General features: G+C 57.5%; 6 protein-coding genes across 7 annotated transcripts; 4 read left to right on the forward strand and 2 right to left on the reverse strand.

Annotated features, from left to right (window-relative positions):
• Nucleotides 1–10,085: 10,085 nt before the first annotated feature.
• On the reverse strand, nt 10,086–21,448 carry RNF4 (ring finger protein 4). The gene is made up of 8 exons (XM_090267159.1): nt 21,225–21,448; nt 20,908–21,068; nt 18,296–18,410; nt 17,239–17,318; nt 11,741–11,750; nt 11,272–11,431; nt 10,721–10,769; nt 10,086–10,307 (listed from the first exon to the last, which is right to left on the reverse strand). The coding sequence occupies exons 2-8, from the start codon at nt 20,914–20,916 to the stop codon at nt 10,158–10,160; spliced, it is 573 nt and encodes a 190-aa protein (XP_090123285.1). The 5' UTR covers nt 20,917–21,068; nt 21,225–21,448; the 3' UTR covers nt 10,086–10,157.
• A 22,403-nt stretch (nt 21,449–43,851) lies between these two features.
• On the reverse strand, nt 43,852–72,908 carry CFAP99 (cilia and flagella associated protein 99). Its single transcript, XM_090267162.1, has 16 exons — nt 72,862–72,908; nt 67,868–67,995; nt 61,015–61,159; nt 60,031–60,125; nt 59,155–59,264; nt 57,480–57,651; nt 54,576–54,656; nt 54,311–54,385; nt 53,553–53,621; nt 53,304–53,392; nt 52,580–52,784; nt 46,820–46,961; nt 46,591–46,742; nt 45,647–45,852; nt 44,057–44,213; nt 43,852–43,965 (listed from the first exon to the last, which is right to left on the reverse strand). The coding sequence occupies exons 2-16, from the start codon at nt 67,976–67,978 to the stop codon at nt 43,852–43,854; spliced, it is 1,923 nt and encodes a 640-aa protein (XP_090123288.1). The 5' UTR covers nt 67,979–67,995; nt 72,862–72,908.
• Nucleotides 72,909–73,476: 568 nt separating this feature from the next.
• Nucleotides 73,477–119,947, forward strand: ZFYVE28 (zinc finger FYVE-type containing 28). 2 transcript variants are annotated; one of them, XM_090267161.1, is made up of 14 exons: nt 82,808–82,839; nt 85,112–85,337; nt 86,242–86,382; nt 90,976–91,113; nt 91,677–91,879; nt 93,260–93,349; nt 93,714–93,803; nt 98,084–98,185; nt 99,198–100,346; nt 116,455–116,597; nt 117,312–117,428; nt 118,748–118,852; nt 119,059–119,162; nt 119,683–119,947. In XM_090267161.1, exons 4-14 carry the CDS (start codon nt 91,006–91,008, stop codon nt 119,812–119,814), a joined length of 2,343 nt encoding a protein of 780 aa, XP_090123287.1. In that variant the 5' UTR covers nt 82,808–82,839; nt 85,112–85,337; nt 86,242–86,382; nt 90,976–91,005; the 3' UTR covers nt 119,815–119,947. The 2 variants fall into 2 exon arrangements, with proteins under 2 accessions (XP_090123286.1, XP_090123287.1); XM_090267160.1 differs by lacking the exons at nt 82,808–82,839; nt 85,112–85,337 and adding an exon at nt 73,477–73,549.
• A 5,708-nt stretch (nt 119,948–125,655) lies between these two features.
• Nucleotides 125,656–136,714, forward strand: MXD4 (MAX dimerization protein 4). Its single transcript, XM_090267163.1, has 6 exons — nt 125,656–125,823; nt 125,920–126,019; nt 129,345–129,374; nt 134,663–134,777; nt 135,712–135,874; nt 136,273–136,714. Exons 1-6 carry the CDS (start codon nt 125,760–125,762, stop codon nt 136,410–136,412), a joined length of 612 nt encoding a protein of 203 aa, XP_090123289.1. The 5' UTR covers nt 125,656–125,759; the 3' UTR covers nt 136,413–136,714.
• A 7,118-nt stretch (nt 136,715–143,832) lies between these two features.
• On the forward strand, nt 143,833–151,911 carry HAUS3 (HAUS augmin like complex subunit 3). The gene is made up of 4 exons (XM_090267164.1): nt 143,833–144,830; nt 145,312–145,751; nt 147,466–147,694; nt 150,977–151,911. Exons 1-4 carry the CDS (start codon nt 143,952–143,954, stop codon nt 151,208–151,210), a joined length of 1,782 nt encoding a protein of 593 aa, XP_090123290.1. The 5' UTR covers nt 143,833–143,951; the 3' UTR covers nt 151,211–151,911.
• A 1,728-nt stretch (nt 151,912–153,639) lies between these two features.
• POLN (DNA polymerase nu) lies at nt 153,640–240,447 on the forward strand. Its single transcript, XM_090267165.1, has 24 exons — nt 153,640–153,778; nt 160,507–160,586; nt 163,724–164,218; nt 166,342–166,538; nt 172,207–172,316; nt 174,925–175,082; nt 177,002–177,070; nt 178,178–178,238; nt 178,847–178,911; nt 187,578–187,661; nt 187,951–188,046; nt 194,417–194,473; nt 195,367–195,420; nt 196,009–196,074; nt 208,173–208,230; nt 208,737–208,814; nt 209,592–209,706; nt 225,858–225,940; nt 231,970–232,101; nt 234,020–234,130; nt 235,390–235,468; nt 239,342–239,409; nt 239,835–239,896; nt 240,221–240,447. Exons 1-24 carry the CDS (start codon nt 153,646–153,648, stop codon nt 240,404–240,406), a joined length of 2,697 nt encoding a protein of 898 aa, XP_090123291.1. The 5' UTR covers nt 153,640–153,645; the 3' UTR covers nt 240,407–240,447.
• The last annotated feature ends 4,100 nt before the right edge of the window (nt 240,448–244,547 follow it).

The raw sequence follows: 244,547 nt of genomic DNA on the forward strand, positions 1-244,547 counted from the left end.
TGTCCGTCCACAGCCTCAGGGATCTCCAGGCACCCAGGCAGGGCACGTGCCAAGCAGAACCACGGCTCAGCACATCATCATCAAACTGGAAACACAGACCAAAGGCAGCCAGAGGGAAGCCTCACCTTCAAAGGTGCGGGCGGCGGACTGAGACAGACGTGGGGCTGGCTACAGACGATGGAGCGGCCGTGATGGGAAAAGCAACTGCCAGCTGAAGTTTTAAAATCTTCATGTTTTATTTAACATACTGAAAACATCACAATTTAAACATCATCAGTATAAATTATTACGTAACTAAGATGATTAAACTCCTCTTCTGTTTTTGTTTCAGTATTTTATTTATTTCTAGAGAGAGGGGAAGGGAGGGAGGGAAACATGAAGAGATACATCAATCAACCACCAGGCCCACAGCCCAGGCCTGTGCCCTGACTGGGAATCAAACCGGCGACCCTTTGGTTTACAGGCCAGCGCTCAGTCCCGAGCCACACCAGCCAGGGCTCTTCTAGGCCTTTCACTCAGACTCTTCAGAATCCTGTCTGCATCGCGCCTCCAGGCTCTCCCCCTCGGGAGGCATCGTGTCAAGTACTGGAGAGCGACATGGGATTCGCAGCCGCTGGGTCAGACCGCACCTAGACCTAGTTTTTCCTTTTTGGAAAACTGTTCTTTCCCAGTTGTCCCACGTTCCCCTGTGGCTCTCCCCTGCCCCGCCCACCTCCAGGACTTACACCTGTTGCTCAGAACAAAACAATCATGCAAGAATGAAGATAAAAGAATGGCATTTTCAGGTGAATGGAAATAGAATTTATTGCCAGCAGAAATTCACTGAAAGAAATCCTCAAGAAAGTTCTTTGGGCACAATAAAAATTATTCCAGATGGAAGTGAAAAAAGGAATAAAGACCAAATATATATATAAATGGAATATATGTATTGAATTATATAAAACTTTGTACATATTATGTATAGATAAGGAATAACATTATACTGTCATCCTTTTCCACTTAGAATTGTGATAAAACATTTATAACACGAAATTCACCATTTTAATCCTTCTCAAGTGTACAACTGACAGTACCTGCATTCACAATGCTGTACAGCCATGGCCACTCGGCAGATAGTTCATCATCCCAAACAGAACCTCTGCCCCGAGAGACTGTACCAGCCCTCCCCTCCCCCGCAGCCCCTGCTCGGCTCTGTTCTACCTCCCGTCTCCACGAAGTTGCCTGTTCTGGGTATCACGTGTAAGTGGGATTGTATAGTAGTTGTACTGTTGTGTCTCTCTGGCTTATTCTATTTAGTATAATGTTACCAAGGTTGATCCACATTGTATGTATCAGAATTTCATTCCCTTTGAAAGCTGAACCATATTCCATTGTGGGTACTGGATAGCACATTTTGTTTATCCATTCACCCATCCGCAGATACCTGGGCTGTTTCCACCTTCTGGCTGCTGGGAATGTTGCTGGGAATGGCGGGCTCTACGTTAATTATCTGTTTGAGTCCTTGCTGTCAGTCCCCAGAAGGAGATTTACTGGATCATACGGTAGTTCTGTATTTAACTTTTTGAGGAAACACCAAACCGCCTCCCAGAGTGTCTTCACTATTTTGTATTTCTCCTGCCAATGCACAAGGGTTCCATCTTCTGCACGTCCCTGCCGACACTTTTTTTCTGTGAAGTGATATTCTTTGTGGTTCTGATGTACACTTCACTCATGACTAATGATGCTGGGTTCCTTCCATGTGCCGATTGACTGTTTGTGTATCTTCTTTGGCAAAATATCTATTTCACTACTTTGCCAGTTTTTAAATTGTCTGATTGTTTTGTTCTGGTTGAACTTTAGAAGCACTTTCTATATTGTGGTTATTAGTCCTTTATCAGAGAGATACTTGCAAATGTCATTTCCTTTTCTGTGGGCTGTCTTTTCACTGTCTTGATACCCAAGTTTTTCATTTCAACGAAGTCGAATTTATTTTTCCTTCTGTGGCCTCTGTTTTTGGCGTCATGTTTAAGAAACCATTGGTATAGCCAAGGTCAGGAATATTTGCCTGTTTTTTCCTAAGAATTTTAGTTTTAGCTGTTAAATCCAGGACTTTGATCCACTTTGCATTAATTTTTGCTTATAAAGACCCAACTTCATTCTTATACCTGTGAATATCCAATACTGCAAGCAGCTTTTGTTGGAGACCTTTCTCCACTGAGTCTTAAAGCCTTGTCAGAGATCATGTGACCGTGGGGGGGGGGCGTTACTCCTGGACTCGCACTCTCGTTCCCGGGGTCTGTAGGCACTGGTTGGATTCCTGTACCTCTACAAGAAGTTTCCACATCAGGAAGTGAGTCTTCCAAGTTGGCTCCTTTTCAAGATTGTTTTAGCTATCCCAGGTCTCTTGAAATTCCATACAAATTTTAGGGTGGGTTTTTCCATTTCAGTAAACATCACCATTGGGGGTTGGTAGGGATTGCATGACTCTCTACACTGTCTTTCTAACAATATTAAACCTTCTAACTCATGAATATGGGACCTCTTTTATTTTGGTTTATTTCTCTCGGCAACATTTCTTTCAACGTTTCACTGTACAAATTCTGCACCTACTTGGTTAAATTTCTTCCTAAGTGTATTATTCTTTTTGATGTTATTGAAAATGAAATTTTTCTTAATTTCCTTTTCTGATCATTCCTTGATAAGAGTATAGAAATACAACTGAGTTGTGAATTTGTATCCTGCAACTTTGCTGAACTCACTTAGAAGCTCTAACAGTTGCATGTGTGTACTTATTGTGGATCCTTAAAGGCTTTTGCAGATAAAATAACGTGTTCTACAGATACTTTTCATTGACAGTCTGGATGCCTCTTCTTTCTTTCTTGCATTAACTGCTCTGGTCAGAAACCCCAGTATGAACAGACGTGAAAAAGTGGGCAGGCAACCTCGTCCCGTTCCTGCCTCAGGGGAAAGGTTTCACCCTTTCGCCATGGAGCCTCTAAGCTGCCAGCTTTTCCTACGTGGCCTTTATGTTGTTCTTGGTCTGTTGAGTGTTTTTATCATGAAATGGTGTTTTGTCCACTGCTTTCTGCACCCGGCAAGACGATCGCATGTCTCCTCTGCACGGGGTGTGCCGCACCGACGCTCCTCTCCGGGGCCAAGCCGTTCCTGCGTTCCTGGGAGGAAGCCCTGGTGTGCAGCCCTTGCAGGACGCTGCGGCGCTCAGGGGCCAGCACCGCGCCGGGGGGTTTCGCGACAGCGTCCGTAAGATATTACTCTGCTGCTTCCTTTTCCTCTGGTTGTCTTCACGTGGCTTCAGGATCAGGATAATACCGCTCTTCCAGGATGAGTCAGGAAGTATTCTCGTCATGTTGGAAGAACGAGGAAAAGATGAGTGCTGATTAGTTTCTACGTGTTTGGGAAAATCTACTAATGAAGCCACAGTCTGCCCCTTGGCCTTTTGGTGGTGCTGCTGGGGTTTTGAATGCTGCCTACTCGTTTTCCGTTCTGGAGTCGGTTTTGGTAGTTTGTGTTTCTAGGAATGAGTCCATTTCATCTAGATTATCCAACTTGTTGGCACCCAGGTAGGTACTCCCAATAGTCTTTTTAATCCTTATTCCTGTCAAGTTCAGTCATGTACTCTTTCGTTTTAAAGATTTTATTTTTAAAGAGGCGAAGGGAAGGAAAAGAGAGGGAGAAACATTGGTTGGTTGCCTCTCGCAAGCCCCTAACCAGGAACTGAACCCACAAGCAACCATGGCGTGTGCCCTGACCAGGAATGACCTGGTGACCATTCGGTTTACAGGACAATGCCCAGATGAGCCACACAAGTCAGGGCCATTATTGATTTTAGTAATAGGAGTCTTCCTTCTTTTGTTCTTAGTCAATTCAGCTAAAGGTTGGTCAGTTTTGTTGATGTTAAAGAAACTTACTGTCCTTGATGTTCTCTATAGTTTATTATTCTCCTTTTCATTTGCCCCTGCTTTGGTTTTTACTGTTGCCATTTTCCCTGCTAGCTCTGGGTTTGGTTTGCTCTCCTTTCTGGTTCCTTAAGGCACACAGACGACTGACGTGCTCTAGTTTAATGCAGATATTTACAACGACAATACCCCTGGCACTTGCATCCCACACACTTCAGTTTGTCCTCATTTTCCTTTGTCTCAAGTATTTTCTAATTTCCTTTGTGATTTCTTCTTCGATCCATGGGTTATTTAAAAGTGTATTAACTTTCACATATTTTTTTAGTTTTCGTGAATGTTCATACCCTAAACCCAGTTACACCCACCAGCGATGTGAGCAAAACCGCACCAGAGAGAGAAACACAGGGTCCCCTTCCAGCTGTTCGCAGCCAGGACACTTCCCTAACTGAAAGAGCAGGGAAGCCGAAGCCTGTTCTTCTGAATGCTACACAGCAGGAAGGAGGAGCAAGCCATGCACCGTGAGCCAGTCTCCCAGGTACTGAGCAGAATCAGCCACCCCCTCCAAAACATACAGATTAAATGATGCCACCTATTTACAGTTCAAAGGACAGGCAAAATGAAACTATGTAATTCAGGCTGTACGTTCTGCTAATTAAGCTCTGTTTACAGCCGAAGGAGCAATTTCTGTAAAAGTCAGGTTGGCAATTACCTTACAGGAGAAGGCAGAGTATACTGACCGGAGGGAGAAGGGGTGCTCCCAGGTTGTTGGCAACCTTGTTCCTTGTTGCACCTGGCTGTCTCATGGCATTCGCTTTATGGTAATTCATTAAACTGTATTTTTGAGAAAACTAAGGGAGCTGTGTGTTTTGGCTTAAACACTTCATAAAAGCAAAGGCAAATATTTTCTGGGGGAACCCACCTTCAATCGAGGTCTCAAAGAATTTTCAGAGCGTTCCAAGTTACATGGGCTCAAAGTAAAGGAGAAAACAGTCCATAAAACACACAAAGAAGGAAGTCATCATTAGCTAGAGCCACCGGCCAGAAGGCTTCAGAAATGGACCACCGCCTGGGGCTACTGGGCTTAACATGCACAGAATATAAAACTGAAACATTTCTAACAAAACTGATTAAAATAAAAAGGCATAAATTAACACTAGTGACAAAAAGATGCTGCATAAACTATATTCTATTAAACACTTTATGCCAAAACTTGTAAAGATGAACGTATGAGTTAACAAAAAAGATTTTTTAAATGTGAGTTCTCAAACATTTTTAAAGAGATCAAATCCATATTTTAAATTTTTCTTTAATGAAAAGAACAGCTCAGAGGTTTATTGCTGAGTTCTACTTAACTTCAAGGTATGGAGGGAAGATTCCTAGCGTCATTGTATGAACTAGCTTTCCTCTGAAACCCAAATCTGAGTGTAAAGAAAATGATGTTGTAGGAAACAAGTAAATAGTGACTCCCAAACCAGTAGCAAAGTCATTATTAACAAAGGGAAAATGTAATTAAAGGGTCTCTGAGAAGGGAGCTGACAGCATATTCACAAATCACAACAGGGGCATTTAGATGAACGCGTTAGATTGTAACTCCGGAGTAACCAGTCATGGAGAAACGGAAAGGAGACGGGAGGGGGAGCTGATCCTCTCACTTTAGGGCCAGGAAGCTAATCACTTTACCGTGGCAATTTCAGGGTGGGGAAGCCAAGACTATAAAACCAGGTTCCTTTGTCTACTTGGGGCGCACATTCTCCTGGCTGTGAGGGCGTGCCCGGCTCTGCAGACTCGTGAATAAAGGCCTCGCTTTACTGCTCAAGTCCTGTGTCCCAGTTTTTATTGTGAGCGTTTCTTGCAATGTCAATTACCACTCATAAACAGATATTAAAAAACCCCAAACCAAATAAATACTAGCAGAACAAAACGATCAACGTACAGACAGACAAAACATCACAAACAAGCTGGATTTATTCAAGAAATGCAAGGCTGACATATACAGGAAAACACCAAATAAGGTAACTAATGTGAGAAACGCTCACAATAAAAACCAGGACACAGGACCTGAGCAGTAAAGCGAGGCCTTTATTCACGAGTCTGCAGAGCCGGGCGCGCCCTCACAGCCACAAGAACGTGCGCTCCAAGTAGACAAAGAAAACTGGTTTTATAGTCTGGGCTTCCCCACCCTGAAACTGCCACCCTAAAGTGATTATCTTTTCCATCCTGAAATTGCCACCCTAAAGTGATTATCTTCCTTGCCCTAAAGCAAGAGGATCAGCTCCCCCACCCTAACGCAATCAGCTCCCCCTCCCCTCTCCTTCTTCCCCGTTTCTCCATTACTGGTTACTCCGGAGTTACAATCCAACCCGTTCATCTAAATGCCCCTTCTGTGGTTTGTAGATAGGCCAGTGCTGTCAGCTCCCTTCTCAGAGACCCTCTAATTACATTTGCCCTTTGTTACTAATGACTTTCTACTGGTTTGGGAGTCACTATGTCCTTGTGTCCTACACTAACACACACATTACCTGATTAAGGGGAAGATCCTGGAATGTCTCAGGAGAAGCAGAAACAGAATGCCTACGGTCAGGGAGCCGTGGTGACAAAAACAAATAAAAGGCAAATCCCTGCCTCCTGGTGAGAAAAGGAAGCTCCCACGCCTGACAATCATCTAACAAGAACCTCCAGGAAACCCATTCCTTGGTGAAAATGATGAACTACCAAGACATGCACCAATCCGTCAGAAGTTCAGTAAGAAAAAGAGAAGTCAAGGATTAGAAAGGTCAGCTCGTTGCAGGTGATGTGGTTGTGAATGTAGAGAAATCGATAGAACATACATATAATTTTTTTTTTTTTAGAACTTTTATGTATTTGAGTGAAAAACGACAACACATGCCACGGAGCGAGATCTCAGATGCTCCCGACAAAACCTAGATTCTTTTTAGAATGAGAATTGGACACAAGCACTTGGATACACAATATGTAAAATCCAACTTTCTTTAAAATGTTATTGATTTGAGAGAGAGAGAGAGAGAGAGAGAGAGAGAGAGAGAGAGAGAGAGAGAGAGAGAGAGAGAGAAGCAGCCATTTGCTGTTACCCTTATTTATGCCTAAGTTGGTTGATCCCTGCACGTGCTGACTGGGGACTGAGCCCACAACCTTGGGGAACTGGGATGATGCACCAGCCATTTGAACCTCCCAGCCAGGGCAAAAACCAACTTTCTTTATGGCAACAACAAACACATTAGTTCAGACAGACACGAGCCCTGGCTGGTGTGTCTCAGTGGATTGAGCACCGGCCTGCAAACCAGAGTTGCTGGTTCGATTCCCAGTCAGGGCACAGGCCTGGGTTGCCCGCCAGGTCCCCAGTTGGGGGTGTGTGAGAGGCAACCACACATGGATATTTCTCTCCCCTTCTTTCTCACTTCCTTCCCCTAATAATTGATGACTTTTTAAAAAGACACCATTTATAAGTTAAAAACATAAGAAGGAACCTAGAAAGCCCCATCCTCATCAGCCATGGGAGCCCCGTGGCTCCTGGCCTTGCCCAGCTCGCTTCTCCTGGGCTTGCCTAGGACAGAGGCCTCACCTGGCTCCTGGCTTTAGAGCCCGAGCTAAGGGTCCTACTCGCCCTGGGTGGCCACCAAGCCTCCTGCTGGGCTGCAGGGAGGCCTCCCAGTGCCTGCCCCCAGGACCAGGGCCCGTCCTCTCCTTACCCTGTCTGGCTCTTTGGACCTCGAGCACGGGCCGTTCCTGCCTCCTGTCCCGCACCTTTGCCCTTTTGATTCCCCACAGGCCTGAGGACTAAGCCCCTCGGTGGATGCACGCCCAGGGCAGCAGTGTGGCCGGGTTTCTCAGTGCCCGACGCTCCGCAAGCACTGAACTGCGTCGTCTCCGACCGCCCCGAAAGCAGACCCAGGCCCCCAGCAGGCTGGCCTCTTCCAGCTCTGGGGGCCACTCCGCAGGCAGAGGCCAAGGGTAAGTTCTGCCCTCAGCGACTCCCTGGCCCATCTCAGTTTCCCCAGCGCTGCTCGCCCGGGCCACTGCTGGGCACTACGCCCACATGGAGGGCAGTTTCTGTGCCTGGGGGCCGGCATGGGGTAAGCCGTACCGCACCGGTCCGATCAGGCGGCAAGCCCCAACCCTGCTGCTTTTGCTCAAGGACCTGCTCAGCTAGGTTCCAGGGTCGGACTGTGGTTCTGCCCACAGAGCGCTCAGGAGCGGCCGCGTGCCCGCCGGCTTCTGGGTGGGCAGCTGGACAGGCAGACCCCCCCCACACACACGCACATACCCACACCACTACACGAGAGGCGAATGGCAACCACACCCCTGGGCAGAAGGGGGAGAAAAGTGAACCCAAAGAGCAAATGAAAACACATGCACATTATCTAGTTCAAATTACTGGTTTTATTTCCATCTGTAACACTAGCGGAGGGTCCAAAACAGTGATGTCGTGGATATGAGTTTAAATGTAACAAAGAAAGAGTCGTTATGTACATGGAGGAGGAGGAGGAGGGTTTTTCTTATCAACCTTTTCCTATTTTGCAGTTTCTGAATAGAAACCACACACCTTTTCCCAATTTAATGTACTATGAAGAAACGTAACTTTCATGATCAATCATATGTCCTTAAACATAAAACAAGAGGTTCTGGCTACGTGGTCATGCTGGCTCCCAAAGTCTGGGCATCGTCAGAACGTTAAGACAGGAGCGCGGCCACGAAGCCCAGGAGAAAGGCCGTCAGTCAGGGGGCAGACCCCCACCCGGCACTGACAGACACCGCGGCGCCCCGCACCCCCCTTCCACTCCAGCAGACCAGAAGCGAGCCACACAGCTCAGGTCAGAACGAACACAGCTTCTCACAGAAGAGGGGCGCTCCTTCAGCTCCGTGTAAAGTGAACCGTGCCAAGTCCCTGCTCCTTCCGAGGGAGACCGAAGGCCCGTTATTGCTGTAAAGCCAGGGGCCCCCCAACGTGAAGGTGCTTTGCGCGCACAAAGGCTGCGGTTGGGCTCGAGGCCCTGTGAAGAGGGGGGCAGAGGTGGAGGCAGGCTGGCACCAGGGACCCCCCACTGCCACCCCCAAACCCTGTGTGGCGGGGCGGCTCAGCCCCGGGGGAGCCGAGGCTCCTGCGCGCCTGCGGAGCTGAGCGGAGGGCACTAGCTGGGCTCCCTGGGGAGGAGAGGCTGCCGCACTCTGCCGACCGGGACCCAGAGCCGTGCAGAGACCCAGGGGCAAAGCCCGGACAGCAAGAAGAGCAGCTTCCGGAATGGACGCGGCCGGGCGAGAAGGCCGAGGCAGCCCGGCCAGCCGCGTGGGCCAGGCGGAGACGCGGGGCGGCGGCCACCTGGTCAACAGCGTGGACACGGGCTGATAAGGCCACAAGTATTGCCACCGCCTTCCGGTGTCCGTGCTTGAGGAGACGCTGGGCAGCGGGAACTGAGGACCAGAGGGCCCGTGGCACACGCGGGGTGGGTTGTATCAGAGGAGAGCGCTCACCGACCGCAGGCCGGGCCTGCTCACCTTGCACGGCCTGTGCCCGGTGAAGAAGCCGGGCCCGGTCAGTTCCTGAGAACAGGCGACAGCACAGGGCGGGGCTGGCACTGGGCCACAGGCGCGGGCCCGGGGGACCCTCGCAGCACTGCCTCTCCTGGCTGCAGACGGGAGGCAGCCGGGCCCTATTGCACACTTCCTCCTGAGGGACAGGGCGGCCGCGGGGCTCTCCACCTGCAGAAGTCCCTGCCTGTCACTGCGAAGGTGTTGGCGGGTCACAGTCACCCGACTCTCAGGGAGAAAAAAGTCCCGTAGTTGGTCCTTCCTTCTGGGACCGGGTCTAGCTTGGTCACTGTGTTGGGCAGATGCCTGGGACGAGGTAGCGTGCCCCCAGGAGCTGGGTGGGCGCGCCTGCGCTCTGACCAGGGCCAGCTCCACAACACTGCCCGGGGGAAGCTGGGCAGACTGTCCAAACGGGGAGAACATCTTGGCCAATGTGCACATTCCGGAAAGAGGCTCGAACCCCGGTTCTCCCCTCCCAGGTGCCTGGGCACCAGGACCCCAAGGGACAGAGGTGCGGACCCCGCTCCCCCGCATCAAGCTGGAGGGGAAGAGAGGCTCTCTGAGGGCTGGAAACAAAAAAGCAGTCACGTGTCAGGCGTTGGTTTTGAGAGAGTCTTGGTGAGCTCGGGAGCCTGGAGGCAGGTACCCCACAGGGGGCCCCACAGGGAGCACGCCACCTGCCACTGCCCTCCCTTTTCCCGGGCAGCCCCCAAAGCGTCATATGTAGATGGGGTGGTAGCGTTTGTGGCTCATCTTCTTCCTGCACGTCGGGCAAGTGTTGGCGTTCTTGAGCGAGTCTCGGAGGCATTGGCTGCAGAAGACGTGGCCACACTCCGTAGAGACAATGACACGGCCGTTCTGCACGATCTTGGAAACAGGAAAAGGAACGGCCTTCATGTGTGCTCGCCCGGACAGCGGCTGCCCCAGGGTCCCGCCGGCGCCAACCCTGCGGTCCCGGGACTGTGGGACCAAGGGCTCCCGGCGGCGGCAGCCCAGGGGGACTCAGGCACTGGAACCCACGGGCCTGAGAGGGCAGGGCTGCTGTGTGGGCGCACGGTGGGACCATGCTGCAGGGCTCGGGCCAAGACGGGGAACATGGGGGCCAGTGGTGAAGGCTGCAGGGCCCCAACGCTAGCATGCTCTCCCTTCCCACAAATGTGTGACAAGCCACGTGCCAGCCCAGGTAGGACTGCAGACGAGGTGCCACATCCGACCTAACGAGAGGGTCCCTCTCATCTGTTTGTCCCCCAGAGCAGGAAGTCACCGCAGGGTCTGCTTACCTCCGAATAGCCGTCCATGCAGATGGGGCAGCTGATCGTGCCGGAGGGCCTAGAACACAGCGCCTCTGTCAGCACACAGCAGACGCTCACACCCCACTGTGCGCCATTCACCCCGAGAGCTGCCTCTGCCCTCGCCCCAGCCCAGGCTCTAGGGGACTCCCAGGAAGGCCAGCTACCCCACGGGGGCACTGGGGCCGCAAGGACCAAGGGACGCTAGAGGACACAGATGACCCAAGTCTCTGTGTCCAGCCCGCCCCAGCCTCTGCCCCTCCAGACGCTGTCTGGGGCAGGGCCCACCCTAGCACCCCCAGCCTGCAGGGGCCTGGCACCCCTGGTCACGTGGGGACGGCTGAGCCCCGTTCTGGACCAGCCCTGCCTGGGCCCAGCTGCCGGGCAGGCGCCCCAGCCCTCCCGGGGCCCGGGCTCAAGGCCCAGTGCACCCACCTCCCTGCCCCACCCACTGGGAAATGGGTGGGGGAGAGGTTCCCACTCCAAGGGCCACAGAGGGCCCCACCCAGTACGGCAGCAGCAGGGGGTAGGCACACAGGCACCTGAGTCCTGGAGACACCTCTTCCCTGGCGTTCCTGGGAGTGTGTGTGGTCACGTACACGTCTCTGTCCCGGGTCAGCTCCTCCTCGTCACTGCTCACCACACAGCTGTCAGCGTGGTCCTGGCGCGGCCTCCTGGCCGTCCTCCGCGGCCGCCTCCTCTCTGAGACGTGAGTCTGTGCTCAGGACAGGGGCCTCCCTGTCCACCACCCGCACCACGGTCCTTCCCACCCCGGCCCGTCCCAGCCACCCCCTAGGAGGGCCTGCCCAGCCCCGAGCAGGCCACCCCCGTCCTGCCAGGAGAAACCCATCCCTGCGGATGGCGGACGCCCGCGCTGTGGGCCTGCAGCTCTGCGGCAGGGGTGCACTTCTTCCACGGGCACAGGACTGAGCGGCCGCCGACCCCCGCGTGGCCTCTGCACCCACCGCACGTCAGCTGTCCGTCAAACCCACAGACAAGGAGACCACTCACCATCAACGATCTTTAAAAAGGAGAAAAAAAGACACAGTCAGCTTGAGGTAAGACATGCTGCATTTTTAAATGCACAAATGACAAAACTGAAGCATTTATTTCACACACAACCCCCCCGGGGAGCTGTGGGGGCTGCTGCCACGGGACCAGGAAGTCCCGCCAGCTCCCTCTGCTAAGGTCACAGCCCCTGAAACCCACCACCCACCGTGCTGTTGTGAGGACTCAGGGAGACAAGGCCTCGGCCACCGAGCGCCAGGGACACGGAGCCCAGGGCCAGCCCCACAGTCACCAACGACAGGGACATGCCCCTGCGGGGCCTGCAGCCAAGGATGCGCCTTTCCTGGGAGGCGGGGTGAGCACGAAGACAGCGCTGAGAGCCACTAACTGAACCCACAGGGGCAGGCGCGCAGGTAGGGCAGGGAGCAGCGTGCCCGACCGAGGCAGGAGCTGTGCTGCGTCCTGGAGGCCCACGGAAGCGTCCGGAACTTGGCGAGCCCTGCCCACCCACTCAGAACTGACCCTAGGCCCGTTCTGCCACAGCATTTCCAACAGGCTCACTGCCCCCCCCCCCCACCCCCAAGCGCGCAGCCTTGTGTCTGCGGGACCCGCAGCAGACTGCTCCCCGCGCATCATGGGCCAGGTCCTTTGGTAAAGCCCACTGCCCTCTCCCCAGCAGACCCCACGCTGGGTCTTGGCCGAGTGCTGGGGTCATTATACCCAGAGGCCCCCTCCGGCCTCTCCGCGTGAAGCGCCCGCTCCCACGGAGAACGGACGGCCTCGGCCTCAGCCTGAGCCTGAGCCCAGCACCACCACAGGCTGTCCAGGAGCAGCAGCGGCACGGAGCCACGTGCGGGGCTGCCCATGACAACGGAACTGAGGGACGGCCACCTCACCCGCAGGGCCACGCTCACTAGAAGACAAACGTGGGCCAGCGGGCCTTGGTCAGGGGCGGGTGCACAGTGAGGGGGCAGGATGCCACCAGCACCAGGCAGGACACCACAGGGAGCCACCAGAGAGCCTGTGTCACCAGGGATGACTGACTGTCCCCATCGCCAACAGGGAAGCAGCTCAGAGGAGGGCAGAAAAGAGTGGTGTCCCAGCCTGGCCCCGGCCTGCCTGCCCTCCCTGCGTCTGTGCCACCTCCCGGGGCCCCTCCTGGCTGCAGCTGGCACGCAAGCGCAGGGAGAAGCGCCAGGGCTTCAGAAACGTGGCTGCAGGAGCGAGTCGGCGGGACAGGGACGGCGTAAGCTGCAGCGCCTCTCCTCTGGCTGAGGGGCCATGAAGAAACAAATGCCCACCCAACGACCGCCGTCCACCTGTCCCCAGCCTGAACCGCAGAGCCAGATGGCAGCGAGCTGGTCTCTCTCTCAGCCACGGGCTCCACCCAGGTCGGAGCGGTCAGACGGGGAGGCACCCGCCACTGTCACTCCTGGGCACACTGGCCCCAGGGCACCCCCTTGAGCTTGCAGCACAGGTGAGCCTCACAACCCCTGCCGGTTCCAACACCCATGTCATAGGCTCCTGCACAGCGGAGGACAAGCCTCTCTCCTGGGGACCAACACCCGGCGTTCCAGGTGCTGCCCAGGGCCGCAGCAGCGCCCTGCGGTGACCACAGGGCAGAGCCGAGCAGCAAGGACCCCGGGGTACCCAGCACCTGCTGACCCCTGCATTTCCGAGAGGGCTCCCCAAACCAGAGCAGAGAGCTGGCTGGCTTTAGATGGCCCAGCAGGCACACCCCCTGCAGTGACAGATGCCGCGCCACGACCGCCGCTGTCCCTGCGGCACCGCCAGGAGAACGGCAAAGGCCTGGCGGGGATCCCAGCTCCGAGGCCGCGCGCGGCTGCCGCGAGCTCTCCTCTCTCCGGCAGCAACTGAGCGGGCTTGCTCGCTCTCATGGTCACGGGGTGCCCCCTGTCCCGTCGCTGCTGCCGGATGGCGACAGACGGGCTCTGTCCCCTCTCACAGGAGCCACAGTCACGCAGACCCCCCCACAGCCTCTGAGAGGAGCGAGCAGGCGGGGTGCGGGCACAGCACACACAGCAGGACTCACTGTACCTCAAGGTGACAGGCCCAGCGAGGAGCCCCGGGAAGCCACACCGACGGCCGCTGAGGGAGCATAGTCCAAGCAAACGCCATTTCCAATACCCTCCCCGACAACGACCCAGTTTCCTAAGAGGAGCCGGTCTCTTCCCACCCTGCCCTGCCCACGCCAGCCAGAGTCGCCATGGCACACGGCCCGTGCTGGGGCCATGGTCGGAGAGCAGAGGATGGAGGCACACAGAGGGAGTGCCAAGCAGTGGCGGTCTCGTGTTCCCATCAACCTCCCCACTGAACACAACAAACAAGATCTGTTAAAATAAAAAGGTATCAGAAAACAGTATTGGGTCAAAAGTAAAGGAAATATAATAATCTAGACAGAAAGAAAAAAGAAGAAAAGAAAAGCACAGTGGAGTCTTAAAAAACAGAAGCACACTTCTGGAAGCTTCACAGAGAAACCAAAGCCCAAGCAGGAGCTGAGGGGCGGGTCTTCTGACGCAGGCCACCTGGGCGGGCCAGCGGGTACCCAGGAATCTCAGCCACTGGCCAAGGACTTTTCTGAGCAATTAGAGAGAAAGAGAGACGGAGAGAGAGAATATCTCCATATGTTTGGAAGTTAAAAAAAAACAAAACACAAGTTTATAAATATACCAAACTGAACACAAAATACCAGTAACAAAATTTGTAAGGTACAGTTAAAGAGGATATAATCTTAAACGCATGTACTGGAAAAGAAATGATCAAAATTACCAAGTTAGGAAAATAGGAAAGTAAACTCAAACAAAAAATAGTCAGCGAATGGAAACAAGCTTACAAGAGAAAGGGTCTATAAAGCTGAAGGCTGGTTCTCTGAAAGACCTAATAAAGCTCTGGTGACGCTAATCTAAAAAGACTTAGAAAACACAAACAGCCAGCGTCAGAAATGAAACACCAGACAGATTACAGACCCCACAGATCATAAGACGACATAAAATTCATGCCAATGGAAGTGAAAATTTTAGGTGCAATCGACAAATTCCTAAAGACTAATTACCAAAACCTATTAAAACTTTGCGTCAGGTCCGGTCACTGTAGAAAGGAAGAAGTAATTGCACGCAGGCAAACTCTCCTGGAGAACAGGGGAAAAGGGGGCCCGCCTCACTTTTACAGACACCAACACTGATACCTCAACTCTGTGAGGAACACGCACAGAAAACAGCCTGCCTCACTCATGGACACAGAGGCAGAAAGAATAGTGTCAATTACTAGCGATCTCCTCTAGCAATCAATAAAGGGGGAGCGCCATGACCACGATATTGAGTTGAAGTGACCGCCACTTCAACATAGGAGGGGGGGGGACTTTCTTTGGAGGGCAGGCATTGCAATTCAACACTGAGCCCCCAGAGGAAACCTGGGGTCAGACAGGAGACGGAGGACCGTCTCCAGCCCATAAGGGACACCCTGCGGCAGAGGTCTTCCTGAGGTTGTTGGTGAAACTTGGTAAGAGTCCTTTCAGGTTTGGAATGAGACAAGAAGACTGTCACGTCCATTCAGATGAAAAGAAATGTTAGAAGACCATTTTCAATAGCGACCTCTGTACCTAGGAACGAATTTCCTAACTACCCTGGCACCCCCACCCCTGGGCAAGTATTAAACTTCCCTGAGGCATTAAAGACCCCACCTCAAGCTGCACACACAGGTCAGCTCATGGGGACTATAGACCTAAACATGGAAGGCGAGCTAGTAAAACTTCCAGAACACAGCAACATATTTTTCCTACAAAATGAGATTCTTCTCCAACAAATAAAAAAATTCAACTGTGTTAAAACTGAAAACCTCTGTATGTCCAAAAAGAGGAAGGAAGGGCAAGCCTCTGAGGAGAAGGTATAATGCCTAACAAATGGCAGGCTCGTATTTAGAACTTACTAAAAACTTCCCAAAAACCCAGGACAAAGAAGAAAACCACATGGAAAAGTGAACAGGAAAAAGCCTCGCTGTTAAAAAGACAAAGGGGTGCTTGCTCCAGTTCAACCTCTCAGGCTGTTTTAGAACTTCTGTATACGATATATTAAGAGAATCTTAGAAATAATTCAAAAGGCACTTCCCTGAAGAGAAACTGCCTGGCAGAGAACACGGGAAGGCATCCCCCCAGCAGCTGGCGGGGAGCAGGTCGCAGCCACCGCGGGCTGGCCCCACACTGGGCACCGTCCCCAGCTCAAGGCCGAGGGTCGCGGCAGCGAGGAGCTCCAGCAGCAGCCACACAGCAGCACCGCCCCTTGGAAAACAGGACGTGTCCTCCCAAAAATCACAGACAGACACCCGCTGGGGCCCAGCACACCGAGCACTGGAGTAAGAAAGAGCCCGGCCGCCGGACGTGTCAGCGAGGAGGCTGCAGGTCTCAGCTAAGGCACCCGATTCGTTACCGTTCCAGGACCCCTGGGTGCCAAAGGGACCAGCAGCCAAGCTGTGTGACACCTGGGCCTCAGAGCACTGACCACGCAGATGGGACCCTTCCAGCCACACCCACGGCCACTCTCCGCTCCAAGTCCCAGCCCATCTGCAGGAACCTGCCACCTCTCTGTGGGGCCCGCGACCGAGCCCTCGTGGGCCCGCTGCTGGGGCCGCTGCTGCTCCTTTAGGACGGGGCACGGGGGGGACAACACCGACACGGGACAGCCCGAGCCTCAAACCTGTGACCTGTCAGGACAGTCCTGTCCTCACTTTCTCCTTCTACAAAAGTCTTGACGCTCCTTGGCGCAGCCCTACCCTTAAGTTCTCACACCATGAGGATAAGCCGAGACCTGCCAGCCGCAGGGACCTTGCCACTGTCAATGCCACGGCCCCCACCCCGGGCACCATGTGTCCCGGGAGCTAAAGAGCAGTCCTGGAGAGAGGCGGGCCGCACTCAGATGCCTCCTGTGGACTGGCTGGACCCCCGCCCATGTAGGACCAGCTCAGGTCTCCTCCCAGCCCAAGTCCAGACCTGGAGCCACAGGAAGGGAGCACCTGCAGCCTCCTTCCGGAGTCACACACAACCAGGCTCCAGGCAGCGACGCGGGACACCCGCAGCCCCCAGGCAGCTGAGCGCCGGCAGTGCTGAGCAAGCATCCAGTTGACCTGCCAGGAGGTGCAGGCTGGCATTCCTGGGCACCAGCCCAGGTGCCAGGCGCTCGAGGCCAGCGTCCCTTTTAGTCCTCACAACATGTGGTGACCCCGGCAGCAGACAAAGGGAACGAGGCTGAGTCACTCGCTGGGGTCACATGGTGGTGCAGGCTGCAGTCAGGGACAAATAGAGAAGGGCCCCCAGGAGTTTGCCCCCAGGGCTTCTGTGCCCGCTGAGGGAAGGTCAGGGCCACACGGGGAGCACAGCCACCACAGGGGACTTCCCTGAACCGTCTGGGGCTCGTCACTAAGCAGGCAAACCTCACCTGGGAGCAAGGCCTCCGGGCTGCGTGCGAGGCACAGGCCCGCGCAGGACTTACCACGACAGAGTCGCTGTGCGTCAGGTCGACGACCACGGGCTCCAACGACTCACAGGTGAGATCCACAATCTCATCCCCAGCTGCAAAACAAAGTGTTTCACAATGTTAGGGGGGCAGGGAGCACCCTGACTTCACCAGGAAGGTGACAGCAGAGCTCAGGCTGCCGGCCACAGCCCTGAAGGACGGAGTGCAGAGCACAGGACCAAACCCTTTCACATCACAAATGCCCTTCCAGAGGGGGGCCGAGCGGCAGCCCCTGGTGTCATGAGCACCTCGCCGGGGAAGGGCTGTCGGCACACACGTGCCCCGTCTCCGCGGCCACGCACAGCCACACGGCCAGGCTCTGTGCCCACACCACTCTTTCACCGGGGACAGCAGGGACTTGCGGGGAAGGGAAGGGCCTGCTCGGCTCGGCCCTGCTCTGAGGGATGGACGGCCTGAGACCTCTGCCACTGCGGCGAGGAGGCTGGGGCCGCCACCCGCCCACAGACCTCGCGTCACACGCAGGTCAGCACGTCATCTGTTACTCATTCACGGCTGGCTCTGGAGCCCTGGTGTGCACCGCGGTGCCCACGGGAGCACAGGCCCCAGCAGGGACGAGCGTGCACCCGACAGCTCCGGGCTGGTTCAGACCCAGGGGCCTAGCACGGGACGGGGCGGCTCCGCCCCAGCCGGCAGTCCGCGGTGAGGCAGCGAGACCGGGCTGTGCAGGCCGTGGTGGCTGACGCGTGGAACGCACGGTGACGCCAGGAGCCCGGTGGCCAGTTCCGGCGGGGTCTGTAAAGCAGTGAGAGACTGGGGCTCTATCCTCAGGGCACGGGGCGGACAGTGGAGGGCAAGCAGGACAGAGACAGGCTCAGCTCAGAAAATGAGGAGGAGCACTCCCAGCACGACAGAGAGAATGACTGGAAGGGACAGGGCTGGAGGCAGGGTGACAGCGTAGGGGGTTGGATAGTCATCTGGGTAAAAGAAAAAGAAAAAGAGAGAAAAAAAGCCGGACAGACACCGGTAGAAGCTGCCCCCGTGCAGCCGTTTCGGCCCCCGGCGGCGCCCTTACCGCTCTCCACGAGCTCGATGGGCTCCGCTTCCAGGGCCGGCTGGGGGGCGGAGGCCGCCTCCCGCGCGCGCTTCTGCACTTGTCGGGAACTCACCGCGCCTCCGCGTCGCTTCCTCTGAGGGCGCCGGCACCCGGGAAAGAGAGGGGCACGTTAGGTCCTGACTGAAGATTCCAGCGAGACCAATACACACGGTCAGCACGAAAGCGGTTCCGCTCATTAGGCCGAGCAGGAAGCAGGGAGCGGACCTGAGGCTGGGTCCTTCCCAGACACGAGGTTCTAGACACTGAATGTGCAGGGAGAAGCCATCCAGAACACACAGCAAACCAAGTTCTGTAAAGTAAAGCCTGTTCTATGCAGTCATCAGTCTGTCGAAAACACAGGACACACACGCCTACAGAAGCCCTGGTTCAGGCCAAGACTTGGCTGGACCCCCCTCCACCTTAACCACCGTGACAGACCCGACTCCCCAGGACTATGCGGCCTCACTGAGTCAGTTTTGTTTTCACCCGAAGACCTTCAGTTTCCCCAATTTCTACCCACCGTGGAAAGCAGGTCTTCCTTGGAGAAACGCGGCCTCTAACCTTGTAGGGGGTTTAGCCCTAACAATCACCTCCTCCCCCAACTTAAAGAACCAATTTTCTAGAGTTTTCTAAGCCTGTTCCCAGGGCTGCCTGAAAGCCGTGCCTCCGGGAAGCCCCTGCCCGCCTCCCTCCCACATCCGCGCTGCCCCAGCACAGCTGGCCTGGCAGGCCCTGCAGGGCAGGTCAAGAATAAGCCCCTGCAGCTTTCCCCAAAAGCGCCAGAGCCCCCTGCCGGAGCCCGGCACCTCACTCCCCTGGGCAGCGCGGCGCCGGCCCTGGGGCCACACCGTCGCTGCAGAGTCTGAGTGCCCCCGCCAGCGGCCCCGCAGAGGAGGCCACCCCACCCTAACCCTTCCAGGCCATGCCCGGTGCCCCGCCCCTGGGCAGCCTGGGAGGCCGGGACACTGTCAGGAGGCCCTGCAGACCTCAGAGCGTCCGTCTCCGCCCGGCCCTCGGCAGGCGACGGAGAAGCCCGAAGTCCAACGGCGGTTCTGTGTCCCAGTGGAGGAGCTGGCGTGGCAACTTCCCACGGACCAAGGGGCAGGGCCACCCTCAGGGGCCCGGGGAAGAAGACAGCAGCAGCTCACATCTCCAGTGGGCAGCGGCCACCCCTCAGAGGCCCTCGGATGACCCGGGGCTCCCTGCCTTCTGCCCACTCCCTCGGAAGCTGTCCTTGGACCTTCCTTCTGCTACACAACCCCTGGCCCAGTCCAAGTGCTAGACCTGACCAACCTGTCGCGGGCACTGCAGTACTGTGTCCCCAACACTCCCCACCCCACATCCCCAAAGCAACACCCTTCTGCTGGCTGTGCAACCAGCCCTGCCACGCCTTTAGCCTGGCCTTGTCCCCGCCTGGACTGCCTGTCCCACCACATCCACCAGGCCCCACCCTGCTGGCCACACCTCTGTCGGGGGAACACCCTTCCTCCTCCAGCACGCCCCCAGGGTGGGGAGGTGTGGCTGCTAGGCAGGGCTCAGGGGAGACACTGGGGACCACGTGGGGGAATCCCTGCACCCTGCCCGCTCTGCCCCGTCACTCCTCATGGCTCCCTCCTTCCTGCTGGCAGTGCCCTCAGGGGCCCCCAGCCCCATCACCACCAAAGTCACTGACCCCACTCTGGGGACACTGACCAGCATCTTCACACCCCTCACAAAAGGCTCCCCTGCTGCCTGTGCAGATCCCGCCGGAGCAGAGCGTGGGCTTCAGTGGGGAGCCACAGGCTAGGGCACCTGCTCCCCACGGCCCAGCTGCAGCTGCGGAACTAGGCGGGAGGCCTGTGCGCCGTCACGGCAGGTGCAGAGCAACGAAGGTCTTTCTGAGCACGACACCGGCAGTGGGCCTGGCGCGGTCAGGAGAGATGGACTGGGGAGGGGTGGGGGCGGCGAGCGACAGCTGAAGGGCCTCTATTACTGTCGCCCGCGAGCCGCTGGGTCGGCCTCTTCCTGCCCCCGCCACCCGCCACCCCCCACTGCCCCTCAGGGTCTGCAAAGAAAACGAGGCCGCTGCACATCTGGTCGCCCCGATGGGAACTGAGGGTCTCAGAAAACAGCTGTTCTGAGTCCCGATCGTGAGAGCAAGCCTGTGGGTGGGGCGGGACCGGGAGGACCTTCAGGCGGCCTTCCCTGGAGGTCCGGTCACACCCAAGCTGAGCCACCTCTGCGGTCTGATGAGAGCTCGGGACAGCTGTCCCGGTGACGCACCAGGTGTGGTCTCTGAGGGCCAAAGCCCTCTCTGAGGATTCTTACCACCACGCTCACACCGGATGCACAACAGAAACGGCAAAGACCCCACAGCCCAGAGCCGAACATGCTGGGACACAGACAGCTGCTCCAGAGGCGCGGGGTTACCAGCCCCCCACTGCCGCCCGCCCCCCGGCCTGCAGAACACCGCCGGGCACTGGCCGCCGCAGACGCGCACGCCGCTCTGACTCCCGAAGGTCCCGGGCAGGGTGCTCGGTGCACCTGCATGTGCCGTGCGGAGTAAGGTTTAGCCTTGCAAAGAAGTAAGTCCCCGAGCGGGCAGAACTCACCGTACTCATGCTGTGCGCTGGCTGCCACCGACAGAGAAGGAAGGGACCCACGCCGAGGCCTGCAGGGACGTCGGAGGCGCTCACCCGCTCACGCCCGCCGCTGGCTCATCCTCGGGCTGGCTCAGGCGTCAGGGCCACACGCACGTCTGTAGCTTCCAGTTCTGGAAAACAAAGACGCTGAGTCGATAAACGCTGCCACCTGTACCTTCAACCAACTCAGCTCTACCCGTCACCAGCTGGGGACACTGTGCACTGTGCCCTTCACCTCACATTCTCCGTAGGAAGCAAGCGCTCTTGTAGAATGAAGGGCCACTGACCTGACCTCCAGGCCTGTGACCCTGTCCCCCGTGTCCTGGCCCCTGGACCTCGGGACAGCTGCTGGGAAAAGAAGCAAGTCAAACTGCCACCTGTGACCCACCCACTCCTTTCAATGGGAATGGACAAAGCTTCCCAGGCTGGAGCAGAGCCCAGAGCCCCTTGCTCTTCCTGTGATGTCACTGTCCTCCTCTGGAGGAGATTATGCAGCAGGAGATGGCCACACACTGATCCACCCTGTGTGCACAGCTGAGTGGGTGCGCGAAGGGGCCCCGACAGTGTGGCTGGGGCGGCCCAGCAGGGGTTCCGGGAAGGGCAGAGGCCACTGGAGAAGGAGGGGCCCCCCGAGTTTCACTGGGAGGCAGCAGTCAACCACAGGGAGGAAGTGGATACAGGGCAGTGGAGAAGCAGGACGAGGAGTCGGAGCCAAAATGGAGCTCCAGGGTCGCCTAGTCCCGGGCACCCAGGGTTGGCGCCAGGACAGGGGCTCTCAAACTCACGCTGGCCCAGGCCGGCTCACCTGGAGGAGCTTCTGACTCAGCAGGTCTGGGACGGGCTCCCGGCTGTGCATGCCTAACACGGCTCCCGGGCACTGCTGATGCGCTGCTCCAGAGGCAGCTGCCCCAAGAGACCGCCCCCCCATCTTTCTGAAACACACAGCCTACCCCGGCGGCCCCTGCCTGGACCCGTCAAGTCCTCCCTCCTAAGCATGGACTCCGGAGCCTTGCGGCCAGGTGCCTCCCAGCCCCTCACTGCGGCCTTGGCTGAGGCGCTGCACGTCCCTGCGCCCTGCCTCTTCGCCGTGCTTGGGGACTGACTACAGGGCCAGTGCCGGCTCATGGAGCAGCCACGCACGGTGACCTGCCACCTCCGCCAGCACCACCCACTGCACAGCTCCGCCTGCCCAGTTCAGTCTGGGGGGGGGGGGGCGGGGCGTAGGTCCCCCCACCATGCTCCCTTACCGGTGTGGCTCCTGCCCTGAGCACAAGGCAACGAATAAACCCGGCCACCAGCTCCTGTGTCGTAGCTGAGGTACGCCAGCCATGTGCGAGGGAAGCACAGGGACAGGACAGGCCGGGGAGGCCTGTCCCTGCAAACGGGCTGCCCAACCCCTCCAACCAGAGGGGCCGTCCTCTAGCAGCTGGTGGTCTGAGCCCTCAGGCCTGCTCCCCTAGCACCTCATTACCAGCCCTGCCCCTAAGCAGTTTGGAGGGGTGAGCTCTTTCTTTACTGGGTCCTTCTCTACAGACCGGCGGGCAGGCCTCAAGCCGGCCCAAGGGCCACGTGTGCTCCCTTCTCAAGAACGCACAGCCCTGGCTGGGTGGCTCTGTTGGCCCGTGTCATCCCATACACCAAGACTGTGGGTTCAACCCCCCGCTGGGGCACATACAGAAAGCACTGAGTGCATGGATGAGTGGAGCCACAACGTTAATGTCTGTTGGTCTCTCTCTAAAACAAAAGCAAACAAACAAAAAGAATGGCACAAATCCATCCCAAAGCAACACCTCACCTGGTGAACCTCCAACTTAGTCTGGGGTTCACAGCAGAGGCTCGGCCAGGACACAGACCTCTCACCCCAACAGCCCAAAGGACTCACGAGACCAGTCCCAGATCCGCCCAAATTCCCGGAGCCTAACGCACTGACATTCTTGAGCTAAGAAACAGCGCCCATCTGGGGTACACCCACGGCGTCACTCTTTTGGGGAACACCCCCCTTCCAAGGTGTGTCTCAGAATCGAGAAGACTGTCTCTCAACAGTGTGGCTGCGGAGGCCGTGTCCTTTGACCATCCCCGAGGTGCCCCTCCTCGGCCTGCACGCCCCCTGCCCCGAGACCAGCCCCATGCAGCCTGGCAGCCCCAGCCAGACTACTTCCCAGGAGCTTCCTCCTCCGCCCCCTTCCTGCCCTCCCACACCCTCCCATGCCCAAGCGCCAAGGCCAGGCATGCCCTTGTTCATTCCAACTCTGTTTTTCTTTCAGGGATGGCAAGGGCCAGTGGCCAGACGACACAGGAAGTCTAAAACCTGGCCTCAGGGGTGGGATGACCCCAGAGTGCAGTGGGGAGAAGGGGGCATTCCCAGCAGACCAGTGTGGGACGTGGAAGGGCTGTGTGTGGACAGAGGCTGGGGCCGTGCGGAAGGTCGACGTCACCAACTACAGAGGCTCCTGGGCCCTGCGCGCGACCCCAGCCAAAACTCAGAGGCTCCTTCCACATTCCCAACCCTGTCCCGTGTGGTAACTCTTCTCACCCGAGAAGGTGGCAGTTCTATGAGGCCCCCGTCCCCTACGGGAGGGGATCAGGGTGACCAGAGACTTGCCCAAAGCCCACAGCGAGTACACATCCCAGCCGGGTCCAAACCAGGGCACTTTGACACCAGGACCCACCCTTGAAATAGACACCATGCTGTTACAGAAACAGGGGAGTTCAAAAACAAAGCCCAGAGTTTGAGGCTGGGAGATAGGCAGCAGGAAGCAGCTTTCAGGATGCCCTTGCATGCCTGGGGCTAGTGGCTGGAAACATTGTTGCACAAAGATCCGCTTTACTTCCAAGACTCAGGAAGATGGGAGGGGTCTTGGACTGTGGGGCTGGTACCGAAGGAACCTAGAGAGCCTGCGTAAGGTTCTGTGAATGGGCAGAACGGCTGGGAACACCCACTGCGTGAGAGGACGCAGTCAGGGACAGATAAGCAGCTGCGGACATTTTCGCTGGCTCTCTGGGTCTCAGGCTCAAGCTCTCTCTGGCTCTGGCTCTCGTGGGCTCCCTCCATGTGGCTTAGAGGAGAAGGGGCCTTCAGGCTGCTTTAAGAAAAGGCTCTCGCCATGCAGTTTTGAGGAGAGGAGATCCACGCAGTTTGCAGGAAGAAGGCAGTTTGCAAGGAGGCTGAGAATCCAGGCGGTCCTGCATTGAGAGCTGGAGGGCACCACAGCACAGAAAGGACCTCCCCAATCAGCACTGAGTGATTGGCAGCTGCTGGTAAAGCTGAACTGTGCCTGGGAAGTAGGGGAACGGTGTTTCTGACTTTCCTAAGACTGGGCAGGTCTGGGAGGGGGAGGCAGGGCTTTATGTAAATAAACAATTCTTGTTCTTTTCACCAAACTCTGGTATTGAGAGTTATAGTTCTGGCGGCGGGCAGTCGGGCCCTTAACTAAACAGCCCGTGGGTCTGTCTCAGTCGGAGCGGCCCAGGGCTTCTGTTACATGAACTCTTTCACAGCCCCAATGTTTTGGTGGCCTGTATGGAGACATTCTGTATTTCTCCCTCTCCTCTGGCCTCCTGAGACTTGTGACTAGGGGAGCAGTGGGCAGCAGACGCTTGGCCCCGGCTGACCCCCTAACCCTCCCTCTGTGAGGTCTGGAGAGGATTCTAACCCTTCTCCGTCTCCCCAGGTTCTGCGGCCAGCCTCCTCCCCAGCTGTCTTCACAGCCAGCGACCCGACTGTCTCAGGAACCGCAAGGCTGACCCACCCTGACTCCAGGAGACCAGAAGCAGGTCCAGCTCGCACCTCAGGACCGTGAGCAATCAGGACGGGGCCTGGGCCACTGTGCTCCAGGGTGAGGCGACCACGCCCAGGGCACAGGGACCACCACCCAGGGCACAGGGACCACCGCCCAGGGCACAGAAGAACGCTATGGCTTTTATCCAATTAACCTTTTCCCTGAATTCCAAACCCCTTCCCTGCACTTTTCTTCTCCTTGTAAGAGTTCCTACCTGGCCTGTCCTCAGGTTGCTCACCATCTGAATAAAGCCCCATAAAGATCCAAAATAAACAAGTAAACAAATATAAATAGATTAAAAAATAAAAAACCCACAGGTGGGGTGCGGGCCAGGATGAGGCCCGTGAGCAGCCCAGGACGCGGCTCGCTGGGGGCCAAGCAGCAGAGGCCCTACCTGCACTGAGGGTCCAGCAGGGCTGCAGGGAGAAGTGACCCGAGAGAGGAAGCCCGCCGTGCGGGGCTAGCCAAGGACCAAAGCGGGGGGGGGGGGGGGGGGGGGGGCACAGAAGGCCGCAGACGCACGGACAGTACTGCCCCGTGTGGTGGGTGAGAGGGCCCAGGACGGGCCCACGGGGACAGGCAAGGCTCTGAGACTGAGCGGTCACCTTCAGACGCGCACTCAGAGACCAGGGCGCCTGGGTGCCCCGAGGACCAACGGCAGACTGAGCGAGGCCGAAGGCAGACCGGCAAGGAGGCTCAGAGGGAGCGGGCAGGGCACTGCTGCGCTGTGTGCAGGCGGCGGCCGGCCCTGGCTGTGTTTACAGATTTGATGGCCCGCTCAGCCGTCCCATTAACCACAGAGGGACCCTGCAGACTGCGACGCCGGCGCTCCTGTGTCACACGCGGCGGGTATGTCCCCAGCCCTCAAGGGCAGCAGCAGCCTGGGCAGGAGGAGTGGCTCCGGCACTGCACCTCCCAGCACTGCTTTCGGAGGCCCAGCAGCCCTCTCCCCACGAGGGCCACCAGACTGAGACACGCCCCCGACGGCCAAGGGCTCCCTCCCCGCACAGCCCGACACTGAGGTGCACCCTGAGCCCTCCTTGCAGGGAGCTGGTGAGCAGACTGCCCCCCCCCCCCACCTGGCTGCAATGCCAAGGCGGCTGGGTGGTCCCCGCGAGTGTGGCTGAGCTGGCCGGGGAGCAGGACCTCAGCAGGAAAATGCCCATTTGTGGGTGACTGATCAGGCCCCGACTAGCTCATGGCCCCCCTCTTCAACCATAAACTTAGACTCACCCCCATGTTATCCTAAGTCCTCACCCCCATGTTATCCTAAGTCCTCCCACAAACGGAATTTCAGAAGCATGGTTACAGAACGTGCATTAAAAAGACTCGTTTCAAGACTGTTTCGTCTGCTGCTCCAATGTCCTTGGTGACGGGCTAGAAGCCTGCACTGACTTTCACTTCAAAGCTTCAATGAGACCTTATGTCCCCATCACATCAACAACCAGGCTCTCGTGCTTAAGAAAACCAGGAGCCTCTGGCGCGTCATCCCAAGGACGTGCGTGGCCAACAACCACACCGTGCGCCGCGACATGGGACCTCGCACCCCCGCCTCTCCACCTTTACTGTGAGGGACCCCCCCTCAGCCGGCCGCTGACCCGCAGGGCAGGGGTGCGGAAGGCCAGCGCCCCACGTGGCTCCCAGCACCTGGAGGCACCCCTCCAGTGGATAAGCCTCCACCTGCTCGCAAGCGCCTCCTCTGGGGCAGGCGCCGCTCCAGAGACAGAGCGGTGAGCCCGGCGGACACTCACAAAGCACAGTGCCAAGTGGAAGGACAACCGGCCAATTAAGTAATGACTATGCACCGCGCCAGAAGGGCCAGAAATCGGGGCTCTGCTTACAAGCGTAAGAGCAAAGCAAACCTTCCACCCCAGGAAGAACCGGAGCCGACGTTCCCGGTGCTCCTCCCAGGCGGCTGGGCCCAAGGCAGCCTCAGCAGCCTCACCCACTGCTCTGTCCTCGGTGTTGCAGGGCCTAGACTAGGGGCTTTGGCAGCAGCCAACTATGCCCGGGTTTACCTTGCGACCTAAGGAAGTACCCCCAGCCACCACCAACACAGCCCCAGAGGCCTGCGGGGGGCGCAGAGCAAGGGCCTCACACGCGCTCAGGGGCCTCGCGGCACAGGAGCAGCAGGACGCCCCCCGCTCGCACTGCGGAGCGCGCGGCTGCCCAGGCGCAGAGACGCTCTGCTGGGGCCTGTGACTCTGGCCTCGAGAGGCGAGGTGGGAGCAGGATGAACTTCAGCTTTCTGAAAACTCTGAGAAAAATCAGTTCCAGTAGAAGTAAAAGTATTGCCCTGCCTGGTGTGGTTCGGTGGACTGAGTGTCAGCCTGCAAATCAAAGGGTCGCTGGTTCAATTCCCAGCCAGGGCACGGGCCTGAGCTGCAGGCCGGGTCCCCAGGTGGGGGGATGTCAGAGGCAGCCACAGTGATTCTTCTCTTCCTCTATCTCCCTCCCTTCTCCTCTCTCTGAATATAAATCTTAAAGAAAAAAAAAACCTTAAAAAGGAGATAAGTACACACACACGTTATGCAATATTCTATATTAAAAAAAAATTAATTAAAAAATATCATTCAGTCTTAGAAAGCCCTGCCGTACCTGCTGCAACACGGATGAACCCTGCAGACGTCACTCTGAGTGAAATTAAGGCACAGAGGGCCATGTCGCACAGTTCCTCCTGTATGGAGCACCAAGAGCCACCAGATCCAGGGACAGGCAGTGCAAAGGTGACTGCCGGGGGCGGGGGCGGGGGCTGGGGACTGTGCTTGGGTACTACAGAGGTGGGTCTGGGAAGGATCAAAATGTCCTGCCAATGAACCGTGGCAAATGGACCTCACGCTGCCGAACACCTGAAGTGTTCCAATGGTCTACCTTCTCTGGACATTTTAAATCGACAGGTTCAGTGAAGCTTTCAGAGTGCTCTGCAGTGGGCACTGCCCCAGAACATCTGGAAGGTGTTGCCTGTGTCCTGGCAAAGCCCCAGCCAAGTGGGCCCCCCCCACTCAAAGCAGCTGTTCGCACACATTTCTCTCCAGCTTCCCGTGCAGGGCTGCACATAACCGCCCCCCACGCCCACCATGCGACCCCGCCCCTTTTGCCGATGAAGCCCTGCAGTCTTGGGAGACGCTTTAATTCTCTGGCAGCCACACCTGATGCAGCTGTATCAGTCCGGGGTGGGGTGGGGGGGTGGCATCACAACTGGGAGCACCATTAAAAGACACCAAATCCAACCAGTTTTGGAGGCTTAGAGGCCGACTTCCTGGTCTCACAACTACACTCTGTACAAGGGTTTCCGTCGGTCACCAGAGGCCAGGCTGGGTGGCTTCTCCATTTCTGACCCCCAACTTTCTGCCACGGTGGCCTGGCGACTAGGGGTGCTGGTAACACCAATGAGGCACCTCCTGGAGACCAGGAGCAAGGGTCATACAATGGACACCTAGGGACCCTCCCTCAAGAGGCTTAAATGACACCAAAGGCTCACAAGGCAAACCAGCCTCAGCGCTGAGGCATCGACAGCCTCCCAGTCCCTCCAGGGCCAAGAGCGCGGCAGCCATACAGCTCAGAGGAGGCAGGCATGCTGGGCCCACGCGGACGGTGGCAGAGCTCCGGCCGACCAGAGAAGGCCAGCTGGGAAGTTGAGCTGCTTCTACTGAGTCCCGAACCCGGCATGGGTGCAGGGGTGCATGTGGAGCGAGTCTGGGGCCACTAAAAATAGCCAAGGCTCAGGACTGGGGGGGTGGGGGCGGTGACCGCTCAGAAGCTTACAAACTAGACTCTTCTATCTACACCTAGAAGCAGAAAGCAGGGCCCCACAGGGGGAACCCCTCACTTGCAGGGGGCAGGTCTTTCCCTTCCATTCCCAGGCAGGTGCACCATGGGCTGGCCAGTGAACAGGTGCCAGCTATGGAAGGGGAAGCCAAACTCCGTGGTCTACAGGCACTAATCTGTGCAGTGGGACCCCCACCTGAATCTGTGAGCAGCAGCAGAAGCCCGAACCCAGATGCGCAACAGTCCTTGGCCCCAGCAAGCACCTCCTAAGAAGGGGAGGCCCCCATACAGTCAGAGCAGGCAGAGAAGAGAACTAGGAAGAACTTTAAGTGGGTCCGAGGAAGTTAAAAAGCTTCACAGGGTAGCTTTTAAAAAACAAACAAAAACGCCAGGCACCCCAAACCCCAAGAATAGTGCAGATGCCCCCAAATGATCACACCCATGACTTCCTATCACACAGCCAACCTCCGCTCCCTAACCGTTCTGGCCTCATCTGCAGTTACAGAGATGTATGTTCTTAACAACCACGACCCAATGCAAAAAACCCCACAGGGCTTATGGGGAAAAAATGGAATTAGGGAGCCAGTACTCAACAGCTTTGTCAGAAAGGGTTAAGAAATGCACAATCCGGCACCACAATACCCACGGTGTCTTCCCAGCAGCACCCAGGAGGCGCTGGGAAGCAGGGGAGGCCACCGTTCCAGGCGTGCACGGGCGCGGCTCAGAGCACACAAGCGGCTGCCGTGGTGCTGGCGGTGCGGACACCCCGCCGTCTCTGCAGCCTGCTTCAGCTGAGTTCGGCTTTGTGCTCACCTTGTACTGGGTTGACCAAAAAGCCCATTTAGTTTTTTTCCATAAAATATGTTTTTCATTTTCATCAATAACTTTATTGGCTTCGATATTTTGCATATGTCAGCTCTCTCCCACTATTGGCTTCTAGTGGGGAGAGGCCAGGGGGGCTGCTAAACACCTTCCAATGCACAAGGCAGCCCCACAGCAAGGAAATAATTGGCCAGAATGTCAACAGTACCAAGAAACCACAAGCCACTTCTGACACATTTATCACTCACAGCCCCTTCCCCACACACGGCACAGACCTTTCTTTGTGTTTCAGTTGCGTTTTTACCTTTGTTGAAATAAAGCAAATACTGTGCACCAACAACACTGTGCATCTTCTTCCATCTTCAATATTAAAATGTCTGCACAAAAATTCACCAATTTTGATAAACTTTTTTAAGTACATGCCGATATGACAGCTGTCACAATAACCTAACAAAACTGTTTCGAATGAAGTGAAAGGCAACTGAGCGCCATTAGAGCCACCATACGTAACCGGCTTTGTGGCCAACCCCATGTGCCCCTTACGTGAAACTATATACAGCAAACGCAAATCCCCACTATGTTCGAACTGTTCCCCAGTACGTCAATCCCATGGGAGCCACTTCACAGATCCAAACAAGCATTTAGTCCTGGCTGGCGTGGCTCAGTGGACTGAGCACCAACCTATGAACCAAAAGATTGCGGGTTCAATTCCCAGTCAGGGCACAGGCCTGGGTTGTGGGCCAGCTCCCCGGAGCGGGGTGCACAAGATGCAGCCACACATGGATGTTTCTCTCCCTCTCTTTCTCCCTCCCTTCCTCTCTCTCTAAAAATAAATAAATAGAATCTTTAAAAAAAACCAACCCACAAGCATTTAAAGCAAAACTGACTACTGGACTCCAGGTACCCGATGTCAATCGCCCACTCCAGGCTTTCCTATCACAGCACCATTGACAGCTGCCAGGGAACCCCATCCCACTGTGGGGAACCCCTGCTCATCCTTCAGGGCCGACCTCAAAGCTGAGGTCCACCTCTCTCATGGCTGGTCCTGACTCAGCCATTTTTCCCTACTGCACCCAATACGATACAGCTAAGTTCACACTTTTCCTGGCACCCCCTCCTCTTAGCACAGCCCTTGGCACAAATAACGATTTGTTGCCAAAATAATGATTTTTTTTCCCATTGAAATTAAATTATCAAGCCCATTAGAAGATGTGGCAGTGTTTCCGGGGGGAGGGAGATGGTGAGTAAGGGAAACAGAGCCTTACATTGCAAGTAAGTCACCACCAGGAAACAAAGGGAGACTCAAAAGAGACGATCATCATGGGCAAGCAGAGAGAACTTCTCTACAAAGCAGTCAAATACTAAAAAGGGCACGTGGAAGTTGTTTTAATTCCGCAGCAGCGCAGCACCAGGTGGCTGAAATGAGAGGCGCGGCGCTGTGGGCAGAGAAAGGCCCGCAGCTGAGGGCCCCGGCCCAGCCCAGCGGAGGAGGGGAGACCTCGGGAACTGTGGTCTTCAGGAACACCCGCGGCCACTGAAAGCTGGATTTCCTAAGACTTGTTATAATCAGACCCCTCCCCGCCCCCCACCAGATGTTACTCCAAGAGGAAAAGAAACATAAAAATAAAAGCAATACCCCCGACTTGTAAGTTTGATTTTTCCTGCTTGAAGCTACTAGAAACACTGGCTGTGTGCTTTCCCACCACAGAAAGGTGTGGATGACCAAGTCCAGCAAAAGGAAGGCACGCTGGAGCCTGAGGTTCAGGTGCGAGGCAGGTCTGCTTAGTAACCGCCTGGCCCAGGGCTGCCAACACCTCCTGAGCCTCAGGATGGTAAAGTGCTCAGCACAATGCCCTGCTGGCTGGATCTGTGGCAGGTGAACGGGCAGAGGCCACTCACCAGTGGATGTGACAGATCGCAAGCCCAGGCAACGAGTCCCATCCCCAACACCACGGACACTGCAATCACAATTCCAACACGGAAACGCATGATCAGTCAGTGATGTCCCCTAGCAGACCACCTTTCGTTTGAAACCTGTGCCCGTCAGATTCATCTGTCCCGCCGGCCAATTTACGCGCAGGCTGGAGTCGCGCGCGCACGAGTCCACCAGGAGCCATGTGGTCTGAAAGAACCCTCCAGGAGAGCCAATAGTCACACTTTCTTCTGCACAGCAGGCCACTGATGACCCTCGTTCTGACGCCTTCCCAGGCTTTTGCTAACCTGCGTGACATGGTGTTCCATCAAGTGCCAGTTCTAGTACCACCTGGAAAACCACCTGCAAAGGAATTCCAGACCCCAGGAATGCAGCCTCCACCCCAAAGCCTCGTCTCTTCCCGCTGGGCCTCTGACCTCAACATTGGGCCATGGGCCTTCCCCTGCGGAGAGGAAACCCCCCGAATGACTCGCCCTGAACTCCCGCTGCTAAACAAGCTACTGAGAAAAGACCAGTCAGAAGAGCCTGAGTTCACGGGAGTTACATCGCAGGAAGAGCCAGCCCTGTCACGCTGCCCAGGAGCCACCGCATCTGCCAAAGGTTCCCAGCATGGGGACCGGGAAAGACGCAGCCGGTCACTTCACAGTGGGACGAGGCACGGACACACTAAGCAGCTCCTACGCAGCACACAAACCGATCCCCCTGCGCATGTCTGCACTGAGCAGCCCCTGGAACCTTCCGCAGGAGCCCCGGGGTAGGAGCCACCTGGATGCGGACTTTCCGACAGCCTTTCGGGGACCCGTCCAGAGCTGCCGTGGTCCAAGCGGCTCCTGTCCCACCTACCTGCTCCCCAGGCCACGGGTCTGGCCTCCGGTCTACACCACCCTCCTCGGAGCGCGGTGCCTTCTGGACAAGACACATCTCACCCGTACCTTCGCTGCGCAGAACTCAGTTTAGTGACTTCCCTTTGGGCCTCATGATAAACTCTGACTTCCTCAACAGGGAAGCAAACCAAAGGCCCTTGTGACCTACCCTTCCAGTCCCACTTCTCGACAACCTGAGTTTCAGCCTCACGCAGTTCTTCCATCCCCTCCACCCTCCCCGCTCAGCCCCCTGCCTGGAGCTGTGCCAGGCTTATTCTATTCACCGCTGTACCCCAGCAGAGAGCTGGGTGCACAGAAGACCTCAAATCTGCGCTGATTAGAATAGCGGAGAATGTCATTCTTAAAGGGGGCAAAAATCATACCTTTGAATCAGAGTCGGAAGCTCAAATTCAGGCAACACAAAACGCCAGCAACGAGATTTTCTACGTGAATGTTGCCATTCCACCGCAAAAACAGACACCCGAAGACAACATGCCCCACCCCCACAAAAAAAGAAAAATTTCTATATCGCCTCTGCCTTTCATTACCACGGGTCCCCAAACTGCTGGCCCCTGAGCTCCAAGGCCCGGTCCTGCCGTCGGCCGGCTGCCGTGCGACCGTGCGAAGCCAGAGCTGAGCGTCAGTGGCCACTTCCGAGGGTTCCAGCAAAGCCAAATCCCCCAAAGACGGAGGCCGCGGGCTCCAGGCTGCTCCAGCTCCGAGCTCTCCCCTCCGCCCGCGACAGAGCCGAGGGAGAAGGTGGCATTCACCGCCGCCCCGGGCCTCGGGCCTGGGCGTTAAGACGCTGATTAACCCGCGGGCCCCGGCGACAGGCGCCCGAGGGGCGGGCCTCCGCAGCAGCCCCGGGCTCCCCAACGACCGGAAGCTGAGGATTTACGGAGCTCAGACCCCAACTGGGCGCCCCCCCTGCGGGCCCCCGCCCCCCTCCAGGCGCAGAGGCGGCGCGGGGGCTCAGCGTGAGCACACAAAGGGGGCGGCGTCAGGAGGAACAAAAACCTTGCCCAGGTCTCCCCGCAACTGCCCGCAGCCCCGCTCCCTGGGCCGCCCCGCCCGACTCTCCGAGTGACCTTGGGGGCAGCCCTCCCCCGCCCAGCCTCCGTTTCCCCGACCACGCTACTAACTGACCGCGGCCGGCCGCTGTCCGCCCGGGCAGCCGAGATGTAGGGCGAAGCGGCCCCCTTTAGCTGCCCGCCCCGAGCCGGGCTCGTGCTGCCTGCCTCGCGGACAGCCGGTGGGTGAGCCGACCCGCGGTCCCGGGGAAGGCCAGGCCTGGCGTCGGGGCCCGAGCGGGGTCGACCGCGCCAAGACGGCTGCTGGGCCGCGGCGCCGAGGCCTCTGCAGGCCGCGAAGCCCCCCGAACCCCGTTCCTGCCGCCCTGGCTTGCTGCTCCCTCCCCGCGACGAGTGGCTTTACTTGGGGCTGGTTTGGTCTGGCAGACGCCGCCGCCGCCGCACTCGAGTTAGGAAGCACCCTCGCAAGCTGCGGCCGAGAAGCACTCCAGTAAGACACCGCCGCCTCAACTGCGATCCACTTCCTCTCCGGAGGCCTTGGCTCCGCCCCCCTAGCCTTTCCATTGGCTGACCCCGCCCCCACTCCCGAGTTGTACGGGTTGGGGAGGTGTATTTTTAATTCTATTGGATGAGACAACCGTCTATTAAAACTTTGAAACGCGGCTAGTTCCGGCCTCGCTCACTCTCGCGAGATTAAACTCCCATTTCCTCGCGAGATACGTGGCCGGCGCCCCCTCGCTGGCACGCAAGGCCTCTCGGGAATTGTGGTCTGCAAAATAAAACGGCCGCGGGCAGCGCGGAGCTGCGGGTCTGGGCTGGGGAGCCTTTCTGGGACGCGAAGACCGCCCCTGCCCCGGCCTCAGGTTCCGCGTGTGTCAGCGAGGCCTTAGTGAGCAGTGCTCCCGGGGAACCGAGGCCTGCACCCACAGCACCTGCGGGGCGCCCGCGTCCCTCGAGCTCCCAGGCCCTGGGCGGCGTCTGTCCCCTTGGTCCTGCACTGTCCCAGGCCGGCGGTGGAGACCGGAGGGGAGCATAGCCCGGCCCATCCGCGTGAAGCCGGACGGAGCGCCCGCGGAGCTGGAGCCGGGAAGGACTCGAAGAGCGTTCCAGAAGAGGGAGCCTGGGTGGGGAGACGTGGGCTGGCGTGTCCGGGCGCCTGCAGGCTGCCCGGTGCGCCAGGAGCCGCGAGGTAGGGAGCCGTGTGGGCGCGGGAGGCGAGAATCATCTTGGAGGTCGGGAGCCCGGCCCCGGTGCCAGGATGAGAGTTCGGCTTGTCCCCAGGGCCGCGGTGTCAGGGAAGGGAGGACTGACCCTGTGCAGGAGGGAGCGCGCCTGCCAGGTCCCCGGAAGGGCCGGCAGCCGCCAGTGCAACGCCAGGGGTCAAGGGCGTGCCGGCCTTGGGGCCCTCCTGCCTGGGTGCAAACCCCAGCTCCCTTGTCTAAGCGAATCTCTGTCCCTCCCGCCTTGTGGGGGCGATACGCTGCCCTCGGCGGAGGAAGAAGGCCTCCCGGCCCCTGCTGTGCCGAGAACACCCACTCTCGGGCCTCGGCCATCCTCGCCGGGCCCCGGCACCTTCAGACAGCGAGGTCACTCCCAGTGCCGTGGGACGCAGTTTCCTCCGCGGGGGTCCTGAACCCAGAAGGCTGGGTCTTGTGCGGCCATGACTGAGCAGATCAGAACCAGAGTATTAATGTTCCGGGGTTGAGCTTACAAGCAGTCTCTGGGTTTGATATTTTATGCAACTATAAGGGAATTTGGCGTGTTCGAGTATCAGATAAATCTGATTCCGGTATGAAATACATGCTGCGTACTTAATTTTGATAGTGATTTTAAGTTGGAAGGTATAAAATGCTCCACGGCTTGTAGTCGTAATTGGAATAGTGTTAATGAGAATTTACACGTTTAGGAGAAATGTGGACATTTAACACATCTGTAGGAATTCTAAAATACTTGATAAAGCAGACAACTAACATGCTAAAACACAAGTTTAAATTCTGCTTATATAAATGCAGTTTAAATGTTTAAGGGGGACTTCAGGTTGTAAATTGGACGATACATGACTCATCAAAGTGATATCTAAAAATGACCAGCTTTATAAATAGATGAGTAATTTGGACTTCACAGCCTACAGAAAAGCTAGGGTTTCCTATTTGTAACTTTTATACATTAAAGATGGGATGTGGAAAAGCAAAGTCACGACAAATGCCACTTTCATGCTCAAAAGCTGCCTTCGAGGGCTCGGCAAACGTCGCTGGACACTGACCTTGGGATGCGGGCACCCCTGGCTCCCTCACAAATAATGCCTCCACCAGCCCAAGTCTCCAGCCCAGAGTCGAGGCCCGCGCCTCGGCACTCCCACGGTGTCTGTGCAGGAGGCCTGAGAGCCTGCTTTTCAACTCTGCAAAGCTAGAACCCTGCCCAAGTGGGTTTCAGATATTGCCAACGCGGGTCTTCTGTCGGCACTGACGCAGAAAATACGCGGAAGCAGAAGGGCAGTGTCCCAGGTGGTCCCGAGAGAATTCCTGCTGCATCAGCTGCACCTTATTTCCTTGGCTGGCCCGGTCTTGGGGCGAAGGGGGGGGGGGGCAGGCGGGCGTGTGAGGCGTGCCAGGTAGCTGTTGCTTTAGGAAAAGCCTCCGCAGAGCTCAGTTCTCCAAGCAAACGGGCATTTCCTGTTGCTCGAAAATACAAGTTAGCGCTGGGGGCAGGTTTTGGTCCTGTCGGGGTCTGCTGGTTTGCAGGGGGGCGGAGGGTGGCCGGCACTGGGACGAGGCTCTCCACATGGGGTTCCACTCCTGCAGGCCACCTGGGGCGAGCTCACACTGGGGCCGGGCAGTGTTGCAGGAGAACAAGAGGGAGCTCAAGTCCACTTGCAGCCCAGGCTCTAAGCTGGCACACACTTCTGCTGCGTCCAGCTGGTCAAAGCAAGCCCGGGGCTGGGGAAGCGGAGTCTGCATCTGGTGGGCGGTCGCCAGGCAGGGAACACGGATGCAGGGGTACATCCAGCACCCACCTTCCGTGCAAGGCCTCCCTCAGGCCACAACCTCCGTAGGGGGCCCAGGGCCTGCTCCCACCCTGGTGTGTGTGGAGCAGAAGCTGCAGGAGCGCTCCAGGCGTCTCTGGGCTGCCCCCAGCCCAGGCGGGTGGGAGGGACCTGTGGACTGGCGACCAGCATTGTCAGCAGCGACCAGCATTGTCAGCAGCACCTGGCTTTGTTGGGCTGCAGCCTGTCCCGCCTGCCACAGGGCGTGCCCTCTGGAGGGACTGGCTTGCAGAGCATGTGCCATTAAGGCTAGCGCACCCAAGGCTTCAAGGACAGAGAGGCCTCCCTCCTGAGCGCACCGGGAAGAGAAGGCCCTTTGGATGTTGTGAGGCTGGAGCTGCTGTCAGTCTGGAGGCAGAGCTCCTGGATCGAGTGTGTCCACGAGTCCACCCTGCCTCTGCATTGCCAGTTCCGAGAGCTCATAATTCCTCTTGTGAGTCCCTGAGAGCTGCTGTGAGAAACGCTCACAATAAAAACCGGGACACAGGACTTGAGCAGTAAAGCGAGGCCTTTATTCACGAGTCTGCAGAGCCGGGCGCACTCTCACAGCCAGGAGAATGTGGCGCCAAGTAGACAAAGGAACCTGGTTTTATAGTCTTGGCTTCCCCACCCTGAAATTGCCACCCTAAAGTGATTATCTTCCTTGCCCTAAAGTGAGAGCAATTAGCTTCCCCGCCCTAACGCAACTAGCTCCCCCTCCCCTCTCCTCCTTCCCCGTTTCTCCATGACTGGATACTCCGGAGTTACAATCTAATACGTTCATTTAAATGCCCCTTCTGTGATTTGTACATATGCTAATGCTGTCAGCTCCCTTCTCAGAGACCCTCTAATTACATTTGCCCTTAAGACCCTTTAATTACATTTGTCCTTTGTTACTAATGACTTTTTACTGGTTTGGGAGTCACTATGACCTTGTTTCTTACAATTCCCCCATGTCTCTTTTGGAAAATTAACTACTCAGACCATTCTATTTATCCCTTCAAATTTAAGGAGGATTTCTCGACTTTCTTCCTTATAGTTAGGATTCCCTTTGGTCTCTCGGAGGAGGAGATTATGAAAAGTTGCTGGCATCTGTTTAGTTAGTGCAGTCTCAGTTAGCCTCTGAACCAAACCTCTGACGCATGGAATAATACAGCAGCCTAAGGCTCTGAGGACGCCTGCTACCACTACAAGGGATACGAGAGCTGATGAGATTATTCCTTTCCAGTTGCCAAACCAATTTTCTAACCATCCTGTTATGGGATTGTCAATGCCTGAGTTTTCCGCCAGCTCATTTGCTAAGGTAGTTAGTGCCTGCAGAGCCTTAGTGGTAGATCCATCAGGGGCTGCATTATTAGGGATAAAGGTGCAACACTGCCCCCGAGCATTACACATACACCTCCCTTTTCTGCCAACATCATATCCAGTGCCATCCTGTTCTCCCAAGCCACTCGACTGGTGGCATCTAATTGTTGAGCGATTCCTTCTATAGTATTCCTACTATAATTGATAAACCTCTGTTGGTTATAATAAATATAGTTTATCTAATCAACAGAAGAGCACTGACTCAAACCCTGCTGCTATCTGATTTCTAGCTTTAAACTCATCTGGAACTCCTCTGGGGACCCCAATGGCATCAATATAGATATGAGGATCAAAGGATCCACCAGGCTCCACTGACCTCTTTTCCCTAGCAGGGGCAGTCTGGACCGGTTTTGGAAATGCTAGGGTAAATGGGATAGCCAATTGAACCAGGGCACAGGTTCCACTCCACCTGTCAGGATTTTCAGAGACTCCTCTGCCCACAATACCACCAGACATCTGCTCTGGGGATTTGGAGGGGAATATAGTTGCCGGCCCCACTGTGAAGGTGGCTCGCATATCTGGTATGAGTGCATGTTAGGAGTTCTCCCGCAGGGGTACCCGAGTTCGCTTCCCACCTAGAAAGGCAAGAAGAGTAACTCATGGGCCCCACTGAGTATGGAGGGAGGGACTGAGTCCCATTACTCCTTATAGAGGGAAGAGGAGAGACAAGCTTCTGCAAGTCTCGTTTCCCCGTGCATTCTCATCCCCGTAGAGAGCGAGCATACAGGCCGTTCCCGAGGGGTCAGAGTCCCAGCCTAGTGGAAACGGTATGACCTGAGCCTGGGGTCTCCCTATGGTACATGCATAACAGTTGCTTTTACTCAGGGATTTAACGGTAAATTTGACCCATTCTACCCAAGCATTTGGGTCCCCCTACCCAGTCTCTACCTCTAAGGTCTGTCTGAGGTTTAACACCTCAAAAATTTTTACCTTGGCTGGATTATTCTGGGACCTTTTGTGAGGTGTTTCTGAGGTCCGGCTGGGGGAAGTTAGATTTTCTAGGGAAGGAGTAGTTGTCACTAAGTGAAGACCTAGCCACCTTACTGGATCTATGCCAGAGATACATCAGGTCCTAGGCCATAAACTCTGGTACCAGTTTTAAAGTGAAGCCCACTGACCAACCCATACTTCGCCAACCCAACCACTTAGTTCAGCCAAACTGTTGAGTCTCAGGAGGCAGCAATGCAGATGGGCTTCTTAAGTGAGGCTTGTATGTATAGACAATCACTCAGGTAATGAGATTATAGGCTTATGCCCTATGAAAACAGAAAGAACACACACATGTTAATTCACACAACACAATTCACAAACCAGTCTTTAAATTTGCAAGACTGTCTTATTGGGAAGACATCCAGTTGTGAGGCATTTGATATTCTTCTTGCCTGTAAATAAAGCATCCTTGATAATGTCACAGACCTGGTTTAACTTTTAAGTGAAAACAAACTTTATAGACAGCTGCACTGAGCATTGCGATTTTCCTTGAGTCACGATTTTTCTCTTTAAGATTACCTTCCTTGTTATTAAAGGGACTGCATTAAGTCCAGTTTTAATTTAGCCTGTTCATTTGCATAAATACAACAAGAGCAGCAATTGATAGCATAAATCTTTTAAGTCTGCTTTGCTGGAACTCACACAAAGAGCCTTAAGGTTGACCTTCAGTCTGGCTCTGGGCGCACAAGCTGAGCCACACACCTGCCATCTGGCCTTGCCTGTAAAACCCATGCTTTTTACAAGTTCTTAAAGCTTTCCATTGTGCCTAAAGTTTCCTCCTAGCCATTTATCAGGGAAGCAACCTTCGTTTCTTCCCTAGAAAGATTGCCATGGACCGCACAACCACCCAAGGTGCTAGGCCTTTCCCTCATGGGCTTGCATTAGCCTAGGCATGCCTCCTTCAGGCATGACATTCCAGTCAAAGCCTCGGCTGACAAAAACCACCATTAGCAACTGGTCTTATTAGTTTTATGCAAAGGAACCTTATGTCACTTCTTACTTCTTTAGGATGCCAAACACTGGAGGGTTCCCGTAGGGAGAAATATATAAAGGCGTGAAGGGAAATCCTTGTCCTTCAAAACTGCATTTCCATGCATTATACCTTCTATTACTAAAACCATACAATTTCTTCTCAAAACCTTTATAAACTTCTAACAAACCTTTTCATTTACATGCCTTACACCTTTCCTGGTTCCCTTTCTTTCGTGTGAAGTTTGAAAATTTCCCTGGGAAACCTCGATTTTTCCTTTCAGACCATAAATAGAACACAAGCAGCTGAGGTTTCCTTTTCCCAGGTTTAAAGCTTCCATAACTTCCCTTTTTATTATTACAACTTTTTGTAGACCTTCTGCAGCATTCACACACTTTCTAAATACCCTTTACTGCTTTAGATTTAACCATAACATGCTTCCAATCCTTGTTCTTTTCCACACGGTGAAGGACTGTACTCAACTCGGTATCTGGCAGCTAAGTTTCTGCTTCTCTTCTCTTCTAACATACACTTTCTGAGCTTTCCTGAGGAGTTTTTCAATTGCTTTATTTGGCCCATTCATTACTTTTTGCAATTCCTTACAAATATTTGGCCAGTTTCTGTTACAATGGTGACTTTCAAGAGTCCCTGTCCCACAGCATTCTCTGGATTTAGACCAGAATACTTCCTCATTTTGTCCCTGAGCTTCTGTAGGAATCTGATGGAGCTATATTTCGAATGCCTTGGAGACATCCTGTGCTTGGGGAATGGACTCCTTGATTCCCCTGATGACGAGGCTCCTAAGGTCTTTTATTTGAGCCCTATCCTCCGGCCTGTTATTCCATTCAGGGTCTATACTGGGAAACTTTTGTTAGGCTGGGACAATTCCCTGACCGGGAGGATATTCCCTTTCCCATATCCTCATAGCAGCCCATCTGATCACTCCCTTCTCTTCCCCACTGAAGATGTCTAGTATAGACATTAATTCTGTCCACATGTATATGCTGGGTCCGGGGAACTGGTCTAGTTGTTCCGCCAGTCCAAGGGGGTCCTTTACCAAGCGCTTCATATTGCACTTGAAGTTTCTAACTTCAGTGCTTGTTGAAGGAGCATTTGACATATCTAATATGTCCTGGACCCCTGGAGACTTCCCTAAAGGGAAACCGGCTGCTCTGAGGGAATGGGGAAGTTCTTTAGGTCTTGCTTACATTGTTTCAATTCCTTTCTTAATTTAGAATAACTTCCACTGGCCCCGTAGGTGTCATGGGGGCGGATACTGGTGGGGTATCTGCTAGGTGTTCCTGGCCTCTTCCGTCTGTACTGTCCATCCACGGTGCCTCCGCCCAGTTGGCTGCCGGCTGGCCAGGGCTGTAAGGCAGTGGGAGACAGGACAGAGGGTCCCAGGCCTTACTTTTTCTTTTTTACAGGGAAGAGACCTGCGGATCTGCTGGTAGGTGGTGATCAGCAGAGAGCATATTCCCTCTCTTTCCTTAAAGGCTGATGCCTGGCCCTGGCTGTTGTGGCCCAGTGGACTGAGCGCCAGCCCTCGAACCAAGTGTCACCGGCTCGACTCCCAGTCAGGGCACACGACCAGGCTGCATGCCAGGTCCCAACTGGGAGCACGAGCAAGAGGCAACCACACAGCGATGCCTCTCCCCTCGCTCTCCAAAAACAAACAAACAATCCAAAAAAAGAAGCTGAACACACATTAAGACCAGGACTTGACAAATCCAACACTCGTCAGACCCAAATCAGGGCCAGAAGACGGATCTCCCCTTAATGGGTTCCTTTGGCCAAAGGAGACAACAGTAATTTACCATTGTCCGTTTTCCCTTACTTTTGGTCCGGGGATCCTCTCCCCAATGCTCTAACATTCTCCCTAATGGACTGTTTGATGGGATGTTTGTGGGGCCTTCCTTGGCCCCACCCCTAGGCCTAGAATTTCTATTTCCCATCCTCAGCTGATTCCCGTGGCTGAACCTACCCACGCGCCCAAGCCGAGATGCTTCGTCCGTCTCCGGCTGCTTCCCACGCAGGACAACGGACCCAGCGGAGGGGCACTCCACACTCGTACCAGCCACACGCACCATCAGCTTCCCGAGGAGGCCCAACCACCAAGGCAGTACTTAAGTACAATCTTCTTACCTTGGCCCGTGCACGAGGTTGCCTGGTTGCCGCGGTGTTTGCTTTTGTTTCCCCCTGCATCGATCCACTGCTGTCCCAACAAGAAGTCTCGGGTCGTTTCCGGACACTGAGGCAGGTGGGCCCTGGGTCAAGCGGGCCACCCAAAAGCGGGTAGGGCGCGTCTCCCCGCCTTGGCTCAGAGCCCTTCCCGCACACAGGCGGAAGATCCCGGACAAGCCCCCAAATTGTGAGAAACGCTCACAATAAAAACCGGGACACAGGACTTGAGCAGTAAAGCGAGGCCTTTATTCACGAGTCTGCAGAGCCGGGCGCACCCTCACAGCCAGGACAATGTCTGCGCCAAGTAGACAAAGGAACCTGGTTTTATAGTCTTGGCTTCCCCACCCTAACGCAACTAGCTCCCCGTCCCCTCTCCTTTCCGTTTCTTCATGACTGGATACTCCGGAGTTACAATCTAACACATTCATTTAAATGCCCCTATTGTGATTTGTAGATATCCTATGCTGTCAACTTCCTTCTCAGAGATCCTTTAATTACATTTGCCCTTAAGACCCTTTAATTACATTTGCCCTTTGTTACTAATGACTTTTTACTGGTTTGGGAGTCACTATGACCTTGTTTCTTACACTGCTGAGGGACTTTCTGGACAGGTCCTCATCAGTGTATTCCCTTGATAGCAAATGGAACGGATTTGAAACACAAGGTATGAGAAATGTCATGTTCATTTCTCTAAATGAAATGTAATCTACTCCCAGCTCTACGTTGACAGGTTTGTGGGAGAATCCTGGGGTTCTAATGCAGTTCAGAATATTGGGGGAGAACACTCTTCTTTCTGTTCTTGTCACTTCAAGGTATCTGCCTTCATGATCTGAATGTGCCCTGGGGCCCAGCTTCCCCCTGTGAAGTGCCATCTCCGAGGACCCAGGCAGGGTGGGGGTGGAGGGATCTCCTGGACATCTGCCCAGCTCCCCATTTTCTGTCCTCGCCCTTGGGCTGGCCCATACTCTCTCCTTCCTGGGAGTGGCAGTGCAGCCAGCCTGTCCCCAAGGCCACACCGTCCCCTCTGGTGCTGGGCCCAAGACCCCGGGGGAAGGAATCCACCGCTGTCTGTCCCTGGGCAGGCTTGTGCCTAGTGGCCCAAACTTGTTCTTTTGGTGACTCTGGAGAAGGCTGGGTAATGCTCTAAGGTCACCGGGTTTAGCTTTGGGTTGTGGTTCTTGGGCCACGTAACTTCACCTCTGAGCACCAGTGCTCATCAGCAGATTGGGGGTGGGGACAGTTCCTTCGCCATCCTAATCCCCCCCCACCCATTGTACTACTGAGGCCTGAAAGGTGGACCAGGGTCATGGTGCCAGAGGTGGCCCCTGGAGGGAAGCGCGCCGAGAGCTATAATATAAGCTGCCCCAGACAGGACTGCACCGACCTTGAATGCTAGAAGGGGTGGAAGGGGTGGTGGCTCCCTGTACTCTGGGAATCTGATGGCCAGTTCCCAGGGGCCAGGGGACCCACCAGGTGGTTCTTGTTACGCAGAACACAGTTTCCTTCATATAATTATTGTTAGTCCAGTTAATAAAAGCCGGGGAGCCGGCATCGGTCCTCTGAAGCCCCACCCGTGGCATGGAGGCACTGCCTGGGGCCCCTGGTGTTCCAGCGTGCAGCTGTGACTCCAGATGCCGGCAGCTCGGTCGGTGATGCACTCCCCACGGAATTCCTCCCTGCCTTTCCCTGGGTCTCACTGTTGATTTGTGCTCTTCGCCCCATGAAGCACTTTTTCGGTAACCCTCTCCAGAGCGTCAGCGCTCATTTTCTGATCTCTTAAAGTCGCGCTGTGCACCACACCCACGAGAAGGGCCAGTTCCTCCCGGCTCAAGAATCCTGGCCACTTCTCCGACCAAAGGCACACACACTCAGTCTTGAGGGTCCCCAGGTTAACCACTCGGTTCCGCAGAAGGGGCTCTGGGAGCTCAGAAGAGGGGTGTCCGGAATGCTGGGTGCAGGGAAGGACTAGGTGGCCATGTTTAGCAGATGAAATACCGAGCCGGGGCTATTTGAATTCCAAATAAAGAGCCATACTCTTCGCATAGGTTTCTCTCAACCTGGTGTCCTGCATTTTATCTGGCAACGCTACTCTGGGCGGGCGGGGGTGGGGGCGGCGCGCAGGGCAGGCCGCTCGCTCGCTCACTTCCCTCCGGCGGGGTCTCGGGGTCCGGGGACGTGTCTGCCCTCTCAGGCGGCCCGCAGGGTCCGCGCAGCCGGCCCGCAGGCCGAGCCTCCCTGCTGCAACGTCCGCAGCCTGCGCTCCCGGCTCCGCTCCAGCTCCGGCCAGGGCTGCACCTGCCGCTGCGCAGCAGGGAGTGTTGGCGAGGCCCGGCGGCTCTCCCAGGCCGCCTCCGCCCGGGCCCCACCCCTGCCCCGCCCGTCCCTGGCTCACCCGCGGCTCGGGGTGCGCCGCCCGCATGGCGGGCACGTGCAGCTGGGCCGCCTGCCTCCGGCGCTCGGCTGCCCGCTCGTTGATGCGGCTCCGCAGCTCCCGCACGCGCTCGTCCTGGGAGGGCGCCGCTGGGGCCTCCGCTTTCTTCTTCTCCCACCTGGGCCGGACAGGGCGGGCTTAGGAGGGGTCCCGACCGCAGGCGACGGGAGTGATTTAGGCAGCCTGGGCTGGGGGAGGGAGGACCCTCCGAGGACCGCTCCGGTGGGGCTTCCAGCGCCTCCACCCTTTTATTCTTCGTACTTAACAACTTAAAAAAGCATCCCACGTGTATTAACCACGCATTTGAAGTAAAAAAATGAAAGAGCCCCTGTACCTTGCACTCCCCTCCCTCCGCCCCTTTCCTAGAAGGAACCGCTGTTGACGTTGTGCTGTCTTGGCAAACCTCTGCACACTAGGCCCCTTTCTTTCCGGAATGAGACGCATGAAGCAGGCCGTCCTCACACATCACAGCCCCAGGGCCTTTGCCGGTGCTCTTCCCTCCTCACCACGCTGCCGGCAACTCCAGCCCCAGTGCCCACCGCCCCCGGGAAGGAAAGCCGTGGCTCTGGCTTCGTGCAGCGGCTCCAGAAGTGTTGGTGGCAGGTCGGGACCCTCGGAGGCTCCCCAACACCAACCAGGCTGCGTTTGGGGTCTGTCAGGCGGCTGGGAAGTGGTGAGGTCTCCCAGGGGCGTGCCACTGTGGGGACCTGCTGAGTGGCTGGCCAGCCCTCCCTGGGCAGCCCCAGCTATTGTCACGGGCCACCTCTGAAGCGTGACGAGAGCAGCAGACACTCAGGACCAATACTGTTGGATCTGGTGACTGACCGTCTGCTGTCCACCCCACCCCAGCTACGCTCACATACTTCCTCTGGAGCCCTGGGTGCCAGGCCCTGATCAGCCTACGCTCTCACAGTGCAGGGCACCACCTCCTCTGGGGCATCCTTGCCTCCTCGTGGGGTCAGGCCAGGACCCAAGGGCCAGCCAGCCCCAGGGGGTGGACACCAGCCTCTGCCTGACCAAACTGCCGCGTAGGGCTGGAAGGTCACCCCTGTGTCCCCACAGAAGCAGGCTGGGGTGGTCACATGCTCTCCCTGGCTTCCAAAGGACCGACAGTCAGAGCAAGCAGCCTTCGGAGCCCTGCAGAAGCGCAGGGACAGGCCGTTTGGAGCTGGCGGGGCTGCTGTTGCGCGCTCTGCCGGCGCCACGCACTGCGATTTTAAGTAGGACAATGTCTGTTTTTCTGAAGATGTGCACCGAGTGCTTAGGAACAAAGTGTCAGATGCCTGCAGCTACTTCCAGGTGGTTCTGTGGAGCAAGATGAATAGCTCGCTAGCCAGATGGAGCATACAGCCAAGGTCGGACCTGTGACCCAGATGCAAAATGACCAGATCTAGGTCACAGGCATCGAGCCATCCCTGCGTGACTTTCTCACCTGCTCCATATGCCTGAGAATCGGCTGATAAAGGAACAGGGGTGGGCCATTGCCTGGGCAGTGCAGGGGGGGGGGGGCAGCTGTGAGGAGAAGCCCCTGAAGGCGCAAAGGGTGCCGACCTCCAGGCTGCAGACCTCCCCATGGCCGAACGGCACAGAGAGATCTGCTCCAGCGTGTTCTGCAGCTCCTGGCTCCTGGCGCGCTTGCCTTGGATGATCTGGTCCCGCTTCTCCTCCTCCTCCCGCCGCTGGGCTTCCTTGAGTAGGGCCAGCCGTTCACGCAGCTCCACAACGGACATCTCCCCGTCCAGGCCATGCCCCGGGATCTGGGGGGGGAGCGGGGAGTCCCAGGCTGTGAGCCTGAGCCATGGACCCACATACAGCCCACCGGTGCTCCTGTGCCCAGTGTCCCCGCCATCCCTACCTCTAGCGCTGGTGCCTCCTGCTTTCTCTGGGCCTGGTCTGGCGCCTAGAATGCCCCCTTCCCCCTGCCAGCAGTGTCTGTGTGACATGTCTGCCTCCCAGCTTCTCCAGCCTGGGCCCCCCTGCAGCCCAAGACCCAAATGGAGCCAGGGTCCGGACAGAGAGCACTCAGGACTCCCCCCATTCCCGGGACAGGCCTGCCCCCCTCTCCCCCCCGCCACCTCGCTGAGCCAGCCTGACCTCTCTCATGATGCTTCTCCCACAGGCTCCCAGGCCCTGATGCCCAGGCCCAGCTCCCGCCTGCCCAGCCTCTGGCCGTTGTGCGCTGCACTCTCCCTACACCGCGCTTCCCACCCAGGCAGTCCCGGTCCACCCTGGACACACAGCAATATGAAGCGCACCCCGTCGAGCCCTGGAGTCCGGGCCCCCTGCTGCCAGGGGCCACCATGTTCTCCCCGACAGAACCGTGAGCTCTTGGGCCAGCCCCAGGCCTCTAGCGTGGTGGTGTGGGGCCCACAGCTGGGCAGGAGCGACAAGGCAGAGCGAGGCCCGGGCCGAGTGGGCATCCTGGGCAGCCCTCCACGGCAATGCCAGGCACACACAGTTAAGACACAGGGGGTCCTCGGGGGCGGCGCGCTCACCTGGGTCAGGTCCACAAGCTTGCCCTTGCGCGTGGGCTGGGTCTCCAGGGCTCGCAGCCGGGAGATGAGCTCACAGCGCAGCCTCTGCTCCTCCCTGGCCTCCTGTGCGCTGCGCTGCAGCAGTGCCTGGCTCTCCGCCGTCACCTCCTGAACTTGGGGCCAAGTGGGCTGCTGGGGGCTCCGAAAGCAGTGGGGGCCTCCCCTCCAGGGCGCCTGGCCCCTGCCATACCTGTCTGTCGCCGGCCCTTCAGGAGCTTCAGCTGGGCCACCTGGACGTTCTTCTGCCCCTCCATCACCTGCTCCACCAGCTCCTTCATGGACCTCTCCTCCTGGAGGCGCCTCTCGGCACTTTGCTGCATGAGCTCGGCCATCTGCTGGGACAGTGACCCGCCACAATGGGGGCCAGCGCCACGAGGGGCCCCCGGAGTGGCCCTGTGTCCCCCGTCTTCCCAGCCTCCGGAGCAGCAAAAGGTCTGGAGGGCGGACCCAGCACATGACTGTCACTCTGAGAGTCTGCCCAGTGTGCTTCTTCTGCTCCAGGCGAGGTGCTTCTGAGCCACTCTGTCGCCTGGAGTGTGGCTGGCTTCTTTTCATGGCTGTTTTTGGGAATATGTCCCAACCCTCGGCCCGTTCTACCCCTGACGGACACTCAGCCTGTTTGCACTTTGACATTTTTGTGAGTTGAGAAGGATGTTTTCAGTCAAGATTCTGCGGAGGACAGTGTGAGATTTGTGCCCCTGTCAACGGCCTACACCTGCAGGGACCTGTCGGGCTCCCAGCCCTCGGGAGTTTCTGCAGCGGGGAGCTGAACTTTGACAGCAGGCAGGTGGAGAAGCAGCCGCAGGCAGCGTGGTTGGCGGGGTCAGGACTCGAGTCGTCCTTCGTAAAACAGTTTGCTGGCACATCAGAAATGGCTCTGGACTGACTCCTTTAATGAATGCTGTGCCGTTTCATTCCGGGTTCTGAGAAACGGCAACCAGGGCTTTGAGAAGTGGCTTCTGGGGCTAGGGCAGGGGAGACACAAGCCTGAAGCATTTTCTAGTACCAGGAAGTGAGGAAGTGCTCAGAAAACCCAGGGACACAGGGCTGACCTGAGGGGCGCCACGCCCCCACCCATGGCCAAAGCCGACCACCACATCAGCAATGGCGTCCGGGACTGAACACAAAGTGTGACGGGCGTGTGCAGAGCCCACACTGACACAGCCGGTGACGGAGCGCAGGAGCACGAGGGGGAGTCGGAGAGCCACCCCACTCCTTGAGCGGGGGCTCCACCTAGGAACCCCCTGCAGAGAGCACTCTACGGAGAGTGCAAGTGACCACAGTGGACGCACTTAGACATGACGCCGGCCAATGGGCAAGGTCAACAGCAGCAGGGAGAGGTCTGTGGCCCGCAGACTTCCCTGATGGGCTGCGCGGACCACGTTACCTCTGTGGTCTTCCTTGCACACCCCGGTGCACTCATGAGACACCCCGACCAAGGGGTGTTCTCTGGGGTACCGACAAGGTAAAAAAACCTGACAAGGTCATTAAGGTCAAAGAAAGTCTGAGGAAATGTCAAGCCAGGAGGAATGTGAGTTGTGACGACTCAATGACACGGGTCCTGGGTGGCATCCTGAATGGGAGAAGGATATCAGTGGGAAAATGGGGACATCCAAATGGAGTTGTGGGCCAGTGTTGACTCCTGAGTTGTGATACATGTACCACAGTGTAGCGGGTCGGTGTCCCCCAAATCTACGCATACCTGGGACCTCAGAATGTGATCTTATTTCTCTCCAGCTAGGTAACAAGTATTGAGTTGGCTAAAAAAGTCCGGTTGGTTTTTTCCATAAGATGGCTCTAGTAGCACTCAGTTGTCTTTTACTTCATTTGAAACGGTGTTATTAGATTGTATTGTGACAGCTGTCTTATCAGTGTGCATAAAAAATCTTATCAAAATCAGTAAATTTTTTTGCAGACATTTTAATATTGAAGATGGAAGAAAAGCAACATTTTCTGCGTATTATGCTTTATTATTTCAAGAAAGGTAAAAACACAACTGAAATGCAAAAAAAGGCCTGTGCCGTGTGCGGGGAAGGTGCTGTGACCGATGGAACGTGTCAGAGGTGGTTTGTGAAGTCTCGGGCTGGACATTGCTCGCTGGACGCCGCTCCACAGCTGGGTGGACCAGCTGAAGCTGACAGCGATAAACCGAGACAATGATTGAGAGCAGTCAACGTTCCACCACGCGGGAGACAGCTGGCATTCTCAAAATGTCCAAATCAATAAAGTTACTGGTGAAAATGAAAAATGTGTCTTTTATCTTACGGAAAAAACTAACCGGACTCTGGACAACTCAGTAATTAGTTAAGGACCTCGAGATGAAATTTTCCCGGACGTAGGGTGCGCCCTACACCCAATGACAAGTGCCCGTATACGCAGAGGAGAGGACAGGGAGCGACACGGAGCAGGCGGCCATGACGATGTACGCAGAGGCTGGGGTGAGGCTGGCGCAGAGCGAGGAACCGCCGGGGTCACCAGAGCTGGAAGAACCGAGGAAGGACCCCGCACCCCTGGAGCGCAGCCCAGTGACCCTGCCCTCGGACTTCAGTTCCTGAGCCCCTGGGCCTGCGCTGCGTGCTGCAGGCTGTGAGCCGTTACCAGCAGGGGAAGCGGGTGCGGCGGGTATGAGGACGCCCCGTACCCCCTTTGCAACTCCTCTGTGACTCTTAGAACGGTTCCAAAATAAAAAGTTCGTTTTAAGAAGTGCCTTTGAAAACTGTGTAATAAGTTGGAGAAAGGTTTGTGTGGAAATTACAGGTGTGGAAAAGTGGGCTCCCAAACTTTTGCGGGGCTCCCCGCAAGCACCCCCGCTGCAGACAGAGAGCGGCGCCTGCGCGGGGCCGGGAGTCCCGCCCCGCTGTGCCTGTGGCAGTGATGGCGTGGGGGCGGCACGCGACCGGAGACCACGGAACTCCTAGAAGCAGACATGGGGAAAGCTCCTAGACTTCAGTGATTTTTTTTTTTTTTGGATTTGATATCAAAAGCACCATCAACAAATGCAAAAATGAACGAGTGGGACTATCGTCCAGATGGGAAGGCACCCTATGGAGCGGGAGAAAATATTCACAAACCATCTGTCCAATAAGGGGTTAGTGCCCAAAATACATAAGGAACACACACACAACTCAGTACCAAAAATAAGAAAATAAGGAAATAACCTAATTAAAAATGGGCAAGGGGCCTGAATAGTTCTTTCCAAAGAAGACATACAAATGGCAACAGGTACGTGAAAAAAGCTCAGCGTCCCTAATCATCAGGGAAATGCAAATCAACACCCCAGTGAGCCGTCCCCTCACCCCTGTTAGGATGTCTGTCACAAAAAAAGTCAAAAGGTAACAAGTGCCGGCAGCGAGGGTGAGGATGTGGAGGAAAGGGACCCTCGTGCCCTGTGGAGGGGTTGCGCCTGGTGCAGCCACCGTGCAGAACAGCAGAGAGGTTCCTCTAAAGATTAGAAACAAAACCACCACATGACCCAGCCATTCCACTCTGGGCATTTACCTGCAGGAAATAAAATGCTCTCTGGAAGAGCTCATCTGTGCCACATGTTCACTGCGGCATCATTCAGAGCAGCCGAGACAGCAACAACCCGGGGTTCATCGACAGATGAACGGATGAAGAACTGGGGTACATATGCACAATGGAATACTAGTCAGCCTTAAAGAAGGCGGTCCGGTCATTTGTAACAACACGGATAAACCTGGAGGCCATTACGCTAAGTGAGATAAGTCAGGTACAGAAAGACGAACACTGTAGGAGCTCACTTACGAGGTCTGTCCGGAAGAAATCCAGCCATTGTGAACACGAGAACAGTTTGCGCGACATCGATGTGACCTGGCAGCCAGGGAGAGTGGACTGGGATGTGCATGCGTGAACAGTGGCGACTTCACTGTACACGTCGGAGGGGGCAGGAGATGCTGCTGAGTGAGCACGTGTGCTGTGTGGCCGTTGCCCCCATGATGGCTGAGAGAGCACAGCAATGAATCTCATCAAGTTCTGCCTTAAGCTTGAACTTTCCTCCACGGAAACTATCCGGATGACTCAGAAGCCGCAGCTGTGAGCAGCTGGTGACTGGCAGCTTCCCCACAACAATGCACCCACTCACGCATCACGTCTTGCGCAGCTTTTTTGGCGAAACATCAAGTCACCCAGGTGACTCAGCCCCACCACAGCCTAGACTTGGCGCCCTGTCACATCTGACTTTTCCCAAAACTAAAATCACCTTTGAAAGGGGAGAGATTTCATACCATCGATGAGATTCAGGAAACTACAATGAGCAGCTGATGGGGACTGGGAGAGCGGGGTGAGGTTCCAAGGGGCCTACTTTGAAGGGGACTGAGGCGTCATTGTCTTGAGTATACAGTGTTTCCTGTGTCTCATACCTCCTTCGCTACACCTCCCTGTTTTCACAGGACGCGGCTGGGTGGATACCTTCTGGCCAGACCTTGTATATACACGCATGTGACATCTGTGGAAGTCAGTGGGGGTCACGGAGGTGGAGGGACGTGGAGGTGTTGGTTGGGGCAGGAGGTTTCTGTTAGAAGACGCTGAGGGCTGGCGTGCGGCACAGTGACCGGTTCACGGTGTTGTGTTGCACACTCGACAGTTGCCAGGACGGTGAGCCTCACGTGTCCCTCCCGGTCACACAAAGGGGACTGTGCGAGGTGACGGAGGCGGTAATGAGCGTGCCGGGGGCCATCCCCTAATGCGTACGCACGTCAAAACATCAGGTTGGACACCTTCAATATGTACAGATTTGACTTGTCAGTCATACCCCAATAAAACCAGGAAAAAGAAAATGGACAAAAGACATGAGCAACCAGTGCCCAGAAAAAGATACAGAAATGGCCCTTAAACAGATGAAAAGATGCCCAAATTCCCGAATAATAAATGACATGCAAGTCAGAACTATATGGAGATACTATTTCTCACCTATGACAACGGCAAAGTCCCGAGTTCAATGCAGGACACTATGACGCGTCGTGAGGACCCCGCCCTGCCCAGTGCTGAGCGCGGAGGACGCTCCAGGGGCGGGGACGTGGCGTCTGTGTGAAATCACGCCCCCCGGCCCAGGGTGACGGGGACAAGAAAACGAGCCTCTCGCTCAGTCTCGATCAGCAGTCCCCCCTCATGGCGTTTACTGCGAACACCCACGAGAGGAAAACCTGAGCAACACGGCCCATTGCAGGCGAGGCAAGGAGGGCACTTGAGGGAAAGCAAGGGAAGAAGGAAGTGTGTGTGTACAAGTGTGAGTATCTGCTTAGAAAACAGGAAAGATGACCCAGAAATTAATGAAAATAAGGCTGTAGGCAGGTGGGCGTCATTGCAGACTCACAGAAGTAAGAGTTCTCTGGGTCTCCATCGTATCGCTTCGACTTCACACGGTTGAAAAGCCCACTTAAAAGACAAGGATGGCACACCCTAACATTAAGCCCAGACACACATGCGCAGCAAGGAAGGCATCTGAGGGAACGTGGGGCATGGCGCCTGAGAGCCGGCCCTCGGTGGCACGTGTCTGAGGGCAGACAGAGCTGCAGGCGGGCCTGCGGGGGGAGCACAGGTCTGGGGCCCCCACGAGGCTGTGTGCGCTAGGAGGAGGGACAGCCAGGACCCATACGTCTGGACCCTCTAAAGTGGGACACGACGTCCACAGACCCTCCTGTGGGAGAGGACACGTAAACACTTCTAGGAGTTCCTGCCCCAACCTCAGGTCTTCCTTCACGTGTGGATGTGGGGGGCAGGGGCAGGCAGTGCGCTCAGGCCAGCTGGCCCGAAACGCCTCCGGAACCCCCGGAGCTGCTGGGGTGGGGCAGAGACCGGGCCTTGGGTCTCAGGAAGAAACGGCCCAGGCCCCGCTGCGAGGCCGTGACCACAAAGCGACCAGGCCCACTGCCCCAAAGCCCCGCAGCCACTGGGTGTCAGACAGGCCCCGGTGCCCTCCGGACCCGCTCACCTCGGCCTTCTTTCGGGCGGCCTTGTGCCGGTTGTCCCGCAGGAGCTGCTGCCGGGCCAGCGCCGCCTCCTCGTGGCTGAGCTTCCCCCGCAGCCGCCGGCACTCGGCTGCGACCCGCTGTTCCTCCCGGTCCTCGGCCTGCGCCTTCTCCTGCCACGCCAGGAACTCGGAGAAGTCCCCGGCCCCACCCACAAGCTTGTCCACCCTGGCGAAGGGGAGAGGCAGCTGAAGCTCCTCCCGGGACGGGCCTGCGCTGGCTACCGGGCGGCTGCGGGCCCCTGCGGGCGCAGAACCCCAGGCGCGGGCTGCCCTTACCCGCCTGGCCCGTCCTCTCCCCTCCCTTCTTCCACTGTTTGTCCACCCACGCACCGTCCCTCTGTCCATCTGTCCCCTCCCCCCATCCGTCCACACACCGTCCCTCTGTCTATTTGTCTGTCTCATTCATCTGGTTAGCCACTCAGCTCCCACCCACAGCCCAGCTCATGGCTAGGCTCAGGGGTCTGCAGCCCTGGTGGTCCAGAGGGTCCCAGGACGGGCTGCAGGAGGCGCTGACCCCTGAGGAAAGTTTGGGGTGCTTGGGGTGGGCCAGTGTCTGCTGAGCCTGCTCCTACCCAGTCTGACTCCCCCACAGAGCCTCGATGATCTTTCTAGGGCGTAGCTGGGACCCCCACACCGACCTGCCCTCCCTGTGCCCTTCCCTCCAACCTCCACCCCAGTCCCCGACCTCTGCAGCTCCTTCTCCACCTGCCGCTGGTATAAGGCCCCTTCTCGCAGGATGGCAGCCGTGTTCAGCTTGATGGGGGCCTCCTTAGGCTGCGGGGAAGGAAGAGGGGCTGTCTGTGGCAGGGCAGGGTGCCTTGGAACCCCCCGCTCATCCACGTCTGCCCCTGCCCCAGGTATTTCCCTCTGCGGTAAGGGTGGGGGTGCCTGGGGTCGCCTGTGCCCACCCCGAGCAGTCAGGGGCACCCCTCACCCTGTAGAAGGTCAACTTTGAACTCTTGCGGATCCGGGGAGGGATGTGCAGTTGCAGCTTCTTGGTGCCCTGCAGGAGTCAGGGCCTGGCACCTGAGCCCGCCAGGTGCCCCCAAATGCACCCTGGGAGGCCCACCCTGCACATGGGCCGCCCAGGACAGCACTTCTGTCCTGTGAGGCATCCGCAGGCCTTGTGGGGCACTGGGCTGCCCCAGGAGGGCCGGGGACAGCGGCTCCCAGTCAGGAGGGCTTAGCCCCCAGCTCCCCAGCTGCCCCTGGGGCAGACCCCGTGACCTGTGATTTGGGGCTGCTCCCCAAATCTGTCTGCTCCCCCAGGGTGGGCAGCACAAGTCACAGTGGGGGGAGCAGCTGGCCATCACACCCCCTGGCGTATGCTGCTCTGCTGGGGGCCTGTACCCACTCGGCACCCACGGGCTACTACCCTTCTTCGTCAGTCTCCCATCACGTTCTCAAACACACCTTGGCCTTTTTCTTATGGGAACAGTCAATGCTGAGCATGGAAATCTGGAAAGCCGCGGAGAGGCCGGCCAGCCAGCGGCTTCCCCAGGTGGTTCTGGCCCCATGTCCCCACGTCCCCACGGCCCATAGCAGGGCCGTCCCCGGCCTGGAGCCGAGGCACTGGGAGCCTGACCTCTGGGCCTCCCACCAGAAGGCTACCCAGTGGCTCAGACATCTCCGCTTCCCTATGCCCCAGGAGATGACCCACAAAGACTGGCCAGTGTGGAGGTCAGGGGTCACCTGCATGGGGGGCTCCCCGCGAGCCCTGGGCACAGCACACCGCATCTCCTCCAGGCTCTCCCTCAACAGCAGCTCCTGCGGGGGCAACAAGAGGCTCAGTGGCCCAGGCCCACTCTGTCCTTGGTCTAGGTGTGGCAGTGGGGGTGGGGAGTGAGGCGCAGACTGGCTCCCTCCTTCTCCTCCTCCTCTTCCTCCTCCCCTCCCCCACCCCTCCCCTCCTCCTTTCCGTCTTCTGTGGATGGCCTGGGACCTGGGCTCCGCTCACCTCCGCCTTCCGGCGGTTGTATCTCTTGGTCGTCTCCAGCACCTGTGGCTCCTTGGGTGGCTGGTAGGTGCTCCGGGGGACCTGGTGGGCAGTGTCAGGAAGAGCCCGCATCACTGGGGGCGCATGGGTGAAGAGCAGGAGAGAGGTGAGAAGATGACCAGGAGAGGCAGGGCTGGAAGGGAAGCCTTAGCTACGGCTGGGACTTGTGGGGTATTGGCCATCACTGGGGGAGGGAAGGACGTCAGGTCAGCAGCAGAAAGGAAGGTGGCCAAACGCAGGGCCTGGGCCACTGGACATTGGAGGGACAGGCAGAGTACTATTGAGTGGGCAGGGGGTGGACACGGAGCGGCTGGAGTGGCAGGTGAGGCCGGGAGAGTGTCACGGGCCCCAGAAAAGTGAGCTGCCAGCCAAGGGTACAGGCTGCGGCAATAGCACAGCAGAGGGCAGGGTGGCCTAGACCAGCCCCTTGGTGACCTGCAGGGACCCACGGCGGGTAGGGTGGAGCCTGCCTGGAAACCCCTGCTGCCAGACTCCTGACCCTGCGCCCTCACCTCTGTGCATCCGACGGGCACAAGAAACTCACCCCGTCCAGACTGGAAAGGCCCGCCTTCCTGAAAGCCTCCCCTCCCGAGGCTGCGGACCCTGAGTGCTGCCCATTCCCGGCCCACGGCAAGGTCTGGGGGTCCTCCCCGCGTACCCCTTGGCACCTCTCTGTGTGACACACTCCAGTCCATCTCAGAAGCAGTCCAGCTGCTTCAAGATGTCGCCAAAACCACCTCTCATTGTCCCCTCTGCTGTGGCAGCCGGATGGACCCCGCAAGCCTCCCTCGGTGTCTGTCTGTCCTGCCTGTCCCCTCAGTACCTCCTCTCCCATCCTCTCTGCATGCCGAGCCCCTCCAACACTGGGGGGAGAGGAGGGCAGCCCCACCCGGGGCCTTTCTCCATGCTGCCTCTGGCTGGAGCGCTCCCCGACAGAGCCAGACTGCTCACTCCACTCACTGGGGCCTCCAGCCCCCCACCCCACCGCGCTTCAGGGGGCCTCTCTGGGCTGCGCTCCCCAGGACTGCGGCTCCTCCAAGGCGCCTTGTCCCTTTCCCCGGGGGGTGCTGTCCTCAGTCCCCATCACCAGCTGGCCTGCCTTCCCCTTTACCAACCCGGTTTTCCTCCACGCCCCCACTGCAGGGAGCGCTCCATGAAGGCTCAGTGCCTGGCGTGCACCAGGCCCCTGCACACACTTGCTGAACGCGTGAGTTGGAGTGAGCCCTCCCCCCAGGAGGGGGAGAGGGTCCTGGGCAGGGGGCAGGGTTGGGAGGCCAAACGCAACAGCCTGCGGTTCCAGCACAGCCACCCGTGGGCCCCCGAGATGACTGTGCACCAGCATCTCACAGTTCATGTGAGAGGCACACACACAACCAGGGAGCGGGACAGGGCCCAGGGAGGGGCCAGGCAGACCAGGAGGGAGGTGCAGCTGGAGAGATGGCCAGAGACAAACACACTGAGCCCTGAGGCTCCGGGGTCAGAAACCTTGAGGATCCTACGGATAGTGTAACTGTGGGTTTGCTCAGCGATAAGAACCATAATCTGTCCACCCATCATCTGTCCCTCCTTCTTCCCACCTAGCAACCATCCACCCATCCACCCACCCACCCACCCATCCACCCATCCACCTATCCACCCATCTACCCACCTATGCACCCACCCATCCACCCATCTATCCAACAGCTATTTAATGAGAGTCTGATCTGAACCAAGACTGTGCCAGGCATTGGAATAAATAAAATGGACGAGCTGTGGAAAGGGACAGATAATCAGCAGACCCACAAATCACTGAACAACTATAAAATCCAATTGATTCCACAGGGAAAGGAGGTGGGGCTAATGAGAAGGAAATCGAGTGAGGAGCCTGATCCGCGTGAGGGACTGACTCACGGGAAGTCTCCCTGGCAAAGTGACCGTAATGAGCCCTGCAGGGAGGCAGGGTGAGGCTGGGACCCAGAGACCTCCCAGCACCATCCCATTGCTCTCCCTATGGCCATTAGTTCTGTCGGGGAACAAGCTTGGTCCTGGAAAGCTGAGTTCACCAAAGGTGCTCAGTGCAGGGCCCGTGACTAGTCAGAACACCGCGCTGCATGTGTGGCAGTCAGCTCAAGGGTAGGCCATGACCTAAACTGATCCAGTCATGCTGGTACCAAACTCTTGGTCTCAGATGATCTTCTCCTCATGCCTTGGACCATGCAGAATGTGGGTGTGAGGCCTGGGTGTTTTGCTACAACGAGAGAAGTTAGAGTCCAAAGAGAACGTAGGCCCACAGAGGGGACGAGGGTGGAGATGGTCAAGAGGTGGAGCTGGAACCCTGACCGAACTATGCCTGGAGCCTACCCTGCTTTTTTCTCTTGTTTGCAATACAAAGCATCCTGAATGACAAGAGGCGTCAGCGAGGCAGGGAGAGGGACAGGGAGGGGCTCTAGGCAGAGGTTGTAGGCTGGGGTCAGGCCATGTCACTGGGGTCACACAGAGAGATGTTCCCGCCTGACCATGGCCCGAAGGAAAGGACTCCAGCCCCACCAGACTGAAAAGGTGCACTAACAGGGAAGAAACTCGTCCCTGGTCCCTAAGGGCACTCTGTGGGCTCCCGGGGAACGGGAGGCAGTGGTCCGTAGTAACGGGGTTCGGAGTGGGCCCAAGAACCACGCCCAGCAGGCTCCCCCCACACCTACTGACCAGAACTCAGCGTGTGGAGTGCAGGAACCCACAGGGTGGGCTTCGGGCTAGCTGGGCTTCCCTCTCTGTGGGGTGGGCCATCGACTGCTCCTGTCCGAGCCTAGGCCAGCCCCACCTACTGGCTCCCGGGGTCCACTCCCCTGGCCTGGACAGCCTGTGCCCACGGCAAACGCTGGCACTTACTGGTGTTGGCTTGGCCACGACAGGGACAGGGTCAGGCACTGGAATGGCGCGGGGCCTGGGGATAGTCAGGTGGAACTCCTTGGGCTTTGTGACCTTGGCCTTTGAAAGGGGGGCCTGACTGGTTGACTGCCCCTCCATCTGGCTGATGAGCTTCTGGACCGCCGGCTGCCATCTTGAAGGCAAAGGTGGGAGAAGCCTCTGAGGTTTCCCTCCCAAGCAGGTCAACAGGGGATGGCCCGTGGGATCTGAGGGGCCCCTGAGAGCTCAGTCCCCCTCAGCGTGGGGGTGACAGCGGAACGAGCAGCCACTATTCACTGAGTGCTACTGCTGAGCAGGGGCCGTGCCAGCCACCCCCCCGAGCCTCAGAGACCAGTGCTTCCCCGTGCGGAGGAGACCTCGGCCCGGTGGCATCACTGTCCCAGGTGAGGGGGAGCGGGGAGCACGGGGACGGGACAGACCCCCACCGCTGGAACCCAAGGCTCTGCGGGTGAGCAGCAGCTGGGCCATGGAGCTAACCTGGCCCAAGCAGATGGTACAGGGGAAGGAAGCCAGGTGGGGAGGAAGGACGAACCCCAGATGCCTGGCAGCAGGCAAGGGGGCGACAGGTGGGAAGGGAGGGGTGGGGAGAGCCGGGTGGGGAGCCCTGGAGCAGGGGGAGGGGAAGGGCCCTGCTGGGCCTGGGGCCCAGCCCCCTTTCGTGCCTCCACACCCCGCGCAGGTACAGCCCCCCTTCACCAGCCCGGCCATGTCCCCTCCTGCGGGGCTCCCCTTGGGGCAGACAGCATGGATTGAAACAGCTCCTGCCCTAGAGTGGGGACCAGGCCCCCAGGGGGAGCGCATGTCCCAGGGCCCACAGGGAGTGGGAAGGGACAGGTCTGTGAGGGCGCTGGTGTCAGGGCAAGCAGGGAAAGGCTGCACATCGGGGGAAGAGTGGGCGGGTACCCTAAAACCAGCTGAGCAGCTGCCCAGGTCACAGGCGAGAGTCCCGAGGGCGGCCGGCGAGTGCAGCCTGGCTGGGCAGAGGACTTCCCTACAGGAGAGGCAGCTCCGAGAGCCGCCCCTGTCTGGCCGGGCCTCCTTTTCCCCAGGGCGGCCACCTTCCCCGAGCCTGTGGTCTCCTGCTGGCTGCTGGCTACAGTCTGCTCCTGCCAACACAGCCCGTCTCCCTGTCCCCAGGAAGACGGGGGCCCTTCTGTCTGCACCTTGGTCCCAGCAGCCTCCCCAGGAGGCCAAGGGTGGGCCAAGCCGCAGTGCTGGTCCTCCTGCCAGCACCAGTGATTCCAGCGCTTGCCTGCCTGTCACGAGAGGCAGTGAGGCAGCTTTGGGGTGACAGGCCCAGGAGCGAGTGCTGCCCTGGGGGACACCAGACAGGCATGTAGGCCGGACTTCACCGGTAGCTCCCCTTGCCTTCACCTCCAGGCAAGCGGTGGGGCAGGAACGAGCCCCTCAGGGGCCCTGCAGTGGCCCACAAGGCCGGGGCCACAGTCACAGCGCCCGACATCAGCGGTGGGCTCCAGAGCAGCAGGGGCCGCTCTCACCCCACCCACGCAGAGGGTCCGGAAGCCGCCTGCTGTGGAGGTCAGCCCGGGTCTCTGGGCTGCAGGTCTCGCACGTGGGCCCGTGGGCAGGAAGGGGGCTGTGGAGGCCTCGGGCGTGGGCACAGCACGGCACCCACCTCAGCAGGGGGTCTGTCCAGCTCTTCACATGGGTCGTCTCATAGATGAGGCTCCACTCGTCCTTGATCCACGAGCACAGGTTTAAGGGGTTGAAGAGGAATCCGAGGAACTGAGGGAGGGAGGGATGTAGGGGGCTCAGCCCAGAACCCCGTGTCAGGTGAGCCCCCGGGTTCCTCTTATGGAGAATCAGTGCCATGAGGCAGGTGGGGATCCGCGCCCACGCCGGGGTGGGAGGCTGCCCAGGACACACCTCCCTCCCAGGGACAGAAGAGGGGCCCGACCCCTGCTCCCTGCCCCTCAGGCTGGGCTGGGGTGCCCATTCTGGGGGAGCTGCTTCTGCTGGTGGCGTGTGGGCCCTCGGGGCAGCCCAGCCGGGTGTGTCCTCACTAGGGGGACCGAGCTGCAGCCAGTTCCCTGGAACCTGGAGGCCTCCGCTCACTTCCAGAGAGCTCTTGGTGGGAACAGAGGGACAGCTGCCTGCCCCCAAGCCCAGGGCAGTGCCAGGAGGGGACCTGGGGAATGAGCTGTCCACCCAGCCCCACCCTGGGGTCTGAGGCTGTTTCCCCTGGGCAGACCGTGTGCCTGGGGACAGCCGGGCTTCTGAAGGCAGTTTCCCAGCTCCTGGCCCTCAGGAGACCGGGGGTCCATTTTGGATACCCGTGGCACCCGGCCACCTCGGGGGACTGGAGGTATGCACCCACCCAAGGAGTCCTTGCACAGCTGAGAGGCTCAGGCCCCAGCCCTCCTCTGAACACAGAACAAGCCCAGCAGTGTCTCTCTTGTTAAAACGAGGAGGAGGGGGAGGGGTCAGCGCCGGGGGGGGGGGGGGGGGGACAGACCTTGGCCCTTGGGTCTAAGGAGAACCAGGGACTCACCCTGCACATCTTTTCTGCCGGCTGGGTCCTGATGATGCTGCTGAAGAGCTGGAAGCCGAGCTCCTCCAGCTGGAAAGTGGCCAGGTAGCAGATCACTGCGGAGACAGGCGGGCGTGGGGGCGGGCAGCCAGAGGCCGACGCGGTAACCTCGACGGCACCACAGGACCAATGACATTGCCCCAGACAGTGGGACATGCCGTGGCTTCAAAGCACTTCCTTGTATGTCACCTCACCTGGTGAGGTCCCAGAAACCCCAAAGGCCCCGGGAAAAAGTAAAATCACTTTGGATTTCAGTTTGCTAACCCTGAGAGGCTGCATTGCCTGCCTCAAGCCAGCAGGAGCTCCATCTTGCTGGGTGAGACGAGGGTCCCCAGAGGCAGGGAACGCTTGTCAGCTGTCTGCCAGGCATGTGGGCCGTGATGCGCTGCTGACCGTGGAACCTGAGCTGAGTGGCGAGGGGACACCAGGGCCAGGAGCCCAGCACTGGACCTGGCCGCAGGCCACCCGGCTCAGCCTCTCAACACCTGCCACCCTCAACCCCCTGATCCTGGACAGCGACACCCCAGACACAGTGGCCGCCACGCCCCACGAGAGCAGGCAGCCGGCAGGAATCCCGGGCACACAGCTCCCATTTAACCCTGCGCAGGACCATGCACACTGCGGTCTCGAGGCTGACTGCCCACAGTCCTCAGGGCTGGGGGTCAGGGCCTCAGTGACAAGAAAGGCTGGCCGCTCCCCTGGCTGGCTCTCTGGGGCATTCTCTCTCAGCCGGCCGGGCCTCCCTTGAGGGGCTGCAGGCTGTGCCCTGGAGCCGGCCTGCAGCGCACCCGCCTGGAGTCTGTCGCCAGGTCCCTAAGGTGGACCCCGGCCCGTGCGCTAGCAGCAAACCAGGGCGGCAGGGGTGCCGAGGGGGCGAGGGCCGCGAAGGCCGACGGGGGAGCAAGAGCAGGCAGCGTGCCCCGTGGCGGCAGACCAGGCTCCTACCCTGGAAGAGGCCGTAGTCGGCCCACGGGCAGAGCCGGCCGTCCCGCACATAGAAGCCGTCCACCACCACGGCCAGCAGCTTCCGGTACTCGAGGCAGCCGGACAGCACCTCCAAAATGAACTCCTGCTTCTGGGGGCTCAGCGTCTGGAAGAGAGACAGGCCGGGAGGGGTGGCAGCCTCCAACGGGGCACCTGGGCCCTGCAGGGCTGGAGCGCAGGGCAAGGGCGGGGGGCTGGCGCGGGGCTGCCCAGGAATCGCCCGCGGCTGCTCCTGGGGAGTGACAGCAGCTGTGGGCAAGGACAGAGAGAGACGCGGGAAACGGCGCGGCAGTAACAAGAACACAGCAGGGCCGGCGCTGCGCTGCCACTCACACGCGGTCCCCAGGGGCCCGGCTCACAGGCCCAGAAAGCGGGTGGTGGGCGCCAGGGGCTGGGGGCGGGGGGAGGGCGTGTCTCATGGGGACAGAGTGTCAGTGCGGGAAGACGGATGGTCCTGGAGGTGACAGTGGTGACGGCTGCCCAGCAATGCAAATGTGCCTCATGCCACTGAACTGCGTACATGGTTTAAACAGTAAACTTTATGTGCGCGTTTTACCACGATAGAAAAGCAAGGGCCTAGAAGAGTTGTCAAATGATTTTAAAAATACTCCTCCTCCTGCACCCCCTCCCCCAAAAAAGAACAACAAGCAAGGAAAGCCGCCGTGAGGGCTGGTCAAACACACCCGCCAGGCAGAGGTGACCGGTCACGGGGAGAGGCGGGTCTCTCCAGGTGGGGGAGCGGGTGTGGGGGGACAACGCTCCCCACCCGCCTGTGGGGCGGTTTGGGGTTTGCAACCTGTGTGCCGAGTGCCGTGCACCCCACAAAGGAAGAAAGCGGAGTCCCTGCTGCCCACAGAGCCCCGGGGAAGGCTGGCGGGGTGGGCGCTGTCCATGCTTTCCTGGAAGCAATGTAAAAACACGTACGCTCCCAGAACCTTCCATTTTCTGTCCTTTAATCCAGTCATTACACTTCCGGGAATTGAAGGAAACCGTCCAAAACGCAAAAAATGCCTACCTGCGTGTGAGGAGTTCAGGCAGCAGGACACGCAGGGGAGGAAATGGTGACACCGTCAGCGTCAGCCGCTGGGCACACGGTGGGGAAGAGGGGCGCAGCCGTCCCCGGAGAACCCACGCCCGCCCGAGGACAGAGCAGGGAGAGTCCTCGCGAGCGGGACGTGCACTGCGCTCCCAGAGGACCAGACATGGACCCGTCAGAATAAACACTCACCAGCAGGAGATTAAAAAACTTTTTTATTTTTGACAATCAACTGGGTAACTTTTGGTATCCCAATGTTCTATTTTGAGTTTTTTTATTGTCAGTGAAATTTTTACATTTATTGGACACTTATTTGTACTTCCGTGAATTACCAATTTATGTTCTTGGCTAACATTTTTTATTGGGACAGTATTTTTCTCAATTCTTTTTATGAGTTTTTTTATAGATTGAGATAATTAGCAGGGTCATGGATGTTGGCAGTTATTTGTCAGGAGTTTGTAATTTACCATTTAATTTGTGGTGAAGTATTTTTTGGCATCGAGGGCATACAGAAGTTTTACTTTGTTGGGAGGTCAAATCTATCTTTTCTCCTCTGGTTTCTTACCACGTTTTTAAGCTAAGAAAGCAGCGGGCAGTGCGGTACCTGAGGGGTCCTGGACAAGGCTCCGGGCCTGGCCCACGGAGTGCGACCACGTGGGGACCGGCCCGGTGGGCAGGGTCACGGCCGCTCTGTGTGCGGTGGGTGGTGTCACAGCCACTCCTGCCAGAGCCTCCGCGGCTCTGCGTCCGAGTGCTGGGCATGTGGGAAAGGCAGGCCGCCCAGACTCAGATCCTGCAAACTCCCCGCGGTTCGCAGTGCGACACGGCTCGTGAACCTGGGCTCCCTCTGGGCCCGCCCGGCTTTGGGCGTGGGCCCTGGCTGACACCGCAATGCTCCTGGTCTGCTACCACGACTGTCCTCCTCGGCTCCTCCACGTCCCAGAGTCTCGGGGCCTGCTCCTCTGACCTCACCCCCTGACCCACCTGCCCAGGGTCAAGGCTGAAAACATGCCGATTCCAAGTGCATGGCAGCCCTCCTGCAGCTCTAGAATGCTCTGTCCACTCTTGCTCCACCTCCCGTTCAGGTTCACAGACGGACGGACACGTCTGACGCTCCGTGGGGCCTGCCCAGCTTGGTCCCTCAGCTCCTCCGCCTCCTCAGACCGAGCCCATGATGTCCTTCCTGGCGCGTCTCTCCCATCTGTGTCCATCCCGTCCTGCGGCGGGGGGGCCCAGCGGCTCTGGGTTCCCCTCCACAGTCTATTTCACACCCAACAGCCAAACGTTTCCTCTGAAATGGCCGTTAGAGCATGTCCATCCTCCTCAGAACATTCCAGAAAGAGTCCTTTTGATGACCAGCGAGGCCCTGTGAGGGCTGACCCAGCTCCCTCAGAGTCCCTACGTCACTGGGTCCAGTCGAGCTGCACTGGCCTCCCTGCTTCTCCAGCACGTGGGGGTCCCTCCGGGGCTCCACACAGGCTGTTCCTTCTGCCTGCAGCGCTCTGCTCTTCCCCGCACGCTTGCTGCCCACCCCTGTTGGGTCTTTGCTCAGATGCCGCCCTGCCTGGGACGCATCTGACCCCCTGCTCCGGTCAGCCAGTGCTCAGCCCTGGGCCCAGCACACCCGCTGGCGTGCAGCCCCGCCCTGCTCCAGCCAGCGCCAGCCAGGAGCTCCCGAGAGAGAAAGAGAGAGAGAGAGAGAGAGAGACAGAGAGACAGAGAGAGACTGCCTGCCTCAGGGTCCCTCTCAGGTTCCCCTGACCCCTGGGGCTGAGCCCGCACCGAGGGCACCCCCGAGTTCCCCTGGGAACTCGCCATGCTCTGTCCGAGGCTGGCAGGGCCGGCGGGCGGGTCAGAAAGCCGCGCCGGCAGGGCTGGCACCCGGGCTGCCGAGTCAGCTCTGCGGGGAGGCTGTGTGACTCTGCAGGACGCTGCTGGCAGCCCGCAGCCCCAGCACGTCCCAGTAATCCCCTCCGCGCAGGAAGGGCGAGGACGTGTTTTAAATAAGGTTGGACCCTGGAGCTGGCGCAGCAGGTCCCGACGCATCAGCCCCCGGGCAGGGAGGTCAGGCAGGGCTGCACTGGGCCAAGGGGTCCATGACATGCTGGCCCCCATGCCAGGCTGGGCCCGTGGCCAGTCCATGCCACCGGGGCAGATCCGCCTGCTGGGCACAGAGAATAGACTGAGGCCCGGGTGGCGCTGACCGGGCTGGGACGGGGCTGGAGGAGGCAGGGAGAGGCTGAGACCAGGCTGAGCAGGCCCGGTACCGGAGCAGGAGCCCAGCTCCAGGCCAGTCTGTCAGGGCGGTCAGTGGGCTGACTTTGCCACATGCTCCTGAGCCCCTCCCTTCTGGTCTGCCCCACCCCCACCCCCAGCCCCGCCCTCCCCTCTGGCTGCGCTTTCCCTGCCCCGCCCCCCCCCCCCACTGGTCCCTGTCTGCCGCCTGGTGCTGGCCTCTCGATCTCCTGCCTGGAGCTCGCCCGCCCGCCCGCCTCTGCCCGCGGCCTCCTGGGCAGCCCAGCCCTCCTGGCCCTGGGGTCAGGGCAGTGCGCACACAGGCCCTGCTCGGACTTGCTTCCCCCCACAGTGCCTGGGCCGCCCTTTGCCTGGGACCCCTCCCCCTGCCCTCGCCCCAGGAACCTCTCAAAGCCAGACCCTTCTCTGAGTCCTGCTCAGACCTCACAGACTTTCCGGAAGCCCCGGGCTGCCTGCAGGGCCCGTCACACCCCACCTCTGCCCCATGGGCCCGTGCCCGTCCTATGGACGTTCCTGAGCCCGGCCTGCTGGCCCCGGTGCGCGCGCCGTTGCACTGGTTGGCCTGGAGGGGCTCTGGGGCATGGGGCAGGGGAAGGTGTGGCCCCCAAGGAGTCACACCCATTGGGACCCATCCCCTCATGTGACACTCCCACGTCCCCCCGAGTCACGCCCTGATGAGATCCTTGTTCCCCCGAGGGCCCGGCCAGGGCCGCACAGGAGAAGCCAGGTTCCGGGGAGGCCCAGGCTGCGTGCTGGCAGTGTGCTTTGTTGCTGGTGCCCCTGCGCCCCGCCCCCCTGCCCCCCGGCTCCCGCTCTGGGCTGCCGGCCCCGCAGCCCATGCTCGGTGCTGTTCAGGCCACTTCTGTTGCTCTAAAGCCACCACAGACTCCCGGGTCTCAGCACCCCCCATGCACAGTGGGGTGACGGACCTCCTTCTGATCCAGCCAACGTCCTCCGTGAAGGGCCATTGGGAGGGAGTCCATGGGGGCCGGGGGCTGCTCCCTGTGTGCATCTGCACAGGCATGTGCGAGCATGTGCATGCGTCTGCATGCGTGTGTGCGTGTGTGTGCGTGTGCACGGGGACGGTTCCCACACTTCGATCTGGAGAAGGAAAGTCACCGCAACGCAGCCTGCCCCAAACCCACAACCCCTTGGCCTTGCCTGGCCACCTCGGGTGCCCTCTGACCAGCATCTCAGCAGCGGCTCTGAGTGCCGCCCGCCTGGCCCCGGTGTCCCCCCAGGCTCCCGTCTGAAGGACTTTCCACAACGAATTCCCCCAAACTTGCTGGCAACAAACAATGAAGAGTATTCTCTCTATTCTCTCAGCTCTGAAACCCAGAAACCCAAACCTGGGGGCCCCAGGCTGGCTCCTCCCTGGGCAGTCGCCCGCGTCTCCCTCGCCCCGGGTGGTGGGCGTGGCCGCGCTCCTGGGCTGGCAGCTGCATCGCCCCTTCCCTGTGTCATCCTGTGGTCTGCGTCCAAACCTCCCCCTTCTTATAAGGACTCTGATCTCCGGATTTGGGGTTCACCCTAAATCAAGGATGACCTCATCTCGACATTCCTAATCGTATCTGCAAAGATGGCGTTTCCAAATAAGGTCATACTTGCAGGTAATGGGGGGTGATGACTTCAACGTATCTTTTCAGGGGTGCAACTGAAGCCCACAGCCCTGCCCGTCCCCAGACTGCCATTGGCCTGTGTGCTCTCTGGGCTCCCTCCAGGCGGTGTCAAGCCTTGGCCCCGACAGCTGGAGATGCGCGTGTGCTGTCCAGGCCGGCCCCTGTCCCGGGCACCACTGCCTGGAGTCCCGGTGGACTTCTGGAAGGATCTGAAAGGACTGGCGTGCCTGGCAAAGGAGCTGCGTCTCCGCCTGCGCCATCCCAGGGTCAAGGTGGTGGGCTCCCTTCCATGGACACGTAGGCAGATGTCATCAGGCCAGGCTCCCGGGTGACCATGAGGATGCATTTGCCATTAATAGTCCACAGTTGTGGGGAAAAAGTCCCCCAGACAATTCGTAGTAACAGCCCCACTTTCTGTACGGCTATGAAATAAAGTCCCTAATGTGACCGCTTTCCCTGAGTGGCGGGGGCAGCTGAGGAGAGAGCCAGATGTGGGGCCACGGGGGCTGCAGGGGGCCGGGGGCAAGAGGGCTGTTTTTAACGATGGAGCAAAGGCAGCAGAGGAGCTGATGGGACCCAGGGCACTGAGGCCGCAGCCCGGGGGCAACTGCAGGCCAGCACTGGGGGGCAGGGGGCAGGATGGGGTGCCCTGAGCCACACCAGGGCACTGGCCTTTAGCCTCAGGAGGGCACGAGCGGCTGGGCCTGGCCCTTGGCGGCTTTCTTGATGCTCCCAAACTGCTTTGGGCTCAGGGGAAGAGCATGAAAAGGGGGTACGGCACTGTGGGGGAGGCACAGCCACGGGCATGCACCCCCAGTCCCAACTGGGTTGGCGTCCCGAGCTTTCTCTCTCAGGTTCCGCAACCGCTCCAGCCCTTAGGAGCACTGCCCAGGGCCCTGGGCCTCTGAAGGACAGGGACCCCATCCTGTCCCCACCCCTTTCCCCAGGCTTTCTGGCTGCTGCACCTCAGGGCCCCACCCTGCCCCACCCAAGGGGGCACAGCAGAGGCCACAGCTGAGCAGGTCGGCGGGGCCGTGGGGGCCGCCTCCCTGGGGCCACAGGGTTTCACAGTCCTGTTGGGCGAAGTGACAGGCCGCAGCTGGCCCCAGTTGGTGGTGCTGACAGCCGGCACAGGCCCCTGGACAGCCCTGAGCTGTCCCCAGGCGGATGGGGGCTGCTCTGCACCCCCCGCCTGCCGGATCCGATGTCCTCGAGGCCCGAAGGCAGGACCCCTGCAATGTAGGCCCCTGCTCCACCCCCACGGCTAATGGACGGAGAAAAGGACTGGGCAAGAGCCTAGGGGACCGAGAGGTCCCTGAGGGCTGCTGCTGAGGTGGCAGGTGAAGCTAGAGCGAGGACACACCGGAGAGGACAGCAATCTGTTTGGTTTGAAATGGGCCGAGGTCGGGGACAGAGGAGCAGGATTCCCATGGGGTGGGTCAGAGCCAAGCCAGAGCTGGAGCCGAGGGGCCACCCCGAGGCCTCGCTGCCCTGACCATGAGCGGATACACACAGGACCGCAGGGGTTCTGGCCCAGGGTGAGCAGCTGCCGGTGCACAGCTACCCCCGGGAATGGAGCAGACGGGGGGGGGGGGGGGGCAGCTGGGGACAGTGAGACGGGCAGATGCAGCCCGAGGTGCATGCCCATGCATTTCACAGAGGCAGTGTGACACCCATTCGGGTGCCAGGACCGCCTCCCAGGGCCAAGAGGGGTCTGTCCCTGGAGGGTGCCAGGCGAGCGCTGTCAGCCAGGCCAGTGACCTCGAGGGGAACTTAGAGTGGCCGGCCTTTGGGGGCCAGGACCCACCCCCAGGCCCCGTGTCAGGGAGGAACCCGATGCCGTGTCCTGGAAGGCTAACAGCTCTCTGACAGGTGTCCCCAACAACAACCAGCCTGCCCCTACCTGCAGGGACGTGGACGTAGCCTCCAGGAACTGCTCCGGACTGTCCTTCTCAGGGGCAAACCTGTCCAGCTGCTCTATCACAGTTTCAATGCATTTTCCATAGTAGGCCATCTTCCCAGCGAGGGACCCTAAAAGCAAATGCAGCAGTCACACCCTCCGTGACCTCCAGCTGCCAGCCCAGCGGGGGCAGAAATGGCTGCAGGACCCTTCCCAATGTGGACAGGAAGCCACCGGGAGCCTGAGACCGCATGTGGTGAGGAGTGTTGAATGGAAATGGGGACCCCAGCTTGCTAGACTGTCCCTGCATCCTCTGCTGCCCCTACCTGTCCCCCAACCCTCACGTGGTGCAGTGTGCCTGGGTGGGGACAACCCCTGGGAGGCGCCAGGCCAGAGTGGAGGCACCATGTGAGTGGCCTTGGAGTGTCCCTCAGCCCAGGTCATGTTACTCAGCAGGACCTAGCCGCTGGGACAAGTGACCTCATCGCAGGAGGTTGGGGAAGAAGAGTTCAGGTCACTAGGTTTGACACCCCCATTTTGAAGATGAGGGAGCGAGCCCCAGAGGGTGCACAGCTGGCAGGGGCCAGGCTTCCTACAGGCTCAGCACATTCTAGGGGCACCCAAGCTGGAGGAGACCGCCATACCCTGAGCCCCTCCCGGGAAGACCCTGGAGGAACTGCTGGGGCTGAGGCTGGGACCCCAGGCACTGGTGCTCCCAGGTGGCCTCCAAATTGCCCGTGGCGGGTGGCCAGGCCCCTGATGGATTTCCCCCGACCCCGCGTTCCATGCTGGGACAGTGGGGACACCTCTCATCCACTGCCAACAGGCTGGAACGGCTCTGATAGCAGCCCCCCTCCCTGCCCCATCTTTTTAAAGAGAATGCCTGCCAAAGCCACCAGGCACTTCAGTGCAGGGCAGGACCGGAAACATTTTCCCTGTGGCTCAAGGGAGTGGGTGTCCACTCAGCCCCTCGTCTCCTCAGACACCGGCAGGGGGGCTATGGCATGCACTGGGGGTGGGGGGTCACAAGGGCCTCCTTGGGGGCTGCAGCTGCTGCTGGAGTGCCAGGCCGCTGGGCGACTGAGGACAAATGCCTTAACCTCTCTGAGCCCAGGTTCCGCAGAGGGGCAGGGACTGTGGGCGGTTGGCGAGCCCCCTGCAGCCTTGGCCCTGCCCTCTCGCCTCTCTGGGTGGGTTTCTGCCCTCCTGCCGCGTCCCTCGCCCTGGGGGTCCCAGGCTGGTCCACCCGCTCTCTCCTTGCTGCCCTGGGGCCTCTCGTCCCCCTTCAGGTCACTCCTAAGTGGGAAACAATCCCAGGCGCTCCGGGAGCCTCAGCCAATGGCAGCACTCGGGGTCTGAGCACAGGAGCAGTGCCCCCCAGGTTCGGGGCTGGCCCTCGGAGCTGGGGAGCGTGGGGACTCGGGCCCCTGAAGGGAGTGTTGACTCTGGGAGAGCACTGGGAAAGACAGGATTTCCAGTTTGCAACCTCCGCCCTTCCCTTCCCCACATCAGAGCCCGGCTGAGCAGTCAGGGCGCCCTGCACCCAGAGTGTGGGCCCCTCCCTCATAACCAATTCCCTTCCCGGGGCCTCCCAGGCATTGCCAGTGGAGGTTCACCCTGGCTGGCGGCACCCACGGGCCGCGCAGCCCACCAGGCCTCCCAGACTTGGCCCCACCTGACCCCGAGCACAGCTCTGTGCATCCTTCCTTCCTGCCTCCCTTCCTCCCAGGCAGAGCCCTGGGCCCAGCCTTGGTGGGCAGGCCGCCTGGGGCAGGTCTGGGGACCAGCACATCCCTCACCGTCCCCGCCGCCTGGGGACCCAGTGGGGCCCCTCAGCGTGTCCATCCTTCACCGCCCGGACCTTGGTCCCTGGGGCCCTCCTCCCCCCACTTGCCCCGCACCTGCTGCGTCCGCTCAGGCTGCTCGGGCCTCAGAAGCCCCTTCACCTGAGCCCCTGAACCTCAATACTCTGTCCTCTCCCTGCTGAGCTCCTGGACATCCCTGCGACCCAACTCCCAGATCGTGGCCTGCGAAGCCTCCCCTGCTCCCCGCTTTGCGCTCCCTCCTCTGTGCCCCTCTGAAGTGTTCCTGGCCGGGCAGGGCCCCGCTTCACCACAGAGTCCCCGGGGCGCACAGCAGAGCCAGCCCCCGGCAGGGGCAGCAGCAACGCCCATGGAGCGCTCGGTCTTCACCTGAAACCTGCGTGTGCCGCCCAGAGGCCCACCCAGAGAGCAGGGTAGCGCCCACCGTCTGATGCCCATGACCTCTCAGGACGAGCCCCAGCTGTGTGAAGGGGCACTCATGTCAACGTGACGAAGGAAGTAACATCCACACGTTCGGGGGCGCACAAGGAGGAAGGAGACACATCCCTCCTGCACCCCATGCGGGCAGGGGCAGCGGGTGGCCTGCGTGTCTGAGCTGGAGCTGCTCTGACTCGATGGCTTCCCTGCCCTCCCCTCCTGTCCCAGAACCCGAACATGGTGGAGGAAGGATGACCCAAGGGGCCCGCTGGTGATGACACAGGTCCAGGAGAAGCAAGAAGAGCCACCAAGCCCTCTGTAGTCCAGACGGGGCCTGGGGGGGTGAGCTGATGAGCCTGGGGGTGGGGTGCAGAGGGGAGTCTGTGTGGGGCTGTAGGGAGGAGGCAGAGGTCTGGGTGCAGTCCAGCTGGGCCTAAACTGCCCCCCACCCCCACAAGCTGCACAGAGCGGCTGTGCTGGGAGTGTGGACACCAGAAGACACACCTGGGTTGTGTGCGCCCACAAAACTTAGCTTGTGGACTTGGTCAAAACACTTACACCTTCGGGTGGGAAACAGGAGTCACCCCTCTGACTCCGCCGCCAGCTTTCAGCCCCTCGGCGGCGTTGTTTGAACCAAGTGAAGTCATCCATGTGGGAAGTGGGGTTTCCTTTCCAAGCTTACTGATTGCTTTGGTATTGATTTTTAACTTCACTAATCGGGACCTGACTGTCTCCTATTTAAGGAAACTCCGAAGGTGGGCTGGACCAACACTTCTCTTAGCAAATCTTCCACAGACAGAAGCGAGATTTAAATGTCACTAGACACAAACTAGTTCCACACCCAGCCGCCTGAGAGGCTTCATTTACACATGTCCCCAAAGTGTGCTTGTTAAAATACATTCTTTTCCTGGCTTTTCATCCCAAGGATTTCTGCCAAGTCATGCTTGGATGGCTTGTGCTTAAAAGCACAGGCCCATGTGGCAGGCGTTGCTGGTTGCTTTTCAATTTACACTCTCCCTTTCCTCCTGAGTAAACAAAACCCTGGTTTTTGGTTGGGCATCTTCCAGCCTCCCTGGCAGCTGAGTATGCTAAGAAGTGACGGTGTGAGACTTACGGAAAGTCCCCGTGTAAGCGGGGCAGGCAGACCCTTCTCTCTTCCATCCTGCTGCCTGGACTCGGGATAGGCAGCTGCCCTGTACTATGAGGAAACATGGCAAAGATGGCAGAACAGCAAGCTAGGAGACCCGAGGTCCCTTTGGGGGCTGCCATGCCTCCCGGGATCACCTCCCTGTGGATCTCCTTTATGGGAACGTGAATAATCTCGTTTGGGCCACACGCTGCTGGGATTTTTCCTTCCATGCAGCAAACTGAATCCTAACCGATACACCCACTGTCCTGAGGTCAGCCTTCATCCTGGGCAGTTGCAAACTGGAGTCTCTGTGCAGCAATGACAGCCCTGGCCTTGGAGTCGGCCAAAGACAGACCCACAAACAGTCCACCAAGTGTCTACCCCGAGTTCTCATGCTGAACAGAGTGGCTGGGGGAGGGTTTTCTTGCAGGACCGAGAGTGCCAGTGGGACACGTTGGGTTTGAGGGGACCTGTCAGACAGCCAACAGGTAAAGGGCTCTGGAGTCCCAGCGCGAGGCTCAGGCTGGAGGTGTGAGTTTCAGCAAGGTGGGGAGAAACGGTTATCTATGAGACCACAGGACCACAGGAAATCACCCACGTTGGGGTGGAGAGGAGCTTCCAAGGGCTGTTCGGAGGCCCAGTGTCAGGAGGTTGGGGAACCGCTAAAGGGGAGAGGCGGCATGTGTGACCAGTTCCAGCCAGGTGAGGACAGTGTGTCTGGGTCACCTGCAGATGGAAGTCCAAGGAAGATGGGCCGACATCAGGTCATTGGAATTAGCAACTTGGGGTCAACGATGACTCTGGCTAAGAGCCTCCAAGGAGGGGTTGGGTGACAGTCCCATTGGAGCGGCGGGCTCAGGAGAGAAGAGGCTGAAAGGACCTGGAGGTAAGAGGCGACTCCGGAAGGGTGTGGCCTTAGGGGGGCCGTGAGGGGTGGGAGCTGGAGGCCAGCGGGAAAGGCCAGGCAGGTTCTCAAAAGCGGGTGTGGATGACCACCAGCACGCAGGGACACCCCGAAGCTGGCCCTGCCGGACTCACTCTGGCTTTGATGGAAAAGAGGGCTCAGGGAGTCCAGAGCCACCTGAGCACCGACCAGCAGCAGCAGAGAGCACAGCCTCTACCAGGGGAGACCTCACGTCCCTGCCCTGTGTCCGAATCTGCACATTTCAGAGGAGCCAGGGCCGCGGAGCGGACTGCGTGGGGGGCGGGGGCGGACCAGCGCTGGCTCGGGACCCCTTCCCCAGCCAGAGCACGGCAGCCGCTTTGTGCCTCGGTTTCTTCGGCTGACGATGAAACTTAAAGTGAGACCACGTCCTTTTCCGCTCTCCTCTCGGCACGTTAACAGGTTCTCAGCTTTTATAGACCCAAATTAGGGCCCCGCTGAAGGAAGTAGCGGGTACGGGGGGTTATATTTTTTAAAGTACTGTTTATTGTGACGACTAAGAAAACAAAAAGCAGCACCGTTAACTTGAGGCAAGGAGCTGGGAAGACCAAAAAGGTGGCGAGCGAAAGCAAGAAGGTGGGACGCCGGGACGCCGGGAACTGGCCCGCAGCGGGGGGACGATGCGGGTGTGCGGAACCCGGTCTCGCCCGCCACTTCGGCCCCACCTCTCCGCCTCCCTACCTACCGGCGGCTCCGCGGGCGCTCCCGCACCTTCCTTCTCGCCTCCACCCGCCGCCACCGGAACTGCCAGACCCAGCGGGCACGAGGGGGCTCCGGAATCTCGGAAGGTGCCCCACTTAACTCCGGCTCCGCTGGGATGCCGCGAGCGCTCGGAGGGTCTGCCGTGCGAACGGGGTGCCGTTAGGGCGTCGTCGCCTAGCAACCTGCGTCACGCTCTGGCGCCGTTGCGGAAATACAACTCCCAGAACGCCCAGCGCCAGCGGCCCGTGAACGACACACGTGTAGGGCCCCGCCCCTGCAATGCCCGACGGGACTTGTAGTTCCTCGGCCCCTCTAGGTGCTCGCGTCGCCCCGGGGCGCCAAGAGTGCCTAGAGCCGAGGGATTGCGGGCATCGGCGCATGTGCAGCGCGGGGCGGCTGGGACCGGCGGAGCCGCGGGGTGTCAGTGAGCGGGAAGGAGCCGACGCTCCGTGCCGCGTCAACCCGTCCTCCCGCCGCTGTCTGCGGGCACGCGCCGCGCGCCGCTAGCCGAGCATCTCCGGGCCGCGCACCTGCCCGGCGCCCGCCCGGCGCCCCGGGACCGCCCGCCGCAGCCGGGCCCGGGCGCAGCGCTGCCGAGGGAGGGCCGCCGGGCGGGCCGGGCCGGCGCGGCGATGATGCACAGGTTCCGAAAGTGGCTGTACAAACCCAAGGTGAGCGGCCCCGTCTCGCCCGCCCGGACAGACCTCCCGCCCCCCGCCAGGCACGGACCGTTGCCCTCGCCTACGGCAGGTCCCAGTTCCAGCCCAGCGAGTGGCTCTCTCCCAGAGGGGAGCCCCGTCCACGGCGGGCCGCCTGCGCTGGCCCTCGGCCTGGGTGCACCCCCCTCGCCCCCGCCCGCGGCCAGGGCGACCCCTCTCTCTCCCCATCCCAGTCCGCTCGCACCCCGAGGGCCGCCCCGCAGCCGGCGGCAGACCCCTGCGCCTGGGTCCCGGAAGGACGCTTCTGTGCCCCTGCCTGCACCGGTGCGGCTCTCTCACTCCCCCCTGCCCGTCCCCCCCGCCCCCCAACGCTACCCTTTTTCTTGGTCTTGGAAGGGACCTTTCAACCCGGCTCTGCGCTCCGGAGCAGACCCCTCCCCACCTCCCCCAGTTTCTGGAAGAAAGCCCGGTTCCTCTCCCCGGGCCCTGTGTCCAGAGCGGATCCCCACCCACCGTCAGGGCCCTGCCTTCCCGAACCGGGACCCGTCTGCACCTCGGCCCGTGGCATCCACATACGTGCCCGGTGCCCACCCACGCGCTGCCGGAGCAGGACAAGAGGCGGCCCCCCCATTTCCCAGCGCGGTGCCCCTCCTCGGCGCGGGGTCGGGGTCCGGGTCGGGGCAGTGCGCCCCGCACCTCGGCGGCTGCGCCAGTCGCACTGCGGGCGCTGCGTCCCCGCCGCCCGCTCGGGCTCGTGTGCGCTGCAGCCCGGCGGCCGGGGCGGCGGTGCTGCGGAGCCGGGCTCAGGGTCCTGGGCGCACTCTTGGTGTCGTGGAGTCGGCGCTGTGGGAGGGCCCAGGCGCCCAGGTCTTGGGTCGGGGCTCGGGGCTCAGGGCTCGGGCGGGGTCACCGGCGACCTAAGAGCGCCTCATATCCGTGGTCCAAGTATCTCTGATGGACCCAGGGAACCCACCCCCTCCCCCAGGCCGACCACGTTTCTGGATCTGGCTTCTCAAACCCCGTCTCCCCCACCTCCAGGGTGGTTTCTCAGGGTGGGGGTTTCTTTAAACCCATGTGCCCCTGGTGCACCCATGCAGGGAGGCAACTCCCTTTGGAAGTTGGCTGGCACTGGAGGTCATGGAGCGCCAGCTCAGGGACCCAGAGGCCTCGAGGCCTTCTAAAGGAAGAGTCCTCCCAGTGTAAGTGTTGGGTTGGGGGCTCAGGATGCCTGGGGCCGCGCCTTGGGGGGCCTTAGATGGTTCCTTCCTGCCTGGAGCAGCAGCACTGGCCTCGGTGCCCTGTAGCAGGTACTTATTGGTGGTCATGGCTCCCTAAGGGTGAGTGTGGTTTCGGGCCTCCGCCCTTGGCTGCCTTCTGCAGGCCCTCTTCTCACTCAGTCCCCCAGGGCTCCCAGGCCCCCTGGGGGGCTCCCAGTCCTGCCTGCTGTCGCTGCGTGGGCTGTCAGGGCAAGGGGGCAGGCAGCCTCTGCATGGGAACAGCTTTGTTTTGGTGTGACTTTTGTCACTGGTTAAAGAAAAACTAAGTTCACTTGTCGAAAGGGCATTTGGTGGTGGGAAGCAGCATTATTTCTTCACTGACAAATGGGAAGGGCCCAGGGAAACGTATCACAGGTCAAGTAACGTTCTGCTATCTCTGAAAACACTTCGCGGTCCTGGCAGCTTCAGGCGCCTCTGTCCAGATGTGGCTGTGGAAGAGCCTCGTTTTGGGGTCACCGAACTGCGTTCTGTTGTCGGGGGGGAGGGGGAGATGGTGGGCACTCTGTCTCGACAGTAGCTGGGTCATTTCACTGGCCCTGCAAGCCTTCAGAAATGGAAAGTGATACTCTCCTTGCGCATGTGCCCCAGAACTGGGAATCGTGTCCCTGTGTCCCCATCTTCAGCAGGCTGCTGCCTTTCCAAGGTGAGCTCAGGTGCTGACCTGGCAAGCTGGCATGTGGGCCAGTGAGCCAGCCCTAGTGACCATGCCCACAGCTGTCTCTCTCGCCCACAGAGGGGTAGCGATTGCTCTGACCCTCGCCTGTTCCTCACTGCCATCTCAGCACGTGATCAGTTACTTGTCACTGACCCCTGGCCCCAAGACACACCTGAGTCTGAGACCCTTGTGTCCTGCGTATGGTCGGTCTGAGGCTGGGCAGTCCCTTGTCTGAGATCTGTCTTTGCAGGTCAGTGTCCCGGTTATTGGACGGGGTGAAATGTGTTAGGTCACCCCTGTAAGCTGCTCATTTTTCACACCAGAGCTCAGATTTTTGCCTGGAGTCGTGAGTTGAGTCTTGCTTCCCCATCCTATTCAATGTAACACATTTGGGCGCAAGAGCACCCAGTCAGTCCTGAAAGGCTTGCGCCTGGAGCAGTTAAATGTCAGCTGTGGGGGAGGATGTGTCGGGGAGGTGGTTGCCTGCCTTAGGATTTTTTCACTTTTGTATTTAGATACACAGTTTGAACTGCATTCTTGATTTAATCCCAGCTCTGGTTTAAAACTGAACACTGAACTTCTTGTTCATTACTGTGCAGTGGAAAACATTCTGAAACCAAAAATACTCATTGTTCTTGTAGTTCTCAGAAGCGTTTGCAAATGCTTTAAACTATTCTAATCTGACACTTAATAATTTTCATATCTGAAACATTAATAATTACCTAAGTTGAGTAAAAAGTAAGTGATGCATGATGCAGTAGTTTAACATGAAAATGCCATTTGTAAATGCTCACATTTCCATGGATGTTCTTAAAGGCGGTCTGTTAACCGCCAGGAGCACCTGGCTTCGTGCCAGGCCTCCGGGACGCGTGTCTGCCCGACCGGAGGCTGCCTGTGCTTCCCTGGGACATCGGCGAGGTTCCTTCTTGGCTTTTGCATGGGGGACGCCTTTCCAGGACTGAGTTAACTGTAAACAGTGGGAATATCAATACTCGTGTTTCTGGCTGGATTGTCACGTTGTTATTGGTCCTGGTGACCGGACCAAGGGGTGAAACTGTGGCATGGGACGGGGGGACCCAGACTGGTTCCCACGAGGATTCCTCGGCCATCACCAAAGCGCATGTTAATGATGGCGCGGGTGACTGTATTTTCCACCTCCGAGGAAGGACTGACAGACAGTGGGCGATGCAGACCAGATGGACGGTGCCACCGTGGCTGTGAGGTTGCCCCGCTCCGCCACGCTGCCCTCCTGGAGCCCCGTCAGAGCCCTGGCCCAGCACAGACCCTGCTCGGGGCTGGGATTTTAGTGTTAACTCACAGCCAGCCGGCTCATCAGCTCGTTTTCAGCCGATGAGCTCTGAGTGCCCCGCTGCAGCTGCGGCTGCCCTTGGAGGCGCAGGCTCCCCTCCGGGGTGAGCTGCTGAAGAGCCAGGCTTCCGGAAAGCCTGGCCACAGGCTGTACCAGGCCACCTCCCGCTCCCAGCAGGTGCCTGGCCTGGAACGGGCGGGAAGTTCTGGGAAGGAAGCTGGGCAGTGCTGAGTCAGGGCGGGCGTGGCAGGTCCAGCGCGCTCCATCCTGCCCCAGAACCCGGAGGACACTGGGCCGCTCCCGCCTGCTGCCAGGCTGGCCGTCCCTCCCCGAGGCTTCCTTCGGATGCACCAGCACCGCCAGGCTGAGGGCTCATCGGGGCCCAGTCCAGCTGGCTCTGGAGCCGGGGGCAGTGACTCAGCCGGGGCTCTTTCCCTCGGGTTGCCTGCGTTCCCGTCTGTGGCGGGAGTGCGGGGTGGGGGGGCAGCATGGGGGCCTCAGCCCAGCCCCCTGCCAGCAGTGCCCGCAGGGCCGGGTGGTGGTGCTCGCGGTCTCTGCGTCCCAGAGCGGCAGTGCACTTACGGGAAGCGGATGACAGGACTTCTGTTACAGGGCGAGTCATAGGCGGCAACCTGAAGCGTCACCTAATGGTGTCTGGTCTGGGCGCCCAGCAGGCGGTGGTGTACCCCCCCCCCCCCGCCCCCAGCGGGAGCCTGCTAGGTCACTTCAGATGCTTAGTGCGTCTGCGAAGCCTCAGGGAGGTCCAGCAGAGCAGACGCACTTGTGTGAAATGTGTGAAATGCACCTCTGAGATGAGCGTGATCTAACTGTCATCTGCCTGCCGTTGGCCTGGCGCGGTTCTTGTGTCCGCCGGCAGCGGTGTCCCTCAGCTCTCCGCGGCGCTGTGTGCTCGTGCTCTGTGCCCCACGATTCCAGCTTTGAGAGGGGGCTGCCCCCCCGCCCCCCACCGAGGAGAGAGTGGGCCTGGGCCAGAGCGCTTCCACACGCCCCAGCCCGGCCTCAGGCCCCCCGCCTGTCGCGGGGGTGGTGAGACCTGCCCTGTGGAATTGGAGAGGCCACCTCGGTCAAAGGCTGTCAGTGATGGCTCCACTGGGACTTAATACAGAACGGCGCTCAGTGTTTTTAAAGTCCCAGAGGCCATCGAAGCTGCCTGTGACTCCTACCGAGTTATCCTGACCGCGAAAGTGTCTCAACAGGTGCGTCCGCTCACCCCTCTTTGGTGGCCTGTAAGGTGCTCGGTTTGAGGGAGCGGACCCTCAGGCACGCTGGTGGGCCGTCACTGCCCCTGGGCCCCCGCCTCCCGGGTGACAGGCCTGTGGCTGAACGTGAGCAGCGCGGGCAGCGTGAGGCCACCGCCTCAGGCCCGGTCCCCAGACCTCTCAAGCCGTCCTCCTGTGGCTGTGGCCCCTGTCCTCGTCCCTTGGCTGGAGGCTCAGGATCCAGGGGAGGGCCCAGGGCCATGGGTGGAGGGGCTGGTGTGGTGACAGGTTGGGGATAGACCTCTCTTGGCTTGCTCACTGGGGTTTTGGGATGCTTGTTAATGATTAGACTGTCCTAATGCACCCTGTTTTCCAGGGGGGCTGAGAGAGGGCTGCGTGAGCCGGCCAGAGCCTCCCAGCCAGAGGGGGCAGGGCGGGCCGCAGTGGGGTCTCCGTCCCGCAGCCCCGCGTCAGGGTGGTGACTCTGGTGTCCCTGCAGGAGGGGCTGGAGCTGCCCTCGGTGTTCACAGGAGTCTCCTTTGGAGAAACATCGCTTTTGTCCTTCTCCCAGCTGGATGGCAAAGAAACGTAGATGTTGGTGGGCATTCCAAATGTTGGCAGGAGGGAGACCAAGTGGATTAAAAAACCTGAATAGATGAGGCAGAAGTTGAATGAAACATGCCACTTTATGGTAATTTACGTGGAGTAACTGGTTAACGCACACAGATCGGCTTCTTCCTCCAGCCAGTAAGTGCGGGGAGCTCGTCTGTGCTGGGTGGGCGGGGGCTGCCGAGGCCCTTCAGGTGGGACTCCGTTCGCGGCCAGGGCTCCTTCATGGCTGAGATCCACGTGGGGGGCCCTGCAAGTCTGCCGTGGGGGGTTTGCTCCAGCCCAGCTTCCCCGCCCCCCCAACCATGGCGCACGGATTTGGGGGAAAGGTAGTTGGCACACCCACTGTGGAAGCTGTCTTGAGGGCAATGATTTTTATTTTTGGATTTTCAGTTTTTGAGAATGATTCCAATTGTTTTTAGGGATGTTATATTAGAGAACAGTCCAGCCCTGGCCGAGAGCTCAGTTGGTTGGAGCGTTGCCACATGCACCGAAAGGTTGCGGGTTCGATCCCGTGGCAGGGAGCTTCCGGAGGCGTCTGGTCCAGGTCTCTCACACCAATATTCTCTCTCTCACCTCCCCCTTCCTCCGTCTCCCTCCCTCCCTTACTCTCTCTCTCAAATCAATAAATGTATCCTGAGGTGAGGATTTAAATGTTGCTGTTTTTTTAAAGTCTAAAACTAAAATAAACTACTTCAATGTCAGGTGCATTTAAAAATCTACGCCCATGCTCAGAGCAGCATCATTCGTAACAGCCGGAAGGAGGAAACAGCCCAGAGGCCCGTCCTCTGTGACTGGGTAGGTAACACGTGGCCTGTGCACACCGTGGAGTAGTGCTCAGCCGTGAAAAGGCAGGAGACACCTGCCACCGCAGAGACGGGCCTGGAAGCATGGTGCACAGAGTCAGAAGCCAGACGTGTGACTTTTTAGTCTTCACCCAAGGATGTGTTTTCATGTATTATTTTTTGAATTACATTTTATCGATTATGCCACTACAGTTGTCCTGATTCCCCCCGTTGCCCCCTCCACCCAGCACCCCCAGGCCCCCAGGCGTCCCCCTCCACTGGTCATGGCCAGGGCTCGTGCATGTAGGTTCAATGCGCTCCGTATCCATGATTCTGTCTCTGTTCTTCTTGTTTGCTTGTTTGTTTTTTAGATTCGATTGTTGATACATATGTGCTTATTGTCATTTTATTGTTCATCGTTTTGATGTTTTTCTTAAATAAGTCCCTTTGACATTTCATATAATAATGGCTTGGTGATGATGGACTCCTTTAGCTTTACCTTGTCTGGGAAGCACTTCATCTGCCCTTCCATCTAAATGAGAGCTTTGCTGGACAGAGTCATCCTGGCTGTAGGTCCTTGCTTTTCATGACTTCGAATATTTCTTGCTGGTCCCTTCCTGCCTGCAAAGTGTCCTCTGAGAAAGAGGGGAAGGGAGAGAGGGAGAAACATCGGTCAGTTGCCTCCCATACACGCCCTGACTGGGGCTCGAACCCACAACCTTCTGGTGCACAGATGTGCATCGAGCCAACACATATGATCTTACGTGCATGAAGCGTCCAGAACAGGCGTGTCCAGAGGCAGAGAGTAGCGCTGGGGCTGGGGGAGGGGATGAGGAGGGACAGCTAAATGGGGCCACTTTCCGGGGCAACAGAAAGGTTTCAGAACTAGCGAGTGGCGTTGGTTGGAGCACATGGTGAATGTACCAAATGCCACTGACTAGCTCGCTTTCAAGTGGTTAATTGTATGGTATGTGAATTTCACCTCAACAAACAAAAAGAATTTGAGCGTTTTTTTGAGAGTTTTCTCAGAAGTGTAGCATTTTCTGAGGCAACCCAGGGAAAAGATGCTTTTTAGCCAAGTCAGAGATGCTCAGGGCCAGCTCCAAAGCCACACGACATCCCGCCCGTGGGACGCACGGGGCCAGCCCCATCCTCAGCTCTGCCCGGTGGGAGCCACAGGGACGTGGGTGATGGGCGGCCCCGACCGTGGGCCGGGGCTGGGGTTGAGCTCCAGTGGGGGTGGGTCAAAGGCTTCAGAAAGCGGTGCCCTTGGTGCCAGGGTCCAGGAGAACCCCCACGCCACGCGGTTCCCCGTGGGCCCTGAGTCACCTGGTGCCCGGCAGGTCACACACCTCCGAGGTGACGTTCACAGTGAAAAGCTACGAGACTTGGGAGGAAGTGGTCTCTCCTGAGCAGGAGGCAGCGAAAATCAGGGCCCACAGGCCAGGGCGGAGAGAGGCCACAGGCGCAGCGGGGAGGCAGCGTGGGCCGGGGGGACGGCGCCCGCAGAGCAGCACAACGGGCCTCCCAGAGATGAGATGGAGACCCGTCCCAGAAGTGCACGAACAGCCGGCTGAGGGGTGGGGGCCGCCCAGCACACGGCCTTGGGGACACGCCTTGGGGACATGGGGTCTGGTGGGCGGCGGGAGGGAAGGCTCCTGCTGAGTTCGATTGGGCGTCTGGGCCGCGAGAAGGGCGGCCATTTCAGCGCCGGGCCGGCCGGTCCTGGCCTGCTGCATGTTCAGAGGCAGTAAGGCCGGGTCCCCTAGGGGGTCCCTGGCGCTAAATACAGCCAACACCTCAGGACGCAGCTGTGGGCCCCGCCCCTCTGGGCTGGGCTGCGCCCGAGGACTGTGTGTGGAGGGGGCCCTGGCTCCGCGGGGGGTTTGCGCTGACCTCCGGGAGGAGCGGGAAGTGGGGGACACCGCGGGAGGTGTGGGTGCGTCCAGGGCGCTGTCAGTGCGTGGGGACGGGGCAGTGACTGGGCCATGGAGCCCCCGAAGCAAAGCAAAGCAAAGCATGTGGGGGCCCTGGGCAGCGTCACCGGGCGGAGTCCTCGGTGTCTGGTGGTCGGGATGAGCTGTTGCCGACTCCAGACCCGGAGTTACGTGCGTGAATCAAGCCCCGTTGACAGTTCAGAACAAATAACTTCCGTCCTGGGAGGGAAGAAGAGAAGACGCCGTGAACAGTCCGATGAGAGCGGGGGTGGGGTAGGGGAGTAGGTGAGGGGGGGCGCACAGGCGCTAAGCCCGACACACACCCTCACACATGTCGGTGGTCTCAGAAAGCGCAAGCGGAGTGAGCCCGCCTTGGGGACTGACTGTGCAGGGTGGCCCCTGTGGGACAGAGTCCCAGACAGGCTGGTGGCAAGGGGCATGAGGGTCCCAGGCCGTCCCTGTGGTTGGATTCCCAGGGCCCGGGATCCCTGCCCAGGTGCCCGACGGACACCCTGTGCCCAAAGCTGTACCGCCGGGCGCCAGGGTCTGGCCAGGCGGGGGCTCCGGCAGCGTCTTGGGGCCCGTCCCTGCCCTGCGAGGCGCAGTCCCACCACAGCACCCTGCCAGCCTGGATCCTGGGCTTCCGGCCACCAGAGCCATGAGAAAATGAGTGTCTTGTTTCAGCCCCCTGGCCTGTGGAGTCCTGTGACGGCAGTGCCACCGGCTAGGTGACAATGTTACCGCAGTTGCGTGAGTTCACTCCCCGTGAAGGGGTGCAGGCTTGTTTGGGGAGATTCTCCAAGGCCTGGCCTTTCTGGGTTTTCAGAGTCCTGTGCGCTGGGATAGCTGGGCCTCTGTCCCCATGTGGTCACCCACCTTTTAGCAGCCTGCGCTGGGCTTCTTTCTGTGCTGGTGCCAGTGCTCCTGGACAGGGACAGTGGTCCTGGGGAGGGACAGTGGCCCCAGAGCACTAGGCCCTCACCCCTCCCCATGCCCGGGACCTCAGTCCGCCTTGTGCACTGGAGGAAGGCCCGAGAGGCGCACCATTGCCAGCCTCGATGCTGGGGAAGGCGAGGAGGTGCTTCTCCCCGACACCCCCTGAGGGAGCAGCCCCACGGCCCTGGACTTGAGCTGTGGAGCCCCGTGCTGGGGCTCTGTCCTCCAGAACCACAACCGTTTGGTTTAAGCCACTAAGTTTGCGGCGCTTTGTTACAGCAGCACTAGGGGACTCATACCTGCCACCTGGGGACGTGCACACACAGCCAGGGGACATTCGTGAATCTGCCTATGCGGCAAGACCCTGGGGGCGTGGCTGGGTGTGCTGTGGGGCTCCAGCAGCACCCCTCGCTGTAGAGCTGCCGCTCGGAGGGCCGCGTGCACAGGATGTGGCAAATCAAAGCCAGTCTCAAAATACCACATGTGCGTGACACCCTTTTTATAGAGTTAAAAATAACCCAGGCTACACTGAGGACTACATATGGCAGCAACCAAGCTGCGATGAAGGGGCCGCGTGAGTCAGGTTCCGGGGTGCAGGGAGCTTTGGGGGGAGTAGGAGCACTTGGGGCTGCAGGCTGTCGGCGGGGCTCTACCTGCAAGTGGGCTGGGGGACTCCTGGGGGTCAGAACAACCACAGCTCCAAGGAACTGTTTTGCATAGTTCAGTGACAGCGGCTCTGGGCCCGTGTGGCCCAGGGCCTGCCTCCTTCCACAGAACTCCTAGGCCAGGAATTCTAAAGCCTGTCCTGGAGTCACATGATCCTGTGATGGCCTGGGAGGCCGGGGTGCTGGATGCAGGGAGGACAGGTGAACCGCAGCACCCCTCCAGCCGCTCACGGGGCTGTGAGATGCAGGCTGCTCAGGGCGCAGCCCTGCGCCTCTGCAGAGGAGCACCAGGGCACTTGTGTGGTCAGTGAGATGTCTTTGGTGGCGAGGACAGAGCCCTGCTTCTTTGAGGGGGAGCTTTGAAGTTTTACTTTCAAGGCCGGAGGGAAAGGTCCCGTTGTTTTGCTTGGATCAGGAAAGGGAAAAAGAGCCTTTTCTTGGAACTCCAGGAGCTTCTCGATGAACTTGCGATCAAGGGCGGCCATTTGCGCATTGGGTGTGGCAATGTGAGAAACGCTCACAGTAAAAACCGGGACACAGGACCTGAGCAGCAAAGCGAGGCCTTTATTCACGAGTCTGCAGAGCCGGGCGCGCCCTCACAGCCAGGAGAATGTGTGCGCCCAGTAGACAAAGATGGCAACTCCCCTCTCAGAGATCCTCTAATTACATCTGCCCTTTGTTATTGCTGATTTTATACTGGTTTGGGAGTCACTGTGTCCTTGTTTCCTACAGCAGGAGACGGGGCAGGAGGGGCACAGCAGACGTAGCTCCTGGGTTTCCTTTGAGCGGTGGGAGGTCTTCAGCGAGGGGAGGAAGGGCAGCTGCCGGAATTCATCGTGTTGGTTCCATAAGCTGGGCTCACGGGCCAGTGAGATGCGCTCCCCAAGTTATTTCATTCGCTGCGGAGGGTACACGGATCTGGACTGGCTCGTAAACACTGACTGTGAACAACCTCCTCCCAGGTCACGCACAATATCGGCCTTGGTGAACGAAAGGCAGAACGCGGCCGCAATGTGCTTTCTTTGAGAGTTTTGCTTACTTTATGCTTTTGGGCCCGTCTTTAATGCCATTTGGTTTCTGCACAGTCTCCCCTCTGGCCTCAGGCTCTCCGTCTGGCCGGTGATGACTCAGCGCTGCTCACTGCAGGGAGAAGTCGTGCCCTTGGGCGGCAAGCTGGCTGGAGGGCTTCGCCCTGAGCCTGTACCCTGCGCTGCTTACCTGGCATTGTTTACTCTTTTTTAAATTTAGGTAGAATTCAGGCAACGTAACTAAGCCCTTTTAAAGCGAACAATTCAGTGGCATTTAGTACAGTCACTGTGGTGTAGCCGCCGCCTGTAAAACCTTGTCATCGCCCCCAGAGAAAGCCCATTCCTGGTCACCAGCCCTCCTGGCCCCCCTCACCCAGCCCTGCAGCCCCCCATCTGCTGAGGGGCTGCTTTCAAAAGTGCCTGAGGAGCAGCTTTGAAGGGTTACATTTAGCTTCATGGCGACTTGTCACTGTCAGTGTGTTTAAGGGTGGAGGGCCACCGCGTGGTGGGGCACACCTGACCCCGGCACAGCACTGTGGCTGTGTGACCTTGAGCGGTGTCTTGGCCTCTCTGTGTCCCAGTTTTCTGCCCTCCAGATGAGGCCGGCGATGGCATCGCGCACAGGGCTGTGAGGAGCAGAGGGGACGGTGCTCCTGGAGTGGGACGGAGCCAGCCCACTGCACGTGCCCGAGTGGGAGGACTCGCTTCAGTCTGATACGGACGAACCACAGGACGCGTCACACGCACCCTGACAGCCTGCAGAGTCAGCTTTTCTTGACTAGAGAGCTGAGGGCCTGGGGTTGGCAGCCTGGTTCTAAAATGCCCGCATCGGGGCCCACACCCTAATCTGCAGCCCCGTGAACACGGGAGTTCCCTCCCTCGGCTGTACGTGGCGGACACACGGCACCCTGAGCTTGCTGCAGGAGGCCGCCGGGGGACCTGAGCTGGTCACAGCAGCCTTGGGGTCAGGAGGTTTCCTCGTGGGGCCGCTGGCTCCACAGCCAGGGGCCTGAGCTGCCGCAGATGTCCTCATGCAGGGCATTTTGATCACAGTCCTGCACATATGCGCTTCCACGTGTAACACAGGCACACCTACATGCATGCATAGTCACACGTGCACACATGATGACCAGCTCCCCCTGCCCGCCCACAGTCCCATAGGTGCACGTGGAAGTGGCAGCCTCTCCAGGACACAGGGAGAGCTGAGGGGCTGCGCACGAAGCCCTCTGCAGGCTCAGTCCCCACCTGGGTCCAACAGGAGCAAGTGGTGGCAGGCATCATGGCCGCCTTCACCTTTCCAGAGCCTGAGTCACGGCCTCCCCGGCTGCGGTCTGCACAGCGGGGCCCATCGCCCGGACACTGGTGTGTCTGGACCCAAGGTCTGTGCGGGACACATGCTGAAGACCATGTGCCTTCTTCTTCCGTGGACAGGTGTGGGTGTGGCCCCACGTCGGGTCGTCTTAGCCTCCTGGGAGCGTCACTCTCCGGTGCCCTGAATTCAGGCCTGTCCTGCTCGCTGGGCCAGATGAGTCTGCGGGCAAGCGGGCAGGGCAACAACAAATGAAGGGGGCTCTGCGTGCCCCTCCCATACCCCCCACTGTGTGAGGGGGGTTGGGAAGGGTTGGGGGCCGGAAGGACCCCAGTGGGTTGTGGTGACCAAGGCCACCTCCTGAGCTAGGTCTCAGGACATCATTAGTCAGGTGGCCATCATCCTGTGGACCCCGCTCTTCTGGAGCCCCCTCTCTGTGGGTCGTTCTTCCACAGGAGGCTGTGGGGGCTTCCCATCCGGCTTCCCTCTGGGGCCCCACAGCCTGGGGTGGCCTCTGAGAAGCAGGCACAGCCCTGGGGTTGCAAAGCAGAGGGGTTCACGGGTGTCAGGGACAAGGAACAGAGAGATTCTCGTGTAGGAAGCTGATGGGAGAGCTCACACTGCTCGCTGCCCAAGTGTCAGGGCACTGGGCTACGGCCATGGCTCATGGCCTAGGACAGGCCACCCGCAGTGCCCGCCCGCCTCCTGCCCGGCTCACGCCCACTGAGCCCGGCTCACGCCCGCCTCCTGCCCGGCTCACGCCCACTGAGCCCGGCTCACGCCCGCCTTCTGCCCGGCTCACGCCCACTGAGCCCGGCTCACGCCCGCGTCCTGCCCGGCTCACGCCCACTGAGCCCGGCTCACACCTGCCTCCTGCCCGGCTCACGCCCACCTCCTGCCCGGCTCATGCCCGCCTCCTGCCCGGCTCACGCCCACTGAGCCCGGCTCACGCCTGCTGTGCCTGTCTCCTGCAGAGGTCGGACCCGCAGCTGCTTGCCCAGTTCTACTATGCCGACGAGGAGCTGAACCAGGTAGCCGCTGAGCTGGACAGCTTGGACGGGCGGAAGGACCCACAGCGGTGCACGCTGCTCGTCAGCCAGTTCCGCTCCTGCCAGGTGAGCGCAGCCAGGCCAGTCTCAGGTGAGGCGAGGTCTAGGCGCCATTCAGTGTCACGGAGAGGCCCTTCAAGTTCCCTGTGCTGTCACCCTTCCATGTGATGAACTCTGTTTCCACCCGGTGTCACTCTCCTGCTGAAAGACTTTCTTTAGCATTTCCTGTAGTGCTGGCTTACTCGCTGTGGGTCCCTTCCCCTCTGCTTGAATGAAGAAGTGTACTGCGTTCAATTTTTGAAGCAAACTTTGCAGTTTGGTTATTTGCTTGGTGTAGAATTATCAGTTGTTGACCATTCCCCCCCTCAATATGTTATAGGCTCTTTCCATGCTCGTTTTTAATCCTCAACTGAGGACATGCTTACTGATTTTAAAGACTTTATTTATTTACTTCTAGAGAGAGGGGAAGGGAGAGAGAGAGGGAGAGAAACATAATTATGTCAGAGATACATCAGTCGGTTGCGTCTTGCACCCCCAGCTGGGGACCTGGCCTGCAATCCAGGCCTGTGCCCTGATGGGGAATAGAACCGGCGACGCTTTGGTTCGCAGTCCAGGGCTCAGTCCACGGAGCCACAGCAGCCGGGCTGCTTGCTGACTTTAGAGCGAGGGGAAGAAGGGAGAGAGACAGAGACAGAGAGAAACGTCAGCTGGTTCCTCCCATACGGTCCCCAGCTGCCCCAGCTGGACTGAACCCACAGCCAGGCGTGCGCCCCGACCACGAATAACCTGCAGCCTTTGGGTCTGCGGGGTGACCCCCGGCCCACCACCGGGCCGGCGGGCTCTGCTCACTGGCACTGTGTCCGGTGGGAAGTGATAGCACGCCTTGTTCTCTCCGGCTGCTTGTAAGAGTCTCTCTTTTTCTTAGTTCCGGTCAGTTTCTGCTTTGGTTCGCTGTGTTTTCCTCATCGTTTCTTGTGCTTAGGAGTCACTGACCTTCTTGCATCTGGGAGTTTATAGTGACACATTGAATTTGGGAAAAATTCGGCTTTTATTCCTTCCAATCCGTGCTCTATCTCCCTCCTCCTCCTTTCGGGCCTCGGATTATATGTGTACGTGACGTCTTGAAGTTGGCCTGTAGCTCACCAGCGATCTGTCCTGTTAGTTTATTATTTTCTCTGATTCATTTGGAGAGTTTCAATTGCTGTCTTCAAGTTCATTGTTCTTTTCTTCTGAAATGCCTGATTTGAAGTTCGTCCCATCCAGTGTATTTTTTTCCATCGCAGACGTGGTAGTTTTCATCCCTGCCTCGGCTGGGCTCCTTCTTATTTCTTCATTGTCCCTCTGTCACTTCCCGAACTCGTGGGCGTGGGCTGTAACAGGGCCTCAGTGTGCAGGCGGCTGATTCCATTCTCCGCGGCCGGTCTTGGCTGCTTTTGACTGGTTCCATTTCTTTTCCTCACGTGACCCATTTGCCTAATTCTTCTCAGGCCGGGTGACTTTTTCCTTGTGCAGGAGGCTGGCAGGCGAGCCTGCACTGCTCGCTGCCTGGGCATCCGGGCCTGGCGATGTCTTTCTCGGGCGCCCGACGTGGAGAAGTGTACCCTGCTGGGAGCTGCACATTTCCATCTTCCTATAAACCCCTCCGAGCTTTGTTTTGTGCTGCAGTTTGGTTACGTGGGAACAGTTTGACCCTTTAGGATCCTGTTTCTAAGGTTCGGCGGGGTCAGAGGTGTGTTTACTGCGGGGTGACCCGTCCGCTACTGAGGCTGTGCCCAGGGGACTACGCTGTGCCCTGATTCTGGCCACTGCGCCCTCAGGTCCGTCAGGTCCCCTGCCTGGTCCTCACCGGCGCGTGGTGGTCCGTGTCCTGCCGAACCCTCAGGGCCCCCAATCCTGAGGGTTGTCCTGGGCAGTGCTCTCTGCTCTGGTCTCTGTCCCCTGGATTCTAGCTGCCTCTCTGTGCCTGGACTCTCAGCTCTGTCTCTTCAACCAGGGAGTTTTCAGGGGTTCACTGGGAGCCTGAGTCTGGACGTCCCCTCAAGGCAGTGGCCAGGGTGGTCACAGTCCCCCCTTGTCTGCTTCTCTCCTCTTGGGACCCCGTTGCTTATGTCCTGTCCCTTGCAAACCATGTCCTGTTTTTCTCCAATGTTGTTGCCGCCTGAGGGAACATTTGGTCCCCGTTGCTCCACCGGGGCTGGGACCGGAAGTCCCAGTGAATGTGTAGCGGGCACACCTCGTGCTGGGCACAGCCGAGGCACTGGGCCCCGTCAGCGAGCACACACGAGCCCTGCCCTCGCCCTCGCCCTCGCTCTTGCTGGCTGGCGTCCACTCAGAGGCCGGCGGCTTCGGGCCAGACACACGGCCTCGCAGCTCAGCGCACGGGCTGCCTTCTGACTTTCAGTCCCCTCCCCCACCCCTTTGACTGCCATCAGTTTGTTCTCTGCGTCTGTGGGTCTGCTGCTGTTGTATTTGGTATGTTTGTTATTTTCTGCTTTAGATTCCGCGTCTGTGTGCCATCTGCGTTGTGGCAAAGGGCAGGATTTCCTTTTTACACCGAGTCGTACTTCATTGTACGTATGCACCGCCCCTTCTGCACCCACCTGTCAGTGCCCAGACTGGGGCTGCTGCGTGTCCTGGCCACTGTAAGTGACGCTGCGGCGGACACGGTGCGTGCGTCTCGTGAGTGGTGTGCTTCCTGCACCCCGGCTCTCAACGGGCGCTGACACTTGCTGAGCACTGACTGCTCTTCCTTGGAAGGATCTGTTCACCACTTTATAGAATCATGAGAAAGGGCCCGCCCCACCCAGAAAACCTTTTAGAGAGAACTCACACTAGTGCCAGTTGGTGTTGGTTGGCTGATGTTTTCCATGTGGTGCAGAACCTCCCGCAGAGGTTAGTGCGTTGATTTTTACATCGGAAGGCAGGCTTCCCCCTCAGGGCGGTGTTTCTTATCTCCTTCCTAAGAAAAAAAACAGCCTCAGCTAGGGGAAGGAGGGTCGCAGAGATTTAAATTTGCTGAGGTCGAGAGTGTCAGCATGATCTTTCTGGAAAGCAATCTGGCCGATTGTAACCAGAGTGTGTAAGTGCAGTTTATACTCTTGACCTTGTAATGCCACTTCTAGAAGGGAGGGCGCCCGAAGGAAATCGCCCCGATTCAGTCTCAGGCGCCAGGACAGGGGCTGCAGCACCATTCATGCTGGTAGAGAGTTGGGGACGTCACAAGCGTCCAGCAGGGCAGCCGCAGTGAGTTAATGGGAGGGTCACCCGCTCCAGTCTCACAGGTCTCCGAAGCAAGGCAGTTGTGTGAAGTCATAACATGTCCCGCAGTAACGACAGCCGCGGGGCCCAGGACTGTGTGTGTGCACAGGCTGAGCTCCGGGCAGTGACTGGAGCGGTGTCCCCGGAACAGGAATTGGGAGACCCCCCCCAAGTTCTCCCCAGGGCACCCCCTGGGTCTCTGCTTCCCCACCGCACCCAGGGTTCCACTGGGGACTGGGCCTCAGATTGATCTAACAAAGCAAGTGCCAGCGTTCCTGTAACTGCACAGCATGAACGGTAGGTGCTGAACGAACAGGATGATTGAGAAGAAGAGAACGGACGGGAACTTACGAGGCAGTAAAAGCGATCTTGTTACCCTTCTGGGCACCGTGTCCAAACAGTTGGTCTCAGCGGCCTGTCCCAGGCTCACACCCGCGTGAGGGCCGTCCACATCTCCAGGTCCCGGGGGGTGGGGTGGGGTGTCCCTTTGCTGCTGGCCTGTCACCCTGGTTGATCTGCTGGTTCCAGAGGGGTTGGGTGGGGATGCGCCGATGAAGGAGCCCTCTGGGCGCTGCCCCGAGGAGCGAGGTGGGGCTCAGCCAGGACGAGCACTTCGCCCGGGTGCCCAGCCCGCGGAACGTCTGTCTGCGCCCTGGCTCCCGTTGGCGCGGGCGCTGAGCAAGGCCTCGCACGCGTGCAGGGGCCAGGCCTCGGAGTGCCGTCTGTGGGCGGGTGTGAGGGGCTGGTGTCACACACCGTTAGTGACGCTGTTCCCACAGCAGGTCTGGAACATGCCAGGAACATGCCCAGTGTGACAGGCTAATAGCGACAGCGAGCTGGCAGCGAGGGTCACCTTGGTGTGCGTCTGTCCTCCGTGTCACTCTGTCCCTCCAGCTCTGTCCTAAGAGACTCACGTGCAGCTGTTCAGGATGGGGGGTGGGGGTGTCAGGGTCAGTCACTGCCACCGAGGCTGCGGGGAGCACAGAGTGGGGCTGCAGGGGTGGGCTAGGCACAGGGTGCTGCTGTGCCACTGGCCGTCGAGCAGAGAAGGTCACAGAGCTGCGTGCACGCGGCCGGCGTTCCAGGTGAATCCTCGGTGGGCAAAGGCAGGTTTACGTTTGTGAGCGTGCGGAACAGTGGTGTAATTACTTATTGACGATTGTGTTATTTTCCACATGAACAACTGTAAGCCTGCGTTTGCCCCGCCCTGTATGCGTGACCTCCCTACACACGAGCAGGGCGGGGGGGGGGGCAGCAGTCGCGCCCCTCACTCTAGGTCCTTCTGGACTCTGAGCCGCGGTAGCAGCTGCAGGGCCGCGTGGGCTGTGCTGTGGGTCGTCAGCCTTTCACGCTGTGACCTGCCAGCTGCAGCCACATCATAGTGCCCTCCCTCTGTTTCAGGACACCGTGTTAAACATCATTAACCAGATCATGGACATGTGCATCCCGCAGGACCGCGCCCCCAGGGACTTCTGCGTCAAGTTCCCCGAGGAGATCCGGCACGACAACCTGGCCGGCCAGCTGTGGTTTGGGGCCGAGGTAGCAGCTGCGCGCCTGCGTCCGGGGTGCGGCGGGCGTTGTCCAGCCGTTTTTCTGTGCGCCCCGGTCAGCCCTGGAGCATGGCCCCTAACATGGTGTCTGGGGGGCTCCTGTGGGCTGGTGAGGGAGGGGACAGGCATCCGTGGCCCTCCCCCCCAGCCTGCCTCTGGGGTCTAGGGCATAGTGAGAAGACCTGTGACCCCTGCCACCATTGCTCTGGACTTAGGAGAAGCCCACTCCCTTGAACGCTGCCCCAGAGCAAGCAGGAAGGACTATGGGACAGGGGTTCCCAGCAGAGAGGACTTGGGGAGCTCCTGGGGGGACGGCACGCCCCAGCCTGTTCCACGTGTGCCTGGCTTTGGGGACCACAGTCGTCTCACGGGGATGGGCCCAGCTCAGTCAGCTGACCTGTCTGAGCTCCTGATCTTCGCAGGCCAAAGGAGCCACAGTGGGGGGCAGTGGAGTGGGAGGAGCCCCGGCAGGGGGCAGTGAAACCTGGGGCAGCTGAGCCAGTCTGGTCGGCCCCGCGGGGCCCAGGCACGACCCGGTGCTCCTGCCCGCAGTGCCTGGCCGCCGGCTCCATCATCATGAACCGGGAGCTGGAGAGCGCGGCCATGCGCCCGCTGGCCAAGGAGCTGACGCGCAGCCTGGAGGACGTGCGAGGCGCCCTGCGCGACCAGGCACTGCGGGACCTCAACACCTACACGGAGAAGATGCGGGCGGCGCTGAGGCACTTCGACGTCCTGTTCGCCGAGTTCGAGCTCAGGTGACCCCGAGGGCCACCCTGTGCTGGAGGCTGGGGGTCGTGGCCTGGGCCGTGCGGGGGGCAGCGCGCCAGCTCCGTGGGGCTGTTCTCGTGTTTCCAGCTACAGAGTCGGGCGGAGGGAGGAGGCGCAGCTGGCTGAGGGCTGTCTGGGGTGTCGGTGGCCCTGGGGGACACGGCGTGGGGCTGTGGCAGAGAGGCCAGGGCAGCTTTCCAGGGAGGGGAGCCGCATCTTGAAGACAGGGAAAGGGGACCCAGGGACAAAGCACACCCAGGTGTTCCCCCACGGCCACCCCTCCCTGACACACCTCAGTGGTAAAGCCCGGGGGTCCTGTGAGGAAATTGGTCACGGGGCCACCACGAGCCTCAGTCTGCCGCTGCCTGCTGCCCCTGCTGCCCCCCCGCCTCCAGCCTCGCCTGCCCCTCACCCATCGGTTCACTCGCTCACCCCACAGTCCCCTGACCCGGCTCTGTGTGCCCGGATCTGGGGCACAGCACGTGCAAGAGGAAGCGGCCACTACGCTTGGGGCTATTGGGACACCCAGCTCCATAGGGTGGGGGTGCCTCCCCAGGCCACGGAGTCCACCCCCCACACTCATGCACCGAGCTCTGCCCCCTCCTTCCCAATGCCTGTCCCCCTATCTGTCCCTTCACCTGTCCCCCCACAGCCCAGGGAGCTGCTGCTCCTTCAGAAGGCGGAGCCTGCCCCCCTTCTCTGCACGGGGAGTGCCCCCCAGCCCACCCATTGGCCTCGGCGGGGGATGGGTCAGGAAAGACCCGACTTGGGGGCCGGCCCACTCACACAGAGACCCCATGGTGGGTGAGGGGGCGGCGCTCAGAGCTCACGTCCAGGCGGTCCTGGGTGACGAAAATGGCCGTCTCGTAGCCCATCGAGCTCTAGAAGGAAACCCACCCAGACGCTGAAGGCTGGTCTCCGCAGAGAGGATGGAGGCTGGGTTTGATTCCCTCTGTCTCCCCAGATTTCCTGAACAAGCCTTCCTAACGAGAGCCGTCAGAGTTAGGGCTTTAGAGGGAAGGAGAAACATTCTCCTCTGGGGACTGGCTGGAGACCCATCACCCCTTCACGTCCCCTCCGCACACGTGCTGCCGAGCCTGCGGCTGGGCCCGGGCGCCACTCACCCGCCTGTGTGCTCACCGATCTGTTCACTGGCTCACTGGTTCGGGCTGGTGACGGTCACGGAGGTGGGCAGCGACAGTCGGGACGGGCAGGACCGGGGGCAGCCCTGAGGTGGCACTGCTGTCCTGTGGGAGCTGTGGACGCAGGACGCTGTCGGGGTGGGTGGCTCTCTGGCATCGTCCGAGACGCCCTCCGGAAGGCGCACGTGGGGGCCGGGGCGGTGCTCACACCCTCCTGTGTTGCAGCTACGTCTCGGCCATGGTGCCCGTGAAGTCCCCCCGGGAGTACTACGTGCAGCAGGAAGTCATCGTGCTATTCTGCGAGACCGTGCAGAGGTGAGCGGCCCGTGGACCGGCCTCGTCACAGGGGTGTGCCACAGGACGACACCAGCCCCGCCCCCGCCTTGTCCTTGTTGGGGGGTGTGCCCAGCAGGGACTAATCCAGGGAGAGGCTCAGTCCGCGGAGAGTCATGTTTTGTTCCCCGTTTCTGCTTGTCACTTGGCTGTTTCCCCTCCCGGCTAAGCGAGCCCATGGCTGTATCAGCTCTTAACAGCCCGCGTGGCCGTCCCTGCACTGGGGCTGGCAGGGGACGGGTGGGGGCCAGGGCAGCCACGATGCCCGCACGTGTCACCGCCCTCACTCTGGGGCGGGCACCTGGGGACAGGCCTGCCCCTGCTCACTGCCCCGGCCCCCGGCCAGGGCCCTGGACTCCGGTTACCTGACCCAGGACATGATCGACGACTACGAGCCGGCCCTCATGCTCACCGTCCCCAGGCTGGCCATTGTGTGGTGAGTGTCCTTCCGCCGGGCAGTCCTGTTGCAGGGACCTGGCGGGGCTGGCGGGCTGCTGTCCCCTCCTGGGTGGGGATGGACGGTACTCGCACCCCCGGGAGTGACTGTTCAGCTACTCAGAGCTGTCACCGGAAGTGCTGCTGCGTCCCTCGGCACACGGAGGCCACGTGCTCCCTCGGTGGGGGCCCACCCCAAATAGTACGGGACACCTGACGCCCGATGCCTCACCGCTGAGATCACCCCGCGGACGCCCTTGGGAGCAGAGTAGCCAGTAGGGCTGTGGGGGAGGCTGCCATGACTTGTTTGAATAATCTCACAGGCTGGCCAGCAGGTGAAGCCTGGTGGGTTGAAGCCCAGGCAGGGTGCGTGCGGCTGGCCTGGCTGGGCTGGAGCTATCTGGGAGTGGGACTCAGGGTCGGTCCTGGTGGTCCCGTGGGCTCAGACGTCAGGGCAGCCGGGAGCTGGGCCTTGAGCACACTGCGGCAGGATGCGCACGGTCACTTGCTGAGCGTCTTGGTGCCCAGCTCGGAGCCCAGGTATTTGGGCTGGGCCTGCCACTGCCCAGCCACACCCTGACTCCAGGCAGAGACCCCCCCCTCCTGCCAGGTGAGGGCGCGTGGGCTTGGGGGGCTGTGGGGACCTGGTGGCGGCTCTCACACAGGCGTGGAGCCGGGCGGAAGGCAGGGACAGGTGCCGGTGGTGGAGGCTGTCAGTGAAGTGGCCGCAGACTGGCGGGAGGGCGTGCAGGCCACGCACAGGCCCCATGGGAGCCCCTCCGGGGATACAGGGCTGCAGGGATGGGGGCTGTGGCCATGCAGCAGGGCAGGGCAGCTACTGGGACAGAGGGGCCCGCGGTAACCATGCGCAGGAGGAGGGGAGCCGGTGGGGCTCACCCTGCCCCAGGCTGGACTAGAACCGTCTCTGCGGCCTGAGAGTCTGGGGAGTTAAACCCCAGGGAGACCCGTGCGGCCTGGACAGGACGTGGACTCACGTGCAGGGAGGGGACTTGACTACCAGGGGTTGGGACCTGGGCTGGGGCGGGGCTGAGCCTGCCCTCAGGACAGGTGGGTGTAGCGCCCCCGCCCACGCCTGCACCCCGCACTCAGCCCCCACAGCAGCCCCCAGGCCCCAGCTCGCTCCTTTCGGTTTTTTCCTAAGTTTACACGCTGAGGAAAGCTGGGGTGGGCACTGTCACATTGCAGGGCAGGTGACACTTTCAGTCGCCTCAACTGCTGGAGTTTGACAATTTCCCTTCAGGTAAGGACGTGGCAGGGAAGGCTGGAGGTCCCTTCAAGGGCCCCCCATTGAAGACAGAACTGCCTCTGAGGGGCCTCACGGTTTGTTACCTTGTTTTCTCTCCAGGCAAATGGCGCTCTCAGGCCAAACTCACTTGAAGAAAAAGTGGTTTTGGTCTTTTGTTTAAAAAACAAAACAGTAAAGCACCGTTGAGTCTGGGGCAGCAGGAACCGGGGTCCCTGTGAGCACAGGCGGCGGCCCTGCCTCTGGTCCCTGCCACGTGCCCTGTCAGGCCCCCAGCGAGTGCCACCAGGGCGGTGTCCAGGCTCAGCCACTCTGCCCGAGTCGCAGGTGCCACCCCGCCAGAGGGTCCGGGCAGTGTCCCCTGGGACAGAACGGTGGGTGCACTGGCCCTGCCCACTCAGAGCAGCCCGGTGGCACCGTGGCCTCTGCTGCCCACTAGCCACGGGCAAATTCTCACCGAGCCCCGCTGTGAGCCAGAGGCCTGGATCTCGGGAACACGCGGGACTCACACCGTCGCGGGGAGCCCACCCCACACGAGACACGTGCTCAGGCGGCACACGTGTGTGGAAGTAAAAGCGGGGCGTCAGAGGAGCCAACCCAGAGCCTTCTGGGTTTTCACACTCGAGTCTGGCGTGCGTTTGCTGAGCTCGCTGTGATCCTCCCCGTCACCGTCACCATCGGCAGAGCTCGGTGGCCACAAGACAGCGGCCTCGGCCTGTCTGTCCCGACTGAGCTGTCCTCCGGGAGCTGCCTCTCCCAACAGCGCGGCTGCACTGTCTTCGCCTGAGGCTTTGCTCCTCCGCCCCTCTGTCTGGGCCGGCAGCTGCAGGGCCCCTGGGCCGGGGGGGTGGGGGTGGCCCATCGGCTCCGGCTGGAGGGAGGCCCGGAGCGGAGCTGGGGGGCCGCAGGACCTGCAGGAGGCTCTGAGTCCCAGCGAAGGCGGCGGCTCTGATGCTGTGAAGGGAGAGCCGGCGGTGGCAGGGGCCCAGGCCAGAGGGGAGGGCAGGTGCTCGTCCCGCCCAGCGTGGGGACGAGAGCACCCTCCGGTTTCAGCACAGGCTTGCCCGTGCTGCCCAGAGGCCGTTGCCCCGGCGTGTTCTGGGTGCCGGGGTGCGGTGGGGGGCTCGGTGCTGGGACCCCCTGGGGCGGACGAGAACAAGCGTGAGGCAGAAGCTCCCCAGGGCCCCCAGCAAACGCCTGAAGCAGCGGCGGGAGTCCAGCGAGCAGCACACCGCAGGGTGGAGGCCCCCGGGGCAGGGGCGGCCACAGGCTCCTCTGTGGGAAGGAAGACACCTGCCCACATTCCCGGAAGCACAGTCGTGCGGGGTCCCGTCCCTGAGGTGTGGGTGGCCTGGGACCCCCAGGTGGCACGCAGGGTGCTCTCAGAGCAGAGCAGAGGGTAGGCGGGGGAGCTGGGAGGAGTGGCAGGATGGGGGTGAGTCCCCCCCCCCGCCCCTGCCCCCCCAGGGGCTCCAGCCCCTCGCTGCCCGGAAGGTAGAACCGATGCCGCCGTGTGCGCTGGGTGCCAGGCCACGCTCCGAGCTGCGCAGGGTGCAGGCAGCTCTGAGTCCCGTTACCTCCGCCCATGGGGAGTAGCCGTTGGTTCTGCTGCTCTGGGGGGTTCCAGCTAATATGGGGGGGAATCTCCTCCGACTTGCTGGAGAACAGACGGCTCAGACTCGTCGCCAGGAAAAGCTGCCCCCACAGACAGGTCGGGATGGCAGGAAGACGCCAAGCGGGGGAGCGGCCGGCTTTGCACCACGCAGGGCGTGCTGTCCCCACGCCTCCTCGCTGCGCGCGTGGCGCACGCTCTCTGTTACACGAAACTGAGTCTTCAGGGAAAAAGTCCTTCCGTTCTGTTCTGTGCATCCCCTCTCCCCATGGACTGGCTGCGTTCCTGAGCGAATGGGACTCCATGGGATGGCAGCAAGCAGACCTGGAGTTGGTCCAAGATCCCACTCGCCTGCAGGGTGGAGACCAGTACCCTGTCTGCAGGTGGACGTGCAAGGCCTGAGCTACCTGGGCCCTGGAGACCGGGAGGGGGCCCCAGAGAAGGGTCCTCCTGATGGGAGATGACACGGCCTGGGGCCGGGCAGGGCTGTGCACAGTGGTGAGGACATCGCCCCGGGGGCGGCGCAGCTCCGCCTGCAGAGTCAGGGCCCCTGGGGGTGGCCTGCGAGCAGGCAGAGGAGGGACAGCGAGGCACAGGGGTGCCTGGGAGAGAGAGCTGTCCCGCCTGGGTGGGGACAGGAGACTGCCTCCTGTCTGGAAGGGGGAGGGAGCGGCAGCCAGACTTCTGGTAGGGACAGGTGGGCTTGGGGACCATCTGGGAAACGCAGGGGCGACACAGAGCCCACAGCTTCTTGAAGGCAGCCTTGAGGGGCTCAGGGCTGAGCCAGCGGGAGGGCTGGTACTGGATTGTCACGGCGGGTGTGGGCCGGGAGCCTGGGAGGCCGTGGCCGGCACCTGGACTTCAGGGAGTGGACGGGGTGGTGAGGCCCGCGCTCCGAGAGTCCTGTGGGAAGTGAGGGACGGCCTGGAGAGCGTCATCGTGAAGTCTCACCTGTCTGCAGTGTCCCCAAGGTGCCATCCCAGATCCCACCGGGACCCGGATCGGGGCCCCCCTGGTGGGCCAGGCTCCACTTCCGTTTTGCTTTGAGGCAGCTGGTCCCAGGTCTGTACGCACAGCCCTCTGCCTTGGTGTCCCGTGAGACACAAACCCCGTGTTGCCATTTTCCGAGAGGTGGGTTTCAGTGACAACTGCGTTGACTGATGAGGTCACATGCTAGCATGTGCACACGTGTGACGGTCAGTTTATGGTCCCTGGAATGACCATGAGCTGATCAAACATGGTTCAGTCTGCTCGAAAGTTTCCACTGCTTTTTCACAGACTTACTCGGGATGGGGTCACAAGGCGAAGCCTGCGCCTGTGCTGAGTGCGAGGGGCGGTGGAGGCCCCAGGTGTGACCCCATGGGTGGGGCTTGAAGCCAGTCTGGCTTTTTTGTCTTGAATGCAGTGGCCTCGTGGTCTACGCGGATGGACCCTTGAACTTGGACCGCAAGGTGGAAGACATGTCCGAGCTGTTCCGGCCTTTCCACTCATTACTACGGAAAATCAGGTGGGGGGAGGGGGCTGGAGGGGGGAGGGGAGGGCAGGGGGGTGTGCTGAAGGCAGTGTTGGCCCAGCCCCCTTATTCTGCAGGACGGGGGTGGGGGGTGGGGGGTGGGGGCGTGGCGGGCGGTTCCTTGTCCTCTTCTGCTCAAGCTGGTGGCTCTGGAGCCTCAGTCTTGGCTGTAGCTGCTGGTTTGTCCCGTTGGAGCCCCTTAGTAGCTCTGTGCCTGTCCTTCCCCACGGGACCAAGGTCTTTGTTACTGGCCAGTAATGTAGAGGCCTTCAGCATCCACGGCCTGGCTGGTGACCCCGCACGGGGCCTCTGTGGTTCCTCACGGCCCTGTGAGGGCAGACTGTGACATGGTGACATGAGATATGGCAAGTCACAGGCTGGGCAGTTCTGAGGGGTGCTCTTCCCTGTGCGCTCCTCTGTGACGGCAGGGCAGGGCTCCACGCGGCCTCGGACCCCAGGCCAGCCCCCACTCCCCCAGTACAGAGCACTTGCTCACCTCCGCTAAAGTCACGCCACTTCTGCTCTCTGCTTCAACGCCCCTTCCTCCAGGAAGCCTCCCAGACTAAGCCAGGCACCCTCCTTCTGGTCGGAATTTTCCTTTGTTGCAGTTCGTGTTATTGTAATTCAATCATCACTCACATAAATATTTATTTTCTGCCTCTGCCAACGTAAACCCCTGAGGGCAGTGGCTGAGCCTGTCTTCCTGGGCCTGGCACACAGACAGGGTCACTGCTCTGAAAGGGGAAAATCTGTATGGAAACCATCGGCTTATCCTTTCACTCCTAAGTGCATTTATTGATGCAATTATTCCGCCCTGAGGACCAGAACTTTCTTGTTTTCAGCAGGAGGTTTCAGAGCCTAGTAGTTCGGGAGGAGACTGCCCGCAGGGGCTGTGCCCTTTGTCATGGAGGAAATGTGTGCCGGTGACAGGGAGGCAGTGTGTCCACTCTCGGCAGGGCAGGTGTGGCCGTTGGGACCTCACTGGTTTCTGTCCTGTCCCTCATAGGGACTTGCTGCAGACCCTGACCGAGGACGAGCTGCGCACGCTGGAAAGGAACCTCTGCATTTCACAAGACGTGGAGTTCCCCGTGCGCGCAGACGGGCCGCCGCCCCCTGCCCTGGCGCCGGCCTTCCCAGCACCGCTGCCCCCAGAGGAGCTGCTCTCCGCCAAGGCCAAGGACCCGGAGGCGGAGCTGGCCTGCTCCATGCAGTACGATGACCAGGAGCTGGAGCAGCTCAGCCGCATGGTGTGCCGGGCCGGGGATGCCATGTCCTGCCTGCTGTCCCCGCCCAGCGCCTGCCCATCCCCTGCTCACAAGCCGGGTGTGGAGGGCAGCCCCCGCAGCACGGCCTCCCCGGCCCGCAGACTGCTGCAGCCGGGCGGCGACGAGGAGGAGGGCAGGGTGTTCTTCATGGACGACGTGGAGGGGGCAGCAGAGGCCCCGGGCAGCCCCCGCGCTGACGCCCGGGAGAGAGGGCAGGGCGGGCCGGCGGGGGCCTCGGAGCAGCAGGAGGACTTGGACTTGAGCAACAACAACGTCCAGGACGACGAGGTGTGGGCGGCAGGTCCCCACCCCTGCAGCTGCCTGGCCGCGCTGCCGCCCCTGGACGGCTGGGAGGGGCGCGCAGACCACGCCGAGGCGGCCGAGATGATCGCCCACCGGACGGGGGGCATGAAGCTCTCAGCCACGGTCATCTTCAACCCCAAATCGCCCACTGAGCTGGGCTGTTCCGGCCCCGCCTCAGAGGCCCCCGGGGATGGCGTCTGCCCGTCGGAACCCGCGGCGGAGGGGACAGAGGGCAGCCTCCTTAACTCCTGCGTGTGCTGCGGGGGCTGCGGGGCCGGCAGGGAGGACGCGGCCGAGAGTCTGCAGGACAAGTGTGGCCCGGGGGGCGTCACCAGCGCCGCCTGCGCTGCCTCGGCCGAGGCCGGCGCCAAGGCTTCCGCGGGGAGACCGGAGGAGACGCTGCCCGCGGGCACCTCCGAGGACAGCCCCCACAGGCAGGAGCCCAGAGCCCCTGCTTCCAGCAAGTGCCTGGCGCTCCCCGCAGGGCCCCCGCTGGACGCAGCAGACCGGCCACCTGGAGGCGGCGACGGTGGGCAGCAGGAGGAGCCGGAGGCGGGGGAGGGTTGCCGGCGCCTGTCGGGGCCCAGGTAAGAGCCTCGGGCCGCCGGACTCGGCCTCCGGGCTTGCACTTCGGGGTCTCAGTGTCCACGTGTTTCCCGCGGGGCCTCAGCTGAGGCACACGTGTGGCAAGGGGGGTGGTGGGGGCAGCGATGCTGCAGACAGCTGATGTCTCATACCAGGCTCTCCTGGGCCCCGCGGCTGCCTCTGAGCACACTCTCCTCTTGTCCTCACTGGGCACCTGGCGCCCACATGCCCACGCGGCTGCTCAGCTCCCGTGGGCCACCTGGGATCCTGAGACCACCCGGGGCAGACTCTCAGGCAGTGCCCTCCCCTCCCCCGGGCGCTCCTCTCCTTGCCCGCAGAGGCCCTGGCCGGGGAAGGCGGGACCCTGGCACTGGACACCTCCCTAGACTCCGGGCTTCTGCCTGTCCCCTTGCTCGTCCTGAGCGAAGCAGACTCAGCCAGACACAGCACGTGCCGCTCCGTCCTTGACGCTGGGCAAAGCAGGCGCAGGGCTCAGCCCATGGGGTTCCCAGGCGGCCCTTGTATTGTCACCACTGGGGGTCCTCTCACCAGGACCCCGCCCCGCAGGCCTTGGTCTTGTCCACCAGGAGCGGGGGGAGGCCTGGGAGCTGGGCCAGAGGGGTGCTCAGGAGGGTGGGACCGGGAGGGGCCTTCACACGGGGGGGGGGTGGCCTCTGCCTCCGCCTTCCGGCCTCGTCCCCCCAGCACGAGTGCGAGGAGCTGGTGAGACGCTGTGGTGTTGGGGCCGCTCCAGCCATGCGCAGCCCATGTGTGCCACGCAGTCCGTGACCCCAGCAGCCGCCTTTTCTGTGTGGGGTCTGTGGTCCCTCCCCACCTCTCCCCCAGCCCCGGGCACCCATTCATCTACTTTCTGGCCCTCCAGACCTTCCTGTTCTGGGGTCTCACATGATCAGACTCACACCCCACGTGACCTCGTGTTTGGCCTCTCGTTGCGCATCACGCCACCGGGCTCATCCACGCCATTCAGCGACACCAGCAGCTCCTCCCTCCTGGTGGCCGAGCAGCGTCCCGCTGGGAGGAGGGGCCGTGTTCCGTTCATCCGCCCGCCTGTGGAGGCGCGCTGCTCCGGCCTTCTGGCGTGACGAAGGCGCCACTGTGAATGTTTGCGTACAGGGTTTCGTGTGGGCACGTCTCCATTCACTTCTCTTGCGTTTCTGCCCAGAGTGGTGTTCCTGGGCCGCGTGGTTTACTTTCTGAGGTGCCGTCACCTGTTTCCCATGGTGGCTGCAGTTTGCGTTCCCGCCGTCCTGCGTGAGGGTCCGTAGCCATGTCCCCACCGACACCTGTGCTCCCATGAGGCCCTGTCCTCAGGGCACCGCCGCCGGAACGCACTCGAAACCCCTGCACCGGGGTCAGGCCCTGGCCCACCCGCAGCAGGCTCCTTGCTCTATCCAGCCCCGGATGTGTGGGCGCTGCCTTGGCCCCGGGGTTCACGCACAGTCACGTGAAATGTTTGCGTGGTTCCTGGTCGGGCTATAGAACGAGACATGACCGGAGAATTCTATCCCTTCACCTCCTTCTTGCCTTCCCCCAAAGTAACAGTTTAAACATTTTTTATGGGTTCTCCTTGAATTTTAAAAATAGAAGCACTGATGTACACGCACCCACACACGTGCGCTTCCCCCTCCTGTTCTTTGGCGAAGGGCCTCATCCCACAGACACTCTGCCTTGCCTTTCTGACCTGGCCTGGAGGTCTCCCATGGTTATTTCTAGAGAGGTCCCCACTGTCACTTTTGGTCTGGTAAGGCCACTGGTGCGGTGCAAGCCCAGCTCCTCAGCCATGGCCAGTGGAATGAATTTTTGTCCACAGCCCACAGGACAGCTGTCCCCTCAGGCCTGCGCGGGGGGCCCGTCGGTGGGGAAGCGCGCCGCTTCTCTGCAAGGCCGGTGAGAAGCCACCACAGACACTTTGATGGGACCCACGGACTTCAGTGTTTGACCAGCGCCCACTTCCTTTGCTGTTCGTCCAGGTGACAGCCAGCGGGCACCTGCTCTGCCTGCCCCCCACCCCCGCTTTCTGGACATGTCCCGCCGTGGACACTGCCTGCTCACGTCACGCCTTCGGCTCCTCCGGCCCTGTCGGCTCAGCACACCCGGAGGCCAAGCTGAGAGAAGGAGGGAGAACCCCACTGCGACCCCGGGAAACGGTCCGCCCTCCAGGATCCCCGGAGGTGCAGAGGACCTGGGGAAGGACAGTGGGGCAGGTTCTCGGGACAGCCCGGTGTTCGGGTCAGGACCTCGGACAGCGGTGCCCACGCAGCAGGAAAGGCAGGCAGCTGGGAGTCAGGCCAGCAGGTGGCGCCGTCCTACCCGCGGGCCGGCTGGGTCCCAGCACCGTCACAGTCGCCGTCACTGGCTGGTTCCTGGGCTCTGAGTGAGGCTACGGAGACCCACCGGCAAGCAGACCGGACGGCCTGACCTCACAGAGCCTGATGGGGCGCTGGGACAGAGGCGACAAGGTGGCCTGGACGAAGCAGGCACAGAAGATCAGCCTTTTGCTCAGCCACAGGCAGAACTTCCAACAAAATCAGATGGCAGGACCCCTGGTGTCCGGCTGGCGTTGGTAGGGAGCGTGCGTGATGCTTTGCTGTGGCGGTGGCTGGTCTCCTGTGCGTTGCGGGCGGTGACCCCACTGGGCAGGTGTGGGGGTGGGGCCCAGAGGGGCTGCTGCGCACCTCAGCTTGGGCGCCCGTGGGGTGGCCCGTGCCGCCTGTGACGTGCTCACCGCTTGCGCGTGGTGAGCTGCTGTCCTGACTCGACCGAGGCCTGTCTCTCCCACGGGCGCTTCTGCGGCACCCACGGTGCATGGACAGCAGGCGCGGCCTGCGCTCACGAGCTCCCGGTCCCGTGCACGAGTCAGACAGCACCAGCCTCAGACCTGGGTGCCCCGCTTTGAGACGTGCCTCAAAGGAGACGCACGGAGCTGTGACAGGGGTCTGCTTGTCCTAAGGACCCCTGGAGCATCCCTTCCCCACCAAGCAGGACAGTTGGAAGGGCTGGGCTGCAGGGTCCTGGAGGAGGGTCCCAGCCGGAGGAAGCCCCTCCGCGGGTCACAGGCAGAACGGTCAGGACCAAGTGTCCTCAGCTCTTCGCCGCCTCCTTTCCTACCTTTTCGGGGCTCACAGATAAGCCTTTTGGGGACATGTTAGCACTTTTTAAAAAGCTTGTTGTCTGTGTGTAGACTCACCTTGTTATCCAGAACCTTCCATACTCGAAACCAGCTGAGTCAGTCACTTACCTAGAAAACGGAGACTTGCCCGTCTGGGGTACATCTGTCCTGTTTCCGGACGTTTTACTAACATGTGCTTCCAGCCTTCTGCCCTCCTAAAAAATAACACGGGCTCTCTTTTTCCTAATTGCCACATGGCCCCCTTTCACTGTGGAAACTTATGAAAACATGACTGAGAATAAAGGAAGGAAATTAAAACCATCTCAAATTAAGTGAGCAGTTTTATTATTTTTCACCAAATATTATTTTATGGCTGTTTTTCCACAAAGAACTTTGAAAACAGTTTTCGTACTTTTTCTCCATCATAAGGACACATGCTGGTCTGTGCTAGTCTGTTTCCCATTTCCGTTTCCCCACGTGGGATGCGCCCTGTGGCTGCGCTCCCTTAGGGCTCTGCACTTGGGGTTGTTTCTTTAGAACCAGTGCTCAGGGACAGAAAGACCACAGCAAAGCTGGGGGGTCTCTAACGCTCTGCGCTGTTGTCAGGGCTCCCTCGGTGGCCTGTCCTCCAGGCTGTGACGGTTTGCCCCAGGTTTTCTCAGCTTGAGAGCAGAACCAATTCCTTCACGGTTGTAGTTTGTGCTCCTCAGACAACTTCCCGCTGCTGAGCACATCCTGTTCTTCTGTGAGGGGACTGCTACGCCGCCTGCTGTCCTCCACCTGCTGTCCTCCGCCTGCTGTCCTCCGCCTGCTGTCCTCCGCCTGCTGTCCTCCGCCTGCTGTCCTCCACCTGCTGTCCTCCGCCTGCTGTCCTCCACCTGCTGTCCACTGCCAGCTGTCCTCCGCCTGCTGTCCTCCACCTGCTGTCCACTGCCAGCTGTCCTCCACCTGCTGTGCTCCACCTCCTGTCCTTCACCTGTTGTCCTCCACTGGCTGTGCTCCACCTTCTGTCCTCCGCCTCCTGTCCTCTGCCCGCTATCCTCTGCTGGCTGTGCTCTGCCTGTTGTCCTCTGCCGGCTGTCCTCCAACTGCTGTCCTCTGCCAGCTGTCCTCCAACTGCTGTGCTCTGCCTGTTGTCCTCTGCCGGCTGTCCTCCAACTGCTGTCCTCTGCCAGCTGTCCTCCGCCTGCTGTGCTCTGCCTGTTGTCCTCTGCTGGCTGTCCTCCGCCTGCTGTCCTCTGCTGGTTGTCCTCCGCCTGCTGTCCTCTGCTGGTTGTCCTCCGCCTGCTGTCCTTTGCTGGCTGTCCTCCGCCTGCTGTCCTCTGCCAGCTGTGCTGTGCCTGTTGTCCTCCACTGGCTGTGCTCCACCTCCTGTCCTCCGCCTGCTGTGCTCTGCTGGCTGTGCTCCACCTGCTGTCCTCTGCCGGCTGTGCTCCACCTGTGGTCCTCTGCTGGCTGTCCTCTGCCTGCTGTCCTCTGTCGGCTGTGCTCCACCTGTGGTCCTCTGCTGGCTGTCCTCCGCTGGCTGTGCTCCACCTGTGGTCCTCCGCTGGCTGTCCTCTGCCTGCTGTCTTCTGCCTGCTGTCCAGCTGAGTTGCCAGGACTCCCTTACTGACTCGAAAACGTTCCTTCTGTCTGCCGTTTGTTGCAGCTCACTTTCCCCAGCTGTCCTTTGACTTGGTTTATTGATATCTTTCTGTTTACAGACGCCTTTGGTTTTACGTTGTAAGATTAAATTTACAAGCCCCAGAGATAACTTCTGCCCCCCAGGTCCCTGGGTGACTGTGTGGGTGTCGTCCCTGCTCCCCTGAGGCAGGAAGTAGTCATCCCTGCCCGCTCCCCGGGCTTCCCATCCACGCCGGCTCCCCCCCAGCCCCCGTGTGTGCTCAGAGGTGACCCACCTTCAGAGGGCCGGGCTGTCTCGTCTTCTGAGACTGTCTGCAACCATCGGAGCACGAGACTGCCAGGGCGAATGGCCGTCCTGGCACACCAGCAGGGTCACCCCTGGCTCTGGCTTGGGGGTGGGCACCCTGGCTGTCGTTTGGGCAGGATGGTGGGAACCTGCAGGTCTGTTCTTGGTACAGGCTTCTGAGCTCCCACGCTGCACAGGGACGGCTGCTCTGGCCATGTGCTCCCTTTCCAGAGCATGCTTGTGGCAGAGTGGACACTGGGGACATCTCCAGGGGAACTGCTGGCACATGGCACTTCCTCCTGTGATGCAGTGAGGGGTGGGTCCAGGGGACAGAGGGTGCCCGCGGACCGGCTACTTGCTGTGGGGCTGGTCAGCAGCCTCCCTGAGCGGCGTTCTGTTGTCGGCAAACTGGGTTACAGCTGCAGCCCCATGGCGCCTGCAGGAGGTGCTCAGTGCCCGTGTGCAGTGTCCCCACCTCACGCACGTGTCCCTCGCCCTTGTCACTTGTCCTTGTTATTCACTGTTGCTCTGACGCTGTTACTTAGAATCATCACCTGCCATCATTGTCACTGTTACTCAGGAACGTCACCCACTGTCATTGTCACCGCTGCTCAAGCTGTCACCGGCACATCTCTGGCCCCCTGGCCTTCTCAGTCTTGACTTCGCCTCCGAGGGCAGGGCCGGGCTCTCGCCTCAGCCCCTTGCCGACAGCAGCCGCGCCGCTCAGCGAGTGCAGTGACCGGTGTCCGGTCATCAGGATGCGGGCGGCGATAACCCCGGGGCCAAGTGGAGCGCCCCCACATGGCAGGCCCTCGGGGAGAGGGGTCCTGGGAGGGGCGCTGCCCTTCCCAGAGGGGCCTTGCCTGTATTTGAAGTCTTTCTAATTCACAGCCAGGTGCTGAGCTGGAGAGAACACGCCCGGCCTGGCCAGGGAGGTCGCGACTGGTGGGCGACTGTTCAGCCCGGCACCCGGGACAGGACCGTCCTGGCCCTGCTCCTCCCAGGCTTGCCACCCTTGTGATCCCTCCCAGACCTGACTTTAAAGACCCCTCACTCTTTTTTTTGTTTTTAAAGATTTTATTTATTTACTTTCAAAGAGAGGGGAAGGGAGGGAGAAAGAGGGAGAGAAATCGATTGGTTGCCTCTCGTGCGTCCCCCAACTGGGACCCTGGCCCACAACCCAGGCCTGTGCCCGGACTGGGAATCGAACCGGCAACCCTTTGGTTTGCAGGCTGGCGTTCGATCCACTGAGCCACACCTGCCAGGGCAGGCCACTCATTCCTAACTCAGCTTCTCCCCAAAGCCGGACTGCCTCCCCCACGCTGCTGTCTGCCTTCCCCATAGCCCACCACACCGCCTTGCCCAACCCTCTGCCCGCCCCCCCATCCTTCAGCATGCCAGGAAGGACAGGAAGTGGTGGTGGGCCCTGGCCCAGTGAGAGCCACTGAGGGGTAGCCTCCTGCAGGTGGTGATGTTCCCGAGACCTGCGGGGGCTGGAGGAGGTGAGCCCACGGTGGCAGCCCAGGCGGAGGGCATGGGAGGCAGGCAGCGGAGCAGAGCCGAGGGCAGGGATCCCAGGCAGCTCTGCGGGGCGGGGCGTGGTGGCACTTTGTACGGGAGGGCACCGTGTCGGAGGCAGCGGCCTGCAAGCGCAGCAGCGGCAGCTGGTGTTCAGTCTTGTTTGAAAGAGCCGAACTGAAACGAAGGGGCCCGTAACACACCGCAGCAGCGGAGGGTTCCAGTGCCTCACATCCCTGCCAGCCGCCCTCTGTGCCTGTGGCCGTCGGAGGGCCCAAGCGGGCCTCACGGGGCCTCACCGTCCCCCGCGCACTTGGCCACCGCCTGCCTGCGCTCTTGGCGGGAGAAGCGTCGGTCCTGACCTGGTGCTGCTGCCTTCTGCTGGCTTCCACCGGGAGCTGTGGGGGTTCTTACGCGGGGTGTGGGTCCTTCCTCAGACACCCCTTCTCCGGCCTGCGGCCTGTCCTCTTGTTCTGAGACGATCTTTGAAGGGCAGGAGTTCTTAATTTTGATGAAGCCCAGCTCATCACCTTTGTTTTGTAGATTGTGATTTTGGTATTATGTCTGAGAATTATTTTTATAGTGCAGAGTCACAAAGAGTTTTTTCCTCTGCTTTTCCCCCCCAGAGGTTTAACGCTTTTCCATTTTACTGAGGTCTGTTATCCATTTTGAGTTCATTTTTGTTCATGGTGTGAGGCATGGATCAGAGTTGGGTTTTGTTTTGCATAAGAAAAGGCAATGATTCCAGCACCATCTGTTGAAAAAGGCTATTGTTTCTCCCCCAGATTGCCTTTGCGCCTTTGTCAGAACCCATTTGGATTTATTTCGGGACTTCCTAGTCTGTCCGCTGATCTTCTCGTCTCTGCTGTCACCAGTGCCACACTGTCTTGATTGCGGTGGCTTTATAATGAGCCGTGAAGTCAGGCAGCATGAATCTCCAGCTTCACTCTTCTTCTGCAAAGGCCTTTTGGCTATTCCGGGTCTTGTGTAGTACATCTGAAGTTTAGAATCAGGGTGCCAACTTCTTCTTCTTCTTTTTTAAGCCTGCTAGGAATTTAATTGGCATTATGTTGAATCTATACATTAATTTGGGAAGAATTAACAATGTAATGCTCTCAAGTCTTCTAATTCATGAACACAGTGTATCTTTCCACTAATTTAGGCCTTTAATTATTCTCAGCAATATTTTATAGTTTTTATTGTAGAAGTCTTACCCATCTCTTGTGATATTTATCCCTAAGTATTTTATATCTTTTGATGCAATTATAACTGGTACTGCTTTGTAATTTAAATATCCAATTGTTTATTGCTAATATATAGAAATATAATTATTATTTTTTATTGATCCTGTCTCCTGCAAACTTGCTAAACTCTTTATTCGTTAGGGTAGTGTTTTTTAAGGTTGCCTGCATAGATGAACATGCCATCTGTGCATAAAGCCAATTTCACTTCTTTCTAACCGGGTGCCCTTTACTTCTCTGTCCTGCGTTTTTGCCCTGGTGAGGACCTCCAGGACCATACTGATCAGGAGATGTGACCCAGGGTATTTTTGCCCTGTTCCTGGTCTTGGAGGGAAAGCCCTCAGCATCTGCCACCAAGTGTGGTGTTGGCTGTTGGATTTTCACAGATGGCTTTCTCAGGCTCAGGAAGTTCTCTTCTTTTTATTTCTTATCTCCACCTGAGGACATGCTTATTGATTTCAGAGAGAGGGGAAGGCGGGGGGAGAGAGACGCCAATGTGAGAGAGAAACATGGATTGGGTTGCCTTCTGTACGCGCCCCAACTTGAACCCACAGCCTACACATGTGCCCTGACCAGGAACAAACCTGTGACTTTTGGTTTATGGGTTGACACTACAAACCAATGACCCACCTGGCCAGGATTGAAGTTCTATTCACAGTTTGGTGAGTATTTATCAAGCACAGACGTTGAATTTTCTCAAATACTTTTTCAATGTCTTTTGGGATGATCAGACAGTTTTTCTTTTTCAGTCTGTTCACGTGATGCGTTTCACTGATTGCTGTTCAGATGTTAAGCCAACTGTGCGTTCCTGGGATAACCCTCATGGTCATGAAGTAGCATCGTTTTTACACACTGTTGCCCTCGAATGGCCAAGTGTGTTAGGAGTTCTGCACCTGATTGTGAGCGGTGCCGGGCAGTCACCTGCCATCCTCCCTCGGGGTGTCTCGCTCAGGCCCTGTGCCCAGGAGAGGAACGCTGAGGTCCTGGGGGTATGGGCCGCCCTGCTTTCTCGAAGCTCCAGGAGAGTTTGAATAGAATTGGTATTATTTCTGCTTGAGACACCAGCTAGAATCCCCCGTGGAGCTGCCTGAGCCTGGGTGCTCTTGGGGGAGGCTTTTCCCTGCCATTTCATGTATTTCCTCACTGTCCCGTGCCTCACCCGGGGCTGGAAGCGCTCATCTGCGTGGTTCTCACTCCCTGGCTTGGTCGCAATCCCCCTTCACACCTGCTGGGCCAGGGCTGTGCCTCTGCTCTGCACTCAGGGCTCCCCGCTCCCTCACCTCCTGGGCTCCCCCCTGCCCCCGGCCACAGCCGGCCTCCCTCAGCCCAGCTCGCACCCCTATTTCCAGGTGCCCTGTGCACTCCCCTTACGTGCTCCTCGGGCCGCCATCCCCTCCCTCTTTGCCATGACGTCCCTCCTCTTCTGCACCAAGTCACTGTGATGCAGTCCTGCTTGCTGCCTTGGCTGAAGCCCATGGAAGCTGTGCCGTGTGGCCGCGGGGACTCTGGGGCTGTGTTCTCCCTGCTACACCCACTTCTCAGATGCAGACACAGGCTCAGCGCCCCAGGCTGGGGCGACCCCTCCCATCCACCTGACCCCTTCGGGCCCCCTGTAGGCCCCCTGCGCACGTCCCCAGAGCCGCCCTCAAGCCTCCTGGGCCCACACTGAGTCCCTTAGGCTCTAGGGTGTGACTCACTGTCCTTGGCTGGAGAAGCAGGTTTGTCCTGATCAAGTGGCAATGCGGCTGCCCCTGGGCCTGGAAGGCAGCTGGCCTCAGGGGGGCTCCTGGGATGGGGGGGGAGGGGTCGTCGGGGCTGTTGTCTAGCTTCACACACCCCTGTTCTCGCCCCCAGTCCCTGCCCTGCAGCCGACCTCCCCGGCCACCCAGTCCTGCTCCCCAGGAGTGATGCTGCTGCCTGCCCTCTAGGAGGGCCCGTGTCCCCCACCCATTGGCACGTGGGACGTGTGGACACGGCCGCGGGGCCGCGCTTGCGGGGCAGCTCCGGGAGAAGGGGGCTGGCAGCACCCAGGCCGCAGCACTGTGCCCCCCAGCACACGCAGCCCCTGGGCAACGCCCCGCCCACCTCCCCGCTCCCTGGGGCACCAGGGACCCCCCAGTCGGGGGAAGCGGGGCTGTGAGCTGGTGTGGAGTGTGCTCGGTAAGCGCCGGTGGTCCTCGGGAGGCCAGGAGGGGACGCGGGGCAGGCGCCCCCGGGCTGGCAGCAGCCTCCGCCCGGGACCAGGAGGATCCCTGCCTGAACAGCCGCTTCCTGAGAGCGAGACATTCCCACTCATCCTCACTGCGGCAGAACCAGGAGGAAAAGGCTGAACTTGCTGAGTGGGGAGCAGCGGGGAGACCGGGACACGGGCTTGGCCAAGTTCGCCGGCTGCCTTCACTCACCAGCCCGCGAGCCTTCTGTCCAGAGAGCTCTGAAAAGCAGTGGAAGCTCGGACAGCCCGCACGCGGGGACCCCAGCACGGTCACAAGTGCTCTGCTCGGGACCACGGCATCTCCCTATAAAATGCACACGCGTGTCCTGGCTTACCTGCACTTCCTAGTCCTCTAGAGTGCGCACACGCATCTGTCTTAGGGTTACATTCCCGGAGCACGGCTCCTCGGCTGAGGGGAGGGAAGCTGTCCTGGCCCCCAGGGGCAGTGTGGGGCAGGCAGCACCCGGTCAGGGCAGCAAGCCCAGAGAGGGGTGGGGCCGGCAGAGGAGCCGCTTAGTTACTACATCTGCCCACGTGTATTGGTCAGCTGTGCTGTGTAACAAGTCCCCACCCCTACAGATGTCCCCGTTCCCTGTGCCCCCATCTGCAGCACCCACACTTCTGTCGGCTGCCCCTGGATCACAGAGAGACCACAGGGAGCCCGACAGGGGCGGGTCATTATTTGAGTACTTCCTGGGTCAGCGCCTGCCCTCCTGGACCCAGCCGTTTCTCTGGTCATCGTTTGTTCCCTCTGTGACGTGAGCCAGTTGCCACGGGGACAGTGACTGCCTGGGACGCCCTCTCCTGCTCTGGCCTGTGCTCACCTGAGGGGATGTCTTCTCTGGGACGCAGGCCCTGCGTTGGCTCCACAGGCCAAGAGACCCCGTAGGTGGCTGGGGAGCTGTGGTCTGTTCTGAAGGGACGGGCATCTTTGCTGCCCAGATGCACGTGTGCGGGGCCACGTGCGTGGCCCTGGTGTCAGGTGCTGGCGGCTGGGGCACCGCACCGCACACGGGTAAGCCACGGACATGGGTTCTGTCCACACTCCTGAGTGCGGCGTGGGAAGCCCTGGCAGGTGGAGGCCCCTCACCCCGCAGCCTCGGCCTCTCACAGCTCGCGGTCCCCAGCCCATCTCACCGCCCTCTCTGGACACAGGCCCACGGGCACCTCTCAGCCCTGTCGTGGTCCTGTGTGTGGCTACCCCTCTAGACTGGCTCTTGGGGAGCATACAGGGTCTGATACATCCCGGGAACCCTCCTCCACACCCCCACCCCGTCTGTGCAGCAGCTGCCCATGGGGGATCAGCTTCTTTCCTAAACAGTGGCCCTGGGCAGTGTTCCTGGTACATAAACGGCCTGTGTGCATGGGCCCTGGGGGCTGGCGGACCCCGATGGGACCCCAGCCCAGGTCCCAGGGGAAACCCTGGCTCTGCTGTCTCGTTCATTCCTTCGTTCCCCTCAGCTCTCCCAGGCTCCACGGGCTCCCGTGGACAGCACCTCGGTGCTCAGTGCCCTGGACTGGTCTCTCCCTCCGCACCCCCGCCCACCCAGAGCAGTGGCCTCCTCTCCAGGCCAGGCAGCAGGGGGCCCTCGGACCGACCCGCCTGCCTGCAGCATTTTTCGTGACTCCTTTTCGTCACGGTATCACCTCTGGCTTTGGCCTTTGCTGGGGCTGCAGGGCTGGGCCTAAAGGACCCTCCCACCCCCTTAGAAACGGGCCCTGGCCCAGGGTGGCTGCCGTGTTTCCTCTGTTCTCGAAATAACATTTATTCCTCTGGTCACGAAGCTAATACTTGATCATAGAAGACACCAGAAAATAATGATTTAAAGTTCTACTGTTCAAATAAAGGCAATAATGCTTTGCTTGACGGTCTTCCCCACGTCTTGCTCATGTACATACAATACTTCTCATTTTGAAAGCGCAGCGTTTTCCTCGGCGAGCTCGGCATTTGCAGCAGCGTTAACTGCCCTTCCGCGAGGTGGGGGCTGTGCGGCCGTGACCGCGTTTACCAGGTCAGCCCACTGTGGATGGGCCTTCAGCCACCGGGCTATTTCTTGAATATGCGTTTGCTGGATGATTACAAGGAAAACTTCCTTTTATTTTTTAAGTGTACAATTCCGTGTGTTTTAGTGTTTGCAGAATTGTGTGACCATCACGACAACCGGTGTCAGACCGTTTCTGTCACCCCACGAAGGAAACATGTGCTGGGGAGCAGTACTCCCCCCCCCCCCTTCAGGCCCTGACGACACTCAGTCCACTCTGCCTGCTCTAGACTCTTCAGACAAATGGAGCCGCACCACATGGGACCTCTGTGATGGGCCTGTCACAGCACCTGCTGTCCGGGCTCGCGGGTGTCAGACCCTTGCCCCGTTCTGTGCTCCAAGTTCACTCCACTGGACCGTCACACCTCGTTCTGTCTGTACATCTATCAGGTGCCGGACACGGGGTGGTTTCTGCTTCGGGGCTGCTGTGAGCACACTGCGGTGCACACGCGCGCACACATCTTAGCGTGAACGTGTGTGTTCCGTCCCTCGGGCTCACACCCAAGGGTGGACTTGCTGGGTCACACGGGACGAGGAGCTGCCGGGCTGCCTTCCGAGGGGGCTCACTAGGTTCGACTCGCCCCAGGGTATCCGAGGGTTCTGACTGCTTCATCTCCTCACCAGTACTTGTTGTCTTGTTTAAAGAACACCCAGTGGGGGTATGAGATATCACGACATTTTGATTTATTTGCATTTTCCAGATGGCTAATGGTGTTGAGCATTTTTTCATGCATTTTGACCATTTGTATGTCTTCTTTGGGAAAATGTCTATTCAGGTCTGTGGCCCAAACTTCAGTTGGGTTACTTGTCTCTGTTGTTGAGTCATAGTTCTTTCTATATCCCAGGGCCGTAACTTAGTAGATACATGACTTGCAAAATTCCCCCCATTCTGTGGGTTGTCGTTGCTTTTCTGAATAGTGTCTTTTGAAGAATGGAAGCTTTTTATTTTAATGAAGTCCGGTTTACCTGCTTTGTTTTGCAGGGCTGTGCTTCTGGTGTTATAGCTAAGAAAGTGTTGCCCAATCCAAAGGCGTGAAGATTTATGTTTCCTTCTAACAATTTTAGCTCCTATGTTTAGGATTTTGATCCATTTTGAGTTCATTTTTGCAGATGGTGTTAGTAAGGGTCCAACTTTATCCCTTTCATGTGGAATTGTTTTCCCAGTATCGTTTGTTGAAAAGACTCTATTCCTTCACTGAAGTGTCTTGGCGCCCTTGTTGGAAGTCAGTTGCCTATCAGTGGTTAGTACTGCAGTTTCTTACTAAGTTGCAGTTCACCGGTGTGAGTTCTACAACTTCATTTTTCTCCTTTTTCAAGATTGTTTTGGTTGGTGTGGGTCCTTGTATTTTCATATGAATTTTAGGACGAGGTTGCCCATATTTGTATGGAAAACAAGGGGAGCTGATCTTTTGCTCTGGATCGCACGGAAGCCCTAAACCACCTGCAGCCCCACGGCCCTCTTAACCACAGCGTCCCCCAGTCTGTGAGCACAGAGCGCCTCCCCCTCCATGGAGTCTCCTTTAACTCATTTCAGTGATGTTTTATAGCTTTTGTTGTGCACCTCTGGCATCGTTTTGTTACATTTATTCCAAGTATTTAAATCTTTTTGATACCGTTGAAAACAGGCATGTTCCTTAATTTCATTTTCAGTTCATTTATTGCTACCATATCTTAATATAATTGACTTTTTTAAATAACAGCTTTATTGATATACAGGGTTGGACAAAAGCAGGTTTACAGTTGTTCATGTGGGACATAAAACAATAACTGATAAATAATAGTACAAGAATAAGCTGTGTCTCACACAGTCACAGCTGCAGCCCTACTTCGGCCCCGCCCTGGGAGTACATGCACCTTAAGGTGCACAGCCCAGTGGTGTTGATGTGAGCACGTCCTCACTCCGACCTCTTGTGTTCACTGCCAGCCGGGCCCGGCCGTCCTGGTCACACAGACCTCAGCTGCTTCTCCTCTGCTCTCTCCTCGACCTAAATCTTGTTTTCCCGCCTTTTAATTTAATTTTGGTAAAATGGATGTAGCATAAAGTTCACTTACTCACCCGTTTCTACGTGTACAGCTCGGTGGCATGATGCACAGCCCCGGGCTACGGGACCAGAACCACTCATTAGTGCCAGGGTTTTTCACCTTCAAAAACCTCAGCTCTGTCCCTGCTCAGCACTCACTCCCACCCCCACTCTGGGAACCACCTCTGCCTCCCTCTCGGATTCCGACCGCTGCGCGCCTCGTGGCCTCATGGTAGTGTATGCGCCCAGGGCCTGTCCTCTGCGACCGGCTCAGCTCCCCCAGCACGCTGTCCCCAAGGCTCCTCTGTGCTGGGGCAGGGGCAGGGTCCCCTCCTTTCCAAGGCTGAGCAAAATGCCGCTGTGCGGAGGACACGTTTGGTTTAGTCATTCCTCCACGTGGAGGCTCCCGTTTGGCTGCTGCGGTGACGCTGTGGTGACCGCTTGTGAACAGCGGGCCGGCGCATAACCTCGTCTGTCCGACTTCATTTTGCTGCAACGTTGAGAAGCCCCGGGACGCTGCCTCTTGTTTATATCAGTCGGTCTCACTTGGAGCCGCAGAGCCTACGCACAGTGTTAAGTGAGGACCTGCTGTGTGAGATATTTGATTCCCTGCTTGCACATCTTCTGAGTGAGGCTGTCACTGAGGCCGGCGTCCTGCAGGAAGGGGACACCCGGACAGCAAAGGCTGCGCCCCTTCCCTGACTGGGCTCCCGCCCCCGCCTCCACCCCACCCCCTGCAGGTCATTGCAGGGGTCCTAGCGGAGCCCGAAGTCCCCTTGGCTGGCACTCGCAGCCCCACGCCCAGCCTCCTAGTCCAGTGGAAGGTTAAATGCTCGTAAATGGAGGAAACGCACCCCTCCCCGTGGCTGAAGGAGGGAAGCCCAGGACTTGCAGCCCAGCCTCCCTCCGCGGTGACCACGGGCTGGCGTTGCAGCGCCGAATTCTCAGTAGCATGGCGGCTTTGCGCTTCCCAAATGGCAAACTTGGAGGGTGAGCCCAAGCAGACAGTGGGCAGCTTGCGTTCCCCACTGCGTCAAGGGGTTCAGGCACCCATCGCGGGAGCTGCACCCCGCCCCGCCCCGCTCGCTCCCGCAGACCCGACGCCGTCGGTTTCCACCGTCGCTGCGGGTTCTGCTGGAACAGCCAGTGCGCACAGCTGCTGCGCAATGCGGGGCGCAATTTCCAGGGTGCCAACGACCTTCGGCTCCAGCTGCGCCGCCCCTGATTTACTCACCTGGAGCCAGAAGGTCTTTCCAAAGTCACTGGCAGGTTTACGCCCCCACAACGAGAGGGGTCACCTGCCAGGCAGCTCCGCCCTCCGAGGGCCGGGCCTGGGAGAAGCCTCTGGCCTTGGAAAGAGGCGGCTCTTCCAAGAAACGGGAACCCCGAGATCCGGCAGGCGGCCGACGCAACTTCTTAAAATTTATAAGGAGTGTTCTAGATAGATAAAAGATTTTGCATCCATGAAACTACAGTGAGAGCAGGAAATTAAAATGTCAAGGGGGAATTTTTAAATGGAGGAAATTTACTAGAAAGTAGGACCAAAGGACAGAACTGGGGAGATGGGAGGTAAAGGACTGAAGAATGGGTCAGTACGCACACACCCCGAGCTGGGCAAGGGGATCCCCTGGCTTAGCACAGACGCGACTGTGACTGCTGTTGGAGCTGCCAGGTGACCCGTGAAGAGCAGTCTCAGAAAGGGGGGCAGCACCCCTTGGAGGCCTGGGCAGAGCCTGCAGTTCCTTCCAGCCTCTGGTGGCCCTGGTGGCCCCTCCAGCCTCTATGTCAAGCCCTTCAGCCCCCCCTCCCCCCAGTGTCCGCATCTCCTCTTCCACTTCCTGTACAGACACGTGTCCCTGGGTCAGGGACACCAGACACTCGGCAGGCGCAGTGAACCCACCACTGCAGGGAGTCAGCACCCCCTGTTCATCGAGCATAACAAGGGGCCGCGCGGCGTGTGGCGTAGGAGCGTCCCGGCACAGACGTGCCCCCTGCGCGCCTGACCCCGGGCACCCTGTGTCTGCGTCTCTGCAGTGGCTCCTCGGCCAGGTCTTGCTCCTCAGAGATGGCGTCGGAGGCGGTCCCCATGCCGGTCCCCGCAGCCACACGGGAGAAGATCCGATCCAGGTTCCACAGCAGCCACGACCTGATCCATCGGCTGTTTGTCTGCATTTCAGGTGCCACTTGCGGGCCTGGGGCGGGCGTGGGCTTGTGACCACGTGGGGCCATGCTTGGGGGAGCGTCCAGTGTGGGCGAATCTGGACTGTCCCGTGTGGAGCAATGACGTGTGGCGTAATGACGCGTGACGTGTGGCGCAGTGACGTGATGGCGCAATGACGTGATGGTGCGGTGTGGGTGGTGCCGCCCTGGGTGGGGGTTTCCGCACGGTGTCTTGGCGTCATCCCCAGGCCCTGGGACGGCCCGTGTGCCTGGGGGGAGGAGGGCTTCACGTGTCACCAGGGTCCCCCAGCAGTGGCCCCTCCACTTCCTGTACAGCTTGTAGTCTCCTTTCTTCCCTCGGGAGGGCCCACAGCGAGGGGCGGGGGGCGGAGCTATTTCCACGGATCGTCTCAGGAGAACGCGGAGACGGGAGTGAGCAAAAGGGCGCCTTTCCGTATTCTCCTTGGGTGTTGTGTGTTCCCAATAAGTGCACATCCACGTGATTCCCCAGTATCAGGGGAGGGGCCCAGGGCGACAGGCACAATCTGGGGCTCTGAGATCGTCCCTCAGTGCGTGGCTGGGACCCTCAGCCTAAGATGTGCCCTGAGCTTCTGCTTCTGCCAAAGGAATGTCCTTAGGGCTGGGAGACTGCTTTTGTCCTGACCCTTCTGAAAACGCGCCGAGTCCCCAAGCGCGCCAGCCCACCCCACCCTCCCTTTGTCCCCCACCAGGTGTGGCTGACCAGCTGCAGACCAACTATGCCAGTGACCTGAGAAGTATCCTCAAGACTCTCTTCGAGGTCATGGCCACCAAACCAGAAATAGACGACAAGGAAAAGTTAAAGAAGGGTGAGTGTCACCCCGGGACAGTCTCTGTAGCCGTGTGACTGGTACCAGCAGCCCCAGGAGCTGGCGTGGGGAAGTCTGCACCCGTAGCCCTGGGAAAACGTGGCCCCTCTGCGCCCACCCAGCTTGTCTACGACCTGCCGCATTCTGCACAGAGACCACTCAGCAGTGCAGGCTGTCAGTTGGGGACCACAGGGCCTTGGACTTCCCCAGGAAGCCACCTGCCCAGAGCCGTGGGCCGCGTCCTGCAGCTTTGCGGGTGGGCCACACACCACGCACAGGCCTGCGGGGGCCGCACCTGCTCCTGCCCTCTGCACACACTCCAGCAAGGTCACCCCGCTGGAGGGACGGTGCCCATCCTCTAAAGCTGAAACCCATGTGTGACAAGCGTCATTCCCATCAAATTACATCTGCCAGAGTGGCCAGGGACCAGCCAGAGTCAAGGAGGGGACACCGGCCCTGCATCCCCGTGGGGGAGAGGTGTCAGTGAGCTGCCTCATGAGTTCATGGCCCACACAGCTCAGCCGTGAGAGCACACTCGTGGACACATGGGGACAGCATGTGTGCACACCACAGACATATTCTCCCATGTGCATGCATGCACACACCCCCATGGGCATGCTCACACACCTGCACACACACGGGCATGCTCTCACACACACACCTGCGCACACACGGGCATGCTCTCACACACACACCTGCGTACACACAGGCATGCTCTCACACACACACCTGCGTACACACGAGCATGCTCTCACACACACACCTGCATACACACGGGCATGCTCTCACACACACACCTGCACACACACGGGCATGCTCTCACACACACACCTGCGTACACACAGGCATGCTCTCACACACCTGCGCACACACGGGCATGCTCTCACACACACACCTGCGCACACATGGGCATGCTCTCACACACACACCTGCGTACACACGGGCATGCTCTCACACACACACCTGCGTACACACAGGCATGCTCTCACACACACACCTGCGCACACACGGGCATGCTCTCACACACACACTTGCGCACACACGGGCATGCTCTCACACACACACCTGCGCACACACGGGCATGCTCTCACACACACACCTGCACATGCCCGCACAGATGTGCTGTCACACACATAACTGAGTTACTTGGTGAGGGAGCAGGGGCAGGTCAAGCACAGAGTGCCCGCCCCTTGCTCCTGGGAAGAAGGTGGGACTTTTGCTGGGTTTAGCAGAGCTAACCCCCTGCTGGCACCGCTTGGGTGCACTGACAAGGGACAGATGATGGTGCTGGACCCCAGCCGTCACCCCTTCTCTTCTAGTCACCCAGACCTTGCGGAGTGCGGCCTTGGAGGACTGTGCCCTGTGCCAGGAGACCCTGTCGTCATCGGAACTTTCAGCGAAGACCCGAGATGGGGACCTCGAAGGTGCGTGGGGAGCCCTGGCCGCTGTGGACGCTTCCTCTCTGAGCCCTGAAGATAGTGCTCCTCCGCTGCCCCTCCCAGGCCATTGGGCATGTCACTCCCCATCCCAGCACCTCCTCGGCTCCCTGGGTGCACACGTGGCCCCTGGGCCTCTGCCAGGCACCCTCCGACTCCCTCTGCCTGACGTGTCTCCTGCTCTCTTGTCACAGAGCCGCCCGAGTGGGTCCCAGATGAGGCCTGCAGCTTCTGCACTGCATGCAAGGCCCCCTTCACAGTCATTCGCAGGAAGCATCACTGCCGCAGCTGCGGGAAGGTAGGTGGGGCCTGTGGGCCACCCACAGGCTCAGCGCAGGGTCTGGAGGTCAGGGCGCACCACTGGTGAGGATTTCGGGTGCTTGTGCAGAGGCCCCTGAGCCCAGGCCCCGCTCTGACTGAACATGCAGCATAGGCTCCGGGCGCTTGGCCCACAGGGTCTGGGTGGCACCGGGTCTACTCCCCACTGCTTTGGAGATGGGGACAGGGCGGGGACAGAGTCTGAAGAGGAGCCTGCAACAACTTTGGTGTGCCGCCTGGGATGCCCTCCTTGACCCTGGCCTCCCAGAGCCACAACCTCCCAGGTTTTCCTGAAGGTCCCAGCCCCGCATCGGGGCTGGCAGACCCCTGCCCACTAATACTCTCCCTGGTCTGGGTAGGAGGGACATGCGGGAGGCCAGAGGCATTCCAGGCTCTGCCGTTGTCCTCTGGGCACTCTCCCTGCACGGCCAAGGTCAGGGGCTGTGGCCCAGGGGGCTCTGGGGGACTCCTCTCCAGCTCACTGCCCTGCCGCCTTCCAGATCTTCTGTTCCCGCTGCTCCTCGCACTCGGCCCCGCTGCCCCGCTACGGGCAGGTGAAGCCGGTTCGCGTGTGCACGCACTGCTATATGTTCCACGTCACGCCCTTCTACAGCGATAAGGCGGGCATCTGACGCGCACCTGGCACTCCCTGGACCCTCCAGGGCCTGAAAGGTCTCCCAAGAAGGCTCCCCACGCTCCCCACGCCCTCCGCCCAGATGCTGGTTTCTGGGGTTTTCACTCCATTTCATCAAACTGCTGCTGCTGCTGCTGCTGTGGAGACTTCCAGAACATCTGGGGCCTCTGCCCCAGCCACACTAGCCTCCCCACTTGTAGGGGCCGCCAGGAGGTCAGCTTTGGCAGCAGGGGTCTCTGGGGCACCAGGTGGCTGTCCAGGCAGGGCAGACTCTCCTGCTTGTCCGCTGCCCCGCTGATCCGCTGCCTGGAGGCTCAGCCACTGCAGAAGGCCTGCTCATGCGGTGACAGGAAGTAGGGTCGTGGTCTGAGCTCTGGCAGCCTCAGCACCTGGGGAACCTGGTGATGGGGGACACTTATTGTAGGGGGACAGGCTCAGAGCTCTGCAGGGCTTCCCTGTGTGCTTGCCAACCCAGAGAGACAGTGTCCACCTCCCCGGTCCCCCTGCGCCACCCATGCCTGCTCCCTGCAGGGCCTCGGCTAAGCAACATGCATCTCACTGCACTCAGTGGTCCTTCGGGCAAGGCCCGCCCCTATTATCTGCCCACCCTAATCCACCTGCTGATGGGGAGGGGGTGGCCCAGAGACCCACAGGTGGAGGTTCCGGGTCCTCAGGTCTCAGGCCAGGGCTCCCCAGGCAGCCAAGGACCACCGGACGGCACCCACCTGGCTGCTGCTACCCCCTTCTTCTGCGCCCCAGGACCCTGGCCCACCTCCTCACACCTGGAGCCACCGGGCCCCAGCACGGACTCCTCAGGCTTAAATCTCAGGCTTTACATTGCAATGACGATCGCAGCTTTATTTTTAGAGAGAGGATGCACTACTGCTTCTTTTATAGGATGAACCCCTATTACTATTTAACAGTGGAATACACCTGCACAAAAATGACCCTGTGGGGGGGGGGTTCTGTACTGAGATTATTTTTATTTTATAAATGCTGTAATTTGAAACCATTTCCATAAACCTGTTTATGGGTTGCAGACACTCGCTTCCCTATGAACACGGGTGCCTTTCCCTCCGTCTGGGAAGTGACGGTGCTCTCCCCCCCCCCCCAGGAAGCGGGGATCTTGGACTCTGGGGACAATCCAAGGGCAGGAATGGCTTCCTCCCTCCGGCACCCTGGGGGAGGGTGGCTACTCACCCCCATCCTCCCTGTGAGGGCTCCAGGGCCCACTGCCTGCCCACTGGGGACACACGGTCACTCTGCCCTTCCATAAGGCGGCCCTACCCCAGGGGCAGAGTGTGCAGAGTTAGTCTAAAGCAGAGACTTCCTCTTGGGTCTGGGAGACCCTAGGGCAGGCGCAGGGTGAGTGCCCAGAGCTCCCAACTGGAAAGCCAGCCTTGGACCCTGAGCGGGTCAGCCTTCCTGGGCCTCAGGTTCCTCATCACCAGCATCCTTGTCGTACTTCCTGTGACTGTCAGTTCTGAGTGATGGTCCGTCCGCTCCCTGCGACAGTCCTTGGGGGGAGCAGGACCCAGTGTCACAGATGGGGAAACTGAGGCCCACGGAAGTGCGCAGGCAGCACAGCCTAGTCATGGGCTTTTCAAAGGCGGAAACAGAGTGTGCTGGGCCTCGGAGTGCTGGGGTCACTGGCCCTGGGGCTACGCCCAACTGCCACTTCTGGGGGAGGCAGCTCTGGAGCCAAGCGCTTCTGCAGCATTGGACACCCCCATCTGGCCGCTGGAGGAAGGCACATCTGGATCTGGGTCACCCACCTTGCCCCTCTCTGGGTTGTGCACAGGCCTGGGGGTAAGACCAGTGTGCTCTCCAACACCCACTTCAGCCTCCAGTAACAGGCAGGGGCCCTAGGCCTGGCTGCCCCCCAGTTACTCAGGACCCAGATGCAGTCTGTAGCCCCCATGGGGTAGGTCACCAAAATATGGAGCAGCCAGAGCTCTCTGTCCGAGGGGGCTCAGGAGGCCATGGCGGGGGGGCAGAGAAAACTGCCATGCCTGGCCTTGAGGAGGTGGCCCTGGGGTGGGGGACAAGGGGGAAGTCCCAACCAGCCCTACCTACTGCCCCCTCCCACTGCAGGCTGAGCTCAGTCCACACACACCCTGGCTTCTGGATGTGCCCCTACTCGTGGCTCATCTGTCCCCACAAACGTGCTCAGGTACAGCCGGCCGCGCTCAGGCCCTATGCACGTGCTCTGGAGAACCCCAACCCTGGGCGGGCAGCCACCACACCAATGGGCTGTGTGACCCTGGCAGGGGTGTACGGGAGCACATGAAAGGAGAAGGACTGTCAGTGTCATGGTTTCCGGTGAAGGCGATGCCACCCCAGGAGGCCAAGCGGGAGGGACAGGGTTGGGGTGCCCTCCCTGCTGCACCCCCTCATGGCCACCAGGGGGTGCCCATCCACCCACCTCCTCCCCCAATGGCCTGACTGCCAGGGTGTTGGGGGCAACGGAGCACTGCCTGCTGGGGTCGCCCCACTGTGAACGGGCACTCTGTGTCCAGTAAGGACCCTCGCTGGTCGGGCCCTAATCCTTCAGGTTGTTCAGGGAGGTGGAGGGGCCAGAGGCAGGACAGACCAAACCCAAATGGCTCAGGGAGAGGGAGAGAGGGGTCCTGGTCGGAGCTGGGCACCTGGGACCCCGAGGGCCAGGGCGGCGCCACCTCTTCTGGACTCCGCAGCAGGAGCTGGGGAGGTGGGCAGCACCCAAAGCACCCACCCCATGCCGCCCACGGTCCTGAGGTGCTTGTCTCCTCCCAGGCCTACCCAGGGCAGCCTCCTCCAGGCAGCCTTCCCGTCCAGTGTGGCCCCGGCCCCCACCCTCACACACGGGCTCAGGGCACAGCCTGGCGGCAGGGAGCCTCTGCTGCCTCTGAGGCCAGGGAGAAACGGATTCCAGGCCAGCACGGAGCAGTGGCTGAAACCCAACCTCACGCCAAAGACTGAACAGGAGCAAGGTCTGGGTTCTGCTGGGGTCGGCAAGGATGGGTCCCCCTGACGCTCCGGACCGTCCTGCTCTCGGGGGCCCACGTGTCTGGGGCCGTTGGGGTTGGCACAGGAGGGCCCGTCAGATTTGTGCAGGGAGGACAGGCTGGTGGGGCAGAGGCCGGGGCCCCCACTGCTGGGACCTGAGCGCCATCAGAGGCAGTAACACGGCTTAGCCAGTCACCGCTCTCATCATCCCCATCACGCAGGACCTTGTGATCTGAGGGGCCTCTGTACCCTCGGAATGAGGTCACACTCGCCAGAGCCTGACCTGCCGCCCACTGGGTGTAGAAGGCGTGTCCGGCCGGGACCCAGGAGTGCGGAGCTGGGGCTGGTCTCTGGGCTTAGGCCCTCAGGGCAGCCAGCCAGAGACTAGGAGGCCTCCACCTACCGAGTGCAGCAGTCGGGGCCTCTGCGCTTGGCCTGGAGCGACGCGAAGCTTCCTGGGGGGGGGGGGGGGGGAGCAAGCCAGAGAAGCCCGACAGCAAGGCTGGGAGAGGCGCGTTGAGGGGAGCCCCAGGCCCCCGTTGTTCATGGCGGGGGCGTGGGGGGCGGCAGCCGGCTCCGCCCAGGCGCGGGGAAGGCTCTCTGGAGCGGGTGAGGGGCACCTGCTCAGACCCGCACGACGGAGCTGGGCCTCGAGGTGGGCCGGACCTGCCTCCTGGGGGCTGGGTCGACCCGCACGGCCCGCGGCGCCGGTGTGCAGACTGCGAGCCCCAAGCGGGGCCAGTGCGCACGCCCGCCCATGGGTGCGTCCTCCCCCGGCCTCCTCCCTCTTCCTCGCCCGACTTGCGGCTCAGCGCGCCGGCACCTGTCGGCTCTAACCACACGCCGCCCCTCTCCTCCCCCCGCCCCCCCTCCGCCTCCCCCCCTCCCTCCCGCGTCCCGCCGTCCGGCCCGCTCAGTGCGGTCCCCAGGGCTGCCTCTCCGCCGGGACCCAAGCGCCCGCACTCGGCCCCGCCCCTCGCCCACGCCGCTGACCCGGCCCTGTTCCCGCACTGCTTGTGGCACCAGGGCGCCCACACTCACAGGCGTGGCTGGGGGAGGGGTCCCCGGAGTGGCTGAGATGCAGACGGAGACAAGGTGGGGCCGACCCCTTCCGGTCTCAGGCCGGGACGCGGCAGGCAGGCCCGCAGGCCCCGCTCAGAGCGCGCTAGCCCTGGGCGCACCCCGCGCCCCGCCGCGGGAAGGAGGGCCGGCACGCGCAGGGGCGCTCGCACTGGCTGAGGTGCTCCGTTAGGGCCGGGGCCAGCCAGCTCCCCTTCGCAAGGATGGAGTGACTTGCGAAATGCTGCCCAGCAAGTGTTGAGCCCGAGGTCCCGCCTCCTGTACCCCTGGGCCCGGGATGCACCCGCCCCTCCCCAGCGGCGGGCGCCCTCCTTCCCTCTGCGCCCTGAGCAGCCCCGCAGCCTAACCGGAGGGCTACGGCCCCGGGCAGCTGTGGGCAGGGGCACGAAGCAAGGGGTGCGGTAACGTCTGTGCAGGGGGCATCCAGGTCCCCCGAGGGCTCTGCCGCGCTGCGGGGCGCCCGTTCCCACCATCGCCCTGTGGCTGGCACCTAGCAAGGCATGCTGGGCCAGTAGGTGGCCTGGTCTCCACACTGGTGTCACCAAGCCTGCGTCACACGTGCGGGAGCGCCAATCCCCATTCTGCTGGGACCACCAGGACACCCGAGGAACCCCTGACCCTCAGATTTCCGGTGTCCTTGTCCTGAACTAGGAACGCCTCCAGTTAGGGACTCTGGGGGGGTCCAGCCACCCTGTGCTCCACACTCTGCAGCCCGCTGGCCCCATCCTCAGGAGCTCCCAGGCCGCCAGGGAGAGGGAAGGTCAAGGGGGACTGGGGCCAGTCTGGGGCAGCCAGTCCCTGGCCTTACGGGGCCAGCGTGGCGTCAGGGGTCCCCAGGCCAGCTGGGAGCTCATGGGCAACTCTCTTCCCCAGAAAGCGCTTCCTTGCCAGAGGGACCAGCACCTGCCTCTCGGGAAGTCCCCACCCTCCGGTCACGCAGGCGCGCTCCCGACTGTGGCGGCAGATCTCTGCCCCCTTCACTACACCTCGCGCCCCTCCTCTGCTCTGGGGTCCACGGGACAGATCTGAGAGACGCCCGGGCCTCAGGGGCCCAGCTGATGTCCTCAAGGAGATCTGGCTCCCAGGCTGACTGCTCCCCTCCTCCAAGCCCGGGCCTCATGTCGTTTGCGGCCCCACGCGGTACTCCCGAGGGCACCGCGAGGCCCCGTGATCCCGCGGAGCCAGTGTGGCAGACAGCTCGGGGGCTCCGGGCTCCTCCTGTGCACGCTGTGCACATCGGGATCGGCGGGGCGCTCCGGACGCTCCCCGCACCCTAACGGGCTCACGCTCCCGGTGGAGCAGCCAGCGATCTCCCAGCGCTCCGCTTCCTCTCGGCAACGCGTCTGGCCGCGGCGCCCTCATTGGCTGCGCGCCCTGCAGCCGGCCATTGGCTCGAGGTCCCTGTTTTACATAGACCGCTCTGGACCAATCGGCACTCGGCGCCTACTTAACATGCACGCCGGCCGCCAGTCAGCGAGCCCGGGGGCCGGGCCACCACGTGCTGTTGCTAAGCTTGAGCTTCTAAATTGTTACTAGCACGGCGGGCCTATCCGAACTCAGCTTTGCATCTGTCAACATTCTCGGTCCGGCCCGAGGAGTTCGGCCGGCTCCCATTGGCCTCTGACTAGGCCAACGCCCGCCCCCTGAGCGCGAGTGTCGGTCCCCATTGGCTGCGACGGCCGCCGCTCGCCCTTAAGTGTCAATTTGAGGGCCCGAAGCGGAGGGTGGCGGCCGAGCGCTCGGGGAGTCCGCGGGAGTCTGGGCAGTGGGGCCGCCGGGCGCGCGGGGCGGGCGGCGAGCGGAGCCGGCCGGAGCAGGCCGGGCAGCGGCCGCCGCCGACCCGGAGCGCGCGGGCTGTTGCAGGCGGGTCGGAGGATGGAGCTGAACTCCCTGCTGATCCTGCTGGAGGCGGCCGAGTACCTGGAGCGCAGAGACCGAGGTAGCGCCCGCGCCCCTTTGTGCGCCGGGCCGCGGGCGGGCGGGCGGCAGGGCCGGGACCGGGGCGGGGCCCGCTGACCGCACCGTCTGTCCGCAGAAGCCGAGCATGGCTACGCCTCGGTGCTGCCCTTCGACGGCGAGTTCTCCAGAAAGAAAACAAAGGCGGCCGGTCTGGTGCGCAAGGCCCCGAACAACAGGTACCGCCCCCCGCGCGGCCGCCCCCTCCCGGCCCGGGGCTTCCTTACTCCCACGTGCCTCTGCGGCCCCGAACCCCGGCCTGCAGCCCGGTCGCCGCCCGCCACCGCGCGCCCCGGCGGCCAGCCTGGAGGAGGAGGTGCGCCCGGGCCGCGTCCTCAGCCCCGCCCGGCCGGCCCCGCCCGTGCCGTCGCCATCTTCCTGAGGGCCGCGCCTCCTCGGCCTCTCGCGTAAACAGTGCCACGCGTACAGCCCCGCCGACCGGGGTCTCCTCCCGTAGCCGCTCCCCGCCCCCAAGTTGTTCTGGACTTTTCCGGGCAGGCAAAAAAGTTGTCAGTGGGCGTTGGCCGGTGCCCCTCGGGTCCGGGGAAACTGAGGCTCAGTACAGACCAGCATTGGGGCTGCCGGGGGCGTGGGGGGGGGCGCGTCTCTCCGATCATCTCAAGGGCCGGGCTCTGCAGCTGGGCTGAGTTTCCCCAATCCTAGGGGCCTGGACAAAGAAGGCTCAGGGAGGCCCTGGCCTGACCCACACTCTTCCACCTACTGGTACCCACGCTCCTGCCCAGCCAGCCTCCTGCCACAAGTGAGACTGGCAGCAAGGACAGGAGTGCCCTGCTTCGGGGCTGGAGGTCCTTTCTAAGGGGACAGTAAGAGGGGGCAGGCTGCACAGCTTCCTTTAATGCCAGGACCCCCTACCCCCACCCAGGCTATAGAAGCCCTAAAGCTGGGGTGTGCATCCCTGGCTGGGGAGTAGTGGGGACCTTCAGCTCGGGCTTTCATGGGGTTCCCCTTTCCTGGCTACCAAGAGAGCCGCAGCACACCTGGCACTGCGCAGGGCCCACTTTGGCCTGGGCCGTGTCACCAGGCTGGGAGCTGTACTTGCGGGGGGCTCTGGGGCCCCTTGGCAGAGGGTGCGGCTCATTCCTGTGGCCTTCTTGTTCTTGGGAAACAGAAAGGCTGGCATGAGGACCCATCTCCTGTGATGTCCTGGTGCCCTGGGCCTGGCAAGGAATTGGTTTAGTCTCCATCTGCTGTGGCTTCGGACAACGTGCTTCTGAGTCCCAGCCCCTGGTCCCCTGCTGGGGACAGTTTGGGAAAGTCCATTCGTGTTGGGGGGAGGGGGTATGTTATTGCCTTAGGCCTCTTCGGTGAGCTAGCAGGCTCCTGCTGTTGGCTCTCACCATCGCAAGTGCCCGGCCACCTGTGGGAAACCCAGGGTGTGACCCTCATGGCATGGCTGACCACCAGAGTCACAGTCAATGCTCTGTGCTTCCTGTGGCCTTGGTGTCTTGTGCACATGTTAACTGACATCCGCCTGATTCTGTGATGGAAACAGGCGCAGAGGGATTGAGCTACCTGTAACCCTCCCGCCTCTGGGACCCCTGTTCCGAGGGGGGATCCTGGTCTTCACATTCTGCAAGGATGGAGACCTTGAGGGTGCTGGGGAGGGCCTGAGAGGGTCTCCCGGACTGGAATGCATCTCCCTGTGGCTCCTCTGGGCCGAGCCCTGCTCCCCCCGTTCCCGAGGTGCCGGGGCTCACAGAGACAGCCCCCGAGCCTGTTCTGGCCCAGTTGGGCCTCAGCCAGCCCAGGCCAGGGCTGGGGCAGAGCAGGGCCTAGAGCAGCAGGGTTCTGATTTGATGGGACATCCCACGCTTGCGAGGGGAGGAAGGCTGGGTGGTGGGGCTCTCGGGACGGCAGCTCAGCAGGGGGCTGGGGCAGCCTGCTGGGGCCCAGTCCCGCAGGAGAGTGGGCAGAGGAGCTACCTCCGGGGTTGGCGAGAGGGGCAAACCATGGGGCATAGGGGACGTGTTTAGGGTAGTCCTGGTCAGGGAGTCCTACCTCTCCCCAAGCCACTGTGGGAAGCATAACTCAGAACGGGGTGCCCCTGGGACCTAGGTGACAGATCTCCCCACAAGGCTCCCCCAGGTGTCTGGGCCCCTCTCCATTCCCTGCTCCTGACAATGCCCTTCCCCCAGAGGGGTAGGTGGGTGGGCTTCTCTGTGTTGAAGGACACTTGCTGACCCCAGCATCCCTTCCAAGTGGGCAGATTACAGAGCCACACTGCCCTTCTGTGGTCCAGGCCAGCCAGGAGCTTGGTGGCTGTGCCCTGTCCTGGACCTGGGAGGCTCGGAGGCGCCTTGCCCAGCCCACGTGACCAGCAGGTGCTCAAGGCCGCCGGAAGCTGGTTCTGGAAGCAGTCCTGTGGCGGCTGCCCCAGGGAAGGTGGGGGGGCCTTCGGCCCCAGTGGCCTGGTGGGGCCACGAACCATGGCAGGTGGCAGAGGCAGGCAGGGTGGGGACAGGAGATGCCTCCTCCTGAGTCCCTAGAGCAGGCAGGCAGGCAGAGGCCAGCAGAAGGTCCAGACGTCGGGCTTGGTCTGGGCTGCCCCATGTGGCCTGGATCTCTGTGCACGTGGGAGGCAGCCTGGCCGGCCTGGGAGCCCTGCGTGGCATGAGAGGTCACTGCCTGGACTAGGGGCGTGACGTGGAGATGCCTTGCCGTCCCGCAGGGCAGGCAATGGCACTGCCCGCTGCAGCACTCCGGACTCTCTGCCGCATCTGCATGGCCAGCTGGGCAGGGCCCGAGCAGCTGATGTGGCCACTCACCCTGAGAGGCCGAGCCTTGGGTGCAGGGTCACCTTTTCTGCCAGCCCATGTCCTGGAGGAAAGAGGAGGCCCAGCTTCTTTCTCCACTGGCCCAAGAAGCACCCACGTCTCAGAGGCCTCAGGGCGGCCCTCGGGGGCTGGGTCTGCTCCGTCAGGGGTGTCCTGCTGGCACAATGGGCTGTGACTGTGCATGTGTGGGAGCCTGAGGGTTGGGGCGGTGCTCCGGCCAGTGATGTCGGGACAGGACCACCCTCTACCCTAGAGCCCTGGCCTCTGGGCTGGCCCAGGTGGCTCTGGGGACACTGCTGGCTGCAGGGAGTGGCGAGCGGAGAAGGCAGCGGCTCAGCGCTGGCGTTGGGCGCTCAGGGCGGGTCAGCCTCAGCACTGGCTACTGTGGGTCCTTGGGCCTCGCCTGCCCTTCCTGGAAGGCGACCTGGTCCTTCGGGCAGGCCTGAGCGCCACGTGTCTCACCAAGTGAGCTGGTTAGCCCTGGGCACCCCTGGATGCGGCTGTCCCTCTGTGTGGTTGTCCTATCACTGGCGCACAGCCCCCCAGCCTTGGGTGCAGAGCTGCTCACCAGCTTGGGCCTGCCACCCTGGGCCGTCCTGGGGCCCAGACCTCCGCCAGCGTCGGCAGTGCCGGGCCCTCAGCGAGCCGCCGTCCTGTGCGCTGGTGTCAGGCAGTGGGCTGACCTTTGTTTCTCTGTCTCTCTGAACAGGTCTTCACACAACGAACTAGAAAAGCACAGGTGAGTGACCCCGTCCCCCACCCTCGGCTCTTAGGCATAAGCTCCCTGACATACCTGGCTGAGGGCAGCCTCCCTGCCTGTTGCCCCGCATGTCGGGGTATGGCTGGCCAAGCTGCCAGGCTGTGCCCTCGTCTCAGACGGGTCGGTCTTGAAGGAAGAGGCCAGGCTCTGTTCTTGGGCGCTCCTGTGCTGGGAGGCAGGGCGAGGGGCCCAGGCCTGAGGTTCTGCCTGGGTCCAGAACTAGGTGAGGGGGTCAAGGACTTGGGGCAGAGTCCCTTGTGCTGTGGCAGTTAGGGCCACTTCCCTGGAGGTGTCCCTTTGGGAGCAGATCTTTAGCCCTCAGGATGCTGGCCTTTGTCCAGGGGGACCAGCCCTTTGGGTCTCATGCCTCCTGCGCTGGGCCCTACCTTCCGAGGAGCCTCCTGCTCATCCTGTTTGCAGGGCAATGGGACAGGCAGCCAGTCCCAGGCCACATGGGCCTGGAGGAAGCTCTGGCCCAGGGCAGGATCCAGGGGACCCCACTTCACGCCCACCCTCTGGCTGCAGGGCTAGGTCCACTCGGGTCTTCTTGGAGGAGGGCGACCTTTGTCACTGAGAAGCGAGAAGGGCAGCACAGTCACCAATCAGTCTTCTAGCTCCAGTCCCAGCCACCCCGGGCCCTGCGCCTCCCACTGTTGGACATAGGGATGAGGTGCTGCAGGCGGGTGCCCACAGGGCTGGTCTTACTGCCAGTGGGAGCTGTGGGCGGACCTGGAGGCCCCACAGGCAGGATCCCTGATGCCAGGACCAGAGACGGGCCCCAGGGGACGCTGTGCCCAGGCGTTCTCCTGACCTTTGCCCTCATCTGTGTAATGGGCCAGTTCTCTCTTCCCTTCTTGGGTTGGCGGGGGTGGTCTGCAGCCCAGTTGAAGCTTCCTGGCCTGCTCTGGGAGGTTTGGAGCTTGGCCAGCTCTCTGCCTGCACCCCCCCGCCCCCCCACAGATGGCCACGGCCAGCTTCCGCTCCCCTGGGATCAGGCCTGTGCTGGGCGGGCGCCGGGCAGGGACAGGACGCCCTGTTCTCTGGAGGAGCTGCACTTCCTGGAGTGGCCTCGTGTGCCTGAGGGGCTCTCAGGCCGTGGAGGTGGGGAAGCTGCAGGGCCCAGATAGCCAGGCCAGGGAGGGGGCGCCCTTGCGTGGACCCAGGAGCCGGGGCAGGCACGTGGGACGCTCTGGGGAAGGCTTCCTGGGGGTGGTGCCTAGAACAGCCTTTCAGTGCCAGCCGACAGAGGGGGTGTCATTGGGGGAGGGAGGGTGGCCAGGGTATGGTAGCTCTTCTGAGTAGGGCCAGCAGTGGCCTTTGATCTCTGCAACTGCCCCTTGACCCTGGCCTTGGCCTCAGCGACCTTCTTCTCTCAGAGCTTGCCCTTAGGCTGAGCCTCATGAAGCCCCTTAGAGACACAGAGGCAGGCTGGTTAGGCAGCCTGAGGTCTCCCTGCCTAGCGTAGGGGTCTCTGTTCCTGGCCAGCCAGTAGGCAGGTGCAGACAGCTCTGAGGAGCCCACAGGCCTGCAGCTTGGGACCCCGGTGGGGACCTCATCCACAGCTGTACCTGAGGCTGCCCAGTGCTGATGCCGCCAGCCACAGGAAGGGCTGTATGCTGTCCCAAGGAAGGAAGGAAGGCCCTGGCTGGGTCACCCGGCTGGCCCCCAGGGGGCAGGCCCTGGGCATCGTCATCCCTGGGAACATGCCCATGGTGCTGCTGTGGGGACCTGCTCTGAGCCGGCCTGGCTGGCCCAGTCCCTCCTCCCACCCGCCTCGGGGACAGCAGCTCCAGTGAGTCTAGTGAGTCTAGTCTCTCAGGCCGATGCTTGAGGGCCGCCCCAGAGGCCTGAGGGCGTGGGCGTGCAGGCCATGTGGTCCCAGACAGGGTGACCCCCGGACCCAGCTCCAGGCTTTAGCTTTCGCACAGTGGCGCAGCCGGGCTCGCCCCAGACCCAGCCCAGGCCCTCAGCGAGGCCCCCGCCGCCTCTCCTTGGCACACAGATGGTGTCTGGGTCCTGGGTGGGCGCCAGCAGAATGGCCACACTCGGCCTTTATAAGCCTCACAGCTAGAAAAGGCAGGTGGACAGGAGCGGAGAAGGGGGCAAGCTCACTCCCTCCTCCAGTGCGCTTCCCTGCCGCCGCTTCTGTGCCAGCCAGGCCTCGGGCGCCCAGCGTGCACAACCGCGGCCCCGCTCCTCGGGTGCGGGGGGGCGCTGCCAGGAGCTCCGGGGCCTCGCCTCGGAGGAGGAGCAGGGCTTTTGGCGAGATGCTGGGACGGCCGTGTCCAGGGCTGGGCTGTGGGCATTCACAGTGACTGCTGGCACCAAGGCGGTCCGATCTGCACCCCACCGTCCCCCCGCTGCCCCCGCAGGCTCTGCCTCCTGAAGCCACACAGGGTTCCTCCGGGAAGCAGTGGGTTCTCGAGGCTCCCAGGAACGCTGGGGATCGCTGCAGGGCACAGGCAGAGGGCCGGGGCACCGCAGCCGCCTCACAGGGGGCTTCGCGAGAGCACCCTTCGGCCCAGGGAAGTCCTGGGGATGCCCCCTCCCCACAGGGGTGGCACACTGGGGCACAGACGTGTGGGGGCCTGCCTAGGGTCCACAGCCAACTCCCCTGGGGCCGGGAGGCCACGTCACCATATAGTCGGGCGGCCTCTCTTTGTCTCTTGAGAAGTGTGTGCTTTGTGATTCTAGAGCAGACGGTTCATGTCTGCCACGGATGCTCACGGACTTCCTCTGTGCCTGCCCCCACCCCCTCCGTCCTAGGCAGAGGGGAGGCTGAACCTGCCTCGACCTCTTCCTCCACATGGGTACTAACTTGGATAAGGACAAGACCTTGTTATCCACTATTTCCTCACTTGACCTTTCACCTGGCACGACCTGAGCATGGCCCACCTGTGTCCCTGGGCCTCCTCCTCCTCCTCCTCACCCTGGCACCGCGCAGGACAGGCAGCTGTACTGCAGCTTCTTAGCCTGGCCACCGGTTAACGCAGCCAGGGCTGCAGTGAACTAGAAAGGTCGTGTATGTGGGGGTAGCTTTGTGGGACCCAAATCGCGTAGAAACGCGGGTCAGAGGTCTGAGTGGCTGCGATGGCCTTCTGAACTGGTGTCTGCCAGTGGGGCCTGAGGGGTCCACGCGCTGCGGGTCCTTGGCGAGTTCTCACGCCCTGGAAGCTGGGAGGTGGTGTCAGCTCTGTGTCCGGTTAGCCATCTGTGTTCTGCAACTTGCCTGTGTGTGTCCTTTGCCCGTTTCCACATCGAGATATTCCTCTTTTCATTTTTGCTGTGTATGAGCTCAAAATATCACAAATACTAACCGTTTGTCTTTTATGTGTATTGCAGATATTTTCCACTGTTATTTGTCTTTTAGCTGTTTTTTCTTTCTTGTACAAATGTGTCTTTTTCTGATTGTAAAAGTAATGTTTTTTTTAGCATAGAAAACCTGGAAAATACAAAAAAAAAAAAAAAAAAAGCACAAAACCAAAGAAATAAACATTGCCAACCGCCTCACCTGGAGACGCGTGCTTCCTGCTCTTCATTGTGTCCTGTCGAGTCTCTTGTGTGCGTCTGCTGTTTGATATTTTTATTAAACAACATCGGGCCGCTTGTCACACAGGTGGTCCCGTAGGCCAACTTTTTCACTTACATTCATGATGCAAAAGTGTAGAACATGTGGAAATGATGGTTCTGTTGGTTGTCTCGGGGGGTGGAATTTGGGGGTACTTTTCATTTATTTTTTTTCCTGCTCATTTGCATTTTCTGGTTTTTCACCAAGATCATGTACTGAGCGCCTTGACGATAGACTTGCCATTTGCTGTGGAATGAGCGGACGAGGGAAACGCGCACCCTGGGTGGTGGGTGGTGGGGCCCGAGGTGGGAGCGGGTGGTCAGGAACCTCCCGCCTGCCGCAGCCCTGTACAGTTCTGGCCCGTCCTCCACGGGGGGAGCAGCACCCTGGTGCCCATGGAGGTGGGGAGGTCGAGGTCTCTGGACTCTGGGGCCCTGAGTTCTGGAGCCTGCCAGCGTGCCCTGCCCCTAGCCCTGTGTCCGTGTGGGGCAGGGGCTCACCTCTGAAGAGCCTCCGCCTGGGGGCAGAGCCCAGGGCCTGTTCTGCAGACGGGCCCCCCAGGGTCCAGGCTGCCGGGCCCTGCTCCTCTTGGCCTCTTGACTGGCCCAGTGCAGCCTCTATCCTGTGTCTTGGAAGTTCTTCCTAAGGTCTGACTTGGCTTCCTCCAGAGAACTTCCAGGCCCCAGGGAACTGGGAGGGGAAGGTGCCTCGTCGGTATGGATGACAGACAGGCCTGGGCTTTGGGCGCCCTCTGTCCAGAGGTGGTGCCGTCTGCCCGTTGGCCTCCGGGGTCTCTGAGGCTTTGGACTGTAGGGAGCGGGGGTGAAGGGGGATCAGGGCCAGTGGGGGTGCCCAGGCCCCTTGGCCTCCCGGCTCCTCATCTGAGAGTGTAGCCTGAGCGGAAACAGCACAGCAGCCTGCAGGGGCAGGCAGGCCCCCTGCTGCGGCATCTCAGGGGCCAGGGTGTGCTTTGGGGTGAGCTTTAGCTGTCCCCCTGCCCGCCGCCCTCCACAGACGAGATGAGCGGGAAAGGCAGCGTCTGTGCAGGCATGTGGCCTGGGGGCCTGACAGGTCTCTGCGCCCTGCGCATCCACCTGGCGGAAAAACCGCTTTTGTTGGCTCTGACATGGGGCAAGGTCCGGAAAGAAGTGTCTCCCCAGGGATGCCAGCGCCGGTGGGGGCGTCCATGCCTCGGCCCTGCCTGGCCCGATGGACTCCTGTTTCTGTGGTGATGGCAGTGACCAGCGAGCACGCTGCACCTGGCAAAGCAGGGGACGTAAATCTGGCCTGTGGCCCCCGACCTCTGGGAGTGGCCTGACCAGCCCCGTGCACTGTGCCTCCCCACCTCCTCCGGGCTGCCACCCACCCACAGACCACGCTGTGGAGGGCGGTGACGGCAGGGCCTGACCGTGGCACTCCCAAGCTCTGGGACACCGTGGGGGCCGGCCGAACACACGGGCCCTGCCGCAGGTCCTCTTCTGCTGGGGCGTCTGGAGAGCCCTGGGGGCCAGACTGCCCAAGGCCTGGGGCGCTGCCGGCCCCACGGGAAGGGAGCTCGGGAGCTCGGACAGGGACCCTCACAGGCCTGAGGGCACTCCCGCTGGCCGCCTCCCGCCCTCCCCCAGCCCTCCGGCCTCTCTGCTGCCACTGCCGAGGGCCAGGCCGCCCTGCCTGACGGCTCTGTCTCTGGCTCTTGCAGACGAGCCAGACTCAGGCTCTACCTGGAGCAGCTGAAGCAGCTGGTGCCTCTGGGCCCCGACAGCACCCGCCACACCACGCTGAGCCTCCTTAAGCGCGCCAAGACGCACATCAAGGTGAGCAGGGCCACAGCCTCGGCCACCGCCCTGTGTGACCCTGCCCGGCCGTGTGCACGCAGGGCGCGTGACCGCAGAGCCTGAGGGCGGGGCCGGGAGCTGCCGGCAGATGCACATCGGGGGCCTGGGGGTCTCAGCGTGGGGGCGAGCAGCGACAGGAGCTTAGGAGGGACGAGGGGGTCATGGGCACGTGCTGGGCTTCGTTGGGTGGGGGTGGGGCTGGGGAAGGTGAGGGTGGGTGATGGATGGCTCTCCAGAGTCCTGGGGTATGAAAAGGAGCTGGAAGGAGAGGTGGGGCCACGAGGGCAGAGGGCCTCCAATGCTGGGGGGCCCACAGAAAGTGGATGCCCTGCAGTGGGGGAGCTCTGGGGGCCAAGCACTGGCAGTGGGTATGGCTGGTCTGAGACAGAGTGCGGCTGGTTTTGGGGTCCCACGATACCAGAACCACCCAGGGTAGTTTCAGTCCCTGCAGGGTCTCTGGGACCTGCAGAGGCACAGGAACGGGTGCCCACAGGCAGGGCAACAGGAGCTTGGCAGAGGCACAGAGGCTCCCTGGGGTGCGATCAGAGCCGGGAGGTGTGGAGAGGGTGAGGGGGCCAGGAGGGCAGGCACCGCGGGGCACCGGAGAGCGGCCAGTGGCGGCGCTGTCGTCTGGGAGGCTGCGTGGCGCGGTCCCAGGGCTTCAGGCCCACACGTGACTTGGTTTGTCCAGGTCGGCTGGGGGTTATGCGCCTTCTGGAGCTGAGCCCAGAGCTGGGAGGTGGTACCTAGGGTAACCCCTAGTTGGGGTGAGGCAGGAGTGCACCTGCCTTTGGGGCCTGTGGGGCTGAGCACCCTGTGGCCCTGGGTATAGACCAGGTGGGGAATGGGGAGCCTGCCCAGGCCTCAGTGTGGGGGAGGGGGCCCCCAGGCTCACAGCCTCCCCTGTCCCCAGAAACTGGAGGAGCAGGACCGCAGGGCACTGAGCATCAAGGAGCAGCTGCAGCGGGAACACCGCTTCCTGAAGCGGCGCCTGGAGCAATTGTCTGTGCAGAGCCTGGAGCGCGTGCGCACCGACAGCACGGGCTCCGCCATCTCGACGGACGACTCGGAGCAAGGTGGGCGCGGGCGCCGTGCAGCCCCCAGGCGGGAAGCTGGGAGGGTGGGGCTGGCCAGGGAAGCGGCCTGGGAGCGGGCTGGGGGAGACAGCCGTGGCAGCAGATGTCCGCGTGGCAGCGTGTCCCCACACTACCTGAGCCCCTGTGTGCCGTGGCAGAAGCAACGGCATGACTCAGGCAAGGCACAGTGGCCGGGGGACATGCCCACACAAGGGCCAGAGCTGGGCCCCAGCCGGGCGCCAGGCTGGGGGGCTGTGTTCCTAACTGAGCCACGGAGCGGGAGCCCCGTCTTTCCTGCACCCCCACCCCTGGAGCCTCTGCTTCCTCCAGGGAAGGCAGAGACCCAGCCCCGCTGGCACACCCGCAGAGCCTGACCCCACACCCTCTGCTCCCCCCAGAAGTGGACGTAGAGGGCATGGAGTTTGGTCCCGGCGAGCTGGACAGTGTTGGCAGCAACAGTGACGTGGACGACCACTACAGCCTGCAGAGCGGCTACGGGCCCCCCTGCCGGCGGCCCGCCCGCCCTGCACTCTCGTAGGCCCGGTGCCCTCCGTGCCTCGGCCCGCCTGCCGCCCAGCCAAGTGTGTCAGCCCTCCAGTCCTCTCCAGCCTCGCCACGGCCACTGCTGTGCCACTCTGGAAGCTCCGGCGGCTGCCCGGGCTGCCCACCTCCACCCACCCGCCGGTCAGGGCCCACCTCGCCACCCGCCCCGCCCAGTTGGGCAGTGACCCCTGCAGGGAGGTGGGCGCAGCTCCCGAGTCCAGGAGCCCAGCATAGCCACCCATGGTCTGTTCTCAGATTCCTAATCATTCCAGAAGTATTAAATGTCATTGCTGCAAACCTCGGCGGGCACCGTGTGAGGGGCTTAATGACCACCGTGGGGAGCTCAGACCCCACCCCGGACCCCAGGAGAAAGAAGTGGACCAAGGAAGGAAGGAAGGTGTGGCTCTCCATCCATCCATCTGTCCATCTATCTGTTGGTCCACGTAGGCTCCTGAAGCATGGACAGGAGACCCATGAAGGGCGGGACTCGGGTGAGCACCCTGGGGCAGGAGGGTGGGTGGGGCCATTGCAGCCCAGGGGGTCAGGAGCCAGGGCTGGGCCACCCCACACCCGGCTGGGCAGCATCTGCTTTGTTAGGTCCCTCAGGTGGACACACATGCACCTAGGCACGTCTGCCCGTGCATACACACATGCTCACATGCAGATACGAGCAGTCACCAGACCCCAAGGGCACAAGTGCTGGGGTCACCTGAGCAGATGCTCGCCCCTGGCCTGTGCCTGGCTCCCTCGCCCACCCCCGTTCACCTGCCCAGTCTGCACTGGCAAGGAGGCTTCTCCTCCCAGCAGGGGCTGAAGTATATGCTGGGGTCCAGCGAATCGAAGCCACTGGGTCCTCAGGGGGCTTCCTGGTCTCCCTTTTTAAACAAAAACAAAAACTCAATCAAACACACAAAAAGGCTGCAGTGCCCAGAGCAGTGCTGCCAGGACAGAGGCTTTCCTCAGAAATAGAAGAACTGCTTTTAAAAAGAGAAGAGAGGCCCGGCCTCTGGGCGGCGGGCGGGCTGCCAGCATGTGCGTCTCTCTTGCCTGTACGGGGTGTTTGTTCTATTCTCCTAGTCGTTGCGTCCTAGTTTGCTATGGGGTGGGAGCCACCCAGCATCTCAGGGACTCGTCCGTCTGTCACCATTGTCTAGTGTGCCTTGGGTCCTGCGTCTGCCCCGCCCCAACACCATCACCAGTGCCTCCCTGTGGCTCACGGGAGGCACACACCCTACCCAGCAGGTGCCCTCCTGGGCCCTCCCCATGCAGCAGCACTCCCCGCCCCCAGCAGCCCCACCTTCCTGGGAGTGAGACTGCAGGCCAGGCAAGGGGCTGCTTCCCGACACCTGGCAGGAGGAGCCATGCCCGGCCCCCAGTGTCGCCCTCCCCCATGGCTGGCAGGGACCCACTGTGCAGCCTGGCCTCCAGGTCCTGGGCCTGCTAACCTGTACCCTGCCGGCACCCTCCCTGCTCCCTTGCTGGGGGTGAGGGTTGCAGACTTCAGTCATTGGCAGCTGACGAAGACAGCGTTCGCCCTGGGCGGTCAGGCCTGAGCACGAGGCTTCTCCTGGCCTTTCATGCTGAAGTGCTTGTCCCCAGGGACCACCCAGCAGTCCGCAGGTAGCGGGCGTGGCTGACTCACAGCCATGTCTGCCTTCCTCTCTGGTGCGTTGTAACCAATTTCCAGGGTGTGTTTATCTCAGTCATGGCAACAGACAGCCCAGGGCGGGTGGTCTGGCTGAGGCAGAGGGGTCCCTGGAGGCAGCTCTGGCTCAGAACCTGCCCTGGGGGCTCGGGATGATGGGTGAAGAGCGGGCCTGTGGGGTTGGAGCTGGGGTCATAAGGAAAACTTCTGTTGGTACCTCCTTCCAGTTGCACCGGGGGCCCGGGGGACCCTGGGGGCTTCTCCCGTCTGCCCAAGCATGTCCACGCAGTGTTCCTTCCAAGCACCCTGCGTCCTGAGCAGGGGGAGCACACCTGCAGTTAGGAGCCTGCCTCAGGACACACTGTCAGGCCCCCAGGATGGCCTGTGTTCTGGGTCCCCACCCCACCCCTAGCACCTGGGAGGTGCTGCTCCCACCTCTGGCCTTAGACCCGCCCCCATGACCAGCTGTGGCCCTCGGCCCCCCACCGTCCCGGCAGCTCTGCCCATGGCTTTTCAGGCAGTGCTGTCCGAGTGGGCCGGGGAGTTGGCCTCACCGGCCACCACAGCGTGTTGTGGTCCCAACTGCTCCTTCCTGAAGTGATGGGTGGTCCTTGGGACCAGGGCAGGTGCTAGGAGAGTCTCATCCATTCCCTCTTTGCCCAGCGCCCTGCCATCTGCACAGGTTGGCTGTGGCCCAGGGACACACAGAGGCCCCGCTGAGGCCATGTTGGGTTGTTAAGAGCACACCTCAGCATTGTCTGGCCCATGGACAGCAAATGGGACCAGAACAGGGCCCCTGGGAGGGCCTGTACCGTCTCCCCGCCTGCCCTCCCATGCCCACGTGGGCCACTGTAGCACTCAGTGGCTGAGATCCTGGAACCCCAGACTCAGGTTTGGGCCCCCACCTTCATTGGGTGGTGGCCCCCACCCTCCTGGCTACCACCCTGAGGTAGGCCCAGCTGGAGGGAGGCTGCAGGAAGGCTCTCCCTCCACGGAGTCTTGGGCCCACCTCTGCAGATTGGGTCTCAGGGGCCCCGTGCCCAAGCCTGCTTTCCTGGGCAGATGGAGCCCTGCACCCAACCGTGGTCCTAAGGGCCCCCTCCTGCCTGCCCCAGACAGTTCCCACCTGCTGGGCAAGGCGGGCCTCCCTCACTCCCCACCCTCTGCTTTTCCCCGGGCTAGCCACCTTGGGGCCACATCCAGGGCACCAGGGCAGGTTCCATGCCAGAGTCTGGGGCTGGCCAGGTGGGCACATGACAAGATCCTCACTGGAGGGACAGGTCACTCATCCACCTGCTCGCCAGAAGGGACTGTGCTGTACCATTCTGTCTTTGTAATATAAATACAGATTTTTATACCTCTCCCCTCTGGCTTCCGGTTCTTTCCATCACTGTGCTCGACCCTCTCCCCTCTAGCCCCCGTGGGGAGCCTCTCGGCTCTCACTGCCCTGGCCCTGGTCTTTGCTCTCGGGGCACCAGATGGTCCGACTGGCACTAATGAGACACCACCATCATAGCTGCCTGCCCGGACAGTCACAGCTGGACTTGAATGAAGGTGGAGACGAGGTGGAGCGCACCCCCCCACACCTGTGACAGTCGGGGCCCTGCTGCGGGCATTCAGACTGCCTCTGGCTGTGCAGCTGGGCGCTGCCTGCGGAGAACAGCTCAGCCCTGGGTGCTCCGGGCTGCCCAGGTGTCCTCGGTGGGTGCCCTTGGCTTGCCTCCGTGGGCCATTCTGCATAGCAGCTGCTGGTCCTCTGGATGCACCCGAGAAATCCTCCTGGACCTGTCTTCAGTGCCCCCAGAATAGCCTAGACGTGGCCCCTGACTCCCATCCCCAGGACCTGCAGCGTGGTGTATGAAACGGTGTGGTGTCGGCAGAGGACAGCGGGGGAGGAAAGGCCTGCCCAGAGCAGGGGAGAGCTGGCCAGCCAGAATGGGGCTGCCACACAAACTGGAGATGGCTCGAGGGGACCCGCAGGAGGTTTGGGGGTGTCTTTGGGGGATCTGAGTTCCTCTCCCTCCATTAGCAGCTATATTCTGGCCTCTTGAGCCTGTGTGGGTCCCCCTGAGGGCACCCTTAGGAAACAAAGGACTTCCTACTGGTAATGCAGCTGGGTTCCAATGTAAAGGGGCGCACTTGAGTTCCCGATGTCAGTGACTTAGTCACCAGCATGTTTACTGAGGTCAGGAGGGCTCTAGGAGCTGCGCTCGGCACAAATTCCGTCTCCATACTTCAGGCCTGGCTTCAAGAAAGTCACCCCTAGGAGGGACACCTGACTCCGTCATCTTGGCAGCTGGACGTTGGGAGACAAACTCCTCTCCCACCCTCCTCCCACCCCGCATGGGAAGGATTAATAGGAAGAAGCGTCGCCTGCAGACACACGCCCTCTGGCCAGCAGGCCCAGGTGTATGCTCTTGGGGCTGCTCTCTGCCCCTGTGTCCCAGGTACCCTGAGTCAGCTCCCTCCCGTCTCCGGTGCACCAGAGCCTCCCTGCACCAGCCTCTTGTCTCCTTTTGTCACTTCTGGTAGTGGAGAATCAGGCTTCCAACACAAGTCTCAGAATGTCACTCCTCTGCTTGGACACGGCCCCACTCCCCTTTGCTTGAAGAATGTGGTCCTGCCATCATCACTGAAGATAACATCTAAATGCAGACAATCTTTAACATCATGCTATAGATTAAGCACAGCTGAGTTCTGACGCCGTCCAAAACCTAAAGGACTTTTTAACATTGGTAGAACAAAGATTCCTGTAGGAAGGAGAAAAAGCAAACGAAAGCACTTGATCCTACAGCTCTTCTCGGGTCTGTTTAGTCTGTTACAGTCCCCTGGGCTTTCTGAGGGGGGATTCAATCCTGGGTTCTCTTTTGCTCTTGACTCGGGAAGTACCCCCACGGAACCCGCAAGTGATTTTGATTGGAGGAAAGAGAGCTTGTCCTGGAAATAAGTGTAACATATTTGCTTTCTTAAATTCCAGATGTGACCTCAAGGGCAGAAATGCCCTAATAAGTTTGCAAAGAAAACTTTTCAAGTGTGGATAGTTGAACCTGTTGTGTTTGTTTTTTGTGCTTTGGGGGTTACTACCATTGATTTTTTTACTTTATATTTTTATGGTTTTTCTTTTTTGGCCCCACTAGCATCTTTGAAACAATGACTATGGTCAGTAACTCAAAATCACATGGAGAATTTGTGGGCACAGGAAATGACCTGGGAGTCACTAGGAAAAGTGGGCTTCTAGAACAACTTCATGTGCTTGGGGGCTCACCTTCCTGTCCCCCAGGGATCTCTATAAAGTAGCCCCTTTCCTTCCTGGCATCCTCCTCTCCTCTAAGTTCCTCCTCACAGTCTATAAATATCCCCAAGTTCCTCCCATCCTAAAACAAAACAAAACCCAAACCCTCCCCCAGCTCTGCACTCCCACCCCCCCCTCATCTCATGTCTTGCTGCTGCTTCTCTGTCCTTCAATCTTTGCCTCCTCAGCACAATCTCTCGAAGGCACTGCCTGCACAGCCTTCATTTCCTGCCTGCAAGGCGACGGAGCTCTCATCTGCCGCATCCCTGTCCCCGGGGTTGGCTCAGGGGGCCCTCCTGGTCCACAGCTCTAACCCAGCCTGGAAGCTCACCTGCAGGACCTATCTCATCCTCCACTGCAGGCAGGGCACCGCCCAGTGACCCCGCCCCCCGCCCCAACTATGTTTGTTGTTCAGATCATTTCAGGCTTTGCTGCCTAAAAGAATAAAATAATAAAGCAAATGAAGGATTAACAGCATCTTCAACTCGATTTGTGATACCTGCCTTAGAACAGCTTTTCTTCTCTCCTTAAACATATTACGAAAAATGGTGCAGAAAGCCGTATGCCGTTCCAATGTCACACTAGACCAGGACATTGCCTACCAAGCCGCCTTAGTCCTTTGATGCTGGGGATGCGGAGGAAACCTTGCATAATCAGGCGTGATTTGTAGGAGATCGGTAAGTGAAAAACCGATTTCGATCTGGTAAAGATGTAAATGAGTCCCGTCCAACAGAATGAGAACTCCCAAGAACTGGGTCCATCAGGGACGGAGGCATCAATCAGGTTTCATGGAACTTGCCCCCCCCCCCCCCCCCCCCGTTTCAGCGCCGTTCCCTTCATTGCCCACAAGCGCCTGTTTCTGGCACCTTCTAGAAACAGCGGTGCACATCGAGTTCACGACGCCTCGGAAAGATGTTTGGAAAATGGGATTGTGGAGGAAAGTCAGCTTTTGCTTAGCGGTCAGGCGAGGGCTGATCCTCACACTGCTTTGGCGAAATAATGTTCATCGCAAGAGACTGTAAAGCGGGCACCGAAACAGGACCACCAGGCGGTGCTCCGATCGCTTCAGACCCACGACCGGCTCACTCCCACGACCTCCCCCAGGGAGCGCGCTCTCGGCGGCGCTGACCCTGAGAAGCCTGTCACTAGGGGGCACGGGTTGGGGCGCGGAAGTGCAGAAAGCTGATGAGCGGAGGAGCCTGTCGACCCGGAAAGGTACGGGCTCGACGGCTGCAGGGCGTCAAAGCCAAACCCTCCCAGGACCTCTTCTCCGACCCAAGGCGCCTCGGCCTCGGCCCCGCCCCCGTCCCCGCCCCCGAAGCAGGAAGCCAATCAGCTTCCGCCCTGCAAGTCGTCGCCCGCCCCCTGCGCCCTCCGTCTCCCGATTCGGCGCCTGCGCAGACGGTCCCCCGACTGAGTTCTCAGCGCACGCGCTGTGACGCGCTCCCGTGAGGCAGTGCGAGGCGCGGAGCGCGGCGGCGGCAGCGGAGGAAGCGGGAGCCGGAGCAGCAGCGGGTCCTCCAAAGGTGAGCGCCGCCGGCCTTGCAGTGCTGGGCGCCGTGGGGGTGGCGCCGATCGCCCGCTGCCGCCTCCTCCTTCCGGGCGCCCCTGAGGACTCCCCTCAGCTGGGCGAGGAGCGCCCGCGCGGCGCTGAGGCCTCCGGTCGGGAAGCCGGGACCGCACCGGGGCGGGGCCGGGGGCTCGGCGCGGGGCCGGCGGCGTTCGTGGAGCCGTTCGGGAAGCGCCCGTGCGTTCCGGGACTGGCGGGCGCGGAGCCCGCGTTTCCTCTTCGGGCCGCTCGGCGCGTCGCCGCCCTGGAGCCGGCGCGGGGCGCTGTCGCGGGACCCCCGGGGGAACGGCTCACGTAATGACGGTCGGGCCCCGGCACGCGTGCGCGGGAGGGTCGTGCTCGGCTGTGAGCGCGGTGTCCCGGCGGCGGCCCCATGCGGACGGCGGGGGCCGGGCCGGGCGCTGAGGTGAGTTGCTCTCGGGCGTCCTCAGAGGTCGCGGCCCGTGGGCGTCAGTGTTCCCGCCCGGGAGGAGTATATCGTCGCAGACGGGCCGCCGTCCGTGGGGAGACGGGCCTTCCGGGGGTGGGGGGGCTTCCGATGCTCCCCGTCCCCCCGCCCCCCCGCCCCCCCGCCGCTCCTCGTCTTCCCGCCGTCCCCCCGCCGCTCCCCGTCCCCCCCCCGCCCCCCGCCGCCCCCCCCCCGCCGCTCCCCGTCCTCCCGCCGTCCCCCGCCGCTCCCCGTCCTCCCGCCGTCCCCCGCCGCTTCCCGTGCCCCGCCCCCCCGCCGCTCCCCGCCCCCCGCCGCCCCCCCCCCCCCCCCCCCGCCGCTCCCCGTCCTCCCGCCGTCCCCCGCCGCTGCCGGCCTGACTGCTCTCTCTCCCCCGCCGCTCCCCGTCCCCCCCGCCCCCCCCGCCGCCCCCCGTGCCCCCCGCCCGTCGCCCGCCGCCCTGACTGCTCTCTCTCCCCCGCCCAGGAGAAAGCGCGCAGGCGTCTGACGCGGCCCCTCCCGCGGCCGCAGCGCACAGGCAGGGTCTCTGTGTCCGGCGCCTTCCCCCACGCCCGCACCGCCGCCCGGGGCCGCCGCGCCATGAGCTCCGGTGCCGACTTTGTGGCGACGCTGAAACGCATCGGCTACCCCCGCGCAGACGCGCTCCACGGGGAGGACTTCGACTGGCTGTTCGAGCCGGGCGCGCCCGCGGCCTTCCTGCGCTGGTTCTGCGGCGCCGTGAGCGAGCGCAACGTGCTGTCCGAGGAGGAGCTGCGGGCGTGCGAGCGCCTGCGCGCGGCGGGCCGGCCGCTGCTGGACGGGGCGGCGCTGGAGGAGGCGCTGGCCACCTGCGGGCGGGCCCCTGCACGGGCGCCGGCGCGGCGGGAGCGGGAGCTCGAGGCCTTGGAGCGCGAGGTGCGCGCGCTGCGGGCGCTGAGGGATCTCCGGCTGCAGCGCCGCGGCCGCTGCCCGCTGGCGACGGCGGGGACGGCGCCCGGGGCCGACGAGGCCGCCGCCAGGAAGCTGAGGCAGAGCCGGGCGGCGCTGGCGGCCGCGAGCGCCAAGCTGACGGCGGACGTGCGGGCCGTGGCGGACGTCGCCGCGCAGCTGCGGGCGCTGCTCGCGCCTCCGGGCCCGGGCCCGCGGGTGTTCCTGTTCCAGCTGCCGTTGGAGGGCTACCTGGGCCAGGAGGAGCGCGGCACGGCGGCGCTGACCGAGTTCGCCCGCAGCTGGCTCTCCCGCGGCGCGCAGGCCGCAGCGCCCAGCCCTGGCGAGGAGCGCCTCCGGCTGCTGCACGCGCCCGCGGCGGCCTGCGGAGACGATGAGGCGGCGCTGCGGGAGACGCGGCGGGAGACGGCGGCGCTGCGCATGGCTTACGGGTGCGCGCGGCACCAGCTGGCGCTGCTGCAGGCGAGCGGCGCGGGCCTGCGGGCGGCGGCCGAGTGGCTGGAGGAGCGCCTGCGCGGCCCGGCGGCCACGGTGCGTACGGGCACGACGGGCGGGACGCCGGGTGGGCGCGGGCGCGGGGCGGCCCTCCGGGCTCGGCCCTGACGTGGGCCAGCGTTTCCCGCGGACCCTGTGCTCGTGGGGACCAGGGACGGAAACGGTGACGGCAGCCCGGCCACGCCGCCGGACCGGCTGCCGACACGGGCGTCCGTGTGCCGGAGCCCCGCGTTTGCCTCGGCTCGGCCTCTCACGCCGAGGTCTGAGAACGGGGCCGTGACCGCGCTGCCGTGCGGAGGGGCCGGGCCGCGGGCGGGGCGGGCGCGGAGGCTGCCGGGGTGGCTCAGCCTGAGACGGGCCCGAGGCGCGCGCTTGCCCTGCGGCTGTGGCTTCTGCGAATGGGAGCTGGTGTTCATTCCCGAGCACGCGCCCTGCTAGGCTGAGCCGGCCGGCGAGAGCGGCTGCAGGACCTCAGGCCCGGCGCACGCAGTGTGAGACGTAGCTCCCCTCTGCGCAGGCGCTCGGGAGAGAGCACCTGGACGCCAGGGTTTCCGGCCTGCACGGTCGGGTTCGGGAGCTGGAGGAGCGGATCGCCCGCGTGAAAGCAGACACCCTGCCCGCCGCGGTCCGAGAGAGCGCCCAGCTGCTGCACATGCCGGTGGTCGGGGGGGACTTCGACCTGCAGATTGCCAGGCAGGACCAGTACTCGGCCCGGCAGGAGCTCGTGCTGCGGCAGCTGGTCGCGCAGAAGGCGTCCTTCGAGCTCCTGCAGTTATCGTTCGAGATTGAGCTGAGGAAGCAGCGCGCCGTGCACCGCCGCCTGGAGGGCCTGGTGCGAGAGCTGAGTCAGAGTAACGCGGCCCTCCGCCGGCGGCTGGAGGCGCTGGCTGACCCGGCGGCGGCGCAGCAGGGAAACCCGCGGAGGCCCATCGACAGCAGGGACGAGTCCACGCACAGGTGCGCACCGGCGTCGCTCCTGCCGCGGGCAGTCACCCTCCCTGTGTGGAGTGCTGGAGGGCTCGAACCGAAGTGCGGAAGGCTGGAGAGCGCTTTCGTTCCACTTTGGCCTTTTTATGCTCCCACTTTCACACGCTGTATTTTCCTTTGTAATTTTTGATCTCTCTACCGTATATGTCAAACGCGGAAGTGGCTTTTGTAGAGCTGAGAGGACCGGGTTGGAGGCATGAGTGTACCAGGTCTTCCTCACCTTTTAACACCGATGTTTAGATGTCTTAGACTTAGGGCAGGAGCGTAACTACAGCAGGACGTCAGCATGCAGCTCAGTGTGCAGTAGGCACTGCCTTGGGAGACGGCGAGAAGGCGCGGGTAGAGGGGAGAAGACCTCAGATCTGTGTCGAGTCAGGTGAATCGGTGAGAGAGACTGCTCGCTCCCCACCTTTCTGCATGTCTTAAGAAATTTGATGGAGTAGGGATACCACAATTGGAAGGCTGAAATAGTCAAAGGCCTCAAAAATCTGGATCCTAGTCCTGATTTTTCTCTAGGACAAGGGGGAAATCATCTAACCTTTTATTTTTTTGTGTTAATGAAATGAGACGCGTAGATAGGGCTGCCTCATTGCACAATTTCAGAGGGTGGCATTGACATCATGACTTATGTGAATGGTGTCCCCTGGAATTGTGTAGTTTCAGCCCACAAGGACAGAATTGACAGCCTTGGGCTTGAACCAGTTCTAGGGAGTCTGTTGCAACTTGGTAAAATAATTAAAATATATATAAATATATACATAAATATATATTGTGTACACGTATATTTTTAATTTTAAGAAAAAGAGCAGACCTTTTTTGTCAGATGTGTGTAGAAAGTGCTGCCTCTCAATTTTTTATTTGCCCAGTAGGAGTTTTCTGCCATTAATGTTTGAAATGTTGAAGTGGCCTCATAGCTCATTAGGAATTTAATTTGTCAACCAGTTATAGACAAGACTAGAGTAGCAAGTTCACTATCATTATTTATGTAGTTCTTCAGTGTTTTCTTTTTTAACATTTTACATTTTTTTATATTTTCAAATTACCTCTTTTAAATCCACCACAATCTGCCCTGGCTGGTGTGGTTCAGTAGATTGAGTACCAATCCGTGAACCAGAAGGTTGCAGGTTCGATTCCCAGTCAGGGCACATGTCTGGGTTGTGGACCACACTTCCTGTTGGGGCACATGAGATGCAACTAATTGACGTTTCTCACATATTGATGTTTCTCTCCCTCCCTTCTACTCTCTCTAAAAATAAATAAGTAAAATCAAAAAAAAAATAATAGATCCACCACAGTCCTTTAACGTAGGTAGATATTAATGTGAAAATTAAGTCTCCGGTTGACTTGACCTAAGTCTTATATAACCGCCAAAACTTAATTGTATTCTGTGAAGTGTTTTCTTGGAAGGTAGCTCTCAAATGTACTTTGTTTGAAGTAGGTTAATGACAAAGTAAAGGAGAATTTTATTTTGTTTCTCTATAGGAAAATGGGTATTCAGATAAAGTAATTTGAATATAGATTTCTCTAATGAGAATATTCTTTCAGCCGCTTGGTTTAACAGCAGACAGATGAATATTTTTAAGTTGTTAGTTATCCACAAAGATGCCCCAGTACAGTGGATTATAATTTTGAAAACTATACTGACTTGAGGATTTTTTTTCTCTAATTTTTATTTTCATATTAGGCTTTATCAACTTTTAGAAGGAGAGAATAAGAAAAAAGAATTGTTTATAACCCATCGACACCTGGAGGAAGTGGCTGAAAAATTAAAACAAGATGTTTCTTTAGTGCAAGATCAGTTGGCAACATCTGCTCAAGAACATTCTTCCTTTCTGTCCAAACTGAATAATGATGTTGACTTGCTTTGTGATGTTTTGTATCAAGGAGGAAACCAGCTTTTGCTTAGTGATCAGGTGGGTGCTTTCCATAGTAATTAAAATGCTTTAAAAAAATCTCATCATTTTCACATATAAATGTTTTTCAGTTTTGATAGTGTACACAAAGCTTTTAAAATTTATAAAGTATTTCAGATATAAAAGGAAATATAATGCTATTGCTAAGAATTTTTAAAATAAAAAAACTGCCCCTGTATTTTTTTCACGTATCTTGCAAATAGAGGATTGGCATTACATTGTTGAAATTACATTTCAAGAATGTAATGCCACGTACACTTAGTGACAGCAGGCTCCTCTACCCCTCCCTTCTTCAAGGAGTGACCACTTAGCTTAATTTTATCATTTGCTTGCTTTCGTTTGTAGTTATATTAGACGTTTATATTCCTAGACTATATTTAGTACTGTATGATTTTGAACTTTACATCCATGTTATTTTGTATGTGTTATTTAGTAACTTGATTGTTTTTAATGATTTTGAGATTCATCCCTGTTGATAAATGCAAAGCTGTAGCTCACTTGTGGTTTTCTCCTTTATATATTTAGTATTCCATTGTGTGAAACTCCATGATTTAATTCTCTGTTCTGTTGACATCTGTGTTCTTCCCAGCTTTTGCTCTTGTAGATCACACTATGGATAGTCTTGTTGCTTGTCTCATAGTTGCACATTCATGTGTATGTATGTACATGTACACACACACACACACAAACACACACACTTGTTCTCTCGCTCAGAAGTGAAATTACTGGGTCACAGGTTCCATTTCACAGCATCTATCACATTGTTTTCCAGAGTGGTTGTGCCCTGTTGTGCCAGCCGTGTCTAAGAGATGCTGCTCATCGGTACCCTGTTCATCGCAAAGCGTCGTCTTATTGAACCTCTGTCTCCATCTGTGGGTACAGAGTAGCATCCCACTGGTGTTGTGATGTGCATTTCCCTTATTATGAGGGAAGCTGAGCTTCCTTTCAGTTTACTAACCGTCTTTTTCTGAAATTTGCTTATCTCCTCTGTTTTGGGTTCTTAAGAGAAATCATTGGTAGGAGATACTTACATATTTTAAATGCCAATGCTTTGTTATTTATGTGTGTGTGTATATATATTTTACTAGCTATTTTGTGGCTTGTCTTTTGTCCTTTTAATAGTTTTTTTGTTGTTGGGTTTTTTTTAGGATTTTAATTTTGATGTCATTTCTCCCTCTTTATGGTTGCTCTTTTTTATATCTTGTTTTGCCTTTAACATCATAATGATAATCCCTTTTATTTTATCGAAAGGTTACACTGTTCAATTTTAGTTCTTTAATCCACCAGGAGTTTATGACATGAAGTAGGGTTCTAATTTTATATATTTTTGCCTGTCTGAATTACTAAATTGATAAAAACACTTTTTTTGGTGAGGGGAAGCTCTCGTTATGAATAAATGGTCCTTAAAACGTTTTTGCCTTCCTGTCTCTTTTGGATGTATAGGCACTATCAGTTCTGAACCTTAAACTGGACTCAGTCTGAGTCTTTGGAGGACCTAAACGGTTCCTCTCTGGGGCATAATTCTAACCAAGGGCCCTTCCACACTGGCTCAGCCTGCTCTTAGGATTGATTGGTGTCTTTGGAGTCCTTAGTGTAGTATAAACAGGTGCTTCTGTTTGACCTCCCACCTTCCATGGACCTTAGACTTGGATTTTTCTCCCACTTACTTTGTCTCAAGAATCATGGGTTCCAGGCCCTGGCTGGTGTGGCTCAGTGGATTGAGCACCAGCCTGCGAGCCAGAGGGTCCCCGGTTCGATTCCCAGTCAGGGCACAGGCCTGGGTTGCGAGCCGGGTCCCCGGTTGGGGGTGTGTGAGAGGCAACCACACATTGATCTTTGAAAAAAAAAATAATGGGTTCCAATTTTCTTTCTTTAGATTTTATTTTTATTTATTTTTAGAGAGAGTGGAAGGGAAAGAGAAAGAAAGGAAGGGAAATATCAATGTGCAAGAGAAACATCAGTTGATTGCCTCATGCACGTCCCCAGCTGAGGACTTGAGCTGCAGCTCAGGCATGTGCTCTGACTGGGAATCAAACTGGTGACCCTTTAGTTCGCAGTCCAGCACTCAGTCCACTGACCACACCAGCCAGGGCTGGGTTCCAGTTTTCTTAGATTGGCAGTTCCCCTGGAGTGTAGCTGCTCCTGGGCTCCCTTACCAATCTGGGTGGTTTTATTGGCCTTCCAGTTCCTTTTTAATGTTTTGTTATCTCTTTGTTGCTTTTAGAAAGCTTTTGTTTGATTTTTAAAATACTCTGCCTTTTACATTTTTTTCCTATGGGAGGATTGATTTGAATAACTAGCCTACCTTTTCTTGAAACTGTGGAAGGCTTGTGATTAGTTGTTTTTTTCTTTTAATGACTTTAAAAATCCTAGTAAGTAAAAAAAAAAAAAAAATTTTTTTTTAAATAATTATTTGTGGTAAAATACACAAAATGTGAAAATTTACAATTTTTAAGTGTACAATTCAGTGTTGTTAAGTACATTCACAGTGTGTGACTATGACCACTATGTATACATTTCCAGAACTTTTCCATCCTTCAATCCCCACTCCTCCTTCCCAGACTGTGGTAACCTGTCTTCCATTTTTCTATCTCTGGATTTGTTTACTTTAGATACCTCATATAAGTGGAGTTATACAGTATTTATTCTTTTGTGTTTGGCTTATCACAGCATAATGTCCTTAAGTTTCATCCACTTTTGTAGCGTGTATCAGAATTTTATTCCTTTTAATGCCTGAATAATAATTGCATTGTATGTATACACTACATTTTGTTAATCGGGTCATTTGTTGGAGGACACTTGCGTTGTTTCCACCTTTTGGCTGTTGTGAATAATGCTGCTCTGTGCATTGGTGTACAACTATCTGAGTCCCTGGTTTCGTTTCTTTTGGGTACATACCTAGGAGTGGAATTGCTGGATCATACGGTAATTCTATGTTTAACTTTTTGAGAAATTGTTGAACTTTTCCATAGCAGCTGCATCTTTTTACATTCCCACTAGCAATGCACAAGGGTTCCAGTTTCTCCTTATCCTTACATAGACTTTTATTTTCCTTTAAAAAAAAAAATATAGTAGCCATCCTAATGGGTGTGAAGTGGTGGCAGTGATTAATTTTTTAAAACTCATGTTACTTTTTATCTTGATCCAATAGATAATTGTTTTATAAAATTCTGTGAATGTGGGAATATGGTTTATATTCCTTTTATTAAATTATATTTAAAATTCATAACTGGTATTACAAATAGAGTGCTTGCATTAAAAACATTTTTATTTTCCTTTTAGGAGTTAACAGAGCAGTTTCATCAAGTTGAGTCCCAACTGAATAAGCTAAATCATCATCTTACTGATATTCTTGCTGATGTGAAGACAAAAAGAAAAATGTTGGCATCTAATAAACTGCATCAGATGGAAAGAGAATTATATGTTTATTTTTTAAAAGATGAAGATTATCTGAAAAATATCGTTGAGAATTTAGAAAACCAGTCAAAGATTAAGGCCCTTGGTCTAAAAGATTGAAAGTTACTAAAAACCGAGTCTTCACTACATATGCTATGTTTTACCTATTCGGAGAATATAGCTAATAAAACAGTACTGAAATTTTAAATTTGAGGTCAATGGAACATTTAATGCGGTCAAGATTTATATCAGTTTGGTTTTTTTCTTTATATAACATGTTTGTTCAGAGTACCAGTGCTTTACATGACTTGAACATTTGCTTGGTGGCACTTCGTCCTAGTAACTTCACTTACAGGGAAGAGGCATCACAGGAGCAGCCCCCTTATCTGCGGTTTCCCTTTCTGCTATTTCATTTACCTACGTTCAACCACAGTCTGAAAAGTTTAAAATGGAAAATTCCATAAATAAACAACTTACAAGTTATAAATTGCATGCCGTTCTGGATAGTGCGATGAAAGGTCACACTGACCTGCTCCGTCTGGTCCAGGACGTGAACCATCCTTGTATCCAGTGTCTTCCCTCTGTGTGCTGCCTGTCTGTTAGTCACTTAGTAGCTCTCTTGGTTATCGGATCAGCTGTTTCAGTGTCTCAGTGCTTGTCCAAGTCACCCTTCCTAACGGCCTCAAAGTACAAGAGCAGCGATGCTGGAATTTGGACCAGAGAAGCCATCAGGCCCTTCAAGTGAAGATGCGCGGATGGGGTTCTGTCTGGTTTGGGACATTTGCTAGGGGTCTCAGAATATATTCCCTGTGGGTGGGGGGGTGGGGGGGGTGTCTATTATATAGTGAAAATATTTTGAAATAGAGTTGTATCTACTAACTTCTGTTTAGAAATAGAAATTTTCTGCTGTTAAATATTGTAAAATTTTGTAGAACTTAAGAGTCAGCGTTATTAAAGCTGTAGACTTTAATACATGGAATAGCCGAGTCTATATTTGACTGTGCAATAAACTTCTGCCACTCTAACGACTCTCATAATTTTCTGTTGTAGGCTTTGAGTCTTTTAATGTTTTTAGACCACAATGAATGTCAGGTCTCCATGCGCCATTGTTCATTTTACAGGCTGGATCCTGGGGTCTCAGAATTTCTGTGAGGGACTTCATCAGTTATTTGATTTCAGTGTGACTTACATGTGAGTGACTTCCAAGTGACATTTCAAACTTCTGTGGAAGTGGTTGTTCAAGGGATGCATAGTGCTGTTTTACTCGGTTTCTTTGGTTGAAAATACTGAAATGTCGGACACTATTAGTTAGGATTCAAGTGTAGTATTTGGACAGTTAGAAATCATTTTAAGAGTTGGTATAAAATAATTTGAAGTAGCTTATGTTATTACATCAAATGCTTTAATTCCTGATTTATATATGGCCTGTGTTATATACCATATAAGCCTTACAGAGAAAAAATGTAGGTATTACCTTCAAGAATGTTCTTGCTCCAAGAGTATATTACCTGCCCTTCATATCTAAAAACTATTATAGGTGATCTCTATGGAATTTTTCAACTATGGCGATCAAAATGGGTATGTGTAGGTGACAGATAAACCCTGATAATTTTTTAATCCTTAGAGCAAAAATGTTTTGCTAATTAGTATTTGTACATTATTTAAAAACTTATGAAGTATTAAAATTTTGTAGCAAAATTTTGTCTATCCTGGGCTGGTGTGGCTCAGTGGGGTTGAGCCCCAGCCTGCAAATCAAAAGGTCGTCAGTTCGATTCCCAGTCAGGGCACAGGCCTGGGTTGTGGGCCAGGTTCTTGGTTGAGGGTGTGAGACGTAACCAGTCGATGTTTTTCTTGTTCGTCAATGTTTCTCCCCTCTATAAAAAGAGCAAAATCTTTAAAAAAGAATTTTGTCTTAAGATTTTGCTATTAATTTCTCACAGGTAACTTTTTCTGTTCCTTTTTTTTTTTTTTTTTTTTTCTTATTCTACCTTGGGATAGAGAAATTTAAAAAATTTCTTCAGTAATGTGGAAAGAATGTTATCTGGTTTCTTGCCTAATGGAATAGCAAATTTCATTTAGTGTCAGATGTATTAGATACCTGCCCACCCACTGGATGATTTCTACTGTTTCTTCCAGGCCTGTAGCTGCTCAGCCCCAGGGCCAGTGCTGCTGAGCAGGGTCAGTGGGAGGATGTCAGGCTGCGTGTCTGTCGTTATGCAAGTCAGTTAAAAGTAACTTCTGTCATTAGATTTATATATTTAAGGATTGTAACAGCCGTTTGAAACCTCAGGTAGTATTTGAGTACATCTCTTGCTTCACAATTGGTTAACTAGAAAATGTTCTTCACTGTTACTTATTTATTATAGTACCCCATACGAGCCTCAAACCATTGCTTTCTTCTAACTATGCAATGTGTTATGGGGAAAATTTATTTCTTGTGGTTAATGTAATTTTTATGAAAGTAAGTTCACAAAAAATTTCAAATAACTGTCTTATTTTGAAGCCTCAAAATTAATATATAGGTATGTTTATCTTATGTTTAGGATTTAAAGAAAATGGAAAATTATGAGGCATGTGTAGGCTTTGATCCCTGTAAGATGCCACTCTCCAGTGTTGCTCAGAAGATTATGTCTGCGCTGCGTTCAGGCCATTTAGTGGAGTCTAGGAATTGGAGAGAGAGTGAAAAGAGTGAGTAATTTTCATGAACCTGTCTTTTGTTACTTTGATGTTAATAATTCTTAAGACTAAGGTTTGAAAATGAACGTAGCACAGTTATTCCATAGAACGTGGGTTGTGTGGGAAAGCTGCGGCCCCTCACTTGCCTCGTGATGACTGGGCACTTGCCCACTGAACTTACACGTTCTCTTCGCCCTTAGTTGCTTTCAAAATGTCACACCCTCTTCCTTGTCCCAGGCATTTCTGCAGACACTCTAACCTTAGAGTCCGCTCAATTGTTTATAAAGTGACCTCAGAGGAGAGGGGCTCCGTGACAGTGCCCGGTGCTTCAGCCTCAGCTCTCACTGGACCTGTACGTGGTACAGCCGGCCCCATTACCGCGGGTTTCGCATCTGCTGCTCCACCCAACTGCAGGTCAAAATAGGAGAAAATGTAAAAATCCCAGAAAGTTCTGGAAGGCAGCAGAACGTGAATGGGCCACACACCCAGCACTGCTGAGTCCGTGAGATTAGGTGATGCTAGGGAGGCCGAATCCTGCTGTGGTCCTGATGCCAGTGTAGGTTCTGTACCTACACTGGGCTGTTCACGTAAGGTGCTTGAGCGTCTGTGGGTGTGGGTAGCCCTGGGGGTCCTGGACTGATTCCCCACAGACACTGGAGGCGACTGTATCTGCTGCTTGTGTGCGGTGGCCTGGAGAAGTGCTTTTGGTGAGAAGTATGTTCTACTGACAGGAATGTGTGAACCCTGGGGGGCGAAGATCGGGGAATGAAGTGTATGTGTGCTCAGGACAGGGCATGCTCACAAGTGTGACTGAAATGTGGGAACACCTTTTTTAAAAACTATCAAAGTATTTTATTTATTTATTTTTAAAGATTTTGTCTATTTTTAGAGAGAGGGGAAGGGAGGGAGAAAGAAACATCAATGTATGGTTGCCTCTTGCACACACCCAGCTGGGGTCCTGGCCCTTGACCCAGGCCTGTGCCCTGCCTGGGAATCAAACCAGTGACGCTGTGGTTCACAGGCCGGCACTCAGTCTTCTGAGCCACACCAGCCAGGGCAGTTTTTATTTTAAATTTGTAAGTCTGGGCCAACAATTTGTTGTTCCAGAGTAAGTTATAAGTGAGTGAGATATAATTATATTGAGATGAAATAGTTGAGAGTATTGACAAACAGTGTAAAGGCTATTATAAATGCCGTTTCTTAATTAAAGTATAGTAGCACTTAATGTTTCAGTCTGTCCACATTCTGGCATCTGGTGCTTGTGCGTTTATTAGAAGTCACTAGTGAATGAACTGGTAAGAATTTGGGGGTGAGGACTACATACCTAGTGTGTTAGGAGAAATGATGCTGGGGGGGGGGCGGGTAGTGAAGAAAGATAAATACTAAAACACCAGGGAGCTTTCTTTATTCAGTGTAGTTGTGCTAAGATAAAAGCCGTGTGCACATGACACGTGGAAATGTACTTCCTTTAAAACTCAGAATAATGAAATACTTCTGGTAGCTATAATGTGAGTCTCTGTTGAGAAAAATTTCCGTCGGTCAGCTCATCTCATTACCTTTCTTGTCATGTTCTTAAACTGCTCTGTTAAAACCCTAAATTTATTGAGAAGATAATGGAAAAAGGTGAGCTTTTATTTTTGGTCAGGTGTTTTGGATTTGGAAAAATAGTTGGTTTTTCACAAGGATTCTGTATTATCTGTTGTTACATAACAGCATTACTGCAAACTTAGTGACTTAAAACACACATTTGTTACCTCCATTTCTGTGGGTCAGGAGTGTGGGCACAGCCTCCCCGGACCACAGGGCGGTGTCAGCCTGGGCTGGAGTCTCACCTGAGGCTCCGCGGGGGAAGCGTCCCCGTGCAGGCTCCCAGGGCCTTGGCAGAATTCAGGGCTTCTCCACGTGGCTCTGGCCATAGGCAGCTTTTCATCAAAGCCAGCAAGACTGGCCTCAAGAGTCTCAGGCAGCATCTTCACAAATACCTGCTCACCTTCGCCTTATCCTGCTGTTCAGACCCGAGGCACAAGTTTCACCCACACCTGGGGAGGAGTACTGGGAGACAGAGGTCATGTGACCACCTTGAGTCTCTGCCGCTGACTCCCAGCAGTTTTTATTATTTCACGGGCAAGGAAGTTGGGTTGCCGGTGGGTTACTGATCAGTGATGCTCACACCTCAGTTTCCTTCTCGCGATAACGCTCTCCCTGCTCCGCAGCGGCCATTGCCCTGACCTTATGGCGATGGCCTCTCACTTCCTGATCACGGGCATGTTGTAGTCCACTGGCCTCTGTGGCCAAGATGACTCGTTGGCCGCCCCAGAGTGTCCTTTGCTTCTAGAGACACATAGTCAGGCTGCCTAGCTCAGTCCCTTTACCGCCAGGCATGGCTGAGGGGCCGGTGAGGGCTGGGGTTGGGGGTCATGCCGTGCGCCCCGTTTCTAGGGTAGGCCCTGCGTGCATCCTCCTGCCTTCCCTCCAGCTGGCACCTGAAATGACTCCTTCCCAACCCTGGAAATGGTGAGTGTCCAAGAGGATTGTGGAGCAACGTGCTGGCAGGAACCAGGGACTCTAGAGTGACTTCGTGACAGGGCCGTACTCCCCCCCACCCCCGCTGAGGCCACACCCCTCAGCCGGAGAGAAATGACCCTCCTGCTCGCCGAGCCTTGTGTTGTGGGGTGTTGCATTGTGGGGTCTCTGTGACCAGCAGTTCAGCTTCTCGCCTGACTCGGACGCCTTTGAGCTAGATTCAGAGCAGGGTTCATCTGACTTGGACCGTCATTGTCATTGTCATTGCATTGTTCAGCAGTGCCACTGAATGGCTCTGGTAAGTACTGGGGAGGAGGGATTTCCAGGGCGATTTCAAGGTTGTCAGCTGACCTGGGTGGGGTTCTAGTATGTGACCAAGCACATACTAGAATATGTACCTGTGTTTTGTCTAAGTCTCTATAGAGATCAAATAAGGTTTCCTAGTACACATTTATCCAGAGTCTTTACTTGGTAGAGCTTAGAGGTGAATATGGTGTTTTCTAGTAAAATAAAACATTGCAAGTTACGAGTTTGAGGCCCCTGAAGGTAGATACTTGTTAAAATCTGATTCATTCATGTGAAAAGTTTCTTTATTCCCATCATCTTGTGGAAATCTTTGCAATTTTAAGGACATAACTAAATGACAAAATAGATCTGCTTTGATTATGTTCATTTTAGTTGAGTATATGGACAAACAATTATGTTATTTTTATTTCTATCCAACAAACACAAAACCCGTTGGTCCGATCACAGCAAACCTGCCAGGTGCAGGGTCAGTTCGCACTGGCCTGGTCCCGGGCTGCCTTCTCTCTCCCCTGGGTTTGCTGTGGTTCCCTGGTTGCTGTTTGCCTTCGGTCGGCCGCCACGTTGGTCTTGCTTTGGGGAGAATCAGCTCAGCTCTTGTCCTTGCTCGCTGCACATTTATCTGTGCAAACGTCCCCGTGTGCCCCTGTCCGGCCCCTGCCTGTCCTGTTCTGTCTCATGTCCCCGCATGTTCCCTCTGGGCCCCGTTCAGGTGTGACTGACTTCCGAACCTGTGACGTTTTCCAGCTTTCTCCTCACCTCGAGTCCCTCGCCTGCGCTCGCAGCTGAGCGAAGCCATCATTTTCCAAGGTCCTGCTCCAGGGCCGCTCTGTCCTCGCAGTGCCTTTTCAGAAAGGTGCATTTGATTGCTTGCAGCTCCGTTTAGAGAACTTACTGTGAAGTGTTGGGGTGCTTTAACTGTTGCTCTGCTCCCCAGCCCTTCCCCCAGGCCCCGGTGGACTTCCTGCGGGCACAGCTGGGTCTGGTCCCCAGTCGGTGCAGGAAGTGGCCCGCAAGAGCAGCCGTGGCGCCGTGCGGTTTGGGCCCCCTTGGCTAGGCTGGCACTGCCGACTTCATCAGTTGTAGTTGGTTGTCGTGAGTCCCAGAGGGCAACGCCCCAGGGGCCCAGGAAGGGCGCCACTCAGTTCCACGCTCCTTTGCCTGCCTGTTTCCAGCTCCTTATGCGAGGAGACTGGCAGGCGAGGTGAGTCTTCTCCGTCCTGCGCCGCTGAGCCTCCTGGTCGTGGGAAGGGAGGGCCGCTCCCTCTGCACATGGGGGCAGGAGAGCATATTCATGGCACTGAGGTGATGGGATTGGTCACCCCTTGGTCCCCTGCTCACATTTCACAGCACGCACATCAGCCCTGGGCTGAGAAGGACATGGTGACCAGGGGCTTATATCTCCCCGGGATGAGGGTTTGGTCCCTCCATCAGTAAGCTACCTAGACCTGCCAGAGGTGCTCAGCCAGGGCGAGGGGACCTCAGGTGGGTCGTAGAGGGGGAGACGAGTATCATTTGCTATTATGAGACCAGCTGCAGTGCCATTACCCCTGCTTTTTAAAGGTTCCTCCAGGCAGAAGGCCACCAGACTCCTGAAGTAGCTGCTCCAGAACGCACTGGGGGCAGGGAGCTGTGAGCAGCAGCAGCGCGGGACTAGTGAGTGCCGGACGCCCAGCCCCCCCCCCCCCCCCCGGTGCGGAGGGCTGCTTGGCCCCAGAGCACATCACTTTCCTAGGAGCAACCAGTCCAGTCCGGTGGGTGCTGGGTGTAAAGGCCCAGCTCCCTGGACCCAAAGGGACCCCTCTGCGGGGCCAGGCTAGCTGCAGAGCGGGGCTTTGCCGGGCCTGCCTCATGGCCTGGTCCTCCTTCCTTCACTGCCTGCGGGTGTGGATCCTGAGAGCGCTCCCCAGTGACCGTTGTGAGCGCAAACCCTCACCTCCGGGAGGGCTGCCTGGGGCAGGGCCTGGGCTGTCTTGTACAACGTGCTCCTGCCCCCAAATGGGGAGGTTTGGTCACTGATTTAAAAACGGGATCGTGTCTTCACTGATCTCTGCATCTTCGAGTCTGCCGATAGAGCTCTGAGTCATTCCTTTCTGTGGCCCCATGCCTCAGCGTGGACGCTCCGTGATGGATTCGTCGACTTCCCTCCTGAGTGGGGTCTGCTTGGTTCTTAGTCCTTTGCCATAAAACGATACCGCCATAAGCGCTTTGGTTAAAGCTCTTTACTGTTGCGTGTGTTTCCATGAAACAGCGAGGAGTGAGGTTGTGTGGTCAGGTGGTTTACATATTTTAAGTCTTCGTTTTTACTGAGGTTACACGTGTGTGAGCACGTATGTCCAAGTTTATAGCTCAAAATTCCACCAACTGAACACCCTGTAACCTTCACCCAGACCAAGAAACGGGACCCAGTGGCACCCAGGAGACCCAGCTTTGCTCCTGTTCAGTCGGCCCGTTTCTTCCCAACTCCCAGAGGTGATGCACGTGCTTTTAATTTTAGTGTTTACAGTTTGCGTTCCTGAAAGACTCTGACTACAACAGGTCCTCAAATAATGTCCTCCTGTTGTCACTTGGGTGAGGTGCCATAGGAGCTTGATTCTCGTCTGGAGCAGTGAGGCCGGGCCCGGCTGGGTTTGCTACACGTCTGAGGCGACACTGAGGATTCGCTGCCTCCACAGTCGCGCCAGGAGGGCCTGAGAACGCCTGTCCCCTTCCCGCTCCGGCTGGACGTGGTTCTGGCCTCCCTGACTGCTGGGGCCGCGTATTTGCTTTTGGGATCGGCTCTTCTGTGTGTTGCCTCTACCTGTCTTGTGCTCATTTTTCTAATGAGTTGTCCTTTTTTTTTCTTTTTGGTCAGTGTAAGGCTTGTAGAACACGGGTATTGCCCCTTTGTCATTTTTGTCCTCAGTGATTTTCCCAGTGTGCCATTTTCTTTTAGAAGTTGGGCTAATTGTACTGTCCCTGTTTCTTAATTGAAACATCATCTTTGTTGTATATTAAAGTCTCGTAAGTCTTGGGGTTAGTTTCTGGATTGTCTCTTCTGATCTAGAGATCTTCTATTCCTATGCAAATTGCCCGTGGATTTGATTATAGTGGCTTTATACTATGTTCTGATAATCCAGCAAGACATGTCTTTCACTTTTTATAACTCTTCTTATCTGTTTTCAGATATTGAACATTTCATAGGTATTTTGAAACTATTCTTTCAATTAAAAGAGCCCTGTGTGGTCTCTAATTGGAACTGTGTTAAGTCCATGTTTGGAAGAATTAAACATATTGTGTAAACCTCAACGCCGTGTCTTTCCATTTGCGTAGATCTTGTTTTATGCCATTCCGTAAGATTTTAGGTCTTAGTCATCGAGTGCCTTGTCCCTTTCGTGTTGTGTGCACCCGAAGGACAGCTTGTTTGTACCGCCAGTGAAAGACTCCCTGTGTCGGCATTTCCTGGGTGTCACGGCCGCGGCCGAGGGAAGGCACAGCACAGGGGAATCGGAGTCCACCCTGCTCAGCCCCCGCTGAGTGAAATGAAAGCAAAATTTACATCAGAAGTTTGTAGTAATGATGTTTTACTGAATCTCTAATTGTTCCATTGCTATGTTAGTCTAAGAATTTCCTCAAACCTTTAGCAAAAGGTTTCTTACACAGGTTTTCAGAATCAAATATTCAAATATAAATGCCAGGTAGTAATCTTTAATAAACATTCCATGATTACATAGACCTGCCTCCAGTTAATATGAAGATATTTCACGTGTTTGTTACAATGGTACAAGGTATCTTGCTTGTGAATTACCTAGTTTCAGGTAAGTAAATAATGGATCAATAGCACGATTGTAGGGGCCATTTTCAGTGTTTGCCAGTTGTATGACTTAGATTTCAATGTCTCTTTAGTGCCTCATGTTCCTTTTCTGTTTTAAAAGCTGCAGAGGAGGTGAACAAATCCAGTGCTAAGTACTCGGGCGTGCCTGAAGATGGAAAGGATCAAGAACTGGGAAAGAAGGTAAATGCCTTCAGATATGAATCATTCTGAATAGACAACCTTCATTTATTCAACTAAGACTCATTAAATGTCTGCTGCATGCCAGGCATTGTGGATACAGGGGTTAAAAAGGGAGGGAGTTACTGTTTTCCGGCGGCTTTTGGTTTAACTCGTGAGGGGAGAGGAGGAGGGAGAAGCGCAGAGGGTCTCTGCTGGGCGCCGGGCTGCAGTGGGGGTCAGTCTGAGACTCTGGGAACGACAGGAGACATCTCACCAGGCTCTGTGCTGCTTCAGTTTGCTTCTTCCAGGTGGGAGGGAGAGAAGTCTGGGACGCCTTCCTTTTATTGATGAAAGTTATACCTGAGCCGAGGTCTAAAGGATGGTTAGGAGGTGGTTAGCCTTTAGGGAGTGGGGGTCAGGGGTTAAGGGAAGAGAGCTTGGTGCTTTTGCACAGTTGAAGTAAAGAGACGTTCAGAAAGGAAAGAGTATGAAATTCACAACAGGTGAGTTGCGTGGTTTGGGTCGGAGGAAAGCGATAGAAGAGGCCACATCTCCAAAGGCCTTGTACGAGGTGGACCCACAAAAAAAAAGAAATTATCTTCTGGAGGGTGGGCCCCTTGTAGTACAGGTTTGCCCCACTAGGTCAGTGTTCTGGGAACCCATCTGTTACATATCAGCGCACCAGCCGGTGGTTGTGTGAGAGGCTACATTTGGCTTCAGTGAATTGTTTTTGAAGACTCTAAATGCGTTTGTCCATTGCATGATGGGTGATTTACGAGCGCACCTGCCCGCATCGTGCTGACTGTTCAGCAGTTTTTGACCCAAAACGGCATGACCCCCGTGCCCTACCCTCCCTAGTCACCCGCTCTTGCCCCTCAGCAACTTTTTTTGCTTCCCCCAATGAAAAAAGTTCTCAGAGGGAAACGTTTCACTGATGTGGAAGAGGTGAAACGAAAAATGGCAGAAGCACTCAAAGGCATCAAAATCGACAAGTTCAAACGCTATTTTGATCAGTGGGGGGAAAAAGTCTCAATAGGTGTATTGCATCAGATGGAGAGGACTTTGAAGGTGACCGAAGTTTAAACATGTAGGAATAAGTACACAATTTTTACATAAATCCGGTTTTTTGGGTCCCCCCCCTCGTATATGAAACAGTGGTGGGGGCAGCATAGTGGTAAAGGGACTGGGCTGTGAAGCAAACTACCTGTGTTCAAATCCCAGTGCAACTTAATCTAATCTAGACTCCCTGTTAGTAAAGCGGGACCTTCCCTGGGTTGGTGGGATGATCATTTCCCCATGAAGAGGAGGGAGAGGCATCTCTGATGGAAAAGGGACGACCAGCCCGCAGGAAGCAACCGGAGAGGAAACGCTCTCTCCGTGGTGCTCGGTGCTGCCTGTGCCTGAGGCAGAGTTCTTCACGCCGTGTGTGTCCTTTCTCTCAGAGACATGTGCCTGCTGACATTCTTAAGGTGACACTAAAGGGTTCATCACAAATTTTAAATGTTTCGCGGGACATGATTTCTGGTATATCAAAAACCTGGACATTTTAAAAGCTGTTACATAATCACCTAGGATAGAGCCACTAAAATCGAAACACACACTGTACTCTGGGAGCTTGATTCCCATAATCATCCCTTTAAAAATTACTGCAGCCAGACATTCTTCAACAATCTGAATTTTCATACTTTCCTTTTTTCCATGAACTTCTTTTTTATACACCTCCACAGAATACTTTTAAATTTTTATTTATTTATAGAAGGGAAGGGTAGAGAAAGAAAAGAGAAACATCCATGTGTGGTTGCCTTTCACACACCCCCAGTAGGGACCTGGCCCACAACCCAGGCCTGTGCCCTGATGGGATCGAACCAGCGACCCTTTGGTTCACAGGCTGGAGCTCAATCCACTGAGCTCACACCAGCCAGGACAGAATTTTTATTGTAATATAATGTTATGCTTGAAAGTCTTTTCTTGAAAATCTTATGAATTTCTCTGCAATAAAATATGTATAAATTAAAATGTTCAGTGACCCTATAACCAAGTGTTAAAACATTTTCTTTCAGAAGTATTTAAAAGTACTACTAGTGCACAGTTGTTCAAAACATCTTAAGTGGCCCTGACTAGTGTGACTCAGTGGGTTGGGCATCGTCCCGCAAACCAAAAGGTCGCCGGTTGGATTCCCGGTCAGGACAGCTGCCTGGGTTGTGGGCCAGGTCCCCAGTTGGGGCTGTGTGAGAAGCAACTAATGGGTGTTTCTCTCCCTCTCTTTCTCCCTCCCTTCCCCTTTCTCTAAAAATAAATAAAATCTTTTAAAAAAAAAACATGTATCATAAAATCTGAAAAATAAACATTAAAAATAACATTTTATGATGAATCCTCTAATGAAATAGATAGACACGGTTTCCCTCCTTGGTTAGCCTGTGATTCTCTGAATGAACATTGCTAGATTGAGACAGACAGACGATTGCTGCTGAGCCATATTTTCAAAAAGGTTTGGACTTCCCAGCGGTGACAACCTCCATCCTCTCCAGACAAGAAGAGGAAACACAGAGAAGCACCTGGTGCAGAGGCCCCAGGAATGTGCAGTGCCCAGGACACTATGAAATGACCACCGTCTTCAGCCCTGCACACGTGGTCACTGCATGCTGGCTGCTGCTCGGTCTTCTGTCCGCCCACAGGAGGGACGGCAAGGCTTCCAGGAGGGCGCTCCTTCAGAAGGAGGCGGCACTGAAAGCACCTAATTAAGATGAGAGGGGAACCACCCCAATGGACACATCTGGGGTGCCAAGGAAATTTAGTAGATTAACGTATCAAATAGTTGTGGCGATTTCACGTTCTCTATAAATGGCCTTTACTTGGAAGTGGTAAATTATTAACCTTGGTCTTCTGCACATCTGCATCGACTCCTGTTTGCAGCGTCTCGTTTCTTGCGGGCCTGGCGCTCCTGCCTGGTCCTGCCCCCGAGTCCCATAGGCGCTCCTGCCTGGGTTGAAAAGGTGACTGCTCTCGACGCTGTGTGACTGCGGGAGAAAGCTGGATCTCGATGGTGCAGAGCTGTGCTCTACTTGACTTCAGATGCCTTTTATCAGAAGTTAGTTCGGTTTACACATCTCTGTCTTATGAATCCATCTGCTCATGAAATGTTTTCCATTTTTCTATAGGATCTTAATTCTTCCACAAGCCAGACATCAAGAGCTTCCATCGAACGCTGTCCTCGACCCTCCCCAATCGGACCCGCAGATCCGCCGTCTGCTGATCAAAAGCAGAACATCAGCTCCCTCACTCCTTCCTGTTGCCCAGTTCCGCAGCCTAACCAAGAGGCTTCCATGCTGCAGAAGATGGGACGGGAAAGAATACATCCCTCCCCAAAATATATAAGTAGTGAAAATAAGGCAAGCATGCATCTTAAAAGAAGACGTATCACATGCAATGATTCGCCAGAGCAAACGACTGGACACAGGGCGTTGGCAGATGCTGACGAGGTGGAAGCCCCCCTGCGCTCTGGGGGCTCCAGAGCATTCGGGACCCATTCCTGTGATATCAGGTCTTTGGACGATTTGGAGAAAAGGCAGCTGATGGAAGTGCTCAAGCAGGCTGTGGCCGTGGTGGTCACTCTGCTGTACAAGGACGGTTCAACCCAGCTAAGAGCTGGCCAGGTTAGTCAGCCAGGTGCTCTGTGTGTGTGTGCTCCTGGCACCACACACCCAAAACATCTTCTTCAGCGTCTGATTGTAATGGAAGATGTAGAAATAGGATTTTAAGCCTTCCCGTCCCTCGCAATGTTAAGATATTGATAATGCATAGTTCATAATCTGTTTTTTAAGGAAGTGCCAAAATATTTCCCAGAGTGGTTGTGCCATTGTGCCTTCCAGCAGCCGTATACGGGAGTGCCAGAGTCACCGCCCCCTTGCCAGTCCTTTTTGTCTGTCGTCTTTATTTTCGCCACCTGAGCCGCTGTGATGTGCTATTTCAGTGTGCGTTTAAGTTGCATTCCCTGACAAATGATGACATTGAGCATCTTCTCACGTGCTCATTGGCCGTTTGTATATCTTCTTTGGTAAAATGGCTGTTTAGGTCTTTTGCTCATTTTTAAATTGGGTTCTTTGTGTTTTATTTTGGATCTGTAAGGGTTTTTGATGTATTCAGATAGGAGTCTGTTGTCAGGTACTTGAGTGGCAATTCTCCAAATATGTGGCTTCTTTTTTCAGTTTCTTGATAGTGCCTTTTGAAGCACAACATTTTTTTAATTTGATGGACTCCAGTTTATCAATTTTTAAAGTGTTATGGTCTGTGCTTTTGCTGCTGTGTATAAGAATGCTTTGTCATCCCAGGTGACGGTGCGGCGCTTCTGTTTTCTCCAAAGAGTCTGCAGTTTGAGCTCTTCCGTTTGACTCTGTGATTGCTTTTGAGATAATTTGTGTGTGTGGAGTGATTCAGGCACACATCCGCCCTCCGCATGGGGGTGTCTAGTCTTTCAGACACTGCTGGCTGAAAAGACTCTTCTTCCTGAGACTGTTACTGAAGGGCAGCTGACGATAAATGTGAGGGCTTCTTTACGGACGTTCAGTTCTTCCCACGGATCGGGTCGTCTGACCCGCCACCGCCGCACTTCGTAGTAAGTTTTGAAATGAGGACGTGTGCGTCTTCCTGCTCCGTCTTTTTAAAGATGGGATAGGCTCTTCTGGCTCCTGTGCAAGTCCAGATACATTTTAGGACCAGTGTGTCAATTTCTGCAAACACCCAGGTGGTTTTTTGATTCTGTGTCAAATCTATAGGTTAATTTTGGGAGTTTTGCTGTTCTAACAGGATTGAGTTTTCTGATCCATGAATAGGGGGCATCCTTTCATCCATTTAAAATTTCAATTTCTTTTAACAGTGTTTTGTAGTTTTCCGTGTAGTGTACAAATCTTGCTTTATATTTGATTTTTAAAAGACTTTTGCTGGCTTAAGAATTCTAAGATGATAGTTCCTTTTCTTTCAGTAACTAAAAGATATTACTCCACTGTCTTCTAACCTGCTTTGTTTATAAGTAATGTGTTTCCCCTTCTAGCTTCTCTGAAGGTTTTCTCTTTATTACTGGTTTTAAGCAAGTTGATTATACTGTGACTTGGTATAATTTTCTTCATGTTTCTTGTATGTGGAGTTTATTGATCTTCTTCAGATTAACTTGGGAGCATTGATATCCTTTTCTTGTAGTCTTTGAGCGCAGTCTGTCTCAGTCAGTATTTAGGTCTTCTCTGGTTTCTTTTACCAATATTTTATAGTTTTCAGCATACACATCATGCACATATTTTGCTGATTTCTAAGTATTTCATTTTTTGGAGTGGTTATTAAAAACAGTGACTTGTTTTTTAAACAGGTTTAATTTTACATGTTTGTTGCTAGTGTATAGGTATACAATTGGGTTTAGTGTTTTGATCTGGCATCCTGCAACCTTGCTAAGTTTTCCTGTAGATTCCTTTGGGTTTGCTATGCAGATGTTTGTGTCCTCTGTAAATAGAGAGAGTGTAATTCTTCTTTCTGACTTATCTGCCTTCTTTTTCTCTGTTGCATTACGCTGGCTAAGACTTCTATTGTGATGTGGAAGAGGAAGAACAGATTTGGAGAATAAGGCCACTGGTTTGGTTTTGGGCCTTGATTTTCATTAAAGAGCTCTTTATTTGCACGTTTAATTTTAGGCCTTTTCTCACCTCTTAATTATGAAACATGACATATCTTTCTTGAATAAGCATATTGTCTATGTTTAACATTGAAGCTTTATTTCCTTGTGCATTCACAGGCTCTAGTTCCCTCTGTTAAAGGAATCGTGATGTTACTTCGGAGCCACGCGGAAGGAGGCCGCAGTGCTCTGGCTGCCTGGGCCGCTGGCCCTGTTCTGGAGGAGGGCTCCTCATCCAGGGATCGGTATATCTACGTAACAACGGAGCGGTCTTCTCTTTGGGGCCCAGAACAAGAGGCGCATGATCAGTTTGCCAGGTAAGAAATTTTCACTCATTCCCTTAAAATCTACTTACATGCCTGATTGATCCCAATTTAAAGTTGCCCAAGCTTTGATGTTAATTATCTAAACTTTTAGAAGTTTCGTATGGGCACCTGAGAGTTAAATGCGTCTGCATGACAGGACCCTCTAGGACTGGTCCTCCCTCCCGCTGAGAGTTTCTGTGGGGACCTGCTCTAGGATCTGCACCGATGTCTCGGCGAGAAGGCGGTGAAGGAAGCCCGTCCTGGGCCTGAGAGCCCACGTCCCACCAGAGTCCGGGCAGTTTTCCTTGTCCCACCCGGTCCTCCAGTGACAGCTCTGGGAAATGGGTTCTCACTGCCTTCACAAAGTGCCCTGCCCTCAGTGCCACCAAGCCTCAGTCTGTGACAATAGGCAAGAAGGTCTCAGCTGGAGAAGCCTTCCTAAATAGCATCTCGGGACTTAGCCTGGGCAGGGGGCTTCTGTCCCCTCCTCCATCCGAAAGGCCCTCCTGGGGGTGGGAGCCACACCCCTCCCTGTTTCTTCGCTGGTGCCATCAGCCTGCCTGGCGCTTCCTCCTGGGCTGGGCACGGCCACTCCTGTGGGCCTGGCCCTCGGAACACAGGCTCCCTGGGGCTGGGCCTGCCCCTCCACTAGCGCCTAGCCTCAGGCTCTGGGGAGGGTTAGATAGATCACTGCTGTTAGGTCCCTGCCCGTGGATGGTGCGGCTCTGCTGGGAGCCTGTGTGGCCCTCGCCACCACAGCCCGTGCTCCCCGCCAGGAGCCTCACAGACACGTCCTGCAGAGGCCACGCGGCTGGGCTGGCCCCTGTGGTGCTTACTGTGGTCATAGGACACACTTCAGCAAGTCCCACCAGGGCCCTGGAGGAGCAGTAGTCGTCATTCATAGGCTCCGGAGGGCGCGCAGCCTGCCCTCGGCTGCCCCGTGATGCTGCGGTGTGCGGGGGTGGGGTGGGGGTGCGTGTGCGTGTGTCAGCGCCAGTTGTGTGTATGTGTGTGCGTGTGTGTGTGTGTCAGCGCCGGTTGTGTGTGTGCGTGTGTGTGTCAGCGCCGGGTGTGTGTGTGCATGTGTGTCAGCGCCAGTTTGTGTGTGTGTGTGTGCGTGTGTCAGCGCCAGTTGTGTGTGTGTGCGCGTGTGTGTGTGTCAGCGCCAGTTGTGTGTGTGTGTGTGCGTGTGTGTGTCAGCGCCAGTTGTGTGTGTGTGCGTGTGTGTCAGCGCCAGTTGTGTGTGTGTGTGCGTGTGTGTGTGTGTGTCAGCGCCAGTTTGTGTGTGTGTGCGTGTGTGTGTGTGTGTCAGCGCCAGTTGTGTGTGTGTGTGTGTGTGTGCGTGTGTGTGAGTGTGTCAGCGCCCAGGGCCTCTAGGGTTCACCCTTTAGCGGCTCGTTCAAAGCCCGAGAGTGCGGATCAGGGCCTGGGGAGGGAAAGGCAGGGCCACTCAAGTCCCCAGGCTTTCTGAACGAAGGTCCTCCCTGGAGGGGGCTGGCTAGACCCTCCTGTGGCTGCTTGGCCCGCAGCAGGTCTGTGCAAGGTGGCGGCTTCGGAAATGGCTGCCTTGGCCATCAAAAGCTTCATGTCAGGCCCTTGCACTACAGTGACTTTTGGTGAGAAGGCGACAATGACAAATGTGGCACTCGGCTCCCCGGGGACCCATAACCTTCTTCCTGTATAATTTTGGAAGAGCAGTCAGTCGGGTCTGTGCTGTGGAAGACAGCCTGTGTTTGGACGGCCTTTTCGGAACTCAGGATTTCCACGTCCTACTGGACACTCTCCACAGGGACATCTGATCGTCCCCTCAGCTGTAGCGCGTGGGGAGCTGACCTGGCTTTCCTGAAACCGGCCTCCGGCCGCCGTTGCCATTCTGGTTCACGGCAGCGTTAGCCCTCCACGGCTCAGGCCAAACTCGTGGCCTTGTCTTCAATGTCTGTCCTTTTCCGTGTGCCACATCCAAACTCAGTGACTCCCATTGGCTCTGCCTTCAGAATACAGCTGCAGACTCTGAGCCCTCTGACCTCTGCCGCTGCCGTTCGGGGTGATCCCGCACCTCCTGACCGAGTCCCGGCCTGGCATCCCGGCTGCCTCTGCCTCCGCCGGCCCCTGCAGCACGCAGAGTCCTGCTCGCACACAAACCAGGTCACGTCGCTCCCCGCTCATAGCCCTGCCACAGCCCCGCTTCGCTCTCAGGACAAGCCAGCGCTCCCACAGAGCCCCGCGTGGCTGCGTGCCAGCCCTTCCGCTGTCTTGGACCGCATCCCCTGTCCCTGTCCCTCCCCTGTCCCTCCTGTCCCTGCACCCCGGCCTCTGCTGTTCCCAAATGCAGGGAGCCTCTGCCCGCAGCCTCCAGCAGCTGTTCCCTCTCCCAGGGAACTGCACGGTTGCCTGCCTCATTCCTTTACGTGTTTTAAGCAAAAAAGCAAATAACGAAAGCGCCGAAATAGAAAGCGTGGCGAACTGTGCCCATGTCCCGCTCACCCCGACCGTTACCCAGACAGAAGGGGGTGCTGGGGGCTGGGATTAGGGAAAGTTCCGGACGTGTCATTTATGTCGCGTGTCTCAGGATGCACCTCCAAAACCGTGGCCTCCCCGCCCTCTTTTTTTTTCCGCACAGCCAGTGTCACTCTCAGACTCAAATTTAATACCCAGTCTGAATGTAGTTACCATTTGTTTCAGAAATGCCCTTCTACGCTGATTTCTGGGGTCAGGACCACGGTGCACACGTGCCATTTCTGCGGGCACAGCTCTTCCGCGTCTTCCAGCGAGGGCGCCCCTGTCCTCGCACCCAGCGGCCAGAGGCCCCACGCCCTGGGCGTCTCTGTTCCTCCCTGTGGGTTCCTGACCTTGTCTTCCTTCCTTCCGGATGCTCTGTAAACTGGGCTTCAGTGCTAGAGGCTGGTTATTGAGGGTCAGCGTTTGCCCCGAGGAGCTGTTTCCTCTGCGACGGAGTGGGCCCCACACTTCGTGTGCGGAGCTGTCGGTGGCACTTAGTGAATAAGAGTGAAGGCACTAAATTGGAATTTCAGACAAGCGACCAAGTTTTTACTGTTTGTGTGTCCCAAATCTTGCACGGGACAGTCTTCCGCTAAAGGCACACATCTCTGAAAATGGTTCCACTTTTTCAGATACGAAGTATTCACTGTTTTCCTGAGTTTCCGGTCCAGCTGGTGTCCTGTGTCCTGTCCGGCCACCCTTCAGGGACACCGCGGCGCTGCCTCAGTGCCAGTGGGGTCCCTCCATCGTAAACTCCCCCACCAGACTGTCCCTTCGTGGCTTTGTCTGTCGACAGGGGCCACGGGAACCACTTTTGAATCACGGCGTGAACTCTTCTCCCCCTGGCATTTGTTTCTGGTCGAATATGGGCTCTGACACTTACGAGCGTGTTTACTGGTTTAATTTTTTTGTGGAGCATTTTCCTTCATCAACTAGACCTGTTGTTCACTGTCCTTCAAGGCTGTACTCAAGCATCACCCTGCCTCCGGGTCTCCCCTGGCCGCCCTGAGTGGGACCAGATCCACCCCCACACCACACATGCCCCCGAGCTCCCTGCTGTAGCGCGGTGCGGCCAACGTCGTCCTGTGTATCCGGGCTGTTTGTTTCGTTTTGTTATTTTTAAAGATTTTATTTATCTATTTTTAGAGAGAAGGGAGGGAGGAAGGGAGGAGAGAAACACTGATGTGCAAGTGAAACATTGATCAGTTGCCCCATTGGGGACCTCACCCGCAGCCCAGGCCTGTGGCCTGACCGGGAATCAAACCGGCGACCTTCCAGTGTGCAGGACGGTGCTCAGCCCTTGAGCCGCAGCAGCCAGGGCGCCTCTTTGTTTCCATTTACTGTGTATCTACCCTCACACTCGGAAGGCAGGATGTTTATTTTTGGTTCATGTTTGTGTTTCCACAGCCAAGAACAATGCCACAGAGCATTTTTAAATAAATACTTAATCAATGTTATTCAATGAATGAGGATTAAGTTTAGTTTTTATGAGTGCCACAACAGTTATCTGAACACACTGCTGCAAGTACCACACAATGGGAAATAACAGTCCCAGTTCTACAATAGCATCTTTGAGATTTGACATGGATTTAAATAATTTTGGCAGGAAATATATTTAATAACATTTACTAAACACCTGTGCATGGTCTTTTCACATACATGCTCTCTCCATGTTAACATGAACTGTATGTGTTAGGTCTTATTCCATTTATGGAGGAGGAAACTGAGTCTCCGAGAGGTAGTCATAGATCAGTCTTGAGACTTAGTCAAGCCTCCAGCTTTCAGCCTCAGGTCTAGCCTTTTCATATTCTAGCTGCCTCTTTGTTTTGCAAATGTGACTTAATGACCTATATGACTGACATATGAAACATACTGTGTTTTAGCTGCTTTGCCTTTTAAGATAGTCTTTTAGTTGTTTGTCTTATCAAGATAGAGGCCAGGAGCCTGCATCTGTTATCAGTGGAGCTGTTGCAGTTAGGGGGTGACCCTCCAGCGACTTCTGAGGTGCCAGGGCCCGGGAGGGAGCAGCAGAGTGAAGGCACTCCAGAGCCCCAGCTCTGCTGCCTCGGAAGCTTTCAGTCCCGCCCCCTGCACCCCACACCCCACACGCCTCCGTGCCTCAGGGAGCCCGATGGGAGCCGAGCTGTGGGCACCGTGCTCCCCTGCCATCCTGCCCTCCCTGTTCAGGAGAAACCAAGGGGAAATGCACAGCAAATGCAAAAAGCCTAAAGATGTCTGAGGGGCAAGCCAAGCAAAATGTAACTGTATGCTGGCGTGGTGTGCAGGGCTAACTGAGGTCCTGGTTTCTTCCTTCAGCCTATCTGAACACCCTCATTGAGTATTAACACGCAGTTACCGAGCAGGAGCCTTGTGGAGTGGGTCCGGTCACAGCCAGATTGGCTCTCAGGCCTCAGCTTTGCCGATGCCAGTTGTGTAGCATTGGGAAAATCGTTCACCCCCTCTGGGCCTCAGTTTCCTTATCTGTCAGGCAGGTCTCGTGCCTGCCTGAGGGACTGGGATGGGGTTTCGGTGCAGCGATCCCTGTGAAGTGTGTAGCATGCCGTCTGCCCCTGGGGAGTGTGCTGCACACGTGCGCTGTGAGTAACCCCACGTGTCGGGCAGAGTGAGGTGCCCAGGTGAGCCGCGGGGCAGCAACTGCGGTCCCTGCTGTAGCAGGTGTGGGGGCGGGGGGGAGAAGGAGCACAGGACAGGCAGCTCCCCTCCTGGGGCGTCTGGGCAGACCCTCCTGAGAACAGCTCTTGAGCAGTTTGCTGAAAGGCTGGCTCTGGAGTGAGAGAGTGGGCGGCCGAGTCTGGCAACAGGGAAGAGGGTCAGTGAGCTCAGATGGGGAGGGTCTGGAGGGTGTGCTGGGCGGCTGCCAGGAGAAGAGCGTGTGTGCTTTGCTTGGGAATCTGGGTCTTCGCCTGTAGGTAACGGGGCTTTGCCTGAACTGCTGTGTGACCTTGGGCTCACTCCTCAGCCCCTCTGTGTCTCACCCTCATCACCTGTAAAACGCAGAGAATGAGGACGACCTACCTCATGGGGGTTCTGAGTTAATGTATGTAAAGCCCTTAGGAGAAGATTGTCTGCCCCAGGGCACTGCGTAAGAGAGGTAGCACCAGTATTTCCCCAAGGTCAGAAGTTGTCAGTTAACGTCTAAATCGGCGAATTTCTTTTCCAGGAACGTACTGTTTCAAACACTGAGGTGTGACTGTCCTGTCATTTGTTTCAATGCTAAGGATTTTGTGCGGACGGTGCTACAGTTCTTGGGCGACAGCAGCTGGAAGCAGGGTAAGTCGGAGCCGACCACACGGGGCCGGGACTTGGGGTGAGCACCAGGCGTGGGAACAGACGTGTGGGGCCGAGCCCTGCGCCTGCGGGGTCTGCACCGACTCCAGGCGCCCAGTGTCAAAGCCGCACTGAATTGCTGGGCCCCCAGCTGGTGCCGGCAGAGAAGGGCAGGCGTGGGGCGCGGACACCCAGACGTCTGCTGTCGGAGGAGGTGCTGGGGACAGCAGGCACCACCCCCAATTTCAGTACTCGTCACTGTGTCCAGCCTTCTTTTCTCTACACCTTCCCACAACCTGGGGCTGTTCATTGCAAATCCCAGCACCATGGGATTAATCTGTAAATATGCCCGTGATATGACTGAGATACGAGGATTTCGTTTTTGGATTGATACCATCATTCTTACCTCCCCCAAAATGAGCAACTATCTTTTAATATTATTAGATCTCCCGTCAGTGTTTGTACTTACTTCCCAGTTGTCTTTAAATATTTTTGTGTTTGTTTTTTACAGTTTACTTGAATTGAGAGCCATACCTGGGGGAGGTGTGACCTATTTGTTAAGTCTCTCGTAATCCCATATGTTCTGCCCCTCAGTTTCATGTCCTCGCAATTATTTTGTCATGGTTGAGGGAACCTGCTCCCTTGCGCTGTGGGATCTCCAGTCTGGCTGGCCTCTGCCGTCACATCCCGTTCTTGCCAGTAAACATGCTCTTCTTGCTCCTCTGTTTCTTGTAAATCGGCAGCTAGATCCGGAGGCCGGATCCGATTCATACCTGAATTCAGGAGGGCAAGGCGGCTCATAACCCTGACCTCGACCCTGACCCTGACCCTGACCCTGACCCTGACTCTAACCCTAACCCTACATGCTGGTGTGTCCTTCCATCAGGAGCTATGTGATGACGCTGGTTAATCTTGTGATGTCTGAACTCCTGCTTCACCTGTTAGCGCTTGTCTTTCATATTTAGCACTTACCTAGAATCCATTTAATTTCTTCCTTTCTTTTTTATTTTTAAACCTCTCTTCTGTTCTCTTTCTTACTTAAGGCATTATTTATTACATCTATCTGCTTGTGTGTACAGCCAGTTTTTATTCCTGAAATATTTTTATATCTGAAAAATTTTTATTTCCCTTTCCTGAATTCTTTCATTTTTTTGATCAATTTTTCATTTTCTAAGTCACCTAATTTCTAAGTCTTGCTAATTTTGATCCTTTTACTTTCCATAGATTTTATTATTCATCTTTCTTAGTTTGCTTAAAATCTGTTTTGTTGCCATTTCTTTTTCAAACCCTGGCCTTTTCTCCCCCGTGTGGAGTGGGCCCTGCAGAGCCGTGCTCTGACCAGCCCCACACCCGCCCAGCACTGTCAGCCATTCCTCAAGGGTTTTCAAAACTCTGTGTTGACAAGAATCCTTAATTCTGGGACATCCAAGCTTTGAGGCGGCACCTAGAACAGCAGAACCCTGCTGGGCAGGTCAGCCTCGCCGGACAGTGCCGAGCCAGGTCACGCACCGGCGGACCACCAGCTCCTCTGTCGGCATGAGGGACTCCCAGGCAGCAGGCAGACCCTCGAGGTGCTGGTGCAGCCGGTGACGGGGCTGCAGTGAATGTGGATCTCAGAGACGAGCACAGTGCAGAGCTGCCAGGGGCGTCCCAGGTAATGGCCTGTGACCTGAGGCTGCCGGCTGCTCGCAGGCAGACTCCCTCCTGCGGTGCTGCACTGTGGAGCGTTACAGCCCCGCGGGGTCAGACTTCCTCCTTCGGTATGAGCTCCCAGCCTTTTATGACCGCCCCAAGTCTGAAGGGCTCTGGAACGAAGACGGACCTATTTAGCAAGTGTTCTTGTTTTTGTAAAAGGGCCTCCACATGTCTCTCTCTCTCTCTCTCTCTCTCTCTCTCTCTCTCTCTCACACACACACACACACACACACGCACACCTCTTTCCCTCCAGTTTTCAAGTGAGACAGCTGGCGCTTCAGGTGACAGGGCCTCCCGGGCTACCAGGCTGGTCCCGCTGGGTCTGTTTACACAGCTGGTGATCTCAGGGTGACCTCACGGCGGGGCACATGCCCGGCGTGTCCAGTGTCTTGTACACACACACACACCCCACCCCCCCGAACTCCATGCTGTGTGCTCGGTGACTCTGACCTGTGACACTGGGATCCCTGTGCACCCGAATGTGCCACGGGGTCAGGGTGGCCTGGGAGGACTTGGAAAGGGTTACAGTGACTGAGAAGCGGGAAGAGGGGAGGGGAGGGGACGGAGCCGGAGAGGAAGGAGGGGGAGGCAGGACGTGTGGCCGAGGCCCCTGCCTTTGGTCTCGTTAGACATTCTGAGAGAGGCAAACTGCAAGTCAGTGTGGGGCCTCCCTCCACCCCTTGGTGGCGTTGGCTGTTTCCCGTGGAGACCGGCCTTTGGGGACTGGGTTCGTGGAGGCCGCTGGGCAGAGGTCCGAGAACCCTGCGCACAGAGGGACCGCCCGCCCATGGGGCCTGCGCGGTCTGTGCGTGGCGGCAGCACTGGGGCGGGGAATGGGGCCCGCGAGATGCGTGTGGAAGCAGAGAGAGCGCAGTTCCTTGTGCTCTCAGTGACGAGATCCGCTTCTTCTCCTCAGCGGCTGGGTTTGTGGGGCTCGACCCCACAATTGCCGCCTGGCTCATTGATCCCCGTGATGCGGCCCCATCCTTTGGAGATTTAGTGGCAAAATACGTTGAGAACCACATCCCGGTTCCAGCAAGCGGCACGCATGGGAACTCCTCAAGACGTGTGGTGGTGAGTTGTTTTAAGATCAGATTTTTTCCACCTTCACGCCGCCCTAACTTTCCACTGGAAACGACCTCAGGGGCAGAGCCGTGATCCACGGCCACGGCCGCTGTTCATTTCCGCTGGCTCGCCCGAGGGCCGCCTGCGCGGGCGCTGCTGGGGGAGGCTGCTCCAGCCCACAGCCGGCCCTGGACAAGCGGGGTGCTCGCAGCTCGGGAGCCCTGCCCTGGGCAAGGCGGGAGGGAGACCAGCCGCGGGGGCACAACCGGGCCCCTCTTCTCAGGCCTCCGCCACGGACGCTGACCGCTGCAGGTCAGAAGCACGAGGGAAGGCCCATGTGGGGGGCAGGGGGCGGGGGGCAGGGGCGGTGTCAGCCCGTGTGCCCGCCGCCCCCCGCTGGGACGCTCGCCACCTGCCCTGAGCCTCGTGTGCCGTCTGTGGCTGTCTCATGGGCTCGGGGTAGAAAACACAGAAGCCCGCTGTCCCTTAACGTCAGAGGGGACTTGTCAGAGGGATGTGGGTAGCTCACAGACTGCAAGGAAACGCAGAGCCAGGCTCTGGGGACCCGGGGAGCAGGAGCCCACGGCCCTGGGCCAGCTGTGAGCAACGACCTATTTACCGAGTTTCCCCTTTATCACCGCCTCGTTTGTCCCCTGGAGGGGAGGGAGGAGCACGAGATTAGTAGTCCCACCCAGGCTCCAGGCTGTCCCCAAATAGAAGCTGAGACACTGGCACTGAAAGGGGTTGTCACCTCAGCCTTATCAGGTGACAAACGCAGGTGCAGAGATGGCACCGTGGTGCGCCTTGCCCACGGTCACGTTGAGGCTGCCTTCCAGCATTTGGATGTCTGACCCTCACGTCTGGGTGCTTCCTAGTGTGACCTGTGAGTGAGGGGCGGGGGTGACTGCGGGAGCAGAGCACCTGGTCGGAGGGCCCACTTTCTCCCTGAGCAGCGCTGGGGGTTCGGCTGCTCGGTGGCCCCCCGCCCCACAGGCCTGGCACTCTGGTCCCCCCGGGAGCCCTCCCCGGGCCTCATCCACACGAGCCTCGCAGGAGCTTCCCGTGGGTCTTAGTGTCCAGCCGCGGCAGGAGGGGGGCGGCCACTGCGCGCTGTCTGAGGGGTTGCGTGGGGTTCAGGGAGGGAAGTGGGGCTCCGGGGGCGGGGCAGTGTGCAGACCTTCCGGGGTCCCTAGAGGAAGTGGCTCCTGTGTGGAGCAGCAAGACCACCTGTGAGGAGGAGGAGGAGATGCGGGGGGCGGGGCCCCCAAGGAGCTCTGTCTTGTCCTGGGGAGCTGCGCGGAGTGGGGGCATGCAGGCCGCAGCGTGGCCAGGAGCTGGATGTGGGTGGGCTCCCAGCGCCCCGCCCGTCATTCGTGGCGGAGCCAAGCCCGGGGCTGACTCCCGGGAACAAAGGGGGCAGGTGTGCGGGCAGCCCGGCCCAGGGGTGGCAGAGACGGGGGTCTGACTCGCCCGGCATCCGGGCCGACACTGGCAGGTGCTGGGGCTCCGGGCGGGCGGCGAGCAGCCAGTGGGGGGCTGCGGCAGGCCCCGCTCGTCGTCCGGGGACTGGGCAGGCTGTGAGGCTCGCTCGCGGTGGGTGGGGGCTGTGGGGACCCAGAGGCCAGGTCCGTGTCCTCCTGTCTGTGCCCCGTGCAGGCCTCATACCCTGGGCACTCGGCCTCTTGGTGGCTCGCTACCTGCAGGACGCGCAGAAAATGGGGTTGGAGAGAAGGCGTCGGCAGCAGGTGGCTTGCGTTTGCCCACGAGGCGCCTGTCTCCTCGGTGACCAGTGCGGCCGCCAGTGTGCGCTCTGTGTGGAAGGGCTCGGCCACCGAGCTGGTCCGCTCTTCTGTGAGGGTGTCCCTCCCAGGTTGTGACGGCCTTGCTGCCAAGGGCGCCTAATTTTAAATTATTTTGCTCCCTTAAAGAATCAGGACGTACGTGCGAACCTGAGGACACTCTACAGGCTTACGATGGACCTCTGCTTGCAGCTGAAGGCAAGGCCCCCACCTCTTGTGGGAGCAGGCGCCCCGCTCTCTGCCCTTTGCACCCACACTCGCAGGAAGCAGCACATGGAGTGCTAAGGCCGGGTTCACCCCGTCCCCCCAAAGGGGTGGTCCTGATGATAAGATCTGCAGCTTTTACAATGTTTTCTCTAAGCGAACCACTGTAACGTTTTAAAGCCCCCAGTCCAGTTGGAACATTTCTAATGCTGCAGTTAACATGAGAGCTGAGAGTGATTTCAGTCGATGGGGACATGGGCACAGCCCACTTGGTCCCGCTGCGCAGCAGAGGACAGTGACCACAGGGTGCTGAGCGAAGGGGCTGTGTAAATGCGAGGGCCCTCGGGAGGGGGAAGCCTCGGGGACGGGCGCTGGTTGGAAGCTTTCCCAGTCCCGGGCTTGAAGGGCCAGCTGGTACCAGGGCCTGGGAGAGCAGTTGGCCCCTCAGGGGCTGCGGGTCGGGAGGGGTGGCTGCAGGCGGAGGGGGGCAGCCCCTGTGCCCCACAAGCTGGTGGGGAGGGGGGCCTCCCCCGCCCCCCCGAGAGCAGAGTAGGAGCCAGGCATTGCAGGCTGGAGGGCATAGAGGCAGGCCGAGGACGTGAGGGCTGTGCAGGGACGAGAGACGGGGCTCTGAGGATGAGCACGGGAGGGCGGATGACAGGGTCCGTGTTTCCCGCGCTCGGTGGGCGTGACCCCACGGGAAGATCTCACTTCCCCATGTTTGTCAGCAGTCGATTCAGGCTGAGGAAAATGCTAGTCACATGCTTGGGACTTCAGTTAACCTATCCTGAAATTAAAATGGAGTTAAAGATTGCAGATTTTATCATCTGGACTAAAAATCCACAAACACCTGTATCCACCTTAAAAATGAGAAAGATGACAGAAAACGGGTGGGACACGCACTCCCATTTCTGACTGCCTCCCGGGGCTCGGGAATATTAGCTCAGCAGGACACGGGAAGGACAGAGCGCTATGGCGTGGGAAACTGCCCCTGCCCACTGCAGGAGGTGCCCGGCTTCAGCCCGGCGAGTCCACCAAGTGCAGGTACAAATAATCGGTTAAAAGTAACATGGATATTGGGTATTTCTTCCTTCGACACAGGCTTATGGTTTATGGCAACTCTTTTGGACTTTGGAGCTTCCTCTGATACCAGTTTTGGCAGGTAAGCTACCCTAAAGGTGACGTCCAGTCGCTTCTGCAGAACTCTTTACGCTGCTGGGAAGGACTGATCCTCTGTTAATGTGTCAGGGGCAGGCAGGGTGCAGCACAGGCCCTGAAGAGGGGGGGCCCTTTGCTTTTCCTTTTGGTAACAAGAGGGTTTGTACCACATCGCTTCTTGGTGTAGAGGGACAGGAAGGCGCTGACATTTCGGTCATGGGGGGGTCTCTTCTGTGCTGTCTGGATCCGGGCCCCTCCTGGATGTCAGCCTGTCAGCAGTTGTCATCCCGGTGTGGCCCTGGGGGATGGTGGCAGGGCTCGCCCCTGCCCTGGCCCCGCACCACCCCTCTGCCCGGGTCCTGCGGGATGCAGGAGGGCAGAGCCTTGCCCAGCTCCCTCGACAGATTGCGGCTGGCCTGTGTGCATCCCCATGCCACGGCCTCCGTTGCTGGCTCAAATACTGGCCCTAAGGGGCACCGCGGCAAGGTGGGCTTACAGCAGGCGTTATCATTATTGTCCTCCTGAGGGGGTGTGGCTCGCTGCCTGCCCACCGCCTCCTTCGCAGAAGTGAGTCACTAATGGGACTTTCTCTGCTTGGTTTTTGGACCACAGTGATGGAAAGCCACTGCATTCAGGTGGACAAGGAAGACTTAGAGAGGACCTCGGCGCTTCTTGGGGTAGGTTACCAGGGAAACCGTCTGTACTGTGAGCACCGTCTGTCCTCAGCGGCTCCCCACGGCCGGTCGAGAGTGGCCTCCCTTTACTTCCCAGACCTGTGCTGGTCTGTTCCTCCTCCCTCTGGGGCCAGCAGGGCAGCCACTCGGAATGGATTCAAATGCGCGTCACCTCTGGTTGCTCTCCCGCGTGGATGTGTCCTGGGTTTAACAGAGCCTCAGCGACCTGCCCGAGTTGGGTCCTTGAACGGACATTGCCCCTTATAGTTTGGTGAGGGGAACTCATGAGTTTCTTGGATTCTTTAAAAAGCAAAAACACAACTTTCTAACAGTAAATAATAAAAACACAGAGGGACACATAAAGATGCATGAAAAGATGCATTAAAGTGTTCCACTTAAAGAAGCCTCCAGGCCCTGGCAGGTGTGGCTCAGTGGGCTGAGCACCGGCCTGCAAACCCAAAGGTCACCGGTTCAATTCCCAGTCAGGGCACAGGCCTGGTTTGCGGGCCAGGTCCCCAGTTAGGGGCAAGAGGCAAGCAGTCAATGTATCTTTTGCATATTGATGTTTCTCTCCCTTGTTTTCTTTCTCCTTTCCCCTCTCTCTAAAAATAAATAAAATCTTTAAAGAAAAGGAAACCTCTGTAGCAGCATCTCCTGGGTCAGAGCCTGGGACTGGCAGGCCCCGCCCGCCGCTTTCCTTCAGTCTCTCCATTCGGTGCACCTGTGGGGCTGCAGGTCGCTCGCTGCCCCTGACCGCTGCCGCTCAGCCGTGCCCTCTGGTCTCCATTGCAGGACTCTGTCCCACTGTTGGTCTGCATCTGGGTTGCTCCAGTTTGCAGTCATCACGAACTGCGCTGCAGCCTTGAGTGGGCCTCGGGCGCCTGAGCACGTGCCTCTGGGGGGGGGAGGCAGGGGGGGCTGCTGGGGTCAGGGGCACAGGGATGGGCTGCTCAGCTAATTGCTTTCCCAGGTCTCACCCTCCAGCGGCGCACACGGGGTCCTGTCACTTCCCGCCTTCACCCCCACGGGATGTCAGGCTTCGTGGCAGCCGTTTTGGCGAGGACGTGGGGTGTACCAGCATGACTTTGGCTCCTATTTTTGTGACTATTAATGAGGCTGAAAGCTTCTCATGTCAGCGCTGCCAGGAGTTTCTCGATGGCGAAGGGTCTGAGGGTTTTGTCCTTCTCTCACTGATTTATAGGACACTTGAATTTATTCTGGTGACAGGCTTGGCATCTACACCTTCTCTCTGTCTTATGTTTTTACTCATATATGGCAACTTTTGTTCAACAGAAGTTCTTAGTTTTTTAAAAAGGATTTTATTTACTTTAGAGAGAGGGGAAAGAAGGGAGAAAGAGAGGGAGAGAAACAATTATGGTTCCCTCTCACAAGCCCCCAACTGGGGACCTGGCCCCCAACCCAGGCCTGTGCCCTGCCTGGGAATCAAACTGCCGACCCTTTGGTTCGCAGGCAGGAGCTCAGTCCACTGACCACACCAGCCAGGACTTAATTTTTAATGCAGTGTAATTTACCAGTCTTTTCCGGTGCTTTTTGCTTCTATTTAAGAAATCTTTTCTTCAAGCTCATGAAGTATTCTCATGTGTTATATCTTCATTAGGCTTTTCATTTAGGTCTATGATCTACCTGGAACTGGTTTTTCTTTTTTCACAGTTTTTAAGAAATAAATTACGTATGTGAATGGTATAATACAGGTGTTTTGTCCTTATTGTGATAAAATACACAGAACATAAAACGTACTAGTTGCGTGCTTCTAACCACGCAGGTCAGTGGTCGTCAGCACATCCGCGTGGTGGGCGGCCGTCCCCGCCCCCAGCCCGTGACCGATTCCATCTTGCAGAATTGACTCTGTGCCCATGAACCTCGAGCTCCCGTTCTCCCGCCCCCGGCAGCCACCCTCTGCTTCCTGGCTCAGCGATCTCACTGCCCTGAGTATGTCGTGTGCATGGCATCAGCTGGCCTTTTGGGGACGGGCTTCTCTCGCTGAGCATAATGTCCTCAGGTGATGCAGGCTGTGGTCTGTGTCAGAATTTCCTCCTCTCTGCGGCCCAGTCGTACTCCGTTGTGTGTACAGACCTCGCTGTGCTATCCGTGCATCCGCCGCAGGGGCGGCAACCTGGGTCGCTCCCACGTCTCAGCGGCTGGGGGCGCTGCTGCTGTGGACAGGGTGTGAGGCGCTCTGAGACCCCGCTTTCAGCCTCTTGAATACAGTATTCCTCACCACGGGTATTACATTCCAGACCCCCCCCCCCCGCAAAGTAGGAACCTGACATTTATTCTATGCTCTTAAACCTATGAAACTTGAACAACATACGTATACCTTACCGCAAAATCGCGCGATAGAGTGAAAAATCCGCGATAAATAATTAAATATAATATTTTTAGAAACCCCGCGGTACAGTGAGGCCGCAGTAAGTGAACCATGACGTAGAGAGGGACTGCTGCACATGTCCCAGAATGAACTGCCAGAATCTTGTGGTGATTATGCTCTTAGTTTCGTGAGGGCCCACCGTACTTGCCCCACAGTGGCTGCTCCGTTTCGCACTCCCGCCCACAGCGCACGCGGGTTCGCTTCTCTACACCCTCGCCGGCACCGGTCGTTCCTACTTTTTAACAGCAGCCGTGCTCACGGGGGTGAGGTGGGCTCCCATGGTAGTTCTGACTTGCGTTTCACTAATGATTCGTGAGGGGGAGAATATTGTCATGGGATTATTGGCCACTAGTATATTTTCTTTGGGAAAATATCTATTTAATTTTTGCCCACTTTTAATTGGGTTGTTCTTGTTGAGTTTTAAGAGTTTTCTTATATTCTGGATATTAATCCTTTATCAGACATAGGACTTACAAATATTTTCTCTGATTCTGTGGGTTGCCTTTTTACTCTGTTGAGACTGTCTTTTGTTGCACAAAAATTTTTAATTTTCATGACGTCTAACTTTTCTATTTTCTCTTTGTTGCCTGAGCCTTCGGTGTCATATCCAAGAAATCCTGGCCAATCCCAATGCTGTGAAAACTCGTCCTGTGTTTTCTTCTAAGAGTTTTAGTGCTTGGAGTCTTACACGTCCCCTGATCCGTTCTGAGTTCATTTTTGCGTATGGTGTTGGGTAAGGGTCCAGCTTCATCCTTTTGCTTGTGGAGCCCAGTCTCCCCAGCGCCGTTTGTGGGGAAGCCTGTCCTCCCCGCTGAGGGGGTGCCCTTGTCAGAGGACATCTGACTGCACATGCGAGTTTGTGTCTGGATTCGCTGTTCTTATCCCTGGGGCTCCATGGCGCCTTCACGCCAGGACCACGCCGTTGGGTTTCTGTGCTCTGTAGACGCTTTGAAATCAGGGTGTGTGAGTCCTCAGTTTTGTTCTTGTTTCAAGACTTTTGGCTACTCAATGTCTCTTGAAATTCCATAGGAAGCTTAGGATGGATTTTTCTATTTCTGAAAAAATGTCTTTGGATTTTGATAGGGATCAAATTGACTCTGTAGATCACTTGAGTATTATTGACATCTTAGTATATTAAGTCTTCCCATCCATAATATGAAATGTGTTTCCATTTTTATGTCTTTACAACTTTCTTTCAGCAATGTTTTGTTGTGCTTATTGCACAAGTCTTTCAACTTCTAGCTCAAGTTAATGCCTAAGTGCAGGCACACCTTGTTCTGTTGCTCTTGGCTTTACTGTGCTTCGCAGATACTGCGTTTTTTACAAATGCAAGGTCTGTGGAAATCCTGTGTCAAGTAAGTCTGTCTGCATCGTTTTTCCAACACCATTTACCCACTTTATGTCTTTGAGTCACATTGTAGTAATTCTCACAGTATTTCAGTTTTTTTCATTATGGTATTTGTCTTGGTGATCTGTAATCAGTGATCTTTGATGTTACTATTGTAATTGTTTCAGGATGCCAGTAACCAACCCACAAAAGACGGAGAACATAATCAATAAATGTGTGTTCTGACTGTTCCACTGACCAGCCACTCCCCTGGCGCCCTCCCTTCCCTCAGTCCTCCCCTTTCCCTGACACACAACGGTATGAAATCAGGCCAGTGAATAACCTTACAGTGGCCTCTCAGTGTTCAGTGAAGGGAAGAGTCCCATGTGTCTCACTTTAATCAAAAGCTGGGAAGATGAGCTTGGTGAGGAAGGCATGTTGGAAGCCAAGGCAGGCTGAAAGCTAGGCCTGTTGCGCAAAACAAGCAAGTGTGAGTGCAAAGGAAAGTAAAAGTGAGAAAGTGTCAGGGATCTGGATGGATGAACTCAGTCACAACGAGGGCCGGGTGGAGTAGCAGATGCGCTGCAGGCGCTGCACGAGGTCTACAGAAGGTCAGCTGAGACAGTTAGTGAAGTAGCTGCACTAAACACAGATTTTTAATGTAGATGAACAGCCTTATATCGGAAGATGATGCCATCTAGGACTTCGTAGCTACGGAGACGTCAGTGGCTGGCTCCAAAGCTCCACAGGACAGGCTGACTCTCTTGTGAGGGTCTAATGCAACCGGTGACTTTAAGCTGAAGCCAGTGCTCACTTACTATAAAAATCCTAGGGCCCTTAAGGATTATGCCAAATCTGCTCTGCCTGGGCTTGATAAATGGGCCAACAAATGCTGGAACACGGCACATCTGTTTACAACCTGGTTTACTGGATATTTTGAGCCCACTGTTGAGACCTACTGCTCAGAACGAAAGATTCCTTTCAAAATATTACTGCTCACTGACAAGGCACCTGGTTACCCAGAGTTCTAAAGGAGATTAATGCTGTTTTCAGGCCTGCTAACCCATTCTGCAGCCCATGGATCAAGGAGCAATTTCAATTTCCAAGTCTTGTTATTGAAGAAGTACATTTCTTAAGGCTATAGCTGCCATAGATCGTGATTCCTCTCATGGATGTGGGCAAAATAAACAGAAACCTTCTGTAGAAGATTTCATGGAAACAACAATAAACTTCCTAGGAATAACAAGTGAGTTTATTGAGATACCAAGATGCGAAGTCAATATACAAAAATCAATTGTATCTCTGCAATTGCCAACGAACAATTAGATACTGAAATTAAATAAGCAATGCCCTTATAATAGTATCCCAAAATATTAGGTATAAATCTGTATGTTGAAAATTATAAAATACTAATGAAAGAAGTCAAAGAAGCCCTATAAATGGAAAGATATACTATATTCATGGTTTAGAATACTCAGAGTGCCAGTGATCCCCAAATTGATCTATAAATTTAACACAATCCCATTCAAAATTCCAGCAGAGTTTTTCATAGCTATCAACAAAGTTTTCCTATTCATCATTGTGAATAGAGTATTCAAGTCTCCATGTACTGTGGAACTGTCTATTTTTCCTACAGTTCTGTTAGTTTTTCTTCATTTACTTGATGGTCTGTCACTGGGAGTGTAAAATGTTTATAATCAGTATATCGTTGTGCTGTATCAAATATATAATGTCATCCTTTGTCTCTTGTAACCATTTTTTATTTAAAGCCTGTTTTGTCTGAGATTAATGTAGCCGCCCCTGCTCTGTGGGGATTACTGTTTCCATGGAATATCGTCCATCTTTTCACTTTCAACCAGTTTGTATCTTTAAATGTACAATGAGTCTCTTACAGACAGCATGTGGTTGGATCATGTGTTTTTATCCATTCTGCCAATCTCTGTCTTTCTGATTGAAGACTTTGCTCCCTTTATATTTAAGTAATTGCTGATAAGGAGAGACAGGGAGCTACCATTGTGCTATTTGTTTTCCATAAGCTCAATAGCTTTTTTTTGTTTCTAATTTCCTGCATTACTGTCTTTTTTGGTGTTTAAAATGCTTTTTCATTTCCTTTTGTGTATATTCTATAGCTGCTTGCTTTGTGGTTTCCATGGGATGACACCGCACTGTCACAGCACTGATTTGAATTTATACCCGCTTAACTCCAGCAACGCACTAAAGCCCAGCTCCTTTGCAGCCCTGTCCCCGCCCCTTTCAGCTGTTGATGTCACAAAATTACGTTCTTACACATTGCATTCCCTGAAACATAAACTAGTAATTTTCAAATGCATTAGTCTCTTATATTATGTGGAAAACAAGATTGGGGATACAAACTAAAGCTTTAGTAATATCAGCTTTTACACTCAATTGTTTTTTTCTTAAATTCTGCAGAAAGCCAAAAGCACAGCTCCAAACAATGACCACCATAACCCTAGTTTTATAACTGTGTCTATCTCTGTGGAGCTTTGCAGCCGCCCGCCTTTCAGCCCCAGCCTCCCTGCGGCATTTCCTCCAGGGCTCGGGTTCCGGCACCCTCAGCTTGTGCTCATCTGGAGGGGTCTCTGTGTGTCCCGCACCCTGGAAGGGCAGCTGACAGCTATCTCAGTTGACAGTTGTTTTCTGTCAGCATTGTGAAGATAATGGCCCACTATATTCTGGCCTCTATAAAGTTTTTGGTGAGAAATCTGCTTATAGTCTTACTGAGGATCCCTGGTCTCTCTTGCTGCTTTCAAGATTCTCTCTCTTTTTGTCTTTTGGAAGTTTGATTATAATGTGTCTTGGTATTGATCTACTAGAAGTCTGTGGAGCTGCTTGGATGTTTATGTTCACGCCTTTCACGACTTTGAGAAGCTCTCAGCCATTCTATCTCCAGACAGGCTTGCCGCCCCTTCCTCTCCCTCCCTCCTTCAGGGGTTTCTGTGCTTGGGGTGCCCCCGGGTTCCTTAGGCTCCGCTCACGGCTTCGGTGATTTCTGCTGTTCTCTCTCAGCGGTCCCGGTTCTGCCCAACCTGCCTTGGCGTCCCTAAGGAGTACTTTCAGGTCACTTACTGTCCTCCTCCGTTTCTTGCTTCCTGTCCCCTTGTGGCTGTTTCTGTTCTGCTCACACATAGTTTTCTTGACTTTCCCTCCATCTCCCTTTAGTTCCTGGAGCATCTTTAAGACAGTTTTAAAGTTCTTGTTTAGTAGACCTGCCATCAGGTCTTTTTTAGGGACAGTTTCTGTTGAGTTTTTCCTCTCTATGGGCCATACCTCCCTGTTTCTTTGTAGCCCTGTGATTACTTGTGGAGCCCTGGACATTTGAGTCCATTAATGTCGTGTCTCTGGATATCACCCTCCCCCACCCACCCCCGGGTTTGCTCTTTCTCCCTGTTATTTTTGTTTCTTTGCTTATGGTCTCTTGTCCTTGTGGAGCACCCCCTGAGGGGGAGCCGCGGGTCCTCAGGCCGGTTCTGAGCCGTCCCCTGGGCTCACGTCACCTCTGGTGTTCCCTTGTGTACAGTTCCTTTTGAGTGTCCTTGTCTTTACTACCCGGCTCCTGAAAGGAGAAAGCGTGAAATGTGAGTGGAGGTAAAAAAGGGCGCTGGACCTTTAAATCCCCCCAAAGCCGCTTCAGCTGGAGGGGGAAGGGCTTGCAATGGGGGGCCGGCTAGAGGTGCAGCAACAATGGCTGCTCCCCCTTTGTCTGCATCTCTGTGATTAGGAGCAGCAGCCACCTGTCAGGTCCCAGGTCCCGACCCTTGGCACATGGGGCCCTGATTGCCCACCGTGGTTCCTGCCAGCCACGCGTGGGCTGCTCTGGAGGCGCATGCACAGCTGCCCCCCTGGCTGGATGGGGTATGGGCAGCCGCTGCTGTGCTGGGAGCTGGAGCTGACCGATGACAACCACAGTTGACCCCCCAGTGTCCGCTGGAAGGTGCTGGGCTTCCACGGACTCCAGAGACCCGAGCTGGTTCCGCCAGGCGGACTCTGTCCCTGCAGCTGTTCTCCGGGGCAGAGGTGGGGGCAGACCCTTACCTCCCAGGAGTCCCTCCTCTCCCGTTCCCAGCACCGCCTGGTGCAAAGCTTCAGTGCAATCTGGGCAGGTTTTTACACATGGACACACCAGTTGCATCCCCAAGAGGTGACCGCCATCCCACCGCTCCTTCCAGAGCTCCGTCTAACCCTCTCTGCAGCTTCGTGTTAATGGAATCATGCGGCAGGCTCTTTGTTGTGTCTGGTCTTCCACGCAATATAACTTTTTGAGATTATTGGCAGTTTGTTTCTTTATATTGCTGAGTACTATTTCATTGTGTGATTATGCAATAATTTGTTTACTCTTCCTTGCATAGATTTGAGCTATCTTTAGTGTTTAGCTGTTATGAATAGAGCTGTTACAGACGTTTTTATAAAAATGTGCATTGCAGTATTTTAATACTTAAAGACCAAAAGTTACTTACAGGTCCAATAGTTAGAGGTTTGGTTAAGTGAGGGATAACATAATAGTGCAATAGAAATCATGTAATCATTCAAAATTATGTTCACTAAAATTTTTTTGTGGCATAGAAAATACTTGGAACGTGCAGAGGGAAAGATGGGGTGTGGGATTGTTTTTGTGCAGTGCCCCCCTCACCACAGTTTCCGTTACCTGGACTTCATCATGGTTTGAGAATATGAAGTGGAACATTCCAGAAACAAACAACTCATGAGTCTTGACCTATAGTGTTCTGAGTACGGCGATGATGTCCTTTGCCGTCCTGCTCTGCTCCACCCAGGACCCGGGCTGTGTCCCTACCCGTCGGTCCCTTAGCAGCCATCTCATAGATCAGATGGCTGTTGGGATGTCACCGTGCTTGGGTTCAGGTCACCCTAACTTGACTTAGGGAGCAGGGACACCGGGAAATGGGTAATGAGGAAGCATTTTTCTCGCCTTCACAGTCCCGTCTCAAGGAGCTGGAGCGGGAGGCCCATTTTGCTGCAGGAGAGCAGTTTCTTATAACAAGTAATAATCAGCTTCGTGAGGTAAAGCTCCATGTTGGTTCTTCATCAAATGCACTTCCTGTGCAGGGTTGAAGGGAGATTTCTTGTGAATTTCTCTGTGCTGTTTTATGTTGGTTCTCTGAAGGGTGTGTCAGCTCAGGCTCTCACACGGGGAGGCACCACTTCAGAGCTTTAAGCCCAAGAACAGCACCAAGTGGGAGCCGAAGCCTCTTGCTCTGTGTCTTCGCCGATGGCCGCTTGGTCCGGACAGAGCGGGGTTCGGCTCCCTCACCCTGGGACCCTCTCAGCGCCTGTGCTGCTTCTGTTGCAGATCCTCTTCGGCAAACTAAAGCTGCACCTGCTGAGTCCCGCGGAGACGCTTCCCCGGACGGGGCTGCGGAGAGACCTGTCCACATCTGAGGCCATGGTAAGGTTCGAAAATCATCCCCCGTTTTCTGAGACAATAGCATGTTGAGAGTCAACTCTCAGGCCTGTGGCAGGACGTGCTGGCAGCACCCACGCCAAGTGGTTTGAGTTGGTCGTTGCTCCGAACCAAGGCCGTGCCCTTCTGGTGATGAAGCGTGAAGAGAGGGTCAGCTGCCCTGATGTCCAGAAGCAGCCGATTGGCTCGGGTCCTACAAGGGACAATGTGGTGGGATTTTGCTCTTGAAAACCAAATTCTTTTTATTATATCGTATTTCTTTATTTTTAAAGAGAGAGGGAGGGAGGGAGGAGGAAAAAGGGAGCGAAACATCAATGTGTGGTTGCCTCTTGTGTTCCCGCAACTGGGGACCTGTCCACCACCCCAGCCTGTGCCCTGACTGGGAATCGAACCAGCAACCCTTTGGTTCGCAGGCCGGTGCTCAATCCACTGAGCCACAGCAGCCAGGGCTGAAAACCAAACTCCTAACAGTCCTGTCACAGCTGTCTGTTTCCTGCCCCACAGGGGCTGGGAGGGCACGGTCATCACCCCTGTCCTCTCGCCACCTCATTTCAGAAAACGGGAGCTGACCTGCCCTTGAGAAGGAGAGGTCGGAGAAGGGAGGGGTTGTCAGGCTGTGCGCTCAGCCAGCGGGGGGCCCAGACAGGCGCGCAGGACGAGGCCGGCAATGGGCGGGAGGTGCGCAGGGCAGAGGCGGGCGAGTGGGGCGTCCACGCTGCCCTGTGCCCTCACGGCCCGTCCAGCGCTCGGCTGCGCAGCGGAGGGCCGTCTCCTTCTAGACTCCTCCGTGCCGTCGCCTCCACCCTCCCACGGTCCCCAGCCTCAGCCTTGGCGGAGCCCGCGCTTGCTGCCTGTCCCCACACCTGGCCCTCAGGGGCGCGGGGGCCGTTGTGCTGTGAAGCCAAGTGCCACTGCGGGGACCTGAACTTGTCCTTTCCTGCGAGTCTCCCGCACGTGAGTGGCCCGTCCTCTGCGTCCTCGGGAGCCAGCAGCGGTTGGCTGCCATGCTTGCCTGCACAGCCGGGGCCACGTTCCTCCGCAGCTCCGCGCCTCGGGCTCCTGGCCTGTGGAAGGGCTGTAAGGACTCTCCCTGCTGGGATCTCGTGAGGATTCAGAGAGAGAGAGAGTTTGGGACCCTGCCGACACACAAGCTCTCAAAAACCAATGCGCATCGGCTGCTATTAGCTTCTTCCTCAAACCCGAGAGCCATCTTTGACCTTCTCTCAGCCGCCCCCGCAGCGAGTCTCACAGTGGCCGCCTGCAAAACACGCCTCGGCGTCGCCTGCCCCCTCCGGGGTCACTGTCGCCACCTTCGTCTTCCCCACCCACGTTCCGCACAGCCTCCTGCGTAGTCTCCCGTCGGCCTCTCTTAGGTCCAGGCGGCGTGGGCCTCTAGCACGTTACAGAAACTGTGTCCCTCCCGTGACTTGCACCTCCGTGGTGGCCCTCAGAATAAGACCCCACTCTCGCGTGCGTCCCCAGGCCCGTGGGTCTGGCCCCACCGCTTCCCTTGCCTTGCTCCCTCGCACACCACACGCAGCGCCCGCTGCCCGGGGTCTGGCCCTGCCCTGGCCGCCTCCGGAGACCCCCCACCGGCGCCCCCACCTGGCGTCAGGCTGCAGTGCTGCTTTCAGGCGCGCCTCCTCTGGTCACTCGGGACAGCGAGGCCCCAGGCACCGCCGGAGTCCTCGCTGTCACCTGACGCTACCTCAGTTCTCGCTGCTTCCGCTAGGATGCAGTCGCCGCGAGCCAAGGCCTCCTCCGACTTGTTCTCAGCCTCTCCAGAGCCAGCAGCCGGGTGCTAGCCCTGGTGGCCTGGCCGGCGGCTGCGGTCTGGGCACGGGGCACGGGCAGCCGGGCAGAGGACCCCGCTGGCTGGGGAGCCTGGTGTGGGCCTCGGCGCCCCTGTGGCCGAGACGGGGGGGGGGGGGGGGGGGCGTGCCCCGTTCCTGCTGTGCCGTGACCTGGGGAAGCCGCGCGTTTCCCCTCTGGCTGCACCGGCGCGGGCCCCCAGCTGGTTTATTCTCCGGCCTGGCACCAGTTGGCAGTGTTGCCCTTCCCTTTGTCGCTCCCTCGCCCTGCAAGACAGCCAGCAGCGGGAGACAGGACGCGTGACTTTCTCTGGTGTCGGTGTGCTTTCTTGCAGACGGTTAAGACAATGACCTTAATTTTCCCCACAAAGACATGATTTACTTAAATCACATTAACCTCTTCGTTAGCCTGACAAGCCCTACCAGTCTGTGCATTTCAACAAGATGCACTCATACTCGGAACACGTGTGCATTGCTCTAAATTCTCTCCCCTTCCCTTCCCCCCCGGCTTTTCACGTCAGGCAGATGGGTGGCCTAGGGCAGTAAGTAAGGTGCCACTGTGACCTAGACAGGGTGTTATCAGACTTGACCTTTCAGAGCAGTTCTAGGGTCATAGCAGGATTCAGCGCGGGCACAGAGAAGCCTCACCTACCCCGGGGCCCCCCACTGCCTCCTCCACTATCAACACCCCCACCACAGGGGCGCCTCTGTGACGGGCACTGGGCCTGCACTGACACGTTGTCATCACCCATAGCAGAGTCTGGTGCACGTCGGGGCCACTCCTGCTGCCGCACGCTCCACGGGTTGGCACACACAGCGTGACACGCAGCCACCACTGTGATCCCAGATGGAGCGGCCCCACCGCCCTGAGCCTCCCTGGGCTCCGCCTGCTCACCCCTCCCTCCCTGTAACCCTCGGCGACCACTGGCCCTGCGCCTGGGTCCACAGCTCGGTCTTTTTCGGAAGGCGCCACACTTGGGGTCGTGCTGTGGGGAGCCTCTCCACACGCTTCTGCCACGCAGTCCCAGGCACTTACGGTCCCTCCACGTCTTCTCGTGGCTTTGAGAGCACGTGTCATTAGTGCTGAGTAACGTTCCGCTGTCTGGAGGTAACAGTTTATTTTCTGTTCATTTGCTGAGGGACACCTTGGTTGCCTCCAACCTTTGGTAATGATGACTAGAGCTTTTAAAACACCGATGTTCATGGTTTTGCGTGGGAACTAGTTTTCAACTCCTTTGAGTCAACACCAAGGAGCCTGACTGCTGGATGCAGTGGTGAGTGTGGTCGGTGTCGTAAGAACCACCACGCAGCCTTCCAGAGTCCCTGCACCTCGTCACACCTCCCAGCAGCGAGGGGCGTCCCTGCCGCTCCGCGTGCTGCATGTGCGGGTGTCGGGGTCCTGGGTTCTGGTCATCTCACAGGTGTGCGGTGTGTCTTATAGCTGGTTGGAGGCTCACTAATAGGCTTTCATTGTCACTGTATGCGGGGACTGATGTCTTCATAGTCCAAGTGACAGCAGTGAAGATGGGGCAAAGCAGGTTGATTTTCAGAGCATTTTTAAAAAGATTTTATTTCTTTATTTTTAGAGCGAGGAGAAGGGAGGGGGAATGAGAGGGAGAGAAACATCACTGTGTGGCTGCCTCTCGCACGCCCCCAGCTGGGGACCTGGCCTGCAACCCAGGCCTGTGCCCTGACCGGGAATCAAACCAGCAACCTTTGGGTTCGCAGGCTGGCGCTCAGTCCACTGAGCCACACCAGCCAGGGCTTTCAGAGCACTTTTAGAACAGAAAGAAACTTCTGTGAGTGTGAACAAGTCGGGAATGTGGGGTAATTCCTGGTTCTCTGAGCTCTGCACCTGAATGGAGGTGGCAACTCCTCAGGGAGAACTGGGAGGGGAATAGTTTATTGGGGCGGAGGGTAAGGAATTCAATCTTGAAGTTAAGACAGTGACACAGATGTCACATGAACAGTTGGGTCCGTGAGAAGCCTTGTGCTGGAGATACACACGGGGGGGGGGGGGGGAAGGGTCAGCCGATTTTCATTCAAGTCGCTGGGGCAGGGGGTCCTCGGCCCTGGCAGGAGCTCTGGAAAGACGCTCAGGCCCAGGCCCACAACGGGTCACTGGAGTCAGAGTCTGCAGCTGGGCGGCCTCGTCACGGGCATGTTTTTGAAGCCCCCCAGCTGGTGCTAATAAGCAGCCAGCACTGATAACCAGAGAACAACAGAGAAACTGCCAGGTAGAAGCCCAGGAGAGAGGAGGGGCAGTCAGTGGCGTGGGGCAGAGGAGAGTGAAGGGAGGTGAGACAAACGCAGTATCCGGAGCCAGCGCGGGCGTTGGATAAAGCTCGCGGGGCAGCAGGCAGCAGGGGCTCCCTGCCCCGATCGCTAACCAGCTCTGGGCGCTGTCCAGACTTTTTGTGAGATCAAACACTTGGTTCTTTTCAGGTGTTCTCAGGCAGCTCATTTGAGACACACAGGGAGACTGTGGTCAGAAAGTTATTCTGTGTGTATCAGGATAAGGAGAGGCAGCTGATCTTAAGCAGGGTTTTTTTTGTTGGTTTTTTTTTTTTTGGCTAAGTATTTTCATGCACTTCCATCCCCCTAGGAAGAGCTTTTCTAAGAAAACCACGTCTGGACGACACTGAGTTAGGACCCTTCCCCCAGGCAGTGCCTGCTCCCAGGACAAGCTGACACCCCGTCCCTGCTTCCCTGGTGGCCGAAACTGCCCTCGGTCCTATGCAAACAGTGATATAGTTCCGCAGTTTACACCCTCCCATTCAAGTTAGGGCGCAGCTTCTCAAGTTAATTTCTAGATTGTACAGCAACCCTAATGAAAACCTTAGCAGGGGTTTTTGTAGAAATTGGTGCGCTGATTCCCAAATGTATATGGAAATGCAAAAAACTTAAGAAGGACCAAGATAATCTTGGGAAATAAGGCGCCATTGGAAGACTTAGTCTGCTGGATATGAAGACTGATCACAAAGCTCCAGGAATTAGCAGGAATTAATGAATCAGTACGAGGTCGTGTCGACCCAAGGACGAGCAGACAGGCCACGGACGGGACCAGGAGAGAGAACCCACCAGCTGGGGACACACACGATGTGGGGCTGTGCCTCTGGACCCCTGCGTCACACATGCTCCAAGTGAATTCCATGTGAACTGCACATCAACATACAAGAGGCAAGACGGTGCCAACTGGAAGACGGTACCACAGGGTGTGTCTTGAAGGCCTTGAGGTCGGCAAACAGCCAGGACACGAGGCGAGCGTCAGCCGTCAGGAAAGAGGCTGGGGAACTGGGCAACAGTAAATCAAGAGCCTCCGTGTGTGAAGAGAGCACCGAACACGTAACAGCGCGCGCGGCACACGGGGCGGAAGGCACTTCAGTAAACAGCTGACTGAAGGGAAGCCCTGCTCAGACTAATGAGTTTTTACAAGCCCGGAAGAGGACACAGACTAGTTTTTTAAATGGGCAAAAGGCACGGAACGAGGTTTAGTGAAAGACGATATGCAGTTAGTCAACTCTGACTCCTGTTCAGCTTTCTCGGTCACTGGGGAAGTGGACGTTAAAACCACAGTGAGCTGTCCCTTCAGTTCACCAGCGTGGCTGGAATTAAGGCTGAGGACAGCCTGTGTCACCAGAGACGGGAGCAACGAGCGAGCCAGCTGGTATGGTCTCCGCGGCAGTGGCTGCGTCCCTTCCTGTTGACCACGATCTGTGTGCCGGGACGTTCACAGCAGCGCTCTGCAGGACAGCCTGCTGTGGGAACAGCCTGCGTGGCTGTCTGGGGTGGATGGGTCGGTACTGTCCTTCCTGTGTTCAAACAGGGCAGCATCACAAGGAAACGGTGCGCTCTTCCCGCGGCAATATGGGTGAACCTGAAAGCCAGAATGTCTTGCAAAAGAAGCTGCCCACAGAGAGTACCTGTCCTATTCCATCGACAAGAAGTCCCAAAACAGGGGTGGGCATGGGGAGCAGTGGCCTGAATGGCAGAGGTCGGGGCAGTGGAGGGGTGGGGCCCTGCTTGGGAACGTGGACCGTTCCATCTGGGCAAACACAAATGTGTTCGCTTTGTGAAAATTTAACAATTCGCATTCATATGACCTTGGACTTTGCTGTATGTTCTGTTTTGACTTCTGGAAATTAATTTCAAAGTCCATAATCATGTTCCAGTGTTACCTCTCTGACGCTGCCTGACCGCGGTGATTCAGATGGTGGGTGTTTGGGAGCTGTCAGGTCCCACGTCGGTGGGCGTTTTTCCCAGTTTACGCCCCCATGAGGTATTTCGCTCGTCCTGGATTTAGATTTCACTCATCGAAATCTCAAGAGAAAACTAGTTTCCAGGTCATGCGAGGACAGTAGCGATTTTGTCAGGGATTAGTTAGGACACTTGGCAAACGGAATTGATTATGAATCTTCGTTTTGGAAAATATGCTCAGTGTAGACAATTTTCTTACTAGGAGTTTCTCAAGCTAGAAATGAGTGCCTGAAATGTTGAAATGGAACGAAAGAATTATCTTGGTGATGTTTATTCCCCCTCTTTAGTTAAACGCTTTGCAAGACCTGCATCCATTACCCAAGATCATCTTGGAATACAGGCAGGTAAGTTAACGTTCTCTTCTGTAAGTCGGTGAGGAAGGGGAAGCATAGGGCACCATCTCTGTTACCGGAAACCCAGACTCCCCGCGGTGGCCCTGGCGGGGTCCTAATGGGAATAGGGTCTGTTCACGATGACCTCGCGATCGCTCTGCTGACTTACACCCCACGTGGTTTCATTTGTGTCTGCACTCAGCCCGCTCAGCGCTGAGGGGGTCAGAGACACCTCGGAGGGGGGTGTCTGGTGTGTCATCGTCTGACTTCAGTGCAAGGTAGGGTCCCATCAGTGCCACGCTGGGGGGCCTCCTCCTGTCCCCCACCCCGGGCCTGGAGCCCTGGCTCCGCAGCTGGGCGCCCCTGTGTGCACCCACAGAGCCGTGTGGACATGCCCCCCCCTTTCCAGCTGCTTGTCCCTCTGCACTCACACACCCGCGTTCCCCTGCCGCTCGTGAACCCCGTGTATCACTCTCGCCAGAGCTGGTAGCCTGGGTGCTTTGTGGACTGACCCCGGGACTTGCTGTCCTTGCTGGGGCTGGGCTGCTGTTAGAGAGCTGGATGGCAGCAGCTGACCCCCGTCCTTAAATTACTGAAAGGCTTCAAAGAGGACAGAGAGGAGCACCCCAGGGGAGACCAGGTGGTGCGTGTGAGGGAGCGCCCGGTCCTCTTTGTGACTCGCCTGTGAAAGAACCGTTCCAGAATTCATTTAGAAATGGATAGGGGACACCTTTCTGTGGGGGTCAGTGTTGTCTAATTCGGGGGCCACACCAGGCCACATCAGGGCCTCCTGGAGGCATCTCGGGCCGTCAGAGGCACGTGCCCAGACTCCCGGAACCACGGCTTTGATGCTTGTTCCTACTCAAACACTTAAAGAAAAGGTTACTTTTGTCTTTGCCATTTAGGTTCACAAGATCAAGTCAGCCTTCGTAGATGGACTACGAGCTTGCCTGAAAAAGGTAATTGAGGCCGGAAAGTGTGAGCACTGTGGTTTGCACGCGGGTGCAGATAGGTGTGGAAGTCCTTTATGCTGTAGTTAGTGGTGAATGACCCAGTGCCCCTGAGCCGTGAGCCATGGCGTGGCTGTGAGCCGGGCCCCTTAAGAAGCTGGTGCAGACGTGGAGGCTCGGCTGCTGACCCCGGGCTTGCCCACCACTGACCCCGGGCTCCGCCGCCGCCACGGCAGCTCACTTCTGCAGCCGTTTCAGGCAGGTCTGCGCTCAGAGGCGGGCTGTGACTGTCTGAGGCCACACCGCCCACCTCGAGGCCATGAGGAGCCCCCAGGCCCCTCCCAGGCACAGGGTTTTAAGTGACCCGCACCCCCTGCTGCAGTGCCCCGTCGGTGAGGGACCTCTCCTTGCCCACCCGACGGCACACCAGCGGTGTTTGACACCTGGGACACGTCAGGTCAGGGTTTAGGGCGCGTGTATGAGAGCAATGAGGGGCAGTGAAGGTCGTGTCTGGAGGGACAGAGGCTGAAGGGCCCCCCACGTGCTTGACTTCACGGCACATTGTCAGCTTAAACTGAGCCTTTCTAACCGATCAAGGGCTGCGTTTCCTCCACGTGGAACCAGACTGGGACTGTGACCGGAAGACTTTCTGCCAAGCACCCGGTAAGCTCGTGCTCCTGGCTAAACGCCAGTTTCCGTTCTCACGGGGGCCCATGCTGATAGATCATGTCTTTTCTGTGTATTCATTCAGCTAGTGTTCACTCAGCACCTCCTGTGTTTTGGGAACACAGCGGGGACAAGACACACGGTCGTTGTGAAGCGCTGAGTGAGGGAAGCGTTCCTCCCTGTTCGGACAGTCGTGCACACGGTGCCACGGGCAAGGCTGCCGCCCCGTCCCCGCCCTCCTGCTGCACAGGCGGCTTCTGAGGCGCAGGAAGGGGCTCAAACAGCTGGGGCCCCGATGCCCACCTCCCTTTGTCATTCAAGACCCCCTCTGACGAAACCGCGGGCGACGCCCCTGGGCTCAGGGTGTCGGTGTAAGAACACTTAAAGCAACCAGCTCTTTCAATGGTTTTATATTTTTGAGTGAAAGACGACTCCTTACTAGTTTCTCATTACAGGAACAGTTCCTTAAGTACAGAAAAGAAATGTAAAAACAAAACAAAAACAACAAGGAATCAGAGTCCCCGGTGTCCTGCCTTGCAGGATTCACTGTGGCTCACGTGTCAGGGCCACACTGCCCGAACACATGTGTTTATAAAATACTGCTTTTCTACAAAAATAAAGCTACACTTCTCTTTCATGCTTTTTCCTTTTATTTAGGAAGTCTTGATAGCATACATCAATATGGATCTGAATGTTTAAATAATTGAATTATTTAAATATAGGAATTAGGTATGTGAATTACTTAAATATGCACTATACTATGTATACATATGAATGTATGGTGTTCACGGTAAAGAAATGCAATTAATGTGGAAGTTCATAGAATCAAAACTGAGTCCTCTGTCACTTCCTTTTGTAATGCGTGTGTCCGTCCCGAGGGTCCCCGTCCTCTGCCCTGCAGGCCTGCATCGGGCCCTCAGGTGTGGTGCGAGGGCGGGCGGGGGCCGTGGCCTTGGGTGAGGCTGCCCTCTGAGGACTGTGGAGTCACCGCTGTCTCTTGAACCTCGAACCCATTCCAGGAGGGTCCTACGTTGGACGCCCCCCTTCAGAGAGCTGTCCTGTGTCTTTATAACGCTCGTCCTGACGCGGAGCCTGCGCCAGCATGGCCTCAGCGGGAGCGGGCGCTGAGCCCTGACTCACTCGGCCTCTGTCTTGGGTGGCGCCGCCTCTCACTCAGGAGTGACACCGAATGCCACTAGGAAGGCTGCCTTTCAGGGAGCTCCTTGCTCTTTCCTGTTTTTATTGCAATTCCAGATTAATCTCTTGCTCTGCTTTATTCTCTTCCAGACATTTCTGATGTCTCTGGTTTGTGGGCAGCGCTCCTCCCAGGTTTTCAGCGATGCTCTGCTCCATTTATTTTCCTGCTACTTCAGCTGAACTTTGGAAAAAGGAGGAACAAGTGTAACGTGTGCCGTAAAATGCCTAGAGTTTGAATGACGTTGTTTTTGTGTGTAAGCGCACAAAATACACTAGAGTAACATTTAAAAAAATCAGATTATAACTGTTTTCCGACATCTCCAGAAAGCTGGCTTCTCACACCCATGCGTGCCCTCCCAAGTGCTCTTACCACACACTTCCGCGTTCCGCTTCGTGGTTATTTCTGACGACAGGAAATTGTAAAATGTTCTTGTCTTTGGTTGACCCTCATCGTTCCCACATTTTGACATTTTAATGAATTGTTAACAGGTAATAGTTTATTTTAGGAACAGGGAGAAAATAGTCGATTCCACTGATTCAGGTCCAGTCGCAGACTCAGCGCACACACCAGAGCGTTTCCCCAGCGGCCGCTGTAGAGCCTTCGCCCGGTCGCGCCGACAGGCGCATCCTCTCATCTTTGGGGTCCGTGGGGTTTGGGAATTTCCTGCTTCCTCACGTGCCTAGTGATTTGGGGCTGTGTGCTAGACATTTTGAATATTGTGTTATGATGGTCTGGGTCTTGTTTAGAAATCCCATTAAAATGTTGTTTTCTTGGTTTACTAGGCAGTCAACCTGGTTAGGGTCAGGCTGCAAGCTGAGACCTGCCTTCCATGAGCAATGGTTCCAACGTCTGTTCTGTTTTCAAAGCATCTGTGGCAAATTCAGATATTCCCAAATGACGGCCACCCAGTGGCCAGTCTGGGAATCCAGCATGATCCACCTGTTAGTTCAGTTCTCAGGCCTGGGGTGTGCTCTGGGGGTGACGGCCGCACGTGCATGGCTGGGAGCGGAGCCCCGGGGTTCCCACACAGCCCCTGGGTGCCGGCCCCAGCTCCTCCCTCTGCACAGTGAGTCTGGCATCTGGTGACGGCATCTGTCAGGCTCTGCCCTCAGCGACTTTCAAGTCCAGGGTGGGGCAGAGGTAGGTGGGCAGTGGTTTGCATGGGAAAAAAGGCAGCAATTACTAAAGAATAATACAAGAACAAACCGTGTTTCCCGCACCCACAGCTGCACGCCTACGTGTGCCCACCCTGCGCACGGGTGCTGTCGCCAACGGGAGCCACCGTGCTGTGCATTTCACCCCCAGGACTGACTGGCTTTGTTCTGACCAGAGTGTGTCACTCTTCCAACGCAGTTCTTCGTGAAAACGTTTGGTCATTCTGGGTCCTCTGTACTTTCATCTGAACTTCATAATCGGTTTTTAAGTTTCTGCCCGAAGGTCTGCTGAGTTCTGCATTGGGATTACATTGCGTCTAGAACTCAGTTTAGAGAAATTCACATTTTATTGGTATTTAGTCTTCCATCTCTTGAGAAGGGTACGTCTTGTCATCTCCTTTGGCCTGACTTAATTTCTCTTGGCAAGGTGGTGTAGTTTTCAGAGTACAGGTCTTTTTGAATATTTTGTCGGATTTATCTTTCAGTAGTTTTAATCCTCGGCACTATTACGAATTGGATGGTTTCCATTCTGAAGTACAATTGATTTTTATATTTTGATTGTGCACCCTGCAGCCCCAGTTCTAGTACCTTTTTTTGCAGACATCCTCTTGTTTTCTGCATCAATAGTCATGTCACATGTGAATAAAGGAGGTCTAGTTCTTCCTTTCCAGCATGGATGCCTGGTAACACCAACCAGGACGCTCTGTGCCACGGCGAGTAGACGCGGGAGAGCAGGTGCGTGTCCAGCGGCCGGTCTCAGGGGAAAGCGCTCTGTCTCATCGGGGCGCGCGTTGCGGGCCCCGGGTTTCACGCAGGTGCCCTCACCCACCTCAAGGAAGCCCATCGAATAACAACTTGCTGAGTCCAAATGGTTTTATTTCACCTCTGTTTCTTTGGTTTTTAAAAATATTTCATTCATTTTTAGAGAGGGGAAGGAGGGAGAAAGAGGGAGAGAAACATCCATGTGTGGTTGCCTCTTGTGCACCCTCAGCCGGGACCTGGCCCGCCACCTGGGCCTGTGCCCTGACTGGGAATCGAACCGGCGACACTTTGGTTCGCAGGCTGGTGCTCAGTCCACTGAGCCCCGCCAGCCAGGGCACCTTTGTTTTTAAGTCATTTTTGTGAGCTATAAAGTTCCCAGCTGAAAGTTTTTCTTTCAACTCTGAAGATGTTACTTGACTGGCATTGTTCCCGATGAGACGTCTGCTGTCCTCGTCGTCTCTGCTTCTTTCTACGTAATGTGTCTTTTTCTGGCCACTAGAGAGTTTTCTTACGAGCACTAGTTTTAAAAAATATGATTATGGGAACCTCAGTGTAATTTTTTTCACCTTTCTGTGTTTGAAGTTTGCTGAGTTTGTTGGACATTATTTATTCACGTGCTTGTTCTGTTCCTCCTCCTGTCTCCTTTGGAAACTCCACTTACACACGAACACTAGGTCACTTGAACTTGTCCCATAGTTCACTGAAACTAGTTTTTTTCTTTGCCTTCGCTGCTTTTTCCTGTTTCAGTCTGGGTAGTCTCTGTGCCTCTGTGCAGTGGCTCACGCCTCCGTTGTCACATTCAGTTTGCTGCTAACCCCACTGAGTGGATGTTCATGTTAAGCATTATAGTTTTCACTTCTAGAAATTCAGTTTGGATCTTTTTTTGGTCATCTGCATCTCTAGTTAATATTTTTCAATATATCGGATGCAGTTATCATAACTGTTTTCTGTTTGACTGTCCTTGTCTGTAATTCAGCCCTCTGTGTTTGCTCCAGGTCAGAGGAAGAGTCTCATGAGGACTCTGTTTTCTCTTCTCTGCATGCCGGGTCATCGTGGTTCGGACGCCAGACACTGTGGGTCTTACATGGTCGGGTCATGGACCTTTCTGTATTCCCATAAATACTCCCGGGCTTTATTCTGGGACGAGCTAAGCTTTGGGACCACTTGGTCTCTCTGGTCTTGCTGCGCCGATGTGTGATGCAGGTCCAGGAAGTGCTTCGTCCCATGCTGGCTCACGGTCCCCGCTCCCTAGACGAGGCCTTCCTGCGTGTTCTACCTGTCGCCCCACAAACCTGGGGCTTTCTGAAGAAAGAGTGAGTGGTGGGAACAGGAATTACTCCTGGCCCCGTGTGAGTGTCCTGTGCTGTTTTCTAATCCATTTGATGGTCTTTCCCTGGCCTTTGATAGTTTCCTCATGTGCCCCCTGACCGTCCCCTGCTGGGTGCTCAGCTCCCTGCTACGCTCGAGATCAGGGTCACTGTGTAGGTTATCTGTGTTCTTCTCAATATGAGGATGGGGGCACTTTCTTTTCACATGTCTACATTCCAAGTGGAAGTAGAAGCTCCCACCTAATAATTTTCAATACAGCTAGAACCCTGCATTGTTGGTGTTCTCTTAGCGTTGAGCCGTTCACTAACCAACACCGGCTCCATCAGGGCCTCGGTCTGGCACTTTTTTAGGTGGTCCCTGGCTGGCTTTGTGGTGGTGCTTGTCAGAGCGCATTCTCCCTGCCTGCGCTCTTCTGCTTCCTCCCTGGAGGGCAGGCTCCGTGAGGACCGGGCCCCTTTATGCCCGCTTCTCTAGCATATGTCCAGGCCTGGCTCTGTACCTAGGACATGGCAGGTACTGAGTATCTACTGAACGGAAGACTGGACGTGTGATCCACTCTTTTTAAATTGATTTGAGAGAGAGAGGGGAAGGTGGAGAGAGAGAAAGAGAAACACAGATTTGTTGTTCCACTGATTGGTGCATCATGGGTTGATTCTTGTACGTGCCCTGACCGGGGATCGAACCCGCATCCTTGGCCTATTGGGATGATGCTCTAACCAACTGAGCTTCCTGACCAGGGCCAATGTGACCCACTCCTGAGTTGTCATCTCACATCTCAAAGTCACCCGGTTTGGGACCATCACCAAGATGGCAGTACGCGGACAGTACGGACCGTGCCTCTTCCCCACGCCGGACCTCCACGCTCCCCACGCTGAGCGTGAGTGGCTCAGGAAGGCTTGGTGTGTCTCCGTTCTCTTCTGCCCCGGACTCAACTGCCATAAAGTTCATGCCCCGCGATCCTGGTTCTGTCTGTCCCTCCTGGAATGATCGGTTCTCCCACAAGCCTTCCCCTGGGAGAGTGCGGAGGGCTTTGTTCTTCCTTCCCTGGCCAGAGCCACGTTCCCAGCCTTGCTTCATCACCTAATACCCGCTTATCAGGTGCGGCTTTAACGTCCCGTCTCACGTTTCCGCGTGGACAAGGCCACTTTTTGTCAGTGTCCCCGTTCACCACGGTACCACCGGGGGTGGGCCCAGACTCCCCAGCCTCTGGTCATTCAAATGTCTGACCTTCGCGTGGACTTCCATCAACTCCTTAGACTCCTCCTTCTCCATTAGTCTTTTTAAAAACAATTTTGGAATGTTACAGTTTTAAAATATGGATTAAAATCCAAGCATTATTTAGGTGGGTTTTTGCCTTGTGTATTTTTCCCTTAGTTTTCTTTACTCTTCTAACTATATGTGCAGGATTTTGTTAGCATGTTTGGCATCTGCCTGAGTTGCAGCCAAATTAAGATTTTTGTCACATTATGGTTCATGCTTTGATATAGTTCAGGATTCCTCAACCCTTCATGCTCTCCCTTCTGTTTAGATCCCTCTTTCCTGCCCCGGAGCCCCAGCCCAGCTTCTCGCAGCCCCGTCCGGTGACCACCTGGGAGATCTCAGCTCGGGACCTGCCTGCCGGGGGCCTCGCCTGGCCCCGCTGCCCTCCCAGACCCGCAGCTCGGCACGCGCCTCTCCCCCAGGGGAAAGGCCGGCATGGGGCCGGGTACTGAGCAAGTGTTCATCGCCTGCTTAGAGGCAGCCCCGTGACTGGGCGGGTGCTTCCTCCCAAGTGCATTCTTCTCAGATCGCTCCCCCTTCACCCCCGATTTTGTGTTTATCATCCATTTTAACACATTTCCTTAAGCACTAGGTGGGATCGTACAGTGTTTTCAAACGTTGCGCACATGGCCTGGTGTTGAACCCTGGCAGCTTGCCGTGTTCATCCTCCGCCGTGCTTGGGGATCGGCCCCCGTCGGCTGGTTCCTGGGTCCTGGCGCCCGTAAGCACTTCATCGTGCAAGTGTGCTCGACGGTTCTGGTTTTCTCTACTGGAAACAAGGCTGCAAGAGGAAGTGATGCCGCCGTGAATACTGGGGCGTGTGCAGATCGCCCCGCGTGTCCCCAGCAAGGCTGGCCACAGAGTGCTGGGGCTCCGCTTCCTGATGTCGCCTCGGGTGGGGGGGACCCCTCCCCCTCCCACTCACATGCACCGCAGCCCGCGCTCTGCCCACACCACTGCTCCCTGCACGTCCAGACGTTGTACTTTGCACCAGTTTTGACAGGTGTGGTTTAATCGGCGTCCTCTAGTGACTGACGAGGGTAAGTGTTTTCATCTTGGTTGGTCTTCGGGTGACTTGCCTGTTTGTCTCCATCACCCGTTTTCAATGTCGTGGTTGTCTTTTGTTAATTTGCAAACGGCCTTTCTATTTTATGGATACCTCTCCTCTGCCTGCTTGTATAAACGTCTTCTCCCAGGCTGTGTGAGTTCTGGGGTTTTCTTTCACGTGGCAGTCTGTCTTTGAGTTAACAGATGTTCTCTCCTTTATCATCGTCAAGTCTGTACTCTTCTCTTTTTGGTTGGTGCTCTTTCGTATCTTGTTCACGGGCCCTTTCCTTGCTTGGAGACCCTTAAGACACTCGTTTTCTTCGTGGTTTCAGAGTTCTGCTTTTACATCGGGCCTGTAACGCCCCTGGAAGGCGCTGTCCGTGGGTGTGGGGCAGGGACCGGATCGGTCCCCGTTTGGATGGCTTGTTGTAACTGTCGTTCTTGTAAGGTATTACCCTGGTCGGGGACGGTGACTTGCAGCGTGTCAGCTGTGCATAGCCTCTGACGGGTGCGTGGGCCTCTTCCAACCCTCAGCTCTGTCGGCCTGTGATGGCCCCGCCGCAGTCGTGAGGCCCAGGAGCGTCCTGTGCGCGCCGGTCACATCGCTGCTCCCTCGCACCATCCTTGCCTTCCTCTCCCGCAGGCACCATTGAGCCGTGTCTGCCCTAAGCTAGGGAGTCACTACCTGTTCTTGAAGGAATGAACAAAATTGGGACCTGAGTCTGAGCTCTGAGTGCTGAATGCAGCTAAGGTATTACTGGGAGGGAAACGGGGCAGTGCGGTTCTTCTAGCTTGTGTCTGTTACAGAGCACATTGATGCCAGTACTGCGGGGGCCACGTGTGAGGCATGACCTGGCCTCGGTCACACAGCCGGCCCAGCGCCCATGCTCAGCACCCCAGCAGGCCCTGGGCCGCCGCCTCCGTTCCTCTCCCTGGGGACGAAGCTGTCCCTCCATGCGGCTCTCAGGAGCAGGGCGCTTCCGTCACAGGCACCCTCCTCTGTGCGCCTGCAGCAGCCCCTGCCCCAGCCCCGCTTCCTGCCGCTGCCCCGTCACTCCCCCCCCCACCTCGTTCAGCAGACACCCGCTGAGCACCCCCTGAGTGCCTGGCTATTCAAGGTGCTGTGCTGGATGGACCGAAACCCCTGCCCTCGTGGAGCTGGGGGTGGGGGGGGCTGGAGGGCGTGAGGCAGGCCGCAGACATAATACCTAAGCCATGACATGGAAGATGCTAAAATGTGGGGGGCACAGAGTCAGGGTCGGGGCGCCGATGGAGGACGTAACCACCAAACGAAAGCATTATGGGGGTGAGGGAGCGGGGCACCCCAGAGAGGTGACCCGGTGCGTGCCGAGGCCGCCGGAGCCACTCCCAGGACCCCTGCAGCACCGGGGCCAGGGCGCACGCTGCCCCTGGGGCTCAGAGCAGCAAGTGCGGCGGCGACCGCCCTGTGGGAATGTCCGCATGGCCCGTGCCCCTTTCTCTGCACCACTTGTCCTTCCTATGGTTTGCTGCCATGGTTTTTACTCGTGCGGTTTTCCCTCGTGTTCTTAAGAAAAACGATTCCGAGAAGCACCTGGCGCTATCTGCCCGCACTCCAGAGGCAGCAGAGCCCTGGCTCCAGGCAGACCGGGGTTCGAATCCCAGCCCAGGCACTAGCAGTGTGACTCCAGCAAGTTACCAAACAATCTGGAAACCTCAGTTTTCCCGTCCATGAAATGATAAAATAATGTGTCTTTTCTGGGTTATTATGAAAATTTTTCCTTTTTCATTTCATTCATTCAGCTACTTGTTTATTGCTCCTGTGCCAGGAAGGGACACAGATGCTGAGGACGGGTGACACCAGGCCCGGCCGGCCCTCGGGAACCTGCGTCTGGCGGCAGCGCAGTCAGTTCGTTGTCCCAGCCCCCGACAGCTGGCACCCCGTGAGGCCTGGGCAGGTGCTGCTGCTGCGTGTCCACGTGCAGGTCAGGGCCAGGGGGCCAGTGCTGAGGCCAGCGGTGACCCTTGTGATGGTCACTGCCACTCAGTTTCATTCCACACCAATAGGGACAGGGCTGCCACCCCGGTACTGCCACCTGCTGCGAACCTTGGCCGAGCTGAGGTGACTGACAGTGGGCCAAGGTGAAGCCCAGGCCCAGGCGGGCCGAGCAGAAGGCCGGCAGCGCCCTCCCACCTGTTTGTCCTGGAGCAGCTCGGGCAGAGGCGAGCCCATCCCATCGGTCTTCTACAGGAACTGGTTCTGGGTGTCTGGGTTTACCTCTGTTGCGTCTCGGTTTTCAGTTTCATTAATTTTAACTATTTATTACTTCTCTGTTATTTGCATTGGAATTAATGGTCTTCTTTTTATTTTTAAGTTTCCCAAGGTAGAAGCTTAGATTACTGATCCGAGAATGTTCTTCTTTTCCAAGTGCTGCTTCTACGTCCCATACACTTCAATACTGTGATTCCTCTTGTATTCAAGTCAATACGTTTTCTAAGTTCCTGTGAGAATTTTACTTTGACTCCTGGCTTAGGAAGTGTATTGTTTAGCGTCTAAATATTTGGGAATTTTCTAGATATCTTTCTGGTACTGATGTGTAGTTTAGTTCCATCGTGGTCAGAGAACACTCTCTGAACGCTTGCCCGGTGCCCGTGGGGAGGCCCGTCCTGAGCAGTGTCCCTGTTCTCTCTGACTGGGTGTCGCGTGCTGTGCGTGGCAGTGAGGTCAGCCTGCCTCTCGTGTCACGCTGTTTGGATTCCCGTCGTCCCCGCTGGTTTCAGCTCCACGTTCCGTGGCGTCCTGGCAGCCGCGCTTCAGTCTCCACATGGCACCGCGGGTTTGTCCGTCTTGTGTTCCCGCTCTGTCTGCTCTTCCTTTGTGTGGCCTTAAGCTCTGTGGTTAGATGTTGGCACATGCAGAATCGTTACATCCTCTTTGTAAATTTACCTCCGTATCACCACATAACGTTCTCGTCGCACGCGGGGGTTCCCTCCCCTGAGGCCTGCTTTGTCTTGTGCTAACACTGCAGCTCCGGGTGCCTTCCGTCAGTGTCTCCGTGGCCTTCTCACCCGCTCACTTTTCATCTCTGAACGTATTTCAAGTGGATTTCCTTCCGACAGCAGACAGTTGGGTCTTGTATTTGTGCAACCCAACCACGTCTGCCTTTCAATTTATGTGTTTAACGGATTTAAATTTAATGTAATCATCGATAGGCTTGGGTCTGGGGCTGCCACTTCATCTTTTCATCTGGCCGGTCTGTTTTTTGTTCCTCTGTTGCCTCTCTCCTGCCTTCCTTTGAATGACTGAATAATTTTTAGAATTTCATTTTAATTTATATATTAGATTTTTGGCTAAATCTCTGTATAATATCTTTAGTGATTGCTATAGTAATTATAGTATATATATCAATTTTAATGTATTTGACATATATCAATACATTATATCTACATACGTTGTGAACATCCCCAGAAAGTGTAACAACTCTTGCTTTTAACAGTTACAAATATTTCAATGAATTTGAAAATCTAAGCATATTATGTTTGCTCCAATGTTGACTGTTTTTGTTCCTTCTTCATTCCTGAAGTTCTGAGTTCACCTTGGCGACACCCCCCCCCCGCCCCCCGTAGCCTCGAGCACTTAAATGAGCCCTCCTCTCAGAGCAGGTCCGCCGGGGACAGCTCGGCATGTTCCCCAGCCGTGGCATCCCTGCGGCCTTCTGTCCTGGAGCGAGCGTGTACTTCGTGAAGAGAAAGCTCTGACCTGGCTGCTGTGTCCAAGTGTCGCTGGTTCGATTCCCAGTCAGGGCACATGACGAGGTTGCACGTCAGGTCCCCAGTTGGGGGCGCATGAGAGGCAACCGCACAGTGATGTTTCCCTCCCTCTCTTTCTCCTTTCCCCTCTCTCTAAAAACAGATAAATAAACAGACAAATAACTAAATAATTTTTTTTTTTTTTTAAAGAGAAAGCTCTGAGCTGACGGCTCTCTCCTCCCAGCCAGCCGCTCCCCGTCGCTGTGCGGCCGTCACTCCCATCGCAGCCCGCTGCACGGACTGTGCCATTTGCTTTCAAGATTGCGTTTTAATCTTTGGTTTTTAGCAGTTTGATGATGATGTTTCCAGGCCTGATTTTCTTTTAATTTATCCTGTTTATTCGGCTTCTTGAATCTGAAATACACGTCTTTCACTACATTAGGGAAATTCTGAGCCATTATTTCTTTAAGTATTGTTTTCTGCACAAATGTCGCTTTTCTCCTTCAGGGGCTCAACGCAATGACGTTGCTCTCTGGATACTGTCCCACGGCTCCCTGAAGCTCTACTCATTCCCCCCGGAATTTTCTTCTCTCCTTTACACTGGATGCTTCCTGCTGATCCATCTTCAACCTCACTGGCTCTCTTTGCCTTTCATCTCTGTTCTGTGATGCGCTCATCGCGTGAATGTGTAGTATTTTTAGAAGCTTATGTGAGTCTGATGCACAGAAAACCTGAGAGCCCCAGCTTCATACCTGCAGGCTTGGCATCCTCACCTTAAAGAGTGAGGGCGACAGCCCTGCCTCCCACCTCCCAGGATGCTGGGGCCGTGAAGCGGGTCACCCAAGATGTTTAGCAGCTTGCACTGGAGCGCGTGTGACCAAGACCAGGGGGTCGAGACCCAGCCATGCACCAGGAGTCCCGGAGTCCTGCTCCCAGGCAGCGCAGGGCGTCATTGCTCGAGGTGCCGCCGGGGATCATGAGCCTCACGTCGCCGACAGTCCCGGGGTTTGAATGGTGGACACAGGCAGAGGCCAGCCGTTCGGTGCATGGCTGTGACCTGTTGCTGTCGCCCCAAGTTGTGATGGCACTTGACACAGTCCCCAAGGGTTTTCAGGGATAGGGCCACGTTTGCCATCAGCCACAGGGCAGGCCGCGAGTACCAACACCGAGGCTGCGACCACGTGCCAAGAGCACCAGAGGAGGGGTGGTCAGCGTGGGGAGCCCGGAAGTTTCACCTTCAAGTACGTTGTTAAAGGAAAGTAAAAATGCAGATCTCACCAAAGTCTGCATTTAGCACATTATGGAGGAATTTTCAAGTTCCCTAAGCTCCTACATTAGGCTGCTGCTAAAGGAAAGACTGTGTGTGACTATGACAGGTCACAGGCTACAGCCCCAGAGACGCGCCCTCGCACTGGCTGAGCATACTTCGCGGCGTACCCACCGAAATTATGTTGGTGTTGGATTGTCGTATTTAAGTATTGACACAGTGTGCACAGTACCTCAGTACTGGCTGTGTTAATGTGCAATAAAATGCAACACATTTCAAATACCCTTAAGTATACAGGTTAACTTAAAAGTAAATCTTTTAGCTAAAGCTGTTCTCTTATTATTAACAGAATATCCAAGGGATCTCCAAGCACCCAATTCAGATCACTAAACCACAGAATTATAAAGGTAAGGCATTTCTTCTGCTTTGCTAAAGTCTTCGGTAACATTCCTTAAAAACCTACAAGTGGTGGAGCTTGCTTTTCTAGCGCTTCCCAGAATTCCGCTGTGTGTTTGTGCAGCACGAGTGAGAGGGACATTGAAGAATAAGGCACAGCCGGAGTGGAGTGACGTGGCGGCCCCACAGCAGGCCGCACGTTAGAGTAGGCGATGACCCCACAGAGAAAGCAGCTCCCTCTGCCGCCTCTCCCCCTGCAGGCTCCCAGCAGTGGAAGAGCAACTGCAGAGCTGGCTCTTACTCAAGCCTGAAAATCACTGGGAACGCTGGCAAAAGGGGGCCTGCCCTTACACGGCTTCACTGTCACGCCGCCGGCTGCGTTTCTGCGCAAGTGCTCGGGACGCCTGGCACGCAGGCTCCTTTCTCTTCACGGCGGTGTCCAAATCACTTCATGTGAGGGGTGGCTACAGACGAGCTCATAGCCACCCTCACGCAGCGCCCCGCGCTCCCATTTCAGGTACGGAAGAGGACACCCTCACCATCGCCCCGAGGACCATGTTCGTCTCCGCCGAAGGTCGCAGCTTCCTGTCAGCAGGTATGGGCACACCATGCAGGGCACTGTGTGACCCTGGAGCTCCCTTGTTGCGCTCCATACTGTTACGATACTTAGAAATCTGATCATTGAAAGGTACTTACCAAACTCGCTCCTGAAGCCCTGAGGCAGATGTGTGCGTGGGGCAGCGGGCCCTCATGCGCGGGGGAGAAGAGCAGGCCTGCTCCCAGGGCCCTCCCTTCACCGTCTCTAGATCGCACATGCCCCTACCCTGGCCCTCCCGCCAGCCCTGCCGCCACCCTGCCGCCACCCTGCTGCCCTCCACAGCGGCCCTGCACGGAAGCCTCGTCCCCAGAGAGCGTCTCGCTCCCTCCTTGGCCTCCTCTGTGCCTCTGCTCAGATGTTGCTGTCCTTACGAGGCGCACGCACGCTGCCCACCTATGACCGCGGCGTTTCCCTGCACCCACCGCCTGAACCACCTCCTCCATGTCACGTCTCACCCCCCCCCCCCCGTGAGCAAAGGGACTGTCACCTGTTTTGTTTGCCAACACACCCAAGCACACAGCCCAGCACACAGTAGGCCCTTTATGACATTCTGATGTTCAGAATAAACAGAGAAACGAATGCTGCCCGCCCTGGAGGTGTGGCCAGCCTCCTGGGAGGCTGAGGGGCCCCTTGGGCTTGCTGACACAGGACCCTGGCAGAGGGGCGGGGCGACGCTGAGACGGGGTTGGCTGGGGGAGGGGGCCGGGGCGTGGGTAGCAGCAATGAGGGACATTGTTGGCAGAGTCTGAATTCACGCCGAACCTTTTCTCACAGACTTCTCACAGATCGAGTTGCGCATTCTTGCCCATTTATCTGGGGACCCAGAACTTTTGAAGTTATTCCAGGAATCTGAAAGAGATGATGTATTTTCTACCCTGACTTCTCAGTGGTAAGATATATGAGCTCACAATATTATCAGATCTGCAGGAATGCCTACATTTTAAAAGCCTGAAGTTATTCCAAGGCTGTTTTCATAAGAAAGAAATAATATTTTCCTCTAGAGGTTAATCTCTTTGAAACGAAGAGTAGATAACTAGGATGCCAAGAGTTTCCTAAATATGAAAACTGAGAGCGCCTCACTGCTGAGAAAGAAGTCTGCTGCTAAAGAGCGTCATAAAAATCATTGGAAAAACTAAAAGAGCAAGTCACGAGTTTCCTCCAGGTGACTAGCAGTGTGAACAGCATGGAGCCCAGGGTGACCGTCACCCTGTCGCCCCGTCCCCACCAGGTGGGGCAGGGCACTTCGGGTTGTACGTGACGGTTGTGCCCCACTGTGACTTAAGAGAGTCCAGAGGCAGCCTGCACCCAAGGCCCATCTTTCTCTCTGTGTCAGTATTGTTAGGGTGCTGGCTTCTCCTGGCTGGCAAACGCCTGCTGCCTGTCTCCGAAATAGGAGGGAGGGGGGGTGCAGGCTCCCCTCCCACATCCGCCCTGTGGTCAGAGCCCGCTGTGGACTACTGACTGCTGCACCTCACATTCCAGAGCCGCAGTGTCAGCTGGCATAGCTGCAAGAGAGGCTGGTAACGGGAATGCTCTAGAACAAAGGCACACTCACAGTTTCTCACCCAGGCCAGGCACATCACTGCCTGGAGCAAAGTCAGGCTCGGCTGTGAGGAAGCTGAAGGGCCGCGGTGGCCAGCTGTTGGGTCCCTTCCTCCAGCAGCTGCAGCCACCGCCCTCCCCTCCCTTCTCAGCCTCTTCCCTCGTGCTGCTACCTCTTCGGGACCTCCACACCTCCCCCATCCCACCTGGTCTCCTCACCCTGACCCCCTGCAGGAGGGGCACTAGAGACGAAGCTCCCCAAGGGCTGTTCCTCTGGGTTCCCCACCCCTGCCCCTCTTGTACACTCCCCTCTATGTCATCACTGTATTTTATGAAGGTGCGTGAGCCTTATGAGGACAGGGCCACCTCCCTTGGTCAAGTGCAGATGCTGGCCACCCTGCCCCTCACTGCCTCCCACCCTCTCCAGCCACTGGGCTGGTCCAGGCCTTTTCTTCCCAAGGGCTTGGGGAAGTTCCCCTGAATGTCCATGTGGCTCATCCCTGCTCATGTAGTGATGGTTTGTACATTTACAAAGTTGTGCAACCATCAGCACTGTCTAAGTCTAGAACATTCCATCACCCCAAAGGGAAACCCATGCCCACTAGCCATCACTCCCTCTTCTTCCCTCCCCCATGGAAACCATGACTCTCCTCTCTGTCTCTATGCACTTGTCCGCTCTGGACACTTCATATCAATGGAGTCACACCATATGTGGCTTTTGGTGTCTGGCCTCTCTCACTGAACATAATGTTTCCAAGGGGCAACCATGTTGTCCCACATATCAGTGCTTCACTCCTTTTTATGGCGGAATAATGTTCCAATATGTGGAGTAATGTATTCTGTGGATTGCAGTGTACAAAAGCAAACCGTATTTCATTTGTTTCTCCACTCATCAGTTTGTGGGTATTTGGGTTCTTTCCTCCTTTTGGCTGTTCTGAATGGCACTGCTGTGAACACTTCTGGGCAAGTGTCTGTGTGGACATGGGTGTTCATTTCACGTGGGTCGTGGGTAGAGACCAAGGAGTGGAATTGCTGGGTCATATAGTAATTCTGTGTTTATTTTTTTACTGTGGTAAAATAGCATAACAAAAAAATTACAATTTTGGCCCAGGCCAGATAGCTCAATTGGTCAGAGCATTGTCCTAATGCGTCAGGGATGTGGTTTTTGTCTCAATTCAGGGCACGTGCAGGGGACAACCAATAAATGTCGGAATCGGTGGAACAACAGATTGCTCTAACTCTTTCTCGCTGGCTCAGTCTCTCTCTCTCCCTCCCTCTGTCTCTCTTTCTAAAATCAATTTAAAAATTTTTCCATCTTAACCATTTTAAAATGTACAGTACAGTGGCAACTGTATTTGATTGTTTTGTGGAACTGCCGAACTAGTTTCCAAAATAGCCACACCATTTTACACTTCCGCAAACAGTGCGTGTGTTCATTCAGACTCTCAACACTTCATTATCTGTCTTTTTAATTCTAGCCACACTGGTGGGTGTGAAGTGGCTTCTCACTGTGGTTTGGATTTGCATTTCCCTGATGGCTGCTGATGTTCAGCATCTTTTCCTGTATTCACCACCTATTCTTTATCTCTGTCTCTTTTTTCTCTTGTTATTCCTGGAATAAAAATGCACTCTGGGGTGTTTTGCTCACCTCAGCTTTTTCTGTACTTCCTCCCAGAAGATGTCCTTCTGTTTCACTCCCTGACCAGTTAGGATATAAGATAGTACAGAATTCTGAAGGCCTGTATTGCATTAATAACACTCCTTCCCCATCTCCAGAGGTATGGAAAGTCTTAAAAGATGGTCCCTGCCTAGGCAGAGTGTTTTGCTTATTTGGTTCATTTTGAGCTCTGCTACCCCCTTGGTGCTTGGATGGAGTAGTGCCCTGTGGATATTCTCCTGCAGAGTGTGTGAGAGGAGCTGTCTGCAGTTCAAGATGAGCGCTTGCGTAGATCAGCAAGCATGTCCTTTGTTCAGTGGGCCCAAAGCTACTTTGGCTGTTGCTAATCAAGTTTTACAGCAAAATATTTTTGTCAAAGCACGAGGCAAAGGATGCAGCCAAAGCAGTGCCAAGAGGGAAATGTATAGCACTAAATGGTCATGTTAAAAATGAGGAAATATCTAAATTTATCCTGTGAAGCCAATATTACCCTGATACCCAAACCAGACAAAGAGAGTAAAATTAAATAAACCCAACTCCAGACCCATATTACTCAGAACTTGGATGCAAAGCCCTCAACAAAATATTAGCAAACCAAATCCAACAATGTCTAAAAGTAATTACACAACATGTCTAAGTGGGACTTGTTCAGCTGTGCAAGCCTGGTGACATGTTTGAAAGTCAATGTAACCTACCACATGATCAAGCTAAAGAATAAAAATAATGTGATTATGTCAGTTGACCCAGACAAAGCATTTGACAAAATTTGGCGACCATTTATGATAAAAATTCTTAGGAATTTAGAAAGAGAGGGGAACAACCACAACTGGATAATGAACATCTAAAAGAACCCCTGCAGTTGACAGTATATTTAATAGCGAAGGGCTGACTGGTTTCCCCCTAAGATTAGGAACAACTTATTAATATTGCATATTGAAGTTCTCGCCATTGACTAAGGCAAGAAAAAGAAACAAATGGTATACAGATTAGAAGGAAGAAATAAAACTGCCTTTGTTTGCAGGTGACAGGATTGTCTATATAGAAAGTCCCAAATAATATACAAAAAAAAAAAAAAAATTTAACTCCTAGAATAAATTCAACAAGGTCACAAGACACACTATCGACACGAAAATAGTCCATTTCAGTTCTATAAACTCACAGTGAATGTGCAGAGACGAATTAGAACTGCAGTACCAACACCATTTACAATCACTCCAAAGATAAGGAAGTAAGTACTCAGTCAGCAAAATATATACAGGCTCTCTGTGTCTGAAATTACAAAGTGCTAGTGAAGGACATCCAAGGTCTAATAAATAAAGACACCCTGTGCTCATGGAATGGAAGACACAACGTCATTAATGGGTCAGTTTTCCCTAAAATAATCCATAGGTTTAATACAACCCCTGTTGAAACAAGCAGATTTTATAAGAGACAAGCTTACTCTGAAATTTATATGAAAAGGCCTAAAGTAGCTAAAGTGATCTTGACAAAGAAAAAAAAAAAAAAAATGGAAGGAACCACTACCGGATATTAAGGCTTAATAAGGAGGAATCATGAGAGTGTGGTGTTGGCAGATGGACAGACACAGAGACCAGAGTGACTGAGAAGAAAAACCAGAAAGAGACCCACACAAATAAGCATGCTAGATTTTTGAAAAAGGTTTCAAGTATCAAGACAGAAAATAATTCTCTTCAGATTCGTCTTCAGCTATTCACTCAAAGCCAGCTTGAGAAGTTCATGTCTACACTGACTATTATCTTTCCTGCATTTTATTAGCTTATACATCAGGTCTGTCCATAAAAAGTCCAGCCATTGTTGAATGAATGAGAACGGTTTGCATGACATTCATGTAACCTGGCAGCCAAAGAGAGTGGACTGAAATGCACATGTGTGAACAATGGCAACTTCACTGTACTAGTCAGTGGGAGCTGTAGATGTCGTTGCAATGCATTGTAGAGCAATGCATCTGCATCAAATTTTTCATTAAGCTTGAACATTCCCCATGGAAACTTTGGATGATTCAGAGGCCACAGCTGTGGGCAACTGGTGATTGGCAGCTTCATCACGACAATGCACCATGTCTCATGCAGAGTTTTTAAGTGAAACATCAAATCACCCAGGTGACTCAGCCACCGTACAGCCCAGATTTGGCGCCCTGTGACTTCTGGCTTTTCCCAAAACTAAAATTACCTTTGAAAGGGAAGAGATTTCAGACCATCATTGAGATTCAGGAAAATACGACAGTGCAGCTGATGGCGACTGGGAGAACTGTGTGAGGTCCCAAGGGGCCTTCTTGGAAGGGGGTTGAGGCATCATTGTCCTGTGTACAGTGTTTCTTGTATCTTGTATCTTCTTCAATAAATGTCTCTATTTTTCATATTACATGGTTGGATACCTTTTGGACAGACCTTGTAAGTCTATGGAGAACTTCAAAAGTAAGAAGCTTAGAACACCCACATGGTGGGTGCTTCTAATCCCCCCCAGCAGAGTTACTCATTGACAATAGCTGCTGTGGAAGTGATCTTTGTGTTCTGAACAGAGCACTAGAATAACATGGTAAAGGGGGGAAAAGCAAGATCAAATACACTCTTAAAAATATTTATTTCATGTAAATGCCTCATTCTTTGAAAAGCAAAAAGGCCATTTATGTTACATTCTGAAATATTTGGTAACATTTTCAAAGAATAGCAATTTCCTTGACAAACCTTTATGAATATGTAGAATATATATAAAAATAGAGACTTGAAAGATGTCTTAGGAATCATCTGTAAAGCTATGCTCTGACCAGTGAAAGCCCGGGGATCACCCACCATCCATGGTGGGGCCAGGGCTATACCTCAGGCGCACGTGGAGGACACCCCATGCTGCCCACAGGGCCTGAGAGGCTACGAGGCAGCTTTCTCTACAGTGACCATTGTGCATCTGCCTGATGAGGTGGTTTTCTAAAAGTTTCACAAAAATGCAGATAAAAAAATGCTCTCTTTACAGCTGTGTATTCAACTCAACATTTTCAGACTGAAACCAGAAAAAGTTTTAAAACTGCAAAATGCACCTGTCTGTCTGCTGCACAGCACTTTCGGGAGAGCCTTCCTGAGAAGTTCTCTCTAGGGCAGTTGTGTTAGGGCGCGTTGCTGGCCACCGCCTCCGGGGAACGTGGCACTTCCCTATCCAGTAGCTGTCAGACTTGGGCGTGGGACTTGCTCTGGCTCATAAAATGTAAGCAAAAGTGACACGTCCCTCCTAAGCTGAGGCTTCGAGAAAGTGCACCCCTTCCTCCTGTTCTCTTCAGTCACCATGGCCGGCAAACTGAGACAGGCCACTCCATCATGCCGCACGGTGAGTGGAGGAGCAGTGTGATGCGACACAGTGAGGATGAGGAATGTGACTCTGGGGGGACGTAATGCTGCCAAGTCTGCAGGGCCTGGGGCCAGAAGTAAGAGGCTGCGCTCACGAACCCTAACTCCCATGGCACCGGTTTCTGGGCTTGATGGCAGAACCACGTTGAGGAGTCCGGTCCCTCGGGACACAGGGTGCTGCAGGTTTTAGGGGGGCAGCACACGACGTCAGGGAGAAGAATGCAGTGCCGCTGGCTGGGTTGTGATGCAGCCTGCTGGGAAAGCGAGGCCTGCGCTGGGAGGGGGGCCCAAGGCCCTCAGGTGCAGAGCGCCACCAGGAGTGAGGTGAGAGCAGGTGGGAAGAGCTTATCCCTGCACCCTGAGTGTGGGAGGCTTCAGAACGGGGGTGCAGCACTGTCCTGAGCTCCAGGCTTGCAGCGCCGGTTCTCAGCAGGGGGTCCCCAGCTGACTCCTCCCTCCTCCCACACCCCAGTTCCAGCCAGGCCTGCAGTCCCTCTTCCGTCAGCAACCTGCTGCTGTGACAAGTTCCCGACCTCCCGTGCCTCCCTGCTGCCTCCACATTCTCTCACTGAGATGCAGTCGGGACACGCAACCCCACTGGGCCTTCACTGGCTAATGACACTCGCCCCCCAGGAGCCAGCAGCACGGCCACTCGGCGTGACAGCCAAAGCAGCCTGTGGGACTCAGGAACGGGAAGCTGCTGTCCTGCTGCTGCCCACAATGGCAGAAGCGTCCTGTGTGAAGGCGGTGACTGCCCGCTGGGGAAGCCAGGGGAGTGGACTGCAGGAAGCTCACTGCTGGGGCCCAGAGGGGGACGAGGCAGCTGAGCTGGGCAGAGATGCAGGCGGCGTGGAGGGAAGAGGCAGTGGACGAGGCCCAGCGCCTGTGAGTGCGGAATAAATGCATGCAGGATCCAGGCGGAGGAAAGTCAGAAACACAAACATGATCTGAAATCTCTGCTCTGTCAAGACGCCACTTCTCCTTTCACTGACGTGTAAACAGAATGTGCTTGTAAGTACGCCCATATATCAGAAACTTGGTAACTAGACAAGCTCGCCCTCTGTTTATGATGCAAAGTAACCCATCCAGTCATGGAAGAGTTTAAAGAGCAACAAGGAAGACCAGCTAGCTCCCTCCAGACCCTCGGGTGTATTATAAAGGCACAGATACCGAAATGCTGTGTGGGTGCCAGTGGAATAGAGCGGCGGCAAAAACAGCGTGCAAACGCAGACCCACGTGTGCGGCAGCTCGCGTGTGATGGCAGACGCTCGCTTACGGCATAGTCTCGGGTGATTGCCAGGTACCCGTGGCACAGAGCGCGGTCTCCGTGGAGCTGGCGTTGTGTGCACGGAAAGGACGTTCTTACTGAACAGCCCCGTCTTCCAGGCACAGAGAGCCCCAAACAAGGTGGCCCAAGGGGACCACACCAAGACACATCATCATCAAAATGCCAAAGGTGAACGATAAAGAGAGAATCTTAAAGGCAGCAAGAGAAAAGCAGAGAGTTGCCTACAAAGGGGTGCCTGTAAGACTCTCAGCTGATTTCTCAAAAGACACTTTGTAGACAAGGAGGAACTGTCAAGAAGTATTCAAGGTGATGGAGAAAAAGGACCTACAACCAGGATGACTCTGTCCAGCAAGGCTCTCATTTAGATGGGAGGGCAGATCAAGTGCTTCCCAGACAAGGTGAAGCCAAAGGAGTTCATCATCACCAAGCCCTTATTATATGAAATGTCAAAGGGACTTACTTAAGAAAAAGTGAAGGGTCGCAGGTTCGATTCTCAGTCAGGGCAGTGCCTGGGTTGTACGTGCAGTTCCCAGTCAGGGTGCTGACGAGAGGCAACCGATCAATGTTTCTCACCCTCTCTTTCTCCCTCCCTCCCCCTCGCTCTAAAAAATAAATGAAATCTTTTTTAAAAAAGAATGCAAATGTGGGCACAGAGTTTTGGTTTGGGAAGATGAAACTTTTTTAGAAATAAATAGCAGTCAGTGATGGTTCCACGACATAGTGAAGGTCCTTAATGCCACTGAATCGTACACTTACACATGATTAAAAGGATAAATTTTACGTTACGTATATTTTACCAAAGAAAGAAAAGAAAGGAAAACCCTCTACTCAGGGCAGCGCGTGCCTGCGTCGTGGTCAAGGCATTTAATGGCGTGTCTTCGCCACCTGCTGCCAGGGAACCGGCAGCCTGCAGATGCCCCATCACTCCGAGCTTGAGGGGCCTGGTGCGCAGCGTGGGCTGTGTGAGCCTCCCGCGCGTGCCCTCCTTGCTCTCCTTCCCACTGACATCAGGCTAGCTCTCCGCCTGCCTCCTGGCCTCGTCCGTGCTGCCGCCGGGCTGGGCCGCACCCCAGGCCTGGCTCGCAGGACATGGAGGTGCCCGAAGCCTGGCTGCGGCCGAGGCCAGCATCTGCTTGCAGGATTTGACAGGTTAGGGTTTGCACTTCTCCCCCTTGGTCAGCTTTTCAGAGGCCCCTCCCAGGTGGCTGCCCCACTCCGAGTGCCAGAACCTACAGGGGTAGACCCCCCCAAAACAGAATTACCTTCTGGAGGACTGGCCCTTGTGGTGCAGGCTCCTCCCGATAGGTGTTCTAGGCACCGTCTGGATCAGTGCACCAGCTGGTGGTGTGAGAGGCTTCAGTGAATTAATTTTGAAGACTCAGCGCGTTTGCCCATTGCATGATGGGTGACTTACGAGCGCACCCACCCACACCACGCTGAGTGTTCAGCAGTTTTTGACCAAAAACAGAATGACCCTTCTGCCTCACCCTCCCTAGTCACCTGATCTTGCCCCAAGCCAATTTTTTTTGTTGCCCTGGATTAAAAAAATTCTCAAAGGGAAACGTTTTGCAGATATGGAAGAGGTGAAACAAAAAATGGCAGAAGCACTCAAAGGCATCAAAATCAACAAGTTCAAAAACCGGGTTGAGCCGTGGGGGAAAATGTCTCGATATTGCATCAGACAGAGAGCACTCTGAAGGGGACCGAAGTTTAAACATGCAGGAATAAGTACAAGATTTTGTATAAATAAATTCCAGGTTTTGGGGTCCCCCCACATCTGTCCTTGTCATTCCTCAGTGGGGGACTCATGTTTGCCAGTCTGCTCTGTGAAAAGTTACGTCTTGTGCTCTTCATTCGCATTTACCGGGACGGGTAGGGCTCTGCCCATTCGCCTTCCAGCTCCCACTTCTGAACTGCTTCGTTCCCGCCCTCCGCCCAGTGTTCTGTGCCGCTGTCTTTTCTCGGTGACTTGTCGAGGTTCTTTATATATTCTGGATGTGCCCTGTTTCTCCTTCATAGGCCAGTGCGTAGTTTTTAATTGTCTCTCAATTTTCTACAATGCTTTTTATCGTGCTGGGTTTTAAAACTATGATGCAGACTATTAATTTATATACGATTTGTATTGTTTGTGTCTTTCTGTCGATACTCTTCTGTTTGTGGGAACTTACAATCTCTTTATTTTCTTTAATTCTATTTGCCTTTTTTTCACATGTAGGCTTTTAATCTGTCCGGACTCTGGTTTTCTGATACATGAAAACAAAGATCCAACTGATTTTTCCCAACACGGCCAGCCAATTGTCCCAGTGAGCTGTGTGGGAACCCCCCACCGTGCCCCTCACCCTGAGCACGGCCCGCCGCCAGGCCTCCCATGCTGCTGCGTGCAGATCTGTATCCTCAGCCTTCCGCATCTTCTTTAAGACCTTTTTTTTAAAAAAATTTTTAAAAGGTTCTATTTATTTATTTTTAGAGAGAGGGGAAGGGAGGGAGAAAGAGAGGGAGAGAAACATCCATGTGAGAGAAACACTGATTGGCTGCCTTACGTATGTGCCCCAACTGAGGACCAAACCTATAACCCAGACATGTGCCCTGACCAGGGATCCAACCAGCGACCTTTCTGTTTGCAAGGTGATGTCCATCCAACTGAGCCGCACTGGGTGGACTTTGCTGAATTATTGTATTGATTCATTAGGAGTTTCCAACCAGAGATTGTTCTTCTGAATTTTTTTCCAATTATTATGCCTCTAATGATTTGGCTGACACGTCCAGAGCAACGCTAAATAACAGTGGGCATCCTGGGCATCCTTGCCTCATTTCTGACTTCAGTAAGGATGCCTCTGGGGTTTCCCGTTAGTTAGATGCTGGCTTCAGGATTGAGGTACCTTGTTTTATAATTGTAAGGAAGTATCCAGCTATTCCTATTTTCTCAAGAGTTTTTATTTAGGAGTAGGTTTTTTTCCAACAGCTCTGTAGACAATCATGGAATTTTCTCCTTGGTCCTATTAGTGTGGTGAGTTATATTAGCAGATATCCTGGCATTGAACCAACCTTGCTTCCCTGGTACCCACTCCGCTTGGTCATGGGGCCCATCTTCTTAGTGTAGTGTGGGCTCTGGTTCCCATGAGTCTGTTTAGTATGATTACATCAATCACGATTCACAGGAGGTGTTGGTCTGCAATTTCTGTTTCTTGCAGGCTCATTATCATGTTTTTTGTGTACCTTACACTTGCTTAATAAGTTTGGAACTTTTTCTTCATTTTTTACACTCTGGAACAATTTATACAGCACAGGACTCTCCGATCTCTGCTGGTTTGATAGAATTCCCCTTTGAAGCCACCTGGGCCTGGTGGTATTTTTTGTGGATAGTTCCTAGTAGAACTGTTCTACCATGCACTGGACGAAGTGTTATCCAAGATCCCCAGAAGTAACGCTCTTTATCTCCTTGGAGACTTCAATGCAAGAGTAGGAGCCGACCACATGGCCTGGCCCACCTGCCTCGGAAACTTTGGGAGAGGAAAGATCAATGAGAATGGTCAGCGACTGCTTGAGCTTTCGTGTCACCACAGCCTGTGCGTGACAAACACATTCTTCAAGTGCAAAGAGATCCACCAGGTGTCATGGAGGCACCCCCGCTCCCGCCACTGGCACCAGCTTGACCTCGTCATCACCAGAAGAACGGATATTGGCAGCACCCTCCTCACCCGCAGCTACCACAGTGCAGACTGCGACACGGACCATGCCCTCGTGGTAAGCAAGGTGCGCATAACGCCGAAGAGGTTGCACCACTCCAAGATGAAGGGTCGCCCACGCATCAACACCAGTTGTGCCAGCAACCCAGTTAAGACCCAACAATTCATCAACAAGATGGAAGATGCACTCGGCGAGGGAGTGGCGGCAGATGACATTATCGAATCCAATTGGTCACGTCTCCGCGACGCCATATACAACTCTGCCATTATTGCTTACGGGAAGAAAGAGCGGAAGAACGCTGACTGGTACGAGACTCACTGGGAAGAAATGGAACCCGTGATCGAGGCTAAGAGGAAGGCCCTACTGGCTTACAAGGTCACGCCCACTCCCAGTACACTTCAAGCTCTACGGGCTGCCAGGAACAAAGCCCAGAAGACCGCCCGCCACTGTGCCAACACCTATTGGCTAAACCTGTGCAGAAGCATCCAGGAAGCCGCCGATATAGGCAACGCATGAGGAATGTATGAGGGTATCAAGAAGGCAACAGGCCCAATCCCCTCCAAGATCGCCCCCCTTAAGTCCAAGACAGGTGAGGTCATCACTGACCAGGAACAGCAAATGCGGCGGTGGACCGAGCACTACCTCAAGCTGTACACAACGAAGAACACCGTAACAGACACTGCTCTTAACGCCATCCCAGACCTACCAGTCATGGAGGAGCTAGACACCCCACCTACTGCGGCAGAGCTCGGCAAAGCCATCGACCGCCTCGCTTGCGGGAAAGCACCAGGAAGCGACGGAATCCCTCCAGAAATCCTAAAGAGCGGGAAACCAGTCCTGCTACAGCCGCTCCACCATCTACTCTGTCGCTGCTGGAAGGAGGGTTACATCCCCCAGGATATGAGAGACGCCAACATTATCACCATGTACAAGAACAAAGGAGACCGCAGCGACTGCAACAACTACCGGGGCATCTCTCTCCTCAGCGTCGTCGGCAAAGTATTCGCCCGGGTCGCTCTTGCCCGTCTGCAGACCCTTGCTTCCCGCGTCTACCCAGAGTCCCAGTGTGGCTTCAGAGCTGGCCGATCAACAGTGGACATGGTCTTCTCCCTACGCCAGCTGCAGGAGAAGTGTCACGAGCAGCATAAACCACTCTACCTCGCCTTTATCGACCTCACGAAGGCGTTTGATCTGGTCAGTCGAAGCGGACTCTTCAGCTTGCTACGGAAGATTGGCTGTCCACCACATCTGCTTGCTGTGGTCATGTCCTTTCACGACAACATGCACAGCACGGTGTCCTACAACGGCGCAACCTCTGAGGCCTTCCCAGTCAGCAGCGGAGTAAAGCAGGGCTGCGTCCTCGCGCCTACGCTGTTCGGAATCTTCTTCTCCATGCTCCTCCAATACGCCTTTAAGGACTGCAGCGAGGGTGTCTTCATTCACACCAGATCCGATGGCAAGCTCTACAACCTGGCCCGTCTACAAGCCAAGACCAAAGTCAAAGAGGTGCTCATCCGTGAGATGCTCTTCGCTGACGACGCAGCCTTGACATCACACTCCGAAGAGGGACTCCAGCAGCTAGTCACTTGCCTTTCCCACGCATGCAAGGAGTTCGGACTAGCCATCAGCCTGACGAAGACGAACGTTATGGCTCAAGGCACGGGGACTCCCCCATGCATCACCATCGACGGATACACCCTGGAGGTTGTCAACGACTTCACTTACCTCGGGTCCACCATCTCGAGCTCTCTGTCAGTCGACTTGGAGGTCAACCGGAGAATTGCCAGGGCAGCCACAGTTATGGCCAGACTGAATCGGCGAGCGTGGAACAATTCCAGCCTCACTGAGAAAACCAGACTGCGCATCTACCAAGCCTGCGTACTCAGCACTCTCCTCTATGGCAGCGAGACGTGGACCACCTACGCAAGGCACGAAAGGAAACTCAACAGCTTCCACATGAGGTGCCTGCGACACGTCCTGCATGTTGCCTGGCAGGATAAGGTCCCCAACACCGAGGTGCTGAAGCGAGCCAACATGAGCAGTTTGCATGCAGTTCTTAGCGAGAGACGCCTCAGGTGGCTCGGCCATGTCAAAAGAATGGATGCAGGCCGTATTCCCAAAGACCTCCTCTACGGCGAGCTAGCAGAAGGCCAGAGGATGACAGGGCGCCCAAAACTGCGGTTCAAAGACATCTGCAAAAAGGACATGACACAATGCTCCATCAATCTCAACACATGGGAAGTTCAAGCAGACGACCGCCTAGCCTGGAGGCTCGCGGTCAGGCAAGGTACGTCACGCGCGGAGGCTGCGCGCAACGAGGAGGCGGCCCAGAAAAGATCGAGGCGGAAGCAGCATCAACAGCAGCAACAACGGCCATCTGCCTTCACCTGTAACAAGTGCGGCAGGGATTGTCACTCCCGAGTCGGACTGCACAGCCATTCTCGGCGGTGCAGATAGACTCTCAGGAAGCTACGTCATCGTCTCTCGAGACGGACGGCTGCCGATGATGATGATGATGAGTTCCTAGTAATTTTCTGTATTTCTTCTATGGATATTGGTCTAACTCTTATTTCTACCAGGTCAGTTTTTATAACTTTTTTTTTTAAAGAAATTGTTCGTTTTACCTTTTTTTTTCCTTTTTCTTTAAAGATTTTATTTACTGTTAGAAAGAAGAGAAGGGTGGGAGGAAGAGAGGGAGAGAAACATTGATGTGTGGTTGCCTCTCTCAGGCCCCCGATTGGGAACCTGGCCCACAACCCAGGCCTGTGCCCTGACTGGGAATTGAACCAGCGACCCTTTGGTTCGCAGGCCGGTGCTCCATCCACTGAGCCACACCAGCCAGGGCTCACCTGGGTTTTCAAATTTACTTGCGTAGAGTTGTGCAAAGTAATTTTTAAGTTTTTTTAAACTTCCTGCATCTCTTTACTCCCCCTCGTTGTCGCCTGCACGTGTCTCATGCTCATGCCTGCTTCCTTTTGGTTAAATCAGCTCATGGCTTGTCTTTTGTTTGTTGAAGAACCAGGAGTTTTATGTATTAATTTCACGTGGTGTTTTGCTGCTCTGACCTTACTCCAGCTTTATCACCTTCCTCTTGTAGGTTCTTGCTTTGCTTTGTTGCTGTTCTAAGTTAATTCATGTACTTCCATTCCTTTAGTTTTATTAGCACAGGCATTTAGGGCTATGAAATGTCCTCACTGCTTTAAATATAATCTGTTGGCACAAAACGTTTGCATTAGAAGTTATGTAACTTCCATTTGTATTTCTCTTCACCCAAAAGTTGTCTGTGGAAGTGGTTTTGTTTTATTTCCCGGTGCAGGGGCTGTTTTTGTTTCTATTTTCTGGTGTTCTTGCACTGGGGCCAGAGTGCTTCTGCAGTATTCCCATTGGTGCGACCTTTTATGTCTCCGCGGGCCCTGATGTGTGACAGTCCTTGTGCGTGTGCCATGTTGCTTGAGGAGAAGGGACAGTCTCTGTGCGCAAAGCACGGGTTCCATACGTGTCCAGGATTTCTGTTTATTGATTGTGTTGTGAGGCCTTGCACGCTGTGGCTGTCTGGGAAGAGGCAGGTCCTAGGAGTGCTCGCTGCTGCTCCCACAGGGAGGACAGGGCCCGTGGTTGGGCTGAGGGCACCCCACACCCCACAGTTGTCTTCAGATCTGCGTGTTTGAGCCAAGGCACCCTCTGCTTCATCGCGGGTGACCCTGGGCGGGGATGGGGGCGTGCAGGCTTAATGAGTCTCTCAGCAGTGTCTTTCCTGAGCGGGCTTGGAGCACCCGGCAGGTTTTCAAAATACAGGGAACTGGGTGGGGAGCAAGGTGGCTAGTGACACACTAGTGGACGGGTATTTGTTGTGAGCGTGGCTTCGTTTTGGCTTTTTGTCTCTTACCTAAACACAGCCACTGACAATACGAAGTTCAAGGGTAACTAACACAGCAGGAAAAGGATAGGAAAGAAAGAAAATGCATTGGTACTTAGAAATCAGGTGGTAACAACGAATGAGTTAAGTGACATGCATGACAATGGTGACGTAGGCAGCTCTGCGGGCCTGTCCTGACAGGAGCATCAAAAGGTCCAGCAAAAGCCATGAGAACCAGTTTTGCCTGAACCCTGGGAGACAGTCAGCAGCTACAGCCAAGCAGGTGCCGAGTCAAGAAAAGAACGTCTTAGGCCCTGGCGGGGCGGCTCAGTGCGTTAGATCGTCATCCCCATGCGCCAAGGCTGTGGGTTTGATCCCAGTCAGGGCACAGACAAGAATCAGCCATGGCCCCGGCTGGTGTGGCTCAGTTGGTCGGGCATTGTCCTGTAAACCAAAAGGTCGCTGGTTCAACTCCCAATCAGGGCACAGGCCTGGGCTGCGGATTCGGTCCCTGGTCAGGGCGTGTATGAGAGGTAACTGATCGATTCTCTTCCCCCTGCTTCCCCTCTCTCTAAAACGATAAAAAATTAAAAAAAAAAAAAGAATCAACTAATGAATACATTAATATATGGAGCAACAAATCCATGTTTCTCTTCCTCTCTCCCTTCTTTTTGTCTAAAATCAGTAAATAAAATGTAAAAACAGAAAAGGGCAACTTGAAACAGCAGGAGAACTTCCGGTGCTTTCACTTCCCCTTCCCCTCCGAGCAGCAGCCCGGCGCCCAGCACGGGGCCCTGTCCCTGGTGCCTGCGTGGAGCAGGCCCACCTGCTCGCACATTGTGCTTGTGGGTGCTCACCTGCCAGGGGCCTGAAGGCAGTGCTGCCTGACTGAGAACTCACTTTGGGACAGGAAGGTGGCTGGCGTTGCTGAGAACGCTGTAAGGAAAACAGCCTGCAAGTGACAGGGCCCTGCAGGCTCAGGGGGCAGTGGGGCGGTGCTGTGGGTGAGGGGAGCGGGCAGAGGCCCGAGGGTGCTGGGAGTTCGGGCAGGCCTGCCCGTGCACACCAGGGCTGCTCCAGCTCTGAAAATCCCCGAGAAGAGCCCGAGCTTCCACGTGGGGCTGGCCTGGCCGGGAGAGGGTGGCCGCAGCGCTATCCATGACCCTGCTGAGCCCCAAGGGCCAGCGCAGAGCCAGTTACTGCGCTCGGGACAGGCTCCCTCAGCTGGCCAGGCAGTCCAATGCAGTGCTGACCCTTCCTCTGCCGGAGTGTTTTGGCCCCAGGAGGGGCTCACCCACCCAGCTGCTCATGCAGTCCCGCGGGCCGACGCGAGCGGGCCCTCCTCCGGACGGGTGGGCTCTCCTTGCTGAGCGCACTCTGTGGTCTGGCCCGTGGACGCTCCAGTGTGGCCAGCTCGCGGCTGCTCAGGCCTCCGTGCCAGCCCCTGTCTGTGGAGGGCTCACGGTGGGATGGGCGCTGCAGAGGTAAATGTCGCCCCCCCACCCCCCCCATGAGAGGGGCTGACTGTGAACAGTTGAGAGCCCTCAGAGAAAGAATCGTGCGGGCCGGTGGGGAGGCATGCGGGGTTTGGACTCTGGCGGCCCCTTGGCAGATGAGAGCAATGTACCTGACAGCGTGCCCTCTTTCCACGCAGGAGGGACATCCCCGCAGACCATGTGACTCACACAGACAGAGAGCAGACCAAGAAGGTGGTGTACTCCGTGGTCTACGGGGCAGGTAGGCTGCGGCCGGGGCAGAGCCTGCGTTCACATGTGGCCAGGACCTGGAGAAGCCACCTGCAGCCTGGGCAGCTCGGTCTGTGTCCCGTGTGCCTTTGCACAAACGTGGGTGTGATTTGCCATGCGCCAGACACTAGTCAGACCATTCCCAGCCGTGGTCACTCAGTGCTCACGTCACCCTTTCAGATGAGGGGACAGGCACAGAAGTGAGTGTCAACCAGAGTCACCAGCTGGACGGGGCATTGCAGGGCCACCCCTACGTCACAAAGCTCTGCTGGCGGCCATTTCTGTGTCTTGCGTTGCTCAAGGAGACCTCCCTCCACTCCCCCTCCTTCCCGAGCCCCAGGGCCTGGTGCGAGCTCCCTTCCACTGTCCCCCTACCCTCACCCTTTGACTCTCTCCCTCTGGTCATGCTGAATCAGGGGGGCCTGGGATCCCCGCAGGAGAACAAGGGAGAAGCCGTCCCTAAGCAAGGGCCCCTGTGGCCACGGCCAGACCCGTGGGACTGCCTTCTCCCTTGGCTCCGTTCTGCGTTGGCAGCAGGGCCCCAGCTCAGACCCTGGCTGGAGCTCACTCTCTGCTGTGGGAGCCTTTGTGTGCAAAGGAGAAGCAGTGTCCGAGCAAGCGTAATACACCGTCAGTTATGCATAGGGGTCACCTTGTGCCTCCAAAGTGTCTCTTCCCAGCCTTGGGTGACCCGCTCTGACAGGTCTGGAAGCCACCTCAAACTAGCGAGGCTGGCCCCACTGCGGGACCCCTCACCCCACCGCCGGCAGAGCTCCCCTCACTTCGGTCAGATCTTCACTCAGCTGTCCCCTTCCCAGACTCCCTGGGACATGTGACTCACCCATCTGTCACCTCCCCGTCACTGCAGGTCAGGGTTCTGGCACAGCTTGGCTGGGTCCCCCATGGGGCTCGGCTCTGGGAGCTCTCGTAGGCCTCCCACCCCTGCTGGCTGTCAGCTCTGAGGGGCCTCAGTCCTGGTCGCACTGGCCTTACAACGTGGGCGCCGGTCCTCGGAGCCAGCATGGAGGGCGGCGCCAGCAGGCGGGGCTCCACTCCCAGGTCACACAGTCCCAGCCCTGCTGTTGGCTAGAAGCAGCGGGAAGTCTGCCCACCCCGAGGGACAGCCACGCAAGGCTGTGAAGGACACTCCTCTCCGCTGCCTCTTCCCTGGGCTTGGCCCGCACCCCGTGTCCCCAGCCCCTGGCGCTCCGTGAGGCAGGGCTGCCGGCTCCACCTGGTACAGGGCACAGACAGCGCTTCCTGAGCAGGTGACTGAGCAGGGGCTTCCCTCTGCTTTGGAGAGCACTTTGTGCACACACTTTTTGGACAACAGACCGAGTAACTGAACTGAGAGGGTGGCAGCAGGGTGGCACCGGGTACCTCCTCCTGGCCTCCTCTCTGCCATGTTCCTGAGCCTCCGGAGTCTCTGTCTGGTTGGAAGCAGCAGTCCACCAATCACCTTAGACTGATGCCTGGCGCCCTGGGTCAGAGTCACGTGTTGCAGGGGCGCCATTGGCTTCGGCTCTGCCAGGGGCTACTGCTCCCTCTTCCCCAGCCAGGCAGCCCAGTGGAGTCCTGACTGTCCCCTCCTGGCTGTGTGACCTTATACAAGGCCCTCCACCCCTCTGGGCCCCTGCCACCGGCCTGGGTAATGTGGAGGTGGGGCCGTTGGAGCAGCACCTGACGCCAGCTAACTCCTCTGCGGCATCTGCCACCGCGCCTGGGTCCTCCCCTTCAGTGCTGGATGAGCACACGCCCCCAGGGACGGGCGGGCAGCCACCTCAGGTCCAGCTGCGAGAGGCTGCAGGGCGCGGGGCTCCACGAGGACAGCAGTGTGTGCCCCCCACAACGCCCCCAGGGTCCGTTCTCACTGGTGTCAGTCTGGCGCCTCTGGAGCATTCCCTTCATTTCTTCGGGACAAGAAAGGGCTCCGCTCCGTAAATCAGCAGTGAGTCACCACCCGTGATGTCGGTGAAAACGGTAATTTGGCTGCTTTTAGCCCCAGCGGTGACAGGGCTCCACCCCGAGCCTCCATTTCTGTGGCTGCTGTTCCCGTTGTCGCCGACCAGCGTGACAGCTGATCCGGTCCCTGTGCGCCGGCAGCGCAGGCCTGAGCCGCCCTTGCTACGAGTGCAGCGGAGCCTGTCGGGCAAATGGGGCCGCTCTCCTGGGCGGCCAGACCCTTCGGGAGTTCCACAGAGGGGCTTCCAACCAGCCAGCTTTCATGGGTCACAGGGCTGTGTTCTCACGTAAACCTGCCCCTGAGGGTCTGGAGCTGCTGCTCTGGCCGCGGGGGGCACAGAGTAAGGTGCAGTCCACGTGGTTGTCACGGGCCCCAGGGAGAACAGCAGGGGAGGGGAGGGTGGGCCTGGGACGCAGCAGAGGATGCTCAGAAGGATGCCGCGCCTGGGCAGCGCCTGCAGCCTGCGAGGCAGCCGGGTCCCACGCCGCGGCCAGGGCGGGCTGCCCACCAGAGGCGGCAGTGACCCCACAGGCCACAGAGCCGCTGCTGCCTGGGGCCTTGACCCACAGCGTGCTGCTGCTCCCGCACTCGCTGAGCTCAGCACCTGCAAACTGACGGGGCACCTCCTGCCCTCTGCCTGCCGACTAAGGGGGCATCCCACCCCACCCCGCCCTCTGCTGGCCCCTCTGAGCTCAGCAGGAGGCACCTCCCCCAGGAAGCAGCTCCTGACTCCTACGGTCTTGCCCTGAGCTCTTGCTGTTTGGAGACCCAGTTTACCTCCTGATGCTTCTTAAGGGCTCCACGTCTTCTGCCCGCCTCCCGCGTGTCTTTGGCCCGCCTCCCCGCCCAGTCCCATCTGATCACTAGGGACACCGAGTGTGCACCATGCCTCAGGCTGCACAGTGCTGCCTGGGGCCCACGAGCGTCGGGGCTGAGCCTGCCCCCAGAGGGCTGCCGTCTGTCAGAAGAGACCCTGGAGCAGGCCCGGGAGCACAGTACTGAGTGGCCAATGCCACGGGGACCGGGGGTGGCCCCCAGCCAGGCCGGAGTCAGTCACGTCTACTCCAGGCAGAGCAGCCAGCGCCCCTGAGGCCCGCAGTGCACCGAGGACCCCGCGGGCCCGAGAACTGCCAACCAGAGTGAGGAGCTGTTAGCAGTGAGGTGTGGGCAAAAGAGCACTTGGCCAAGAGGGGGCGAAGGTGGTCTTTCTAACATTGTAACAGGCACACCCACACGCACACACCGGGTGTGATTAGCCATCTGTGGGAAAGGCGAGACGGTGCGTTCACACGGGATTTACGAGCGGGTGGCCCTCACGCTTGGGGACACAGGCCTGCCTGCGACCACAGCCCACACGGCAGAGGCTCGGCCAGCAGCAGCCCAGCAGGAAGAGAGCTGTGTGATGGGGAGGTGCTGGGACACGGGAAGCCTGGAACGGAAGCCCTCCAGAGCCAAAAGCCGTCCTCCTGAGGGGCAGTGGCACAGTGGCCTTGAAGGGGACAGACTCACTAAGGGCAGAGTCGGGAGCAAGCATCCAGGGCCCAGAGGCCTGAGTGCACACTGACTCCAGCGCCGTCTCTGCCTCCAGAGCTGCCACCTCACAGGCCCCCCATCAGCAGGCCCTCAGGTGCGGGGACCTCAGCAACTGCCCTTCCTGTACCCTGACAGCGCGGTGGGAGGAAAGCGCTTTCTCGGCTGTAGGCTTCGAGGAGAGGAGAGACGTCTGAGGGTGGCTGAGGGGCTCCTGTGAGCCCACTGTCCCAGAAGCCAGCTCGGGGTGTGGCACCCGTAGTAAACCACAGCTGAGAGGCGCTGAAAACTGCCTGATGGCAGACGGGCCTTGCAGGCAGGTGAGCGGCAGGAGGAAGGACGATGCAGGGTGAGCTGCCCACTTCGCAGCCCTTCACCCGTCCGCTCGCTCGCTGAAGACCCAGAGAGTGGAGTCTGCAAAGCGGAAGGAGAAATGCAGAAGATTGCTGAAGACGAACACTAAAAATTCTGAGTACAAGCTCTGCCCGAGTCTCTGGCTGATCCCCAAGTTTCCGTGACAAGGGCAGACGTCAGACAAGGCTCAAAGGAGGTTTCAGCTGCTGCCCAATCAGACAGACCAAGTTTCAAGTTTAACTTTAGCCAAACTAACTGCCCTATTATTTTTAAAAAATTAGTACTCATGAGAAAAACGTAACAGAATCCAGAGTGTCTACCACATATCATTCACAACATCCAGGCTATAGCCCAAAATTACCAAACACGTGATATGAAGAAGCAATGTGACTGGATCCGTATTCGAGAGGAAAGGCAGGTGGAAGCGGGTCCTGAGGTCACCCAGATGCTAGAGTTAACAGATAAGGATCTTAAAGACACTATTGTAACTATGCTCAAGGATGCAGAGGAAAACAGGCTCAAAGTGAATGAAGAACAGGGAATCTCAGAAGATCAAAAGACCCAAATTGAAAATCTAACCCTTAAAACTGCAACATCAGGAATGAAAATCCGCCGAGTGGGCCTAACAGCGGATCAGCCACAAGGAGGGATTTGGCTGAGAAGAAGACTCCAGGCCCCGCCTGATGCCTTTCTGGAAGCTGGTGGGGCCGCCCCTCAGGGACCCCCGCTGAGAGGCAGCGAGGGGGACTTCAGAGACAGAGAGGTGCAGGCAGATTGCATTCATTCAGCACAATGCGGTCAGGGAGCTGTCATGTGGTCCTACTTAAGCCTGAAGAGAAATTGGAGCGTTTTCACTTCTAGCCAAACTAAGAGTCCTGCAGGCCTGGGCAGAAGCCTTGTGAAGCACAGGGTCCCCAGCCTTTCGCACGCTCCCTGGCCAAGCAGTGGAAGCAAACATCTGCCCCTTCCTTCGCCACGACGTAAACGCTCTTCTGTCCAAAACCTCTGAACGCATCCGCCAGCCGGGCCAGGACAGGCCTGGGTCCGGACGCCGCCAGCCCCTTCCTGCTGCAGCCTCGTGTCTGTGCTTCGTGCCCACCTCCCGGCTGTGGGTTCCGGACCATGGGGTCTAGAGGCCCTTGGGGTGCCCTCCAGTGGGACCCTAAAGCAACCCCGTGCCAAGGCAGCATGCCCACTCCTGGTTCTAGTCATGCTTCCTGGACTCAGGCCTCCATGCCACTTTCTCGGGTTCCCTCCCACCACATAGCCCCTTGGAGCCCAGGGCTGTCCCATCACCCTGCTGTCCAGCGAGGAGCCCCTGCCTGTCCTTAAGGACTCCTCGTTGTCTGTGGAAAGTCTTCTTTTCTGGAGAAAATGGGGCGGAATGACTCCACACTGAGTACCAAGTAGGGCCAGTCTGCGTGGAGCTCTACCCACCCCAGCTCGCAGGGTCCCCCTAACAAGCGTGGGCAAGGGCTAGTGCTCCTCAGTCACAGGTAAGAAACTGGGCTTCCTGCAGGTCAAGTAGCGTCCCCCAGGCCGCACAGAGCCACCCGCAGTGACGGAGCTGGGCCCCAGCACTTGCACATGGCGAGCTGAGCTGGGACTTAGAGCGCCGTCACGGGACCGGGGTGTTGTCCTCACCACAGACCTTGCGGTAAGAAGCATCGCAAGAACACCTGCATCCTCTAAGGACCAAATACTGATCTGACCAAAAGTGTCTGCCTCACAGCAAGAATCTCAAGCACAGGAGCCCCTGGGCGCTGTCCCCTCCCAGTGTGGCAGCAGGGCTTGCCCGCCCTCTCTTCCTCAGTGCCGGCCCACTGCCGGCGTGCTGCCGAGGCTGAGCGCCAGGCCATGCCTGCTCCAGCACGGTTGCCCCTGCAGCCCCTGGCAGCACTCGGCCAACTCTGCTGAGTAAACAGGCGTCTGCCAGGCCCCGGCCAGGCGGACCAGCACCTTGCACTCCTCAGGTGTAAAGCCAAAAGCCAACAGCGTCCTGACCAATCAGGAGAGACCGGTGGCGCCAGCTGGACCTGACTCACCACGTCTCCAGGAGCCCTCCTGGTGGCTTCCTCCGCGCACGGGGGGTCCCTGCCTAGCGGCGTGTGCTCCCGGCCCCTGCCCTGTGGAAGTCAGGGCTGCCTCTGATCTTGGTGGTTCTGCCCATACAGGGAAGGACCGGCTTGCTGCTTGCCTTGGAGTGACTGTTCAGGAAGCCTCCCAGTTTCTGGAAAGCTTTTTGCAGAAGTACAAGAAAATCAAGGACTTTGCCCAAGCAACCATCGCCCAGTGTCGCCAGACAGGTAAGCCAGCAGAGCAGCAGCCAGAGCCATTGGCAGGCCCTCCCCTCTCCCACGCCCGACCTGCGGCAGCTCGTGGCCCTGCTCCTCCGGCTGGTGGCTAGACAGATGGCAGGGTGGTGGGCTGATGGGTGGAGCCTGGGGACTGGGTGGGTGTCTAGCCCCTGCTGTATAAATGGGACACAAAAATTCCAGTTGACAAGGGCTCAGAGCTCTACTTAAGGCGACAAAAGCAACAAGCTTGAGTTAGAAAATGACCGCTGCACACACACACAGAAGTCACGCCTGCACCTGAAAGCAGAGGATGTGCGTTCCTGCGAGAGACGCGTACTTCACCGTAACTCAGTCACCAACTTCAAAGGTTATCTCCTAGAAGCAGCTGTGTGACCGCCGTGGGATGAACGGCAGTCTGACGTCCATCTGTACAAGGGAAATTGGAGCGTTTCCATTTCCAGCCAATGAGTCCCGCAGGCCTGGGCAGAAGCCTTGTGAAGCACCGGGTCCCCGGCCTTCCTTGTCCATCTGCTTATTTGGAGATGAGCTGCACTCCTAAATGATCTAGGATTTTTTTTAAAGTCCCAATAAAATCACGAGTGGCAGTAGGAGTACCTCACATGGAAGACGGTGAGACACGGCCAAGCTGACCCTTCACTCTGCGTTGAAGGAACACTTCAAAAGGGTATTTGTAGGAAGGAGTTGTGGACACACACGGTTTGTATTCCACACCAGACACTTGGGAAAGAGCAGCAGAGCAAGTTAAAGAGAAGCAACTAAACGGGAGGGCGGAAGTTCACGGCAGAGCCGGTGGAAGGGCGGGTGGAGGGTCCGGGCAGGGGAGGCGGCGAGCTGCGCGCGTGCGGTGCGCGGGAGAGCCGGGCTGGAACCCGGGACGCACACCACGCCCGCCTTCCCGACTCCCCACCCTCCCGCGCAGTCCCACACAGGCCCCTCCCGGCCCGCGGGCGGTCCCGGCGTGAGCAGTGCAGGGGCCTCTGTCCGCGCCCTGTGCGCGCCCAGTGCCCAGCGCGCTTGCCCTCGCGGGCCCCCAGAGCGTGCGGCCGAGCCCCCAAGCCCAGCACGGTCTCAGCCGTGGCCTGCAGCCGCCTGCGTCCTCACTGAAGCCGCGCAGCCCTGACCGTCCCTGGGCCCAGGATGGGAAAGAAGACCCTTGAGGAAAATAAAACACTGTCAAGTTCCAAGTGTTAACACAGTGACAGCCCAGTGCTGGGGAGCGGAGCCAGGGTCACTCTGGCAGGAGGACATGGGAAAGGCATGGCTGCAGTGACCGGCCACAGTTACCTCCGCAGCGCCGCGGCACCTCTGCCGTGTGGGGGGCCGCTCTCCCCAATTCACAGCTGAGAGGTTGGGCGTTAGGGCGAGACTCAGAGCCAGAGTCCCCCCTTCCTCAGACACAACTTTCTTCAGTGGGCGTGGGGCGCACCGTGTCCCAGCGTGAAGCCAGAGTGGCCTTTGACCCAGCAGTCACATTTCCGGGCAGACCCTGCAAGGACACACTCAAACAAGTGCCTGCCCTGCACTGGCAGGGTGTGACGCTGAGGATACCTGCTCCTGGGTCCTGTAGGTACCACCTGGGGAAGACAGATGCCCACGGGCAAGCAAGATGGGGACCTCTGTGTGAAAGAAACAAGCAGGGCCCCTGGAGGACGCTGTCAGCCACACCCTTGGGAGGAGGGGGGACCTGACCCAGACAGGGGGTGCCAGGCAGAGCCAAGGCAGTGGGGTGTCGGAGCTGTTGCTGGAATCCAGATGCGGAAGGTCAGACACGCGATGGCCACCCTCCCTGCTGGCCTGGAGACAGACCAGGGGCGCCCGGCCGGAATCTGAGGGGGCCACGCCCACCAGGGCGCCACACTGCCTGTCTGCTCCTGCCCCTCACCCTGCTGTTCTTCGTGTGACCCAGGTTACGTGACGACCATCACGGGCAGAAGGAGACCGCTACCAACGATCCACGCGTGGGACCGGCAGCTCCGGGCACAGGCTGAGCGGCAGGCAGTGAACTTCGTGGTGCAAGGTACCCGCCACCCTCAACTTGTCTGCGGGCTCCCTCTGCTCCCCGGGGTTAGTGGCCACAGGGCCGGGGACCCCACAGATCATTGTCCCCTATTTCCTGCTCTGTCCTCCCTGGCAGGGACTGTCAGGAGGCACTGGTGGAACATTCCAGAAGCGGGGAGGCACTCAGTTCGCAGTGGTCTTTATAGTTACAACATTTCCCCCCAGAGACAGTCTGGAGCAGGGTCCTCCTCACGTCTGCAGAGGGAACTGAGGCCCTGGGAGCTTGTCCCGCTGGGCAGGGCCTGGGCGTGGGCCTCTGTTGTTCCCTCCTGCCCAGCAGCGTAAGGGCTGAGCAAGGTGTCTACACACAGCGTGTCCCCAGCCCCCACCCTGTAGCAGGAGGCAGGGTGGCAGTGACATCACACTGTTTGCCTCTGGTTAGGAAGACACCTGAGTCATCTCCAGCCGCAGTGCGCAGATAGCTCATGTGTGTGCGTGGCGGTGCAGCGAGGGGTGTAGTCACGGGCTTCACGCCCCACCTGCAGCGAGCTGTCCTGACGTGGCCTCAGGATCGTCTGGGAGTCAGGCGTCACCCCCAGCTAGGACTCCCCAGGGCCCAGAGAGGAAGCCGGGAGGCAGAAGCCAGCCCTAGGGTGCCTGCTGCCCCATGCTACCCCCAGAGGGCTGTTCTGCAGCAAGAGGGTGGTGTGGAGGACAGAGGCAAGGCCCCAGCCAGTCCTGCAGAGAGGCCCGCAGGTGAGTTGCTCAGCGCAGGCTCCGCCTTCCCTGTCCTTGGAGAACTCGGGAGATGGCGACAGTGGGCGGGAGGGGTTGCCAGGATCAGGTCCCAAGTTCTGAGCCCCAGAGTGACCAGCAGACAGGAGCCCTTCAAGTGCAAGATACCTCTGATTCTGAGGCAGGTCCTCACGTATGAGGAAGCCATCGAGCCGTGAACACAAGTCTGTGTCCACGGAGTGAGCTGGGTATGGGCGCGGCGCGTCCTCCGGGAGTGAGCAGGACATAAAAGTCTTCCCGCCACCCGAGGTCACATGAAGGGGTGTCCCTCAGCCGAGTTCTAGATAAGGACACGGCCAAGTCTGCACTGACCTCCGGACCCAAGCGGAGGACCCAGCGCACGTGTGGGGTTCCTGATGTCACAGGAACCACGAGATGGCGGTCGGGGTGGTCGGGGCGGCACGTCACCCAGCCGGCTAGTGCTGGGCAGTCCCTGCGGGCACTGGCCTCACACTGAGTGAGACGGAACCCCTGTGCCCACAGGCTCGGCCGCAGACCTCTGTAAGACGGCCATGATCCACGTCTTTGCCGCAGTCGCCGCGTCCCGCACCCTGACAGCCAGGTCAGTGAGGGCAGGGCCGGCCGGCCTGGGTGGTGCAGCACGTGCACCTGCCTTTCCTAGGGCTGGGAGGGAGGGGCCCACCGCCTGCCGCGGGTCTGGGTCATGGTGCTGACAATGTCACCACTCCCCAAGCAAAGCGACCCCTTGAGTTAAGCTCTTCTTAGTACCCCTGGGAGGTCCCTTTCCTCCCTCCTGGGCTGGACCATGCACCCAGGGGTCTGCTCTCAGCAGCACGTGGTGATCACGGGCCATTCACCTTGGGGCATCATGGGGTCTCTCGGGGTTCCCCTGGTGCAGAAGTGCCTCTCCCCAGGCCCCTCCTCTCGGGAGCTTCTGAGCTCCTTCAGGCCCTGGGGCCGCCCATCCTGCCCCTCAGACAGGACACAAGAGCTCCAAACTACCCCACTGCCACTCACCTCAGCCCGTGTGCCGGACACCCCGCTCCTGCCGCTGCCCCTGCCTCGGCGCCAGGGCCCCCACACCTCGAAGGTGGGCCCCACCGGGGCTGGTGGGGCTACAGCTCTCTCTGGTCTGTCTCTGCTGCTGTTCCCCCCGGGCACACTCCCTGAGTGTCGGGGAGCCGGCTGACAAGGAGCCCTGGCCCAGCCTCTGCTGACCCAAAGCCACCCCCAGCTCCCCAGCTCCCGGCCCTGCGTGCCAGGCAGCCAACCTGGAGTCCCCAGGCAGGTGAGCATGTCAGGCCCCAGAGGCTCTGGCTTCCCCCTTCCTTAGTCCCCAGGTACACTCACCAGAGTGGACCTCGGCTGCCAGAGGACCCTTCCCGGGTGGCAGCGCGTCCACCGCTAGGGAGCAGCTCATGGCGGGGAGGCAGCCCTGTCCTAGATGGTGAAGTGTTCAGTGACCTCACTGGCCCCACTGGGGGTGGCCTGCTCACCCCCAAACCCCCACCGGGCGGGCAGGGGTGTCGCAGGGGAGGCCCGCCAGACCCCTCCTCTGGCCGCCCTGCTCCATCAGACGGTCCCCCTCCCCTGGCCTATGTCCAGTGTCACAGTCCCATGGTGTGGTATCCTCTGAATCTGAACCCTCTCACCTTTCTAAAAAGCCGTCTTCTGTCTCTTCGTGTATTTCCTATGGTTCTCTTTGACTTTCAAGCTTTCATGCCTTTGCGCAATTACAGCAACTCTGCACAGAAGTGTGTACCAGGCCAGGGCCACCCCAGGGTGGCGAGGTGGCGTCCTGGCCCAGGAGAAGGGAGAGACTGTCCCTAGGCCACACAGAACCGCCTCCGGCCATCGCATCCTCTTCCACACTCCACCTTCCACCCTGGGGACAGCAGGGCCGGACCCGCCTGAGACCCCAGTCACCCTGCTGTCCCTGCCCTGCCCTGCGGGCTGTGTCTCTGGTTTCTGCGGGGGGCCAGGGAGGCAGGGACAGAACGTACACCACTTCCCCTCCTCAAGGTCGGCCTGCGCCTTGCGCTGTGGTGGGGCAGCGGGACGGCCCACCTTCCCTTCCCACGTCCCGGCCGTGGGGTGCGCTGGGGGCGGGTGTGAGCACCTGCGCTGGTTTGCCGCCGAGGCCCGGGGTTCTGCTCTGGGGTCATGTAGGCGGAGAGCCTGCTCTGTGTGCAGGTTTCATGGGGTTCATAAAGGAAGCTGCTCCATGAGGATTTGGGGTCCTTGTGGTGTCTAATGGGCCAGCTGGTCACCTTTCTGTCCCCAGCCCCTCCGTGTCTGTGGGGTGCTCTCCATAACAAAGCGCGTCGTGCTGCAGTAGAAAGCCAGCGGGTGGGTGTGGGACAGGCGGCATCTCGTACCATGTTTTCTAAGCATGACCTGTCCTCCCAGTGCAATAGAAAGGGCCTGGTTGTGTGTAGGGGGAAGCGCGGGCTACATGCGCTCTGCCTGCCTGAAGCGATGCATGTCCGGGAGGCCTGTGACCGGACACACCCCCACGCAGCCCCCAGGGCCCTGTCCAAGGGCCGCAGTCTCGGTGCGGGCCCACCCGCTGCCCACAGGCCCCGAGCAGGATGGCTGGGGGCTTCCCACCCGAGCTCTGTCTGCCGGGAACGTGCTCCTCTGCCTGGCCGCATGGGCTGGTGGGCCTGCGGGCTGGGGCCTCCGTGAGAAGGCCTTGCTGGCCATCCGAGCAAGCAGAGCTGGAAAGAAGCGCCGCTCACCTGGGGTCTGGCCCAGCAGCACACCCTGTGGGGTGGGGACGCACTCTCGAGCTAGTGGCCTGGCCCAGCAGCGGCCGCCCAGGCTCCGCTCCCGCCCTGAGACACCCAGAGCGCCCAGGTGCTGACTGGCTCCGAGGTTCAGGGCCCCAGCCCCGCGGTCCCTCCAGCTCACTGGCCCTGGCCCTCTCAATGCTGCCATGGAAGTGGCTGCCACGCCCTCAAGAGAGTCATGATGGTCAGTTGTCCCCTTCTGAGAGAGAGCCTGGGACACGGCCCCGTCCCCACCCCGCCCAGGGACCGACAAAGAGGAAGGAGGAGGGGCAGACCCCGCATCTCTGCGGCAGAGTCCGGCGTGTCTTCCCCAGAAAGTGCTGCGCACCCACAGGGGCGCTCCCCCAGCCTGGGCTCCTCCCACGGTGCCCACTGCAGGCCTCCAGCTCAGTCCGGGCCCGCGGCCGCCCCACGCGGGGTGGTCAGCCTACTGCCCCCTCCGGCACGTGCCACGCCTGCCGGACAGGCAGCGACGGGACAGGACCCAGTGCAGCCCTGCCCTCGAAGGCCTGGTCCCGGACAGCAGCCAGGTCACACAGAGGGCAGAGCACACGGGACCCCCTGACGCCCACCATCGTACCCAGAGGGCCGCAGACCCCTGGGGTTGTCCTGCACCTCCCCTCCCTGAGTGGACAGGCCAGCTGCCCTGAAGGAGGGGCAGGCACTGGGTCTGGGGCACAGAGGCCCCCCCAGACCCACGTTCTAGAGACTGCAGCTTCGGGAGCTGGTCCTGGGGGTGGCCTGGGGCTCCCTCCCCACCCCACGCACTATCGCACCCACCACGTGTCACTGGACTCTAAGCCCTGCTGAGACCCCTGCCCTGGGTGGTGCGTGGGTGGTCCCTCCGCAGGCCCTTCTGGGCAATGTCCGCAGCCGCACTCTGCTCCCACCCCCTGCGAGGGGCTCGGAGGGGTTGTCAGGGTGCAGGGGCTGCCTGGTCCCGGAGCCGGAGCGAGCACTGGGCCTGTGAGGGGGCCGGCCCGGCACCAGCGGGCCTCCGCGGCAGGAACCGGGGGGTGGGGGTGGGGGGCTGCTGCGGCGCCCGGGCTGCGGGACCGTGAGCCAGCAGGGCCAGTGTCCTGTGCACGTGGCCCGGCCTCCACGCTGACGGGAGACCCTTCTGGTCCTGGCCAGGCAGGGGAGCTGGGGACTTAAGGTGTTTTGTCTTACACTTTTGAATTTTGAATGTTCCTTCCAAAGTTTATGAAATATTTCTTTGACTTCAAAAGTAAATTTTTAAAAAGGATTGTCCCTCCCACTACCTCCCACAGCCCTGGCAGCGGGCCCACGCCCAGTGGTCCTCGGGGACCCTCCCCACAAGCCCACGTCAGGCCACATGGCCCCCAGGGCTCTTCTTTCCCTGCGGCTTGGCCACTCAGCCCCGCGTGCCCTCGCCAGCACCCCGAGTGCGGGCAGCCCCTCCCTCTGGGCCCTCTGCCTCCGCTCACCGGGCACCTCTCACCCATGCCTGTCCCCCTGGAGGCGTCCGGATGACAGGGGTGGCCCAGGCAGCAGGCCCCCAGTGGCCCTGCCACGCCCCACAGAGCCACAGTCTCCTGGACACCCAGTGCCAGTCACGGAGGGTGGGCCGGCCCTCCACCACGCCCCCCGGGCGGTGCCCCCTTGCTGGGCCGACAGCGAGGCGTCCTCGCTGCCCCGTTGCAGGGACTCCCTCCTTGCAGGCTGGTGGCCCAGATTCACGACGAGCTGCTGTTTGAAGTGGAAGAACCACAGGTTCCCGAGTTCGCAGGTGAGCCCAGAGGGGAACAGGGCGGCTTCTGTCTCCCGGGAGGGCCGGGTCGCCCCTGTGTGGCAGGCGTCTGCGCGTCTGCCCGTGGGGGCTGGCAGGCCCCTGACCTGCCTCTGCTGCGTGTCCCCTGCACCCCAGCCACGGCTCTTGGGACACCATGCGAGGGGGGCGGGGAGCTGGCCTGACAGCTGCCTGATCCTGGGGCGCCCTGAGGGGTGAGGGGGGCCAGCAGCTGAGGGATGTGGAGGCGGGGCCTCGGCCCTGCTGGGCCAGATGGATCCTCTGCACCAGGGGAACTCACAGCTGGGACAGTTCAGGGGCCTCCCAGCCTATGCCATGGGCGTGGCCGGGGAGCTAGAACCAGCCACGGAGCGCTGGAGGGAGGCACAGGGACTTGGGGTTCTCACACCTCCCTTTTCTCCTAGCTCTCGTCCGGGGAGCCATGGAGTCCGTGCAGCACGTGAGGGCCTTGGAGCTGCAGCTGCAGGTGAGGGGCAGGGGCAGGGACCAGGTGGCCCCCCACCGCCACGGGCACGGCCCCAGCCCTGCCCACACAGCGGAGCCCCCAGGGCCCTCCCGACCTGCCTTTCGAGGAGCCCCTCTGCCTGGGAGAGCAGCAGCGGGCACTTCGGGGCTTCAGGAGCTGAAGGGCGCTGTCAGACCTTCAGCCAGAGCCACCCCCCCTGCCCCGGGGCACCCCACTGCTACCCCGCCCCTAACGGGGCTCCTCTGCGAGGGGCTCCCCCAAGGCGCTGGGGGAGAGGGAGGAATGGCGAGGAGGCGGGGTCCCTGAGGCCTGTGCCACCCACAGGTGCCCCTGAAAGTGAGCCTGAGTGCCGGCCGCTCCTGGGGACACCTGTTGCCCCTGCAGGAGGCCCCGCACCCTCAGCCACGCCCACGTCCTGCCGAGTCTCCAAGCAACCACCAGGCCACCGCTGAGCCCCCGGTCAGCGCCTGCCCCCTGCGTCTGCGTTTTTCTCCTGAATTTTGCCTGTAGCCCCAGGCGACGGGGGGAGGGCAGAACCGGTCTCCACCGGCCCGGGCAGCGGGCAGCGGCTGGCGGTCCGTGCTGGCTCAGGCCAAAGTCACCGTGTGGTCGCCACCTGGAGTAAACACCGTGTGCACAGCTGTCCTTGACCCTGTCCCAGTGCCTTCTTCCTGTGGGCGGGAAATGCCGGCTGCCCGCCGTCCGCAGCCACTCGGCTGGAGCCAGGGCCGAGCGCCCCGTACAGCCTGCTGGGGTGTGCCTTCCCCACAAGCCCTGGGACAGGCGGCTCCCCGACCCGTCTACCCTCAAAGCAGTTCTCACGGACCCTCAGGGCAGGAGGGCCAGCCGTACACCCCAGCAGCCTCCCAGCACCTGTGACTGGGGCACGGACGTGACCCCTCGCACTGGAAGGTTACATCACGTGAACAAGTGCGTGGCTACCAAGTGCCCAGCTGGGACTGTGGCCCCAGCCACGCGCCGTCCCGCGGCCCTGCTGCCTGTCGCGGCCCCTGGGAACGTGCCCCACAGCCCCGTTTCCAGACCACCCTGGCACCCTAGAGGGCCTCAGCCCCTCCCACTAGCCTCCTTGTCCGGGTCCCCAGGTCCCCACGACACCTGTCTGGGGCAGGGTGAACACGTTGACAGGCACCCAGACGCAGGTCCCGCTGAGCCCGGCAGGGTTTTCTCGGGGAGCCCTGCTTGTTCCAGTCCGTCAGCCCAGGCCTGCCTCTCTCCCGGCTCCGAGGTGCCATTGCTGGTCTCACGGGGCAGCCTGGACAGCAGCCCAGACGGCGGGGCCCCCCACACCAGTGCCCGCATGGTGGCCGTGCTTCCAGCGGCCTGGCTTTGCGCTCACCTCAGGCGCAGCCACAGGAGCCCTGCACCAGGGATGTCCTGCTCAGAACAAACGCCCGGCCTTGGGGACCAGCGTCCAAGCACGTTCCACATCCCCGGGGCCAGTGTGTGCCACGCAGGGACGAAGCCGTGGGGCTGCCCATCCTGGGGCTGTGCCTTTAGGCTTTGAGACCCCCTGACCCTGGTTTAAACCGGAAGGTCCCAGAGAAGACAGCATGCCCCGTGTTCTCCATGGCTGGGGGTATGCCGGGAGCAGGGCCGAGCAGAAGGCCCATTGTGCAGTGCTGTCCGGGCTGGGCTGGTGCAGGGCCCCATCTGCAAGGCTGGGGTGTCCACCCTGAGCCTCTCCTCACCCCTCCTTGCCCTGCTCTCCCACCTACACCCCCACCCCACGTCGTCCCCCCTCTCTTACAGGCGCCAGGTCCCACTGCCCCTCCCGCAGGGGCCTGGATCGCAGCCCCTGGCAGAGGAGGCTGGGCGGGGACAGGGCATCTCACAGGGCCCAACATCTCCAGAATATCAGCCCCTCCCCACCAGTGCGGGTGGGGGTCGCTCAAGAAAGCACAGAGCCCAGTTCCATCAACTCTGGCTTTATTGAAAACAGCAGCATTGGGGGCCACACCGCCTCCTGCCCCTCCTGCTGCTCCCACACTCGCAGGAAGCTGGGACCCCGACATGCCCCGGCCCCGCAACTTGTCTCCTCTGGAACTCTGCTCGCTGCCACTCTGGCCCTTTCAGGGGCTGTTTTGTCACGTCCTAGGGTCTCAGGAAAGTCGCCCAGTCGTGGGCCCACAGACAGGGCACCAGGCCTGGGGGCTGCCTGACCAGAGACGGCCTCCATGCAGCCGCACCAAACAGCCTGGCCGAGGTGACTCCAGGTCACCAAATCTGATCTTGGCCACCTCCCCGCATGCCCAGAGACCCCGGCAAAAGCTCACCTGGGTCCTGCCACCCTCACATGGGCCTGTCCAGCATCCTGTGCCAGGAAAGGACAGCACATTCCAGTCCCCTGGGGCCGGGCAGGCCCAGCACAGCAGCAGAGCTCGGGACGTGGCCACTGTCCTGACCACACACGTCCCGCCTTTCATTCCAGGCTGGAGCAGGCAGCCCTTGACAACCAGGCGCCCCACCTGTCACCACACATGTGTACACACAGGCACGGGCACACAATACACGCACACATGCTCATGTGTGCACATGTACACGAGGCATATGCGTGCACACGGGCACACACATGTGCATGCACACAGGCACACCTGCATAGCATCACAGGCACACACGGCACCCATGTGCACACAGGTACACACGTGTGTGCACACAGGCACCCGCATGCACATACTCATGCACACTCAGGCAGGTACAGGCACACCCCTTCTTCAAAATGGCTACTTATTGCTATTAAAAAAGAGCACCCACGACAATCGCAGGCCAGGACCACCCTCCTGCACCACAGGCCTGGCCGTCCCTCAGAGCCCACCCATTCCAGGATCGGCCCCTACCCAGCCCGGATGTCAAACCTCAGGAGCCCCGTACAAGGCACCACCAGCACAGGAGCGTGGGCCCGTGGCTTCAGACAAGCACAGCAGCGATGCTGCCCCCCTGGGTGGCCCCCAGCCCAGTGCCAGCCCTTCAGGGCAGGCGGGGCAGGCACTCCTGTGGCCAATGCGCCCCGAGAGGTGAGAGCCAGTCTCTGTGGCCTGGAGAGCCGCCCAAGCACCTGCCAGACACCCAGAGAAGCCACCTGGGGAGCACGCCCTGTCTCCACAAAGGGACTTCTCTGAGGAAGGGCACCCGGAGTAGGAAGGGGGCCACCCAAGGACCTTGTGGCCTCAGGCCACCTGTCCATAGGGCCTCCCAGCCCAAAGCTTGTCCCGGACAAGCCCCCACCCACTCAGGACAGGCTGACCCCATCCCTCCGCCCCTCCACCCAAGGGCAGCAGCGAGAGGCTGGGCTGGACATGGGTCGGGCTGAGAGGTGGGAGGAGCCACCATGGCCCCCTCCCTGGGCCTGGCCAAGGGGCTGGCCTCAGCACATGCAGCCTACAGGCCCTGGGGGGACACTGTCTGCAGAGCTGTATCTGCATGGGGACCTGCCAGGGGATGGCCCCACAGCCACAGGCCTGCTGGTATTGGAGTCCTGGGCTGCCCTGGATCCCACTGCCTGGGGCTACCCATCTAACAAAGACTTTCTGGAATCCGTCACAAACAGGCTCTCAGACAACAGGAGTCCCGGGAGCCCCAACCCTGGAGCACAGACACCTGGCCCTGGGCTGGCTTCCCCTGAGCCTCACCGTGCAGCCATCAGTGGGGGGAGGGGACGACCAGGAGGCCAGCCGGGAGGAGGGGCTCAGGGCCCCAGGAGGACGCTTCACAGAGGTAGAAGTAGCATCAGGATTTCTACAAACGTATAAAATTCACATCGCAGTGCATGTCTGTGGAGCAGTTAGCTCCCAGGCCGGAGGGAGGCGGCCGCCGGGGCAGCCCCCACACCAGGGTGCCCGGTGTCCTGCCAGGGGGGCAGGGAAGGGGGAGATTTGCTCCCGAGCTGCACACTGGCCAGCGAGGGCCCAGTCCTGGGTGCAGGGCACGCCTAGCGTGGAGGGCACGTGAATGCCCCTGCACACTCAGCAGCTGGGCACCAGGGTTCCGGACTCGTGGCCACCCTGTCACACCCCCTGACATATCTCCCGAGTCCTGGCAGCAACGAAGGGCAGTCAAGAAAGGTTGAGTCCAGGCAACGTCCAAGCCCTCCAGGCTGTCTGATCAGGGAAGACAGCAGCCCACCCAGACCTCTCTCGGACATACAGAAGCCCACAGACGTGGCCACGCCGCTGCCCAGGAGCGACGCCAGGAAGGCGCTTTGGTCAACGTCAGCCAGAGGCCGGCAGCCCCAGGCTTGGCCCCAGCTGCGGGCTCCAGCAGCACCCCCTCCCGCCCCCACCCCAGGGACCAGTGGCTCCAAAGGCACAGGATCAGAGGACGCTGATGGCATCCCCACGCTACCGCAACACGAGCCACCACACTGACCCTGCAAGGCCCCCGCCTGCTCTTCCTGCCCCACCAGGCCCCACGGCAGCGCCGGCCGCCCCAAGCCAAAACCAGAGAGGAAGAAGGCACAGCTGTTTCCGTTTTGCTAAAACACTTTACGTCTGTCTGTATAATCCAGGTTAACAAAATCTGACAACTGCAAGAAAATAGGGTGCCGATTTCTGTACAGTCTACAAAACTCCCATCCCGAGCGGGCCGGGCGCCACCGGGCTATGTACAGGGGGCGGGGTCTGTACAGGGTTCTGCG

This window comes from Furipterus horrens, unplaced genomic scaffold (assembly GCF_987537825.1).
Source record: "Furipterus horrens unplaced genomic scaffold, mFurHor1.1.pri manual_scaffold_2, whole genome shotgun sequence".
In the NCBI taxonomy this organism is placed as follows: domain Eukaryota; kingdom Metazoa; phylum Chordata; class Mammalia; order Chiroptera; family Furipteridae; genus Furipterus; species Furipterus horrens.

Coding starts and splice junctions, on each gene's coding strand:
- RNF4 (XM_090267159.1), bottom strand. Junction 17,319..18,295: donor CATCGAGCTCGTGGAGAGCG/GTAAGGGCGCCG, acceptor TTTGTTTTGCAG/CTGGGGATGAGATTGTGGAT. Junction 10,308..10,720: donor GCATGGACGGCTATTCGGAG/GTAAGCAGACCC, acceptor CCTGTTTCCAAG/ATCGTGCAGAACGGCCGTGT.
- CFAP99 (XM_090267162.1), bottom strand. CDS start 67,978: ATGGCCTACTATGGAAAATGCATTGAAACTGTGATAGAGCAGCTGGAC. Junction 61,160..67,867: donor CTACGTCCACGTCCCTGCAG/GTAGGGGCAGGC, acceptor TCTCTCTTCCAG/ACGCTGAGCCCCCAGAAGCA. Junction 53,393..53,552: donor CAAAGTTGACCTTCTACAGG/GTGAGGGGTGCC, acceptor CCTTCCCCGCAG/CCTAAGGAGGCCCCCATCAA.
- ZFYVE28 (XM_090267160.1), top strand. CDS start 73,511: ATGATGCACAGGTTCCGAAAGTGGCTGTACAAACCCAAG. Junction 86,383..90,975: donor GCCAGTTCCGCTCCTGCCAG/GTGAGCGCAGCC, acceptor CCTCTGTTTCAG/GACACCGTGTTAAACATCAT. Junction 93,804..98,083: donor CCCAGGCTGGCCATTGTGTG/GTGAGTGTCCTT, acceptor TCTTGAATGCAG/TGGCCTCGTGGTCTACGCGG.
- MXD4 (XM_090267163.1), top strand. CDS start 125,760: ATGGAGCTGAACTCCCTGCTGATCCTGCTGGAGGCGGCCGAGTACCTG. Junction 125,824..125,919: donor CCTGGAGCGCAGAGACCGAG/GTAGCGCCCGCG, acceptor GTCTGTCCGCAG/AAGCCGAGCATGGCTACGCC. Junction 134,778..135,711: donor GCGCCAAGACGCACATCAAG/GTGAGCAGGGCC, acceptor CCCTGTCCCCAG/AAACTGGAGGAGCAGGACCG.
- HAUS3 (XM_090267164.1), top strand. CDS start 143,952: ATGAGCTCCGGTGCCGACTTTGTGGCGACGCTGAAACGCATCGGCTAC. Junction 144,831..145,311: donor TGCGCGGCCCGGCGGCCACG/GTGCGTACGGGC, acceptor CCCTCTGCGCAG/GCGCTCGGGAGAGAGCACCT. Junction 147,695..150,976: donor AGCTTTTGCTTAGTGATCAG/GTGGGTGCTTTC, acceptor TTTTCCTTTTAG/GAGTTAACAGAGCAGTTTCA.
- POLN (XM_090267165.1), top strand. CDS start 153,646: ATGGAAAATTATGAGGCATGTGTAGGCTTTGATCCCTGTAAGATGCCA. Junction 178,912..187,577: donor GGACCTCGGCGCTTCTTGGG/GTAGGTTACCAG, acceptor TCGCCTTCACAG/TCCCGTCTCAAGGAGCTGGA. Junction 239,897..240,220: donor CCTTGGAGCTGCAGCTGCAG/GTGAGGGGCAGG, acceptor TGCCACCCACAG/GTGCCCCTGAAAGTGAGCCT.